Here is a 227,390-nt window from a genome sequence, read left to right on the forward strand (position 1 = left end):
TCTCTCCACACTCCCCTCCCCTACATGATGATGAATCAATGCCCCCTCCCCAGCATCCCTGCCAGTGACTGGGGACTAAGACGCCCATCCTTTCTGTTCCAAGAACCAACAGAAGGTTGAGCAGCCTGAATGAAGTTGGTAGACCAAAAAGGCAGCACCAAGGAGTGTCCCAGAGAGCTCTGATCAAGCCATGCCTAAGATTGGAGACAACGAGTCTTCTGGGAGTTAATAAACCCCTATCATAGGAAGGAAAAAAGGAAAGAAATAAAGAAGAAACAAAGGGAAAACAAAAGAAAGAGGAAGAGCCAATAGCAGCAGTGGTGGCCTCTCAGCCGAGCCGGGAGGACAAGGGTTGTGTGGCTGGACTCCCCGGGGCCACCTTGGTGCATCTGCTCTGACGGGGAGAGGTGGCAGCACCCCTAGGGGCCCCATGTTAATCAATGCCCAGGCTCCAACTCACCGCAGGCAGATGCCAGGCTCGATCAGAAAGCCTCTACTCTTGCTGGGGTTCCCTGAGCCCTGGTGCAGATGCCATGCACTGCATCTCACCCCTGACGCTGGCACTGACCCTAGAGGGATCTGCTTTGACCACCAGTGTGTCCTTCAATGTTGGTAGAAGGGCGGCCTCTGTGAGGCAGCTCTACCCAGGGATGGCGCTGGGAACAGGTGACGGCCGAGGGTGTGGGGTTGGCCTCAGTGGCACTCTTCAGCCTTGGAACCTGGTGTCCAGAGGCAGGGAGGCCAGCAGGTGAGAGGGCCCTGGGAATAAGGGGCCTGAGATGCCACCATGACCCAGACATGGTTCCTGCCCTCACTTGGCTGGAGGACAAGACAGATAAACAAATGGGTGGAGAGCACTCTGCACTGGTCCTGGCCACACGATGGTCCTTCTGGAAGTTCACCGCCAGCCACACATGTGAGTGCATTTGAAGCTCGCCTAAGAGACACCTTGAGGCAGTGAGGATCTGAGGACTGGGAGAGAACGAACAGCCCTGAGGCCAGGGCTGGGGAACCAGGGTCCAAAGTACAGAAGCTGGCCAGGCCCACAGGTATACTTGCCGATGGCCACCTCTCAGAGCACACTGCCCCCACTCCCACTGATAGACCTTGGGACCCTGAAGGGCAGTTCAGTTTCGAAAGCTGCCTGGCTGGCAGGGCCCCTGCACCACGTGCTTAGCCCTCCCTCCACCTGCCCCCACCCCCACCATGTGGCTTCAGGGGGCAAGGTGGTTGGGAGGGGATCCAGCCCCACTCCAGGTCTACTCCTGTGAAGCAGAGCCCCAGAGGTGCTTTAGGAAGAAGACAGAGGGACAATGAATATCTGTTCTCGTCTGCCTTCCCAGCACCTCCCTGGACCAGTCCCCTCGCCAGGGCTTGCAACCCCCAGGTAGCGCCTCCCCATCCACCCCAGCCGGGTCTTCTAGGCTGTCTTCACGGCAGTCACTGGTCAGGAAACCTGCCTGTTTATCCTCCAGCCAGTGGTGTTGCTCGGCCGTCCCTATGGCAACAGCCCCGGGAGTCCTGCCCCTCTCGGGAAACTGCCCAGAACCTGTCCCTGCCCTCTCCAAGCCCCTGCTGGATTCGGATGGCCGGATGGGGAAGGGGGGAGGCCGAGAACAGGGTGGGAGATGCGCAGCTAGTGGGCCTGAGGGTGCTGGGCTTCGCAGCAGGAACCGCCCTGTGCGCGTCATCCTGGGCCCTGCGGGTGGACTGGAGGCCGGCCCTGGACTGCAGCAGCCCCACCCTGGGCTGGGGGCCGCCTGGCTGAGGCTGCAGCTTGCTCCCAGGCCTGGCTCAGCCAAGTCTGCTGCCAGCTGGCCCTGCCCTCCTGCTGGGCCTCCCCGAGACCTCCCTCCAGAGCCAGAGGCTACCTGCCAACCCCATGGCTGCCCCACCCCAACTGTCCTCCAGGCCCGCGCCCCTGCCAAGCCCCACTGCCGCTCCAGCTGCCACCGCCAACTGTCGCCCCGTTCCATTCCAAGCACTCACCCCCAACCGTCCTTCCAAAACGCCACTGCCAAATGCCAGCCCCTTCCTTCCTGAGCCCCCACCCCCTCACCCCCAGGCCGGGCACCAGGGCCCTGCATTCCAGACCTTCCCTCCAGCCAGAAGCTGGGCCACACCTGCTATGTGCCCGGGAGGGGCTGGTGTCAGAGGGCAGGGGCAGAGAGCTGGGGTGGAGGTGGGGGCTAACAGGGCTGGAGTGAGAATGGGGCAGCACAGTTGGGAGGGAGGCAAGGGCAGAGCACTGTCCCAGTGTCAGCTGCACAGCCAGGCTGGCACAGGGTGGAAGGCAGCCAGGGCCACTCCTGTGCAAGCTGTGGGCTATGGATGAGCAGGGGTCTGTCCCTGTGGGTCTGACCATCGACCTTGGCCTCTCCTGGTTAGGAGGCCACTTCGCCTCCTGCCTCACCAGCCCTCCCCAGTCCCAGGTGGGCCCTGAGGCCAGCTTAAGTGTGGAGGGTGGCACTGGGCTCCCTCCTGTGTCACTTCCCCTGCTCCCTGGAACGGCCCCGATCCCTTTACAATCTGAGCCCATCGTCCTTCTCCTTGCTGCCCACCCCCACCCTGAGCCCCACTCTCCCCGTTCATCCTGTGGTCCCTGTGGTGGCATTGTTCCATGAGGGTGCTTCCGCGGCCCCACCCAACAGGGATCTCCACAGCCCCTGCTTCCTCTGGGCACACAGCAGGCACCCTACCCGACTGGGACCTCACTCGGCCTGTGGAGGGAGGAGAGGGGAAGACAGGGCCCTGGGAGCTGGGAGGCAGCGCTGCGCCGCAGGTGCAGACCTGGGGCTGTAATTCCATCTCAGGCGGGCTCGGGAAACTGGGAGGCCCGGGGGAGCAGCCAGTCAGCACTGGAGCAGGGCGAGGGGGCTGGGGGCCTCAGTCCCCGCTGGAGAAACGCAGCTGCTCCCTGGGGGCCACAGCCACTGAGGCTCGCGTTGCAAAAGTTGGTGATGGCTGCAGATAGCGACAGGGCGGGATGAGGGGGCAGAGGCTGAGATGGGGTGCTTTTTCTGAGCCAGGAGTCTCCCCACATAGGTCACCTGGCCCAGCTCCCGTGCTAGGGGCTGAGGGCGAGGAGGAAAAGGAGACGATGAGAGGCCCTGCCCCGACCTTCCCATCAGAGGAGGGGGTTCTGGGTCCCCTTGGTGGATTCAGAAATGCCCCAACCCTGTGCAGTGCCAGCCTCCTCCGTCCACTCATTCATAGCTTATTCAGCAGCATTCATGGAGTACATCGATCCTGCCGCGTGCCGGGGACATCCCAAGATTGGAGAGCAAGACAGGATGCCTTGTCTTCTGGGAAAGAGCCAGGCAAGCAGGTTAGCCAAGAGGCTGGCTACAGCAGACCTGTAAAGGGGGTTCCTTGGAGAAATGGCTGGTGCAAGGATGATGGGGGAAACACGGAAGCGTGTGGCAGTGCTGGCAGGACAGAAGGGCTCAGAAAGCAAAGGACAGGGGGACATGGAGCCGATGGGAAAGGTGGCCAGAGCCAGGGCCACCTGAGCATCAAATAACATCCTGCTGGATACAACACAAAGCATGACGTGAGCCGGCTGACAAGCGTGCAGTGGGAAGGGCCTGGCGCCCTCCCTGAGATGGGACTTAACTCCCACATACCTTGAGTGCAGTCGCCTTCTGAAGAAGAAGGTGCAAAAGGAAACGTGAGGGGCTTTACCGGGGAGACCCAGCAGGCAGCCCCCCAACCAGGTGATCAGGGACATCAAGGGACATCAGGCTTCTGACCTGAGGTGACAGGAAGGGTACCTCACCTCTGTTACCATCTCCCCCAGCTCATCAGCCTCTCTGGTACTCCTTCGTGTCCTACTCAATAACCTTGGTGTCTTCATGAGAAGACACATCAGATCAACCCTAACTGAGGGTTGTGCTACAAAACACTGGGTGGCCACCTCAGGATGGTGCTGGTCATCAAGGGCTACGGAGAAGTGGTCCCAGCCCAGAGGAGCCCAGGAGTCGTGTGGACCCTGCATGTGTGCCCTGGATGGGATCCTGGATCAGAAGAGGAGCGCGATGGAAAAACGTGTGGATGAAATCCAGGTAGGGTCTGAGCTGTGCTGAGAGAAGCAGCCTCAGTGATATTTGGTGGTAACTTTGTGGAAAGCTGAGTCAGGGGGGCGGTGTACACAGGAGCTCTGGGACTTCCAAATGCCCCTGCTCTTCCATAGACCTGAAATCGTTCCAAAATATCAAGACCTCACCAATCATCGGACAAAACTTCCTCCTTCGGGTCTGGGGCTCGTTTTCATTTTTGGATCTGAAAGCTCCACAGATTCCCAGCTTGGCCCACCTTCAGGGCACAGGGACCGAAGGGTTTAAACCCTGGATTCATGAAGGACTGGCCCTACCACCCCACTGAGAGCCTCAACCCACCTCATCCCAGCCTCTGCCTGCATCCCCCATGTCCCCAAAGGTGACCCCAACCCCTACACTGTCTTTGCTGAAAAAGTCCCAATGTAGGGAATTCCCTGGCTGTCCAGTGGTCAAGACACTGCTTCCACTGCAGGGGGCCCAGGTCTGATCCCTCATCATGGAATGAAGATGCCTGGATACAATGCAGTGTAACCCCCCCAGAAAATCCCAGTGCTGCCAAACCACTGAGCGTGCTATGTCCCAGCGAGTGTTTTGCTGTTCCACTCAGCCCTCTGTGACTTCCCTCCTTCCCCTGTTCTCCCAAGACCCAGCCTTCTGCATCTTGTTTCAGCTGGAGGGGAGCCCCGCCTCCGCAGTAATTACGTGAAATCCATCTCGCTGCCTTGAGGCCTGTCCAGTGCTGTTCTCTGGACAGCTGGCATGAGGCTTTGCCACATCTCTGTGCTTGCACACATCTGTGGGCTCTTCCGTGTGTGTGTTGGTGCACGAGTGTCCGTGTGTGTCTGGGTTGTGTGTTTGCTCATTCCCAGGTGGCTGCTCAGGCTTGTACAGGAGTGTCTGGGAGTGTGTGTCCTGGTTTGCTCTCTGCAGAGGGAACCAGGCCCAACTCTGGACACTGGGCAAGAGCTGATCCTGCCAAGTCTTGGAGACTTCCCTGGCAGTCCAGTGGTTGAGAGTCCACCTTCCAATGCAGGGGATGAGGGTTCAATCCCTGGTCGAGGAATTAAGATCCCGCATGCTGCAAGGCAGCTAAGCCCATGTGCCACAACTAAGACCTAACACAGCCAAACAAACAAATAAATACAGAAAAATGGAATAGAAACACACTCTGGGTGGGGAGGGTGGAAGAGGCAGCTGCAGAGACGGACAGAGTGCAGATTGAGTCAGGCAGGAGAAATCTTTGCTGGGCCGAGCCCAGGTGCTCCTTTGGGGAGATAACCTCCAAGGCCACCTGGGTCCACGTGGTGACCACCAGGTGAGGGCTTCTGGTGTTTTCCACGGGCTATCAGGTGCTGTCGCAGACTTTTGAAGAGGAGACAGGCTGAATCCAGAGAGGTTAGGATGAGAGCTGATGAGCCCTGGGTGGAACAGACATGGTAGATGGGCGGTGGGGTGGGGGTTGCTGCCTCTCCGACTGACAGCCGAGTGTCGGGTCCCTGTTTAGGACAGGAGGCTGAGAGCAGATGTGGACACGGCAGACGTGCGGGTTTGCGGAGCGAGGCCAGGGCTGCAGGTGCCCCATGGAGGCAGGGAGGCCTTGAAGGATAGAAGCTGGCTTGGGTGCCTGACACATCTGCACTGGCGTCAGGGGAGGCCGAGTGGCAGAAGGGTGACTGCAGGGCACTCCTCTTTCCTGCTCACTGGAGTTTCAGAGGTCACTTGGGCAGGGGCCTGGGCAGAGCCGCACCCTCAGGACACCTTGTGGTGGTGGGGTTCCCACAGCTGTGCCTGGAGAACCACCCTGGCTGGGACCCCCTTCTCCTACCAGCCTCAATCTCAGACTCTGAGAGCCCACCCAGGACTCTCTCCCCATCTCAGCTGAGGGATGGGACACCAGGGTCCATTCTCTGGTCTTGCCCAGCGCCAGCTGCACTCACCAGTACCCAGACATGACGGCTTTTCTCCCCCTGGCCATTGCACCTTTGCACCTGCTGTTCCATAAGCCTGGAATGCCCCTCCTGTTCCTACCCCCTGATGGCCCTCGGCTGTCCTGAGGACCCACTTCCAGCCCTGCCCCCCACTGCCCACTCTTGCTCAGGAAGAGGATCCGCATGACGGGGCCCCACTTTGACTCTAACACCTGCACTTTCTGAATGTCCTTCGCCCCCCTCCCCTGTGCTTGTTGAGGGTATGGCCATGTCTGATTCCCTTGTATGTCCTCGGTCCTAAGGGGCCAGCCTGGCCAGAATCTGTACCTGCAGAGTGATTTGGGGTAAATCTCTTAATTCTCTGAGCAACCAGTCCACACCTCAGGAACCCACCTGACATTGCCAAGTGGACTGAGCAAGATGGCGGGACACAGAGCCGCCCAGGTGGGGCCTCCCTTGTCGGCATTGTTATCACAGGAGTTTGACTGTCACCAGTGCCAGCTGGGCACTGAGAGTGGGCTCCTGGCTTTCTGTCGCGGTTTCCAGTCTTGAGTGTCTTGTGGGCATCTTCTTCCTGACAAGATTTGGGCTAACATCACCCGGGGATGCCGCTGGGACCCCAGGCAGAGCGGACAGGCCCCTGGAAGTGGCTGGGTTTGCCTGGGTTGGGATGTGAGAACTGCAGGGTGGTTTTCCTCCTCTGGGCCTTCAGCCCCACACCCAGGATGGGGGAAGGGTAGGGGAAAGCCCAGGGAGTGGCCTGGAGGGGGCCTGGGGCTTTGGAAAAAGGGGCTGCCCCTGCCTGGTTGGAGCTGCTGGAGGAAACGGGAGGAGCTTGCATCCCACCTAGTCTGACCACCCCGCCTCACAGCCCCCACACCCGGCTAGGACCCTCAGAGCCTGTCCCTGTGGCTGCGCAGGTATCTGTGTTTCAGGAGCTGTCTTGGAATGTGACAGCCCGGTTCCCCGGCCCCCAGCCATCGTGGGCTGCGTGGAGCTCTGCTCTCTCCTCCCCTGGGGGTCCTGGTGCCGGGGTGGTTTGAAAACCAGAGCCTGGAGGCCTTATCAGACCACAGGCTTTCCTGAGGAAGGAAGGGTGGGTGTGGGCCTCCGGGATGGGGCGCCTCCTCTGGGCGTGCCCGGCCAAGTGGAGGGTGCGCGGGCGCTGCCCTCCTGGGGGGAGGACAACTTCAGCCCAGGAGACCCCAGCCTAAGGTCCAGCCCAGTCAAGGACAAGAGACCCTAAGATGGAGAGGTCCTAAGCCAGGGCTCAAGTCTCAGGAGCCCTGGGGACACACCCCCTGAAATCAGGGGCAAATTCTAGCATTTCTGGGAGTGTCCACAGGGCTCCTGTCAGACCCTCAGACAGAACCACAGCCATCAAAACCACAACTCTAGTCCTGGGGGCCCAAGGAAATACGTGCTCAGGTTCACAAAAAAGATTTACCAGAGTGTTCAAAGCCGTCCTCTTTCACTAGCCCCAAACTGGACAACCCACTGCCCACCAGTGGCAGAGTATATAAGCGAAATGTAGGGTGTCACACAGGGGACACTGGCCGGCCGGCCACCTGTGACTCCCAGAGCCACTGTGGCCTCACTTCCAAAACAAGACACCTTCAGAAATGGGCAGAACAGGTGGAGCCAACAGTATTAAAGAGAGATGGTTTCTGCAAAGTGGGTCCAAGGGTACCTCCTGGGCTGGCCGAGTCCTGTTTTGCTCCAGGTGCTGGTGACAACATGCGTTAAATATTTACTCAAGGTATGTGCTCTTTTTGTTATGTATATGGTACATCAATAAAAAGTTATATGAAACCCCCCAAATCCTCACTGACCTCTCTCTGAGCGGAAGATGTTTCCCTGGGGCTGTTGGTCTTCATTCCTCCCTGCCCCGGCCTCCCACCTGGGCCTCCAAGGAGGTGGGGACCAGGAGAGGGTACGAGGGCAGAGAAAGCAGCCCTGGCAGGTGCTGGACAGGTCCCGGGGGCCCTTCCTGCTTGTGGGGACTGAGGCTGGCCAGGCTGACTGTCCCAGGCCTCCTCAGCCTTTCTCAAGGGCAGGGCCCGAGAAGCCCCAGGTTGGGGGTCGCGAAGCCTCGCAGGTGGGGAGGGCGGATGTGGGGCCCACCCTGCTGGAGTCAGGCTGGCTGGCCTTGGAGTGCTGGCAGGGGCCGGGGGTACCTCCCTCCCTGCACCCTCCCCTGCGGGTGCCTCTACCCCTTCCGCTTCCAGAGGCCCCAGGGCTATTTTTAACTCGCCTAAGCTGCTGAAGGTGGACAGAACCTGGGGGGTGGGAGAGAAGACCCAACAGCTACCTTCCTGCCCCCACCCTTTCTGGGATCCAGGCTTCCTGGGGGACCTGGTCATTCTTGACCTTAGAGGAGAAACAGCACTCTGCCCCAGAAATATAGACATACAGGAAGGCCACATGGCTATCCCAAAGTTCACACATATGCCTGGGATACAGTCAAACACACACGTACACGTGCAAGTGCAAACACATGCCACAGCCCAGGGACATCCTTAGAAACACACCAGATGCACAGAGACTCGAGGGACAAATAGACGGTCTCTCAGCCTCCCCAGACACCTGGAAACACACACAGATCGACACACACACAGGCAGACACACACATGTGTAGACACACAGGCAGATACATACAAGTGCAGAGACACAGGCAGACATACACACACACAGGCACACTTTACACACGGGCAGACACACACACAGGCAGACATAGACATGTGTAGACACACAGGCAGATACATACAAGTGCAGACACACAAGCAGACACACACACATGGGCGCACACACACATGGCACACAGGCAGACACACATGTACAGAAGCACATACGGGCACACACACACATGGGCACACACACACAGGCACACACACGGGCAGACACACACGTGCAGATATACACATAGGCAGACACACACATGGGCACACACAGGCAGGCACACACAGGCAGACACATACGTGCAGACACACATAAAAGAGACACGCGTGCAGATACACACCCAGGTAGACACACACAAGCAGACATACACACGGGCACACACACATGCAGATATACCCACGTGCAGATACACACACAGGCAGATACACACACACACATATGGGCACAACACGGGCAGACACAGAACAGATGCTGGGGTGCAGGAGGACCTGCAAGCCACATTCTAGACTGATGGGGGTGGGCCCTGCAGGAGGGGTGCTCAGCCCCCACGTACCAGCCACTTTCCCTGAAGCTGACTGGGCCTGAGCTCCAGGGGCCTCTTGGCACCTTCCCACCCAAGAGGCCCACTCCACCTCATCCTCCCCCAGGATGGGGAGCGGGCCTGTGACCGGAGCCATGAGCAGACTTGCACCCTCTTCCCCCACACTCTGGCCCTCGTGCTGCTCAGGACAGGAAACCCGAGAGCGGGAAGGGGGCGGCAGCCCACGGATCTGTGGTCTCAGAGCCTCCTCTTCCTAGCCCTGCTCCCCACTTCCCCTCTCCTCCCTGGGCCTTTGTTCCCTGGAGCAGCCATCCCCCCACCCCGCGGGGGGAACTGGGGTGTGTCCTGGAAAACCCCAGGTGCTGGACTGGGGGCCTCTGTCCCCTGCATCCGGGTCCAGGGGAGGAGGGAGCCAGGAGGACAGACGGGGCTCAGGACCCACCAGTGGGGGCGCAGCCGGCTGGCTTCCAAGTCCCCTCCACCCCCACACCCCCACTGCTGCCCCTGGAGGCCCCGGAGGGATGGAGGAGGGCGGAGAGCCGGCCTGGAGGACAGGACATCCTCTTGGCAGGACACAGGACGCCAGGCCGGAGGTTCCCAGCCCCAGTCAAGGCCACGGGGGGAAAAGGTCACTGGGGCCTGGGTCTCACCAGTTCCAAGATGGGCCAGCGCCCTGATGGCCAGTCCAAGTTGCTTCATAAGTGAAGACAGCAGACCCAGTAGCAATGAAACACCCTTGTCTCTGATCCCCCCGCCCAGGGCCCTCTGGGCCAGGCAGGATGTGGACCTGCCCCCACCCCCATCCCTGGTGGCTCCAGGCCCAGGGCCCCTTCTCAGGGAGCCCCACAGAGCACAGGAGAGAGGAGCAGGCCTGGGGGGCGCTGTTACTTGCACCGTGGGGAGCCCACCCCAAGGGAGGAACCGACTCCTCCAGATGAATCTGGGGCCCACTGCCCTGGAGGCCAGATTTCACACTGGCCCAGCCCTCCCATCCCAGGACAAGAAGCTCATAGACAGTTGAGCTGGGGTGAAGGCTGCAGAGACCCCTTGCTCCTGCACCCCTCCCCCTCCTACAGCAAAGCAGCAGAGCATGGCCCCCAAACTGGCACCATCGGCCTGTGGCTGGCAGTCCACTGGTCTGGGAGCTGAGGGTCCTAGGAAGTCACCACATCCAGGCTGGCTAGGGTGAGTCCAACATAAGTGCCGGCTGGCCATTCCCTGACACAGCTGCCAGCCGGTTCTGGTTCCTTGGGTGGGAAGCAGGTAAAACAGTCTATGAAAAGGAGTCTCCTCAACACACAGTTTGAGTTTGGACCTGCTTCTGCTTCACTGAATTAAAATCACCGATGGGACTTTGCTCAGGACCCAAGAGGAACGACCCCTCTGCCAAGGAGCCAAGGCCAAAAGCAGCTCTTACCTCTTACGCCAAGCTCAGTCCCCGCCCTTGGCGCCTTCCCTATCACCTGCCTTAGGTTCCCTTGATTCTGATTCAACTCACAGTCTTTACCTCTTCATAAAAAATTAGGCTTTATTGGAGTATAATTTACATACAGATATTCCCCCATATGAAATGTACAGTTTGATGAGTTTTGACAAACCTATCCTCATGCAACCACCTGCACCATTACGAGATAGAACATTCACATCACCCGCAACACCTCAGCCCCTTGGCGCTCACTCTGCCCCCGCCGGCTCTGCCCACCACTGATCTGCTGTCACTGTAGTTTTGTCTTTCCTGGGATTTCATATAAACAAAGCCACACGGGAAGGGGTCTTCCATACCCGGCTCCTTTCTCGTTCTGTGCATCAGCCATCCACTCCTCTTCTTTCCATCCACCAGCCGACAGACTTTTGGGGTTTTCCAGTGTGGGGCATGTGACTGATGCTGCTATGAATCTGAAGACAGCCCTAAGTGTGAGCACATTGCATTGCTTTGGGGTAAGTGCCCAGGAGTGGGATTGTGGGATCCTTCTGATGCTGGTTTTCTAAATCTTTGTATGTGTCTGTGTTAGCTCTACCCCACCAGGCTGTGAGCTCCCTAGGGGGAGAGATGTCACCTGCGTTGCTCACTGCCATGACCAGAGCCCAGTCCAACTCTGTGCCAAGACTGTATTCGCCACGGCTATTTGTCCACCATGTGAGTGAATGAAGCAGTAATGGTGGTGCCTGGGATGGTGGGTTTGGTGATGCTGATGGGAAGTGATGATGGCATTGAAGGTGGTGAAGGGGATGATGGGGATGGAGGTGACCAGTTGGGGAGAGTGACAGACTGCTGGTGCTGATGGAGGTGGTGTTTCTAATGGTGATGCTTAGAATAGCTTCCTTCACCCTCCTTGGAGATGCAGTGTCCCTCTTTGAATGTCTCCTCCTCCTCATCTCCAAGACCTCCAGTCCCCCATGCCAGAGTCACACCTTGGAGCAGGCTATCAGGCAAATGCACACCCATCCTGAAGCGACTCTTCCTACTGGCTCCCAATATGGCCACACCCACACTGCCCACAGCTGTGACATCTCACCAGGAGCAACCCTCCTTTCTCCCAAACACTCAGCACCCCCCTATGGCTTCCGTCTTATCCTATTTAGATTTCATATTTTCTCTCAAAAATACCACAACTGTTAGCATCCCCATCCTCTCCTGGCTTCTCTCTATCCCTGCTTTCACCTAAGCGGCTGCTCTCTACCAGAGAATCCACCAGCAGACCCTGGACACACCTGGTCCGCCTGCATTCCTCCCAGGCCACTGTGCCCTGCCTACTCCCCACCCTCCTTGTGGCCTCCCTGCCTTCTGGAACCTTCCTCCAGCTCGAGCCCCAAGCCTGCCTCCAGGCCTCCTCCACAAAACAGTGACCGCTCAGAAATGCAAACGTGAGTCTGGAACATTCCTGCTGAATCTCACTGGCTTCTGAGTAGTGGCTTCCTCTCAAACCCCTCTCCCCAGTCAACCACACCCTACATGATCTCCATGAGCTCCGCCCCCTCCTCTTTCCTGTCCTCATTTCTGCCCCTGCTCCTGGGTTCCAGCCACACTGGTCTCACTTTTATTCCTCCAAGATGCCAAGTTCCCTTCGGCCCTAAGCCTCTCCCAAGGCCAGGCCCCCACACCACAGTCTAACTCACAGTGAACTCACCACTTTCCTGGTCTCAGCGCCTGCCCACTCTCCTGCCCTTCCCACTCCAGGTGGGCGACCACTGGGTGTTCCCTGCTGAAAAGCCCTTCTTCACGCTAAGCCCTAACTTCTCCCCAGCCAGCACCCTGGGGGCAGAGGTAGACCGCCCTGTCCCCAGCCACTTCGCAGCAGACCCTTGGGGAATAGTCCCTGTTGAGAAAGTGAGGGGGGATTGGAGGCCAGTGATTCAGTTCATCACCAGGCGCACAGGAGGTGACTGAGGAGGAAGAACTAGCTTCCTCTGGGCCTCCTGGAATCCAAGGCAGGACACTAGGCCAGGCCCAGGCAGTGGTCATCACAGCCCAAGGGATTTGAGAGACTCCAGCTCAAACGGGTCCCAGGCACTGCCTCGGACTTTCCAGGGGGCTTTGCCATGGAGGGTGCCCGGGGCATTTCCTGCCCAGTCTCACTCCCTGAGGCCCCAGCCCTGTGGCCCTGCTCCTTCCTCCCCCGCCAGGGGGGTTTCCACCCAGTCTGAGCCCCGCTATTTTTAGCTCAGGGAGCAGGACCAATCCTGGCCCCATCACTTCCCCCAGGGAGCCTGGGCAAAATGGGGGCTGGGCACCAGAGGCTGGGGAGGTGGCAGCCTGGCAGCCCCTCCCTTCCTTGGCCCCCAACTCCCCAAGTCACCAGCGTACATCTTGGCAGCCCAGGTGGCTAGTGCATGGGCCCCATAGGCAGGGGCTCTAGTCCCCTCGGGTGGGGTGGGTCCAGGGCTTGGGTGGGCTACCGCCCACTTCCTGCAGCCTCGCCCCAGCACTTCAAAGGCCGCTGGCAGCCCTGTGGTCACTCCCGGCTCCCACGCAGCCCAGCCGGAGGGGCGGGCCGGGCACAGGAGCCCCGGCAGCCGAGTCCTTCTCGGGCAGCTTCAAAGCGCTGGGTGGGCAGCCCTGCGGTTATATCCCCAGGACAGGCGGTGTCGGGGGGGACAGGAAGGGGTAATAAGGGGCCCCTCTGCTTCTGTGTACTCCCCACTCCACTGCCTTCCTGGGTGGGCTCTGGGTAAAGGCCCAGACACTCTCCTGGCCCCGGATCCTGTCCTGGGGCCTGGATGCCTGGGGCGGAGATGCCCTGGTGGTGTATGTTGTGTGTGGGGCCCAAGTGGGCTCACCCTGGAGTGCAGCCCCCCTAGAGAAACCTCAGGAACCAAAGTGGGGGGCACCCCTCCTGGACTCCTCAGGGCCCTGGCTGAGCTAAGGGGATGCGGCGGACAGCCTTTCCTTTCTCCCCCGTCCCCCCTCCCTTCTCGCCCCACTTTCCTGCCTGAAGCGGGGGCAGCTGGGAGGGGAGGGGACAGAGGGAAGAAGGGCCTGCCTGTCTAGGCCCTGCAGCAGCCCTGCCCCCACCCACCACGGAGGTGGGCTGGCTGGGCTGCGGTGGGCTTGACCTCGAGCCAGCTCCCCAGGGACCCGAGAAGTGAGAAGGGTGGGGGAGCCAGAGCCGGGAGCAGCAGACTTTGAGAACAGAGAGTGCCTGTGCGCAAGTGGGGGAGGAAACTTCCAGGGTCCCCTGGGGTCAGCTCCAGGACAGTTGCCATTTTTAATCTACACAAGAGACTTAGAAGGAGCCGCGAGGGCTGTAACCTAGATCCGCTCCAGCCTCCAGCCGCTCCCAGCAGTGCAGCCCAAGAACAGCCCCCTCCCCCTGCCGTGTGCCCAGACAGGCTGAGCAGACCCTTGTGGAGACCCCATCCAGGGTCCTCGGGGGCCTTGCAGGGTCCTGCCTACTCTGGACTGGATTTGTGCCCCACCCCCAGTCTCCAGACTCTTCCCCTCCTCCTCCATCTGGGGTGTAGTGGAGGGCTCATGAAAGAGCTCCACTAGTGAGCCCCGAGCCCTGACACCTGGCCTAAGCAGAAGTCGGCTTCAGCCCACCCACTCAGGCAGGTGGGAGACCCACACCCCAGGAAGGATGGCCTAAGGCCACCCTTAGGCCTAAGGACGGCTACCCCTACCCTCTCCACGTCCAGGCTGCCTCCTGCTCTCCAGAGGAGAGCTGAGGGCTCAGCTCCTGAGACCCCACCCTCCTACCACCCTTCCAGCCTCTTTACTCTTGGGGTGACTGCCGAGACCCAGGATGCTGCTGGGGGTGGAATGGGGGCTTCCCGGTAACAGTTTCCAAAGAGGAACTGCCACACCCCTGGGGCAGCTGGAAGAGGTGACCAGTGCTGGGGTGGGGACTCCAGCTCCCTCCAGTTCTCAAGGACCTCTGCCTGGGCCACCCCTTTGGAGACACCGCCCCCATTCTGTCTCACCACCAGGAGAAAAATGTTGATAGTTCTGTGTGGAGGAACCAGGAAGCAGAGGCAACTTCCGTGCCCTCTGGGGACCTGGGCCCGCCCCGCCACAGAGTCTGAGTCCCCAGGAGAGACTCTATGCGTGGGGACCAGGGCTCCAGCTGGGGAGGCGGCTGGGGCAGGTGGATGAGGAGCCATCTCAGGCCCTCCACTCTGGTCCCCTTTCCCACCACCACCACTGGTTTTCAGGGGCCCATGCTGAAAACGTACCACCCCAATCGCCAAAACCTGCCTCCCAGGCCAAGCGTACCCCATCCTTTCCATCACCCCCAACCTGCATAATCTCCCCTTGCCAGAGCCACGGCTGGCTGAGATCCAGGCCATGGTTTCCATCTGGCCACCATGAGAGAGGCTGGCCAGTCTGGAGGTCCCACAGGTGAGGGGCCTCCCAGGGGCAGCAGGCAAAAAGCAGGGCTGGATTGCCTGACTAATGGAATGGCTCCTGGTGCCTGGTCAGCTGGTCAGTATCAGTCAACATTCATTAAGCTTATAGATACACAGACCGGCAAATACTGAACCACCACACTCCTGGCCATGCTGGGGAGCTCCCTACATGACTCAGGCCAGCACAAGCTTTTGGAAAAGCAATCTGGCAACCCCCCCACCCCCCGGCCCCGAGGCACACTCTTAGGACTCTGGTGTGGTGAAGAAGCCCTGAGAGGCAGGGTCCTTGGGCAAGGGTGCTGCTGGCAGCCACGGCTGAAGGGAAAGATCTGGAAACCTGGGTCCCTACCAGCAGAGGGGGCACTGGGGCATTAGTGTCTCACGGTGGGAGGAGTGGCGGCTGGCATCTGCAGGCGTGCAGTGACACTCATGAGAAAGGCCACTGCCCAGCAACGTGCACATGATAAAATACCCCACTAGCCGGGCCGGTGGGTGGGCATGTCTGTGGGCAAGAAGAGAAGGTTATGGTCTCTGGGTACCAGAGAGGAGACTGGTAAGGACTGTTTCCTTTCCTGTGCCCTGCATGACTCATGGCAGGGAGCCCATGTGACACTGTGAATAACATCATGTAGCTGACACCTTACATCAAAGCCTGTGCGGGGGCTGCAGCACTGGGGAGGATGAGCCCCCCTCCAGGGGCTCCCAGCCAGCAGTGACACTGTACCTGGAGTGTGAGGTGACGTTCCCACTTGTGCAGGGGACCCTGGGGACCTCTCGGGAGCCGGGCTATGTGTGGCCTGTGCACAATGCAGCCCCCAGGGGTGGCTTCTTTACCCTGACAGGGGGGCAGTGGGAGGGGAGGCTGAGACTGACCTGCAGGAAGGCAGGAGAGGGTGTGGGCGTGCATGGCTCCCCACAAACCCCGCCATCCGTGAGGGCGCCGGTAACTCTGTGACTCCAGATGTTCAGCAGCTGTCTTGGCCATTTCCGCCCTCCTCTGACCCCGCATCCGCCAGGAAGCGTCCCCTCCTGGCCTCAGGCTCCCAGCCACCCCCCACCTTCCCTGCACCCCATTTCCTGAGCAGAGGCGTTTGTGCAGACTCAGCTCCCCTCCCGCGGGGCAGCGGCAGCTTTCCCAAGGACAGTGCTGCCTCAGAGCCTGGACGCCCCTGTGAGGGTTCTGATTCCACCCCCGCCACTCCAGCTTCTGGGACTGGTTTTCTCTCTCTCCTTCCTTCCTTCCCTGAGGTTGGCAGCCTATATCAGGGCCTCTGGGGAAGCTGAGCAGAACTGGCCAGGAGGGAGCCCTGGCGGAGGCCAGAGGTCACAGAGCCCAGCCGTCCCAGGCTGAGGGGGTGGGGGAGAGTGCATGCTCAGATGTCGCCTGGTGGACACTGCTGGGTGGCCTCTGGGCCACTGCTGGGTGGACACTGCTAGGTTCACAACTCTACCTTCCCTGAGCAACCGGGACACAAGACGTCACTGTGGCTACAGCTGGTCCAGTCTAGTGGGGTCTCCTGGAGAGGAGACAGCTGGAGGAGGGCTTCTTTCTTGTCATGAGCCTTCCTGTCTCAACAAAGCTGGTGGTTCTGGGGCATTTGGGCTCCCGTGGGCTGGGGGCTGGGCTGGGGGTCAGGACTCAGGCCAGACACAGGTTAAGGGCCCTGGGGGCGGGGTCAGCAGCTCCAGCCTGCTGACCTCTGCCCCCTAGAATCTAGTCTCTGGCTGCTCCCTCTACTCTGAGCCTCCTGCTCCTCCGGGGGAGCCAAGGGCAGGCATGTGGGCCTGGCCAAAGGAAAGCCTCTATTTCCAACCAAGATGGGAGGCTGCCCCCAGAAGGATGCTGCTCCTCCGCACCCAACCTGTCTTTGCAGGACCATCCTGCAGTACACCCCACTGCATCCTCTGTGTCTCCCGGGACTCGGACTGAGGACGACACAGGGCCTCTGCTCTGCTGCTGGGGTTGCTCCTGAGGGCTCACAAGATGAATCTGGAGCCTCTGAGTCTGCACTTTCCCCCCACCCACCATGCTAGGATATGTGTTTATGAAAGAGGTTCCTAGGAGAGGAAATGCCACATCCTCCTCAAGGTCCCATCTCTACCTCTGACCTCAGGGCTGGGTGGACAGCTCAGGACGGCTAGGACCACCCATCCCCCAGACGTTCTGCCCATCACCTGACCCAGGTTCCCCCACTGCCCCTGCTGCCACCCAAGACACAGGAGAGAGGCGAGGTGGTTACAGGGCAGAAGGAATAGGAGCGGAGCCCTTGCCAAGGGGGACAGTGGACCCTGGGCCACCCTCTTGGGTCTCAGGACCTAACTGATGAGTGAAATAGCCCGGAGTGGGATAGGAGATGGATGATCAGGAAGATCTGGACCTCAGAGCCTGGGGGGAGGCGTCCTGGGGGTAGAGTTTCCAGATTTAGCAAAAAACCAGGATATCCAGTTAGAGTTGAACTTCAGATAAGCAATATTTTCATATGAGTATATTCCATGCAATGTTTGGGACATACTTATACTCAGAAAGCTTCAGTTGTTTGCTTGAAATTGAACTTTAACTGGGTTTTCTGTATTTTACCTGGCAATGGGGGTGGAGGATGGACATTCAACCCTCTCAGCTCACTCACTGCCCATCGACCCCTCCTGCCCACAAACCCCAAAGGACAGCAGTGATCCTCAGCTCTGCTTCCCAAGCCGGGTGGGGGCTGACTGGGCCAGCAATGCCTCCAACTCAGCTGCACAGAGCATTAAAACAGAGCGAACTTGGGCCTGGAGCCCTTCCCAGAGGGCTGGGCTCCGGGCCTCCTGGGTTCCAAGGAGTGGGCTGGGTTTTAGGTCCATGCAACTGTTGAAGGCGCCCCTGGAGCCTGGCTCTTCCCTGCCTCCCTGCCCACCAGGACTCTGTCTCACCCTCATCAGGTGGGCCAGCTCTCACTGGTGCAGGACAGAAAGGAGAACCCAATAAAGCCCTCCAGAAAAGAGGAAGGGACAGCTTGTGGGGTGGTTTCTGGGGGAGGAGGGCTCAACCGGGGGCTCAAAATGAGGAACACTGGCCAGGAAGGACCCACCTGGAGAAGGTCATTGCCTCTGCAGGCGCCAGTGGAAAGAGGATGCAGAACAGGCGGGGGTTTCCAGCCTGCACTCACCCCTTCCTGGGAAAGAAGGTGCGGAGGGCCGGGGTACAGGCAGTGAGCAAAGAGCCCCAGCAGCCATCCTCCACTGCTCCCCCAGGGACTTCATGAGCTTTGCCCCTGCCCCTGGAGTGCTGGCAGAGAACTGCTCCCCCAACCCACTCCCCTCTCCCTCACCCTGCTTGTGGGGGAGGCGGGGCCCATGCAGCCTTTTCAGACTCACAGCCTGATCCCCAGGGCTGCTTCCTCCGGCCTCTGGTCCCTCTCCCACCAGGGTGGGTACTTGGGGGAAGGAGGGCGGGTGGTTCCCACCGCAAGCTGGTTCAAGGGGGTGGGCGGCCCTGCATTTTTCTCAGTGAGACCCAGGAAGAGGTCAGCACTGTCGATTTCCGACCTGTGTGTCCACCTACAGTTCAGGGAGGAGGGTGCGGGGCGCTGCTCAGGCTTAGGTGGAGGTGGGCTTGCCCTTAGGTGAGAGGCTAATGAAATCTCGAGATTCGGGTCAGAGAAGGCCTGTTGAGGGTGTGGCTGCGCCGAGGTTCTGAGGCAGTGTCCCGGGGGGGGCGGGGCAGAACTGGGTCCACCACGCCTTCGAACCCTTTGTGTACAGGTCTCTTCCCAGGCAACGGTGACTCACAAAGCTGGTCCGAGCCAGGCAGAGGCCGACTTCCCTGGGCCCCAGCGGGCCCAGGTCACAAAAGCCACGGGGGCCAAGCCCCAAAGAGACGGCCTGAGGCGGCCTAGGGCGCGCCCACCCCTGCCGCCGCCCGCTGGGCCGGGTCTGGACCTCCCACCGCCACCCCAACACCAGGCCGGCGACTGGGTCTTAGGGCTCGGTCAGCACTCAAGGCCTCGTGTCCATGTGCGTGGTCTGCTTCGTGAAAGCGCTGGTGCACGTGTTCAAGATCTACCTGACAGCCAACTACACCTACAACTTCCGAGGCTGGCCGGTGGACTTCCGCTGGGATGACGTGCGCGCCGCCGCCGGGAGCGGCAGCAGTCACCGCGCGCTGACGTGCGCGGCGGCTGCTGCGGGAGTGTGGCTACTGCGGGGCGCAGCGCTGGGCGAGGACTCGCCGGTTCGGCTGCCGCGCGCGGCGCGCAGCCAGGCGCAGTGCCTCCTGCAGCAGATCCGCGAGCTGCCCAGCCAGCTCGCCAGCTACGCGCTGGCCCACTCGCTGGGCCGTTGGCTTGTGTACCCCGGCTCCATGTTCCTGATGACGCGTGCGCTGCTGCCGCTGCTGCAGCAAGGCCAGGAGCGCCTGGTGGAGCGCTACCGTGGCCGGCGCGCCAAGCTGGTGGCCTGTGACGGCAACGAGATCGACACCATGTTCATGGACCGCCGCCAGGACCCGGGAAGCCACGGCCGCGGCCTGCGCTTGGTCATCTGCTGCGAGGGCAACGCCGGCTTCTACGAGATGGGCTGCCTATCGGCGCCGCTGGAGGCCGGCTACTCGGTGCTGGGCTGGAACCACCCGGGCTTCGGGGGCAGCACGGGCGCGCCGTTCCCTCAGCATGATGCCAATGCCATGGACGTGGTGGTCAAGTACGCGCTGCACCGCCTGCACTTCCCGCCCGCACACGTGGTGGTCTATGGCTGGTCTATTGGTGGCTTCACGGCCACGTGGGCCACCATGACGTACCCGGAGCTGGGCGCGCTTGTGCTTGATGCCACCTTCGACGATCTCGTGCCGCTGGCATTGAAGGTCATGCCCCACAGCTGGAAAGGGCTGGTGGTGCGCACGGTGCGTGAGCACTTCAATCTCAACGTGGCTGAACAGCTGTGTCGCTACCCTGGGCCGGTGCTGCTGCTCCGGCGCACACAGGACGACGTGGTTAGCACCGCGGGCCACCTGCGCCCCCTGCCGTCGGGCGTCGTGGAGGGCAACCGCGGCAACGAGCTGCTCCTGCGCCTGCTGCAGCACCGCTACCCCGCTGTGATGGCGCGCGAGGGCCTGGCTATCGTTACCCGCTGGCTGCGCGCCGGCAGCCTGGCGCAAGAGGCCGCCTTCTATGCGCGCTACCGCGTGGACGACGAATGGTGCCTATCCCTGCTGCGCTCCTACCTCACGCACTGCGAGGACCAGCAGGAGGACGAGGAGACCTGGGGGTCGCATGGGCTAGCCTTCCCCTGGCTAGTGGGCCAGGGCCTGAGCCCGCGGCGGCGGCGGCAGCTCGCGCTATTCCTGGCGCGCAAGCACCTCAAAAACGTGGAGGCGACCCATTGCAGTCCGCTGGAACCCGAGGACTTTCAGTTGCCCTGGAGGCTGTAGACGGTGCTTCTGCAGGTCCCTTCCCAACCCCCACCCCAAACCAGTAAAGCTGGCCCTGCCCTGGATCCCGACCTGGTGTCTGGCGGAGGGTGGGGGAGTGCAGAGGGATCTTGCACTCTCTCGCTCACTGGGGTGTTCCCTCTCTCCTGTCTCTTTTTCTCTCCAACACTTGTGAACCCTTCCAATCTGCTCCCAGCTGGTAAAGGGAATGCAAAGATTAACCTGACCCAGTTTATGGCAACCCTGTGTGATGGATGCTTTGACACCTGGAGAGGATGGTGGGAACACAGGCTGTGGGATGCCAGGAGGCGTCCTTCACCTGGTCTGGGTTACAGGATGATTGGGAAAGATGCATGTTGAAGGGTCTGTGAAAGTCGCTCGTAACTATGAAAGGACATTGGCTTTGGAAGGCACTCCTCCTCAGGAGTGCAAGTGCAGTGCTGCTGCTTCATAGGGTTCCTCTACCCCACTCCTGGCTTCTACAGGATGGGGTTCACCTTGGAACCACTGATTCAGAGTAAGTGGCATGTCCTAGTGGGACTACAGACATACCTGACTGACCACTCATTGCTTTGTTCCTGGCTCAGGGATGCCATACAAAATGAAAGACAGGCCCTCTGCCCACCACCATCTGTAATACAGTTGTTTCCTTACCACCTCCCCTAAATTGCATGAAGCAGGGACTACCAGCTGTTCGCAACCACTGGGGATAGGAACTGGCCAGGGTGGGTTCAGCTGGAAACTGGAAAAACTGAAAGAAGGTAAGTGGGGCAGGCATATAATTGACAGCAGCAGAGCAGGACCTGGCCTGGATGCACCTGGGCCAGTGCAGGCAGAGGCAGGTAAGTAGGGTGACCTAAAGTACCAGGAAGACCTGTGGGGAGGTGAGCTTTGAACTGAGACAATCAGAGTTACCCAGGTAAAGGAAGGGGCTTCCTTCCTAGGGATCAGTACATGCAGAGTGACTTGGCTGTTAGGTGGAATGCTGTCCAGAAAGGTCAGATCCTTGAGGGTTTGAATACCACTAAATGGTTGCTTGCAGAGGCAACTAGGTAGCCAAAGAAGGGTAGTTGTGGGACTTGTTTTAGTGGGACCGGGTTGCCTAACGGCTATATACCTCTCCTTTGACAAATCTAGGCAACTTCTCCAGAGTCATCTGGAGGCAACTCAACTAGCTGAGTGATGACAAGTAACTCTGGCCTCAGTTTCCTCATCTGTAAGGGTGAGGGCCCCACCTGGCTCCAACCCGGAGAGGGAACAGGTGGTCATGCCTTTTTCCACGCAATCCCCATATGCTTAAAAATCTCTACAGAAAGTAAGGACTCGAAAAAGAATCCCAAAGTCAGGGGGTCAGGTCTCAGAGCGGCCTCAGTCTGACCCGCCAAAGTAAGTGAGCTGGCAGTGGCAAACAGGCTGGGGACCTCCAACATGCCCAGCTTCAGACTCTCATAGCCCGATGAAGCACGGTCCTCCCACTTCCCACCTTCCTCGAGCCCCTCAAGACCGTTCTACCTGTATGTCTCGCTGGTGGATCGACCTCTGTTTCCGACTTCATCCGCAGCCTCGGCCAATCAGGTTGAAGCGGGACGGGGCCAAAACACTCTCTCGTTGGACACTGCTCGTAGGGGGCGGGGCGAGGGCGGAGCGCACGTCAAAGCGGAAGTGGGTCGTCGCGCTGTTGATTTCGTAAGCCGCGGCTGCTGAGGAGGTTCCGCTGGCTGCTGTGTACGCGGCGAGTTACACCTGGTGCGGCCCGCTTGACTCCCACTGCGCCCGCAAACCGGGTCTCAACGCCAGCTGCGGCCGGGTAGCCATCTAAACATGGACTCCGCCGGCCAAGGTACGTGTGGGCCTCGCCTCGCCTGGTGGGCTCTGGGCCTCTCCGCCTGCGCCCTCCTACCCCGCTGTCCCTCTTCAGCTCCCAGGCGCCTGGCCTAGAAGTTGCTGCAAGCAGGCGTTCCGCCCCCGGCTGGGACTGCTCCGAGCACTGGTTACCCGGCGCCCTTGCGTCGCCCCTGAGTCTTGGGTTTCGTCACTACACCCCCGCCCAACGCTTGCCCGGCGGACCGCCCTCAGATCCTGCGCATGGCCCTTGGGGACACTCCATCCGGTCCTGGACGCTGGCCGAGGTGCCGAGCGGCGCCGGGGCGGGGGGAGGGGGAGGGGAGGCAACGCCGCCCTCGCGTTGGGCGCAGCGCCCCTTGGGTGGCAACACTGCTCGGAGCCCAGCCTACCTCGGAGTTGTCTCGAGGAGGACGGGTGCAGTGAGTCAGGGGCACACCCAGCATACCAGGCCTCTTTCCGGAACAGACATCCCAGACCAGTTTGAGGTGGCCGCGGCGGGTGTGGAGCGGGCCCAGAAGCTTGAGATTTTGAGGACGTGATACAAGTCTGTCTTCCATCCTGGAGCTCTAGAGGGTGTGGTGATTAAAACTACATTGATGTAACTTTACTGGATAATTTCAGGATGTTCTTCTACTGTTTGACCTGTATGGGCATACTAATTAAACGTTAGAATTCGTTACATGCACTGGGTTCTGGTCATAAGAACAACAGAAAACACTTACTGAACACTTGCTATGTGCCAGACATCATACCAAGTCTGTTTCTGAGATCTTTTTCCATTTCAGAATAACCTGTTTAGATTGGTCCTTGTATTACCCCCGTTTTGCAGATGATTATACAGGCTGAACTGCGACTCACCCAGGTGAGGGGCTAGCCCCCAGTGTTGCCTACTGCACCAGTCAGTGCTTGTTCTCTGTAGGTCCTTTGGTAAGACACTTTCCTGTCTTGGTCTTCTGTAAGTCAGGGGGTCTTCCCCAGTGACTGGGCAGTGCCCAGCATAATTGGTGAGTGTATAGTTTCATCTGGGGGTGATTTCCGTAGTATCCAGTTTTAGATTTATAGGTAGACACTACCTGTCTGTGAGCGTTGGTTTTTAAAAATAGAAAAGTTGTAAAGACTTTAAAGTATTTAATGAATTTAAGAGTTAAGTAGGTTCAACATAGCAGATACAAGTGATGTAAGTAAAACCACATTGGTTGATCTGAGTTAAAAATTTGGGTCAATTGATTTAAAAGAAAACAAAACACGCTTAATTTAGTGAGCATCTCTAGAGCACCATAGAAGTGCCTGACTCCAGCTGTGTGGACATGTGAAGGGAATGACACAGCCAGCTAAATAGAGCTTCTTTGCTTTTAAGTGCATTTTATTTTTAGCAGACTCTAGGATTTCTAAAGTAGATAGTCATATCTGCAATTTAAGACAATTTTATTTCTTTGCAACCTTTATGCCTTTTTATTTATATATTTACGTGGCCAAGCCAATTGACTTGTATCTTAGTTCACCAACCAGGGACTAAACCCAGGCCCTCTGCAGTGAAAGCGGAGTCCTAACCACTAGACCACCAGAGAATTCCCTTTAGTTTACTTTTAAGTGTGCCAAATACCATTCAGAGCTTGTTTGTTCACAGAACGTGCTGATCGAAAAGGAAGATGTTTTCAGTGTTGACTGTACGACATACTAAACGGTGGTCATGTGTTTGAATTGAGAAGAACTGATATAGACCTATTGTTCTTGTAAACCTCTGGTTCATACAGGAAAATGCATTTAATGTGAAAAAAACATTTGATACAGGGATTGAACCTGATCTGGATGTAGCAAGGTATGTGAGGTAGTGTTCCCCCTGTGCCTTGCTGCAGCCTCCGTGCTGCGGGATGCGGGTTGAGGATGAATTAAACTGGTTTTGTTTTGGTGACTCCCCACAGGGCCTGGATGACTGTGTTTCTGTGTGTCAGCCTGTGCCCTGGCAGAGCAGCTGATTAGAAAATGATGCTGACTGTATTTACAGCTGTATTAAGTTCCTTCTCCTTTAAAAAAAAAAAAAAAAAGGAAGATCTGTTGGCTCCAGCTGCTTTGTTTGTAGCAAAGATTTTCTGCCTGTGAAGAGAGTATTCTACAGGAGGAGCCAGATTTAGGGAATGGCTGCCTTGTGCCAGCATTTCTGGAACCTGAAGAAGCAACTTACATGGTCTGAGATGTGGCTGCTTTTTGTTTGGTGGCCACAACCATCATTGTAGAACCTTTCAGAGAAAAGGCATTTTCTCCAAATCCTGTCTTGTCCCCCTCCCCAGGGGGAGGCGGAATCTCTGCCCACTTTATTCGTCTATGACTTCTTACTTGATGCACTCTGACCACATTTTGTCTCTGGCAGATATCAACCTGAATTCTCCTAACAAAGGTCTGCTCTCCGACTCTATGACGGATGTCCCTGTGGACACAGCGGTGGCTGCCCAGGCTCCTGCTGTCGAGGGTCTGACGGAGACCGAGGCCGAGGAGCTCAGGGCGGAGCTTGCAAAGGTGCTGTGTCTTGGCTATATGCTCGGGGTTGCTGTGCGGTCCTCTCTGCCTAAAAATGAGCTGGAGTGCTGACTCTGCTCCAGGGGAATTGCCCTGGGAACCCCACAGAATCTGTCCTCTGCAGCCTTGGCTTGTGTGTGTCTGGCACTTTGCAGGCTCTCTGTGAGGGGAGTATCCACATGGGCGGCTGCTCTGAGCACTCCATCTGCTGTGGGTTTCCCTTTTGGAATAAACATGACATTTTCAAGATCCCACAGATGTATCTGCCCCTGGATCTTCATTTTCCTTCTTTTTTCATGTGATCTTTTCAAAGTGAGAGTTATTTAAGAAGAAATAGGAATTAAGAATAAAAGTCTCTGCATATAATTTTTATTCAAACCAACTGCCAAGAGTGTTTCTTTTTATGATGTGGTAACAGAGCCTGATAGTGATTCACTTGAGATTCCAGAGTCTGGGGAAGTGCACTTGTCAGCATCAGTCAGGCGGGGGCTGGAGCACACTTGTCGCAGTTCTCTGCTTCATCTTGGGAGACAAGCCAGTCCTGATAACATCCTGGGTCCAGGCTTGGGTCTGAGCAGAACTGGTCTTGTGAATGAACCTGGCCCCAGGACCAGATTTTAGAATGCAGAGGAAGCCACCCTTTCTGAATTGAGCAGAGGTTAAAGGAGAAACAGCAGGAAGTCCCAGGAAGCCTGTGTTTTGCCCTTTATTTCAGGACATACTGGTTTAGAGAATAAAACCACAATGTCTTTTTCAGAGGTGAATTGTAAAGTGGAGACGCTCTCATGTTAAAATGTCAGCCTGTGTGTCCACAGGCTGTTAAACCCATGTGCCCATGACACCATAAACGGAAAGTTAATGTCACCAAGTGTCACTGCTGGAGTGACTGGTAATAGTTTGGCCTTGGGTGATCCTTGACTTTGAATTGTTGCTTTCTTCAGTATTTTCTAAAGCAAAATCTAGTGATTAGCCAGATAGGGCTCTAAGCGGCTGTTAATGCCTTAATCCAAACAGTCACTTTTTAAAGAAAGGATGGTTTTTTAGAGTAGCTGTTCATGTAGAAGCTGAAACTATTGAGAATCTGAAGCAGAATGGCTCTAAAGCCTTCTTTTTGTCATCCACTCTTTAAGACATGAGAAAGTTCTTGTCTTTTTTGTCAAGATTTTTCCTGTTGTCCTCATACTGCACTCATACTCATACTACACTAAGCAAAAAAGAATTTTCTTTGGACTTGTGTAAGTGGCTTTTGCCAAGGCTTACAGCTGACCTTGGGAACACAGATGTCCTAAGGGTTGTTTCTTTGTCATGTGGGTCTCTGGCCATCCGTCTGTCAGCTCTGCTTCCTTCCCTCTGTGTATGGAATTCCCCCTGGGTGCAGATGCGGCTTGCCTGCCCACCTTTCCACCTTTTGTTACCTATGTCCAGACCTGGAGCCTAGACAGAAAGGGGCTGCTGTCTTTACACACCCAGTTCAGAACTCTGACAGACCTGGCTTGCCATCTGTGGGTAGACACTCAGCTGAGGGGGGCAGGACAGTTCTCCAGAGAAAGTTGAGGTGCTGGTACCAAATACAAACAGAAGCGATGGCCGCTGTAGACTATTCCTAAGTCAAGTTATGTTTCTGTAAATGGAGAATTCTCATGTGATTCTGAGAAACCCTCTTTGTAGTATGCATAAGGATGTCAGTCACTTCCTGCCCTAGTGGTGGTTGAAGCCTGGTAACTGCATGCTTTTGCAGGTGGAAGAGGAAATTGTCACTCTGCGCCAGGTGCTGGCAGCCAAGGAGAGGCACTGTGGTGAGCTGAAGAGGAAGCTGGGCCTTTCCACCTTGGAGGGCCTGAAGCAAAACCTGTCCAGGAGTTGGCATGACATGCAGGTCTCCAATGCGTGAGTGTCCGCCTGCTTGAGGGGGCCTTGAGTCCTGGGGATAAGGTGTGCCCCCTGGAAGCTGCCCTCTCAGGGCACTGAATCCTTGGCAGCAAACAAATCTGAATTTGGTTTACTCAAGAGTTTAGAGTCTGCACATATGGTTTTAAAAGGTGGTGAACATGCTAGTTGTCCCAGCAGAAATTGACAAGAGTATGTTGCAGGGTCTAAATTGGAGAGAATACCAATTAGGTGCTTAATGAGACTGGCTTTCCAGTGGTCCCCATAGGTCAGTGTCTGCTGAAGTGGGCATGAGTCCTTGTGAGTGTGACATGATCACGGCCCCAGAACCTCTGACCCAGCTCTGGATTTGGGGAGTGCAGACGTGTGGCTCCTCTGAAACATATTCTCCAAGGAGGTGGGGTGGGGTGGGTGGGAAATGTTTCACATTGTCTGAGAAGCTGTGTCCCACTGAAAGACCAAATCGAATTTCATAAATCTCACTTATGAAAAACCCAGTTCTCTGTCTTAGAAACTTGTAGGCTTTAAACCCAAAAGGTGGCTGTCAAGAGTTGTTTTTGGGGCCGTGGCAGTGCCCTTCATGCTCCTCACAGCTGTTTCCTGAGAGACAACTTCTGCTGAGTGGGCAGGCCTGCCTTCGGCCTCAGGAGGGCTAGCCAGGCCTGTCCATGCCTCCCTGGCCTCACCCAGCCTGCTGACCAGGTCCTGAGCAGAATCAGGCTGGAGAGCCAGTCTTCCTGCCCCCTGGTCCTTCTGTTTTCCTTGGAATTTCATATGCAGTTTGAAACCTGCATTGAAGTAGTTTTTCTAAATAATTTACCACAGACTTTCTGTTTTTAGCTACATGAAAACTTCTGAGAAACTCGGAGAGTGGAATGAGAAAGTGACCCAGTCAGACCTGTGAGTGCCTCCTCCCCTCCTGACACGGCTTTCAGGGATAGGAAGGCCGAGCACACTCAGTTCAGCTTACTAGCTGTGGTGTGTCTTGGCTGTTTTATTTTTCATATAATTTTATTCTTCTCAAACATAAAATATCCTTTTAAACTCTACTGGAGAAAAGTGCAGGTGCAGAAGCAAGTTCACTCAGCTCCCAGATGGCGCTGGGAACCCCCTCCTGACATGTGTCCCTTGGATAAGAGCCCAGAGCGGGGGTCAGTCTGGTGACAGATTGGTGGTGCTCCCCTCCTGCAGACCTGGCTCCAGCTGTGGTACTCTGGGGCTTCACCTGCACTGAGGGGTGGCTCTGGAGTCAGCACAGCATGGGCTGTGTGGGTCAGATCTTTAAGTAGGTCCTTTGGCCTGAGAGGCAAGCACAGAAACACAAAGAAGCAGGGCATGGAACCTTCATGGTGGCTCTGTCTGTCAGAGCTTAGGCTCAAAAGGACTCCTGGCATTTTACCTGAGATCCGTGAAATAGATAATGGCGCTTCATTTGTACTCTAGTCTGATTATATCCTTTGAACTGGGTGGTGCAGTGTTTTAAAATCGTTTTCTGGGATGTCTTGCTTAGAAGGAAGAACTGTGGTTGCCAGAAGGCATGGGCAGAAAGCCCTTCTGCATTGGGCTGAAAGGAAACAGTTGCAACCCAGCTTGTCTTGGAGGTGTCTAGAAGCCCAGGTTGGCCGGCTCCCCATGGAGCCTTTGCAGCCTAGGCTCGTGAGGGCAGCCGGGCACCAGGTGGGTCTGGCAGTTGGAGTTCCCATGCTGTGGCTTGGTAGGGTGGCCCCTGGCTAGAGGCAGGCTCATGGTGCTGACCGAGGCTGAGAATCGTTTTGGGAGGTCTTGGTGCTGTTCTGGAAAGCCAGCTGCTGGGGCACTGCTTCCTCAGATCACAGTTCTGACTCCTCTGAAGGAACTCCATGGCTCTGGGCCTGTAAGTGTGCCTGGCAAGATGGGCTCTTTTCACGTGCTTCGTCAGGCAGTGAGGTCTGAGCCCCAGATCTGTTGGGAGAGTTGTCAGGCCTGGAGAAGTCTCTGCAGTGACAGCACAGGAGGGGGACAGCACGAGACAGCTGTTCTGCAGTCTCGAGGTGCCTGGCTTGTGGCTGCAGGAGGCCATTACCAGGGTTCCTTGCCCACAGCCTCTGGAGGGGATGGTGTGGCTTGAGCCAGCACCCTGTCTTCCCTAATTCTTGTGGTTGTGGATCCCTTTTAGTGAATGGAGCGTGGCCAGGAAGGGAGGAAGTGAGGTGTCTGCAGCCTGAGTGCTTGGCTCTGGTATAGCGATGCGGTAGTGAGTAGGTTGATGCCACTTGGGGTTTCAACCCAGCTGTTGATTCAGCAGCCATGCTTTATTGGTCATGAAACCATCACCTCATGGGATCCTTTCTTAGGTAGATCAAATTAAAATCATGCTTAGAGTGAAAATCAATGAATTGCAGTCACTCATTGGCATATTAACCTATTTGGTTGCAGGTGACAGAAGGTACAGCTAAAGATAGTGTCAGCTTAGGAGGGGTAGGCCTCATCTGGTGAGAAACCACCACTCTAGGCTGCCCGCCTGGGGCTCTGACCAGCACTCCCAGCCTGTGTCACCCTTCTACCCTCCCCACAGCAAATTTGTTCTCAAGCAGCTCCTCTGTGGTCAAGGGGGCCTGGTGAGGCAGGACCGTATCTTCCCATCCTTGTAGCCCAACAACAAGGTGGCCCAGTATGGGAGTCATTGGGCTTTCACTGGGGTCAGGGAGCTCACCTCTGGCCAGTCTGGGATCATGTGCCCCCACTAGTGGGAGGTGGGGACAGACCCCCCCAAGGGAGGATCCCGGAGAAGGAGCATCCCGCTGGTACCTCCCTCTCACCGACAGTCAAGCAGCATGGCATAGCCTGGTGCTCTCAAGCACAGGTTGGGCTGAGTTATTGGACGCAGACACATCCTGGCCTCTGCACCACATCCGTCCCAGCGGGGTGCTGCCCCGCAGAGTAGCCCGGAGTGGCCCTTGTGCCTGAGCACCCTTGAGTCGCCCTCTGGACGCTCCACTTCTGTTGCCATATCTTGTGAGACGCCAAGACAGGCCATGGTTTAGGGGGCATCTCTGGGTGAAGGCACCATCGGGTTGGGGCACCGGAGGGAACTGCCGGACAGTCCATTTGGAAACCCTCTGAGAGGAGGGTGTGGACTGTGGGTTTTAGTGTGAATCAGCTGCAGCCTAGAACAGACCTGTTCCTCCGCTGAGGGGAGCTTGTCCAGGGCCCAGTTGTCCAGATCCTTGGGTCACTGGGCAGGTTGGTTGGATGTTGAGTTCCTGTTCATTTTAATTCTGAGATTGTGTCAGACTGTCACTGGGGGAGGAATTTTTGGGTGTCAGATTTTTTAAGGCCTAGAGTGAGAATTAGACATCTTATTATTATTGAATTTAAAAAACCCAGAAGCACAGTCTTTAGCAAGGATTTTGGAACTTGTTTTCTACCCCCTGTTAACAGTATGTTCAAGAATTACTGATCTTCCTGGAAATTAAGATAAACTCTACACCTTAGTGACTTCAAGGTATTTCCAGACTTGCTGGGAAGCAGCTCATGCTTTGAGGCCCAGGCCCCGCTGTGCTGTGAGGGGCCACTGCCCAGAGGAGGCCCTCCAGGGTGCTTGGACAAGGCCATCCCCACAGGATGAGGAGTGCAGGGGTTGAGGCACAAGGCCAGCCTGAGGGATGTGAGCAGCAGGTGCTCATACAGAGGCTCTTGCAGGCAACGGTTTGGGGTAGATGCGGAAGGGGGCCAAGAGCCCCCAGCCAGTGCCATCCAAGCCCACCCCTGTGACTCCAGGAGGGCTGGAGTTGGTGGGCACCTCTGCCATGTTGAGCTCTCTTTTCCTTGGGGTGCCAAGTTGGCTCGGCAGGAGCCTCTGGGTTTAGGCTGCTGTGTCTTCTGTTTGTGGTGGGGGCTGGCGGCTCAGAATTGGCCCAGGGGTGTCCATTTCGTCCCTGTGGCCCAGGTACCTCACTGGTGCCTGTCCCATTGCTATTGAGGTCACAAGCCATCTTGTGGGTGGGTGGGGCAGGAGATCTCCACGGGGTGCCAAGACCACCTCCTTGAGCCAGAACAGTGGCATGAGGTGGAGATAGGTCTCCCCGTTCTCAAAGGACATGGTAGACATAGAACAGGAGGGCTGGAGGGGCTGCTTGGGGTCTGAAGGCCGGCTGGGCACCGCCCGTTTGAGCTGCCAGGCTCAAACCCTGTGGGTGCAGTCGAGCTGTTATGTCCTCGGAGGACTGCCTTGGATAAGAAGAGAAAAGAGAAGCCATGTGAGGCCCCTAGGGGCTTGTGTGCCTGGGCTCTGTGGGCTTGTTTGCTATGGAAGTCGGGGAGGTGGGGAAATGAGTTTCCACAGGGGGAGGAGGAAAGCCTGCGTTATAGGAAGAACAGAAGACAGGGTTATTGCAGGGTGGGGGCAGTCATGACCTGGCAGTGCTGCTCTGTCTGTATGCAAGTCCCCTCCCTGGGGGCCCGGGTTACTGGCCCAACCGCCCCCTCTCTTCTCTGATCGCCTTGTCCCTGGCATATGGGCTGTGGCTGCACCTTCTGTGTGGTTCATTTAACCACTGTTTCTCCCTCCAGCTACAAGAAAACCCAGGAAACCCTGTCTCAGGCGGGACAGAAGACCTCGGCGGCCCTGTCCACCATGGGCTCTGCCATCAGCCGGAAGCTTGGGGACATGAGGTGAGACTCGCTGGTCCGACACCTCTGCCCTGAGACCTGGGCCGAGCAGGTGGGGTTTTAGGGTGTTTAGATCCATTGGAGGGTCTGGTCTGCAGGAAGCCTGCCAGAGTGGGCAGATGCACTTACCTCAGGTGCTTCTCAGCACCCACAGGTGTGGCCATACCAGCCCCAGACCGGTTGGTTCACAAACCTGCCTCTACTGGTTGCCTCTTTGTTATTCCTTTTCCTTGTGGTGAGGTGTGGGAGGTCCCTGTGCCCATGGGTGACTGTACTTGGGGTTGGTGAAGGCTGTGGTTCTTGTTGACGTTCCATGGAGGACAGATGATTCTGGCCTGGGGGCAGTGGCAGCCTGGACAAATCATGGACAAGCGTGGTGTGTTTGCCTGGCTTGCTCTTGAGAGCGTGTGGGTGCACACTAGGGCCCCCAACCAAGCAGTCTGCCTTGGAATTGGATAAGACCATGGGGGCTGCCTGAGTGCCTCTGAAGCAGGCCAGGGGAACTGGGGGCCAGCACGCAGCAGTGCCTGCCCCAGCCTGATGGCCATGACACTCCCACACCAGACTCCACCCTGAGTTTCCTGCTCTGGGCTCTGCTGCTGCCCCTCAGGCCTTCCTCTGGGTTGTTGGGGTGAATCAGTGAGAGCAGCGGGCATCATGGGTCAGCCCCCTCGCCAGAACCCTGGACTTGGCCCTGGGTTCTGCTGCCAGCCGTGCCCTGTCCCCTCATAGCTGATAATCCTATGGGGTTGCTGTGGGCCTGGCCTGCTGAACTTGGTGTTGAGGGTCCACCCAGTCCTGACCCTTCACTTCTCACCCTTCCTGCCTGCTTAGAGTAGGCATTTCCCCACCTCATGGCCTGAGGTTGCCTCCTGGGCCTCAAGGTGGGAGCCCTGCCCTGGCCACTGGGCCACAGGCACTCACCAGCCCGGGACCCACCCAGTTGTGCAGAGGACAGCTGGTACCCAGAGCCATGATTACCTTTTGTTCTTAATTGTTTGATATCATTATACCTTTTCACTCCCTCACCCCCAGCTTTTTATTTTGAAAAAATTTAAACCTTTGGAGAAGCTGAACAGTCAGTAGGCAGTCCATGCCTCAGGGGTGCTCCCCCTGCACTAGGGGTCCTTGCAGACTGCCCTCAGATGCAAGTTTGGCCCATGGTGACTGTGACTCGGACACAAGAGGGACCCCCAAGCGGGGCTCTGCACAGCGGCCAGGAGGGCCTGTGGCCATCACTCCCCTAGGCTTTGCACTGCTCAACATGTCCTCCTGGACGAGTCTCACTTGGTGGTGGGTGGGATGCCCGTTGTGGCCACCTGAGCTGGGCAGAGGAATGCCTGGCAGTGAGCTGGTCACATGCCCCTCGTGGCCTGGCCTCGTTCCCAGGGGGGCCAGGCTGATGATAGAGCACCTGAAGCAGGTGACAGGTCTGCTTCGTGCTCTTCTAGGAACGTTACTCTGACTTTCGGTGTCATGCCTTTGTGTTCAGTAGTCTCACTGTCGCATGTGTTCAGAGCATCCTAGGTGGAAGTCAGGCGAGAGGGTAGAACTGCTTGTGCAGGCGAGCCAGCTGGGCAGTTCTCACACACGTGGCTTCGTTCTGGGAGGACAGAGCTCAGTGTGCCCCATTCTGCTCAGAACCCAGGGTGGCCATGTTGTGGCTGGTGCTATGCCCACCGTATGTGAGCCCTGCTAGTGGAGGAACCAGCCCCTGGTCACGGTTCCTGTTGGCTGGCGTCTCATCCTGAGGCCCCATGTGCCTGCTGCTGCCTTTGCTCTTGAATCCCAGTGCTGATGCAAACTGAGTCTGAGGGGCCTATCCGTGTGTCCCTGTTGCCTTACCATGTGGTCTTGGGTGGCTTGAGGTCGAGGCCCATTAATCTCTGTAGTTTGGAGCTTGAAGCTGACAAAGTTCTCCACTTCTTGACACAGAGAACCAGGCCCAGGGGGTTTCCTTCGCAAGTTGAGGGTCAGGTGCTGCTCTGTCCTTCAGGACAGCAGTCCCCCGGGTGTCTAGAGGGGCCCGTCCAGGAGCAGCCCAGTCGAGGGGCTTGCTGCATCTCCAGGGGCAGGGAAATGGATTAGTGCCAGAGGCCCAGTTAAGAGTGAGGTCGGGCCTCCATCCGGCTGGGTGACCTTTGATAGGACACGCACCTCTTCTTACTATGAGGCTTGTTCTCCCGCCGAGCGGAGTAGGTCCTGCCGCCCAGCAGAGCACAACAGATGCCTCAGGCCATGTGACTGTCACTTCTGAAACGATCTTCATGTTGGGGTGGCCACCAAGGGGGAGGGGGGGAGCCGTGGCCCCTTCCTCCCCAACCCCAGCAGATGCCCTTGGATATGTTCTGGTTTTTGGTCATCTTCTGTTATCCGTGGTGATGGAGCCAAAGCGTGAAGTGCTTGGGGGTGTTGCAGGCCCTGTCGAGGTGCAGGGGGGCACACTGGCCCAGCTGGAGTGTAGGCTGATGGGGTCCTGGGTCCTGGGTCAGGTACGGACCCTGGGGGCAGAGAAGCGCCTCACGTCCTTGCTCTGCTTGTTTCTCAGGGTTCCTTCTCTCCGGCCTGTGGTAGAGTCAGTCTCAAAGGTCCCTCATGTAACTGTGTGAGGGAGAGTGGGGCAGAGGCCGGACAGGGACACATGTCCTCCCCCGGTGGGGTAGTCTCGAACACAGGGCCGGGGTGGGACCGGATGCCCCTCCTAATGCTGCCTCTCTTCTCTCTTCCTGCTGCTGCCCCTCAGGGCTCGGCCCTTCTCACACTCCTTTAGGTAAGACTGACACTGGATGCGCCGGGCCGGGCTATCTATGCTTCAGGTCTGGGAGGCTCTGGCCGGCCCTAGGGGGCTGTGTGGATGGTGGGGGCAGCACAGCAAGGCAGTCACCAGTGGCGAGACGGGTACAGGGCTCCTCCCCTGGTTATGTGGCTGTCTGGGCACTGTTGCTGCCCACTCTTAACTTGGCCTCACAGAGTAGCCATTGGCTCACCTTGACTCTTCCTGGGAGAGGCTGTGCTGGCCCTTGAGCCATTGTGTCCCCGTGTCCTCTTCCCCTAGGAGTGGTCCTGCCTTTGACAGGGAGCTGGTCTCCTTTCTGCGCTTGGGTGCCTGGGCCCCGGTCAGACAGCCTCCTGAGTGTCCTTTAGCTCATGTTGATCAAACTGCTCCTCCTGCTTGGAGGCCAAGAACTCCAGAACAGTCATGACTTTTGATATTCATACTTGTCCTGCTTGTTTTTCTGGGACTTGCTGTGAAATCAAATGGGATGCTTGGTGGCTCTTTGCACCAGAAACGTTTTTAATGCCTAGGCTGAGGGCATCTTAATAACCCTGTCCTGGTGCCTTCCCCCTACAGTGCCACACTTCTGGGGCCATGCAAGGGGCACCAGGGTCAGTTTTCCTGGTTGGAGGGGGGTGCTTGTGAGGCTTCTCTGTTCTTCCCTGGTACATGGGGTGGGGCTCAGCTTCCTGCATGGGGAGCTGGTCCTATCCTTGCCTTAACTCTTCCTTCTCTGCTCCTCCCATGCTTCCAAGCAGCAGCCACTCCATCCGCCACTCCATAAGTATGCCAGCCATGAGGTAATGTGCTCCTGTGCCCCATAGCTGCCTGAGCCTGCCGGGACCCCACTGGGAGGCCGGTGGGAGGGGGTGGCTCTGGCTGGTTCATTGCACATCCCCCACACCCCTGACCAGGAACCACCTTCCCCTATCAGTCTCTGGCTCAGATTTGGGAGACACCCCTTCTAGGCCGTAGAGCTGGTGGGGGTGAGGCCCAAACTGGGCTCTACCTAGGATTCTCCAGGGCTGCCCTCAGGTTGGGCTGGAAGGGGCAGGGAGGCTTGCACACACCAGCACCCAGGAGGCTGCCAGGGGTCTCCAAGCTTTTTACAGAGACTGTTTATCTTGAGAACAGCCAGAGCCATGGCCTGTTCCTCCTTGAAGCCCCCACCCATGCTCTCTCCTGCTCTGTAGTGCAGCCTGAGTCCCCACAGAGCTGTCGTCGTCCCAGAAGAATCTGCCCCAGCTGCTACCTCCCCTCCTTGAGCATGCCTGGGGGTCACTAACAGGCTGCCTCTGGTGGCCTGGGCACAGGGAAGGGGTAGGGCAGGGAACCTGGGCCTGGCCTGCTTTCTTCTCTGCCTCATCACTCTCTGCTCTTAGAATGAGCCTTAGTTTTCCTCTTGCTCAACTTCTGTGAGAGATCTGTGTGAAGAACACATGGAACTTTCAGTAACCCCAGGATGTGTGCATTTAGGGGGCAGTGGAATCACGTGCCCAGCATCCCCTTCTGTCCAGTCGAGGGTTCTGTGGTTCGCCCACGTGAAGTCTGGATCTCACCAGCTGCTGGCATGCAGATCCTCTGTCCTGCAGTTGGTGGGTGTGGCTGGTCTCAGTTCTGTCCTAGGGGAGCCCTAGTTCTGTCCTAGGGGAGCCTCTGGAACGTGTGTGCCCCCTCTCCTCCTTTTGGCTTGTCATGTTTTTACAGTGAGACCTGGGGATCTCTCTAGGGTCTTTCCAAAGGATGACCCAAACCCCAAGGCCCTTCACATTTAGGAGGGCACACAACCACATGTTCCTTACAGTACTGACATCTTTTTCTCTCTTTAAAGGAATTCTGCTACCTTCAAGTCGTTTGAGGACCGAGTTGGGACCATCAAGGTAACTGGCCTGGACCTGGGCTACCCAGTATGCTGGCTCACGGCCTGTCACTAGTCACGTGGGTTCACGTGCAGTCACAGGAACTGATACTGAGAGCCCTTGTACCCTGTGTGGTCTCCTGTGGTGACATCCAGCAGTGTCACAAACAGGAGAGAACGCTGTTGCAGTCATGACAGGGCACAGTTCATCCCCACGGAGACCACAGCCTGCCTTCCCCTGCCCTACTCTGGGCAACCCCTAATCTGCTCTCCATTTCTGTCGTCTTGAGAAAGTCATACAGTACGTGACTGCGTGCATCAGTGTGCAGACTTTGGGGCCTTGCTCTTTCTACTCTGATTCCTCATGTATCAGAGGAATCATATGCATGAATTACATACATTCCCATAGAGATTGACTCTTTGAACTCTTAGGAGGGACATAGGTAGGATCTGTCATGTATGTGCCCTGTCTCATGCTTTTCTCTCTTGGTCTTTCCCTATCTGTAGTCTAAAGTTGTCGGTGGCAGAGAGAATGGTGGTGACAACCTTCCCTCCCCAACAGGGAGTGGTGACAGACCGTTGCCCGATCACATACCTTTCTAAGACTGTAGCGACTTTGCCTGGCCACGGAATAAGCACACCCTCATCGCCACAACTGCAACTTCGAGTGGTGTGTGTGGAGGACAATTATGCCATCCCCGTGGAGACGTGGTCGCATGGGTCAGAGAACACGCCTTGTCCACAGATGCCTACCCCTGTGTCAGATCAGCAGATCATTTCGCCATCCTGCCTTAGGGCAGGGAGTGGGCAGGGTGGTGGATACCAGGGTGACTGAGCCAAAGCCAGGCTTCTGTTGGAAATCTCTTAGTTGGTCAGCATGTTTAAAGGGGGGGATGTGGTAAGTGTAAAATGCGCTGTTTTCCAAAGTCTTTCCGTAAGTCACAGAAGGACGAGTCATCCAGAAAGCCCTGCCTGATCTGCAGTTTAATTTCAAAATGCTAAACAGGAAAACTATCCATTTTCTGAGACCTAGAAAGAAGCTGATTATCAGCTGCTGCCTAATTGTTACACTAACAATCTAGCTTTAACAAAAGCAAATTCTTTATTTTCTATACATGCAGTGGGTTTTTCAAAAAGTAAAACTAAGCGAAGCAGCTTTAGCCTCATAGTTAGAAAGTATTTCTTTGGACTCAAGCTGAAATGCACGCCTTACATCGCCTTATGCTTTGTTTATAATGTTTTTATATACAAACGAGGATTCTTCAGTGGGTTTTGAGCATTATGTAAAACCCTGCATCCAGCCAAGGGGCAGCACGGCTGTGCCAGTGCTGTGTTTTATTTCGTGAGTGCACTCCATCCCTGTGTAGAAACTGGCTTCTCTCCTCTTGGTGACCACAGCAGCATCTGCTGGCCAGTGGGGATGGAGGCAGGAGAAAGACCAGCCCCTCCATGGAGGGCCGGCGTTGCCCTTGCTCAAACCAGCCTTGGCTGGCTCCTCCCCGGTCAGCGGCTGCAGCCTGTGGGTATACCACATGCTGGGGCCGGCAAGCAGCAGGCAGACCCTGCAGGTAGGTCAGGGCTGGGGCTTCGGGTCAGCTGGGACTCTGCTGTTGCCTTTTCTCAGGAGCTACAAAGATCTTTTTCTCCTCTGATGCTGCCACAGCCCAGCAGCCTCACCCCTGGCCCCATGTCTGGTGCATCTGGAGGGGCAGCTCTGTGCCTTACAGGCTCTTGGTGGGCAGAGACCTCGACTGCCTGTGTGTGCTTTTGAGGGGGAGGAGCCATCAGCTTAGTGTCCTCTCTGCTGGACTGTGATGTGCTGCCTGGTATCTGCATGTGCTGGTCACTTCAGACACTTGGGGGGTAGGGGAGCTGCAGTCCACGCTGTGCCTTGGGAGGAATGCTGCTCCATGCTCTTTCCCTGGTGGTGGAGTCTCAGATTGGGTGTGTTGGGAAGGCAGGATGCAGGGATAATGATTGCATCCTGGGTTTCTCTTTTCCATAAAGTAAATAATGGTGATTTGTCAATAAAGCATTTCTTTGGGGGAAAACGGACTTCAGCTCATGTGATGTTTCTTACTTGAAGGTGGCGAAAGAGTGGCCAGGTAACCGACCAGATCCCTGTTGTCAGGAGCCTGCACTTTGGGGAGAGGCAGGCAGGAGACAGAGGGTCTCAAATGCAAATTTCATATCTTCAGCGCCATGAGAGAGTGTGTTGACAAAGCTGGGGAGTCTCTGGGGAAGGGCTATGGAGGATGGGGAGGAGCCAGCCAAGCTACAGTGAGTCCATGCCAAGCTTCCAGAGTCATGCAGGTGGGCACTGCAGCAAGAGGGTGGCAGGCCAGCCAGCATTCACACACTGAAGGGCTTGGGCCTGAACTCCTGAGGTTGTCCACTTGCAGCTGTAACCGCCGTGGTGTTTCAGGAAGGGCACATGCATCCTCGACAGGTTGGATACCAGGCCGGCTCAAACCCGTTCCCTGCCCAGACCCCACCCATCTTCCAATAACTCTTCACCCTCCTAGTGCTTTTTTCATGCAGAAACAAGCACATGTGAATATGTATTCTCATTCTCTTGCCATTCTTAACACTTCCTGTGTTCTGCATTTCCTTCTTAATGCTGTGCCCTGGAGTGCTGGCTGCACCTCCCCAAAACTTCTGGGAGAGCCTCCATCTGCACTGCCTTAGTGCACCATGCAATGCCCCCCTTCTTGGATGTGCCCAGTGGGAAATCCTTTTACTGAGAGCACTGGACCTCCCTTGGGTCAGAGAGCATGACTTGCCCCAGATGCAAAGGCAGGGAAAGTGAATGACTTCAAATTGCATGTGAATTGTATGTGACAGACCAGCACTCCACACCATACAGCATGACGTGTGAGGTGTGAAGCTGCGCCAAGTGGAGAAAGCATCTTCCTCCATTGCCTGTGGTCAGCATTTACCCTCTCTGATGATGAAATGGGTTCCAAGTGGTCTTCATTTATTTAGTATTTAAATGTCTTGTGGGTAAGAGTTTGCTAAGCCTTGTGGGGGACAAGGACGACCCTGACATGGACCTAGCCCTCAGGTGGCTCCCCTAAGTAATTGACCCATGAGATGAGCTTTGAGAGCTTGAAGGGTTGTAGCAAGTGGTGGGGCTGGCGTTGGAGGGCAGCTGTGCAAGTTGCTTCCATGAAGTCCCAGTTTCCTCTCAAGGTGAGGATAAGGGTGCCCACCTGATCTCACTAAAGGGCCTGTGAAGGGCAGGACTGGACTGCAGCCACTGTCCACAGTTGACAGTATTCCTGTCTTATCTCCAAACAGGTTGACTTATTTTATAAACATTTAACATATGCATTTTGCTCATTTTACTTTCAGGAGCTCTTAAAAGGATTTTCAATGCTATTAAGTAACTTTGTATACATTTTATAATTATATTGTTTCATTTGAATGTCTTTTAGGTTTCCATTTTTACTATTACAAGAACAGCTTAGTGATATACTTTTTTCTGTATTTGGGAATATTTTCTTAGAATATACCTAAAGAGGAACTAGTAGGTCAAGGAAAGACTCACTAAGGCCTGCTTCATTCATTTGTGCGGTGCCCAACTCAGCTTCGATCTGAAATAGGTACCAGGTCTATTGCTTCATTCATTCTTTCAGTGCCCAAGAAACTTCACTCTGAAATTGGTACTGGGTCCATTTGATTCTCTCCTTTTACCTTTGATTGTGCTTGGAATCTTTCATCCTCTTGAATCAAAGGACATAGATATGAATCTGGCCCTTCTGCTTCTAGGTTTTCATAGGCCTCTTCTTTCTGCCTGTTTGATGTTGCACAATTTAACAACTGCCAGGCGACTTCCTGAGCTCTCTGCCACTTACAGGCACCAAACCTGGGACAGACTGGGCAGTTTAAAGCCGGCAAGATGGCGGAGATGTAAGAGGAAAGAGGTAGAGGAGGCTGGAGCTTGTTGGCTCTAAGTCTGATTTTACTCAATGTGTCATCAGAGGAGCCTGGTGGGCTACAGTTCATGGGGTCACGAGAGTCGAACACGACTGAGCAACTAACACACAATGTGTCACAGGGAGCCTTGGATATCAAAATTTCTGTGTTAAGAATATGACTCTGCTGAGTGGAAAATGGCCAATGGGCAAGTGTGGGAGTGAGGAGACAGAGGAGTACTGCCCAGAGAGGTCTGTTGGATGGCTTCTAGGATGGAAACTGGCACACATACCAGTGTACCACGTACAGAGCAGGCACTCAATAAATGGTAGAACTTTCTGACATAGGAGCGATAGGGAAGGGTAGAGAGCAGGTGTCCCGTCCCTCAAGGGGTCAGTGAGATGAGCAGGGGTCGAACCTTGGGTGGCAGGGGAGTGAGTGGAAGTTGGTTCAACTGCCCTTTTGAGTCATTGTTTGCCTGTGGTTCTGGGAGGGGCTGGATAATGGCGGTGGCACTTCGGTGATTGGGCAGGCAGGCAGGAAGTCGCATCTCTGCGCCGCAGGGATGAGCAAACGTCAGTCCCTAACAGTGGCTCAGCGGCCGTCGGCCTCCGGGTCATCTCCCACCAGCTCCCTCTCCAGTTCTTTGACGAGATCAATTACGATTTCTCAGTCTTACGTAAAGCACGGGGCAAACTCAACTGCGGGACAAGTCCCCCCACGTCCTGTTTTGGCGAATCTGGCCTCAGTACCTGCGGGCGCACGGGAGAACACCTGACGCTCTGGCAAGCAGGCCCCACCCCCGCCGCTCGGCCCCGCCCCTGCGGAGGGGTGGAAACTTCCGACTCGGCTAACGAGCTCCGCCTTTAGGTCCTGGGGCCCCGCCCATGGGCTGTCCGCTGTGCGCTCGGGAGCCTCGGTCCACTCCTGTCACTCGGGGCTCCGCCCCATGGGCGGAGCCTCCGTCCAGCGCTCTGGGCGCACGCGCTGCCTGCCCAGCCCGCGGCTCCGATCCGCCGGCGCCCACGTCCTCCCGGGAGCGCGCGCGCCGGTGCGGGTGCGTGCGTGAGCGTGCGCGCCCCCGCCGCTTCTGCCGGTGCTGCTCCCGCGCCCTCTGCCGCTATCCCCGCTGCCGTCGCCGCCGCCGCCGCCGCCGGGTCCCGAAGCGCAGCCCCGGCTGAAGAGCGCGTCGGCCGGCTGCCCAGGAGCGCCGCGCAGGGAAGAGCGGAGCCGCGGAGTCGGCGGGCGGGCGGGCGTGCGGACAGGTGAGCTCGCGGCGGGCCGGTGGCCTCGCGTCAGGCCGGGCAGCCGGGCAGCCGGGCAGGCGGGCGGGGGTCTGGGTGACGGGGACGGGATAGGCGAGCGGGGGCGGGGCGCGAGGTGAGGGTGACGCGGGGCCGGGTGAGGGGGTGCGGGGTGGCGCGGCGCAGGGCGTCGGGCCGCGCGGCCGCAGCCGGAAATGGCGGCGACCCCCTCTCCCCCTTCCTAGCCCTCGGGGCGGGCCGGGGTCGGCGGTACGGCCTCAGAAGCGGCGGGAAGGCCTAGGCCGTGCGCCGCGGTCGGGCCGCTGGGCCCTCACTGGGGGCGGCCAAAGACCTGACATGCGGCCGCCGGGCCCTCCCCCCGGGGCAGCTCGCGCTCCGGGACTGGGGTCTGTGCAGGGCGTCCCCGCCTCGGGGAGGGTCTTTCCTGTCCTGCGGGTGAGAAGGGGAGCGCCACCGGTTCTGGAGCCACGTAACCTATGTCTGGGTCATTATGTTTATAGCTCACGGAATTGAGCTTTATTCCTTGACGCTGTGTAAATTAATCTCGCGGGTGAAAATCATCCAGTTTGTAAGAAGAAAACGCTTTTTCTGCCTCGGCGGGACATCATTTGAAGCGGTGCCTGTGTTGCAGTCATACAAGAGAGGGTCAGGATCTCATCCTTGCGGGTTCGAACTTGTTTGCGTTGAGGGGCTGGATTAAGGACTCGCCTTTTCTTGTGCCTGAGAGATGAGTTCTCAATATTTGTTCGGTTGTGCTATGCAGGGAAAGGAAGCGAAAGTTTCCGGGTTTTTTTGGTTTCCAGGTTTAGGCTTAATGCGGGTCATAACTTGAGAGGTGGCTCTGCTGGATACCTTTGTCCTTACTAGTTGTCTGTTTAAAAACTATCTGCTAACCTAACAGTTATTCTGCCCCATCTGTAATCTGGTTGCCTCAAGGCGGAACTTCAGCCAAAGCTCTTGAGATTTTATGTTTATTGATTTGCTTCTGTCTTGTTAAACGTGGTGCTGAGTTTCAGGATCAAGGCACCTGTCAAACTTTGAGGGATGAAATTATGAGGCAGGACTCACAGGCTTTGAAAAACTTCCTGCCTGAGAGCTGCACATTTCTCCTTCCACCTGTGTCAAGGTTGCAGAACTTGGGTTGCCTCGGATGGGACTTCTGATGGCGTGTGGCCAAGCCAGGGGCTGGGTGGCTGTTACTTCCAGCAGCATGGGGCTGTGAGGGGCACACATGCTGCTGGAGCCCGTTGCCTGGACCTCTTAAATGTGGTGAAGGCAGAGCATCCAGGGGGTTATCTGATGAGCAGACACTTGGGAGGCGCATGGAGGAGACTCGGCTTTGCTGAGGGGGCCTCAGCTGTGGAACCACTGTGGCCTGGGATGGGGACTCTTGTGGGCAGAGATGCCTGTCAGTCCACTCCCAGCCTCTGTAACCAGTCTCCTCCCTCTGGCCCCTGTCTCATTCTGACTCCTGCCACAGTGGCTTCTCAGCCTGTTTCTTAACAGACTTCCTTGCTCCTTCCTGGCTCTACCTAGATCACTGGCATCGTTAGCCTCAGGGCAGGCAGCCCTTCCCCAACTGCCTGCCTGCTGTTTCAACTCAGTTCAGTTCAGTTGCTCAGTCATGTCCAACTCTTTGCATCCCCGTGAACTGCAGCACACCAGGCCTCCCTGTCCATCACCAACTCCCGGAGCTTGCTCAAACTCATGTCCATCAAGTCGGTGATGCCATCCAACCATCATTCTCTGTTGTCCCCTTCTCCTCCTGCCTTAGTCTTTCTCAGCATCAGGGTCTTTTCCACTGAGTCAGTTCTTTGCATCAGGTGGCCAAAGTATCAGAGCTTCAGCATTAGTCCTTCCAATGAATATTCAGGACTGATTTCCTATAGGATTGACTGGTTTGATCTCCTTGCAGTCCAAGGGACTCTCAAGAGTCTTCTCCAGCACCACAGTTCAAAAACAACTCACCACCTCCTGTTCCCTGTTTTCCTTCCTTGCTTAGTTTTCCCACTGCACTTCATTCTTCTAATGTCCTACTTAATATATTTATTATAACTTAATCTTTCACTATGAGGTAAAGTCCACAGGGAGCCTGTTTGTGCAGAGAACAGGGGCTGGCACGTGCTGCATGCCTGGGAAATACTGACAGAGAAAGTGGAGGTGACGAGCTTAGCAGCAGCCCGCGTCTCTAGGAAGTCACTGTGGTGAGTGTGGAGTCCTTGAGGTGCTGGCTGCTAAGGGAGGTCTGGCAAGTTACCTCCCCTTTGGGAAAGCATAACAAGTTAGCGGTGCGTCAGAAAGGTCTTTGGACCTCCTTGTAAACCTTTATGCAACTTTTAGTCTATAGTTAATCCAAAATAAAAAGGTTTTTGTCAGCTCTTGTCTTCAGTTAACTTCCCAAAAAGTAAATCCCACACATTGGCCTAAGATACTCAGTGACATTTGTTGATAAAATGAGTGAGGTGGAGTAACCCATTAAAACCACATGAAAATGAGCTGTCCCTCAGGCGTGCTCTGAATCCTCCTTTGTGACGGAAGGACTCAAGTCATTTCCAGAACCTTCACTCAGTGAGTTTATGTTCTTGGTTTTCATTCACTGTGTTATCGTGGTACTGGTAACACAGATACCACGGGTCTCTTGGCCCTTTGTGTTCTTGAGCCCCCTTGCTCTCAGAGGGTGGGTGCTCTGTGCTCCAGGCTGAGCTACCCTAAGGACTAGTGTTTTGTTCCGTCTCAGTCCTGGACTTGGAGTCAGGCCTCTGTGCTGGTTCCTGTGCTAACTTCCCTGCCACTGCCACCACTAGGCAGAATCCCTGGCAAGCTGCTGATGGCACATCTCAGAGCCTAGGCATGACGTGCTTGCCTTGGTCATGGGCTGTAGTTGATGCTCAGTGGGTGTCAAATGAATGACTAAAATGCTGTACAGCAGCTTTGCGGGGGTTAAGGGAACAAGGTGGAGTTTTATACAAGGTGAGAGTTTGCTTCTAAATTCAGGGACTAAAATGAGCATGATTTGTTCAAAAAATTTATTGGGGTGTAATTGATTTTACAAATGATTTTTTTTTTTTTTTTTTTTGGCCACACCACAGGGTACGTGGGATCTTAGTTACCCGAACAGGGACTGAACCCACATTCCCTACAGCAGAGTCGCAACCACTAGACCCCTAGGGAAGTCTGCAAATGATCATGATAGACACAGATATAATCACCCTTGAAAAAAATTCCCTAACTCCTTTTAAAAGTAGTTTGTACAAGGTTTAGAGTATAGAGTGCTGTAGGTGAACCATATCTCAGCCAATGAGGTCAACCAGTTTTCCAGGAAGGAGACAAATTCCTGTGTCTTCAGGGGACAGGTGTGGCACATGATGACCAGCTCTTGCACAGGCAGTGTGGAGGAGACTCTTAGCTCTTGATGGCGCCCTTGTGGGTCTCCCGGTGCTCCCCACACAGCAGTTAAGAATGCAGTGCTTCCCAATAGAGCTCCCTTTTATGTTCTTGTTGGCTGGGCAGAGCGGAGCATTATTGAACTGCAGACTGCCTCTTGATCCGTCACAGTCCTTCCCTATCTGTGTTGGCAGGGCCTGTGCTTGAATTTCCTTCCTGAAAGAGGACAAGACTCAGGCTCAAGTGCTTGACCACTGAGATGAGGGTCGTGGAACCTGCGCTTACTGCCTGTTGGGGAGTACAGGAGATATAAGTAGGAAGCTGTGTCCTCAACTGCTTCCTAAATACAAGTGACAAAGATGCTAAAAAATGAGAATATCCATATTTTACGAAGATGCTACTCCTTATTTAAGAGAGGGAATGAAGGAACTGTTGGGACCTCCTTGGCGGTCTGTGGTTAAGACTCCATGCTTCCAGTGCAGAGGGCATGGGTTCCATCCCTGGTCAGAGAACTAAGATCCTGTATGTCAAAAGGGGTGGCCAAAAAAGAAAAGAGGGAACTGCTAGGCCTACTGTCCTGATGGTAGGGCCACGCTTAGATAGTGACATTGCCTGAAGAGGATTAATAGCAGTCTGTTACTGGTCAGTCGAAATTCAACCCAGAAGATTTAAGGATTCGATTACCAGAACAGCCTTTAGTTTCAATTTTGTCTTTTGTCACCTTTGCATCAGTTTTGTTTGAGGATGTTATATTGGTGAAATGATAAGTTCTGCCTTAGTTCTTGGCACTGGCAGACGTTTAATAGATTTTGTCTTTATTAGGTAAGAATTGTTTGCAATTCCAAGAGCTTTGCAGACATATTGGTAATTCACATTGGTGAGACCATGCATTCAGTGGATGTCATGAAAATGCCCTCATGTTTCCTTTTCAGGGGTTGTCTATGTACTTCAGAGCTCCACTTTACTCACGAATCTTTCACCTTTGTAGGTGTGCCCCTGTGACTGGTTTTTAAAACTTGGTTCTGTGACAGAAACCATAGTCCTTTATTCATGACACATTAAACCCAGCTACCCAAGTAATATTTTTAAATTGTGTGATACTTTATGAGTGATCAGTGAATATTCCTTGACTGTATGAGTATAAATAAGCCTTATTCATTATGAGTTACTTACAATTTTATTGTCCTTTTAATTTTTCTAGACTGAACACAGAGCACTGGAAAACATGGTGGTTTACAAAGTGGAACGTACAGTCTCCGTTGCTGTGTTCTAAGGAATTCTATTGGAGAAGGAAATGGCAACCCACTCCAGTATTCTTGCCTGGAGAATCCCATGGAGGGAAGAGCCTGGTAGGCTACAGTCTATCAGGTCTCAAAGAGTCCCATAGGACTGAGCTATGCCAATTGGTTACAAAGTTGCAGTCCTGAGAGTCAGAGGATTGGAATGCTGACTTGCTACCCCTATGGGCTGTGCCCCGCCCTGGCTATCTCTGGGATGACCAGCTTTTTTCTTAGAGAGCTCTCCCTAGGGCCCTGTGCCTCCGTTCTCTGGGCGGGTGGAGTGGAAATGTGCTAGACTGAACTCACCTGTCCTGGCCTGGCCTGTGGTGCCTCAGAGGTAATGAATTAAGGGCTGGGGACCAAGATCTTGGGCCCCTGACACAGCCTCAACTCAGCCAGACTGGGCTCTGCACAGGGAGCGAGTGCCACCTGCCTGGCTTTTAGTTTCCCTTCTATTATTGGAAGGGATTAGCAGCATAGCAAATGTTTGATTTTTAGCTAGGCGGTCCCATTGAATTTTTCTTTATTAAGTAATGTCTTTCATCATGAGAGGGTATCTCTAAGATAAATGGAAAATTCTGGGTCAGAGAATACAAACTTTATTGTTTTTGCCACATATTACCAGATTTGTATACCCTCTGGCAGGTACAAAGGATTTTAACACTTTTAATATTTTACATTTTGCTGCTCACTTAGGTACTGCTCTAGGGTTTGATAGTAAAATGCGAGGATCTTTTTGACCAGTTGTAATAAATTTTGCTGTGTCCTTTAAATTAAGATTTTTAAATAGAAAAGAGTGATAGGTTTTGTGATAGACTTTTTCTGATGCATGAAACCAGGACACATCTGTTTTCTTGTTTTGTTTTTAACTGAAAAAAGAAATTGTATTCCAGATAACAATGTTTACTGGGCTGTTTTGTTCAAATTATTTATTTATTTATTTTGGGCTCTGCTGGATCTTTGTTGCTGCACAGGCTTTTCTCTAGTTGTGGTGAGCGGGAGACACTCTCTAGTTGCAGTGCACGGGCTTCTCATTGCAGTGGCTTCTCTTGTTGCAGAGCATGGGCTCTAGGAGCACAGGATTTGGTAGCTATGGCACACGGGCTTAGTTGCTCCAAGTCTTGTGGGATGTTCCTGGACCAGGGATTGAACCCGTGTCTCCTACATTGGCAGGCAGAGTCTTTACCACCAACCCACCAGGGAAGCCATTTACTGGACTGTATTTACTTTTGAATCACGAGGCTCATCACATGTAAAGTTAAAATTTTTAGTGCAGTTTAATGACTCAGTTTCATTTTAAGATGAAACTAGAATGTCTGTACTTTAAAGATTATCTTTGAAGTGTTTTTTAACTGTCTAGTTGTAGTTGTCTTCAGTGTGAAGCGGTTTGTTCTCCTCTACAGTTCATGTGGAGGAGGCTCTCCCCCCCCCACCCCACCCCAGCTGCAAGCCCTCTGAAGCGATCCGCTTGAGAGGCAGCCAGGCTCCTTACTGTGCATCCGCCTTAATCCCTGGGACAGCTTGCATGGGTAGCTGTTATCCAGTTGCATAGATAAGAAGGCACAGTGACGTGCTTGGTATTGGGGGTTAAGCACAATCAGTGTTGTCACCCACCTTGCCATGACAGCACGGGATTTCCTTCTTAAAATGCCGTTTCTGTTCGTGCCATTTTCTCTTGCATCATTCTACCTGGTTGGGTGATTCTAGCTGACTGTTACCAGCAGCATCCTACTCCCTGGTGTGTGTACCAGTGTGACGCCCACACTTGTTTCATCTGTCCCTGCCCTTTCTTTTATTAAAAATTGATCCATGACTGAGGATAACTGAGGGGGCTGTCCTGGCGGCCGAGTAGGCCAGCTGTCCAGCCATCTCATCCTCACTCAGGCTGGCTGATCGCAGTGCACATAGGTGTTAGGGGCACTCTTGGACCTACTGGCCTCTGGGGGTGCTATGCAAACCTTCATAAGCATCTGTGGTCTACCTTTTTCCTTTTTTTTTTTCAAGGCTGGACTGTGCAGCCTGTGGGATCTTAGTTCCCTGACCAGGGGTCTAACCCTGCCCCCTGCATTGGGAGCACAGAGTCTTAACCACTTGACTACCAGTGAAGTTCTTATGATCTGCCTTTTACTTGTAGCATTCCTTAAACTGCTCACAGTATTGCACTGTCATGAGGTAAACCTGTCATTTCATCAGACCCCTGTGCTGCTCTCTGGAGTGGGCGGTGGTCTTTGTCCTGTCCCCACCCTAGAATGACCATCCAGCTGATGAACAGCATGCCTCTTTGTGGTGATCACGGGCAGAGTGTGTCTCAGTGAGCAGCAGCTCGATACAGCCTTACCTGGTCACATGCTAGCCCCCTAAAGCCTTGAAGGCAGGTGTTTTCTTATATTTTTAAAAGGCAGATGACAAGAAGGCAAATTAGTGAACTTTGGATTTTATATCAAAAATATATGTAGCAACAACAAAAAAATGGATGCAACAGTAATGTTCAAGCTGAGAGTTTGAATATAACCTTCCTAACTTTAATTCACCATTATGAACTTTGTCTGTCTGTGTAGTCTTCTCATCTGTAAATTGGAGGCCAAAGTAGTAATTGCTCATGTTTATCATGTACCCAGTACTGTTTTCCTCAATTTGCAGGAGCCTGCTCACAGACACTCCATGCCAGGCCAGCTCCAGCCCTACTGGATGAAAAGGAGGTGGAGGTGTTGAGTAACTGCTCGGGTCCCTGAGCCCATAAGTGGCAGAACCGGGCTTCAGCCTAGGCAAGTGACCTGAGAGCTGCCCTCCCACCCCTACTGGACTAGGTACCTGCCCCACAGACCTCTTGGTCTAGAGCATGTGTGCCCCAAATGCCTGTACATGGTGAGCACGCCTAGACTGTAACTGCCGTGTTGGTGAAATTTCTATGATAATCACGAGGCCTGTCACCAGTAAAACTGCAACAGCACGTGTGTGTCTTGATGCTCACCTCTGACATCAGACATCTCTTTACAGATGGCTTGTCACCGGGTGGTTGGTGCAGCTCATACTTGGTTTCGTGCTGGATTTGACAGAACGGTTGGTTTTGGTTCTGGCTTCAGGGAGCTGGCCCACTGCTTCTCAGAGACAGTCAGCCCACAGTGGGAACCCTGGGCTGGCCAGCCCCAGGGGGCGGCCCTGGCTGGTGAGACACAGAAGGCATCATGGCTGCATCTGCCACATTTTATGGACTTTCACCCACTGTGTGTGTCTTAAGCTTCCATTCATTCTGGAGTTGGAGAGTCCAGTCCACTCGCTAGGGGTGGTGCTGCCCCCAGGGTGATGGGTCATTGGGTTGTCAGTGTCATATCCTGCACTGCTCAGCCCCCGGGCTCTCTTGAAGCCATAAGTAGGTCTCTTAGCCTGCGCACTTCTGAGTGACTGATTTCGGTCACAAGCATTTTCATGTGATGTTCATAGTTGAGGATTTGAATGTTGTGAGGATCCTTCCTGGTGGTCATTCACAAGAGTGGCCTTGTCCCTGAGCCTGTCTGCCTTTTCTGTCATAGAACACGTCCCTCCTATTCTCCAGTCTGCCTGCTGACGCACAGCCTGTCCACTGAAAGCCAGGGGCAGCAGATGGCTCCCTGGGTGGAAGGGGTCTGTGACTTCAGCCCTCTGAGATTGTCGGCGTTCTGAGTGTAGAACACCAGCACCCAGAAAGCTCTGCTGCCCATTGCTTTTATAAGAAACACTTTTGCCTTCCACTGTCTAGTTTCACATTCAGCTTTGGGAATACATTAAGGTTTTCTGGAAATGTTTGGTCATAGCATGGTCCGCCCAGAATCTCTTGCTGCAGCCTTGTGCATAGGTGGCACATGTTAGCTCCAGTGCTGAGATGGCGGGTATGTCTCTGTGACTGTCGGTCATGCTCTGGGTGTGAGGGTTCTAGCTCGCTTTAGGCCCCTTTACACTGAGGCAGTGTTGCCCTGCTGTTTGCGCCTCAGGGACGCTGACCAGGAGGGCCAAGGTGGAAGTGAGGCATTGCCATCCACACTGGGCCGTCGGCAGCCTCCTCTTGGAGTCATAGGCTTTTGAGAATGTTCGACTTTCCTTGTATTCAAACGTGTAAGTTACTTTGATCAACTTCTGACTTTTTCCTTTTGACTGAAAGCATTAGGTTATGAAAGAAAATCATTTGGTTTCTGGACATAAGTCACAACCGATAAAATTAATTCCACAAACACACTGACCGCTCTGCCAGGACTGAGGCAGCACTCGGTTTATTCCTCAGAAAGGCTTCGAATGTGACCCTGCTGGGGCCTTTCCATTTCCCCCAGGGGTGTTGCTGAGCCCATGCTGGTCAGCCTGTACAGGAGCACACGCACTCAGTGAGCAAGCGTGGCTTAGCTGCTGCTCTCTCATGGGTTGGTCCTCCCTTGGACACTTGATGATGGCATTGAGTCCTTCTTAAAGAGGAACCTGTTTTACTCACTTAATTGTCTCTCTCTGTTCTAAGCTTGCATCACTGTCACTTTTTATTATTCTTAGAATTAAGGAAGAAAGGTGTCATCTTTAGAAGTTGCTCTGTTTTCCTAGCCAATGTAGAAATTCTGTACATTTGACATTCATTTTAAGTTAGGAACAAAGGTAGCAGATGACCATGATACTCGGCAGCATCTCTTCCACATCTCCCATGTTGGCTGATTCTGCTTATAATCAGGTGCATTTCTTCAGATGCACCTGTGGTCATCGGTGGCCATTTCTCCTGCTCTGCAGTGTACTAACATTTTCCTGCTGGAATAGATGATGAGCTCAGGGTTACACGTGCAGACCATGGGTGTTCCTGTGTATCTGTCCCTGCTCTGGGGAAAGCTGGCCCTCCCCTGCCTGAGGAGGTGCCCCAGGTCCTTTTTTCCAGGTTCATCATGGATTGTAAAGGAAGATCCCTTCAGAGAAGAGGGGTCAGCTGTCTTTGGGACACCAGTTGTGTCTCATCTTTAGTATTTTTGTTTTCAGTGAAGTTTTTTTTCTGAGGGTCGGGCCCTGGGTGGGGGGAGGTGCGCACCAAAGCAGCTGTCCCTGAAGTGCTGGCTGGTGGTCCCTGTCGTCACCTGACAGACCCTTGCTCCTGCTGTCCTGACTGAAGCTGCAGCGTCCTTGTCGTCCTGCCCAGTGTAGTGTCCTGTCCCCGTGTGACAGACTTTGACCTGCACTGTCATCTTACAACCTGAAGGGCATTGGCCTCTATTCCCTCCTCCTCCCTCTGACTTTTCTTTGTCCTTTTACCTTTATGCTGTCAAGGCATATGTTTCCGTTGGTCTGTAAGTTTACTGTTGAAAATCCATAAGTTATTCCCACTTGTGGAAACATTGTTTAAACAGAGCCTGGTCCCTGCCCTGATGAGGTTTCCTCCCAGAGTAGTGCCTCTCTCTCCCCAGATTCCTAACAGCCATTCTTACACTATTAGCCTGTTTCTTAGCTCCGTTGTGTTCAGACTGCCCATGATATGATGTGTTATTTTTGTGGCCTGGAACTTGTCTCTGGGCACTCCGTCCTTCTGCCCCTGGCAACACAGCGGCTTTCCAGGCTGCCTGTCCAGCCACACTTCTGGGATGACCAGAGGTGGGAAGGCTGCAGTGCCCGCGGCAGCCCTAGAAACTGCATCTCAGGGGAGCAGAGACAGTGAGTGGCCCGCTATGGCCTTGCCCCACTGCCTGCCCCTGGAGGATCACAGAGCACGCCTGTCTGCACACTGGGAGGTGTTACTCTGGGGATTACCTGCTCAGGGCTTTTTTTTTTTTTTTTTTAAATTTTTGGCTGTGCTGGGTCTTTGTTGCTGTGCAGGCTTTTCGCTGGTTATAGCCAGTGAAGGCCACTCTCATGCATGGCCTTCTTGCTGTAGTGGCTTTTCTTGTTGTGGAGCACAGGCTCTAGGGCTTCAGTAGTTGTGGTGCATGGGCTTAGTTGCTCCGAAGTATGTGGGCTTTTCCCAGATCAGGAATCCAACCTGTGTCTCCTGCATTGATAGTGGATTCTTTACCACTGAGCTACCAGGGAAGCCTGGCCCTGCTCTTTTTTAAAGACAGTTTTTTTAGAGCCACCAGGAAAGATATTATCAAGGCTTTTAAATCTACCTTGTTTTCATAGTAGGTGCTTGTGTTAAAACATGATTGTTTTAATTATTATGTAATGGTATGTGTAGAAGTAACAAAGAATTTGTAGCTCTTGTAGGAATTTTTGAGACTACCTCAGGTAATTTTGAAGGTTTTTGAATACAGTATCCTTGGAATGAAACCTAATAGAGAGCCTCCCCACTCCTCCTCCCAAGACCTCTCAGAGAGAAATGCTAGTGCACCTGCTGGGCCCAGGGAGAGACGGGCCGCTCTTCAGGGCTTCTGGGACTGGCTGGCATCACTTGGATGAGTGGAGCTGGTCTGTCTCTCACGCTCGCTCAGGTTAACTCCAGGTGGAGAGGTTACCTGTGGGCAAGGCAACAGAGCTTTAGAGTGCAGTGTAGGAGAAGTCACTGTGGATTAGGGGATAGAGAAGGATTTATTGAACAAAAATGGGGGAAAATAGATTGATACATTTACAAAGATTTGATATATTCAGTTACATAAAGATTAAGAGGGCATTTCCTGGTGGTCCTCTGGTTAGGGCTCCACACCTTCCCTGCCGGGGGTGAGGTTTCGGTCCTTGGTCGGGGAGCCACGTTCCTGCATGCCTCGGCCGAAAAATAAAGAGTGAGAGATGTGTTACAAGGTAATGGGCAAATAGATAACATTACTGAGTGGTTTGTGTAGGAATGGGTAAGGTGGTCAGTCTTACAGCTTTTACCACAATTGATAAATGTGTGAACTTGAATTCATGATAAATAAAAAGAGAGGGGTGGGAATTGGGAGCCCTGGGGTGCCCACCTTTGCGGGGTGTGGTCGGCCCTTCTCTCAGACCCTAAAGTCCCACTTGTAGGTACACATCCTGCAATAGTTCTTCCTTACCTGTTTTTGGTGAAGGACCAGATTATATTTTTTGTAATTTCCAGTGTGTTTACAGGCTGATACTTTTGTGAACTACAACAAAAATGATCAGCTAGAGGAATAAGTTGCAAACCAAACAAGAAACACAAGTCCAGATTTTTTTTTGAAATTTTTAAAAATAAACACACAGTAAAATGGACCTTTTCTTGATGTAAGGTTGTCTTGAGTTTTATTTTATTTTTGATAGTTTATTTATTTTTGGTTGTGCGGGGTCTTTTTGTTGCACAGGCTTTCTCTAGTTGTGGTGATCAAGGGCTGTTCTGTAGCTGCAGTGTGCAGGCTTCTAATTGCGGTGGCTTCTCTAGTTATGGTGCACAGACCCAGTTGCTCCATGCCATGTGGGATCTTCCCAGATCAGGGATCAAACCCGTGTCTCCTGCAGTGGCAGGTGGACTCTTAATCACTGAGCCACGAGGGAGTTTTGATCCATAGAAATTTTTGTGACCATCACTCTACTCAGGGTGTGGACCACACTCATCTGTAGCCTCCCCGGCGTCCATTGTTCTCTCTGTAGACGTAGCCTTGTCTTTTCGAGACCATCATGTTGGTGGCATCGCAGAGAGTACAGTGTCACCGAGAACGCTCCTCGTTGTATGGCAGGTGCTGCATTCCTTTCCAGGGATGTCTGTGGTGTTCATCTTCCAGTTTGTTACCCTTTCACAGGGATGTATGTGTTGTTCCTGGGTTTAGTTACTATAAATATTCATGTACACATTTTCTGTGTGAACATCAGTTCCTGTTTCTCTTAAATAAATGCTTAGGAGTGGGATTGCTGGGTCATGTGAAAGCCTATTTTTACCTTTATAGGAAACTTGCAAACTCTCTTCCAGAGTGGCTGCCCCATTTCCTGTGCTGCCAGCAGTGTTCGAGTCTAGCCTCTGTCACCCTCACCAGCACTTGGTATTGCTGGGTTATTTTTAATCTCTCTTGATAAATGTGTGTGTAAGTGTGTGTGTGTGAAGTGACTAAGTCACTTCAGTTGTGTCTGACTCTTTGCAACCCTGTGGACTGTAGCCTTCCAGATTCCTCTGTTGGGATTCTCCAGGCAAGATTATTGGAGTGGGTTGCCGTGCCCTCCTTCAGGGGATCTTCCTGACCCAGGGATCCAGCCCGCGTCTCTTATGTCTCCTGCATTGACAGGTGGATATTTTACCACTAACACCACCTAGGAAGCCCTGATAGGTGTGTGATGGTACCTTATTGTAGTTTTAAGTTGCATTTCCCGAATGGATAGAGAGGGTGTCTCCTCCTGTAGATACCTGGTGCCGTTCTGACAGTTGGGGAGTCTTGCTGTCGTGACCTGAGCCAGCAGGGCATCACCCTGTGCCTGGTGCTGCCCTAGGGAGACCTGCCAGCAGGAATTGTTCAGCAGGTTGAGGACCCAGTAGTAGCAAGACCTGGGAATGGCCAGGCATCCTCCAGTAGAGGAATGGATTGATAAGTTATGATTTGCCCCCAAATGGGATTTGTTCAGTACTAGGAATGCATGAATTCCTGGAATACATCTAACGAGGAATACATTTAACATACAACTAACATACATCTAACATACAACTAGGAATACATCTAACAAAAACAAATCACAGAAGGCTGCATATACTGTATCGACCATTTTTTAAAGCTCAAAGAATTAAAACTAAATAGTTTTTAGGGAGAAATTATATGAGGTAAGTTTCTTTAAGCAAGAGATTGTAATGACACTGCTTCAGGTATATGGGGAGAATGCAGGACGTTTCACAGTTACTGGTAATTTTCTAGGTTTTAAATTGAAGGGTGGGATGGTGGTTTTTGTTTTTTTTTTCTCACAATGCATCATGACTTCCATGTGGCATATCTTCCTTTCTGTGTATCATAAAACATCTAAAAGAGAAGATGTTTTCACATCCGTTCTTTCGAAGTATTGCTTTTTCCTCCAGTAGTAGGTTGAATTCAATAACGACACCTCATGAACAGTCAGCACTTGCTGAGATCACACGTGGGGATCAGGAGTGCACGCCCCTCTCCCTTGAAGATGTTTATGTCTTCCCTGAGCTTGGTTGTGGCTGTGAGGATGGGGCTTTTTGTCTGTTCATTTGTTCACTGCTACCTCCCCAGGTTTGAGAACAGGTGCTTCATAAACATTTGTTGAACAAACGAACAACACAAACATTTGCTCAAGACCCAAGACAGCTCCAGAGGACTCAGTGGGCTCCGCTGCACATCGTGCGGGTGCCAGGACAGGCTTCCGGGACCTGGGTGTCACTGCAGGGTTGGGAATCTAAGGAGAGGCTCCACATAGGAGGGGGCAGGGCATTAGAGGACTCCGGGTGCTCAGGGTTAGCAGAGCGTGTTGTCAGGCCATGAGGCCCAGTGGGTGCAGTGGCAGGAAGAGGCTGGTGTCAGGCTGGGCCTGTGTCCAGAAGGGCCTTGTGGGACAGGCCGGGGCCTGGGCTCTGACACTGCAGCCACTGAGCTGGTGGGGAGGACCTGAGTGGGATGTAACAGGAGCAGAGCCATGCTTCACACACCATCCTGGTGACAGCCTGGGAGGACTGGCTGTATCCTCCAGAATCCTTACCAGACCCTGGCACTTGGAGTTGACGAGATTGGACTAACTAGAAGGCTAACTTTTGAAACGTGTGTGAAAATGGTGAGAAATTTACATTTAATAGTTTTTATGCTTGGACAGCATTTATTCCATTAAAACATCTGTTTAAATCATGTTCATAGCAGCTGTTTTTTTCTTAAAGGGCCAGACAGTATTTTTAGCTTTCTGGTGACAGTCTCTGCTGAGAGTAGCCACAGAATGGAATGACAGGCACATGGATGTTTTTCTGTGTTTCCATGAAAGTTGTGAAAACAAGCACCTGCTCTGGCAGATTGGAGACTTTGATGTTTCATTTGGTTTTATGCTGCTGTCTAATTTATGTTGAGTCACCTTACTTACAGCAGGTGCTAGATTGTTTTTCCTGTTCTTAATTTTTGTATAAATGAAGTCGTTTTGTATTTAGCTTGTTTGTGTAACACATTGTGTTTGAGATTTTATTGCTTGTGTCAGTATGTCCTCCTTTTTTATTGATGAGTAGTGTTCTGTATAGATTAGACCAGAAATGATCAGTTGCCCTGTTGATGAGCATGTGTATGGTTTACTTTTCTTAGAGCTGATGTTGTCCACTTCACACAAGACATCTGCTCTACCCCACCCCACTGCTCCTCTGTGCAAAGGGCCACATAAACCCCACAAGCCAAGACTGAGAATTCTGCTCCCAAAAATCCTGTGGTGGTGTTTTTTTTTTTTAACAAAAAGGAAAAAAATCATCTATTACCTACATGCTTCCCATAATGGGAAGCCTGTGGCCTTTGTTCCTTCTAAAGATACTGGTTTCTCTCTGGTGTTGTTTGCCCTCCATCCAGGTAGCTCTTGCTGGTGTCTTGTATTTTAGGTTTTGTTATGGGTTTTGTCATGGGTTCTCTTAGTCTCTGCTGGAAACTGTTTTCACTTCAGCCTTTGTTTCTGAGTGATGTTTTTGCTGGAAACAGAACTCTGGCCTGACAGGTGTTTTAGCTCTGCACCTTCACTTTGGGTGCCACCGCTTTCTGGTTCCTGTGACCTCGGTGTTGTAACACGTCCGTTTGCTCTTGAACTCTGGTTTTCAGCAGTGTGGCTGGTGGGTCTTGGCTTGTTTTCTCCATATTCGTCTGTGCTCTGCAGGTAGGGGATCTTACAGTGGGCTTGTGTTGCCTGTTCCCCTCACAGTGCTCCCAGGCATCTGAGCTCATCTGCCTCAGCCACCGCTCCCTGGCCTTGGGGTGGAGTCTCCTGCCCAGCCCCCAGTGTGCATGTGAATACTTTTGAACCCTGTGATCCTGAAGAAGGGTAAATACCCTTTGCCCTTTGAGACAGATGTGTGTCCTGTGAGCAGAGTCCCCGTCATTGGCACCCAAGCAGAGCGCGTTGGAATTGGTCTTTGTTGATCGGGCATAGGGCTGCACTGTTGCTGTGCCAGAGTCCATACCCACCAAGGTGATGGGAGGGACTTCTTCCTCGGGGCCAGTTTGTACTTCATCTCAGGGCAGAAGCTTGCAAAGGAGGGGTCTCACTTCCCTGTCCTTTGATACACGCTGCAGCTGGTGATTGGGGGCAGGTGTGTGGTGCTGAACTGTGGCTGGTTGTTTTGACATGCTCGTCCTCTGCCCGTCCAAATGCCTGGTGCCCTGAGCATGCTGAGCAAGTGGCGTCTGGAGCTTGGGAGTCCCAGCTGGGGTGCTGTGCCCCATGGGAGTCCTGGGACTGCACGGTGACAGTGGCATTGGATTTGTCTTGTTGGTTTGAATTTTCCCGCTTGCCGGCTGGCAGCTTTCCAGGCAAGTTGCCAGAGCTGACAGTGCGTAAACCATGATTGGAAGTAAGCAGACAGGATGACAGTGAGCACTCTGGATGGTTTCTGTAAAAAATGCCGTCACCTAGTCCACAGCTTTTCCAGCAATTTTTTTGTGGGAGTAGGGGTGGGGATGCAATGCTCTTGCTGCTGTCTGGCCTAATTGCTTCGTGTTGTGAAAAATTTGAGTTTTACCGTCTCGATTGGAAATGCATATTCATAATGTTTCTTGCCCACGTCTTCGTTTTACATTTATGCCAAGTTAACTTTGAGGACTAAAAAAGAGTCACAGTGACTACACCTACACTTGCTCACAGCACACACATGTAAGCCCATTCACAAAACCCAGCTTCCCTAAAATGAGTCACAAGAGAGCCATGATTTGACCCCTGGGGCAAGGGGTATGCCGGTTGCTGTCCTTAGATCTGGTATCTGGGTGCACACTTGTACCCATTCTCTTAGACACAGTGTGTTTTCATGCCTCAGAGGCAGAAACTTGCAACGTGGTGGTGGAGACTGTAGATTTCAGGCCCATAAGACAAGTATTTATTGTCTTGTCCTTTACAAAAAAGCTCGCATGCCAACTCTAGAGTGATGATAATCCTTTGACAAATAGCACTGAGCAAGCCTTGACGTACAAGTCTGTTCTGCCTTTTACTGTACCCAGCTTGCTGAGACAATTAAATTAGGCTTGAGCTGTCCAGACTGATTGCTGTGCTGTCAGTGATTTTATTCAAATACAAGGTTGTTTAGTCCCTTACTCTTAGTGTTTGTGATGCCAACTCTAATGATACAAAACTGGGTTGGAGGGAGTCCATGCAAGGATGTTCTTGGGTTCTTAGGAGGATTTGCAGTTGACTGGACCCTGGTTGTCAGGATCCTTCATTTACGGCCCTTTGATTGGCTCACAGCCAAAAACACATCCCCAAATGGACAGCTTGCTCTTGGGCGCTAATGAGAAAGGGCACTGTAGGGACTGCTGGAGCCTTGCTTATTGTTAGCACATGGAGACAGGTCCACACCCGTAGGGCGGCCTGAGGACCAAGAAGGCTGAGTGCTCAGTGAAAGCAACAGCCCGGCATGCAGAAGTTGTGTGTCCTGGACGTGAGTCATGACAGGTGCCTCAAGTTCATGCAGTGCAGAAAAGCCTACAGAAGACCATGATTTAAAAAAACAATAGTATGGGAATAGTGGTAGACAATGAAGTCTTTTATTTTTTTAATTATTTATTTACTTTTTATTTTTGGCTATGCTGGGTCTTCATGGCTGTGTATGGGCTTTCTCTAGTTGTGGTGCGCAAGGACTATTCTTATCAGAGCACAGGCTCTAGACACACGGGCTTCAGTAGTTGTGGCTCTTGGTCTCTAGGGCGAGGGCTCAGTAGTTGCGGCTCACCAGTTTAGTTGCTCCACAATATGTGGAATCTTCCTGGAATCAGGGTTTGAACCTGTGTCCCCTGCATTGGCAGGTGGATTCCCATACACTATATGCCCCGGGAAAGTCCAAGAAGAAATTTTTTTTTTTTTTTTTTAAGAAGAAATATTTTAACCTCTACTCCCTGGTGCTTCTCAGAAACAACCAGATCACCAGACACATTCTGAAGATATTCACATCGTCTTTTAAGTAAAAGTGTTTGTTCCAGTTTTCCTTGAATTTGGCAAACGAGATGGAGGTGATACCAATGAAATTGCTGCCCCCTCACCTTTACCCAGGGGCACCCATGGGGCTGCCCCACTGTATCGTCACCCCCACCATGCGGTCCAGGAGGTTCACAGTCGGCCTGTTGCTGCTCCTTAGGTGGGTTCTTGCATTTCTGTGCATTTGTCACTTGCCTGCAGACCTGTCACCCTGGCTTCCCGTCTTAACTGGCTGGATTTTATCACCACCTCGTTTTTTTGGAAGCTCTTGGTTCCCAACAGTCTTGATCTGTGTGAGCATGAGCCTGCTCTTCTGTGGGGAGAACCTGCCTGGTGGTGCCAGTGTCTACTCCGAAGGTCCTGTCCTGCCCCACCACACTCTGGTGCCCAGCGCCATAGGGGCTCCAGCTCCCGGTTGGGGAGGGGAAGCTGTGGGTACCAGGGACTCAGAACGTGGAACCTGGTTTTTAATCCCTGGGTTTGAAGAGATGTGTTTATTTTTTTATAATATTTTTATTTACTTATTTATTTGGCTGGGTTTCAAGAGGTGTATGACAACCCATTCCAGTACTCTTGCCTGGAAAATCTCATGGACGGAGGAGCCCAGTAGGCTGCCGTCCATGGGGTCGCTGAGGGTCGGACACGACTGAGCGACTTCACTTTCACTGTTCACTTTCATGCATTGGAGAAGGAAATGGCAACCCACTCCAGTGTTCCTACCTGGAGAATCCCAGGGACGGCGGAGCCTGGTGGGCTGCCGTCTATGGGGTCGCACAGAGTCGGACACGACTGAAGTGACTTAGCAGTAGCAGCAGCAAGAGGTATATTTATTATTAAACAAATATTGGCCTTAAAATTTGGATATAGGTGCTGGCAGTTCACTGAAGTTAAGAAATCTAACTTTAAGGTTTTACTAGTCAGTGGTCTGTCTGTGCGTGAAGAGGCAGGTGTGAACCACAGAGACTGGCTCACCCTGACTCATCCACGTGTGTGTTGTGTTTCCTCGGGGTGGTTTTGTCGTAGACCAGGAAATTCTGCCACTTGGTGCAGGAGCATGGAAGTCTCAGGCATAAGTGGTGCTGGGGAGTCTTGACTTAGATGCTAAAGTTTCACAGGGCCTTCTCGTCAGTCACATTAAGTAGCTGGCACCTCTTAAAACTCAACACTCAAAAAACTATCATGGCATCCGGTCCCATCACTTCATGGCAAATAAATGGGCAAAAAATGAAAACAGTGACAGACTTTATTTTCTTGGGCTCCCAAATCACCGTGAATGGTGACTGCAACCATGAAATTAAAAGATGCTTGCTTGGAAGAAAAGCCGTGACAAACCTAGATGGCATATTCAAAAGCAAAGACATCACTTTGCCAACAAAAGTCTGTCTAGTCAAAGCTATGGTTTTTCTAGTAGTCATGTATGGATATGAGAATTGGACCATAAAGAAGGCTGAGCACTGAAGAATTGACGCTTTCCAATTTCGGTGCTGAAGAGGACTTTTGAGAGTCCCCTGGACAGCAGGGAGATCAAACCAGTCAATCCTAAAGAAAATCAACCCTGAATATTCATTGGGAAGACTGATGCTGAAACTGAAGCTTCAATACTTTGGCCACCTGATGTGAACAGCCAACTCATTGGAAATGACCCTGATGCTGGGAAAGATCAAGGGCAGGAGAAGAACGGGGTGACTGAAGATGAGATGGTCGGGTGGCATCACCAATACAATGAACGTGAGTTTTAGCAAACCCCGGGAGATGGTGAAGGACAGGGAAGCCTGGTGTGCTGCAGTCCATGAGGTCAGAGTTGGACATGATTTAATGACTGAACAACAACACAGTTGATGATGTAGTTAACTTCTGTGGAGCAGATACGAAAGTATTAGTTGTTGGTATTTTTCTGTGGGTGGGCTGTAAAAGGGTTATTCAGTAGGAACTGAGTAGCTGAGAATAAAAAGTAATTTGTCAAAGTTGTATTTTCTAGAACAGTTCTCAGGACCAAAAAAATTACTTAGCAAGTGATAATAAACTTGACATAGTCAAGTTACTTCTGCTGTAGAGTAAATTCTTAGTAATGGAGACTTGACGAGAATATGCTGTCATTAACATCATTGAGGGTTCTGAGCTCCCTGCAGGCCCTGCCCTGGTAGTGAGGACGTGTGTCCTTGTTTCTAATCCAGATGAGGTAAACGCCAAGTGCTGCAGTGACCTGGCCATGCCGACAGCTGGAAGCTATTAGAACTGGGCTTACCCTGGTTCCAGAGCCCATCGGCTCTGGATGGCAGTGAGGCTTGACGGTGACACACCAACGTCACAACGTTCTTTGTGCCCTTTGGTTTGGCTTGGGTCCTGACTGCACCTCTCTGTGCTTCTGTTTGTGCCTGTGACAGTTGTCGTTGTGCCTGGGGGAGCCTGGTCCCTGAGGAACCCAGTCTGGAGGGAGTTCATGTGCTTGTGTCCTGGTTGTGATCAGAAGTGACCCTCCTCTGAAGCAGTTGCCGCCACTCTTCTTACCACATGTTCTCCTTTTCCTGTTTCTTGATTTCCTTCCTCATTTTGCTGAAGTGCTGTCCAGATCGTTGGTTCGTTCAGGATATGCAAGCTGTGCTTTTCCCAAACTCCTGCATTGATGGACTCTTAGGACGAAACTCCTTTCTCCTTAGAGCTGGAAGCATGTTTTGTTTGGGGAAGTTCTCAGCGCCCAGGACATGGACGTTTGACCTTGCTGCTCTGCTCTGCGGGACTGCAGTTTGCACACTTGTGTTTTCTGTCAGCACTAATTTTGTTTTTGGTTGACTATTTCTTTCTCAGTTGGCTGTATTCTCTGCCTTTCAAATTCCCACTAGATGGAGCTTCTCGTTTTCTACTTTGCATATGCTGGTTCCCTTCCGATGTTCCTTGAATCATGCCTCCTCTGTTCTCTGGCCTCTAGCTGTTACAGGCAGTTATGCCCTCTGCTTTGTTGACAGCTTCCCTGCTCAGATGGTGATTTCCGGAGCCTGCATTCTCTTTCTGTGCTCCTTGTGGTCATAGATTGCTGTAATTTCAGTCTCTGAGGATAGTAGAACTGTTTGGGGCAGTTTTAGGTTTACACAAAAATTGAGTACACTGTTCAGAGAGTTGCCTTGTACTTCCTGCCTCTGCCCCCAGTCCCAGTTTTTTGGCATTGAGTGGTACATTGTTTAGAGTGATGGTCTAACATTGATACAGATTAACTCAAGTCCACAGTTTACATCAGGGCTCACTCTTGGTGTTGCACATTCTTCTGATTCTGACAAATGTAATGATGATGTGTATGTAGCATTGTGGTATCAGAATAGTTTCACTGCAGTAAAAACCCTCTGTGCTCTGCCTGTTCATCCTCCCTGCCCCCAGCCCCTGGCAAACACCGGTCTTTCTACTGTCTTCATAGGTTTGTCTTCTCCAGAGTGTTAGACTGGTAGAGTCCTGCAGTGTGTGTGTAGCTCTTTCTGATCAGCTTCCTTCACTGAGTTAAATGCATTTAGGCTGCTCTGTGTCTTTTCATGGTTTGGTAGCTCATTTCAGTCAGTGCTAAGTAACACTCCACTGTCTGGATGTACCACAGTTTTTTATCCATCACCTGCTGAAGGACATCCTGCTTGCTTCTGAGTTTTGGCAACTATGATATATATATATATACACCAACTTATTTTTAAGTAGTAGCTTATAATCACACACAGATTGTTACATTAGTAATGAATTTAGAAATGATGTCTGTCTTCTTTTCTTTGAACTGCATGCTGTTTCAAAGTGTATTGTTTTCATAGTAAACACTGAGGTTTTCCTAGATACTTTCCTTTTGGGTCTCTAATCTGTTCCTGTTGGGGACATACTGTATACGAGTTCAGTCCATTTAATTTTTTTTTTAATTTCGGCTGTGTGGGTCTTCGTTGCTGCACACAGGCAGCTCTAGTTGTGGTACACAGGCTTATTGCAGTGGCTTCTCTCGTAGCAGAGCACAAGCTCTAAGCTGCAGCTCAGCCGTTGTGGTGCACGGTCTTCATTGCTCCACAGCATGTGAAATCCTCCCGGACCAGGGATTGAGCCGTGTCCCCTACATGAGCAGGCAGATTCTTTACTGCTGAGCTACCAGGGAAGCCCTCTGTCCATTTAGATTTTTGGAAGCTTGTTTTAAGGCCCATCATGTAAAAGTGTAAGTTCTGTGGATGTGGGTGTCACACAAGTAATTGGGTAATGTTGGTTGATAGTGTTCTTCAGATTGTTGGCATTTTCCCTAACTTTGTGTGTGTTTCTGTTCTGTCAGTTTCTGAGAGAGGGGTGTTAAGATTTTTGTGACTGTGAAATTGTCTGCTTCTCCCCTTATTTGTCAAAACTTTTTTATGTATTTTGAGACCCTGTTTTTAAAGTGTGTCTCTTGCATTTTTATCCATTTGACAGTGTCTTCGTTTCACTGGAGCTTTTCATCTGTAGAGTTTCCTTCTCATTTTTCTTTCAGCTTTCTAGCTAGGCCCCCTTATGTTTTTACTTAGAGGTTGCTCAAGGGATTGTGGTAAACATACTTAAATTTTTATAGCCTACTTAGGGTGACAGTCGGAGAAGGCAATGGCACCCCACTCCAGTACTCTTGCCTGGAAAATCCCATGGATGGAGGAGCCTGGAAGGCTGCAGTCCATGGGGTTGCTGAGGGTCGGACACGACTGAGCGCCTTCACTTTCACTTTTCATTTTCATGCATTGGAGAAGGAAATGGCAACCCACTCCAGTGTTCTTGCCTGGAGAATCCCAGGGACGGGGGAGCCTGGTGGGCTGCCGTCTATGGGGTCGCACAGAGTCGGACACGACTGAAGTGACTTAGCAGTAGCAGTAGGGTGACAATATTGTAGCAGTCAGAAACTGCCCGTTATCTTAACGTGGGACCACTCCTCACTCCTTTCTGCTGTAGATGAATGTGTTGTATTTGTGTGTATTGTGACCCCCACAGAGTGCTGTAATTTTTTGCCTCAAATAGAATCAAGTCTGTCTGCTCTGTGCTGGGAGTTTTAATCTGTATTTTCTGATATTTTCTCTGTGTTCTCCTTGTAGACTAGCGTGCCATGGCAGACCAGAGACAGCGCTCACTCTCTACCTCTGGGGAGTCCCTGTACCATGTACTGGGGCTGGATAAGAACGCAACCTCGGATGACATTAAGAAGTCCTACCGGTAAGAAGCCTCCACCCCCAGCAGCTCCTGCATGGCTGTCTTATATCTCCCTGTTTCCCTGGCCTACTTGCAGGGTCACAGTAGCAGTTCTATTGTATCTCATGATTGTTACCTTAATGTTTTCTGGGCAACAGAAAACAGTCCCTTGTATAAATAAATTAAAAAAAAAAAAAACACAGCCCCTTACATAAATAAATTTTAAAAACTAAACTAAACAGCTCCTTGTGGGTCATTTGAACTCCCTGCCCTGGAGTAGAGGCCTGGGGGGCAGGTCTGAGTGTGCTGAGCTGTGACTGTGGGTTAGTCTCCACACCCTGGGGCGGCCTTCCCTCTGAGCTTGCCCCACCCCCACCCCATGCAGTGTCTCTAAGACACTGTCATTGATGCAACCACCTGACACAGTCCTTTATGGTCTCCCTTATCTCCTTATCAGACACATTTAAAAAGCCTTTGCTGCCCAGTCCCTGCCCTTGCCTCCATTTGACAAATGTTCAATGAGCGTCCGGGACACTAGAGGGCAGCAGTAGGGCTGGCAGCTCCTGGGGGGATTGGAGCAGGCTGCTTGCAGGTAAGCTCTCACAGGGCACCTGCTCCTCTGTGGATGGCTCTGGACGATTGCAGAAATTTCTGTTGACCCTGGCGTTCTTGAGTTCTGTGGAAAGTTAGCAGGGGAGCTGGTGACGGGTAAATGTGTCTCTGCTAGCCCTCCATCCAGTGGGTGAATACAAAATGCACAACCAGCAGATGGTTTTGGTTTGCAGGAAGCTGGCCTTGAAATACCACCCTGACAAGAACCCTGATAACCCGGAGGCTGCAGACAAGTTTAAGGAGATCAACAACGCCCACGCCATCTTGACGGACGCCACGAAAAGAAACATCTACGACAAGTACGGCTCACTGGGGCTCTACGTGGCCGAGCAGTTCGGGGAGGAGAACGTGAACACCTACTTTGTGCTCTCCAGCTGGTGGGCCAAGGTGAGGCTGCGACTCCCACACTCGCATCCTGGCGGGTGGGTCTGGGCATGTGGCAGGCTCCTCATCCCTGTGGATACAGCAAAGGTCCAGTCCCAGCAGCTTTTGCTGGCCTGGTGGCCTGCCTGCAGCTGACCTGGATGCACAGAGTGGGGCCTGTGCTGAAGGGTGGCATCCACAGCATTTTCTTTTATGCGTCACTGTGATAGAAACAGGAAACACACTTTTGTCATCACAGTGTGGAGAGATTTGTTTTTGTAATTGAGAAGATGTGTTTGAAATGTCTACCTTGAGAAACTTGAAAAGATAGTATTGTTTTATATGGTAACATTACTTGATTTCCTGATTTTATTCAAAGCATATGCCATGTAAGGCCCGAGAGTGTGGCTCACTGCCGGGCACTGTGCTGTTGGAAGCCAGTCCGGCGGCTGCCAGTCCCCCTTCCCCCCCGCCCCCCTTCAAAATTTACTCTTCTTATGCAGCTGGTCTTTCTTTCTGCCTTTCCTGTCTTCCTGTCTTAATGTTCTTTATTCTTCTTGATCTGGGAAAGAATCCACTGTTGGTTGAGGACCCCTCTGTAACTGGGGTCGGCGGGGGTGAGGGCCAGGCCCCGGCTTCCTCACACAGCCCTGTCCCCCTCCCCCCAGGCCCTGTTCATCTTCTGTGGGCTCCTCACCTGCTGCTACTGTTGCTGCTGCCTCTGCTGCTGCTTCAACTGCTGCTGTGGCAAGTGCAAGCCCAAGGCGCCTGAGGGGGAGGAGACGGAGTTCTATGTGTCCCCCGAGGACCTGGAGGCGCAGCTGCAGTCCGATGAGAGGGGTGAGTGCGCCCACCGCCCGGGTGGTGCGCGAGGGGCGGGCCTGGAGCGGGCCCTGAACGTGTCGCCCTGTCTCATCAAACAGGAGGGCACTGACACTGTGCGGGAGTGTTTGTGGTGGCAGCGGGACGGTTGAGGTGTGAACGTGGACGCTGGAGGTAAAGCAGGCTCGGAGGGCTGTCCCCGCCACGGACTGTGGCAGCCGAGTAGGCGGGGAGGGCCGAGGGCCGAGGCCGCTGAGGAAGGCCGTGTGGGGCAGAGGTCCAGGCAGCGTCACCCTTTCGAGTGCTTGTCCTACGACCTCTGACCCCAGTCGAGCCACCAGGCGGCTGAGTGTGTCACACAGTGTCGGGGCCATGAAGCTCACTGGCCTGACCTCACTCCATGCGTGTCACTTGCTTGCAGAGGCCGCAGACACGCCGATCGTCATCCAGCCGGCGTCTGCCACGGAGACCACCCAGCTCACGGCTGACTCCCACCCCAGCTACCACACCGATGGGTTCAACTAAATCCAGGATCAGTCAGCACCCGGCCACTCAACCTTAGAATCATGAACTGTAGTCACAGAGATGGCGTGGGAGCCGCCCTGGCCCCAGGAGGGCCGCGCCGACCCGCCTCTGTGCCCGCCCATCCACCCCCGACACATGAAGTGCGTAGCATGCAGTATTTAAAGCAGTTTAGCTACGGTCTTCTTCATCTTCTGTTGTTTCCTTTTTTAATAGCATGTATGGGTTATGTCCATGTCTGTCTGTGTTGTGGGTGTGTTGCAGCCAGACTGCATTCACCGGACGTGGGGCTGCCTCAGGACTCTCAGGCAGGTTGGCGTGGCGGGTGGATGGCCCTTGTGGTCCCTCACCGCCAGGTGGGCTCAGGCGGGATGGGCACTCTGTTTCCTGTTTTCATGGGGGCCTGAGGCAGGTGCTGCCTGATGGAAGCTGTGGGGTCTGCTCCCTGCCCTGTCTGCCTACCTTGCAGCCACAGACAGGGCCTCTGGACTCACTTGACAGGAAGGAGCTGGGCCTGGCTCCCAGTCCCGGGGTGTTGCCCTGTGGTACTCACGCTCACCTCATCTGCTTCACCTCATGGCAGGTATTCCCGTATTTGACCTGAGGCCCCTGTGCTTCGAGTGTGCTCCCTCCCCTGCTGGGACGTCCCTGCAGCCTCCATGCTCCCCTTCCCTGCACTGCCCTCCACATTCCTTCAGGCCCACCTGGCCTCTTTGTAATCCTTTCTTGGACCTCCAAGAACCACAGATGGTATCAGCGGCCCAATTAGTGGTGGTCAGAGGGGCTGAATCCAGGCTGCCGGTGGTGAGTGGGCTGCATAGCCCTCTTGCTTCCCACCCCCAACCCACCTCCAATCCACTTTCCTCCACCTGCTCCCTTTGGCCATTGTGGATGGTTTGGGCAGTTAGAGATGTAGAGCTCATGGAGGAAGGACCAGCTGGACCAAAGGCACACTCTGGGGAGAGGGTCAGTCCCCAGGAGGCCTCGGTCCCCTTGGCTCATTCACCTGCAGCCAGACCACAGAAGCTTTCTCACCTGTCTCAGCACCACCACCTGTGGACTGTCGGAAGCCAGTCTGTCTTGTCTGCGTCTAGCCCTGGGGTAGTCCACCACTGTGAGGACTTGGAGACGTGCTTGTGCTGGGCCTGTGCCACACCTGCACCTCGAGACCTGTGTGGCCCAAGCAGGCCTGCCTGGTTTCTGCAGAATGAACCTAGTGACCACTGGACTCCTCCTCAGTGTCCAGTGGGGGAGGTTGTGGGCAGGGGCTGCACGTGAGGAGGTCAGACGCACCAGGACACCCTCCCAGAGCCACTGTCCCCCACACCACCTGCCCACCCACGGCCCCAGCTTACTCGCTGTGCTGTGCTCTGCAATCACCAGGTCCAGAGGCACTTAATGGTATTGTTTTATTTGGGGTTTTTGCCTGTGAAAATGATCATGAAGACATTCAGTGAGAGGTGAGATAAATGCACTGGTATTAAATTAGAAATAACATGCTAAAATCAGACTTCTTAAAAGAACAAGGAATCAGTTATTTGACCTGTCCAGGACCAGGGAGGAGGCTGGTCTTTGGTGCCAGCCTCAGGCAGACATCAAGAATTCAGCCTGAGAGCAGGCCCTAGTCAGCCATCCTGTTTCTGGAAATAGCTTAGGAAACGAGTTGTTTTTCCCCAGAATGGCCAAAAAACAAGTTCAAAGCTTGGACTCTAGCAAGGCAGGCAGCCGCCCCTTCTGCAGTGGGTGGGTGTGTTGCTTTGCGGGTGGAAGACTCCAAGACCCACCCCCCCACAAGTCAGGGTTAGTCCCTTGCCAGGTGTGTCTCAGTTCCGGAATCTTACTGCTCATCTGCTAGAATCGTGACGATCCCCTGGAGACCAGGGTGCCATGGAAAAGGGGCAGGTCTGCAGGTTTGTTGAACCCAGTCTCCCACAGAATTGCAAAAATCTAGTAAATCATGATGACAATGACAACAATTCTCCTGGTGATGGTAACGACTGCATGAGGCCCAGGTCCCCAAGGAGCCAGCACCTGCTAGGTCTAGACCATGCCCCTTCACCTGACCCTGACTCAGACCCTGTGTGTCCTGCGTGTCCAGTTTGTTGATCTGGAAGCAGAAAAAGTCTGGGAACCTTCAGGCACTCACCCTGACTGGAGACCTAGGCCCCTGGCTGTGTTTCCCTGGTGAGCAGCGTATTGTGTCTGGAGCATCCCCTGTTCGTGTGTTCAGAGGAGACGACCCTCTCCCTGCTGTGGCGGGAAAGGAGAAGTGCTGTGGCTAGTGCTGGGGTGCCCTGTGGTGCTGCAGGAGCATGGGAGTGGCTGAGGGGCGGTCAGAGGCTGGTGGCCTGTAGATTTCTGTTTCTGCTTGGTGACGTGGTCTCTTGTCTTCCTTGGGCGTTATTCTGTTTTCAAACTGCTTCAGACGTTACCGCTCGTGTGTGAGCCTTCCTGCTTCTCTGATCAGTTGAGCAGCCAGCACCACGAGGAACCCATTAGGGAACATGGACATGGCGCTTCTGCTCTGGGTGGGGCGGAGGACCTGTTCCAGGGCAGATGGGCAGCCTCCCTGGCACCTGGTGTGAGACCTCCAGTGAGTGGGTGGGTGCCCAGAGCCTGGGGGCCCTGTCCGCCCTTCCCTGGCTCTCAGCAAGCCCCACCAGGGACACAGCTTGCTTGTGGGGTGTGGTGAGAGGGTGTGAAAAGTGACTGATCTCATTCCTTTCCCAGTATTCTGAGCTGTGAACCCATGTGACACAGGATTCCTGTTATGCTTTTTTGGTTGTGACTCCTTCTCCTGTGGAATTGGCAAAAGCTACATTTTTACTGTCCTTTCAAGCACGGTTGGCGTCGTCTCTGCTGTAGGTGTGGGCAGTGTGTGTACATATGTGTATATGTATATATCACCCAGCAGCGTGACTGCTGCCGTCCAGGGCAAAGCGACAGTACAATAAATGTTGGCTCCAAAACTGCCTCTGGTTTCTTGATCAGTGGGCAGGAGCAGGGGTCTGGGCAAGCTGGCCTGCTGCGCACAGAAGGAAACCCCGACCCTGTTGTGTCCTGGGATAGGTGTGGGTGGCAGGCCAGGTGTCAGCCTCTGGGGGTGGGGGGCAGGGCTGCCTCCCTGTCCCTGGGGACTCACCTGACCCCTGAGGTGAGTGTCTCAACCCCTCCCTCCTTTGAAACATTAAAACCCATTTTCTAGGCATCAGATACAACCAGTGACAAAGCCGCATTCCAAGGGGTCTCTCTCCTGACCCCAGACCCACCCAGAGGGTCCCTGTGAGGTAGGAGATGGGCTCCAGCTTGGACATTATTCTCCTACCTCACCTCAGGGAAGAGGCTGGGCGTGGGTCCTGTGCTCAGCAACTTCTGGTCGGTTTTATCTCCTTGGAAATGGGATGGTGTTTCGGGTGGGCAGGGGAAGCAGTTTACACTGAAACCTGTATACGTTGTGGTTAGAAGCTAAATGCGGGTTCATGGACCATGGTCGTCCATGTGCTGGTTTGTCCTGCTGCTGGGGTCCGACCTCTGTCCTGAGCCCGTGCACACACCTGGGGCTAGGCTGAGGGGTCACGGAAGTTTCCCATGGTGATGGTCTCTATGTCTGAATGTTGACCTATAATAAAGATTACTTGTAAAAAATAAATGTTTTCACTGCAGACCAGGTGTATGTCTTATTTAATGATCCCTGCATAATCCTATTTTGGGGGGAGTCTTACACTCTGGGGGCAGCTAACCTCCTTGGCCCTCCTGAGGTTGATGGTAGGGAGAGAGGGGCAGGTGACATCCTGTGCCCCATCGGGCACCCCTGGACACAGTACAGGCAGCTGCCTTTGTACCTGTCTCCTCACCCCCAAGACAAGCATCCAGTCTTGGGCTCTTGCAGGAGGCTCCATCTCTGCCCCGTGGTGTCCGTGTCTGGGTGTTCATGTCCACCATGTGTGCCTTCTCACATCAGGATGGCTCAGACCCTGGGGACCCTGGCATTAGGTGGCAGAGGCCACCCTAAGCCACATGGCCCCTGGGTCTGACTCCCTGGCTCCACAAGACGGTAGGGAGCAGCTGCCTCCAGAAACACCAGTCTTTGGCTGCAGGTGTCACCTTCCACGTCGCAGCGGGTATTGGCCCCTCTTGGCTGTGCTCCTCAGGTGGGGGTGCTGATCTTTCTTCTGTGTCTTTGGTCTTAGTGAAGAGCAAGGCAGAAATGATTTGAAAAAAAAATTAAAGCATAAAAATAATATAACAAACACCTGGAAGCACTATTTGGACATAACAAACATGAAGTAATTTAATTTAGATTTTCCACAAAAAGATAGGGACTTCCCTGGTGGGCCAGTGGATTTTTTTTTTTTTTTTTCCCAAAAAGAGGATTTCCTTGGTGGCACAGTGGATAAGAATCCACCTGCCAATGTAGAGGACATGGGTTCAATCCCTGGCCCAGGGAGATTTCACATGCCATGGTGCTACTAAGCCTGTGTGCCACAACTCCTGAAGCCTGCACACCCTGGAGCCTGCACACCAAAACTACTGAGCCTGAGTGCTGCAAGTACTGAAACCTGTGTGCCTAGAGCCTGTGCTCCACACTAGAAGCCACTGCAATCAGAAGCCCGTGTACCTCAATAAAGAGCAGCCCCCACCCACCACAACTAGAGAGAGCCTGTGCAAAGCAAGGGAGATCCAGAACAGCCAAGAATTAAAGGGAAAACATAATAAAGACCCCTTTGTACCTCTCTCCCGGGGATCCAGACGTGGCCACTAGGCACTTCAGCCCACTTCTGTTTATGGTTTTAAACCCTGCCTACCAGTGTCAGGGTAGCTGACGTTCCAACACTTTGGCCACCTGATATAAAGAGCTGACTCTGGAAAAGACCCTGATGCTGGGGAAAACTGAGGGCAAGAGGAGAAGGGAGTGACAGAGGATGAGATGGTTGGATGGCATCACTGACTCAATAGACATGAGTTTGAGCAAACTCAGGGAGACAGTGATGGACAGAGAAGTGATGTTACAGTTCATGTGGTTGCAGAGTCAGACACGACTTAGCTACTTACTGAACAACAACCAGTGTCAGCATCTGGAATGTACCACTGATTTCTAAGATTTACATAAACTGTACAGCACTAAATCACTGTGAGTGTTCATTCAATGTAGGTTTTTTTTTTTAATCCATGTGGCTACATCTGGTTATTTTAATTTCTGTACAGCATATATCATATGAATCAACCACAAGTGGTTGGTGGTCTTGTCACTTGAGGACACACAGGTGGTTTTATTTCCTGGCTGATGAAGCAGAGCTGCGCTACCCTGGCCAGGGACTACCACTGGGCAGGCTCTGGAAACCTCCCCGTGATAGGTGGCCCCAAATGCCCTGCACATTCAGAGAGGAAGGCCCCTTCCTACTTCCCTGCCAGCCTGAGCATCCTCAGACGTTTTTCCTCATTTTCAGTATTTTCTACCTGAGATACTGACAGAAATAGGACGTGACAACACGAAACCAATGTTTAATGATGGGGATGCAGAGTGGTGGGCAACGGGACCTCCGCCCCTCCTGGCCTTTGTTTAGGAGGACTGAGGGCCCCGGGCATGGACGAAGTCCCCCCAGTGCCCTTTGCTCTTCTGTGCCCAGTCTTAGGACCCTGGGCTCTTAGCAGAAGTCGTGGTCGCAGCGTGTGGGTACGGTCTTAGGGACACCTCCCGCTTCCCTTCCCTGTCCTACCTCCCACACCCCCGGGAAGTACCGAGAGGCAGCCCCACCCAGCACGTGTTCGGCGTGTGGGGCCTGGCCACGAGGAGGGGCGGGTCTGCCATGGGGATGTGGGCGGTGGCGGCGGCTCACGTCTCCCCACTCGCTCCCGGCAGACCTGGCGCAGGTAATCTGCGTCCAAGTAGGTTGAGCGCGGGGCCGTATCGCGTGGGCTCCCCTACGCTGGCTTCGAGGCAGCCCGCCCCCTCCCCCGCCTACGTTGCCTTCGACGTCACCGCGTGATGAGCTTTATTCCAGGAACCCAAGCGGCAGCTGCAGACTAAGGCCCCGCGACGGGCCAGCGGTCCCGGGAGTTCTCCTGGTTCAAGGAAACCCGGCAACAACTTGGCAAGACGCGGCCCGGAGGGGAGCGCGGGCCACGTGGGCGCGGGGGGCCGGACGCGCCCGCAGTCACGTGCCCTCTTGGAGTAGCGTCTCCGGTGTCGGTCGGGCTCGGGGCCCCGAGGACCCCGCTCGGCCCGTCCCGGCGGGAAGATCCCATCGCTATGCGGTAACCCCTGTCCCTGGCGCGACCGGTCACCCATCCTCTCCAAGTCCTGAGAACTGGGCTTCCTCGGTCTCAGGGAGGCCCCCTTCTCAGGCTCCCCAGAACTTCGGGGGGCCCCGAGGCAGCACCCGCGGCGCCCTGGACCGCGGCTCCTTCCAGTCCTGTCCATTCTCTTTCCGTCCCGGAGCGCGGCCCCCAGCAGGCCCGGGCCGGGATACTCTGCTCGCGCTGGGATACTCGGCTCGCGCTGGGACTAGGGGGCGTGGTGGCTGTTGGGGAGGGTCCAAGCCAGCGCCAGTCCCACCCCCAGACACGTGACGCCGGGGCGGTTCTCCGCCCCCAGTTGGAAGCCAGCCGGTGAGCTCCCGCGCCCAGGGCCTCGCCAGGGAACTAGGCCCACCCACCTGTCCGCCGCCCCAGCGGATGTATCCTCGCTCTGCTCTCCAGGGCTCCCAACCAGGGCCCTCCTCGGGGTCACACACCTGGGTCCCCGCGAACCCCGTTGCTAGTTGCCCTTTTCTCACCCTTCTAAGCACAGCTAAAACCCACCTGCTGCCCCCTGCCCTGTTCCTTCAAAAGTGAATCCACGGCCCCCTCCCTTCCTGCCCCCGCCCCAGCTCTCAGCTTGACCTTGGAGGGTCTGGAAGTGTCCCAGCACCATGCAGCCTGTCGTGCAGCGTCTCTGGCTGCCTCGTACAGGGGCTCAGCGCTGAAACATGTACAAACGACTCTAACTGGGACTCACCCTGGAGCACTTCAGGCTGTATCAAGCCAAACCCAGGACACTGGCATCTGGCGGTTTCTTCTTGACTCCTGGTGTCCCAGCGGAGAACTGAGACACTCTGATGGGTGGAATCCTTACCCAGACAGTACACACCCTTCTGCTGGAGTCCATGTGCCCCTTGCTGCTGCTGGGGAGGGGACGGCACCTTGCGGGCTGACAAACCTGAGATTGTCCCTGGATGCTCACCATTCTCAGGTTGGACAGTCCTGAAGGCACCGCCCAGGCGGCTGACGGGGCTTTCGAAGGCTCATTATTCTTTGGGGTTCCTCACCTCGTGTCCCAGGAGCCTCTGGACAAGTGAGGGAGGGGCTCGGGGTCTGTCCTGGCCCAGGCTCTGAGGGTCTCTCCAGGCTGCAGGCCCACCCTCAGCTACTCCTCAGGTTCGTCCCCCACCCCCTGGCCTCTCCTGGGGCCACAGCAGCCCAGGTGCCCAGAGAGCAACACAAGGGGCCACTCATCAGTCCCAGCTGGCACGCAGCCTGAGCGGTTTGCCTGGGGATGGGCTTCTCTGGCCCCACCAGCACCACCCAGCTTCTCCTCATGCTGGAAGTCCCCAGTGGCTCCAGTCCTGGACCTTGAACCCTGGTGCTGTTTCTGCGACTGGGAGGCTCCCTGAGGCTGGAGGAATTGCCCCTTTCTCCAGTGGCACCCCAAAGACCCATTCATCAGGTCTGTTTGGAAGGTGACCACTTCTGCCACCCCTCAGGGGGTCCTGGCAGGATGTGGCCCAAGAACCCCCCTAAGCTGTGACCTTGTCTCCGGGAGATGTCTCTGGTGAGGGACCCTCAGCTTGAGGGGGTAGGGCTTGGTCCTAGGCCACCACTGACTCTGGGGAAGTGGGAGGAAGCTGTCCCACCCACAGGCTGGTGGCTGAGTAGGGTGAGAGCCCTGAGCTGCATCACACATGTGTGTGTCTGGGGCCATGTGCTTTTTGCACACGCATGAGCAGGTGTGGCTTTGATATCTTCTCTGGGAGCTAGTTAGCCTCTAGATGGACTCGGGGGCCCCTCCTGGGATGACCTAGTTCCTGCCCAGCTCAACTGTCTGCCTCATTTCTCATCTGGGAAGAGCTGGCCAGACAGAAGGGCATCTCTGCCTCCTTGCCTGTCAGCACTTGAGCAGGGCCAGGCCTGCTGCAGGCTCCAGGCACTAGAGCACAGGATGAATGAATGAATAAATTTGGCCCTGGAGACGGGGCTGGAGCGGGGAGCTGTCCACTTACCAGGTTGTGGGGGAGAGGTCCCTTCTGCCGACCTTAGGGCTGTGTCGCTCCTCTGGCCCTGCGCCTGACCACCTCTGGACCAAGCTCCCGCCTTTATCTGCTGCCCTTCGCCTGGCCCCCACCCAGAGACTTCCTGTCCCCGCCCCACAACTAGCTTTTCCATGACATGGCCTTTGTGAGGGGGGCGGGGAACCAAGAGAGACCAGGAGGGCAGAAAAGAGTGAGACCAGGCCATGAGGTGGAGGGGACATCTGTGTGGGGGCTTCTGACAGCCCACCTACTGCAGCTGGGAACCTGCCTCAGGTTTGTGAGCCAGGCAGGTCTGCACCCTAGCGGGTACCCTTGCCCAAAAACTGTGAAGGCAGGGCCGGACGTGGTTTCTGGCCCTGACAATGTGGCCGGCTCGCTGAGGCACCGGCGTCTCCCCTGCAAGTGGGGCCCCTGTGGCCAGCACGAACTCCTCACTGCTTCCTTCAGCCACCCGCACACCAGTCTCCTCCCCCCACCCGCGCCCCCTGCCGTGGGACAAACACGCGGGGTGTGGGGGTGGCGGGGGTAGTGGTTGTAGAGGCTGCTGACACCTTGTAAGACCCAGAGCCCTAGGTCCAGGCCAGGTGGCCACCAAGGGCCTGTCTAGCAGGTCCAGGAGTTGCAGGTCGAGCTCTGCCCTCTCCTAAATGTGGCCAAGCCTGGACACGAGGAAAGTTAGGTACAAGACCAGGACCCCTTGTCCTGCAGGGGCTGGGGGCGGGAGGAGGCAGGGCCCTGGCCAGAACCCAGTGGAGGGCAGGCTCCCTCAGTCCTCCAGTTCCATGGGGGCCTCAGAACTTGAGGACTGGGGCAGCCCTGGGGCCTGCTCCCCAAGCCAGGTCCAGGTGGGACAACAGTCCTGGACCCCGCTCACCGGCTGCGGCTTCCTTTCCCTAAAGCTTTATTTTATAAAATGTTTAGACAAGTTACATGGGTAACACGTTTTTTAATTAAAATAAATTAACATCTCTACTCCGAGCTTCAAGGGAGACAGGGAGGCGTGGGGAGTTGGGGCAGGTGGGTGGCTACCCAGTGGAGCCGCCTTCTTCGTCGTCGCTCCCGTCAGGGACGGCGTCAGTCCCAAAGTAGCGGTCACCGAAGTTCCCTGGGGGAAAAAGCAGGTCCTTGTGGTGGGGTCTCAGGCAGGCCCATCTGCCCACCCCCTCGCACCCCACCCCACCCCTGAGCGCCACTGAGGAGGCCAGGCAGCCTCACCGATGCCAGGGATGATGCGGAAGAGGTCATTGACGCGTTTGTCTACTGCTGTGGTGATGATTCTAACGCGGGGGAAGGCATAGGCCACCGAGTGGACGCCCATCTCCGCCATGAGCAGTGACAAAAGGAAGATCTTGTCCTCCGGCACGTCGTGGTCCTGTGGGGTGAGGGGCTGAGCTGCGGCCCTGGACCCGCCCCGGCCCCACCACACACCCACTCCTCGTCTCCCCCTCACTCACCAGCAGCACCCGCACAGCCATCATGGCTGCCGCGCCCGTGGACACTGTACAGTCCATCAGGATCACGTGGTCGTCACTGATGTCCTTGGGGAGCCGCAAGTAGTGGAGCTGCAGGAGGCCCCAGGGTCAGGAGGTCCCAGAAGGCCCACCAGGGCTCTCGGGGACTCCACCGCCACCCCCTCCTCTGGCTCCACCCGTACCCCGCCCTCCCCGAGGTTCCACTCCCTCACTCCCAGGGGCCCCTCACCTCGGGCTCTCCAGTTTGTTGGTTGGTCTGGATGAGGATGGTGCCAATGCGCACGTCCTTGCATACGGCCCGCAGTGCAGGCTCCATGGTCTCGCCGGCCCGCAGGATGGACACGCCGGTGATCTGGGGGATGAGGTTGAGCTGGGGATGAGGTTGAGCCTCCCCAGTTTCCACCTATCTCCCACTGCAGGCCAGGCCCCTGGTACCTGCTTCCCCGCATAGCACTTGCCGGCGTAGTCCTGACCCTGTGGAGTCTGCACCACACAGTCCTGTGCAGGGCAGGATGGGGGCATGAGGGTGAGGAGCCTCTTCTCCTCCTCCCTGCTACCCAGCCTCCCCCAGCCCCGTCCTCAGACCTGGAAAGGCAGGAAGGAGAGTGCGTGCTCGATAAGCAGCCGCATCAGCCTCTTAGAGTAGAAGATGAACTCGTCGCGGCTGGTTTCCCGGTCTCTGTGGGTGGCGGTCATTCGCCAGGTTAGGGAAGGGCAACTCGCCCGCCCGCAGTGCCCTGAGGGGAGGGGGGGGCTCACCTGATGATGGTGTGCATGCCCCGCACCTGCGGCGTGCTCTTGAGGACACTAAGCGTCCTGGGCAGGGGGTGGCACTGGTGCGCCGAGGCCAGAGCAGCTCTGAGGACACAAACCGATTGGGAACTCAAGGAGGGCATTTCCCCCAGAGCCCTACCCTCCCGCTGCAGGCTGGGGGTCGGGGGGCAGTAGTGGTGCGCACCGCAGTGTGCCGGGTGGGGGCTATCCTCCCAGTAGTTGATCTGGAGGAAGGCCCCTATTCCCGGATGCCCTCCCCCATAACAGCCAGGCAAGGGTTAAAGGGCACGGTGGAAGGCAGAGCAGCTGACCGTTAGGCTGGAAGCAGGGGTTTCGGGCGAGCCTCCCTCCCCGCTCCAGGTGCCCTCCCGGTCCGGGTCCTGGCAGACGAATCTCTGCCCCCAAGCTGGGCACCTGGTCCCCAACCTCAGGACCCCTCTTCCAGGGGAAACAGCCGAGCTTTGAGGCCAAGCCCCGCCTAAGTTTCCCCAAGGTGATGCGCAGCCCCCTCGGGAGAGGGGCAGAGCTGGCTTCACAGCCCCTGCTGCCCCGGCCTGGAGCGGAGAGGGGCGGGGCCAGCGGGGGGGGCGGGGCCTGCGGGCGCCGGCACACAGCTCGCGGGCAGCACCACGGCCAGAGCACTCTGTCCTCACAGATCCCAGCGCAGCTTCCTCTGCCCGCCAGGTGAAGAGGCGAAGAGTAGGTCAGGGAGGGAACAAGGCAGGAAACCCCAGGGTTTACAAAGAGGAAAAGAAGAGAGAGAGAAGACCACTTAGCGGCAGCACCGTGGTCCCCGCAGCCACCAGCTGGACTGGGGAAGAGCAGGAGGCTGGGGGAGGAGGGAGGCGGGGCGGTGGCAGGAAGACCCTGCAGCTCGCACCCCTGGGCCTGCGAGCACCCGCCAAGTCCACAGCAGGCGGCCCTGCAGGTCCTTTCCACCCAAGGCAGCCACGCTTCCTGGAAACTTTTATGTCTCTGAACCAAGGCTTCCGCTGGAGCCCTGGGCTGGGTGAGAGGCAAGCGGAGACTGATGCGTGGGCAGGAAGCTGGAGGCCGGCGACCGGCCTGGAGGCATTTCCAACGCAGCTGGAGCTCGGGGCTCGGTCTGGTGCTTCCGGGCTCCGAGACTGCTGCATAGGGATGGGGCACTATCTTCGGCCTTGTGGGCGGAAAGGGCACTCAGCCCAGAACTCCTGAGGGCTCCACCTGGCTCTCTGCGCCTTGCCTCCAGCCCCAGGGTGGGCCAGCATCCCACGGGGCAGGGTGGGGGTGGGGGTGGGGGCGCGGAACGAGAAGGGGGGAGGTGCCTCACCACCGCTTAGGGGAGGAGACTGGCTTCTTGGCTCAAGCAGAGAAGGGGCAGGCCCAGGCCCTCAGCTGCAGGACGGGCTGGTGGCACTGCCCTGGGGCCCAGGAGTGCTGGCTCAGGATAGCTGTGCCCTGGAGTCGGACCATATACAACCAGCCCCAAGTCAGATAAAAGCCTCCAGAGAGGTCAGGGTACTATGTGATGTTGGGCAGGTCCTTTGACCTCTCTGGGCCTGAATTACCTGGCAAGGGCAGGTAGAAGCAGTGTGGGAGCCACCACACCACCCCTTCTGTGCCTGGGGCAGGGCCACCACAGAGGGTGGGCATGGTGGGAGGGGACAGCCCAGACTCCGAGCTCCCTGTGGATGTTGGAAATGCCTCCATCTGTGCAGACAGGTGTGGGAACTCTTACCTGACACTGAGCTCACGCTGCGGCAGCGACAAGGAGACACAAGGGAATGGGGTGGGTGTCAGAGACGGCAGCACCGCTCACCTCAAAGTCATGGGACGGCATGGCCTGTCGCCACCGTGTGCCTCAGCCAGCCGGGCCACCCCCACCCAAGAGCAGACACACCATAGCCCCGGAGGGGAGGGTCCTAGGGGCTGCCTGCCATGGGAGAGGGTCAGCTTCCTGTGGTCTGACACGGTTACCTCTGGGCGGGATGTCAGAGCCAGGACCCCTGGAGCTCTGTTCGCAGGCCTCAAGCACCCCACTGTGAAGCCAACCCCAGGGATAGGTGGCCCCCATGGCCAGCCTGTGGTGTGTGACCTTCTAGGATTTTGGGGACAAGGGACCCGGTGCCAAAACCCCAGTCACCCAGAAGGGCTGAAAGGGATAGGCTGTACCCGTCCCTGCAAGGCCCACACTCCCTCAGGGAGCCCAGCTGCCCCTGGCCAGTAAATATGGGGCTGCTTGGACAGGTAGCCCTGGGCAGTGGCAGTGGGGGCTGGCTGGTAGGGCTGTGGGGTGTGGGAGTGGGGCCAGCTGTGGCTCACCTCCTCCAGCTGGCTGTGCACGTGCTGCACTATCAGGTCGATGGCCACTGTGTTCCCGCTCCCTAGGGGTGAAGGAGGAGGGTGAGGTCCGGTCCCTACTCTTCAGGGGAACAGGAGGGAGGATAATGTCTGGCTGTGCCCCCCATCCCTGCCTCCCTGCCAGATGGCCCTGCAGGCTGACCCCGGGGCACCACGATGTCTGCCACACGCATGGTGGGCTGGATATACTGGTCGAAGGCGGGCTTCACAAACTTATTGTACTGCTTGATGACGCCCTCGATGTCCCGGCCCCGCTCGCTGATGTCACGGCGCAGTCGCCGCACGAGGCGTATGTCAGAGTCCGTGTCCACAAAGATCTTCATGTCCAGGAGCTATGGAGGGTAGGTGCAGTGAGCAGCTGAGGGCCAACACTGGCAGGGCAGCACAGGCCACAGGGGATGGCCTCTGGCAGAGACCCTGGCTTGGGTGTGGGCCCAGGAGCGGACAAGGCCCTCAGGGCTCCTCTGGGGTGGGGAGGGTGTGGTGTGGCTGAATGTGTGTCTGGTGTGCATCATGTGTGGAGTGTGTGTGTATGCACAGCAGGCAGTGGGGTTCCCAGGGCCTGAGCAAACTCACACTCGGGACCAGCACAAGCAGCAAGGCCTAGGGCAGAGCCAAACAGGCAAAGACCTCGCTCAGAGCAGGGAAGGAGCCATCCGCAGCCTGGCTGGAGGGTCTCACCTGCGGGGCAGCTGCCAAGAGGACAGGATGCCTTTGCGGACAGCGCCCACATGAGAGGCTAGTTCCCTCCCAGGTAAGAACACACATGTGCGCACACACACGTGAACCTACCCCACACAAATGTGGCTCTGACCTTGGCAGCCACGTGACGCAAAGGGGCTGTGTGAGATTCAGGAGACAAGGCAGCTCACCCAACCCTGGGCCTCAGCACAGGACGGGAACTGGGATGGAAGCGTGCTTAAGGCCAGTCCTGCAGGAGGACCCGGGTCGTCCACCTGGAGCCTGTTCTCACCTCCAGCAGCGTCTTGTCAGCAAAGGCCATGATTCCCTCGAAGATGATGACATTTGCACCGTACAGAGTTTTCTGCAAAGGAACCGTGTGTGTCAAAGCAAATCGGCCTGGGGCCCCTGCGCCAGCCCAGTGCAGCCGAGCCCACGGCCTACCCAGTCCTTCTTCCGGCTGTGGGTGGTGAAGTCATAGATGGGCACCTTGACGCTCTTGCCCTGCTTGAGCTTCTTGAGCGTGGAGATGATGAGGTCGAAGTCAAAGGCATCTGGGTGGTCAAAGTTGAAGTTGTTGTGGGCAGCCTGCTCCTGCTGCTGCCTGGTGAGCACCTGCGGTGGAGGGGAGGGGAGGAGCTGGGGGCAGCTGCAGGCTCAGGCCCCAGGCCAGGGCGGGGGCCACGAGCCTCCGAGAGGCAGCCTGCACCACAGGGCACCCGCACCTTATAGAAGGAGTCCATGGACAGCAAGACCACCCAGGGCACATCCAGGGCCTCAATGATCATTCTGGCCACGGTGGTCTTCCCAGAGGCACTGCCACCTCCCAGACCTGTGGGTGGGGTGGAGACCTTGAGCACAGTGGCCCAGCCCAGCTCACAGATGAGTCCCAGTGGTGCCCGCCACTCCCACACAGCCTCTTCTGACCTGGACCAAGGGGCCCAAGCAGTGCTAGTCACAAGACACCAGCACAGGAGTTGGACATTGAGGTGGGTCCCACCCCTCTACTCGGGGGTCCCACCAGATGGTAGCTTTGGCCCACCCTTCCTGCCACAGCCATGCTCACCAATGGCAAAGGCCTCCTTGGACTGGGTACCATGCTCATTGTACCATGGTGGCCGCCCTGCTGTGTAGATGGTGCGCTTGCTCGTGCGCAGGAGGGGCGGCTCAGACTTGCACTGGCTGGTGGTACGCTTCCTCGGTGAGCGCCCCGCGCCCACAGGTGGAAGCAGCCTGTCCAGGGACTCCGCGTTGCTGCTGTAGGGAAGGGGGACACGGTCGTCTTGGCCCAGGGCCATCAGCCCCCAGCCACCCCACATCAGGACTAGTGTGACTAGTCCATGTGGTGCCCCTATGCACGCACGTAGGCATGGTGAAAATGAGCAGACTTGTGTAGGGGCACAGCACACCCGGCTGCAGCCCATCCATCCAGGGGACAGCGGGGGACACCAGGGGAGCACTGTCCTGGCCCAGCTCTTCCTCCCACGTGGACTGGGCATCAGGGAGATGGGAGGTGGTCACGCCAAGGACAGTCAAGACCCATCAAGGACTGTGTTCCTTCCCCTGACACACTCGGGGCAGCCCTCTCCTTTTGTGAGACCCAGTCCCTGCCATCCTTCTGGGCACAGAGGGAAGGGCTCCAGAGAGAGAGGATGGAGCAGGAGGGAGACCCAGGGCACCGTGCCAAGTACAGGGAAGAGGGTGGAAAGGCTGCATTTGAGGTGGGGTGGAAACCTGACCTGGGGGAGGGAGGCAGACCCCACTGGGGCCTTTTCCAGTGAGCAGAGCTGTGCTGACTTCTTGGCAGATTTATACCCCAAAGGGGCATGGACATGATGGTTGGCTCGAGGCCCCAAGGCCTGAGGGGACAACAGGGGAGGCTCAGGTTGTCAGCCTGGCCGAGCGATCAGACGGGAGACAGACTTGGACACAGAGGCCCGTGTGAAGGTGGCCCTAGGCACAGGACCAGCTTAGGGAGAAGGCGCTTCAAGTCACTGCCTGAGAGAGCAAGTGGACTGCTCACAGCGTCAGCTTGCAGACCTGCCCCAGAGACGCCGAAAACAGGCTGACAATCCAGGCAAGGAACCAGGGCACTCTGGACAACCCGGGTAGGACATGTCCACCTGCAGCCAGAGCCCAGTGATGGATGTTGCTCAGATACGGGTCAAAGCCTGAGAAGGAGCCACACACTGAAGACGTCCTCGATGTGCCATCAGGTGAGAAGGCAGAGTGCCATGAGCCGTAAAGGCCAGCACACGCCTGTCAGGTGGAAGCACAGACAGCAAGCTCCGGCCTCAGACACCAAGGTCAGGGGCAAGGACTTCAGGTGTGTGTGTTTTATGAGCACATGCTCCTTCATGATCAAAAACCAAACCAACCCTTGGTCTGTCCCTGAAGCTCGCCGTCACTGCTATAGCCTACCATCGTGGCCAGGATGTGGCCAGGTACAGGGCGCTGTGAAACTGGCCTTGGGGAGATGTCCCCAGGAGTGCAGGGCCGTCTGGCTCACTTCAGGATAACCTAGCATTCCCCTGGCATTCCCAGCTGTGTGGCTCCCAGTGCACCCAGTGTTGCCAAGAGGCAGGAGGACAACGTCTGTGCCCACGTGTATATGGAGGGGGAGGCGGGGAGAGGAATTAGCTCAGGGCTAACACGTGATGAGTCACACCAGCGGCTTCCACGGCACAGAGGCCCTGTCAGCACAACTGAAGCAGCTGAGAACCGTCAGCTGGATGTGACAGGAGGTGCAGCGTTGTCCCAGGGGACACAGAGCGCCGGGCTGCCTTGGTGCTCTGTCATCTGGATGGTGTGGGTGGGGAGCAAGCCCGGGTTCCCTGGCCTCTGCCCCCAGTGTCGCCTCTGCGGCTCTGAGGAAGCAATTACGACGCGTCTGTGGAGCTGAGCACAGAGCATACAGCAGGACACCCAGGTGACGGGGCAGGGCTGGCATGCCCGGTGTCACACTCCTCCAAGCTGGATGTCTCCAGACCCTGGTCAGAGGGCACCGCTGGCCATTCTGCTAGCTGCGCTTGGCCCCCAGCAGTGAGCACAGGGCCTTAGGGCTCAAATATAGCTGCCCCCAACCTGCGAGCAACCCCCAGGCCCTGGAGGTGACCTATGGCCCGTAGCTGGGGAGAGGAGCTCCACATGCCCCCAGAGGAAAAAAAGTCCAGTCTGTGCCTTCTACTTGAAAAGGAAATGCCAACACAGAAACCTGGGTTTGCAGAGGGGCAGAGAGGCTCTGCCAACAGACCAGACATCATGCCGAGCAGGCTCTGGGACAGACAGGCCGCCTTGCGGGACCGGCGTGGGACAGGAGGCCTGGGCGAGTGCTACTACCGTCCCCCCACTTTTCCCTCCAAGCTGGGGCCCCAGCAGGAGCATCACCTCTCTCGGTGACTGACCCTCATCCCACTGAGGTGACGATGACCACCACCACCACTGCTCCCGAGGCCTGCGGTACTGACAGCCTGGGAGGGATGCCTTCTCAGGGAAGAGCTGAAGGTAAGCAGGGGTGACCTTGCCAGAAAGCCGCCCACCGAGGGCTGGCAATGGGTCTGAATAGCATCCAGCCGGCAGCCAAGTCAGGCCCCACCACCTCCCCAAGTGCCAGGCTCTCCGTTCACTGCACCCTCCAGAGCAGGCCTCTCCCCACTTTGGCAAGAAAACAACCTTTGATTTGGAAAGTCATGCAAGGCCTCACCTGCCTGCTCTCAGATGTCAGGGTGCTGCCATCCGCAAGGACTAAAGGCAATGTCAACCCAAGGGATTACAAACCATAATGGACAAAGGTCAGCCGATAACTGAGAGCCCCAAGCAAAGCTGACATTTGCAGGTGGCAGGCCTGCCTAGCTGCCTGGCCTGTCTGCCCTGGTGTCCACCAGACAGTGCACGGGGCTGGGGGCAGCCGAGACACAGTGAAAAAAGGAATCCTCACCGGAAGACGGCAGGCCTACCACTCACCTGCCTTCTGCTCCGAGGGTCCAGCACCCTGACACCCGGATGCCAGGGTAAGCTGCGGGGCTGCTCATGGCCAGGACACGAGGGAGACCGGGATGGCAGGATGACCCCAGGTGTGTGCAGGGGTGTCCCTGCACTGCCTCTTAGGCTCCCAGCAGTCCCTCAGGACAGCTCAGGAGCCCCCTGAGCTGCCCCTCCATGGGTGGGCAACACAACCAGTGCGGAGCTGCAGTGAGGTCCGAGCCCTGATGGGAGAGGCTGCCCACTGGGAGTCGGGGGGCCAACGGGTGAGAGGCCCCAAGAGAAGCAACAACACTCACCACCAGCCTCAGGGGCCGAGGCCACAGGCATAAGAGGATCACCAGCTTGGGGCTGTGCACTGGCCTGATATTAATAGCACTGACCCTGCCGAGGAGAACAGCCAGGCAGACTCAGGCCAGCATCAGGGTGAGCTGCCCCTCCTGCGCTCAGGCTGGCATGCTGCCCGGCCAGGGCTGGCTAAGGAACCCCATCCGGAACACCCTGGAGAAAGTCCCAGACCCCACCTCCCAGGGGCCGCAGGGCGCAGGGCCCCCAGCCCCAAGACAGGGAAAGCAAAGGTGTCTTTAGGCTGAGCTATCAGCACAAAGCCGAGCTAAGCGCCCCACCCCTGCCCCAGGTGCCTCCTGAAAGCATAAACAACCTGAAACTCTACCCCCCTGAGGCCTCCTCCAAGAATAACTGCCCCCTCCCCCAGGAAGGCTCCAGCACATCCCTCAAGGCCACCATCAGTGCTCAGTGCTTAACTAGGGTCACAGCCACGCCCCAGGCCAGCAGTAGGAGGAAAAGCAGGCCCTCTGGTGTGTGGCCGCAGTATTCACTCACATCCCAGGTCCCCAGCCTCCTCCCTGTGATTTAATGCAGTCCATACACCAGCTTTTCTACTCTGCTTCAGGGCTCAGAGGAAGCCCCTTCTGGGCACCACCTTGGGGTAACAGGTCTGCCCCCACCCACCAGGAGCTGCTCCCTCCCACCCCCACCCTACCTGCCCTGCTCAGTTTCAGGGCTGCAGAGGGGGCCCTGAGCCCCATCCTGCTTTAGGAGAATTTCCTGGGCGAGTGAGTAAAAGAAGTCAGAGGAGAGAGCAGCTGGCCCACTGGGGCCTGGTCTGGGGGTAGGTGGCCCAGACAAGCTCAGGAACAGAAATCTGGGCAGACAGAACTGGGGCCGGGGGGCTGCAGTCCTGAAGGGGTACAGTAGGCTCCAGGGACTTGCAGTCACCACTCCTCCCACTGGGAATCCCCCTACAGGACCCTCTCCTTCCCGCTGCTTTGAGCAAGTAGGCCAGCTTCCTTCCACTAGCCCAGTGGCAGCTCCCAGACCTGTGTCCACCTGGACCCCACCAGAGACAGCCCAAAGGGTGCTCACTAGTCCACCAGCACCTCCAGTGCAAAGGGAAAGTCGGTCCCTTCCGGAAGGCCAGGCGCACAAGAAGCCTTCATGCAGACCACAGAAGGCAAAGTGGAGCCGAGGTCAGGCGAGAGCCTCAGTGCGGAGGCACCTGCACAGACACCCAGACAAGGAAGGGAGGCAGCTCTGGTACCTTCACCATGGGGTTGGGGGGCAGGGGGGTGTGCAGGGACTGCGTCAGGGTGGAGAGGTGTGTAGGGCTGTGCAGGAACTGCGGGGGGAGGGGGGCACGTGCTTGAGGAATATCCCAGAGAAGAGAAGGCAGGGTGTAATGAGAAATTCCCCGAGATGTCCAGAAGCTTCAGGGCCACTCCATGAGGCTCTGTGGGAGAATGTGCTAGTCTGTGCTTACTGCCCACAGGCCCTGGCTCCCCTCCTGTCGCCTGGGGACCACGCTTTTAGGAGGAAGACCACTGTCACCCTGGCCCTGCCAGGGGCACCTAGGTCCACTACTCCATCTGTGCACCAGGCAGGGCCGCCAGCCGCTGCCAACTGATGTCTGCAGAGGGCGCTCTTTTCAAGAGTTTATCTGGTCTCCGACACATCAGATTCTCTGGAACTAACAAGTGTCACAGATTCAGGTCCCTCCTCTCCCACCCTGTCATCCGAGCCAGGATCTCAGTCACTGCTGACCAGGAGGCTGTGAGCCTGGAGGGACACCAGAGGCTCCTTCAGGCGCAGGGGGCCTGAGACCCTCTCCCTGCTTGCCCAGCAGCTCTGCTGGCAGCTCCAAGTCCTGAGCAGTCCAAGCCATGGCACTTTGGCACTTTCCAGATACACCGCCAGGCTGAAAAGTTTTTCTTTGGACCCAGCCTGTGGCCAGCGCTGGGTCAGGCGGGGAGAGGGGGGTGGGGCGGTGTTCAGACCCGGAAGTGAAGAGCCAGCCCTCCCCTGAGCGCTGCTCTGCCTCCTGGGTCCGGGCCCCAGAGGCTGTGAGCGGGAGTTGCCTCCCCAGCCAGGGGACAGAACTCCGCCTCTCCGCCACAATGTCCCCTCCTGCAAAGTCCCCAGAGCCGCGACTGTCCGGGTGCCTAGGCGGGAACTGGAAGACACCGTGCCCCGCACCACCCAGCATCACGACCTCTGGCCTCAGCTGGGAGGCCGAGTCTGTATGGGTCCCGGAACGAACTGACCACCTGGAAGCATCCGGCAGGCTAACAGTCCAGCCCAGCGCTCGTAGGCCCGGCGCCGCGTCGGCTCGGGACAGAACGAGCCCCCATACGGGCCCTGCCCGCGGCAGTCCATGAGGGCCCTCCCCCGCCAGGCCACGGGGACCGGCCACGGGGAACGCTGGCTGGTCCAGGCCCGGATCCCTGGGCCGGTCCTCCCACGGAACACGAGGGGCGCGCCGCGCCTACCGGTCCTCGCACGTGGTCTCGGTCTTCCCCTCCGGCCGGTCTGGCCCATCTCCAGCCGCGAGGGGCGGCGGCGCCGGTCTGGGGGCGTCGGCCGAGGCCGGGGGCGCAGCCATGAGCTCGGGGGCCTCTCCGCGGGAGGGGTGGGGCGGGGCTTGGGGGACGGCCGCTCAGGCTGTCGGGAGCTATGGTTCAGGGCCTGGCGCCGCGCGCCCTCCAGCGCGCTCCGCGGACTACAAGTCCCACCAGGCCGCGCGCGCCCCGCAAACTACAAGCCTCACGAGGCCTTGCGGCGGGTGTGCAGGTAAGGACCCCAGCCCACGCTTTACCACAAACTCGGCTACACAAAACCGCTGAAAAAAAATCAATAAACATTTATTTGATACAGTTATTTTTAATACATACAGTTGATGGCCCGCCCCGAGCCACTCCCGGGACCGGGGCGGGGGCGGGGACGAGGACCAGGGACAGATGGTCACAAGGCGGGCAGGGCCCGAGCTCACCGTCAAAAACATCTTGCGAATAAACACTTTGTAGATAGAATATATATGTATATATATGGTTACAAGTGATAGCTGGAACCTCTCTTTCAAAATGCACTTAATACGGAGAACTGGCATTAAAAAAACCCAAACCAAGAAACCCAAAGTACAGGCAGGAGGTGCTGGCTCCCCCAGAACCCCAGGCCTTCAGGACAGCTGCCTGGAGCCCACGGAGGACAACACACAGGGACTCTGTGGGTCAGGGTGCACCCATTCTTTCCCTTCCAAACCAGAGGGACAGGAGGGGGCTATGGCGGGAGGGCCATCAGTCACACCAGGGGACACTCATCTGCCCTTGCATGAGCAAAAAAAAGTGCATCCTATTTTGTGTGAAGTTTCGGTCCCTTGAGTCAACCCTTTCCTGTTCTCAGGGCAAGGGGGGTGGGCTGGGCCAGAGGTAGATCTTTAGAAAGGGACCTGGCATTGTGCCCTGGGCCTGGGGTCTCAGGCAGGGTCCATGCCCACCACACGGAGGGGGTTGTCTGCCACTGGGTCCCTCTCACTGAAGGTGTCAATCAAGGCTAGGTGACTACCTGGCTGCACTCCCATCAGAATGGGATGTAGACAGATTCCACCAAGCCACCAAGGGCTCCACTGCCGTGGGAGGAGGGCTCATCAGACCAGCTTGTCACTGCCACCCACCAGCCAGAGCATGGACCAGCAGGGAGGGAAAGAGGAGAAAGGGGCCCCCACCCAGCAGTCCCCACACCTTAAAGACAAAGAAGGGGGTTAAAGTGCTAAACATCAAGTTACCCAGGACCCCACTTCTTCCCACACGTCCGGTGAGGTTCCCACATCAGAGATCGCACGTGGATGGCAGGGGTGACAGTGAAAGTAATCCCCCAACCAAAACCAGCCCCAACTCCCCAAGGGCCAAGTACCTGAGAGGCCGGCCAGGCGGCCATCCCCTGCCGAGGTGCTGAGGTCCAACCTCTTCCCACCATCGATGACAAGGACAAAGTGCAGGTGGGGCCCCACCAGCGCCTATTCCCTGGCACCCTCCCACAGCTGCCCCTCTGGTGGCTGCCCACCCACCTCTACCTCCACCAGCCATACACCAGCGACACCCAGGAATACAGGAAGGAAAGCCCTCCTGCCTGAAGCTGTACTGCCTGCCTCAATATTTGATGCTGGATTTCCTGCCCCTGCCCAGGCCTCTACCTGCCGATCAGATCAGGTGTGTGTGAGTTGGGGGAGTCCACATTTCCACATCCCCTTCCTAGCACACAAGCCAGGACTGCCCAGGGTCAGAGCACTCCGGTCAAGCGAAGAAGCTAGAAACAGGCAGTACAGCGCCTCAGCCCCCAAGCCTCCTGGCAGCCGTCTCCCTGGTGCAGGGTGAGGAGAACTGAGCCCACACTGGACCCTCCTCTCCAGGGGTGGGATGGGGACAGGAGCCCAGGGGCAGGCATGCCCAGTTAGCACTGCCTCCCTGAGCAGGGGAGGGACCCCAGCCCAGCCCCTAGATCCACCGTCGGCACCAGGAAACCCTTAGCACCAAAATGTTAGATTGTGGTGTTTTTGTATAAAAAACAGAATTAAAAAAAAGGTTTGTTACTTGTCACAGCAACGAGACTGGCATCCACTACACCCAGGAGACACACGCACACAAGCAAATATCAAAATTCACATCATCCAGGATCGGCAAGGCCAAGCCCTCAGCCCACCCCCACCCCCCAGTAGAAAACAGCCTCCGTCAAAACCTACAGCTCTGAAACCCTCCCTGCCCCAGCAATGCCACGGCGGGAAGATGTGGCTGCATCCTCAGTGCCCTGGACTCCACTTGACCCAACCTACAGACCTCACTCCTCAGGGCACCAAAGGGAGCCAAGACAGAGCCCTGGTGCTGCCAACTTATGTGACCTCGGCCAAGTTCCCACCCTGGCCTTCGGCTCTCACATCAAAAGGCCACACGACCAGAAATGAAAGAGCAGGTAAAAAAGGAGGAAGGAGGCTTCCACGGGAGCTTGGCCATGGGTCAACCCAGGCCAGCAGACTGAGGCTGCTTCCCACAGTGGTCACTACTTAAGCCAGGCCCCAGGTCCCCACTCCACAGGCCTATGGGCCCCAGGTGACCCTGGAACCCAGACTGGCCCTCCCTAAACCCATTGGGCTATGTGATCTAGGCCAGTGGCATTAGCAAAGCTGGAGGCTGAGGCCAGAGCTCGCTTCACACAGTCCCTCAGCCCTGCTCAGCAGTTCTGTGATGGCAGAAGAGCCTCTGCTGGCCTCAAGCAGAGAGCACTACTGGAGACTGTGGAGCAAGACAGCTTCCCCCATCACGATGGACACAGGCCAGTGGGGCAGGGGCCTGAGCACAGCAGGGGTTGCACAGCAAGGGAGGGTGGGCCTAGAGAGGTAGAGAGCAGAAGTGCAGGAACCAGAAGGCAGCGGGGCACGGGTGGGGTGGGCCATCAGGTCAGCACGGTAGTTGTCAGACTTGGGGTCTGTCCTGGGAGGTAGCTGGGGGTGCTGGGGTTCCAGTGTTGGGTCAAGAGGCGAGGCCGCTCACGTATCCTCATCAGCCCAGAACAACGGGCTACCCAGGGACCCCCTGAGCCTTGGACTCAAAGCAGATGGGGCATAGAGCTCATGTGCCAAGGGCCAGAAGGCCATATGCCTGCTCTGCAGTACCCACATCTGAAGCCCAGGCTGTAGCCCTTCCCCCACCGCCCGTGATGGTCCCTCCAGACTATTGCACTCCCAGCTGCCCGGCCCTCCTGGGAGCCCCAGCCCAGGGCATCCTGCGGCAGCCTGCATGGGAAGGGGCTACCTTCAGGGAGGAGAGGACTGCCCACCGTTGCTGAACAGACAAACAGGTGGGGTAGGGGTGGAGACCTGGAGGGCAGGAGGCTCTGGTGCCCCACCCCAGACACAGGGGCCGGGCCAGTGTGGGGGCCGGGCCCCACCCACCTGCCAGGCTCCAAGCTCACTTCTCAGGTGCCTTGCCGGCTCCCACCTTCCGGCCAGTGGAGCCCCGGGCCCCCTTGTCTCTGCCTGCTGGGGGCCAGTCGTCTTGGTGGGGAGGCGTCCCGGGGGCCGGCTCCTCGGAGGGCCGCTCTTTGGGCTTGCGGCCCCGCTTCTTCCCGCTGGCTGGACTCTTCTCTTTCCTGGGCACAGGGGAGTCCACGCCCTTGTGTCTGGGAGGCGGGTCTGCCGAAGTGCGGAACCAGTTCTGAGGAAAGAAGCAGCAGTGGAGACCCTGGGGTCTGGGACACTGCAAGGCAGAACAGAGGGGCCCTAGGGTCTTGGGCACCCAAGATTCCAGGGAAGCCACTCTGAAGAGAAACCAGAAGCTTCCTCAACAGTGGCAACTTGCTCAAGCAAAGGCAACAAGAGCTGTCATCCCGACCCCCTCCTCTGCCCCTCCACGGGGCCAGTCCATCCAGCCGCACCTCCGCATGGGTCTTGAGGATGTGGTACTTGACGCCGCTCTCGGAGCTGAATTCCTTGGGACACAGCAGACAGCAGTACTTCCCCACCAGGTGGTCCCCCTGTAAGGCACATGGCAGTCCAACCCCCAGAGGTTGGCCCCCACCCTGGCCCTTGGAGGACCAGAAGTTCCCAGATGCAGCCGGGGCCCCCACACTTGTGAGGTTTGTCTGGATGGGTGCCCACTGGGCAGGCTTCACAGACCTACGAGGCTGCTGTGACAGGACCACCAAGGTGCCCTAGCTGCAGGAGAGAGCACAGCGAGGGTGGCAGGAGGCAGGTGCTCTGGGGAAGGGTCACACCCCACTGCCGAGGGTGTCAGCCCCAACCCTGGGTTGACCACCCACCTGTATCAGCACAGATGAAGAGCCCATAAACAGGACTAACCACGACTGACTGACTTTACGGCTGGGCTGAGGCTGGGGGGAGAGTGTCCTGGGCTGCGCTGGCCCTGGACCCCAAAGGGTCAGGGGGACACACAGGATGTATGGGACCCTGGGGAGCAGCTAGGAGCACCGAGCACACGGATGAGGGGAGGGCCTGGGCACTGACCTTGCTGCAGCTGGCCAGGTGGGCCTTGAGGCCGGACACGCTGGAGTAGATGGCTTCACAGCACTGGGGGTGGGAGGTGACTGTGGGGGCGGGCTCTCCAGCCTGAGCCCACTGACCACTGTGCACCCCTTGCTCAGCCCAGGGGACCTGGGGCCCATCTGAGGCAGGTGGGTGGGTGTGATCCCAGAAGTCAGAGGGTGTGGCAGGCTGAGCTGCTAGGGCTGAGGTCAAGGCCTCTGCCTAGGAAACTCGGGCCACACGGAAGTCTCCCCCAAGGCCAGCCCTGGGCCCTCTGTCCTGAGTCCCAGAGCTCCCACGCCTGCCCAGCCTGCCCAGCTCACATCGTTGGGGCAGTTGACGTGGCCTTTCTCCTTGACCTCATTCTTCCATGCCTCCAGCAGCTCAGGGTTCAGCACGGGAAGGCCTGGCCGTGTGTAGTTGAGCTACAGACACAGCAGTTGACAGGGTGAGCTGGAGGTGACCCAGACATTCCCCTCCATGGATGGGAGGTCTGCACCCAGGAGGCGGGTGGACTGCCCAGGTTCCTCCCGGGGGCCTTACGCTCAGAGACAGGGAGGAGGGCTCACCCGTGCAGTCTCAGGCACCAGGTCATCCTTCATCCGCCGCTTGGTCCAGTCTCGGGCCAGCTCGTCCTCTGCGATCTCCTGCAGGTGGAACACAGCGACCTGGGCCGATGTGCGGCGGATACGGCCGCTGGGAGTCCGCTCCACACCCAGTGGGTCCTCAGCCTCAGAAGCCTTGTCGGAGGGCTCCTCAGGGGGCTGTGGAGGGGGAGGCTGGGTGAGCTGGTGAGTCACATGGCATGTGCCACACAGAGAACACAGGAGAAAGCAGGCTGGGGACACAGACGCCCATCACAGGTTCATTCCCCCGACACACCAGTCCCCCAGAAGGGAAGAGGGAGCCCACAGGGCAGGTGCCTGAGGAACGAGCGCCCAGGCTGTGGCCACTCACCGGGGCTGTGTGCTCTGAGCGCACGTGGTAGTCATGACCTGCTTTGGAGCGGTAGGGCTTGCCACAGTGGGTGCAGGGGAAGGACGGGGTCTCCACTTCGCAGGGCGGCTTTCCACAGCGTCGCTGATGGTACTGGTAGCCCATGAGACTAGAGAAGGCAGCCCCGCAGCCCTGGAGGTCCGAGGGGCAGGTGAGTGTAGCGAGCAGCTGGGCCACATCCACCTGGCGTCCACACCTGCAGGCCCACTCACCTCTTGGGGGCAGCGCAATCGGCCCATCTGCTTCAGCACCTTTCGCAGCCGCTCCCGCTCCTCCTGCTCGCTCCCCTCCGAGGCCTCGGCATCAGAGGGCTGAGGGGCAGGCCAGCCTCAGTGCCCCTGCCACCACGGGGCCCGCCCCTGCCCGGGGCCACAGATGTCCCTAGTCAGGCACGGGAGCCACTAAGCTGTGCCAGTGAGGCCAGTGGTCAGAGCCAGGCAGGTGGGGGGAAGGAGACCCGCAGCCAGTGCGCAGCATGGACGGCAGCTGGGCCCGGGGGAATACCTTGGTGCTATGCTCAGCCATGGTGTGGTAGTTGAGGCCGGCCTTGGACTTGAACTGCTTCCGGCAGTGCTGACACTTCAGTGCATCCTGCAGCTGCAGATGGGCATGTTGGTGAGAGGTCGGTTCTGGGGTGCCTCCCCTCCCGAGCCAGGGGGCAGCCCTACCTTCTGACACACTTCCATGTGCTTCTTAAGCCCCACGAGGGTCTTGCGGGTGACCACATTGCAGGTGGGGCAGACAGCCTCCCCCCGTTCGTGGATGGCCCGTTGCCACTGCTCCTCGGGGCCACCTGCAGGGCAAGGCCAGGGCCTCAGGTGAGGGGCAGGAGCTCCCAGATGACCTTAACACCAAGCACAGAACCCAAAGCCCACACTCTGTCCCCGTCCCCATGGTTCAGGACTGCCCCCATTGTCAAGACTTGGCCTGTGCCTCGCCACTCAGCAGCCCCTACCTGGGGCTGGGTGGGTCATAGGAGCTGGCACCTCCTTGCTGACAGCGCTGGTGGGGGCTGGCCCCTTTTTCCGCGTGTCTTCAGGGCCTGGGCCCTCCTGCTTCTTGGCCCGATGGATGCGGGCTTTGTCTTCTGCCTTGGCCAGTCCTGTGCGCACAGGCAGGGAAGGTAGGTGTCACCTGAGGGTGTGGCCACAGCATGTGTCCGGCCCCGAGGGTGCCTGGCTAGTCTAGGCCTCACCTTTGAGTCCAAAAGTCCCTGAGATGGACGGCTGCTCACCCGTAAACTTCTTGGGTGTTTTCTGTTTCCTTCCTGACTCAGGAGAGAGAAAACAGAAGCCAAGGCTCTGGTTAAATAACCATTGGTAAGGTTAGGCCGGCTCACTACTGGCCTCACCCTGGCCGCTGCCTCCCAATCCCATCTTACTGTGCTTTACGCGCTCTGCACCCTCCTCAGGCGGGGACCCGGGGCCTGGAGCCCTCGGCACCTCCTTGCCCCCTGAGGGCCTGCTGCCCAGAGAAAGGGGGCTGCTGCTGGGGTCTGTGCTCAGCTGGAAGGCCGAGCTCTGCTCTGGGGTGGCCGGGCCGTACTCTCCGTTCTCTGGCCTCGCATGCTTGGGTGGGATGGGGCAGGTGTCCAGGCCATCCGCAGTCCTGCAGGGAGCAGGGAGTAAAGACAGGAGGGCCCGCTCTGGGCCCTGTTACCCCTGGACTGCCCTGGGGACACCCAGTCCCAACCTGGCAGGAGCCCCCATACCTTTTCTTACCGCTGCTCCTCCCTGCAGCCCGAGGAGCTTTGTTCTCAGATTTGGTCAGCAGCACCACCTTGCAAGGTGGTGTGTGTCTGCTGATGGCAATGGGCCTGCTGACCGTCACTGGCTTACTGACCACGATGGGCCTGCTGACCGTCACTGGCTTCGCAACTGGCACGGGTTTTGTAACTGTTACAAGCTTTGTCATCGGCACCGACTTGTTGATAGTCACTGGTTTGGTGACTGGCACCGGTTTGTTGACTGTCACTGGCTTGGCAATTGGTACAGATTTGGTGACTGGTATAGGCTTGTTGACTTGTACGGGCCTAGTGACCGGGACAGCTTTAGTGACTGGCACGGGCCTGCTGATCGTCACTGGTTTGGTGACTGGCACGGGTCGGCTGACCGTCACTGGTTTGGAGACTGGCACTGGCCGGCTGACTGTCACTGGCTTGCTGATGCCAATGGGCTTGCTGATAGTGACCGGTTTGCTTACTCCAATGGGCTTGCTAACCCCAACCGGCCGACTGACAGTGACTGGCCGGCTGACTGGCCCAGGCTTGGGGGCAGGCAGGGGTCGGTCCATGTGGTTCCAAATCCGGTGCTTCTCCAGCTGGGTCTTGGAGGTGAATGCAGCCTCACAGAAGGGGCAGGGAAAGGTCAGCCTTTCTGAGATGGCACCCTGGTGGAGAGGGCAGACATGCACACTCCCAAGCCAACAGCCAGGGCAGGGTGGGCCCCAGGCTTCCCCTTCCCCAGGCTGCAGTCCCTTACCCCTTGGCACCGCTGGTAGTGGTACTTGAGCCCGTAGATGCTAGGGAATTCCAGCCAGCACCCGGCATTTGGACACTTTACCCTTGAGTGCGCCTTGAACTCGTCTTTCCATTGGTTCATCAGGGAGAGCTAGGTGTGGGAAAGGCCAGGCTGCTGACCCTGCAGCCACCCAGGCCTCTACCAGCCAGCCCCAGACTCATTACTGTCCCTAGGCCTGCAGGACTCCCACATGTGGTCCACTGGGCCCCATCTCGAAGCCCTCGCGCACAGAGCAGCAGGCAGATGTGGGCAGATGGCTCAGCGCTAGACCCACAGCAGGCAAGCCCGGCAAGGCAGTAGGCTTCCAGGCACACCTTGCAAGAGCCCACCCAGCCCTCGGGGAGCTCACAGGAATGTCTCGGAGTGCCTGATTCTCAGCTTTTGGACGCCCCTTTTTCTTCCCTTCCGTCCTGTCGCCAGCTGGACTTTCCAGGTCAAAGCAGAGTGCGGCCTGGCTGGGCACCGTCTGCCCAGCCCGGACCACTGGCAGTCCTGCAGCACACGACACATCAAGCCTCAGAGAATGCATTCCCCACAGCCTCATCTGCCAGCCGGGGGGGCTGGTACTGCCTGGAATGAGCCTCATGTCCCCTGCACTCATGGAGACAGGGAGGCAGGAGGCTGTGGTCCGCTTTGGTCAAGAACCCTGGGCCCCGGCTGCTCCCTCCCCAGGAAGCCTCTCAGGAGGCCAGGCTGGGCACCCAGGAGCCTGACATCCGGGGAGGCCTACACCCAGCACTGGCCACCCAGGACCACTGGCCGCCTCCTCTTACCCAGCTTTGGGGGCTCATGGAGCACAGGAAGTCGGACCTCGTTCCGGCTGCCATCCTTCCCAGGCCCACTCCTGCTGGATCCTGGGACCCGGCGGCCTCCTCCAACACAAAAGGGATCAGTCATCTCTGCAGAGCAAGTGGACAGACCCGCCGGCCCCACTCAGGACCTGAAAATGGGCTTCCCTTGATCCCACCCCCGGAAAGGCCCACACTCTGGCCTGAGGAGGGGGAGCCTGCTGGCCTGTGCTTTTAGTCACAAGGGAAAGGTTGGGGGTGGGGGGGGGATTAGTTCTCTTTTAAGGGAGGGGCTGCCCAGCCAAAGTCTCCCTGGATGGCCAGGAGACATCATCAGCTTGGAACAATCTAGCCGTGTCCTGAGACCCTCACCTGCTCCAGAGGGCTCCCTGTCTCCAGACACATCACCCCAGAGAGCCCCAGGGAAGGGAGGTCAAGGACACCCCTCGGGGGCCAGTTATGACACCAGTGTGGCTGCAGGTCACAGCTGTGCTGGCCTGGCACCTAGGAACACCTTCCCCCACAGCCCCGCCCAGACCCAAGGCCATGCTTGGGACCTGAGCCGACACCCTTGCATTCTTCTCCCCAGGACAAACAGCCAAGGTGGGAGCTAAGGGCCCCCACCCTCCCTAGCTGCACACATACCTTCTCCAGTCCCTGTGCCAGCAGAACTGCCCTCCCGGAGCCTCTGCTCCACCTTGTTTCCAGCCACAGCCCCTCCAACCAGATGGACGCCTCATGCTGGACCCCTCCATCACTCCTCACCTGACTGGCCTCCTCGCCTCCACCCTCAAGAAATGCTGTCTCCAACCTACAGGCCCACCAGCCCCACTCCAGAGACCACAGACTCTGAAAGCTGGAGCGACTCTGAGTCCAGCCCTGTGGGTCCTCCCACAGGGACTCTCAAGGCCACAGAAGGTGGTAGGGGTGTGTGGGCAAGTGATCCTTCCCCTGATGATTTCTAACTTCTTTTTGTTTTTTTCAGGTCACACCTCATGGCACCTGAGATCTTAGTTCCCCGACCAAGGATGGACCCTGAGCCCCCAGAGTTGGAAGCGTGAAGTCTTAACCACTGGACCACCAGGGAAGTCCCCTCACTAACTTCTATCAGAGGAAAACGGGAGGATCTGCTGTGCCTAGGAGGTTCAGAGGCCCTCTGGGCAGGATGAGGTCAGAGATCAGGGCAGTCACTGCCCATGGCCACAGGGTGGCCTGTATCCAGAGCCTGAAGGAGGCGGGTAAGGGTCCAGAGAGCTCTAAACAAACTTCTCTAGAAGTGCTCACACTGATGTTTCCAAGAAGACAACCCAACAGCAGTCACCCCAACCCCACGATGACCCCAGTGGCCAGCGGTGTGGGTACCTGCTGAGCCCGGCCTTTCCAGTCCTCCTCCAGCCTGGGTGGAGAATTCAGAGTTGGGTGGTCGGGGGCCAGAGCTGGCCTAAGAGGCAGAGACCCTCCTTCCATCCAAGGCCTGTGACTCGCGCTCAAGGAGAACGGGCTTCTACCCTCCCTGAGGAGCCAGCAGGGTCGCGGAGGTGGGACCCTCACTGGGATGGAAAGGAGTGCCACGCGCTGACCGCAGGCGACGCTGGAGGCGGGACTGCGGTCCAGGCCGCTCACCCCGGGACCCCGGCCTAGGCCCGGGCGCGCGGATGAGGCCGGCCAGGGGACGCACACCTGGAGGCTTGCCTCGCCACCCACCTGTCACCTGCGGGGGGTGCGGGCCCGTCCTGGCCCCGGAAGGGCCGATCCCGCGAGCCTGGGGGGGGGGGCCCAAAGGCAGTGAACCAAAATGGCGACTTTTTCTGGAGAAGGAGGAGGCAGGGACGCGGCGCCGACGCGGGGCGCAGGGCGAGGCGCGGGGGTCCGGGCGCGGCGGGGGCGGCGGGCGGGGGCTCGGGGCCCGGCCCCCCCGATTTGCACGCGGGGTCAGGGTCGGGGGCGCGGCCGGCGCGGGGGCCGCCCGGGGGCGCGGCCGAGGGTGCGGCGGGGCGCTTACCTGCGGCGCCCAGCAGGCCGGGGCCGGGGGCAGGCCGGGGCCGGGCCGGGCCGGGGCGCGGGGCGAGGGGCGCAGGGTCCGGGCGGCGCAGGCTGCGCGCCGCGCTGCGCACATGCGCGCTCCCGCCCCTCCCACCTTTGACAGTTTTACTGTTGGGGGGAGGGGGCGAACTCTCGCGGTATTCCTGCTGCTGCTCGGCGACGGGAGAGACGGGTCGGGGGAGGGGGCCTGTTCGGCCATTCCCTAGCCCCGCTGCCTGTCCGTCCCCTGCGTGGGCTGGGCCGTCAGAGCAAAGTGGCCAGTGACGCCTCCGTCGGCGGTTTTCAGGCACTGGGGTAAACTGAGGCATGGTGGGGCGCTGGGTGCAGTCCCAAACCCAGCACGCACGGATGGAAGCGATTAGGCATCTCTACCACCTGGCCCGGGGAAGGTGTGGCCATAAAGGCCGCGCTCTTCTGGGACCTTGAACTCCTGGCCCCGGGGGGCCATGAGCCTGCCAAGCAGGATCCAGCCTCTTTTCCAATCAGCCCTGTAACCACGTCTGCCTGTGGCCACCCTGGGGAAATGGCCTGGCTCCTGGCAGTGCCGGAGCAGTTTGAGGCCTGTGGGCTTTCCTGGGGTTGCTGATCATCCTCTTGCTAATCTGGGGGGTGGTCCTAGACCAGCCACCAGTGCCTTGCTCCTCTGTGCCCCAGAACTGGGCCCTCCCCGGGGCTGCTGGTATCAGGTCTGGATGTGACAGCGCACCCACCTCACTATGACTTGTAATGAATGAAGTAGAGTAGGGGAGTAGTTTGGAACCGGAGGCACAAGGAGCTCCCCTTTCCCCGAGGCCCTTTCCGCCTCCTCTGCTTGTCCACACTGGAGCAGGTGTGGCTGCACTTGTGGGCAGGGCGCAAAGCTCTTGGGCAGATGTGCATCCTGTTCTCCCAGGGACCCTTTGGAGCTGCTTCTCTCAAGACATGTCCACTCTGGGGCAGAGGCAGGGCGGAGCCCTCTGTGGGGGGTCAGTCAGTCCTTCGCCTGGAAATCAGAGCCAGAGAAGCCTGGGTGATCCCTCCTTAGTTCACTGTGCCCACCCTGGGGTCATGACCTGCAGGATTTTGCGAGGTAGTCACTGTGTCTGCTCTGATGCATCCAAGGCTATAGCTTTCCCTGTATAAGTCTGCATGTGTGGCATGTCAACCTCTCTGTGTAGGTGTGTCTACGTGACCACGTGTGTCAAGACACCAGGGTGTCAGGGTGTGTCTGTGTCCTATGCTAGGTGGGAAAGATGCCTGTTGTATGTTAGTACCCAAATGGTTGTCCAGGTCTTAGTGAATGTGTGTCCAGGCCACAGGGCAACATGTGATGTTGTGTGTATTGTGTGTGGGGGGTGCACTGTGCCTGGTGTTTTCTGTGTGCTAGGAGGTCACAGGATGTTGGGACCCTGTGTGTCACTGTGTTGTACATCTGGACACAGGTGTCTATATGTCCGTGTTTGTGCCTATGTGTCCAGCTGCAGGGGCCTGTTAGTATTTGTGTGTGCCTGGTTGCTGTGTGGGTACGTATGGGGGCATGTACTGTGACCCGTGTGTTTCTTATGTCAGGGCATTACCTTCTGTGAGGGGCTAAATGGGGGACCCCCCCAAAAGACAGCCATTTCAGGTCGCTGGAACCAATGAGTGGGACCTTATCTGGAATGAGGATTTTGCAGACGTGATTAAATTAAGGATCTTGAGATGACAAGATCACCCTGGTTTATCCAGGTGGGCCCTACCTCTCAAGACAAGTGTCCCTGTAGGAGAGAGATTTGACAGGGAGGTGATGGGACCCCAGAATTCAGGATGTAATGGTGTGTCCATGAGCCCAGGGATCCCATGGGGCAGCCCCTAGAAGCTGAGAGAGACAAGGAGGTGTTCTTTTGTGAGTCCTGGAAGGAGTGCTGCCCAAGGATTTCAGACTTGTGGCCTGTAGTACAATGAGAAAGTTCGTTTCTGTTAAGCCTCCTCGTTGTGTCATTTGTTAAGGCAGCCCTAGGAACCTAACACACCTGTGTCTGTGTCTGGGTGCAGCCCACCTGGCAGCCAAGGCAGGCAGGGTCTCGGTTGGGGTGGGACACCACTGCCCCCTAGTGGCCCCAGCTGGAGGCAGGTGCTCAGGGCACCCACTCCTCCCAGGCCCAGGCTTGTGCCCCCTACCAAGGCTCTGAGCAGCACCCCACATGCCTGGATGGTCTCAGTCAGACACCACACTCCGGGCACTTGAGAACCAAGTTTATTTCTGATTCTTTTGTCAGAATATAAAAACGCAAAACAAGGAAGACAAGACAGGAGCACAGTGAGGTTGAGGGGGCAAGACAAGGAGGCACTAGGGGAGAGAGGAAGGATCCCTAGAAAGGGTCATGTCATGATGGCATGAGGTGGCTAGGGATATTCAGGGCAGCCTGGAAGGAGGAGGGGCTTCCTATGGTGGGTGCACAGGGTGGGAGGCACCAGGCCAGTTGTCCAAACTTCATGTGAGACCCCCAACAACCAACCTCCCATCCTGAGGCCGGCTCAGGGCACAGCTTAGGGGCTCATGGCTCAGCACCAGCTGACCCGAGGTTTTCAGAGTCCCCTTGGGGAGTGAGTGGGCAGAGGAACAAGAGGTGGGGGCTGTCGGGACCACCCTAGCTCTCCCTCTGCTTGGCTGCACCAGTCCCAAATCTGGGGCCCTCTGACCCACTGAATGGTTGCATGGGTCTCCATTCATGGTTGCAGGCTGGCTGGGTCTCCCCTGGGTGGGCAAGGGGCGCTACTGTCAAGAGAGCTCTTGTGTGGATCCAGGTTTCCTGGAATGCCCACCCATGATTAAGCCTGGAAGGCAGTCTCCATGACCCTGGGAGGACAGAGCCATCCTGCAACCTAAGGCCAGGACATAGCTGAGCCTGGTATTGGTGCTGGGTGTGGTTCTCCTTGTGTCTGTCAGGTCTTGGGTGTGAGTCCCAGTCCCCATGAGTAGATGGAATAAGGGTTTCAGAAATGAGTGAGAGCACTTGACATGGTGCCTGGCTGGACCTGTGCTGATGACCACTCTCTGGGTGGGAACAGGGGAGGGGCACACACCAAAGGGAGCCTTGGCAGTTCATTCCACCTGTGCGGACAGTCCTCTCAGGGCTGGGGAAGGGTGTGACTGGGGCAAAGGGCAGACCTCTGGCCCTGGGAGAGGGCAGGGTGCCTAGAAGACACATGACTCAGCAGGCAGTGGAGGGCGGACATCAACGCAGGTGAAGGGAATATAAATAAACAGGCTCCCTGGGAGTCTAGGGGGATGTCGAGATCTGCTCTGGCTCCAGGTGGCTGCCCTGCATGCCGCCAGCAGCACCAGGGGGTGGGCCTGGGCTCAGGTCCTGGTAGGAAGGACCCCACCCGGTAGGGGGCCCCTGCCTACCCGCTCACCCCACTCTCAGGCAAGCCCGGAGTGCACAACCAGAGATGGTTGGTGGAGGCGACGCTGGTCCCACCTGTCCACTGGGCTAGGTTTGGCCACGCAGGGTCTGAGGGGCTGCAAGGCCAGCTCTGCTTCTTCCTCACTGGGGCTCTGGTCACAGTGCTGGGGTCCGGATTTCAAGCCTAGGCAGCAGCTAGGACATGTTTCCGAAGGAAGCTAAGAGGTGGATGGGGGTAAGGAGAGTCGGGGGCCTCTGGCATTTTCCCCTCTGCCTGGGTGCAGGATGGCCCTTACTGAGGTCCCGGGCCACCCTCCTGAGGTCAGTGTGCCCACCCTGCACTCCAGGGCTCCTCCAGGCCCAGTCCCCCACCCCCAGGCCTGTCTGAGCAGGTTGGCTCTCTTGGCTCCTCCCACTGACCTTGGCTGAGCAGCTGCAGGCTCCGCCCCTCCTCGCGCACCTGCAGGTGCAGCAGCTGCTGCAGTACCTCCTGCCGCTGCGCCTCCTGTGCCAGCCCCATCCGCTGCAGCTTCTCTGCGTTCAGCCGCAGCAGCGCCCGGCCTGGGAGGGAGGGGAGAGGAGAGGGGTGGAGCCCAGGTCACCATCTGGGGCTTCAAGAGCAAAGGTGGAGACAAAGGAAAACATAGGTGGTGTGGGCAGAGACAGAGACTCAGAGAGAGACTCAAAGAGACAAGGCAAGAGAGGGAGAGAGGTGAAGGGAGGGTAAGGATGAATGGAGACTGAGCAGAGCAAAGCCAGGTAACAGCAGAAACAGAGAGACTGGGAGAGATGACAACCCAGAAGAAACCGAGAAAGAGAGGATGGGGGAGGAGCCCCACGCCCCTGCCACACCCCAGTCCCCACCCCCCAGGCACCAGTGATGGCGTGCTGAGAGAAGGCCTCCACATAGACGAGGTAGTTGTGGGGACAGTGCTTCTTGAGCCACTTGCAGACGTCCTGCTGACTCCACAGGACCACGGGCCTCGTCAGGCCACCCAGGGACGGACTCGTGTGGTATAGGCCATAGTGGTCAGAGTACAGCCGGCCCTGTGGGGAGAGGGGTGGCTGGTGGAGAGAGGTGGTGAGCAGGGCAGGTACTGAGGTGGGTATAGTGGGTGGGTGGATACCTGGGGGGCCTCGGTGCCAGGCTGCTGCAGGAGCTTGACTGGCCGGCCGCCAGCTGCTCTCTGGCTTCGGGAGTCATGCCACGTGAGGCTGGTACCTGGTGTCCGAGGCAGGGGGCAGGGGATGTTCTCGGCCGACACCGTGTGATCCAGGAGGCTCCGGCAGAAGTTGAAGTGGGCAGTGGCTGTAGAGTAGGGGTACCTGGTCACAGCGGTCAGGGACAGGGGCTCATCTCCCTGTAAGCTGGCTTCCCACTGCTCAGCCCATCTTCCCTCCACTGAAGGGGAGAAGCACTTTCCCAGCTATGGGTTCACCAGCCCCCTAAACAGAAGTAAGTGTGCAAGAGCTGTCTTCAGGACACCACCTTTGGGAAGCACAGTCTGTGCTCTGGTGAGCTGGATGGATTTTTTTTTTTTTTTTTTTAATTTGGCTATGCTGGGACTTAGTTGCAGCATGTGGGATCTAATTCCCCGACCAGGGATTGAAACTGGGCCCCCTGAATTGGGAGCATGAAGTCCCTTGTTGGATTCTATTTAATTAGAGTGAGACATGCTTGCCAGGGAGCTTCACACTCAGAGCCAGGTGAGGCACTAGCCTGGGTCAGCCCTGACCCCTCCTTGGACTGGCATAGCCACATCCGACCAGGATGCGCACACAGGACTTGCCTGTGAAGAAACGCTGGCCCGAGCATCCTGGAAGCCCCTGTGTGGTGGTGAGACCTCTATGGCTGGGCTGCCTGCCCACATCGTCAAAGGCACCCAGTCCCTGCAGCCCTCCCTGGCATTCCTTCCAGGCTCGGCCTCTTCCTGCTGTGCTCACTGGCTGTGACTCATGAACAAGAAGCTCAACTCAGGGCAAGCCTACAAGGTTCCTGTTCCCCCCCAATCCCCTGCAGGCCCCCAGCCCAGGGCAGCTCCTGGCACTCCTGCACTGGTCAGCACAGACATGCAGGCTGCAGCCATGTGCTCAGGGACCTTAGCTGACACCTTCTGCTTTCTCTTCCCACACCAACTTCATTACACTCATCACATTTTAGTTTTACGGTCATTTCTGTGCTGGTTGCTGACACAAGTCAGGGGAGGGCAGAGCCCCTCCCAAAGCCTTGCACAGGTCTTTGGACACAGGAAGTGCCCAGAAACATTGTGAATGACTGAATGGATGGATGTATGGTATCCACAAGTCAACAGTACCCTGGGGACAGACAGAAAGCAGGGCTCAGCCTGCCCCATTTTCTAGCATCCAGGCCTTGACTCAGGGGGCAGGATGGGGATCCCAGGCCGGGATTCTCCACCCACCCTGTCAGCAGGACGAGGTGAGAAACCCTCGTTATGACAGACACAGCTCCTCACCCCACTTATGGTTGGCTTCGGTGATGTGCCCAGAAGGTTTCAATACTGAGGGAAACCCACATCCTTCTTCCACTCTTTCCTTCCCATTCCTGCAACTTTCTGGAACTGGATGGCCACCAGTAGCTCTAAATTTGAGGTCTAGGGTCAGACAGCTGAGAAGGCAATGGCACCCCACTCCAGTACTCTTGCCTGGAAAATCCCATGGATGGAGAAGTCTGGTGGGCTGCAGTCCATGGGATTGCTAAGAGTCGGACGCGACTGAGCGACTTCCCTTTCACTTTTCATTTTCATGCATTGGAGAAGGAAATGGCAATCACAGAGTCGGACACGACTGAAGCGACTTAGCAGCAGCAGCAGCAGGGTCAGACAGAGGGTGTGGCCAGTGTGGCCGCTGCCTAGCCTAGGTGGGTTCTAGTAGGGAGGAAGGAGATTCATTCTAAGCCAGCATCCTGAGGGAATGGGCGCTCGGGTCGCAGGGCTTCGCCTGGTGTGGCCTCTGGGCGGGATAACCAGTTGGAAGTAAGTCTCTGCCCGCGCTGCACCTGTCTTGGGCCAGCCAGGCCCCGCCCATTTCCTCCCCACGCCAGGGGAGGGCTCTCCATCCGTCCGTCGGTCCGTCCCTCCCTTCCAGCCCCAATGTCAGAATTCCAGGAGGAAATGGGGCGGGGGCTCCCAAGCCTTCCGTGGCCTTGGCCCCCTCTGGGCCCCACTGCAGGGGCCGAGGGAGATTTACTCCGCGCGAAGGAAAAGGTGACCGCAGGGCGGTGCTAGCCTGGGGATAGGAGCCCCGGCGGGTCACCTCCCCCAAGCCAGGGCGCGCCGACCCTCAAGCCCTGACCACCGCCCCCGCAACCCCCGCCCTGGACTCAGCGCGGGACAAAGACATTGGGGACCCGGTTCGGCCGGGACGCGCCCCCTGTTCCGACCGCGGGGGCCGTTCAGAGTACGCCAGGACCCGCCCCTGTCCCTCCGGTCCTCAGAGCCCGCAGACAGCGATAGCCCCGCGCCCCGATCCAGCCCCGCTCACCATCCACATCCCGACGCTCCCCGAAGCCGGAGCGCACAGCCCCGGCACGGCCTCGCGGGGGGCTCGGCTTGGTTCTCAGCTCCGTGAACATGGGGCCCGCGAGTGCCCCGCCGGTGCACACGCCCCTCGCCGGGCGCAGGGCGGCCCTTGTGGCCGGCGGGGAACGCGCGCCGCCGCCCCGCCCCAGCCGGCCCCGCGCCTGAGCCGGTCCCCGCGCCCGGCGAGTCTGCGCGGCGAGGCACCTGCCGCTGAGCCCTGAGAGCCGGGCGCGCTCCGGGAGCTCCGAGGGGTGTCGGCGGCGCGCGGATCTGGGAGCGCGGAGGGCGGCTGCCAGGGCAAGGGGAGGCCGTGCGCACCTGGGCATGAATCCAAGAACGAGTGACTCTGTGCAGCTGCACGGCGTCCAGGCGTCCGCAGGAGCACCTGAGGCAGGGACCGAAAGGGGAAAGGGTCCTACTTTCTCCTGGGACCTTCTGCCCTCTGGGGCTTAGGTCAATGGCCAGACCCACCCCTCCCCTCCATTCTCCTATATCAGTTTACTTACCCATTCCTTTATTTATGCATTCTGCAGACCTCTACGGAGGTCTGCCTTGGAATGGGCACTTGTTTCCCCAGAGAAGCCAGTTTGACCGTCTCAGCCCGAACCACACTGTGAACTTCAGGAGGACATCAGGGTCTCTTCCCTGCCTTCTGTAGCTCTGGAATCTGACTCAGTGCCCAGAACGTGGTGTCAAAAAGGGGTTGGCTGGGGACAGACAGGAGAGAGAAACTCCGAGGAGGCTGCAGCAGGCAGACGCACTGTGCTTGCTTCGGAACTCTAGTGAGAAGTGTTAGGTTGGGCTAGCGGCTGCCTCCTCCAGTAGAAGGCTAGACTCGTGACCAGCTTTTTGCCTGCTCTGCCAACAACCTGATGGCTCTCCCCAGATATATGTGGGGGCCAGAGAATGTCCCACAGCCATCTCAGCAAAAGTGCACATGGACACTCAGACATGCATGCAGGACAGTCCTGCATGTGCACTTCAAGTAAGTACGGATGGTAGGACTTGCATCTGTGCCTACCAACACACAAGGAATTCACCCACATGTGACCACCCATGCCCACATACTGGCTTGTTCTGCTGCATTTATTTTCATCAATTAACTCTTTAGGGTCTGGGTTCTGACCCTCTCTGGAGTCACGGGGATGTTCAGGGTATAGTGGGGGTGTGGGAAGGGCCCGAATTGGGCCCAGGAATCTGAGTGTTGAGAGCCAGGGCAGTAGACTGCACACGGGGGCACAGCGATCACGACACATACAACCCACCAAGCTCTACACAACGGCCTAGGTATGCAGCCCGTTCAGGTGTGTTAGGCCTTGACCCAGGGCCAAGACGAATCTGAAGGGTAAAGTGTGTGGCTCAGGGAAGAAGAGGACCCATGGGTCCTGCTAGTACAGGAAGGTCTCAGAAATGCATCGAGAACAGGCTGTAAGCAGGGCCGCCCCTGCTCAGTTCGGAAGTCTCACAGGACTAGCCCAGCAAGACACCGTTCGCCCGCGGGGCTCGACGCTCCTGCGCACGCGCTCAGCGTCTCCGCCCCTTAGCCGCGGCCTGGAGCCGCAGGAAGCTGCCGGAAGTCTTGTTTCGTGAACTTCCGCCCGGGGAATCCACGGTGGGCGGGGCTGCGTCTTTACGGGGCGCGCTGCTTCCGGGGCACGGGTGACGCAGGCGGCAATTGCTTCCTGCGGCGGAACTTAAAGAGTTTTGTACTGTTTCGCTTCTGGTTGCGGCCAGGGTCTTTTACATTCTTGGCCTTTGGTGTCACCGGCGCCATGAACAAGAAGAAGAAGCCGTTCTTGGGCATGCCCGCCCCTCTCGGCTACGTGCCGGGGCTGGGCCGAGGGTGAGGCCTGGAGCGGGCCGCGCGCTGAGGGAAGGGGCCTGGGTCGGGGCGCTCGCCGACGGCGACGGAGGACGAGAGCAGGGATAGTTTGGGGTCAGTCCGATCCTTGTGGGAAGAACAGCGCGTTGGATTAGGGCGGACCCGAGGGAGGTTGTCTGCCCCGAGGTGGCGGGACAGTTGGAGTTGGTGCGCCGGCTCTGAGCCTGGTTTCAGTCCCCAGGGTGGATAGTAGCACTGTCTTGCTAGCTGCAGTGGCGAGGTCGCGAGTCCCCGTCTTGTAGTCGGAGCACCATGGCTACTTTAACTCCTAGGCCATTCAGACCTCCCAGCCCTGTCTTGAGCGTGACAGATTTTCTCCCCACGAGTCGGGCTGAAGTCCTCTGTGTGGCCGCTCCCCGTGGTACCTCATTCACCTCTGAGGTGCTGCTGGTCGTATTACTGCTTCTTCAGACTCTACTCCCCCAGGGTAGGTAGGGGTGGCATTGGTGAGCCTTGGGACTGCGTCCCCCAAGTCAGGTGCCTACCGTATATTGTTGAATAAATGAGCAATCATCATCCTATTTGTTTGTTACTCATTTGGTCAAGAAGACTATTGGGTTTCTCTTGTTGCGACTGTTACGTCCAGCGTTATGCACGTTAGAATCCGGGGCACACATAAGTCTAAGATAATTGACAGCGTTTTCAGTGGACTTGCAGTTTAACAGGAGAGATGAGGTATTTGTGTAAATAAGTACATAAAGAGAAAGAGATTTACAACTCTGGGATTCCGGCCACCAACATCCGAACCAAGTTTAGAAGTAGGATGTAAGGGTGTACAGTTGTGGCAGGGTCAAACAAGAAACTGACCCATTGTGTGTTGGGCAGTTGAGAAAGAAGATGAAGTGTGGAGGAAGAAGAGGAAATTGCGAGGAATCTGTGTGGGTGGAACTGCAGGAGCAGAGGGACTAGAGCCCCTGTAGGCATTAGTGAGGCAGATGCCTCAGTATACTGTGCTCAGAGCTGCTTTGAAGCAGAAGGAGAGTTACATGTGGAGGTAGCCAGAATGGGAGGAGGGATTTTGGCGGTAGAGCCTGTAGAATTTGGAGACAGATGGGAGGGTTGTTGTTCAGTTGCTCAGTCGTGTCTAACTCTGCCACTCCGTGGACTGCAGCACGCCAGGCTTTCCTGTCCTTCACCATCTCCCGGAGCTTGCTCAAACTCATGTCCATTGAGTCAGAGATGCCATCCAACCTCAGGATGCCATCTCATCCTCTTATCGTCCCCTTCTCCTCCTGCCTTCAATCTTTCCCAGCATCAGGGTATTTTCTAATGAGATGGGAGGGAGAAGGAAGCAAAGTTGATGCTGTGGTGCCTCGGGGAGCACTGTCACCATTGACTGAAACAGCCCTGAGCAGCTGTAGGGTGGGCACAGAGGAGGAACTCCGACTGGGCCACATTGGATCGAGGACCTGGTGGATTGGGAGAGAGGGCTGATTGGCAGGCTGTTGGAAATGGGAGGCTGGGACCTAGAAGCAGGGAGGTCTGGTGCCCAGGCGAATCTCGGAACTTCCTTAGGTTTCTCTCCTGAAGAGGGCAGACAGGCGGTGTGTGAGAGCAAAGCTGTATGGAGTTCACTGTCTCCGGGCTCCTTGAAGATTTCCCAGAGGAGTTAGGTGTCATTAGGTGACAGCTGTGAAGCGTCTTGGCACAGGATAAATGGGCCCCTTGGGGTTTCCTGCAGCGCCACTGGTTTTACCACTCGCTCAGACATCGGACCTGCTCGGGATGCCAACGATCCTGTGGATGACCGCCATGCGCCCCCAGGCAAGAGGACTGTCGGGGACCAGATGAAGAAGAGCCAGGCTGCCGATGACGATGATGAGGATCTTAATGACACCAATTATGATGAGGTGACTTATGTGGGACACTGTGCTGTGGGCATTTGATGAGGGGCTTGGAGTAACAGGTATATTGACTGTTTCAGCTACTCAAGGTTAGGGGACAGCATGTACAGAGTGTGAGGGGGAGCAGGACAAATACAACGAAATGTGCTCTTTTGTGGTTGCTTCAGAAGAGATGCACTTGCTAATATTAGAACTGTCACATTGACGTATCTCGGCTGGTCTTTAAAGATGAAAATTTTTTTTTCTTAAACTAATTTTTCTTACTCTTTTTTGTGGGGCTGTACTGGGTCTTCATTGCTGCACGAACTTTCTTTAGTTGTGGCAAGCAGGGGCTACTCTCCAGTTGCAGTGGGAGGGCTTCTCATTGTGGTGGCTTCAGCTGTTGCGGTTCCTGGGCTGTCCAGCACAGGCTTAAGAGTTATGCATGGGCTGCTTGTTCTGAGACATGTGGGATCTTCTGGATCAGGGATTAAACCCATGTCACCTGCATTGGCATGTGGATTCTTCACCACTGAACCACCAGGAAAGCCCTGATGAGGGGAATTATAAGTGGAATTGGTGGTAATGTTTGTCTTCCTTTGCATTAGTTCTCATCTTCTTAGTTAATTCTTATTTGGTCTAGGAGGTTTTCTATAGATATATTACAATAGATGTTATTTTTCCTCAGAGGAAAAGGTTTTTAAAATTTTAATTTTGAATTAAAAAAATAAAAATTTAATTTTGAAATAATTTAAAGTTATAGAGATGTTTCAAAAATAGTATGGAGACTTCCTGCATACCCTTCACAAGTTTCTCCTCATCTTACATATCCCTAGTACTATTACTGTGTTTTTAAAAAATTTACTTATTTATTCTTGGTTGTGCAGCATGGTGTGTGTGATCTTAGTTCCCCAACCAGGGACTGAACCAGCACCCCCTGCTTGGGGGTGCATTGGAAACCACTGGACCACCAGGGAAAGCCCTATTTTTATTTTTTTAAGTTCTTATTTATTTGTTTTTATTTTCATTTTTATTTTAAGGTATAGCTGATTTACAATACTGTATTTCTTCTGTACAGCAAAGTGATTCAGTTATACACTTATATACATTCTTTTTTATATTCTTTTCCATTATGGTTTATCCCAGGATATTGAATTTAGTTTTCTATGCATCCTAGAACTATTATTGAAACCAGGAAATTAACATTGGCACAGCACTATTAACCTATAAATCTTACTTCAGTTCCCCTGGTTTTTCCACCTGTGTCCTACTCCTGCCTAGGATCCGATCCAGGATCCCACTCTGCATCTTGTGTCTCTTAGTCTCCTTTGATTCGTGTAGATACACTCTCTTGCATGCCCTTGACAATTTTGAAGAGTACTCATCAGCTATTTTGTTATCCTTCAATTTGGGTTTAACTGCTTGAAAAAAACTTGTTGAGCTTGCATTTTGCAGCTAGATGTGTTCTGTTGCTGCCAGTAGGGGTTGTATTGGAGGAAAAGCCGCTCCTCTAAGAATGTTGTTTGGTTCTCAGTTTAACGGCTATGCTGGAAGTCTCTTCTCAAGTGGGCCCTATGAAAAAGACGATGAGGAAGCAGATGCTATCTATGCAGCCCTGGATAAAAGGATGGATGAAAGAAGGAAGGAGAGAAGGTAAGACAGATTATTAGTCTTCACTCTGTTTATCTAACTTGAGGGGGGAAATGTGTTTGTTTTTAGGCGCACTGTGTAGCATGTGGGATCTTCGTTCCCCAACAGGATTGAACCTGTGACCCCTGCAGTGGAAGTGTGGAGCCCTAACCACTGGACTGCTGCGGAAGTCTGAAAAAAGCTTTGATTTATTTCAGACTTGGAGAAAAGTTGCAAGAATAGGACATCTGTCTGCTCAGCTTTGAGGTTGCCTGGGGCTCGGTCTGTGACTGTTTCCCAGTAGCCTCAGGGCCTAGGGACTAGAGTGGAGAGCTTAGGAACTCCTTGTTTGACTTTCTGGAAATCCACAGAACTGGGGGGATTATTCTGACTGTGCATTGGGTTTACCATCTTTGAAATGGGTGTAGTGATATTGATGAATATATATTAAGTAATTTGGAGATTCACCGAAGATAGCAAATGACCATCGAAATCCTTGTGGGCAGGCAGCTGTGTCTGGAGAGTCTTGTTGCTCATCTTGTTGTTGGACTGGGCTGGTAGGGACAGACTGCAGTGAGCTGGAGGGCAAGAGGCTCAGGCAGGCTTAGGTAAGACCCACCCTCTCCCTGCCCCACCACAGGGCCCTCCTGTTTTCCCTCTGGTAGCTCAGGTGGGTGTTTAACACTGATCTTGGGCTGGCATGTCTGTCCTTGATGTTACCTCAGTGGCAGCTTTCTGGTTCCTTGTCGTTTACTGGGGAAATTTATGCAAAGTAAACACAGGACTATAATAAGTTTTATTGCTTATTAAAATAAGTTTTATTGCTTTATAAATTTTTTTTATTTTTTACTACATAAAGAATGCATTCTCACTGTGGAATATTAGGACAGAGGGTTTAAGTTTAGGTAAAAGGGTAATGTTTATTCATAAGCCTGGAAGGTGACAGGTAACATTTTGTTTACTTTTTTATTTCTACTGCTCATTAAACATAGAGTTCTCTTACTTCTCATATGTAGAATTTTTAATTTTTTGGAGATCTTATTAGAGGCGTGAACTTCTGTTTTTCAGAGAAGTTTTTTTAATCAAGAATATCATTATTTTTTTAATTTATATTTTAATTGGAGGAAAATTGGTTTACAGTGTTGTGTTGGTTTCTGCCATACGACAATACAAAAATATGGAACACTTCGCGAATTTGTGTGTCATGATAGCACACGCATGAATGCATACGTGTGTGCTCAGTCGTGTCTGACTCTTTGCGATCCCATGGGCAGTAGCTCGCCATGCTTCTCTGTCCAGGAATTTTCCAGGCAAGAATACTAGAGTGAGTTGCCAATTTCTCTTCCAGGGGATCTTCTCAACCCCAGGATGAAACTCGTGTCTCTCGTGTCTCCTGCGTTGGCAGGCAGATTCTTGACTACTGCGCCCCCTGGGAAGCCCCATCCTTATGCAGGGGCCATGCTAGTCTTCTCTGTATTGTTCCAATTTTAGTGTATGTGCTGCTGAAGTGAGCACCAAGGGAGTTTTTTTAAAAGCACATTCTTTAATGTGCCTGAGTTTATATGTATTGTAAATAAGTGGTTTTTATCTTCTGGAATTCGTTCATTTAAGAAAACTTGAGTGACATGTATATATTCAGAAAGTTGTATTAAGTAACTTTAGGCCACATAGCCTGCACTGTTCAGTTTGTGCACTTGCTTGGCCTGCTTCTGCAGGTGGGCTTTGCTGGGTCCTTTCAGGTCAGTTTGTCCTGGCACTGAGTGGTCCATCTTTGTTAACCTGATAGCTGGTTATCATCATACTGCCTTTCCCAATCAGGATAGTCAGAACCGCTTCTTGGGCACGTCCCCTAGGCACACACACCCCACCCCACCCCTTTACTGAATGACTGCCCAGTTCCTTAGGGTGCCTTTTGTTGCCCTGTCAGTGCTTCTGGTGGATTAGAAGTTGGAGCCCCAGGTTTGGTTCAAATCACATGGAATGTTGATGGCCAGAAAACCACGAGCTGTGATGATGGACTGTCTCTGGTCCACAAAGAGGTTTTTGTCTTTCCAAGCACGTCATTCGTCAGTGTACATTCAGATTCCTATCTAACCTTATGGAGGAAAGTGTGAATCTCAGTGTTGTGAAGTCGTTACCACTGGACTGGCGTCCCTCTGGTTTAGCCCACTTGATTGACTCTTTGTTGTCGTTGCCCACTGCTCTCTGGGTTCACATCAGCCTGGCCTGAGTCACCAGGAACCCATTAGGATGGGCAGCTAGGACTGTGGTTCATCTTTCCTCCTGAGATAAGTATCATAAGATGGCCCTACCTTTGAGACTTTATAGAATTTTAAAGCAGTAAATATACTTGTGTCACGAAGGAGGGCATGGCAACCCACTCCAGTATTCTTGCTTGAAGAATCCCCACGAACAAAGGAGGCTGGTGGGCTGCAGCCCATGGGGTCACAAAGAGTCGGACATGACTGAGCAACTAAGCACAGCACAGCACATACTTGTGTCAGATGCAGGTGTTCATTGTAATAAGACAAGTCTTTAGTTTTTATCAGGTAGCAAATTGAGTTATTGTGCATGTGTCCATTGTTGCCTTAAAACAGATTTGATTTAGCTGCTTAGTGTGTGAAATTACTCTTGTTGGTGATTTAATTAGGAAGGATAATAAAGTGATTTGTTTCAGAATAGACATCCCGGATTTCTAATGTGTACACACATTTTATTTCTAGGGAGCAAAGGGAGAAAGAAGAAATTGAGAAATATCGTATGGAGCGTCCCAAAATTCAGCAACAGTTCTCAGATCTCAAAGTGAGCAGACGGGTGACCTGCTGTTCCCCACGCCCTTCCCAGCAGAGAACAGAGCCTGTGGGGCTCAGTGATGAAGCTCTGCTCTGTGTTTTGTTCAGAGGGTGGGAGAAGGGCCCTGCTTGCAGAAAGCTCCTCACCAGAGCAGCTGGGACAGAGGGGCTGATTTTCTTGTAACTTTGTAGCGGTGTCATTTAGATGTCAGGTTTTCTGAGCCTGTCCTCTGGGCTTTGACAGAACAACTTACATCTGAGTGAAGCAGAGCAGATCCAACAGATTGATTTTTCTAAGTGAAGTAGAGAAATATGTCTGCATCAGAGCCCTTCCTTCAGGCACCGTGTTTGGGTGATAGGGGTCAGAAGAAAGTAGTTTTTCTGGTGCCTGTGAAATTAATGTTTTGGGGGGCCTGGTGTTTCCAGAGGAAACTGGCAGAAGTCACAGAAGAAGAGTGGCTAAGCATCCCTGAGGTTGGCGACGCCAGAAACAAACGCCAGCGGAATCCCCGCTATGAGAAGCTGACCCCAGTTCCCGACAGTTTCTTCGCCAAACATTTACAGACTGGAGAGAACCACACTTCGGTGGATCCCCGGCAAACTGTGAGCCTCCACAGAGACAGTGGACAGGGCTCCTTCCGTGTGGTCACACACACCAGTGGTGGGAGCAGTGGGTGGGAGTGGGAGGGGCAGGGGCTTGAGTGCGTCTGACAGTTCAGATGTTTGGCTCCAGTGGAAAGACTTTGGAGAGATGAGAATGAAATGCATGAAAATGCAGGCCAGCCTTTTGTCCTTTCTCCCCCAGCAATTTGGAGGCCTGAACACACCCTATCCAGGCGGACTGAACACCCCATACCCGGGTGGGATGACACCTGGGTTGATGACACCTGGCACAGGTGAGCTGGACATGAGGAAGATTGGCCAAGCCAGGAACACTTTGATGGACATGCGGCTGAGCCAGGTGAGAGCTTGTGTCGTGCATTATTTTCCTATAGATTATATTAAATAATTTTGGTTTTGCTTATTAAATTTATATACATTTGTGAAAAGTTCACCTTTTGAAGTGCTTTGTCATGTGTTAAACAGACCTGTGATGTGTCCAGTTACACAGAGTGGTAGGATTCTGCCCCAGGCTGGTCCTCTGGGGTGGGTCCAGGTGTGTTGCACTCGGCGCCAGCAGCAGAGGGCTGCCTGGTGTGCTTCTCCTGCTCCCTCGGGGCCTGGGGTCTGTGGCAGGTAACGGGGCTGCCTGAGGAGCAGCCCAGACATGCACTCACGATAAGCCACGTGCTCAGTGTTGATGTCACTTAATGCCCTTCCCTCTTTACGTGAAAATTGAACGTGGGTGTCCCTCCCACACCTGAGTGAGTGGTTGTGTCCTTATGGGGTGTGTGCTTGGCTCCTGGCTCCAGAAAACCTTGGCTGGATAAAGACCCTTTCACCTTACGACATTCTTGTCAGAAACAGTGAAGGACAGTGCTTTCACATTTAACTATGTACAGATTAAAAACTTTTGCATGACAGAAAGCACCATAAAGTCAAAACAATCTGCAAATGAGGAAGGAGTTGTCATGCTCATGAAAACCAGACCCAGAGTAGTGTGTGTGTTGAAGAGAGTGAACCCACACAGATGGATCTGCACACCCACACCACTGGGAACACTTTGTGTTTAACATTTTTACAGAAAAGACTCACACATACTGAGAAACATAAAAACAGCAGAGTGAACTCCTCAGCCATTCCTGTTGATGCAGTGTGAAATTTTTAAATTTAAATTGAGCTTTTGCTATACTTGAGTTTTTATAGTGAGCAAATATTCTATAGGAGAAAAACAGCTTACTGATCAAAAAAATTGCACATTTTTGTATTGCTAAATACGTGTTTATAGACTGGAAAGTAGTTCACTATGAGTATCATGGTTTAGTCTTTGACTGATAGATCCTTTGGGTGGTTTCTACATTTTTGTGATCACAGACTATGTTTTGATGAGCTCCTCGTGCTTCTGTCTTTGCAGATTTAGGTGAACATTTTTTAAACGTTTTAAAAATAGTATTTTTAAAGTGGCATTGTTAGATTGGCATATTTCCACTTAGGTGCCAAAGTGTGTCTCAGAGTCAGGATATCTTGCATTCAGCAACATGGAGGAGCTGACCTCTGTCTTTGCCTGTCTGAGGGGCAAAGCCTGTCCCTTCAAGAGCCTCCACTTACTCTGCATACTTGTTCGTGGTGAAACTGAGTGTCATTTATGTTCCATGGATTTAGTTTGTTGTTTATTGTTGTGTGTAAAATATGGGATTTTTTTTTTAAAGAAGCTTTATTGTAATTTTTTGTGCTAAAATATTTTTTTAAGATAAAAATTTATAGTTGCAATTGTTAAAAATTTTTTTGGTTGTGTTGGGTCTTAGTTGCTGTGCGTGGGCTTTCTCTAGTTGCAGCAAGTGGGGACTACTCTTCATTGCGGGGCTCAGGCGTCATTGCAGTGGCTTCTCTTGTTACAAAGCACAGGTTTGGGTGCACAGGCGTAGTTACTCCACGGCATGTGGAATCTTCCTGAACCAGGGGTCAAACCCATCTCCTCTGCATTGGCAGGCAGATTCTTATCCACTGTACTACCAGGGAAGTTCCAGTTTTAACCAATTTTAAATGCCCTCAGGGGCATTGAGTACATCCATATTGTGCCCCATCACCGCCATCATCTCAGAACTTTCTCTTCTTCCCAAACTGAGCCTCTCACTCCCCATCCCCTGGCCCACATCCTATGTTCTATCTGAAGTGATTACTCTGAAACCTGGTGAATAGGTTCATATAGTGACTGACTTTTAGTGATTGGTTTATTTCACTTAGCTTCATTTGTGTCCTCAAGGCTCATTCATGTTGTAGCAGGTGTCAGGATTTTCTTGCTTTTTAAAGCTGAGTGAGGGACTGCCTTGGTGGTTCAGTGGCTAAGACTCTGAGCTGGGGGCCCAGGTTCCATCCGTAGTCAGGCAACTAGATCCTACATGCCGCAGTTAAAGGTCCTGCCTGCCATAATGAAGATTGAGGATCCCGGGTGCCACAACTAAGACCTGGTGCAGCCAAGTAAATAAATAAAAAATAAATATTAAAAAAAAAAAAGCTGAATGGTACTCCATTGTATGTATGTATAAACCACATTTTGTTTACTCTTCATCTGTCATGACACTTCTGCCTTTTGGCAATTGTGACAATTGCTGCTATGAGCCTTGGTGTACCTGTTCAGGTCCCTGTTTTTACTTTCTTTTAGTATAAACTCAGAAGTGGGATTTCTGGATCGTGTGTTAATTCTCGGTTTACTTTTTTGAAGAACCTCCATACCGTTTTCCAGCAGGCCACCACTGTGCAAGGGCTCCAGTTTGTCTGCATCCTCGACAACACTAGTTATTTTCTGACATTTTCCTAGTAGCTGTCCTCATGGGTGTGAGGTGGTAGCTTATTGTGGTTTTCACTGGCATTTCCCTGATTCATGATGTTGAACATCTTTTCGTGTGCTTGTTGGTCATTTGTATCTCCTTTTTGGAGAGATGTCTGTTCAAGTCATTGGCCCATTTTTTTCAAGAACTTGTTTTTTTGGCTGTGCTGTGTGGCTTACGTGGAGAGGAGGTAAGAGATCCAGAGCAGCCAATGCAACATCAAAGCAGAAGAACAAACCTGGAGAATACAACCCAACTTAGAGACTTCTTATAAAGATACAGTAATGACGACAGTGTGGAAATGGGGAAAAAAAGACAAATTGGTCAACAGAACAGAGAAGCCAGAAATAGTTCCACAATTGTTTCCCCCTCCAAGGATTGAACCTGGGCCTTTGACAGTGAAAGCACTAAGACCTGACCACTGGACTGCCAGGAAGTTCCCTGGGTGGTTTGTTCTGTTGAGTTTTAAGAGTTTTCTTTATATTTTAGATAACAATTCTTTATCCGATATGTCCCCTCTAAATGTTTTCTCCTGGCTGTGGCCTGTCTTCATTCTCTTTAAAGTGTCTTTCACAGACAGAAATTTTTAATTCTGATGAAGTCCAGCTTATCAGTTCTTCCTGTCATGAATTGTGCCTTTTATGTGGTATCTAAAAAGGTCATTGCTAAATCTCAGGTCATGTCCGTTTTCTCCTATGTTATTGTCTACGAGTTTTATAGTTTTGCATCTTATTTAAAAGTCTGTAATTCCCCCTTCTTTTTTAAAAACTTAAACTGCATATAGCATACTAATTTCTAATTTACTTCTTAATTAAATTAAAAAAATTTTTTTAGCTGCCTCATGTGGCATATCAGGTCTTAGTCCCCTGACCAGGGATCAAACCTATGTCCCCTACATTGGAAGTGCAGAGTCTTAACCTCTTAACCAGAGTCAGGACCACCAGGGAAATTCTGTGGTTCCTTTTGAGTTAACTTTTGTAAAGAGTGTAAAAATCTGTCTCAGTTTATGTTTTGTTTTTTAATTAATTAATTTTTGGCTATGCTCTGTCTTCGTTGCTGCTCAGGCTTTTCTCTAGTTGTGGTGTACAGGCTTCTCATTGCAGTGGCTTCTATTGTCAAGCACAAGCTTTAGGATGCTCAGGCTTCAGCAGTTGTGACACATTGGCTCAGTAGCTGCAGCTCCTGGGCTCTAGAGCACAGGCTCAGTAGTTGTGGTGCGCAGGCTTAGTGGAAGCATGTGGAATCTTCCCGGATCAGGGATCAAACCCGGGTCTTCTGCATTGGGGCTGATTGTTTACCACTGAGCCACAAGGGAAGCCCTTCAGTTCATGTTTGCATGTGGGTGTCCACTTGTTTCGTACCATTTGTCAACAAAGATTCTTTCTACATTGTGTTGCCTTTGCTCCTTTGTTGGACGTTGTTGGCTGAACTTGTGTGGAACTATTTCTGGCTTCTCTGTTCTGTTGACCAATTTGTCTTTTTTTCCCCATTTCCACACTGTCGTCATTACTGTATCTTTATAAGAAGTCTCTAAGTTGGGTTGTATTCTCCAGGTTTGTTCTTCTGCTTTGATGTTGCATTGGCTGCTCTGGATCTCTTACCTCCTCTCCATGTAAACTTTAGAATCAGCTTGTCGGTATCGCAGGTAACTTGCGGGGATTTCGACTGGGGACACGTTGAATCTCCAAATCAAGGTGGGAAGAACTGACATCGCGTGACAGCACTAAGCTTTCTGACGTGAGCACGAAGACTCTCTCCATTGATTTAGTGTTTGATTCCATTCATTAAGATTTTGTAGTTTTCTTCTTATAGGTCTTGTACGTATTTGTTAGATTAATTGTCTAGGTACTATTAACCCTGAACTTTGTGGGGTTTAGGGGCATTGGCCTGTGTGCACTCAAGGACTGTCCATATGGGTGGTCCCGCGGCAGTGGGTTCAGCTGGCTGCAAACTGCATAGCACTCTGGTACGTGCTGAGGGGGAGAATCCAAGTGTAAGTGGACCCATGTAGTTCAAACCTGTGGTAAGGGTGCACTGGGTTTCACAGTTTTGGGTGCTCCTCTAAGTATTGTTGTTTTTACTTTTAGATTCCGAGTTTTCCCTGCTGGTGTGTGGGATAGCGATAGGTATTAGATAATCCATTACCTACAAATGAAGGGAGTTTGATTTTTTCCTTCTCATTGCATAAGTTACCTGCAAACAAAGGGAGTTTTATTTTTTCTTTCGTATCACTTTTCCTTTCATTCTTTTCCTGTCTTGCTGCAATTTTGGTAATTTTTTACCCAGGCTTGTGTGTGTGTGTGTGTGTGTGTGTGTGTGTGTGTGTGTGTGTATGGTTGTCATGGCAACTTTAAGACTCACAGCTTTTAAAAACAATTAATTAATTTTTTGGCTGTGCCAGGTCTTAGTTGCAGCCTGTGGGATCTAGTTGTCTGACCAGGGATTGAACCCCGGCCCCTGCATTGGCAGTGTGGAGCCTTAGCCACTGGACCACCAGGAAAGTCCCTTGTGACTCACAACTTGAGAGAATACTACAGTGAATTGCTGTGTGAAAATGTAAAGAACTCTTGACTCCTGGGTTTCACTTATTCTTGGATGGCCTCATGTTCAGTTGGGTTTTCCCCCTGGGACTTTATGGTTTCCTTTTTTTAATGTAAGTTTTTGTTCTGTGTAGGTGAAATTTGCTCATTATTATTACAAACTATTGTTTGAGTAAGTTGTTTTCTTTCTTTAAAAGTTTCTGTGTCCACTGATAGTTGGGATTATGGGAAGGGGTTTAGGGACCCTCCAAGGACTTCGTTCTAGGCATTCCTGGCTCTGTCCAACCAACTGGGCTTGGCCTGTCTTGTAGGTGTCTGACTCAGTGAGTGGGCAGACTGTGGTCGACCCCAAAGGCTATCTGACGGATTTGAATTCCATGATTCCGACCCACGGAGGGGACATCAAGTGAGTACCCCGGAGGGCTGATGGCTGGGTAGGCTCAGGTTCCTGGGAACGTATTGGATTTTATTTGAAAAATATGCAGCCAAAATGTGGCTATTCTAAGAAAGAGTGGGATTGATTGATTTTCCATTCAAAGTATGTGGATGTTAAATTTGTAACAGGTAACATTCAAAACCTATGTGTATGCCAAACAAGGGAGCAGTTTGCTAATTGTCTCCCATGCTTCTGACCTAGTCCTGGTGCTCGGTGCCTGTGTGCATGGAGGTGCAGTAGGCTTGGGAGGGTGCCGACCAAGTTCTCACTTGGTTTTGTCACCAAGGACATCTGATATGACAGTTGGATGTTGTGTCCATGGGGGTGCCTCCTCTGGCCAGGCCCATACACAACACGTGGCAGTCTGACCCTGTGCTTTCTTGCCTGCACAGTGACATCAAGAAGGCAAGATTGCTCCTCAAGTCTGTTCGGGAGACAAACCCTCACCACCCGCCAGCCTGGATTGCATCAGCCCGCCTGGAAGAAGTCACTGGCAAGCTGCAAGTGGCTCGGAACCTCATCATGAAGGGGACGGAGATGTGCCCCAAGGTAGGGACCCTCCCTGAGGTTGCACCACACCCTTGAGGGGCCTTGGCATCTAGGCTGCGCCAGACGCTGTGGAAGTGAGCTGGACTTAGAGGGGATTCTTTGCCCCCTTTTGGTGTTGAAGCTCCAGGCAGTGGGACGGGGAGGGGGGAGGAGGGGGAAAAAGCAGGAAAGGGCTTTTCTTGGTAATTTTCACTTGGAGTGAAAACTTGACTGCCACTTGTTCAACAGATGACCTTAATGATAGATAGCAAGACTGGTCAGCCCTTCCCCCTTCCTGATGTCAGAACCTGGAGGTGGGCCTCACAGGGGCCGTGATGATGTGGGCCTCACAGGGGCCATGATGATCAGCTCTAGAAAATCCTGAGACCCTCAGGACTACAGGCTGACTGTGAAGGCTGGGGCACCCTGACAGTGAGAGGCATCTTGTGAATTCTTCCCCCAGACATGAGCATTGATCCGAAACTCCCCAGCAGATACATGACCGCCTGCCTGTGTGTCCCCACCTTGTCCATGGGGTGACTTCTTACCCAGAGGGCTGGCTGTCCTCACCTCACAGTGTGGTGATGTGTCTTTCCCATGCACAGGTGTGCTGTAGTCACATTCCCACGTGTAGGGGTTTCAGGGGGTCTCTGGGGCAGGCGTGCCTATGGGTCTGATGAACGCAGCCCCTCCTGTTTCTGAGACTTGTGTGTGTCCTTCAGGGGTGCCTACCACCTGGCCAGCCTGACATACCTCACCAACCTGCTCTTCTGTCCCACAGAGTGAGGATGTATGGCTGGAGGCAGCCAGGCTGCAGCCTGGGGACACAGCCAAGGCCGTGGTGGCCCAAGCTGTCCGTCACCTCCCACAGTCCGTTAGGATTTACATCAGAGCAGCAGAGCTGGAAACAGACATCCGTGCCAAAAAGCGGGTTCTTCGTAAAGGTGAGCTTCCCTTAGGGGCCTGGCAGGAGTGGTGCTGCCGAGCTGCATCCCCGAAGGTGAAGGGGTGCTGCCTCCCTGCCCCGGTGCTGGCCAAGGGAGCTGCCTCGCCACTGCTCTGCTCAGGCTCTGCTGGAAGGGTTCGAGAGTGGTGGATGTTTTTCAGGCTTTATTTCAGGCTATGTTGGTCCCGCCCTTGGACAGTCTTCAGGGAAACTTCTGGTTGCGGTGCTTGGGCTGGGACCTCACACCTGCCACTTCCTGCTACATGACCTTGCGTGGGGGCAGTTGCTCTGTGTCCCCGGTGGGCCACACTGTGGGCCCGCTGTGCCAAGTGAGGGAGCTGCTTGAAGCAGCTTCATAGGTGCTGGCTGTACTGTCCCTTGCCCCTGGCAGGGAGGAGGTGCCACTTGGTTCTGAGTCTTTACTGCCTGGGTGCTCACACTACAGAAGCACGTTAATTAGCTCCTTCCTGTCTTGTGACGCTCCTGCAGGGCAGCATGTTGGTTTATGTGCCATTGGCTCATGTCACTGAACGGTTTGCGCATCAGGGAAACTGAGTCCACCCGGGAATCACTGCCAAGACGGAGCTTCTGTGGGTAGTTTGTCTTTCATTATTGCAGAAGTGAGCAAAGAACAGTGTTGCTCCTTGACTGGAGCTGAGGGGAGGTGCTGCTGGTGACACTCATTCCAGATTCAGCACCTGCTAGTCAGAGCCCTGACCTGGAGTAAGCCTGTGCTGATGGCTGGCTCCCCCTGAATTGTAACATGGGTAAAATAGGTGTGTTTTATGGAGTTGAGGGTGGCTTGTAGTGGGTGGTCTGAGGTGTGTGTTGGCATGAGCCCTCGGAGGCACTGGGGTTGTGGACTGCAGCTTCTGACGCTTTACTCTGTGTTTGATGGGGCCAGGTGGTGGCCACCTTGTGTGTGACCCTGAATGTGCTTGAGTATGTGTACACTCCAGTGTGTTGTCCTCTCTTGGGTCTGGTTTCTTGATTGCAGCCCTGTTGCACTTAAAATGAGGCTGGGGTGGAAAGTTAGCACCTGTCTTGGTTTGTAAAAATCAGCTCATCCCTTTTCAGCCAGGAAAATAGTTCTCTAATGACAAACACAGTAAACTCTGGGTAATTAGCACTATTTGTTCAGGAATGCTCTCCTGAATTTCCCCTGCCACAGCATGATGGATGGTCAGGATGGCTTTGTGGCCACTCCCTGTTCACCCCCAGATTACCTGGGTTCACTTCCAGTTGGCTTCAGATTTGGAGAGGGAACTAGGCCTGGAAGGGGGCCGCCAGGGGGTGTCGAGTGATTGGTTTCCAGGCTGTCTGGGGTCTCGAGGGCAGTGGGCCCCCCTGCTCTCCTTTCCCTCAGGCTTCCCCAAAGTGGGGAGAGCATAGAACCCTCAGCTGGCCTCTGCCCTGCTCTGCAGGCATGGTCCTGACTTGACCCGTCATCAGAGTGTTTCCACAAACAGTGCTCTTTCTCCAGGTGCCGGGGGCACAGCTGGAGATGCCTGCTTTAGCTCCAGGGAACCCTGACGCTGCTGTGGGAAGGATCTGATGTGTGGAGACTGAGGACAGTTCCTTCCATCAGTGACTGGGGTGGACTGTGTGCTGGCCCTCAGTGTCTGTGTGAGCTCTGGGTTTCAGCTAGTGCAGCCGGCGTCCTGGTCCTGTGTTAGGAGAATTTGAGCTTCATGTGCTGCTCTGAGGCCTGAGACCTTAGGTGACTGAGTGGCATGGGGCGGGTGCTTGACCTCAAACTGTGTGTTGTCATACGTGAGGACACACGTGGGCCCAGCTGCAGCTACTTCCCATGGGCTGCACTCACGATGAAGGTATCAGCTCCGTGTTTCTATGCTGGTTATGCAGGCCTGGAGTGTGAAGTGGTTTTGTCCCGAGACAGTGCACTCTTAGCTTGCAAGTAAGCACAGGGGCGGCAGCACATTTCCCTTGCTGGGCCTGCAGGCTCTCTTAATTCAGACTGCTCCACTCCTGCCCGGGCCGGCCCTTCCTGTCTGGCAGGCCACAGCTTCTGGTGATGACCTTGACCCAGCATGGTGGCTAGTCTCTGGGCAGTACCCGGGTGAGAGCTGGACTGCTCAGTGGTAGTCTGCTTTAGCTCCAGTCCTGTGGGCTATTGATAAAATGCCAGTGGAGGAGTTCCCAGTCTTTCCTGAGAAGTGGGGACAGCCCTGGGTGTTATGCCCATCACTGGGTAAAATTAATGACCCCCGGTCCACTGGAATGCAGTGTGACCTTGCAAAAGGGGCAGGCGAGGTAGGAGGTCTTCTCCTCTGACATCACTGCTGAGGGGCTGTCCCCTTGGTAGTCTTGCTTTCTTGGGCTGCTTCCTGGTGACTGTCACTCCGGGAAGTGGGACGGCACTGCCAGGCCTCAGGATGCCCGGGGCTGTGGTTTCAGTCTCCCCTCCCTACATGGTGGTAGCTTGGTCTCACCATAGGGGTCAGGGCTCATGTTGCCAGCTAGGCTGGTCCAGCAATACCTGGAGGCCTGAGAGCTGGGTCAGCCTCAGCCTCCGTTGTATGAGAACTGTGGCCACAAATCTTGGTGGAGACATTGTCCCTTGGGACAAGACCTCTGGATGGTCGAGTTCCAATGCGTGGGGAGAGGGACCAGGTTCCCCCAGGCACAGTGACATGTAGCCCGGGGCTGCTTGCCTGTCAGAAGCCCTCCTGGCCCCTGGATCCTGGCAGAGTGAGAAGCACCTCTGTCACCACATGTGGCCTCCTGAGAGGGTCCCTCATCTGGCACCAGCCAGTGCTGGACTGAGTGACGGGTGTGGTCAGGCCTTCGAAGCCCAGGGACTGAGCCCTTGGCCGCACCTCTTTTGCAGGCTGTGGTGGCGCTGTGATCCTTGCAGAGGCCTGGGCCCCAGCCTGGGGTGTTGTCTTCCATGGCAGGTGGTTCTGGAGTGGCAGCTTGCTTTTTGTCATAGTGGGGAGGTGCCTATCAGCCCTGGACCTTGGGAACCTTTGAAACTGACTTGGGGTAGGCCCTGGGGGTCCTGGGGTGTCTCCCCTCCTCCAGCCCAGTTGTCTAGAGCGTCTGAACATGTACTGCTTCCTGCTCAGGAGCCAGGGGGCTGTGTGGCTACCTGGAGCCACTGCAGTCTGGTTTAGCTGTGGGAAAGAAGGGGCACCCGTTTGCAGGGCCTGCAGCGGGGAAAAGAAGGGGTGCCCCGTTTATAGGCCTGTAAGGGAGGGGAGCTGCTTCCACTGGAGGAGGAACATGAGAGACTGTAGGTCCACTGATGCTACATCATGGAATCTAGTGTCTTGTTTCCCACGAGCTTGGCCCATGTGTTTTCTAGAAAGAAGAGTTCCTTTGGGTGCTGTTCTGGCTTCTTGCCTTCATCGGCTCTTAGTCACCGTCACTCCTGCCAGGAGCTGCCAGAGGCCTTGCCTCATCCTCCCCAGTGCCTTGCTGTGGGGCTTTGTGTTCAGCTGTCTAGTGTTTTGGCCTTTTTGGTAAATTGCATCTGAAGGAAGGGCTGTGCTTGTTAAACAGAGATTTGAAAGTTTCTGGACTCCAGGATGTCTTGGCCTCTCCTGCTCGCTGCCCTTTCCCCACCGCACCCTGGGGTGCAGCACGTGGTTCTTTGCTCTCGCGTCCCCTGGGGTGCAGGGAGGACCCTTACTCTGCCTACCTGGGCAGGCGTGGACCCCAGAGTTGTTGGCATGTTTTTTCCCCATGGCTCACCAGTGGCCTGCAAGGCTGGCCCTTCCTGGGTGGCAGGTGCCTCGTCTTCTGATGCTGATCTTCAAGTGTGAACAGGAGTGAGATGATGCACAGCCCTCTCTGCCACCTTGCTTGCTGATTCAGGGCGTCTGTACTGGTCTCTCTGGTGTCTGTCTAGACCCAAGGGACTCATGTGAAGTCCAGGCCTGTCCCCCGGGCAGAGACCATCTGGCCGTGCTGGGAGCCGCATCCTCTGTGACACAGTGTCCTGCTTTCACGTCCCTTTTTCTGTGACCTGGTTTCTTGTTCGACCTTTCCCAGCCCTTGAGCATGTTCCAAACTCAGTTCGCTTGTGGAAGGCGGCTGTGGAGCTGGAAGAGCCAGAAGATGCTAGAATCATGCTTAGCCGAGCTGTGGAGTGCTGCCCCACCAGCGTGGAGGTGAGTCTCCCACCCCGAGGGGGCCTGAGCCTTGAGCTCACCAGGGCGAGCTCTGTGCTGAGCACTCTCCTGCAGGGAGCAGTCCTTCTGGTTCAGCTCCAGGTTCGTCAGTGGGACCTGAGGGTGAAGTGGTGGAGAGGGGGGTGCTTGTTTTCCCAGCTGGGGGTGGCTCTGCCTCAGAGCCACTTGGATTTCTTGAGTTTTAAATTTCTGGTTCATAGCATTCTCTGAAGTGACTTTTGGTCGTGGGTCTATGATGTCCAGCCTGTCTTTAATTATCTTATGTGTGTTGTGAAATTCTCCAAACAAAATTAATCTTAATTTATTTACATAAAAATAAATAGAGCTCATACACATTTTTGGTGATGAAATGTTGAGAATCAAAAGCTGGGGTGTGAGAACTCCAGGCAGCTGAACACCCGAGCCCTTTCAGTTTGTGAGGTGACAGTCCTGTCCTGTTCACCTTCTGTCCTAATACTGTGTACCTTTAACCAGTGATTGGAATGTGGGACTGAGGGCCTGTCACCTAGCCACTAGACTAGGTCAGTCAAAAGTGTAACCAAACAGCTTTCGGATGCGCGGGAAGTGCTGCCGCACATGATCCTGGGCCCTGTTTACATGGTCCTTGAGAGCTCGTGCTGCATCCCGTGGAGGGTGCCTCTGACTTGACGGGTCTCTCTGTGCAGCTCTGGCTCGCCCTGGCAAGGCTGGAGACCTACGAGAATGCCCGCAAGGTCTTAAACAAGGCCCGGGAAAACATCCCTACAGACCGCCACATCTGGATCACGGCCGCCAAACTGGAGGAGGCCAACGGGAACACGCAGATGGTGGAGAAGATCATTGACCGCGCCATCACCTCCCTGCGCGCCAATGGCGTGGAGATTAACCGTGAGCAGTGGATCCAGGTGAGGTCAGCAGGTGCTGTGGTGTCCGCTTTAAGCACGGATGCCCTCCTGCTCGTTGGAGTCCCTTGGTGGGCCAGGACTTTGGGGTGGCACCTGAAAGATGCGTCCTCACACTGGCAGGCAAAGCAGGCATGGGGTGGCCTCTCTTGTCATCGCCTTGTGGCTTCTGTGGTGTGAAAGCCTGAGCAGCTCAGGGGAGACTTTAGCATTTTGACAGTGCGCTTAGCCCCACTTTTCCAGAAGAGAATATGGTTTAAGAGAGAATGAGCTTTAGTGCATCTGTCACTCTTCTCAACTATGGCCAGCCAGGTCTCTGAAGGTGTTCTAACCCAGCCACCAGGCCAGGTGCACTCTCCTGCCTCCTCCTCCCGCTGCATGAGCCATTGCACGGGCAGCCAGGAACAGTGCCTCTTTACCTGCATCCACCTCGCTCCGTTAGCAGGAGCCCTACAGCCAGCCCCTGTGCTTCACCATTGCCTCTCAGCTTCGGAAGAGGGCCCAGACCCTGCCCCTCCCTCTCGTGCCCCTGCTGCCACTGTTCTACTTACCCTTCTCCCAGTGGCTCCTCTGCTGCTCCGGGTGTCATGGCTGAGGGCACCTCCCTCCCCCCAAGGAGAGGGTGTCGGGATGCTATGTCCTGCTCCTGGGCCCCTGCCTGAGGGCACCTGCCTCCCCCAAGGAGAGGGTGTCGGGATGCTGCATCCTGCTCCTGGGCCCCTGCAGCAGTACTGTTTTCTGTCCTTCCTGTGGTGGGCATATTTTAAAATTTTGGGTGCAAGGCCTCATATATACCCCTGAAGTCTCATCGTCTGGATTCAGCCCCTTTATTAATATTTATATTTGTTCAATGCCATCTAACCATATCATTCCCATTTTGACATTCTCATACCTTTGTGTGGATCCAGTTTCCAGCTGGTGTCTTCTTTCTTCTGTCTGACGGACTTTGTGACCATTTTTTACAAGCAGGCCTGCTGGTGTTCAGTTCTTCCAGCCTTTAAATGTCTGTAAAGAGTCTTTACTTCATCTTTGTTTACTTCATCTGATGAAGGAAACGTCATCACGTTTCCCCTCTGTGTGGAGCTCTAGGTTGGCAGTCTTTCCTCTCAATGTTTTTTAAAGACACTGTTCTTGCTGGCCTTGTTTCCAGTGAGACACCTGCTGTCATCTTTGCTCTTCTGTACATACGTCTCTTTTTAAAAATTTTTAATTAAATTGAAAAAAATGTTTCTAACTTAAAAGATTTAGAAATGCTTTTAAGAATTTTTTTATATCATTGGTCTTGAGCAGTTTGTAATTTGCTTTGTGGTTTTCTTCATGTTTCTTGTGTTTGGAGTTCAGTGTCTTAAATCTGTGGATTTCCAAATTGTATCAAATTTGGAAAATTTGTGTCCCCTGTTTCTTCTGTTCAACCTCTTTCAGGTATAATTACCTGCACATTAGGCTACTTGAGCTGTCTTGGAGCTCATGAAGAGCTATTCATTTTTAAAATCATTTTTGTTTTATTTTTAACAGTTTATTAAGCTATAGTTAACATTCTGTAAAATTTCCCCATTGAAAAGTGTACAATTCAGTGAGTTTTAGTATTGTATATTGGGTTATCTTTTAATTGTTTATTATCTGTTACTGAGTTGCAAGAAGTTTTTACATACTAGGTACAAGTATATAGTCTGTTATCAGATTGCATGATATACAAATATTTGCAACCATCTGTGGGTTGTCTTTTCACTTTGGATGTGTTGCTTGTAGCACAAGTGTTTTTTAATCTTAATACAGTCCGATTCATTATTTTGTTTTGTTACTTGTGCTTTTAGGTGTCATATCAAACTTTCTGTAACGTGAGGTTATGAGGGTTTGCTCCTCTGTTTTCTAAGATTTTTATTTTTTTGGTGTTTACATTTAGGTCTGTGATCCATTTGCATTAAAAGTTGAGCTTCATGCTTTTATAAGTGCAGGCCCATCATCTGGCTCTGCTGGGTCTCCCTGCGCTGAGTCTCCCCCCACAGTCCAGCGCTGTAGAGAACTATGGTCCTGTGTGTGCGAGTTCACTTCCAAGTCTCTGTCCTCACTGGGCTGTGCGTCCGTGTTGTGCCAGCACCACTGTGTTCTGCATACTGTGGCTTTGTAGGAAGCTTTCAAATCAGGAAGTGAGTCCTCCTGCTTTGTTCTTTATAGATTGTTTTGGCTGTGCTTGGTTCTTGTGTTTTCAAATGAACTTTAGGATCAACTTGTCAGATCCTGCAAAATAGCCAGAGGGGATGTTGACAGACACTGCATAGAATCTGTAGATCAGTTTGGGGACTATTGCCTGCCTAATAGTAGTAACTCTTCCAGTCCGTGGGATGTCTTTCCATTCACTTAGTTCTTTTAAAACTTTTTCTGAAAAAAAAAAACATGTATTTCTTTAGTTTGGGGAGCTCTGCTGGGTCTTTGCTGCTGCACGTGGGCTTTCTCTAGTTGTGGTGAGCGGGGGCTCTTCTTTGTGGTGTGCGGGCTTCTCACTGCGGTGGCTTCTCTTACTGCACAGCATGGGCTGCAGGGCTCAGGGCTTCAGTAGTTGCAACTCGGGTTCTTGAGCACAGGCTCAGCAGTGGTGCACGGGCTTAGTTGCTCTGTGGCATGTGGGATCCTCCTGAACCAGGGGTCGAACTTGTGTACCCTGCATTGCAAGGTGGAGTCTTAACCACTGGACCACAAGGGAAGCCCCTAAAATTTTTTTCGATAGTGTTTTAACATACTACTATTGCACTTACTTTATGTATTCTAAAGTGTTCTACTATTTTTCATGCTGTCATAAATGGATTTTTTTTCTTAATTTCATCTTCAGGTTGTTCGTTGTTAGTATATAGGAGTACAGTTGATTTTTAAATATTGATCTTATGTCCTGCAAAATCATTTGTTGTAATACTTTCAGTGATTCTTTAGGATTTTCTGTATATTGAATCATGTTGTGTGCAGATACAGGTTTACTACCTTTCCAATCTGGATGCGTTTTAAAATATACATGTATATATGTGTATATATATATATATTTTTTGGGCTATGTTGGGCCTTAGTTGCAGCACACAGGATCTTCCATTGCAGTGCATGGGGCTCCTCTCTAATTGTGGTGCGTGGGCTCAGTAGTTGCCACATGGCATGTGGGATCTTAGTTCCTCCACCAGGGATTAAACCTGTGTCCCCTGTATTGGAAAGCAGATTCTTAACCACTGGACCACCAAAGAAGTCCCTGGATGCCTTTATTCCTGTTTGATTGCCCTGGTTAGGGCCTCAGGACATGCTGAAGAGCAATGGTGAGAGCCCGCTCTGGTTCTGGGAGACATCTGGTCTTTCCTGTCGGTGTGATGTGAGCTCATCCGCTCACTGATGCTCTGATTCATCTTATATGACTTCTGTTGCTTTGTCCTCACGTTTCACTAATCTTTTCTTCTGTAATGTCTCGTCTGCTGTGATTGAGGACATTTTTCATCTCAGATCTTGCCTTTTTCACCGACAGGAATTTTGGCTGTTTTAAAACCCTTCTTTGACCTGTTTCATGTTGCCACACAGCAATTTGCCACCTGTGGATCATGGTTATAATAGTTGTTCTAGTGTCCTTGTCTGGGCCTATCGGAGTTGATTTTGGTAGATGTTCTCCCCTCATTATGGATTGTCTTTCCCTGATAACCTTTCATTTGTCGCATTTTCCCTTGTTGGGTGCCGGGTGCTTTTGTGCCTCTGTGAACGTTCTGGGCTCTGGTGTTGGAGCTTGGTTCTGTTACTGAAGGTGTTCTGACCCTGTGGGTCTTGCCTCACACTTGCTGGGTGGGACCAACCGCAGTCAGTGGGGTAGGTTGGAACTCAGCCCTCTGTAGAGGCGGCCTCTCCAGGTTTCTGCTCAGGGTCCTGTGTCTCCTGGGGGTCTCCACTTTGGCTGGTGGGAACAGGTGCTGTCCTGGACACACCTGTGTTCTGAGGAATGCTCCTGCTCATCCTTTTGGACAGTTCTTTCCCTCCCTCCTATGCTGGTTTATGCTCAGTGGAGACTGGGGGATGCTGTGCAGACTGGCTGCCCGGGCCGTCTCCCTGGGCGGCTCTCCTCCCTTGTGCCAGGTGCTCTGTGCTCTGCCCCCAGTGGAGGGCTGGCCTGGGCCACCTCCTGAGCCTTTGGCCTTGGCTCTGCTCTGCCTGGGATGCTTTTCCCTTCACAGCCAGGAAAAGGGAAGCCTGACTCAGCCTGTCCCGCCAGCCTAGGGTCTCTCGGTGATGGCAGTAGCAGGGTGCTTCTTACTCGGTTAGCCATTGCAAATGGTGTCCTGGCGCACCCATCATTTGGCATGAATGGGAATATATTCCTTAAAACACTTTGCTGGGTGAGCCTCTGTGAGTTTTGTTTTGATAGAGAACTTGAAGTTGCCCTCGATAGAGATTGTCCCTGCATCCATCCCATCTCGGCCTGTGTCTCCATGTTGTGGTCTGATGTTTGTGAGCGAGCCCTGCTCTTTGCCTTGCTGGCCCTGCCTGCCCGCTATGCAGGAGGCTCAGGACACTTGGTGTCTCATCTCTGAACCATGGCTGTTCTCTGCTCATTCCGAGGATTGTTCTTCTGAAGTCTAGTGCTTTTCTGCTGAACACCCTGCCCCCTGCCTGCTGGAGCGCCTCAGTGGCTGATCTCTCCCCAGGCTGTCTCGCTTTCCTTGTGCTGGGCTCCATACCCCCAGCAGGTCTGTCTCTTGGGTTAGAGTGGCTCTTCCTTTTGCCCATTTTGAATCTGAAGCCAGGCTGACAGTACGAACATGTGTGACAGTATGAGATGTTAGTCCCACTGCTTTGGAACTTTCCTGTGGCCACCAGGTTGCCTACTCTAGCACTTGGTACACATTAGGTGCTTCTGTGATATTTGTTAAATGGATAGGTTGGGGGTATGGAGCACTTACCTGCTGTGAGGCAGGAAATGATGTTTCACAGTGAGTGGCAGCGTCGGGGACCCTGAGGGTTCCAGCACCCTCAAGGCCCGTTCCTGCAGCCCTCTCCCTCGGGCCTAGCGTCTGTCTGCCAGGCCTCTGCAGCTCTGGGCAGTGAGTTCAGTTCTGTGCCCTCTTTCAGGATGCTGAGGAGTGTGACAAGGCCGGGAGTGTGGCCACCTGCCAGGCAGTTATGCGTGCTGTTATCGGGATTGGCATTGAGGAGGAAGACCGGAAGCACACGTGGATGGAAGATGCCGACAGCGTGAGTGTGGCTAGTGGGAGTGTGCGTTGTGGGGAACGGGGTGTGGTTTGGAAATCTTTCTGATCTGCTGATTTTTAAATACAGTCACAACTGTAAGGTGCATAGTTCTCTATTAACTGGGGTCTGCTGCAGAGGTGGGGTGTGAGCACTCACAGCCCTGACCTGGCCCAGTTCCTATGCTTTCCCAGCTCTTCACCCCTGACCTCTGGATGTCCCCTACCCCCATCTCTGCTATAACCTGCATTTCAGAAAATAACTGCATGTGAAGCATGCACTTTGAGGAGACGCCCTTGAGTGGTGGTCCAGAGACGAGATTATGGGCTCAAGATCGATAAACATATTTAAAGCTTTTAATACCTTAAATGTGGTCCTCTCTTTTTAATAGCCTTTTATTTTAAAATAATTTTAGACTTACAGAAAAGTTGCAAAACTGTGTGGAGAATTCTTTTATGCCCTTCACCTAGATGCCCCCACATTTACCGATTTCACTACATGCCTTTTTCTTCTCCACATGTGCACATGCTTGCTCACACGTGGCCTTTATTTTCCCCAAAGTGTTTGAGACCACATCACACATGTGGTGAGCCTTTTCCACTAAATACTTCAGTGTGTGTTTCTTTAAAAGGAACCTTCTCTTGTGCAACCACAGCACAGCTATCAGACTCAGGAGATCAGCGTTGATTAGGACCAGGATGTAATCTGGGGCCTTATTCAGATCTCACCGAGGGGCTCACTGAATGCCTTTTGGGTTTTGGTGGAGAAACTGCCCAGGGTCACATGTGCAGGGTCCGTGGCCCTGAGTCTGGGTGGGGGAGGGACCTTTGATCCGTCATCATTGTTCATGATTCTGGCTTTCTTGAGGGCACAGACCCCTTGGTTTGGTCTCCACACTGTGTCCTCACAGCAAGTTCTCCTCTTTGCGGGACTCTGTCCCGCTGGTGGGTGGGGGCACACTCAGCTCTGAGTAGCTCAGGGGTGTCTGCCAGCTTCCTCCACAGGAGGCTGCTGCGGACCTTTGTAACTCATGTTCTGTGGGGAGACCCTGAGACTGCATAAACGTGCCATTTCTCAGCAAACTCGGCCCTCTTGTTTGCACGTTGGTTAGTGCTCCTTTTGGCCTGAGTCAGTTACTACTGCAGGATGTGTCAGGTGCTGGTTTCTAAATATCATGGCACCTGCGTTTGATGAGAGATGCTTAGTTGGACTCCTGCCGGCAGAGCTTTCCTTTCTCCCTTGTCCACTCGGGTGCTCACCTCGTCCTCTGGTCCCTGGACACAGGCTGTGGCTGCTGTCTGTCTGCAGCTCACGTGGCATCTCATTTGTAAGCTGGGTGCCTTGTGAGCACTAACGATGCTCTAATGTCAACTGTCGTGGTTTAAAAGCTTTTTGTTATGTGACATTAAGACAGAAGATTGTGAAGGATGACCTAACAGTCTCCTGCAATCTCTACCCTCGGAGTAGATCGCCAAACGGGCAGCAGAACCCAGCTCCTTCTGGTCGTTGAGCCCTTTTAATTCTGAGTGTGGGCTTGAACTCCATGCCCCTCTTTACTTACCTCATCTCTCTTGACAACATGGGGACCTCAGTGGGTGTCACCCTGCAGATGTCAGACTGGGGAGCAGAACCCTCAAGCCCTCTCAGACTTTCTCCTGTTTCTCTGTTGTGTCTTTGGGTTGGAGCAGGCCTGTCCTCAGCGCTGTGTGGCCTGCAGAAGGAGCAGAAGCCCTTGGTGCTCAGTATTACCCCAGGGGCAGGCCGGCCCACCAACCCCCTGGAGTCCTACCTACTGTACCACGGAAGCCACAGGGTCTTTGTAACGGGCTTCCAGGGCCTGGGTCAGGAGTCGTGGGGCGGGTACCCCTCCTGGGTTGGTGGCACCCAGCCCCCTCACTCCTGTCCCCAGCCCCCTCACTCCTCTCCCCTCTCTCTCCATCTAGTGTGTGGCCCACAATGCCCTGGAGTGTGCCCGAGCTATCTACGCCTACGCCCTGCAGGTCTTCCCTAGCAAGAAGAGCGTGTGGCTGCGGGCTGCATACTTCGAGAAGAACCACGGCACCAGGTATGTGGCAGTCCTGCCACCCTGCTCTGAGCTGAGGCCTCTTATCCCCGTGGGTGGGTGAGAGCCTCGTTGGAGGTCAGGCCTCTGCAACGAGGATGGACTCTCCTGTGGCAGTTGGGCCGTTCAGCCAAGCTCTTTCTGGCACCTTCTGCGATAGCATTCCTGCTGCTGTACAGTTGAGGAGCCAAGGCACTGAAGGGCCCGTCTGCCTGCAGTGAGCTGGGACCATTGGGGTCCTAGGGCTTCCTGGGCCAGGGCTGGGGCCCGGAGGCCCCCCAGTCTGTGGGGCTCTGGCTTCAGCAGCGTGGGCGGTGCGGCATCTGGGCCTAGGCAGGCCTGTTTTTCATTTCAGCTGTGCTGGATTTGGGCTTGGGCTGGTTTTTGTGCTCTGAGGAGGTCCGTGACAATTTTATTTAATTGTTCTCTTTAATTGAAAAAACCTTTTGTGTCTGCTTTATTGGCTATAAGTGCTGATTGAATTAGATGTTGCAATTCAGTCAGCAGTTAGGTGGGCAGCCTCTGCCTGGAGCCTCTGCTGCACCCTCTGTGTTTGGGCCTTGCTGGTCCCACCTGGGCTGCAGCTGGGAGCATGAGGCCTCTGTTGCTTTGCTATTGTCTCACTCAGTCTCAGGCTTCTCAGGAGTCTTGCCTCCTGATGTTCCTGTCCCCCCGCCCCCACCCACACACCACCCCCAGTAGTTGCTCTGTATCTTGCAGTTAACTCCTTTGGGCACATTTTGAAATGACTGTGCAAGTTCCCCCAACTGTCCTGTCCAGAGCAGGGCCTTGCCCGCATGTCTTTGTCCCTGGGTTCAGGGGCAGTTCCCATCCCCCAGGTCTGGCGCCTATGGTGGGCCTAGGAAGCCGAGCCTTCTTGTGCTGGTGTCAGGCTTCTTACCACACAGAGAAACTCCGTGTGCTCACTCAATCTTGCAGAGACTTGAGGAGAACATCTGTGCCGGGGGTGTGCCAGGGTGGTGGGCCACACAGGGTTGGGGCTTCATACCTGAAACCCGGGCTTCTTGCTTGATAGTGACCTAAAATAACTTCCTTCCAGAAATAAGACAGTTTCTCTGGATGCCAAAGAGTACGTACAGGTTGTAATCTTTATTGGCGGATCTGTGGTTAGAGATGAAAAGGCCCCCGGCTCCCAGACTGCGAAGTTATCGCGCCTCTGGGACACCCGGCTATAAAAGGCTCCCTTGAGAAGCTCCATCAGACTCCGCTGTTTGAACAATGCGTGGCTTTGTAGCACCCTCCTCAGTAGTTGATTTTAGAGCCTTTATGGAGAGAAAAGATTTCCCCACACTCTCCCCATTGTAAAAGTCTGGTAAATCATTCACAGCATCGAACTTTGAAGCAGTAACTGTCTTTTCAGCGCTCGTGGCCTGGCTGCGAGTGGCCCGTGTGCTTGTGGTGACCGTCCCCCTGTCTTGCAGGGAGTCACTGGAGGCCTTGCTGCAGCGGGCCGTGGCCCACTGCCCCAAAGCAGAGGTGCTATGGCTCATGGGTGCCAAGTCCAAGTGGCTGGCCGGGGACGTGCCTGCGGCGAGGAGTATCCTGGCTCTGGCCTTCCAGGTGGGTGAGGGGTGCGCTGTGGCCCGAGAGCTCCAGGGTCCTGTGCCTGCCTCCCCCAAGCCCTTGCTGCATTATTGACAGGAGCTGACCTGAGAGGCTGATTATGGTCCGACCCAGGGAGTTTGGGTGCTCTGGGGGCAGCTGAGGCCCTGAGGGGGTCCGAGAGCAGGAAAAACGGCCCGGGTAATGGATACCTACCTCTCGTTTGCTGTCATTCAGTGTGACCCTGGGCTCAGTGTTCCACAACATAGACTCAGGGAGACAGGAAGGATGGGACAGCCAGTGAAGAGCCGTGTCCCCACACGTGTCCCCTCCTATGTGAGTGTGAGGATGTCTGGTGCTGCGGGAGGAAGTCCTGCCCTTGTATTTGAGCACAGGCATCTGCACTGGGTCCCACGTGGGCTGCCCGTTGCCGCCCAGGCTGTCAGTGGGTGGAGCTGTGTTTGTGGAGGGTGGCATCGTGGTTGGTGCCGGGAGCTCTGCGTTTTTCTCTGATTTTTATTGTCACATGGAACATCCTAATAGTTTTTGACAGCAAGGTTCAGTCAGTGGTTTCCAGCATGCTTTTCTGTTAACTGGAAAGACGATGTCACTCTGTGGTTTTCATCTAGGCTGGCATAGTGATGCCTGTCCCTGCCTGAGTGAATATGTGGAGGGGGCTGGCCTGGGTTTCCCTCTGCTCTCGTGTCTGTTTGGGGGCCCTGGGTGGAGGATGCCGCTGCTCTCCGAGTGGTTCTGGCCCTTCCCACCACCACCTGGCAGTGCTGCCTGTGTCCTGCCCTCTCCTCTCCTTACCTGTCTCTGTGGGGCTGCTTCTCAGGTTGGGGACATGGTCAGGCTGAGTGTGGCCAGCAGGTGACTGTGCTTTCAGGAGACTGGAGGGCACTGCCCACATGTCTGCTGGACTCTGGGTTGTACATGGCCTAGTCCCGACCCTGGGAACCCTCCACATATAGTCTGCGATAACCCGGGCATCCTTCTGTCCTTCCCACACTGACACACTGGGCGGCCAGCTCCTCATCCCCAGGTTTGGGAGCCAGCAGGATTGGTTGGGTGGATCCATGTAGATGGGACATGATTGAACTTTTGCAGTAGGCAGAGGGTGGTGACTGGCAGCACGGCCTGAGCGCTGCAGCTGCCACACATCTGTGCCAGTGAGGCAGGCCGGCTTGTTCGTGAGGAAGTCCACGTCCTGAGGCTCTGTTGCCTATTAGTCCAGGACATGCCTGCATCAGACTGTCCTGCTGCAGAGCACGGCACGGCACGGCCCAGTGCCTGGACTAGTTGCTTCCAACCAGGGGAGCCCTTGCCCCACTCATGGCTGATGCTGCTGTTCCTCTGCAGGCCAACCCCAACAGTGAGGAGATCTGGCTGGCGGCCGTGAAGCTGGAGTCTGAGAACAACGAGTACGAGCGGGCACGCCGGCTGCTGGCCAAGGCGCGGAGCAGCGCGCCCACTGCCCGGGTAAGCAGAACCCCCTACCCACTGTTAGCATCCCCCAAGGTCATGTGCTCAGAGCTCATTTGTTCACTCTTGGCTTTAAAATGCACCAATGTATGTAGCCGCAGTTTGTCCCAAAGACACGGGGCAGCGCTTGTGCTGAGCTCTCAGTGAGGCAAATGCCAGAGCCAGCCTGAGGCTGTTTGCTCCCCAGGTCTTCATGAAGTCCGTGAAGCTGGAGTGGGTGCTGGGGAACCTTGTGGCCGCCCAGGAGCTGTGCGAGGAGGCCCTGAAGCACTATGAGGACTTCCCCAAGCTCTGGATGATGAAGGGGCAGATTGAGGAGCAGGAGGAGCTCGTGGAGAAAGCCCGGGAAGCCTACAACCAAGGGGTGAGCCTCCACCCCACACGGGGCACCTCACCCCAGATAGGAGTTGTTGCAACCTGCTTGGGCCCAGGCTCAGGGGACCTGTGCTGGGCTCGAGGCCGGTCTTCCCTCACCCAGCCTTCTGCCCCTGCCAGGCTGTAACTGCTATACTCAGCAGAGTACGGACTACGGCCCATGTAAGGCATAGGCTCCTGAGTGCACACCCCTGTGCATATGCGTATGGCACAGCCTGCTCACAAAAATGCCCCATACACGTGTGTACGTTACAACCGTGTGCATAGTGACAGACCTGGGTGTGAAGTGGCTGGGTCTCTGAGGGCACACGTAGCCCTGACTCAGCTTGAGGTGCCGACACAGCGTCACAGACGCCCGCTGAGTCTTGTCTCTTGTGTCTATGGCTGCAGTTGAAGAAATGTCCCCACTCCACCCCCCTGTGGCTTTTGCTTTCCCGGCTGGAGGAGAAGGTTGGGCAGCTGACCCGAGCTCGGGCCATTCTGGAGAAGTCTCGCCTGAAGAACCCAAAGAACCCCGGCCTGTGGTGAGTTCCCGTGCCCCCAGGAGCTGACTTCGCTCACACCAAGTCCACGGTGCAGCACTTTCAGCTCAGGCTCCGTGGGAAGGTGCAGTCTGTGAGGAGTCCTGTTCCATCTGTGAGAGTGTTCACACGAGCCTGAAGATGGTTGGACGCAGTGTGGCTTGTGGTGGGATTGAGGGTGCCCGGGAACCAAGAGCTAACGAGGGGGCCTTGGGGTGGATGGTGCCAAGATAGCGGACTCTACGGAAGAGGTAATATCTGGGAGGGACCTTGAGGGATGAATAGGAGTTTGCCAGATAAACATGGCATTCTGTCCATAGGAGGCTGTGCACACAGACTCCAAGTGTGGGGCTTCAGGGTGTCAGTGCCGTGAGGTGCCCCAGCAGGCCTGTCTTTATCCTGCCCATCTTCACTCACACCTGAATGACCTCAGAGTCCAGGTTTATGGCCACCCATAGGCTTGAGGGTGGAGATCACCCACGTCTCCCTTCTCTGGTGGACGAGCTGCTGGGCAGCACAGACAACTCCAGCTACTTAGGCTCCTCAGGACCTTCTGCTTCATCAGGCTGCCAGTGGACAGTGCTCTACCCTGCCCGGGTTTCTCTCCGCAGGCTGGAGTCTGTGCGGCTGGAGTACCGTGCGGGGCTGAAGAACATCGCCAGCACGCTCATGGCCAAGGCCCTGCAGGAGTGCCCCAACTCTGGTGAGCACCCACCTCAGGCTGCGGACAGCAGGTGTCAGATTCAGCCACAAAAATTCCTCCGTTGTGCTTGGTCATTTAGATGATTGAACTCAAGTTTCAGTGTGGGCAGTTGGACTGCATGTTCTGAGATGTTACCATTTCTTTTTCTTTTAGGAGTTAATTTTTTACTATTTTACCCCAAGTCTGTAAATTAGTGCCTGTGCAGTATAAATAAATTTGGAGTAAAAAAAGAGAAGATGAAAATTGCTGTGAGTCCAGTACTTGGAAATCACTGATTTTAGCTTTTTTGTATTGTTATAATTTGTATTATTGCACAAAATCAAGTCATACTGTGTATTGTTTTGTCCCTTTTTTTTACAGTTGAAAATCCTGTGAGGATTTTTCATTATCACTGAATCCTTAACGATGAACAGTTTTTAGTGGCATCGTAGAATTTTCTGGGTTTATGTCAGATATATGGCCTCAGGCCGATCTCTAGGCTGGTATCAATCCCAGGTTTTCTTTCTGCATAAATCCTTGGTAGCACTTTTTGTTACTTTGTTACAGTGAATTCTCAGCTGTGAAGTTAGTCAGTGAGTGTGAAACCTTGGAGGCTGTTGGGACTTCCAGCCTCCTCGCCCCCCGGATGATGTCATGGCCTTGCCAGTGGGGCCCTGTGGCTCTGGGCAGGCCGCAGGGTGGGGGTTGGAGGGTATGGAGTATGGGGCGGCATAGGCGGCCCGGCCATGCGGGAGGCACAGATGAGGATATCCTGAGTCTTCAAAGGCCTCCCTGTGTGTGATGGCTGAGATGGGCATCTGCATGTCTGGATTTCAGGGGTCCTGTGGTCTGAAGCCATCTTCCTGGAGGCGAGGCCCCAGCGGAAGACCAAGAGTGTGGACGCCCTGAAGAAGTGTGAGCATGACCCCCACGTGCTCCTGGCTGTGGCCAAGTGAGTAGGGGTCCTGGTGGCAGTGCCAGTCCTCTTGCTGGGGTCTCCAGGTCCCCAGAACAAGGCAGTTTTCCCTGGTCATGACCCCTGGGAGGGTGGTCTCTTCTGGGCCCCTGACCCTCCTTCCCTTGTCCTGGTTCTTTCTCAGGTTTCTGCGCTCTCTGTCTCTCACACTTTTCAGTTTATTCCAACATGGGTCTTGGGTTGCAGGACAGACACAGGCCTGCTGACACTGGTACACGGAATTTAGGTTACAGCTGTGAGCAAGACCGTTGTTTCCATCGTGTTAGTGCCAAAAGCCAGACTGTTTGACCTGTGTAACCCTGGGAATAATCTAGGGCCCATTGGTCAGGCTCTTGGTGTGCCTGGGGATGTGGAGGCCACCTGTCCTTCAGGGTGCTGGCCTCAAGGACAAGAGGAGGTGAGCAGGCGACCCCCCACGGTCAGCTTGTGCAGGGTACTGGGCCCGTGGCTCCCTGGGGAGGTGTGGAGGGCCTTCAGAACCTCCTGAACCTTCTCTGTTCCCTTCTCAAAGGAGGACAGTGGCCTGAGAGGAGCGGAACCTGGTTGTGGTTGGGTGTGGTCAGGCTGGGAAGTGACTGGGCTTGGGGTGGAGGGCTTGTCAGGGCTCTGCCTAGGGCAGGGGGTGTGTGGGGCCAGAGGCTCCTGTGTGCTCTTGCTGGCCCAGCTGCTTCCTCAGTGCCCACCAGCACCTCCTCCCTGGCTGCTGTGGGGCTGAGGGTGCTGCGTGTGGGGCTTCCCACGAACTTCTGAGGCCCCACCTGGGTCCCCAGGGCTCCTTCCCTCTCGCCTATGCTTCCACCTCCTGCTCTACTCTGATAGAGCTGCCATAAAACCTTGTAAAAGGCTTTGTAAAGTAAACAGGTCCCTCCTTGCTGTTCCCAGGCTGGTGCTCTGTGTGCTGCTATCTGGGTTTGTGCTCTTTAAATCACAGTTTATCTGACACTGAGCAATTAAGAATACCACAAGGCTTAAAAAACAATCAAGCTATCAGGCATGAAATTACTCCCTTTTGTAGCTGAGACCAGCCAAGGCAGCTGCCTGGAGGTGCCTAGTGCACAGCTGCTCTGGAACTTGACTGCGGAGCTGGTGGAGCTGGCTGTCAGAGTGCCCGTCATGCCCTCTCCGGCACGTGGGGAAAGCTCCCAGGACCCTGACTCGGTTTCTGATGCTGTGGATCTTCTCCTGGGCCTAGTTTCAGGGGTCTGTGTCTGCTTTTAGACCAGGTTTTCAGTGTGGGCTTCAGCTCCTTCTGGAGATGCCTGGTAAGACAGAATGTTCCAGAAGGTGAAAAGGAGGAGCAGGCAGAAACTTCTCTTTCCCTAATCACAGCCTTGATTGAATTTTTTGTCCGATTGGTTACTTTCATCTCCCTATGTTTTACTCAGAGAAAGATAATAATTTCTTGCTCTGTGGGTGGTTTTCTGAGAAATGCCTTGGGTGGACATTTGAAGGAAGGAGGGTTTCAGATAGTGACCTGGAGGGGTTTCTGGGTGGCTAGGCCTCATCCCTTGGCACCCCAATGGAGCCTGAGCTCTCCAGGGAGAGGTCAAGACCAGCAGTCCCTGTGCCTGACTCTCTGCCACTGCAGCGGGTCACAAGGCTCGAGATCTAGCCCACCATGGAGCGGGCCAGGGTTGCCCCCAGCGTGGCTCCCGCGGCCCCAGAGCACCACCAGCACTGATCTGTGGCCACGTGGTCCCCCACTGCTGCTTCTCAATAGGCTATTCTGGAGCGAGCGGAAGATCACCAAGGCCCGGGAGTGGTTCCACCGCACTGTGAAGATTGATTCAGATCTGGGGGATGCCTGGGCCTTCTTTTACAAGTTTGAGCTGCAGCACGGCACAGAGGTGAGGCGCCTGCTGCCCATGACCCCCACCCACCAGTCCCGAATGAAGTGCTGGCGGCTGACACAGCTTCCATGGCTGCTTTCTGGCTGTAGCCTTGGAGTCTCAGCCTGAAATTTAGATGCTCGGGGGCATCTTTTAACAAGTTGGTTGTGATGGGGACTCCGGGCTGTGGCAGAAACAGGGCTGGAGCTGGAGGCCTGAGGGTTGTCTTTGTGTCACAGCCGTCCTGTCCTGCTGGACAGAGACTTTCCAGAGCCCAGCGCCCTCAGGGTCTACCCTGCCCCGCCTGATGTGGAAGGTGGGTCCTCTTTGGGGGGCGGGTGCAGGCACTGGTGTGAGGCCTGGTAGAGCACAGTGGGAATGGGTTGGTTCAAGCATCTGCGGTCCCCACCCAGGAGCAGCGGGAGGAGGTGAGGAGGCGCTGCGAGAACGCCGAGCCCCGGCACGGGGAGCTGTGGTGCGCCACGTCCAAGGACATCGCCAACTGGCAACGGAAGATCGGGGAGATACTGGTGCTGGTGGCGGCGCGCATCAAGAACACCTTCTGAGTGTCCTGCGCAGGGGTGGGGTTAGGGCGGGGGTGGTGGCCGTCCTGCTTGTTGATTAAAGGTTTTCTAGTAGTCGTGGGGTTCGTGGCAGCGGGTTTTCTCCAAATCCTACCCTCATGTGCTTTGACCATCCCAGTCTGGTCCCCACACTGGATAGGGCTAGCTCTCCAGGCCTCGTAAGAGCCTATGCCCCGCAGAGGAAGTGCCAGCAGAGCTGGGCAACTCTGTAAGGCTTTTTGGAGATGGAAGCAGGAGCTTGTGTTCTGGGTAAAAGCTGTGTGTGGAAACAGTAAGGGCCCAGCTGGCCAGGTGACCCCAGTGCCCCTGCATGTGTGGGTCTTCTCCCGCCCCAGGGGGTCTGTGCCTCCTGTCCACCAGCAGCAGGCTGTGTGCACCCCAGGAGGGTGAATTTCCTGAGTGCTCTTGGGCCTGGCCCCTGAGGTTCTACCACAGGATGGCGAAAAGGCCCTCGGCATGTGAGAGGGTCACTCCCATTGGCGGGGGAGTTAATTTTTGCTAATTTGTAGTTAGTGATTTTTACCCTAAAGCTCTTGGACCCATTCTTTCTCTGGATGGAAAATGCACTGGTTACCTGGAGACTTGAATATGCTTCCACCATGTGAGGACAGGAGGTTTCCTTGGGCTCTGGATCCCTGGGTTTGTGTCCAGTTGGAAACTAGCCAGCTCTCTGGGAAGCGGGTGTGTTGGCTGTGGGTGGAGGCATCTAGCTGGAGGTCAAGGGTGGTCCAGAGGCAGTGGGTGGATTGTCACTTGTGGTGACAAGAAGGGCGGTTGGCCGTTGTTCCCACACATTCTTGTAAGAAGTAATCCCAGAGGGGCTTCTCTGCCTCGTGTTGGAGTTAGTCACTGACCTGTGGCTGCCGAGGGTGGGGGGCACGCCCTCCCTGTGAACACCTAGGGCGCGGGCGTCTGCCTGTAGAGGACAGACCTTGCTGGGTCCAGCCCGGGGCAGGATCAGACTGTCCCTTCGTGGGCTCAGGAAGTGCTGGTGCCTCAGGGTGGTCTGAGACTGGAAATCCTTCCTGTCCTCTGTGAGGCCAGTCTGGACAGCCGTGGGGAGGTTCCTGCGTGTCTTCACTGAGCCTCTGGAGTTTCCTTCCGTCATTTTTGGAGGAAGTGGGAAGGGTCCTGCCTGTTGCCCTTCTAAGAGCTTGAAACCCAGCCTGTCCCTCCACAGATGTGGAAACTGAGGCCCAGGCTGCGGCCACAGGCAGCTGGAGCTCTCAGTTGGGTGTGGCTTCTCCTGGACACTTCCTTTGACTTCAGGTCAGGTGAGACCTCCTGCTGGGCCGGAGAGTTCCAGAGCTTCTGATAGCACGTGCAAATGTCTTTCTTATTTGCCTGGGGGTCATTTTCTCAACGCCTTGGGGTGGTGGTGAAACTGCTTTTCTCCTTGGGGAAAACATATCTTAGCTTTTCTTCCACTGACATGTTTCAGTTCCAGCTCAAGGCTGAGTTCCTCAGCTCCCCTTGTTCTGAAGCACTGCTGGGGGTAGGGCAGGATGGTGTCCACAGGCTGCCCGGCAGGGTGCTGTGGTCCAGCTCCCTGCAAGGTGGTTTGGGCGAGTGGCCATGAGCTTCCCCAGGGAAAGACCCCTTTGACCCAGGAGGGATGAGCAGCAGGAGGCATCTCAGCTGAGCGCTGGGCCAGCGAGGTGCTGGGAAGTCCCCTTCCTGGGACCTGCTGGGGCAGGACCCCCGGACGTCAGGGTGGAGGAGCTGGGGGCTGGGTGGGTGAAGTTCTGCTCACCTGGTCCTGCTGGTGTTCAGGTTCCTGGAAGAGACAGTACCTGCTGACCACCAAGGAAGGTCCTCTTCCCTGCCAGCTGGGCCCCACCCTGCTCCGTGCCCACCTAGCACCCTGCCCCTGCCTTGGCGGAGGAGATCTCCCCGGTAGATGGCTTAATCCAAGATCCACTGGATGGGAAGACAGCCCTCTAGGGCTGGGCTTCAGGGTCAGGTTAATTGAAGAAGTGATTGGATAGGGGGTGGGGAGAGGGAGGGGGAAGGCTGGGATCCTGGGCCTCCCTCCTGCTCCCTCCCTCCTCTGCTTGGAGGAGCCAACTTCAAAAGCCTTGTCCGCCTGCCTCCGCCTGCGTCCAGGGGAGCTCTGTTGGCCGGGCTCGGAACTGGACCTGAAGTGGCAGCCGCACTCCCTACCTGAGGACCCCAGGATCATGTCCGAGGTCCCCTGGCGGGAGTGAGGGAGAGCCTGATCCTGAGAGGCCCATGGTGAGCAGCTGTGGGCCGCCGGGGTGGGAGCTGTCTTGGGCTGCTGTCCCTCAGTGCCCCCACTGGGAAATCCCCCTTGGTTCCCGTCACCGCCGCCCGGCCTGGGTGCTCCTGCCTGTCCTTCCTGGCAGCTACAGAGGGAGGGGGAGTTGCCCTCCTGTGCAGGGGCCACCCTGTCCTCGGGGGCTGAACGGCCTCAGCCTTGGGCCCTGCTCAAGGGCCAACAGACTTTCCCAAGACCCCCTGGGCAACCAACCTACCCTACTTGGACATCCCTCCAGCACCAGTGGCTCCTGTTCTCACTATGATCTCTGACCCTCAACAGGCAGAGGGGCGACTCTGAGTTGGCCATTATGTGAAGCTTGTCTGGGGAGGGGATAGTTTTGGAGAAGGGGCCACAGCTAATAATTGCATGTGCTCCCCCAGCCAGCGCTGCCTGGTGCCTCAGGCAGAGCTCCCGTGGACTCCTGCTCCAGCCCTGTGTGGTCAGGTTCTCCTACTGGGCTGGGAAGCAGAGTCAAGTTCTGTGTCTGAGTCCCAAGTCTCACAGTCAAGTTCTGTCTGAGTCCCAAGTCTCGCTGGGTTCGCATGATTAATTTCCAGCCGCTGTGTGACTCCAGCCTGGGGGCTGGGAGCCTTTCAACAAGCAGCTTTCTCTCTGATGTTTGGGCTTCTGGCCGTGGGGGGTGGTGGTGGTGGCTTCTTATCCAGGTGAGCCAGTTCCTTATTCTAGGGGAGGGGAGGCCTGGTGGGGTGGAACATGGTCCCCTTCCTCCCTTCACCTCTGGCTTTCCGCAAGCCTTCCCCTTCTGAAGGGGTGTGGCCTTGAACTCTGAGCCCTCACCCCTGTCCTGGTTGGGCTGGGGGTGCAGAGGGACCCATGGTTCTCAGAGCTGGTAGCAAGCCATTGATTGGGGGGAGCTGCCCAGCGATAGAGGGGGGCAGATTCTGCCCTCTCCTGTGGGGCATCTGGAGGTGAGCAGAGTGCCAGGGGTTGGGTGCCCAGCAGAGGAGAGCCCAGCTCTGATGGGCATGGGTCAGGGTATGGCCAGGAGCAAGGCTATATGGCGGGTACTTGTTGCTGTACCCAGACCTAGCTCAGCCCTGCCCTCCAGTCTTGGTACTTGGGCATGCAGAGCAGGGCTGCGGGTACTGATGCTTATCTTTCCCCAGACCTGCCACAGCAGTGGTGCCTAGAGCATTTGTTGAGGGGCATGGCAATATCTCTGTTTTAGGCAATATCTCTGTTTTATACCAGCTCAGCGAGTCCCCTGTGTGTGGGGGGCGGCTGGGGGAAGCACATTACCCAAAGCGCTGTCGGAGGGTCAGCCCCTCCCTAGAGCCGGTATCCCTTCCAGGGGCCTCCCAAGCCCGCGCTCTGGGCGCTCCTGCTGGCGCTGTTGGGGGCCGCTCCGGGCTGGGCCGGGATCGGCGCCTGCAGCGTCCCCGACGTGCTTCACCACTACCGCGCGGTTATCTTCGAGGACCTGCAGGCCGCGGTGAGGTGGACCAGACCAAGGGTCGAAGGGGCTGGACCAGGCTTCAGACACCATTTCATTCAGAAAAACCTGACTGGAGACGCGGTCTCCCGACGGCGGGGCCGGGTGGGAGTCTCATGTGGTGCCCAGAAGGTATGGAGACACTCCCACCCAAGCCTTCCAGCCCTCTCCCCACCGGGCTCCTCCCCCAGTGCCTCGTCTCCTCCTTCCCCAGGAGCACAGTATCCTACTGTCCATCGTGGCCCTGGGTCGGACCCTACGTGGGGCGGTGGCCCGGGGCCGCCGTGGGGCTCTGGAGAAGGCGGCGTGGACTGTGGCGGTGCGCACTGAGGCGGTGATGCGACGCCACTGCCGGAAGCTGCGCCAGGTGCGCGTCCCCGCCCGCTCCCACGGCCGCGGCCTCCCTTCCCAGGGACCCGACAAGAGCTAGCGGGGAGGGGAGGGTGGGGACCGTGCCCACGCCCTGACCGACGCGTCCCCGACAGCGGAGCTGGCGGCCGGAGACGCGCCCTTCCCGGCGTCCGGGCGGCCGGAGGCGGCTCCTGCTGCGCGCCCTGGACGCCGTCGCCACCTGCTGGGAGAAGCTGTTCGCGCTGCGCGCCGCGGCCACCGATGGCTCCTGGGGCTCCTAGCACCCCGAGCCCGCGGGGCTGAGAAAGAGCCCCTCCCTCGCCGCGGCCCGCACTCTTCCCAGGGCCTGGGATTGGAGGCCGTGCCCGCCTGGCGAGCTGGTCCCGGAAGGGGCCCGCCCTCTGCTCCGAGCAAGGCCCCAATAAACTGAGCTGGTGCTGCGGCCCGGTTCCACCTCTCTTCGCCTGCCAACTGTGGGGCCCGGCCGCTCCCGTCCGCACCTCGTCCGCACCTCGGTGGGGAGGGGACGCTGAGGCCGCCGACACTCGCGGAGCAAGGCAGAGCCGTGGGGTGGTGTTCCCAGGCTCGACCAGCAGGGGGCGCCATGGGATGGGACTCCCCCTCGGCGCTGCTCGCGGAGGGGGCGGGAGTGTGGAGGGGAGATGGGGGTGGGAGACTCCTGCTGGCCCTAAAATGTAGCAGCGTATCCGTCCTGCTTCCCTCTGGGATGGGGGAAGGGTGGAAATGGAGGGGAGGGGAAGGCTGAGCTTTGTGAATTCGGAGCAAAACAACCGGATAAAGGAAACGGGCCTGAAGGGAAGCAAGCTGTGGCCCTGGCTGCAAGCTGGACCAGGCCATTTCCTGTGGCCTGGGAAGTGTGGCAGCAGCCCCTCTGTGGGACTGGACAGACCAGCCAGGGACCCACCGTCTTGCGCTCTGGGACCCTATGCTTGCCTGGACGGGTGGGGGTCCGATCTCTCGGACTGGAGGCCTGTGGCCCCTCCCAGATCACAGCCTGTGGAGAAGGGGGGGACAGGGCAGGCAGAGCACCTGGCCAAGGCGGATGCTTGGCAGGCACACCTGTCATCAGGTGGACAGGCCCAGTAGGTACTGAAGCACCCTTGTCCGGGGGCACCCTGACAGGACAGAGGCAAGCAGGAGAGATACAGACAGGTCTTGGTGCCATCAGTAGGGCACAGCTGCCCCTGATCGCCCCCAGTGTGTGGGTGTAAACGCTCAGTCTGAACAGAGCAGCAACAACTACTGTCCACGGTTCATAACTAGGAAACTGAAGCAATAGGTTTCAGGACTTGCCCCAAATCTCAGCCAGGAAGTGTGAGAGCTGGGATGAGAGCCAGGTCCCAAACAGAGGGACACCCATGTGTGGGGACTTCGGGGTGCATTCATTCACCTAATGGCTACCAGGCCATGAGAGCACGCTCTGGGTGTGAGGGGAGCCTGTGCAGTTAAGGTAAGGCTGAAGGAGAGACTTGGATGTGAATGGGGTGAGGTCCAGGCAACCCCAGAGTGCTGACCTGAGTCCCTGGGTGAGTCCTCATCTTGAAGTTGGGGAATGCTGATGGAGCAGCAGCTGAGGGGAGCAGTCACATGGCTGGCTCCTGCTATGTAAGCCTGGGGCTGTGGCCAGGTATCCAGGTAGGAGGGGAAAGGCCCACTTTGGTTGGAGCACAATGCTTGGGGGAGTCAGGCCTGGAGAAGGTCAGTAAGAGAGTCCGAGGGTCTGGGTGCAGGGACAGGAAGGGGACAGGCTCTCCACAGAAGCTCCCCTTTCCCCTGTGCCCCCTGCTTCCTCAAGGGCACCTGGCTCTCTGCCCAAGCCCCAGGGCCTGTGGGGAGAGCGCTCCTCCTAACACCTCTTTAGTGTGGCCTCCTGGGCAGTCGTGGCTGCTGCCATGGTGGGTGGGCAATGGCAGCCCTTCCATCCACCCATGCCTGAGGCAGGTTCCAGCAAACCCATTTCAGGGGAGCTGGGAGGAGGGGTAGAGGCCTCAGTTACAGGGCCACAATCTCCATCTGGGTCCTGGGCTGCAACCACAGGGGCAGACAGGGTTCCTGTAGCCAGGACCTGCAGTTTCTCCCTGGGGGCTCCTATCAGAGTTGCCCCGGTAGTGAGGGACCAGCAGAGAGACAGGAGACTCAATGGTGAGGTCAGGGCCATGGGTCATGAGGCCACCAAAGGCAGAGTATAGGTGGTTTGTGCAGTGGATGGGCCCCACCTTTCGTGGATGCAAGGCATCTGCCAGGTCCCAGTGCCTGCCATCCCTGCCAAGGCCCCAGGCATGTGGCCTGAGCCTGGTTCTTGGACTTTTCTGGAGCACACACCTGGTGGGGTTGGGGCCTGCACCCTGTGGCGCCTTGCCCTACATGCGTGCCTTCTCAGCAGCTTGCACCCGGGGTGGAGGCTGGGGCCCAGAGGGAGGGGCTGTGCAGGGTGGCAGATGGGGCTGCAGGGCACTGGCCAGGGAGCTAGACCCCCCATGCACAGTGCTGCAAGGAGGGCCCAGACAGGCTTTGAAGGGTAGTCCGAGTCCCACAGCCTCCCCAGACTGGTAGCCTTTGAAAGAACATCTGGAACACGGACGACAGGCAAACTAGTCTCTGGATTCAGAAAACCAAGAAGTTAATCCCAACTGTGCCACTTGTGTGTTCCCCTGCCCCGCCCATGGGCCCCACTCTCTCTCTACCTCCCAACTCTGCCCCTTCCCAGGCTGCCAGCAGACCATAGGACTGGGGTCAGTGCCAACCCAAAGCACTGGCTCTTCTGAGAACCGCAGAGTGCTTTACCCTGCCTGAGGCCCACTCACAGGCCCCAACAGCACCTCCCCCATGTCCCCTCCCCAACTGGCTACCACCCCAGCCCAGCTGAGCACCAGGAGGTGGTGGGAGAGAGAAGTGCCTGCCATGCCAGACTCTGAACAGAGGCACCTCCCACGTTCATGGAGCCAGGACTCAGGCAGGACGTGAGTCGGTCAGACCCTGCATCTGGCACTGGGGGCTACCAAAGCCAGGGAGGAAACACCTGCACCAGACCTGAGGGCCCTTGGCCCTTGCCTATGAGCCTGAGTGTGGGGTCCTCGCCTGCAGGTGTGCACGGAGGGCTGTGGCAGCCATGGTGATGCGGAAACACAGGAGGCCCCCACTCCAGGAAGCAAAGCACATACTCATGGGGGAGGAGTGCCAGGTGTTGGCGCCCATTGTCCCTGCCAGTGGCCCGCGGGACCCTGGTGGGGGGGCGCCCCGGGACAGTCCCTATCCTGCCCCCTCACCAGGAAAAGACCTAGCTTTGTAAACAGAAACAAACAACCATCCCCCCATCCCCAAGTTAAAGCCCGGAAGAACCAACAGAGAGCTCGCACCTGCTGGGCAAAACGAGTCCTTGTTTGGGGGGAAATGGGGAGGTCAGGGCCTAGGCGTGGAGGGTACTGTGCGCTGTGGGGGAGGTGGGGCACCCTGGGGTTGGATGCTGGCCCCTGGGTCACCCACCAGGCTGGAGAGGCACAGCCTGGTTCAGTGAAGTCCTGTCGCATCTCTCCATGGCCCGGTTGTGCCAATTGTGGCTGGGAGGTGAGGCAGCCAGGGCCCCCACCAGGTGAGCAGGCCTCTCCTCCGGCTGCCCCCGCGCCCCCTGCCCAGCCTGCGCGGGGCGTGAGGCCAGGGGTCCGGCTGCGGCCCGAGATAAGCGCCGCACCCGTCGCCGCTTCCTGCGCTTCCTCCCAGCGCCGCCGCCGCGGGCCCCTTCCTGTTTTCTCGCGCGGGCGGGCAGGGGCGTGGGAGACGGGGCGGGGTCGTGGGGATGGGCGGGGTTGTGGGGCTAGGGGAGTTGTGTGGGGGAGGGGCGGGTTTGTGAGGCAAGGGGTGGAGTCATGGGGGGACAGGGCGGGGTCGTGGGGGAGGGGACAAGGGAAGGGAGGGGTCTTAGGGGGTGAGGCAGGGTTGTGCTGGTTGTGCTGGTTGGACTGGATGTGGCGGGGTGGGTGGCGGCGATGGGGTCTTGGGAGATAAGGCAGAGGGTGGGGAGCCTTGCTGGACTTCCCTGGGAGGCTGGGTGCTTGTGCAGAGGTAGAGGGGGTGGGAGGAAGCAGAGTGGGCTGTGCTCTGAAACACAAAAGAGGAGGAACATCGGTGTTCCCATCCCTCCCTCTCCCCAGTCCTGGATCAGGAACCCCCACATACTTGGCCCAAACCCTCTGTGGACTGGACTGGAGCCTGCTCCTTAGGGCCTATCCCCAACCTGGGGCAGCAGTGGCAGTGGGCGGGTGGGTAGAGGACCAAGTCTTGGTTTTGAGGACCTGTTGGGATGGGAGGTCAGCTGCTCTGGATCCCCTCCTTTGGGGATAGCTGCTCCAGCGTATTGGGCTTCCCTGGTGGCTCAGACGGTAAACAATCTACCTGCTGTGCAGATTAAGATACTTAATCTGCTTGTTCAGACTTGGTCATTAGAGATACGTTTATGTTACTTTACTGAAAACACCTCGTGGTAAAGAATCGGCCTGCCAATGCAGGCCACCAAGGTTCCATCTCTGGGTCGGTAAGATCCCCTGGAGGAGGACATGGCAACCCACTCCAGTATTCTTGCCTGGGAAATCCCATGGACAGAGAAACCTGGAAGGCTACAGCCCATGAAGTCACAAAAGAGTCGAACAGGACTTAGCAACTAAACAACAATAACATAGATGTTGTAGGCTGTCAACTGAGTGACTGGGCTGTCTAGGGTGTTTGTCCATCAAGTAAAGAGTTAAGTCCCTCTTCACCTGCCCAGCCTAGCCTTGTTGGGAGCAGCCCTAATGCTGGCATGGTGTGTGTCTGGTTGTGTCGGGGATGTTACTGAGGTTGTGGAGGTAGTGATGACCATGTCTACTGGGGAGAAGGAGTGCACTGTACCTGCTCTCAGGCATAATCCCTCCTCCTCTGGGCAGCTTGGGGGCAGGGTTCCACACCTCGGCTTAGGTCACCCCAGTGCTAGGCTGGGTCCTGGGCGTGAGAGCTGTGACTTAGCCAGGCCAGGCTGCTAGAACTTCCCGCCAGGAGCTAGGTCGCCTGGGTCTGTTCCTGGCGAGCCTGACTCAGCGGGAGCTGGGGGTGGGGACTTCCCTTCTCCTGACCCTAGGGGAAGCAGGTGGGTGGGGCCAAGAGGGGGAGGGGTGGGAAGCCTGATCCAAGGCTGGAACCACCCAGGCCCTGAGGCTGTGGTCCTGCCTAGGAGGACTGGGTCTCTAGGCCCTAGGAGGCCAGTCTGCCCTGGGTCTTGTGTGGTGCTCACTTGACTGCTCTCTGAAAACAGCTGCCATCTGTGTGTGTGTGTGCGTGTGTTCGAAGTCCTGATTCTGCTCCTGAATTCCCCCAGCCCCTGACTCCAAGGACTTGGCCCAAATTGAGACCCCGCTCCTCCTACCCTGGCAGTGAGAGAGGGGCTTCTAGGGGGCAAGTTGCTTGGCCGCTCCCACTTGGGCACCCTGGGGCCCCCATCCCCACCCCCACCCCAAGGGTGAGGTGAGGAGAATGCTAGAAAACTGCTCCCTGTACAGGAGAGACAGTCAGCCTCTCTGTGTGTCCATGGGTGTCTCTGGGATGGGGACACAGGTGAGGTGATGCCTGTGCCCAGGCAGGGGTCTCTCAGTGATAGGAGAAGCTGGGCTGGCACTCCCTTCGCCATGTCCTGGCCAGGGAGTGGGGTGAAGATGTGGGAGGGTCTGCCCTGGGGGTGGGGAAGGGGGCAGAAGCTACTAGACTCTGGCTACTATAGGTGTGCCTCCTACAGAGACTACCCCCATGGCAGGGGGCACACCTTGGCCCAGCTGACCCGGGGCTCCAGTGGATGGGTCATCTGTCCCCCAGGCCCACCCCAAGTGGGAGTTGGAGGCCATGGGAGCTGAGTGTGCACACTAATGGGTGACATGGCCTTTGTGCCTGAGCCCGGGACTTGGCATTGGTGTCTCAGAGCTCCCCCCATCCCCTGGACTGGACCACCGTGTCCCTTTGGGCCTCATTCCCTGTTTCTTCCTGTGTACCAGCACTGTCCTTGGTGTCCTGGAGGCCATTTCTGTCTGCCTTAACCTGCCCAGGGCTCCTCTCTACGTCCACATCCATCTCCTCAGTTTGTGTTTCTCTGTCCCTTTGTTTTGGAGGTCTCTGGGCCCTGCTCACAATGCGGTGGGGATGGGGGTGAAGGGGGCCCAGGTGCCGCTCCCCCATTCCACCCGCTGAGGTGTGAGGCTCATGCCAGTTTAGAGAGGTGATTCCTTGGAGGCAGGACACCAATAAGAACAGCCCATCGCCTGTTCACCCCTTCAGACACACTCAGGCAGTGGGCCCCTGTGCACCGACACCCAAGCTGACAGGGAGACACACGTGCACACAGTCTCAGACACACTGGGTGTCACACACAGTCATCGTGGAAGGTCACGTTGAATCACATGGTCACACCGTCACAGCATCATTGCCATGCTCAGAGCATGTGCAAACTTGCTCACATGTAATCAGGTTCAGGCTCACGGCAGCCACGGAGCAGCCCACATCATCACCAGATGCCCGTGTCCCAGGGTGCATGTGCCATGTCAGGCAGGGTTGCCAGAGATCAGCCCCATATGCTACTGGGGGAGGACAGGCCAGGGGGACACATGACCCCTCCTCTTGGAAGACCTCTTGGAAGACCTGTGTGGCCCGAGAAGAGTGTGGGTGTGTGGAGGACCAGTGTTGGGACCCTGTTCCAGGAAAGAATCTCCCAAGATGATTGTTGCAAACTTTCCCTGAACTCATGGGCTCCCCAGCGCTGGGGGAACCAAGGAGGCTGTACGGAAAGGGCATCCGGTCCTTCAGGGACGGGGCACAGGGCTAGAGTGATGGATTCCAATGTGGGAAGCTTGAAATGGGAAGCCTGAGCCCCCTGCTCTGGTCATTGGCCCTGTGTCACTGGAGAGCCTGCACAGGTCACCCTGGGGGGCCGCAGGGATTGGTCATGGTGCTACCGCCTCTTGGGACACCAGGTTGAGTGAGAATGATGGACTGGGGTCCCAGGATGTCAGGTCTGCAGACAGGCGTCAACCCCACCAGCCTCCTTGAGAAAGAGGTGCTGTCTTGGGCAGTCACTGGGCTTAAAGAAAGTTTTAAAGATGAGATGAGGATGGTTAAATCCTCATCTGGGTGAGAGTGTGGGGGGATTTCTGGGTGTAGTCTGACCCTTATTAGGCTTGAGTTAAAATAGAGAGTGGCAGGGAACTGGGGATGGGAGGGTGAGGAGTGCCCACACCTCTTGCCTCCCACCAGCTGCCTGGGGTAGTGTCCTGGAAGGATGGACCCCCCCAACAGCTCCCTCCATCCCCACTGCAACAACCACAGACACTAGAGTTTGGAGGAAAGGTGAGGTGCTTTATTGTGGCCTCGCCTGGTCCAGGGGGACCCAGCTCCTGGCTCCTCCTTTACAGCAAACAAATGTTATTTTAAAAGCCCTTGCTACATTGGTGCTTTGCATCACTGAAACCCCTTGGGAGAAAAAGTTTAATTAAAACTTAAATATATTGTTTTATGAATATAAAAAAGGCAAAGTAAAAAATACAGCCTAGTTCTAGAAAATACACTGCAAGAAAAGGATTAAGCTTAGCCCCGGCAGGGTCAGCCCACACGTCCTAGGCCTGGGCTTCCCGGCCAAGCCCCAGTACGTGGGGACCCTCCCGTCGCGGTGCCCTCGACCCGGCCAAGGCCCAGCGTCGCGGGTTCCTGCGGGGCTGTGACAAATAGTGGCAACTCTGCCTGCGAGAGACAGAGCCATCGCACAGTGCCCCGGACGACCTATCCCGAGATGCAGGCGCTGTAGTAGACAGCAGAGCTGGCATCGGACAGCGCGGCGATCAAGCTGCTCTCCTCGGGGCAGGACATGGTGCGTGGGGCCAGCTTGGCCAGCGCCACGTGGTATGGGAGCCCGGCGGCGTCGGGGCGAGTCCGGCTGCAGTTGAGGTACTGGTCGAACTCGGTCAGGTCCACGTCGGCCCACAGGTCGGCGGCAGGTCCCAGCGGCTCGGCGCTCTCCAGGGGAGGGGCTTCGGGTGGCGGCGACAGAGGGCCGGGGTAGGGGCCCGGGCCCGGCGCGCCCGGGGCGCTGTAGTAGAGGCCGCAAAGCGGTGCGGCGGGGCCGGGCGCTGTCCTAAGCGCCTCGGCTGGCGGCGCCCCGAAACAGCCACCTGGGTTCCTGGGCAGCTCGGCTGGGCCGTAGGGCGCACGGAAGGCCCGCAGAGAGCAGTCCTCGGGCGCCGCGGGCGGAGGGAAGAAGGCGGCCTCGCCGGGTTCCAGGCCGTCCAGCGGCGAGCGCTCCGGTGTGGGCAGCCCCAGACCGTCGAACTCGGCGCCCAACGGTGGCAGCTCGCGGAAGACTCGGGCCGGGCCCGTAGCCGCGGGAAAGGGCTCGGGAGGCGGCGGCGGCGGCGGTGGCGCCAAGCCTGGGAGGAGGAGGCCGGGCTCCAGCCGCCGGGCCTTGCGCGCCTGCTTTTTGCGGCGCGGCCGGTACTTGTAGTTGGGGTGGTCGCGCAGGTGCTGCACGCGCAGCCGCTCCGCCTCCTCCACGAAGGGCCGCTTCTCCGCCGGGCTCAGCTCCTTCCACGCCTTGCCTGCGGGCCGCGGGCGCGGGTCAGATGGGTGCCGTCGGGAGAGCTGGCAGGCTGACAGCCGAGCCCAGCGCGCGCCCCGGCGTGAGGTCCCCCGGGACCCCCCCCGCCCCCATCCCCAGCTCCCGCCCCTGCCTCGCGGCCACTCACCCAGCATCTTGCTTAGCACCGCGTTGTGCAGGTCTGGGTTCTGCTGCGCCAGCCGCTTGCGCTCGTCCTTCGCCCACACCATGAAGGCATTCATGGGCCGCCGGATGCGCGACTCGTCGGTCCCCTGGCGCTCCCCACGGCCGGCCGGGCTAAGACCATAGCGCCCCGGCTCGGGGCTGCGAGGCGGGCTGCGCGGCGGACTAGGCGGCGAGGCAGGCGCGGCGGGCGCGGTGGGGACGACGGGGACGGCGGGGAGGCCGCGCGGCTCAGCGGCGGCCCCGGGGCCCGGGGCCCATGCACAGTCGCGGCGGGCGGGCGGATCGTCCTGTGCGCCGTAGCCGAGCGGCGATCTCTGCATTCCAGCTGGGCGCGGCCTGGGCGGAACGGAGCGCGGGAGCGCGGAGGGTGGGCGGCGGGCACGTCGGGGTCGGACGCGCTGGGCTGGCGGGCGGCGGTGGGGACGGCAGTGGCCTCTCGCCGGGTGGGCGCCCAGATATAGCAGCGCGGGGGCCAATGGGCGGCGTGGCGGACAGGGCGGGCCGGGGCGGGCCGGGGCCGCCCCCCTCCTCCCGGGGGCTCCCTTTCTTCTCCGCGGGGCGAGATTCCGCTGCGGCCTCCTCGAAGCGGCGCCCCCCTCACCCGCTCCGAAGGAGAGACCCCCCTGAGTGGGAGAGGGCGGCTGATGTGGCCCGAAGCTTGGCAGGGGGCAGCCTTGTGGGGGCTGTCAGACTTTCAGAATCAGACCCCCGGGCAGGAACTGGGGGCGGGGGCGGCTGTCTTCCCAGCAGATTCTGACTCCAAGGGAAGTTCACCTTGGGAAAAGTGCTTTGTGTCTTGAGGGAGCTGCTTTGAGTTACCCCGGGCGTCCCTGCTCACTCGTCCTTCACCTACATGTGGAACTTGCAGCTCTGGGAACTTTGAGCCTCCCCCAACCCCCACCGCTCCCCAGGTCTATTCATGGGGTTAAGGGAGATGTTCACCGTGTTCCCCACCGCACTCGCAAGCGCTGGAAAATCGGCAAACCGCAGCAGCTGAGTACCTGGAGGAGAAGGTGGATGGCAGGCACCTATAGCAGAGCAAGGGAAGGGGTCCAGTGGGTGGAGCCCAGCGCCTCATCCCCCTCCCCAGAGCCTGATTGACCAGTTGTAGTACTGGTTACCCAGTCCAGTGGGCCAGGCCAGCGCTGCTGCAGAAGTGAGGCTGGGTCAGGTGGCAGGAAGAGGGGCCTTCCCCTGGGCCCTCAGACCCCTGAGGATGTCCAGAGGAGCTGCCAGCCTCCTTGAAGTCCCTTCCCACCCCTTCCAGAGGGTGTCTGGGTTCCCAGACCCTGACGGGTGTTCCCCAGGCAGGCTGCTCCCCTGCCCCCATGCTGAGGGTGGTTCTAAGGGGGCTGTGAGTGTGTGTGTGTGTTGGGGGTGTAGGATAAGTTTCCCTCCTGCACATCCACTGGCAGTCTGTGAGCTCTGTAGCTCCACTACCTCGTCAGGAGCCCCATCGCATGTGTTGAGAGCTTCATAGTGAGTGACCTCAGGTGATGGTGATCCTAGGTGTGGGTGGCCAGAACTCCTGGATCCTCTGTCCCTGGTAGTCCCTCTAGGCCACAGTCAGGGCTTATGAGGGGGCAGGTCCCCTGTGGGTCTGACAGCTCCCACAAGCTGCTGCTCCTGAGCTGTCCTGGAGAGAGGCCAGCACCCCCACAGGGGTCCTCCGCCATGAGGTCAGTTGTGTGTGCATTCCATCCGCAGCGCAGGCTCTGTCATGTAGGGTTGGGTGGCTGCTATCAGGTTTCTACATCTCCCAGGCTCTGGCGCCTAATTCATGGACACTGAGCCCATGCTGATGGACTGGGGACAGTTGAGGGGGTCCCATTGAGTCTGGGGGGAAGATTGGCTTTTCCTGGCGGGTAGACAAGAATGGGGGGCCTGAGGGTGGACGAGTGTACAGCCTCTCCCAGATGTGACTGTTTCCCTTTGACCAATGTGGGTGGACTGGGGCTGGGAGAAGAGACATGTGAGAAAGACTTGGGCTGAAGGATGGGTCCATGGGACCAGCATCTGGCAGAGGTGACATCGCCCTGCAGCCTTCTGGGTGTGGTCTGGGGTCAAAGGCCTGGCTCAGCCTGAGCAGCAGGAGCCTGAGCTGATCACCACTGGGCTTGGGAAGGTGGCTTCTGGTTCCTCCACTCCAGCCCCTGACCCTGTGGTGGATTTTTGGCTCCCTCAGGGCCCTGCCTGGCCCCCTGCAGTCCCTGAGAGCCTAGCAACTCAAGCTGCTGGTAGCTCCGTGGCCAGAATTACCTCACCACCAGGGCCCCACCCCCCAGGAGGGCTGCTTCGCCTGGCGCCAGCCACTGACCCTCCCTCTTGGCTGAGCTCCAGCACTCAGGTGTCCGGCTGTCACGTCCTATGAACTGGGGTTCAGCAAGGCAGGGGAGAGCCTCCTGAGGTGACCCCCACCTCCTCGGGGTCAGGCTCCCTCCTCTGTGTGCTGCCTGGCAAGGCTGACATTAGCTCTGGCCCACCATCCAGATGGGAAAACAGTGGGGTGGGAGCTGCAGTCAGGGTGGCCCTGACCTTGGAGCCTCAGGGCTGGGGATACACCCCGGGCTGTGGAAGGGCTGTCGTGGGTGTGACCAGTTGGGCATCAGAGGTATGTGTCGGTATGTGGTCTGTGTGTCCGTGTCTGTCTGCCTAGGTGTGAGGATGAGGCTGGACTTTGCCATAGGAGATGAGGTCCTGTGGGGAGTGGAGGCCTGGCCCTGGACATCCACCAGGGGAGGAGTTCCCAAAGACTTCTCTGGCCACCAAGCTATGGCCCCCAGTCCATCCACAGTCTGAGGACGTTACTATGTCTCCAGGACCCACCTGGTCCAAGTCTGCTGCTGCCCACTTTGGGAGGTCCTGTCTGCAGCCCCCCGTCTCCCCAGACAGGATGTGGGCTGGTGAGCAAGCTTATTCTGTGAGCGGGGGCTGGCCTGGGCGTCCAGTGGCCACTGCCTTCCTGGCCCTCCACCCACTCCCTCTCTCAGCCTGGACTGGACCCCTAGGCTCTGGGCAAAGCCTGCAAGGGATTCTGGGTAATCCCCTCAGTGCCTCTGAGTGGGAGATTTGCTGGGCTCTGGGGGTGGCAGACCTCCCAGGCACTGCCCGGGGCATAGACCTCATAGGCTCCTAGCCACCCAGGCCTGGCTTGCTGCAGGAGCAGTAGCGGGGCTGGGACCAATTACTGAGTCCCTAGAGGCAGAACTACCCTTCTCCTAGAGGGCGGGAGCAGGGTCGCCATCAGTTACGGGTCCAGGTGGAAAGGTCTCTGGTCTCCTGACTCCTGGGCTTTGGAGCCAGGCCACCCAGTTCAGGCCCTGCCTTGTGGTCCTGGAGACTGGGGCTCAGGCCTGGCCCAGATCCTCCTGTTTGTCCTTGAAGCTGCCCCAAAGGCTGGATGGGGGTGGGGAAGCCACCCGATGGCCTAGAATCAAGTGGGCACACTCCCCATGTGCATGCATGACTCGCCTAGCAGCAGGCCTAATCCTGGGGGACGCTGGAGCTCAGGCTTGAGGTGGCTGGCTTGTCCAGCCCATACCTTCCTGCTCTCAGTCCTGGTGTGCAGAGGGCCATGGGGTGCAAGGGACCTGGCGCGGTGCTCACACTCACAGGGCAGTGTCTCAGAAGTGCAGGGGTCAGGGCACAATTTGCCACTGTCACTGTCGTGGGGACCTGGAAGTCCTGGTTAGAGCTGGGTGGTTTAGGAACTTAGGTGTCAGTGTGCTCGTGGGGGTGCTTGTGGGGCATGTGGGAGAATGGCACCCCTGCAGGTCCCAGGGCTGTGGTGCAGGGTTTGGGTCTGCCCCTGAGTGCTTCAGACTAGCAGGACCAGGTGGGTGGGGGGGCTTCTCTGGGTTGAAGGGGACTTGTGAGTTGGGGGTGGGGGCACCGAATGTAGCCTGTGTGAGGAGCCCTCTGGGATGGTGGCTTCACCGGGGCAAATGGGCTGTGGCCGGTCATGTTAGATCACTTTTGTGGATGTCCCAGGTGTCAGGGTCCGGCAGGGGCGTTGTGTTGGATCGGAGCTGGGGTCCCAAGCAGGGCGAGCCCTGGGGCATTGTGGCCATGGTTGTCCTCCAGTGTCCTGCATTCTGTGTGGGCCTCTCTTGGTGCTCAGCGGGGGCTCCGTGGGAACCAGGCGGGGGGGTCAGGGGGAGCCCCCAGGCTGCTCTCAGTTTCCATGGCAACAGTAGGGAGGAGCCAGGAAACACCAGCTCAGGAAGGAAGGCCACAGCTGCGAGGAGAGAGTGGAGGGCCAGCCTGGCTGAGCAGGCGCCAGACACTCTGTCTGTCCAGTTGTCCGGCACAGCTAGCCTGCCAGGCCTATTGCTCTGCCCTTGGCTCCACCCCCATGCCAGTCAATCCGGGCTCAGGCAGCTGCTGGAAAGGCGTCTTTGCTCAGACCTTGGCGCCCCAGGCCTGGGTGATACAGGAGTGGTGCCCTGGTTCCCTGGAGACTCTTGGTGGGACAGAGATGGGCTCTCTGTGTGCCCTGGCTGGGGGGTTGTATATTGATGCACTTGGGTATCCTGAGCCCCCACCCTATGACTACCCTGCTCTGGGCTGGCCCAGCCCCTCTTCTCTCCTGCCAGGCTCTGCTGACAGTCCTCATTTGCCCTGGGAAGCATGGAAGGAAAGCCAAGCCCTCCAGGTGGTCACTGGCCCACGGGGCCTGGTGGGCACTGCCACTGTGTGCTTCTTTTCTACTGAAGCCCTGGCTTTGGTAACAAGTGGCTCTGATGGTCCAACCGATTGTGACTGCTAGCTGGGCTGGAAGGCAGGCCTGTGTCTTGGGGACCAGCCGCCCCTTCTCTCTCAGGCTCAGGAGTTACCCATCCATCCACCCATTGGCTACTGACCCACCTGAATAGGTCAGGCCCTGTTTTAGGAGATAGAGGTGTAGCCGCGAACAAAACAGACCCAAGTGCTGCTTGTGGGGAGCTTCTGTTCTGTAGGAGTGACAGACAAATCAACAAATCCACAAAAAGTCAGAATCCAGGGTGCTAGGCTGTGAAGGAGAGAGAGGGGCTGTGTCAGGGTGCTCACTGCCTATCCGTTCAGGAGGGGACCGTGGAGCCAACCCTGAAGAGTACGTGAAAGCAAGGAAGGGACACGGGGAAGAGTGTTCTGTGAAGAGAAAATAGTATGTGCAAAGGCCCTGGGGCAGGCTTGTGCTGGAGAGGGGACCAGGGCTGTGGGAGGTCTGGAGGGTCTTGCTTTCTTCTCTGAAGAAGACATGGGGGCTTGGGAGAGTTTTGAGCAGAGGAGCAGCGTGACTGGATTTAGCTCTTCACTCCACGCTGCTGTGTGGAGGGAGGTGGCCCAGTGCAGGCAGAAGGAAGTACTCACCACCTCTCCACCCGCAGAGAAGGCAGGGGTCGCTCTGAGAATGGGGCCTGGCTCCTGGGCCCCCTGGTCTGCTGCCCCTAAAGGAGTTTCCTTTGTTTCTCTCCACCAGGGAAGGGCTGTGTGCCTGGACCCCTGGGAGGCACTGCCTTGGGGACCCCTGTGAGTTAGACCTCCTGCTTTCATCAGGGCCCCTGACCCTGCTTCTGCTGGAGCCCCTGGGGAGGGGGAGGGTGGAGTGGCCGCCAGCCTGGCGGGCTGGCAGGGCAGGGAGGGCGGTGTTTCTGGGAATTGTGTGGGGGAAGCGCATTGTTAGAGCGAGCCTGGAGCAGGCCGCCAGGGCCTCTGCTGCTGGCCTCTGGGGGGTGCCTCCTGCCTCCCCAAAGTGCTGCTTCTGGGGGAGGGAGCTGGGCCTGGGCCAATCCCTGGGCGGGGCTGGGACTTTCCAGGAGAGGCTGCTGGGGGCGGTACTTCTTCCCATTCTGCAGACCAGGAGACTGAGGCCCAGAGAGAGCACTGGCCAGATGAGATGTGCACTGGCATGCAGGATGGAGGACTTGGGCTGGACCTGGTCCCTGGTCACCACCCTGCCTGAGCTCAGAGGCCAGGACCTGAGGGAGGCCTGAATGGGACTGGCTGGGGTCAGAGCCCTGTGGCCCACGGCTGGGCTAGAGGGCCTGATGGAATAAGGCGCGGAAACAGCTGGGCACCAGGGTCAGGGAAGCATTGCCCACAGCACAGCAGAGGGAATGGGGGTTTCTGGGACTTCGACATCTCCCTGCCCAACCCCTGTGGCCATGGGAAGGGGGAGGGGGCTCCATGTGAGTTTGGCAGCACTGGGCTTCCCACCGAGGCCCCTGCCCCAGCCAGAAGGGAAGCAGGATTCGACCTGCGGGGGTCATGGCCAGCTCTGGGCAGGCAAGCATGCGGACACAAATAGAAAAATAAATGGCCTGAGCTTCCGATGTTTCCGTGGTCTGAGGATGGGGGAGGGACAGGCCTCTGGGCCAATAGTGCAGCCTGTCTGTGTGGGATGGACCTTGAAGTGTTGTTGGGGTGTCTCCAGGCCACTGTCAGGGCTGCATCTGCCCACAGAGCCCCCGGGACAGGCCAGGCTCCCCACGGAGTAGGGCCCTTGTGGGCAGACCCATGAATCTCTCACCATAAAGGGGTCAAGTGTGGAAGACCCCTGCAAGGTGGGACACAACCCTTGTGTGACTTGGGTTGTGTGCCAGTACCCCAGATACAGCAAAAAGGATGTGGGGTCTGGAGCCCCAGTGAGCACCCTGCTGTGGGTACAGCCAGGTTCACTTCACAGTCCTGAGGTCACCCTGCAGGCACAGCTTTCTGGCGGGGGGTGGGTGGGGAGGATCTGGGGGCCCAGGCAGCTTGCTGGGGGAAATGCCTTGGAGGAGGAAGTTCCCAAGATTCAGTAGGGTCCAAGGGGTCTTGGGTGGATGGTGACTGTCCTGAGAAAGGTTCTGGGGGTCATGAACTCATGACAGGACCAGGGACTTCTAGGATGGAGAGTCAGGGGTTTGGGGGTTATTCAGTCACTACTACTCCAGCTTGAGCCCTGGCCAGAGTGGGACTCACCCCCAGAATCCACACATGAGGGTCTCTCTCCAGGACTAACCACAATCTCACCTGGGCTGCTTCATGGCTGTGGCCAGAACCAATTGGACCTCCTGGCCTGGCAGGGGTGGGGGTGGAGGGCCCTGGCCCACAGGCCATCTGTGGCTCACTCCCGCCACCCAGAGGCCTCTGCTTGGGGCCTGCAGGCCACAAGACAGGTCACCGGGCCTGGACCCTGCATGGCGTCACACTCCTCCCCCTGTGGTGGTGGCTTCCATATGGGACTGCACCTTGTCAGTGTTCAGGGCTCCCGTCATGGGGCAAAGGGCTATAGTCCCCAGGTCCAGCCGGGAAGCCTCCACCTCCCCTGTCACCCACCCCCACTTGCCTGTCCACTCTTCCCAATCACCCTCCCTCCTCCCACACCTCCTGATCACTGGTGTCTTGGTCTCTGTTCATCCGCAGCCTTGGTGGCCTCAGTCAAGAGCCTCTGAGCCATGCCTGGCTCCTCATGAGCTGTCTCTGTGGTCCTTGTCGGAGGGAGGAGTAGGAGGGCCCGAGGTGGGTTTTCCTCCGGACTAGGGCAGGGCCCTTGTGCTCAGCTGACAGCCCCCTCTTGCCTCCCTGTCCCAAAGTAAGAGCCCAGGTTGACATGGAAACAATTACACTAAAAGAAAATTATTTTCTAAACTGTGGGATATAGAACCCAAGCGCTTCTTTATTGGTGCAGCTCAGGGCAGCAGTGATTGTGTCAGGATGCTGGGGGCATCAGCACAATGGCTGAGACATGAAGGGGCTCTAGTCTGTGCTGTGGTCAGTCCTGGCCCTGCTGTGATATGTTCACGGCTTCACTCATAACTGAAGGGACAGTATGCATCCCTTGAAGAGCAATGCAGAGGCGACTGGGAGGCTTTCCTATGGAGTTTCTTTCCTGCCAGGGGATGGTCTCTGACTCCCAGGTTGATACCCTGTCCTATTCCCTCCCACCTGGCCCAGTCTCCCTCCTCAGCTCACAGACCTGCCCTGTTTCCATCTCCCCCATCCCCCTAGTTGGCCCCTGACTTGTGGTCACCCCTGCCCCTTTTAGCAGCTTGTATATGGTCACTGGCTGGGGGACAAACTCCAAACCCCTGTAATACAGCCCCCAATCCCTCAAATCCCTGCCCTCCTTGGGGTGCCCAATGTTCAGTGTCCACTGGGCTGGCTGGGAGGCCTGTGCCTCTGCCATTTGAGGACAGAGGACAAAACCTCCAGGCCCCATCCACCCTGGGGGATAAGGGGCAAGGCTTTTCCTTCTTAACCAGCTCAGAGGTCACGCTTGAGTCTTTGTGGCTTAAAACGTCCAACCCAGCCACACATTGGAAGCCTCCCTCACTCAAACCCCGGCACTGGATGGGGTTAGGAAAGTGCCAGGGACCTTGAAGATGTGGGTAGGGCCCTGCCTCTGGAGATGCTGAGCTCAGCCATGGCTTCTGACAAGCCTGGAGCACAGGGGGGAGAGTGTCAACCCATATGGTCAGCATACAGCAAAGCACTGCAGATGTATGTCCAACAAACCGCTTCTGGTCCCTAACACTAGAGTCAGAAGGAGAGGATCAAGAAAGGCCTCTCAGAAGCATCACCTGTGCTGTCAAGAAGGGTCCATGCCAGACAGCGACTCAACCTTAGTGGAGGCGCCAGTTGGGGCAGGGTCTGGGCCATCACTGTTAGGGAGCCAGCCTCGAGGCTAGACCCCATCTGATTTCTCCCCAGAACAAACCAGGATAAAGTGCTGGGGATTAAGCAAAATGGCTGTCTGAGGAGGCCTTACAAATAGCTGTGAAAGGAAGAGAAGCGAAAAGCAAAGGAGAAAAGAAAAGTTATACTCATTTGAATGCAGAGTTCCAAAGAATAGCAAGGAGAAATAAGAAAGCCTTCCTCAGTGATCAGTGCAAAGAAATACAGGAAAACAATAGAATGGGAAAGAATAGAGATCTCTTCAAGAAAATTAGAAATACCAAGGGAACGTTTCATGCAAATTTGGGCTCAATAAAGGATAGAAATGGTATGGACCTAACAGAAGCAGCAGATATTAAGAAGAGGTGGCAAGAATACACAGAAGAACTATGCAAAAAAGATCTTCATAACCCAGATAATCACAATGGTATGATCACTCACCTAACCCAGACATCCTGGAATGTGAAGTCAAGTGGGCCTTAGGAAGCATCACTATGAACAAAGCTAGTGGAGGTGATGGAATTCCAGTCGAGCTATTTCAAATCCTAAAAGATGATGCTGTGAAAGTGCTGCATTCAATATGCCAGCAAATTTGGAAAACTCAGCAGTGGCCACAGGACTGGAAAAGGTGTTTTCATTCCAATCCCAAAGAAAGGCAATGCCAAAGAATGCTCAAGTTTAGTTCAGTTGAGTTCAGTCGCTCAGTCGTGTCTGACTCTATGATCCCATGAACTGCAGCATGCCAGGCCTCCCTGTCCACATTCTAGAGTTTACTCAAACTCATGTCCATTGAGTCGCTGATGCCATCCAACCATCTCATCCTCTGTCGTCCCCTTCTCCTCCCGCCCTCAATCTTTCCCAGCACCAGGGTCTTTTCAAATGAGTCAGTTCTTCACATCAGGTGGCCAAAGTATTGGAGTTTCAGCTTCAACATCAAGAATGCTCAAACTACTGCACAACTGCACTCATCTCACACTCTAGTAAAGTAATGCTCAAAATTCTCCAAGCCAGGCTTCACCAGTTCGTGAACCGTGAACTTCCAGATGTTCAAGCTGGATTTAGAAAAGGTAGAGGAACCAGAGATCAAATTGCCAACATCCTCTGGATCATCAAAAAAGCAAGAGAGTTCCATAAAACATCTATTTCTGCTTCATTGATTATGCCAAACCCTTTGACTGTGTGGATCACAACAAACTGTGGAAAATTCTGAAAGAGATGGGAACACCAGACCACCTGACCTGCCTCTTGAGAAATCTGTATGCAGGTCAGGAAGCAACAGTTAGAACTGGACATGGAACAACAGACTGGTTCCAAATAGGGAAAGGAGTACGTCAAGGCTGTATATTGTCACCCTGCTTATTTAACTTATATGCAAAGTGCATCATGAGAAATGCTGGGCTGGATGAAGCACAAGCTGGAATGTAGATTGCTGGGAGAAATGTCAATAACCTCAGATATGCAGATGACACCACCCTTATGGCAGAAAGTGAAGAACTAAAGAGCCTCTTGATGAAAGTGAAAAAAGAGTGTGAAAAAGTTGGCTTAAAACTCAACATTCAGAAAACTTAAGATCATGGCATCTGGTTCTATCACTTCATGGCAAATAGATGGGGAAAGAGTGGAAACAGTGATAGACTTTAGTTTTTTGGGCTCCAAAATCATTGCAGATGATGACTATAGCCATGAAATTAAAAGACGCTTGCTCCTTGAAAGAAGTTAGGACCAACCTAGACAGCATATTAAAAAGCAGAGACATTACTTTGCCAACAAAGGTCCGTCTAGTCAAAGCTATGGTTTTTCCAGTAGTGATGTATGGATGTGAGAGTCGGACTTTAAAGAAAGCTGAGCACTGAAGAATTGATGTTTTTGAACTGTGATGTTGGAAAAGACTCTTGGAAGTCCTTTGACTGCAAGGAGATCAAACTAGTCAATCCTAAAGGAAATCAGTCCTGAATATTCATTGGAAGGACTGATGCTGAAACTGAAATTCCAATACTTTGGCCACCTGATGCAAAGAACTGACTGATTTGAAAAGACACTGATGCTGGGAAAGATTGAAGGCGGGGGAAGGAGACGACAGAGGATGAGATGGTTGGATGGCATCAGCGACTCAATGGACATGAGTTTGACTAAACTTCCGGAGTTGGTGATGGACAGGGAGGCCTGCCGTGCTGCAGTCCATGGGGTCGCAAAGAGTCGGACAGGACTGAGCGACTGAAGTGACTGAGTGACTGAGGCCTCCAGGGTCCCCGAGACCACAATTCCGGCCAGAGCGCTCAGGGGTTCCGCGCAGGACTGGGGTCGGGCAGCGGCCCCCTGGACTGAAGAAGGTGGCGAAGGAGGGCTCAAGGGGTGGGGAGAGGGGACCGACCCCAGCGTGCCTTAGCGGCCTCTTGCAGTCGGACTCGGGTCGCCCCCGCGCGGTGTCCGGAGGAAAGTGCAGCGTTCGGCGCTGCGGCCCCTATTCACGGCCGGGTCCCGCGCTGCCGCAGCGCCCTCCTCCGACTAACCGGCCCGCGCGTGTTCAGGCCTTGGGCGGCGGCCCGCATCAGAACTACACTTCCCAGGATGCCTTGCGCACCTACCTGGCTCCTGGGAGTTGTGGTCGGGAGCGGGGCCGGCTCCTGCAGGGTGGGCGGGAGCGGGAACTACATGTCCCAAGATGCAGCGCGGCGTCGCGGGGGCCGGGGGTTTGAACGGAGGGTCTCCCGCCCGTGGCGGGGCTGCGTCTACTGCGGAGGGTGCGGGAGGCTGCGGCTGCCGGGGCCGGGGTCCGGGCCGGGAGGCTGAGGCTGGCACGGCGGGCACTGGGGGCCCTGCCCCCAAGGCGATGATGGGCAAGGAGGAGGAGATAGCGCGGATCGCCCGGAGGCTGGACAAGATGGTGACCAAGAAGAGCGCGGTGAGGGGCGCGGGCCGTCAGGACCCCGGGACCCCCGCCCCGCCGAGCCCCCGCCGAGCCTGCCGAGCCCCCGTCAGGGTCGCGGTGACCATTCGAAGGGCAGGACGAGGCTCCGCCCTGGCAGAGACTCTCAGGACGCGGGGAGACCCCCGCCAGAGGCCGAGACCCCCATCCTGGGCCAGCCCTACCCTTCACCTCGCACCCACGGCAGAGGCCGCGATCCGACCTGGACCTTGTCCCGGGAACCACCCGGTTTGGACTCAGACCCCAACTGTCAGGCTGAGACCCCGCAGGCCTGGGATTCGCCCGCTTCCACCCCTCACTCCAGACCCCCTTGGGAGGCCGGGCTGGCGGAGACCCTCCTCGGCCCCGCCCCTCCAGGCCTCGCTGAAGTCCGGGCCTGTACAGCCCTGACTGGCCGCCCGCCGCCTTGGCCTTCCTCCTGCCCATCCTAGGCATCCTCGGAGTCCCCCAGAACTCCCTGCCAAGGCCCACCCCGACTCAGAGCCCTCTGTCCCACCTTAGGTCTCCCACATCCTTTCTCCGCCTTCAAGAGTTTGGAGTGTGAGATTGGACCCCTTGTTCCCTGGAGCTGTGGCGCCTCCCCTACCTCTGCCTGGTCTGGGGCTGCGGCGGCCCCGACGTCTCATTTCTCCAGCCAGCCGGCCAGAGGGCTTTCTTGGGTGGGAAGGCCTTTTTTTTCCTTGTCTGTTCAGTCACCCAAGAACCAGGTTGCCCTAATAAATTCTTTCCCTTCCATAGCCATGGCTCAGCCAGCAGCTCCTGGGGAGTGGGTAAATGCGTAGGCACCTCGGGAAAGAGCCCTTGGAGGCCCTGAGCCTGCCCTGGGAATCCCGGGGCTGCGGACTCCAGCCAGCCATGCTCGCTGTGGGGCTGGTCCTCCGTTGTCCCTAGGACAGTGAATCTTTGGGAAAAACTTAGCTGGGGCTCAGAGGGCCTAGAATTGGGCCTCCAGTTCCAGGCCTCTCTCAGTTTTGGGCCTAGGTGACCTGCGTACCCTCACAGGAAGCATCTTTACTCAGTGGTACCTGCCTCGAGGGGTGGAGGGGGTCCTGCTGCTCCTAGAGAGGCTCAATAAACAAAACGTGCTCTCTCCCCAGACTCAGCTCCTGGGGTGGGCGAGTGGTGGTGGGAGTTGTGGGGGAGGTTCAGCTTGGAGCTTAAGATGCCTGCCCAACCACCCCAGGGCTGTGTGCCTTCACTGGTGGTTTGGGGCTGGCTTTTGGGCTGAGCATGGTTGAGTTGGTCTTTGGACAGGGTTCTCCACACAGGCGGTGGAGGGGGCTGGTCCCCGTGCTGTCATTCATCCATCAAGCAACAGCACTGCCTCATCCCCAAACCCTGCACCATGTTCACACCCCTGGGAGGCAGTGGGCAGCCCAGAGCAGGGGTGTGGGAACGTCTATGGCTGTTTCCAGAGATGCCAAGAGAAAAAAGTTGCTTTCCCCAGAGGAGACAAAACAAATGCCCCCCAGGTCGGGGCAGAGATGGGTCAGGGGACCCACGGAGGACTGAGTGGGGCCAGGCAGGGCTAGGGGAGGGGATACCTAGGTGGAACACCGCGTGGATGGAAGCCCAGGGGAAAATGAGGAGGGGGGACAGGTATAGACTGGGAAGGGCGTGAGGAGGTTTGAGGCACCATGGACCGGTGAGTGAGAGCCGGCAGAGACTTCTGGTGGGTCCCAGTGCCTTCAAGGCCCCTTGGGGAGTAGGGGGCCATGACTGGGAATCCTGTTTTATGCCTCCCTGTTCCGGAGGCATCAGAAAGCTGGTATCCTGCAGCCTGGGGCTCCATTTTGGGGAAGATGATTGCTAAGTTGCGCTGTGCCCTTGTCTCTGGTGACCGTTTGTCCCGTGAGGAGCTTACCATAGGGCTGGACTCTGCAGCCCGAGGGGCAGGACTTGCCAAGGGTGATGAGGGGGAGGCTGCAGCCTGAGCAGAGATGCCATCCAGTTTGGGGAGGGGCAGGTTGTGCCTCTCCCACAGCTAGGCTGCCTTGGGTGGCTGCCTCCCCCTTGTCCTCAGACACACACACGTGAAACCTCACTGGTGGGTTCCCTGAGGCTTCTGTGGAGGAAGGCAAAGCCCAGAGCGGTGGGGTGGTGCAAGGCCTCCCCCTCACTACAGACCTGTGGTTTCAGCAGAGCTCTACGAGGAGATGGGGGCAGGTGTGTTGCTGGTGGTGGGAGGAGCAGGGCCAGAGGTCCTGAAGGGCCCCAGGGAGCTGTCTGTGTGGCGTCCTGTGGCTCGTGTGTGTGTGTGTGTGTGTGTGTGTGTGTGTGTGTGTGCGCGCGCCCTGGAGGAAGCAGACGTGGGCGAGAGTGCTGGTCAGAGAAGGGAGACAGGGCTCTGTTGGGCCAGGCGAGGTGACACAGCTGGAGGGAGTGAGTAGGGTGTGGGGGTTGATGTGAGGAGAGGAGAGGCCCCTGAGGTCTTGGCCTCAGCAAGGGGCGCTGAGGAGAGGCTGCCAGTTACGTGGGTGGAGGACATGGGACCAGGCAGGAGTGGGCACTTCTCAGGGCTGTGTTTCTTCCTGGTATGGCACCCCTGCCAGGGAGAGCTGTGGCCCTTTCCCCTGTTGGCCCTGCGGTGGTGGGTTGGGATTAAGTGCAAAGCCGCTTCCTATATCATGCCTGCGTTCCCGGGGCATCTGACCCAGGTGGGTCTCCAAATTGTCACTGCCTGTGTTTGTTCCCCCAACCCTCATGTGTAGGATGAGGTGGGCTCGCCCACCGAGAGTTGAGAGTCATTTACGTGGGTCCTCCCTTCTTCCAGGAGGGAGCCATGGACCTGCTGCGGGAGCTGAAGGCCATGCCTGTCACACTGCATCTGCTGCAGGTAGGGCCCCACGAGCCCCCCAGCTCCCAGCACCTGGCGGGGCTTCCTGCCCCCGCCCTGCTTTCGGTTGGCATGAATCCCTGCCCCTGAGGAAACGGTCCCTGCCTTTCTCTGTTGCCCCATGAGATAGGAATGGGCATTCATGAGAAACCGACGGTGTTTCTCACTGAGACTCATGCAAATGGAACGGTCACCCTCAGGAACGGTGCCCCCTCCCCTCACTGGTCCCCAGCCTTGCCCTGTGGGAGTCACCATGGGTCTGTGGGGAGGGTTTGCCCGCTGCCCCCAGCCTGGCCACTTGCCTTGCAGTCCACCCGTGTTGGCATGTCCGTCAATGCCCTGCGGAAGCAGAGCTCGGACGAGGAGGTCGTCACACTAGCCAAGTCCCTCATCAAGTCCTGGAAGAAGCTCCTGGGTATGGGTCAAGCAGCCTGGGCTGAGTTCGGGGGCAAGGGGCACCCAAGACTCTGGCCCTTCGCTGGGCAGCATTGGGTAGGGTGCTAGCTGTGCTGTCCTGGAGCAGGGAGTGACCAGTCTAGGAAGCACCAGGAGGAGAGGGGCCCCATGAGGAGGGAGGGGAGAGGTGGAGGGGGACTGCTCTGAGCCCTGGAGGGGGAACCTGAGGGGGAGCTGGGGGAGGTCACGTGGGGAAAAGTGTCAGGGCAGCCAGGGGGCAGCCCCGGACCTGAGGCAGGAGAGCTTGGAGGGGAGATGGAGGAGGAACAGGTAGGAAGGACATGGGGTTAAGAGGAGGATGGGGGGTGGTCTGCAGCCATTCAGAGGAAGTGGGGCTGTGGGGCGACTGGGATGCCACCACCAGACCCCGAGGTGCCCCTACCTTCCCAGCTCCTCCTGGGCTCTGTCCAAACCCTCAGGAAAGAGAGCTGCATGTCCTGGGCTCCATCTCTGGGGACTGTCACTCTATGGAGAGTTTCTGTACTCAGGAGGCCTTTCCAGGACCTTCATTGGCCGGGGAGAGAGGACCCTGGTCTTCAGCAGGAAGCTGGGGTTGGAGGCAGGGTCCGAGGGCTGGGGCGGTGCCTTGGTGGTGGTCTGCCCGCCTCGCTGGCCCTGCGCTGCCCTCCTGGTCTGCCTTCTCCCGGCCAGCCCTTCCTTCTTTCCTGGCACCTGTAGATGCTTCAGACGCCAAAGCCAGGGAGCGGAGGAGGGGCGGGTCTCTGCCCACGTCGTCCTCCAAGGAGGCCTCCGAGGCCCAGGACCCCAGGTAGCGCGTCCAGAAGGCACATGCCTCCCCTCCATGGCCCCGCTTTCTCGGCAGACCAAGGTGCTGAGTTCTGGGAGCCCTGGGGTGGGGGAGCTGAGGTCCCTAAAACACATTGGTTCTTCCCACTCCTTGGAAGGGACTCTCCCTGGGGTTAGCCTCTTGCTGCACACTGACCCCCTAGAGATTCCTCTGGGTCTTTTCATCCCCGAGCATCTGAGGGGAGGCTGAGTCTGCCTGGGTGCACACAGCTGACACACACCCTGAGCAGGCCTGGGGGAGGCTGCTGCTCTCATCCCCAGCTCCAGGCCAAGTCCAGGGGTGGTTCTCACTGGCCAGCTCTGGATATCCCCCTTGGCCTGGTGTCTGTTGATGCTGGTCCCTCCTTCCCTGGGGATGCCCCAGCCTGTGGCGTGATGCAGGTTCTGGAGCCGTGAGGCCTCTCTGCCGCCCTGGTGATGGCTGTGGCTGAGAGGCAGCTGTGCTCTTGACTTCACTGGGCAGCAGTGGCCAAGGGCCAGGAAAAGCTGACCCTGAATCCATGGCATGGCCTTGTAGAGATGTGGGCTCATCCGCCCACCTGCACATGTTGTTTTTCCTCCAGGAAGCTGCCTGCTTCCACTGACTTCCATGGAGATCATGGGGTCACGAGATCCAGGAGTGTGAGAGGAGGGCTGGCTGGATACAGGGGGTGCCCAGACCTGCAAGGGGTGGGGCTACCTGTGTAGTGGTACCAGGTTTTGGATGACCCCTAGCCCCGACCTGGCAGTCTGCTTCAGGCACTGTGGCCCCATGTTCCAGGCCTCCCTGAGGCAGAGACCCTGTCTGGGATTGTGCCCCACTCAGTGAGCCTCACTGCCTCTGGCTGGACTGCATGGACACACTGGAGCTGACTGCAGATGGGCAGGGTTGTGGGCTGCTGTCAGAGTGGAGCAGACGAGGTCTGGGGGCATCGTGGCTGTGACGTTGGCTTTTCTGGGGACTGCATCTCATGGGGGTGCATGTGGCCCGAGTGGGCCTCTCTCCAGCCGCAAGAGGCCAGAGCTGCCTAGGATGCCCTCGACACCAAGGATCACCACATTTCCCCCGGTGCCAGTCACCTGTGACGCTGTGCGAACCAAGTGTCGTGAGATGCTGACCGCTGCTCTGCAGACAGACCGTGAGTGCTTGGGTTGGGGCCACCCAGCACACCTCAGGGTCCTGGCTCCTGACACACACTCCATTCCCAGGCCTGGGCCCTGCCTGCCTGCAGAGGCCTGAATCCAGCTGGTGGCTGCTGCCCTTGGGGGTGGGGATCCCACACAGGTTGAGGTGTGGGGGTTAGAGCTGGCAGGGCTCTTTCTTAGAGCTTATCAGGGCTCTTTCTTACAGATGACCACGTGGCCATTGGTGCAGACTGCGAGTGCCTGGCGGGCCAGATCGAAGAATATATCCTTTGTATGGGGGCTGGGCGCTGGGTGGGCTGCAGTTTCTGGGGGTTGCAGGGTTAACCAGGCCCAGTTCCCTTGGCAGCCACTGCTTGGTCCCCTTAACAGGGAGTTGGGCAGTCGGGGGCCCTCCTAGACCCTATGGAGTCTGACCACGCCTGCAGTGGACTTGGGTCCCAGACCCTGCGCCTGCAGTTGGGCCTCAGCCAGGAATGTGTCAGTGTCAGGACCCTGTGTTGCTGGCTTTTCTGACACGGTCCCCAATAGCCCAGGGACGGGTTGGAGGGCAGGGCGTTGGCTTTGGGACAGGTCCTTAAACACCCGTACGTATCTTCCGGGATGTGGGAAACACAGACATGAAGTACAAGAACCGTGTGCGGAGCCGCCTCTCCAACCTGAAGGATGCCAAGAACCCCGGCCTGCGGCGCAAGGTGCTGTGTGGCGCCATCACACCCCAGCAGATTGCTGTCATGACCTCAGAGGTGAGCCTACCAGGGGCACAGGGGGCTGCCCTGGGGGCTGCGGGCTAAGCATGTGCCCCTCGCCCTAGGAGATGGCTAGCGATGAGCTGAAGGAGATCCGCAAGGCCATGACCAAGGAGGCCATCCGTGAGCACCAGATGGCGCGCACAGGTGGCACACAGACGGACCTGTTTACCTGTGGCAAGTGCAGAAAGAAGAACTGCACCTACACGCAGGTAAGCGCTGGTTGCCTCTGGGGCCCTGCCCTGCCCTTGCTGACAGCTGGGTCCCACTTGCATGGACGCATATGGGGTACGCTGTGTGAGAGATGCTGAGGTTCGGGTCTGACTTTAGCCTCTGACGGGGCTGGAAGCTGCCTTCACCCTTAAGGCCTCCTCCTTGCCAAGGTCCCCAGTAAGCAGCCTTCAGTGGTGGGTATAGTGTGCTCTGAGTCACTAAAGTTGGCGGGGCCTGGCCCAACTGTGTTGCTGCTGGCAGGGGGATGGGTGCCCGGTAGTGGCAGTGGGAATACACTGAGTCATGGAGGTAGACACTGATGGGGCCCCAAGAGATGTCAGGGGGCCCTGTAAGCAGAAAGCAGTTGGGGTGGCTCCAAGGTTGGGGTCGCTGGGTAGGCTCAGCCCAGGTCATCCAAGAGGGCCAAGGTGTCATGAGGCCAGTGCTGCCTGAAGATGTAGGGGGTGCTCCCCAGGTTGTGACTCCAGGGAAGTCCTGCTCCCAGGGCCCTCCAGCTGCCAGTAACTGAGGTCCTGGGGCTGGGTACCCCGCCATCACGACCCTCCCCACAGGTGCAGACCCGCAGCTCTGATGAGCCCATGACCACCTTCGTTGTCTGCAATGAGTGTGGGAACCGCTGGAAGGTAGGGGTGAGCCCAGGCCGTCCTGTTCTTTGGAGGTGGTTGTCTGAAGTGTGAATTCGGGGATGGCCATGCCGACCAGTCTCTTGGGAGCTGTGAAGGTGGTGGATAGCCCTGCCTCCTGCCCTCTGGGGTCCTGCAGGCCACATGGATGCTGCCTCTTGTCTGTTTCTTGCAGTTCTGCTGAGCCCTTGTGCACGTGTGCCTGCAGCCTTGGGCCATGGCCAGTGCTGGCCAGTGCCCTTTCCCCATCCTCTGCTGACAGATACAGACACAGCTTCTTGGAAACCTGCCCTCAGAAGGCAGCACACCCTGCCCTCTGTCCTACCTGCAGTGCACCTTTCCCCTCAAATCATTAAATGTTTCTTTTTGCCACCGTTTTGTCCCTAGCCATTGGTCCTGGTGGGCCACGCACAAACTTGGGCTTCAAGCTGGGTCCCCATCCCCTCACTTCTGGTCTGTCACCCCCACCACCCGCTGCTGTAGGAACAGTCCACCTGGGGCCATGTGACACAGGCTTGGCCTGGTGGGACAGCCCTGGAGGGAAGAGCCAGTGTGTGCCCATGGCCGGGCAGGGCTGGGCATGCATAGCATGAATGGGGGGAGGGGTCTTGGGTGCACAGAGGACCAGGGTCTCAGGATCTCTCCAGGTACTGCAGCTTAGGGTCAAGGGATCATGCAGGGAGGTGAAATCTGGGCCCACAGCTGTGCCTGCCTGCAACCCTTCAGGATGCCCCTGCCCCACTGCTTGTGGAGGCAGTGTGGATGGGGGTGGACCCCTGATGAGGGTCCTGGGCCCTGGTGCAGTTCTGAATTGCTTACCAACTGGAAATTCAGGGATCAGAGGGGCAAGCCTGTGCCTTGTGGGGCCTCTGACACAGTATAGGTGCCACTGCCTGGCACCCAGGTTCTCAGAGACGTCACCTCGTCAGTGTCCTGCCCCGGCCTCTGGAGACAATCTTTGATACCTGCCAGGGACCTTGCCTGCTGAGGACCTGGCCAGTACCTCTTGTGTTGCCAGCTTTGATGGCAAGGTGCCTTGGGGGCTGCACTTGCCTGATCACAGGCCCTCAAATGGGGAGGGCTGAGCACCTGGTCCCTGCACTGGGCAGGGCTGCTCCCCTGCTGGGGGTCCCAGACAACTCATCCTCTCAGAGAGGAAAGACTTTTGCTTTAAAAATATCTTCAATAATATTCTATTTTGGGAGTAAGAGGAGCGGAGTTAAATATGAAAACATTTTCTTTTTTTGATAAGACACACAGTGCCATATTTCCTGGTTTAAACTCAATGACCATATAAAAGAGAAATCCGGTCCTGCTGCCTTGAGCCTAGTTCTGAGGTCCTCAGTCTAATCCCGGGGTGCATACGGCACCAGGCAGAGGTCTCCTTGTATCACAGAACTAAACAGAAGGCCTGCTGTCCACGAAAGGGTTTCCCAGGGACCCTGTGAGGTTTGTGGCTCCAGGATGCTTCCAGGGAGGGTACCTCCTTTCCCCACGTGCGAACCCCAGCAGGAGGACTCCGTGGCCAGAGGCAGGGGGTGGTTGATTCAAGAAAGGTCGCCTGGGTCCAGAGGCACTCACGCCTGCCTCTCAGCAGGACCCTGGTACACTGCGTCCCCCAGGTGGGCAAGGGGCCTCTGGCGCTGCACCTGCCACTCTTGCCTGGGACCACCCCGGGGTGCTGGGCCCGGTGGGTGTTCCTGACACCTGCTGAAGCGCTCCCGTGAAAGGAGTCTCTGCCGCGGGAGGCGTCCCACATCTGGGCGGCCACGTGGGCAGCCTAGGCCTCGCTGGAGGACTGGGAGGCCCCCTGGAGCAGCAGGGCGCGGTAGGCGGGGGAGCTGAGGAAGCGGGGGTAGGAGTCTCGGTGCATCAGCGTGTAAATCTGCAGCTGTGCGTCATCGAACGTGTGCGCCGACGGCTCCTGCATCTTCTTGTTGATGCCCTCCCGCACCCGGGAGTCCAGGCTCACCTGCGGGACGGGGCCACGGTCAGGGGCGCGGAGACGCCCCTACCCTCCCACCCTGGGCCCGACGCAGCGCACCTCCTTGGGGGACAGGATAGACACGTAGTCCTCGTAGATGAGCCGGGCCTTCTCATCTACCACATGCTGGTTGGCTTCGGCCTTGAGCTCCTCGCAGGCTAGCCAGAAGAGCATGTTCTCCTCGCTGTACTCCGTGCGCAGGAACTCCCGGAATACACTGCGACCCGCGGGGCTGTGCATCAGCTTGTCAAAGGACTGGGCCCAGCTCCGCACCTCTTCCGGGGTCGGGGTCGGCGTCGGCGTCGGCGTGGCGCTGCGGAGGGCATCCGGGCATCAGCCGGCTTCGTCAGGCTCCACCCCCTCCCGCGCAGAGCCCCAGGGGCAGACTCACCAGACTTCACAACTGGGGAGGGGCTGCAGCCTGCTCTCCCGGGAGGCTCGCCAGGCCCGCCTCCGTTCTTCGTTCCTATGGGCAGAGGGGAAGGTGGCACTGCCCTCCAGGCACACATATGCGTGCAGGACACTCCACACACAGGTGTTAGAACGGGCAGGAGGCCTCGGGGTTCTCAACACACGGGTGAACCCGTCGCAGGTGGGTCTGCTTCTTTCCCAGCCTTTGGTCCCGCCCTGGGACGTCTTCTTGCCTTCGGGGCTTCACAGGCCCCAGGTGTCTGCCTCCCTCCCTCCCTGGCCTGACCTAGACCCTCGCTGCTTTTTCCTACAGACCCCACTGATGTGGTGAAGGCCCAGCCCGTGTGTCTGACCCCTGACTCTCCCCAGGCGATCTGCTTCCCTCCTTAGCTCCGGGCGCAGCATCGGTGATGGCTTCCAAGTCCACACCTCCAGCCAGACCTCTCACCAGGGTCAGTGATACGGCTAAGGACATCTCAGACTCAGGGTTTGGACAGAACTCAGTTCCCTCCTTACCCCACCTTTCAGATGCCATGCCAAACTCCTCTCCTGGTCCCTACAGGCAAAGGTTAAGTGGGTCCTAACAGTTCATGGCCTCCCATCCCTAACCCCAGGCAGTTTCTCTGTTTCAGGCATGGGCTCAGGTCTCAGTTGTTCACTGGTTGGCTGATCCCCACTTGGGTCCCCTCAGCACTGTCTACTCAACAGCCAAGGACTGAAAACCTGTAAAGAGCCATATGCCTCTGAGCCACAAAACCCCCAACAGGTTCCCTATGTGCTCAGAAACTAGTTCACCCCTGGAGGCCCAGTGCCTGCCCCCACCCACCGACTGTCCCGGGGCCAGGTTTCCACTCAAAGCCCCTCCACCTGATGCTGTCTGTAGGACCTGCTTTGTCTTGTTGTTTTAGTCCCCAGGGCCAGTCTGGATGAGCTTACAGAGACAGACAGAGACAAGACAGACACACATACCGCCCTAACTTACAGCAGAGACACACACGCACATGCACGCCAGGTGCCTGCATGTGGATACCACCTGCACTGACCACTAGTCACCAAGCCCCTGGATAAGTGCTGTGGGTGGCAGGGGTACCCTACTTGGAGGTGATGCCTCAAAAGCCTCCTAAGGACTAAGGAGCAGGGTCCTGGATCCTAGGTCTGCTCAGCGCCCCCTCCCCACCAGGCCTATCAAGCATCCCCAGGCCCACGTACCAAGAGCAGCTGCAACAGCAGCACCAGCACAAGCAGCAGGGGTTTCGCCTGGGGGGAGCCGGGGGAGCCGCATCATGACTGGACATCGAGGGGGGCTGGTCCGCCTCCTCTGGCCCTGTTTGCTGGGGGAAGACAGGGCTGCCTCAGCCTCCAGGCAGAGCCCATGGTTACCACCCGCTTTCCAGCCCCAACTGCCCACTGGACGCCACGCTCCCTCCCAGGACTATGACCCTTGTGACCTCCCAGATGTCCATGGGTCTCTGAACTCCTAGTCATGCCCTTAGCCCCCCCACCCCCCAAGGGGCGGAGGCCAGGGTGGAGGCAGCCCACCTGCTTCTCGGCCTCAGGTGGGGTGGGCATGGATGGGTGGAGGAGGTTGCCAGGGCTCCGTGGTGCCTGTTCCAGGACACCTGTTTCTGTCACCACAGCCTGGGGGTCTGAGAAGAGAGGCCGGGGTTCTCACTGAGAACCTTACACCCGCCCTGGCTGGCACCCTGCCAGGCATTCTGAGTCTCTCCCTACCTGCCTCCCCGGCCTCCCACCTCAGACTACTCTGCCCAGGCCCAACCCCCACTCTAGTCTACACCGCAGTTGTGAGGGGATGGGGATCAGGAAGGAGGAGACCCCAGACAAGATCTCCACAGGAGGTTCTGGGACACCCCCATCTGCTCACTCCCTGAAAGCCGGAAGCAGGGGTTCCTCTTTCTTGGTTTCCGGCTCCTGGCCCCTCCCAGGGGGCTGCAGGCCCCCAGAGACTGAGGCTCTCAGGGGTGGTGGTAGACATTTGGAACCTCCATCCCAGCTCCCTCCATCCCAGGTTTTCCAGGGGATGAGTGGTGAGAGGTGGGGAGGCTGCTTCCCACCAGGAGTTGGGAAGGGTTGCGGGGCCTTGGAGGACTCCCACCTGCTCCCAGGGACTCCGCAGAGGGAGCAGACCAGGCCTGTGGCACGGAGCACGGGAGTAGGACTTGGGGCTGAGGCAGGACGTCCTGAAGGTGCGGGCAGTGCAGCAGGCACGGCTGAAGAGGGCTGAGAGCCGCCAGGCACCACCGCCTTTTCAGCCCGGACGCTGGCTCCGCACCCAACCTTCGCTCCGCACCCAGCCTTCGACTGGCACCTCCGGGTCTCCCAGCCTCCCTTCCCCTCCCCACCCCCAGGCTGCGGAAACCGCTGCGGCCCCAGGCCTTGCCGCAGGCGGGTGGTGGCGCGTCTTGCTCCCGGGCGGGTAGGAGCCGCGGGGTCCCTTCCGCTCGGAGCGGCATCGGGGCGAACCTTCCCCTTCCGCAGTGCGGGCGTGCCGGGGGTGCCCAGTCCCACCCGGATGAGCGGCCCCTGTTGGGAACGCGGGGACCGAGGGCGGCCAATCAGGCTCCAGGAGGCAGTTTTGAACGCCTTCCCACCTGCCCTCACCCCACCCCCACCTCGGCCCAGGTGAGGCATCCGCCCCCTTCCCCGGCCCAGGGGCGGCCCCTGGCGTGTCTGGGGCGCGGACCTTCTGAAACCCCGCCGCGAGAGGCTCACGACTTGGTTTCACTTTATTTTCTCATTAAATGAACATTCTCTCTGCTGCACCCCGCCCCCCCCCCCCCCACCCCGCTTCCATTCCTCAGCTTTGGCCTTTCAGTGCCTGTTTGGTTCAGTTGGCCTCTTGGGGTCTGCGATGGCAGGAGAGGAAAACGATGTTGCAGGATGGGCCCCAGGGCGGTCACTGGCTGGGCAACCCCAGCGTCCCGTCTCCTGGCCAGGTGCTGGTGCTCAGAGGTGACAGCCCGAGATATGCACGCTGAGGGCACCCCTGTCTTCAGTCTAAGCATGCAGAGGCCCCTGCCCTGACCCAGATCTGGGGGCCAGGTGTAGGGGCCCATGGGGTCTTGGCCTGGTTTCCCCTGGATCATGGGAAGGTGGACCCTCAAGCTTCCAGCAAACAGACAAGATGGGGAAACAGCAGCCCCACAGCTTGCCTTCCCGCAGGGGTCAAGTTTCTAGGGAAAGGAAGGGGTGTGGCAACCTCTGAGGTCTGGTAGCTGTACCCCAGTCGGGCTGTGACTTCCCCAGGCAGAGCGGCTCTTCCTCCTCTGCATCTCCACCCACTGTGAGTGGGGGCAGGGCCCCAATTCCCCCCCACCGCCCCCTAGCTCCCTGAAGATTAAACTCCCTAGGCTGCCTTCTCCCAATCAGCTCTGAACTGGAGGAGGGGACCTGCCTGAGAGTGCAGCGCCCAGGTGCTGGGGGCTGAGTTTGTGGCAGAGAGAGGGAGAGGCCGCCCCTCTGCCCTGGTTGTAGGCCCTGGACGTTGTCGCCCACCCCTGGACCTGGCTCCCTGCACCATCCCCAGGCCGGCTGGGACCACTTATGCCTCTGGGGCACCTGCTCTCTCTCCTGGTGGGGTTACAGGATCAGTATCAGTGCTCCTGCCCCTCATCCGGGCATGTGGAAGGGGGCTCCTTCTCCTTCCCCAGCCCCATCCAGGCTTTGGCCCCTAAGTCTAGGATGGGAGAAGCTGGACGGGCAGTAAGTCTGGCCTCTGGGGACAGAGGTTCCCTCGGGAGCAACTGCTGCTCTGCTCCACAGAAGGAAAAAGAACGTCCCCGAGCCCGCCCAGTCCAAAAAAAGAATAAGAAAATGTGACAATCCCAGGAAAAAATGCCATAACCTTTGTGAGGGGGGTTGCCAGAGGGGCTCCATTCTCTTCTCATCCTCCTCAGCACCTTTCCTGTCTGCTTCGCCCCCGCCCCTCCACCACTGGGCTGGTAGGGAAGTCCCAGCCTAGCGGCTCCAAGGCAGACCAGTTTTCCTAGCCCTGGTGACCCTCGCCCCAGCCCACCTCTGCGATGGCAGGGGCAACCCACTTCTCTCTCTCCCTCTCTCGGCTAATAGGGTCTGGCCTGGAGAAGTCTGCCCCTTTCTCCGGCCTCTGACGCCCCCACCCTACCCTCAAGGAACTCGCCACGCGCCCCACTCACCAGCGACCCAAAGGCGAGGTGGGGGCGGGAGGGGCCAGGTCGCTCTGGGCCCCACCCTGGCTGCCGAAGGGGCGTGCACTGCAGCAGCAGGACTCAAGTCAGACGGCAGGAGGTCCTCCTGCGCGTTCTGGAGCGAGGCTGGCGCCAGGAGCCCCCGATCAGCTCGGGCCGGGGGCGCAGCGCCTCCCCTCCGACTGGCGGGGATGACTGGCTGCCAGATCCAGCGGGGTGGGGGCGGGGGCAGTACGGGTGTCCCGCCTCGGCCCCTCCCCACCAGGCTGAAGGGGGGACGGGAGACGCGGAAACCTGGGTTCTTCCGGCCCCCCCCCCACTTTGAGCAATCACTTCCCCAGGCTTTGAGCTGCAGAAAAAGGGGAACCCGCTTGCAACGCCCCCTCCCCCACGCGCGGGGACTGCATCCAGTCCCGCCGCGGCCCAGGGTCCACGTGGACCCCGCGGCGGGAGTCCTTGGGGCGCGGATCTGGGCGCTGGTTTCCGAAGCTCCCGCCCCGCACAGCCCACGGGCCCCGGGCCGGAGGGGCAGGGCCGCCGTCCTGGGCGCCGCGCGCGCGCACTCACCGGCCGCGCTCCCGAGCCGCTCGCGCCTCAGCCGCCGGCCCGCGCGTTCCGAGGTCCGGCCGGATCGTCGGGGAGAGGGCGCAGGCTTCAGTGCGCAGGCGCCTCGGCCGCACTTCCCCAAAGCGCGGGGCCGGGACTTCCTCGCGCGGGGAGGTGCCCGGCCCGGCCCGCCCCGCCCCGAGCTCTGCCGGCTCCGCGCCCCACCCGCCCCCTCCCCACCGCTCCGCGCGCTTCTGCGCGGCGCCTGGGTCCCCATTGTCGCTGAGTGGCCCGCGGAGATGAGGTGCTGATGCTGGGGCCTCTGGCTCCCGGAGCGGCTGAAGTGGTACTGCGGCAGCTGGGGGTGTGGCCGTGCCTCCAGCTCTTCTCGGCGGGGCCAGTCCAGCGTTGCAGTTACTGGGGGGGTGGGGGAGGGGGTGGGGGAGGGGGTGGGGGGGTGGAAGGGGGCGACTGCATAGGCTGCTTGCCCCTCTTAAGGAAGGGAGAGGCGGCTCGAAAGGACTGGACCCCGTGGTCACTCCTGGGCCGTCCCTAGGCTCTCTGACACTGAGTATCCTTAGCTGTGAAACGCGGTTAAGGGCGTGCTGTCAGTCACCGTGCTGTAGGGCCTTCCCAAGGAAGGCGGTTCCTGGGCTGCAGCGCCACTGGGGGTGGGGTGGGGGGCAATGGTTCTTATATCCGGGCTGTCCTTATATCCAAAGTCCCTGTCCATGTGGCCAGCTGAGTCCCTTTCAACCCCTCCAGTTGCCCCAAGATGTTCTAAAGTTTAAAGCCACACCCTCCCCTTTGCCAGGAATGCCTGTCTCTTCTCTTTGGCCAAATCTCGTATTTTATGACTCGATGAGTTAAATACCTTATCCCAGCATGCTTTGGGCCCGTGTTTGGACGGCCCTGACCCTGCTCTGGAAGTGGTCTGCAGAGTGTCTGAGTCCCCTAGCCTCAGAGCGTGTACAGCTCCTGTCCCTTGGTCCCCGGGCCTGCTCACAAAATGCCTTCCAGTTGCACAAAGTTGTACATGCTCACGTTTTTCAGCGCTCTTGGGGATATAAAGGGAAGGGGGGAGTTTACAACTGTCTTCATCCTGCGAATGTCTGGGTGTTCTCTACGTGTCAGCCTTGGGACCTGGCAGTGGGCAGGACAGACCAGCCGCGGAGCAGACAAGAAATAGACTCGCAGACTGGGTGAGAGGTGAGGAGGGCTAAGGAGAACCACAGAGCAGAGAGCGGGTGTTTCAGACCTGCATCTTGCTTGGCAAAGGATAGAACTGGAGCCAGTAGGGCAGCTAGGCAGAGCTGAGCTGGAGAGTGCAGGCCAAGGCCAGGGAGGAGGGAGAGGCCCCGCAGGCTGGGGGCCCTCTTATGCTGTGTCCTCAGAGGGTTTGGCTGTCATGTTGACAGGCTGGCTGGGCCAGAGCAGAGGCCAGAAGCCTACCCAGGTGGGAGGTGGCTGCTGCTTATATAACCTAGATAACAGTCCCAGGAGGTAAGGCCTTCAAAGATGGGCCAACACTTAGTCCAGGCCACACAGCCATGCTCATGCTGTGATGCTTGACATGGCATCTCCACCTGCATCCTGAGACGTGTAGGGCAGCTGGATGTGGTGGGGGTTGGTGTACCTCTCTCCTGGGGTAACACTGGGGGTGCGATTTGAACCCAGGACCCTCTGTCTAGAGCATGAGCTCCCAGCCCTGGGGACCCCCCCCCAACCCAAATCCCTTATAGCCTCCAGTCATTGGGTTGTGGCTTGCAGTCTTTGCTTTCTCATAGCAGAAGCCTCCTCCAGGCCCTGCAGCAATGTCCTCGGCCACTTTCCCAGGTATTCTCTTCAGACCAAGGCCGCCTTCCTGGTGGGGTGATCAAAGTTACCCCCTGTCCCAGCCCCCACCTGGTGCAGAGCTCCAGGTGAAGGGTGGAGCCTTCATCTGGATGGCTCCTCAGGGCTGTGTGCACCTCTCTCGTCCTCTGCCCTTCAGTGCCTGCCTGTTTAGAGTGACCCTTCTCTTATGGAGCACTTACCTGGGGCCATAATGCCATGTGAGGTCATTAAGGCTTCCTTTTTAAAGATAAAGAAATGGAGGCTCAGAGGAGTGATGAAGTAAAATGTGCTTTTACTAAACAGATGAAATCATTCCAGTGCTTGGCACTTCCCCAGAGATGGAATGCTGGGGTTCAGACGCAGGGAGCTTAACCAGGGGAGCCAGGGCTAGTTGGCATCTTGCATGTGTCAGCAGGTAAGTGGTTGTTGCTCTGTCCCATGCCCAAGTCACCCTCTCTCCCTTGTTCCTTATTCTCTCTGCCTACCCTCCTGTAGAGAGCTCCCTCCTCTCTCCTGGAGCTTCCAGACTTCAGTTCCACACAGTTCTGGCTTGGATCAAGGCTAAGGGTGCAACAGCTCAGAACTGGCCAAGTGTCCTGGTTGGGGTTAGGGCTTGCTGGGGACACAGAGGGTTCTGGTCCCCATCCTGAGTCCGGTCAGGGGCTTCCATCAAACAGGACTCCTTGCTGACCCCAGCTCTGGCCTCTGTTAGTAGAGGACACACCCCTCTAGGACCAGTTCTCTGCTGCAGGTTGGTGACTCTGCTGGAGTCTCCTGGCAGGGGATGGCCTTGTGTGAGGCCCCCACCTCTGTGATAACCCATTGGACTGCTGAGAGGGAGGAAAAAGGACAGCCGGCTAAGAGAAATCCCAGGCTCTGCAAAGAGTCTGTGTTGGGGAGAAAAGTAAATTCTTGAAGGGGAAATCTGTCCAGAAACTTTGTCCAGATGTTCTTTGGAATCCAGAGGTTTTGCAGGATGTGGGTTTGTCAGAGTGGGACAGGGGTGGTGTCCTTCCTGTCCTCTGTGTGTGTGTTCCAGTAAGGGGGAATCAAAGGGGCAGAGAGGGACTATCAGGATGGAAAGGAAAACCAAGAGTGACTTTCTATCTGGGTGACTCAATGGACATGAATTTGAGCAAACTCATGGAGATGGTGGAGGACAGAGGAGCCTGGCGTGCGGCAGTCCACAGGGTTGCAGAGTCTGACATGACTGACTGACTCAACAACAAGAACCAGAGGTCTGCCTTAGGAGATCTCCCCTTCCCCAGTCTCCCTGTCTTCTGAAGACCCTCCTAGACAGAGCTGACTGTCCGAAGGCCAGCGTTGGCTCTTGTCTGAAGGTCAGCGTTGGCTCTTGCAGTCACTCTCCTGCCCAGAACGTCAGCTTCCTCTCTGACCCTCTGAGGGAATGGCCTGTGGTCTAGGGGTCCTGCTTTCTCCCTGAGGTTGCCCTCACTTCTGGGGTTGCAACTCTTGCCCAGCCAGGCTCTTCTTCCTGGCACAGCCAGACTGGAGACCCCCACGAATTCACAGGGCACCAGGTTGCCTGCTGGGGGCAGCATGGGATTTGGGGGGTTAGGAATGTCCCTGCCCGCTGTTCATCTGATGTCCGCCAATTTGCATCTTTCCACTTTGTTGAAGGAGCCGCACCCTGTGTACCCTGATGTCCCGTGTGGGAGATCCAGCATCCATCCTAACCCCTTCCCTCCGCCGCCGGGGGACTTAGAGAGGGGAAGCGTAGAGACCAGGGGGTGGTTGGGAAATGAGACTTTATGTAGGAGGGTGGGGCGCGGTTTCGCGCTGTGGGGTCGCTGTCAACGTGGGAAGATGCTGCCGTGGACTTTCTCCTCCAGGATGGTCTCCACGCGCCTCCTCTGCGGGGGAAGAGGGGCTTGGGACCGGTGTGTAGGGAGGCGGGCGGGCGGGCCTTCCCTCCCGCCCTTTCCCGGGCTCTCGGGCACCTCTTGCCGGTCCAGGGGGTCTGGGATCCTCGTGGGCTTCAGCTGCGGCGGCAGGAACAGCTCCAGCCGGATGGCGGCGCGCGCGGACCTCTGGCACTGAATGAGGAGCGAGATCTCCTCCGCCTGCGGGATCGGGGTCGGGGCCGGGCTGTTGCGGAGCCTTAGCGACGACGGGTGCCCCCCCTGGCCTGTAGCACTCCCGTCCTGGCAGTTCCCCCCGCCCAGGCCCCGTCCCTGCCTCACCCGCATGCGGGCGTAGCGCAGCCGGAGCGCGCGGACTCGGCCGCGGGCCTCGGCGGCCTTAAGGACGCCGAGGAGCCGGTCCTGGCGCTGCGCGGGTGGCTCAAGCGGCAGCGTCCACGCACGCGAGTCCGGCATGCGGTACCCCACCTCCGCTGACTCGCACGGGAAGAGGCAAGTGGCCGCGCCCACGTCCTCCAGCAGGTCGCCGAAGAGCAGGTGGCTGTGGCGCTGCGCGGGCCGCATGGCCGCCAGCCCCTCCAGCGTGAGGGCCCAGCCCGGCTTGGGGGGCTCCGCCTGGGCGCGCCCCACGCGGGCCCCTGCTCCCTGCGCGCCCTTGTTCGCTCGCTCCCGCGGGCCCCTCCTCCTGGTCTCCTTCGCTGGCTCCGGCTGCATCCTCGAGCCTTGTGGAGGGAAGACAACATCCAGCCCTTGCCCCCCGCCTCTTTGGCCTGACCTGGACCCACCTTGGGCGCCCAGCTCCGGCCCCTCTGGACCCTGCGGAACCCACTTTAGGGCCTGGACCTCTGATCTCTGCACCTTTACCCCAACCTCGCACACGTCCCAGTCAGCTCAGCCTTCCTACTCACTCAGGCAGTCCGCTAGAACTTTCTCATCCACTCCCTTCGGGCTGTCTCTCTGTCTAGTGAGAAAAAGCTGAGACCCCTGAGTTGACCTCAAGCACTGACCAGGGGTGGAGACGGCTTGAGACTGCTCTGGATGAGGCTTGGTGGACACTCCCCATGCTGGGACCCTCTTTGTGTTTAGTCCCACCACCTGCGTTGGCCTTAGGCCCATCTGTTTTAGTGTTAGGGACTGGAGATACAGGTTGTGGGTCTTCCTTGTATCTGAACAGGCGACTCATGCTTTTCTGGGAGAGAGGTGTGTGTGTGTGTGTGTGTGTGTGTGTGTGTGTGTTTGATTTTCTTATGTGGGTCAGTTTGTCTGTAAGAGGTCTCACTTGTGTGCGGTGGAGGCTCAGAGTCCAGTGGACAGCTGGCTTGCTGTGGGGGAGATGCCATCCTCCCAGTCTGTCCCCTCTGGGTGTAGATGGGGTAAAGGAGATAGGGAGGTGGGGAGGGAGGGCCCACGAGGTGGGAAAGGGAAATACCCAGAAAGTCCCTTCAGGGCTCCTTTCCTCACCCAGCCCATCCCACAGACCCCAGGCCAGCTCCCGGCCCACACTGGGACAGAGGCTGACGGCCGCTCCTTCTCTCACCCCATCCTTAGCAGCGGGCAGTGGAGTGCCCCTAGCCCTTGCATCCCGTTCCCACACCCCATACTTTCCACCTTCTCGGATCTGAACCTCCAACTCAGCCCGGACTCTCAGGGACTTGTTGACGCGGTTGCTGGGTAACCAGGAGACCCGCCCCTCCCCCATGCCAGCGGGGGCGGGGCGACCCCTCGGAAGGTGCGCAGTTACAGCCTTGGTCCAAGAGCGAAGATGCCCTGGACACCTGCGCCGAGGGACTTCCCAGGTGTAAGGACCCTGGGGGAGATGACCACAGCTTTTCCAGACAGAGTGCGGGCTCTTTGTTTTCCGAGTAGCCCCAGAGCGCCCCAGGGCTGTGGGCTCAGCTTCCTGGCTGGAGAGCTGTCTGCTGGCCAGTTTTGGGGTTAAGGGGCGCAGCTCTGAGGAGACCTTCCAAGTTGAGCCCCTTTCCCCTCTACGTGGCCCTAGAGGCCTCCCACAGCAGAACACGGGGTTCTCCCCTCTCCCTGGGCAAGTTTGGGGTCTAGGGGTCTAAGACTAAGACTCAGGCTTTGATGAACCCTGAATCTCTGGGTCCTGGCTCCTAGATTCCTGTTATCTATGTATTTATGAGTTTTGTAACATTTTATAACTGATTCACTTAATTTGATTCTTTAATTTGTTCATGTACTCATCAATTTATTCCAGATTCATTAATCCATGGACTCATTCCAGTTTACCTTAGGCCAGAATTAGTGCATTAGGTCCATAATTTGTTCATGTATAGGTGGTTCCCACAGTGCTGACATGCCTCTCCCTTTTATTCTTGGTTGTCTACTTGGGCCCGTGGATGGTGCCCTTTGGGAGCTCATGACCTGAGCCCCTGAGGGGAGGGACTGTCTTGGCTTTGGAGGGGGGGTGGGTCTCAGCTGGGGTTCTGGCCTTTTGGAAGGAGGCTGTTGACCATTCCCATTGTTTTTTGAAAGTTTGCTCTGGCTTCCGGTGAGAGGGTAAACTCTGATTCGGTAGCCCCGTATCTCCAGAGCTGGCATGCCATCCACCCCCTTCCTGAAGCTGCATGGAACAGTCCATCCTTCCCACCCCCAAGTTATAAGAAGCTGTCCCTGGGACTTTCCCCTTCCTGCTGCTGGGCTGGTTCCTTTAGGATAGGGCTTCCCTGGTGGCTCAGATGGTAAAGAATCCGCTTGCAATGCAGGAAACCTGGGTTTGATTCCTGGGTTGGGAAGATCCCCTGAAGAAGAAAATGGCAACCCACTCCAATATTCTTGCCTGGAGAATTCCATTGGCAGAGGAGCCTGGTGGGCTACAGTCCGTGGGGTCACAGAGTCAGACAGGACTAAGCGACTAACAAACACACTAGGCCTTGGGATTCAGCTTCACCTGGGGGCTGCTGCTGCTGCTTTTTAAAAAAAGAATTTTGTTAGGGTGTACTTGATTTAGTGTTGTGTTAGTCTCAGGTGTACAGCAAAGCCATCAGTTATACGTATACATATATCCACTTTTTTTTTCTAAAGTGGTGTGTACGTGTCAGTCCCAATCTCCCAATTTATCCCCTCTTCCCCCCTTATTCCCTGGTAACCACAAGTTTGTTTTCTACATCCGTGACTCTACACCTGCTGGATTTTGAAGACAAACGTCTCTGGGCTCCAGAAGAAGCAGTGAGGGCTTAGGCAGGCTGACCTAGCAGGCTGCCTCCTTCAAGCAGTCCTCCTGGACATATGAAACCCAGGCTGGGACCACCTCTAGCCCTTACTTGGTGCTCCCCCGGGAGGGAGTTCTCTGAGCCAGAAGTCTGGGCCCTCTTCTCAGCTTCCCTGGGTCCAGGCCAGGGAGTTATGGTGTGGATGTGGGGTGTGGAGAATGGGCACAATCTCCTGCAAGAAGGGATTCCCTCTGTTTTTGTAGGACTGAGAACCTTGGACACTCTCTCCTGATTCCCGAGGGGGCCCGATGCTGGCAGAGCTCACATTCCTGAGTGGAGCTTCTTCCTGCTTCTCCACCATCTTCCCTACTCTCCTGGGATGGGAGGTGCTCTCGCTGTCTGGGCCAGCCACTGTGAGATACCCTGCCACATCTCCTGCTTGTTTCTGTGTCTAGGTCTTGTGTTTGTCAAGGGCAGATGGAACTGCTGAGGTCTAAGGCCTGAAAATAAAACTTGGAAATAATATTAATAAGTATTATTAAATGGCTGCAAAATTTAACATGATATTGCAAACCTACAATTCTCTGTCACTGTATGTAAATATTAAGAAGTTAAGATCACAAGGGAAAAGTAATATTTTATGAAGAAGCCCAGAATTATGAAAATCCTTTTACCTTTTAACAGCACAATTAGTCTGGTGACTGAATTCCCTGGGGATGGCTGAATTCCCTGGAGGCTACCAGCAACTGTGCTTTGATTCCTGTGCCCTGCTCAGGGGTGGTGAGACATGTGGGGACCAAGGGGCAGCAGCCAGTGTGCCATCTGGTGTTGATGGGCCTGGGGCCCTGGCGCAAGAGTGAGGTGTTTGTGGGTATCAGTGGCACTTTGGGACCTGTGTCCTGCCCCAAATGCCTGTGACCTCCACGTGCATCCCTGGTCAGGCTGTCACTTGTGGACGTCGGTGCTGTCATTTGTGGAAGTTGTGTGTCTTGGGCTATCCCTGGTGCCCCTGTGTGTTCTGTTTTGCCTGTGTGTGGTGTGTGTGTTTGGGGTTGTCTTGCTTTGAGGCAAATGCTCACGTGTTCCCTGCTGCCCCACCTATGACACATACATTTTGTGTCTCATCCTGGCTATGCAGGGGTCCAGGAAGACAAGGCCATTTCCTGGGCCAGCCCCCTTTGTGAGAACACTCCAGAGTCCAGCGCTGGGGGGCTGCCATCTCCAGGGGATGTCATCAGCACCCCAGCCTGGCCACCCGCCACCCTGTCCTTGGACTGAGACTGCCCTGTGAGGGGCCGGATGTCAGCCTGCAACCACCCTCTGTGCTTTCTCCATCTGATTCGCCTTCCTGGGAGGTCTGTCCAGACCGGAACTCACATTCAGCCTCACAGCAGCCTTCTACTCAACCCCTACCTCACGCTGAAGGCCATTAGGAAATGCATCTCCAGAAGCTGGCGGCCAGGTGGGCCCAGACAGTGGGGGGTGGAAGGGGATTGGCTACTCAGACCTTGGGGAGTCCAGTTCAGTTGGGGAGGCTGCAGGAGGCTGAGCCCCCCTGGCTTCCTGCCCTGCCGGGCTCCCACGGGCTTCAAGCTTCGCCTGGAGAATGTGATGCATGTACGTGTCCCGGGGGTGTCTGAGGCCTTGATCTGTTTCTTCTCCCGTGTCTACCATGTGCTTCACATGCACCCTGGTATGGGTTTGCGTGGCTGTGGCCCATGTGTTTGTGGGTCAAAGATGTCTGTGCATCTCTGAGCACGTAGCTGTGTCTGTGCATTTCCCCGGGTGCCTGTATGGGCATCTTTGTGTGTGTTTGTGAGTCTTTGTGTCCTGATTGCCTTTGTGGTTGTGCCCTGTGTCTCCACATGTGTCCCTGAGTTGACTGCAGTGAAGATCTAGAGAGAAATCCTGGGACAGCTTGGGATGCTGAGTCCTAGGGTATCTGCTCTGTCCTCTCCTGATTCGCCAGGTATCCTAGCAACGTTGCTGCCAGTTGCCTAGCAACCAGGTCCCCATCCTTGGAGACACATGCTCCAAGCAGGGTCCAGGCTGTGTGGGCAGAACCTGGGTAGGAAGAACGACCCCATGATTGGGTAGAGCTGGCAGTTCTGCTCAGGGGTCACCCGTATGACATGTGACCCCAGTGCTGGGAAGGAGGCATGTTCAGTGGTGGTGCTGGGGGCCAGGCTGTGAGGGAATGACGCCCAAATGTTTCTCTGGGACTCAGCTGTGGCAGAGTTGCCCTTGGTGGGCCTCTAAGTGGCAGACAGACCTGGGTTTGAACCCTGTCTCTGCCATTTCGACAGGTGGCTTCATACTGCTGAGAAGCTGAGGCTTACTTCTCTTGTGGGCACACAGGGATGCTGAGAGCAATGGTCAGGGGTAGTGGGGATGGACGAGCTTGTGCTCATGATGGGCTTGGCACACAGGAGGCCCAGGGGCACACTGGACAGTCAGACATCCTGCTTGTTTATGAGGTTCTGATCTGCTAGGGGCTGGCTGGGCAGGGGCCCTGCCATGTATTCACCCACATGCCAGCCCACTCTGGCTCACCAGCCCTGGGAGCCTAGCTGAGGGGCAGTGTTCTGGGCACTGAACTCCAGCCAGGGCAGGTCCAAGTCCATGCAAGTCCCTGTCTCTGTGTGAGACAAGACTCCATGTCTGTCTGTCTGTGTCCGTCCCCCTGAGTCTCTGTTCCGTGTTTTTGTATGTTTCTGTGTGTCCTTGTGTGTCTGTCCCCAAGTCCCTGTGTGTCTTTGTGTGTGTATGTGTGTGTGTGTGTGCACGTGGCCATGTGTCTGTGTTCTGTGTGCAGCTGTATTCTTGTGTCCGTGTGTCCAAGCCTGGCTCTGTTCATCTCTGAGGGTGTACCCTGGTCCTCGCATCTGTCCTCCGCCAGCCTGGGGCCCCCTCCTCCAGCCTGCACGGCCCCTCCCGCTGTGGAGCTGCAGCCTCCTCCCCTCCCCCAGCTCCGCACCAGGCTGCTGCGTCTGGTCTGGCGTCTGAGAAGGAGCAGGAGCAGCTGCCACTGTGCGGCAGCCACAGCCCCATCCGGACCCAGGGCTGAGTCAGGCAGGCGCTCCGAGCCCTGCTCTGCTGTTGGCCAAGGGAGTCAGGGTCTCTGGGGTCCCAGCTTCCACGGAGGTTACCGAGGTAAGACTGAGCCGCTGAGGGCTGGTGTGGAGGGGACCCAAGGTGGCTGCGGCTCTCAGGCAGGGCTGGGGAGGGGCGGGTGGAGGCCCTGCGCTAGTTGCCCTGTGTCCTGTGTTCCAGGTGTTTCTGGGTGTGTCTTCGTTGCTTTTGTGCCTGCATGTGCACGAGGGTGGGTTTGTGTGTGTGTGCGCACTATGTGTCCGTGAGCCCCTGTGGCTGGACATTTGTCCCTGGTGTAACCACCTCCACGCACACCGTGAGAGAACCGCAGGCCAGCTGAGACTGTGTCCCTGAGTGTGCACATGTCGCCTGTGTTTGCGTGTCCCTGTCTGGGCATACACGTTTGCATGTCTCCAGCTGCTACTGTGTGTGTGTGTGTGTGTGTGTGTGCGCGCACATACGTGTATCTCCACGTCTGTGGCCTGGGGCTGGGTAGGTGTGGGGTGCTGTGCTCACGTGTCCCTGTGCTTTCCCAGGGCTTTTTGTGCGGGGTGTTGGCATGGAGTCCCTCTTCCCTGCCCCGTTCTGGGAGGTCCTCTACCAAGAGCACCTGCAGGGCAACCTGTCCCTCCTGAGCGCCAACCACAGTCTGCTGCCCCCTCACCTGCTGCTAAACGCCAGCCATGGTGCCTTCTTGCCCCTTGGGCTCAAGGTCACCATTTTGGGGCTCTACCTGGCCGTGTGCATCGGGGGGCTGTTGGGAAACTGTCTCGTCATGTACGTCATCCTCAGGTAAGCTGGGTGTCCCCCCCTCCCCCAAGTTAACTGCAGGTGAGTCCTGGGCAGCTCCAAGGGGCATAAAAAGGGCCTGCTCTGGGTGGGTCTGGCAGGGGGGCTCTGCCCCTCCCCCTTCAGTTCCTGGTCACCCTGTCACTGGGCAGGGTCAGTCCTTAGGCCCTGGGTGCTCAGTTCCTCGGGGTGGAGGCGCCTGACTCGGGGAGGGGGTAGTCTGGGTGAGGGAGGAGGTGCCACTCTGCCCCAGATGGTGTGTCACCCTGACTTCTGAGAGATGACTTCCAGGTCTCAGCCATGGGCCAGGCTCCTGGCCAAGCTGCTGAGCGAGTATCTCATGGGCCCCCCAGTGATCCCAGGAGGCACCTCTTGTCAGGGTGATCCAGGGCCCATGCCAGGGAGGTGCACGAAGACCCTTCCTCCAGCTCCAGGGCTGAGTTTACTGCTGGTGTCTGGGCTGGTTCCAGCATTTGCTGGTGCTCAGAGTGGGAATACTCATGGGGTCAAGAGTGACAGCCAAGCTGCTAGAGGACATCATAGGTGGCAGTGTGGGGGCAGCGTGGAAGGATGGCTGAGACAGCGTGAGAGCACAGCATGGGGAACCGGAGTGGTAAGGGCATGGGGAAAGAGTGTGGGGACAGGGTGGGAACAATGTGTGGGGATGGCATTGGGACTGCATGGAGTCACACATGTGTGTGTATGTGCATATATGTACATGCACATGTGAGCATGTGACTGACTGTTCACGAGTACATGCATGAGAGTGTGTGCACATCTGGGTGTGTGCATACTCAGTGTGTACTGCACCTTGTACATGCATCTGTGTGCATGGCTACAATACATGTGAGCACACACGTTTGTATGTGTGAGCATGGACACGAATGAGCTTGAACACATGCATGTGTGCACAGGTGAGTGTGCCGCACAGTGCAAGTACACATGACCTTGTGTCTGTATCTGTGTCCATATGTGTGCATGTGTTTGAGCATGCCCTTGTACGTTTGTATGTGCTGGTGTGTCTCACTTGTGCACTCAGACACAGACCTGCGAGGAGCAGCCGCCCCTCCCTCATTGCTGAGACCATGGTACCAGACTCACATGCCTCTTGTGGCTGGAGGGTTTGCTGTGGGTGAATGTGGCACCTGGGGGTGGGTTTGTCCCTTCTTTTTTTAATTGTATTTATTTAGCTGTACTGGGTTTTCGTTGCTGCACGCACTTTTTCCTCTAGTTGCAGCAAGTGGGGGCTACTCTCTAGTTGCGGAGCATGAGCTTCCCATTGCAGAGGCTTCTCTTGTTGAGGAGTATGAGCTCCAGGGCGCGCGGGCTTCAGCAGTTGCAGTGCACAGCTCAGTAGCTGCAACTCCTGAGCTCTAGAGCACAGGCTCAGTAGTTGTGGTGCAAGGGTTAGTTGCTCTGTGGCATGTGGAATCTTCCCTGATCAGAGATTGAACCCTTGTCTCCTGTATTGGCAGGTGGATTCTTTACCACTGAGCCACCAGGGAAGCCTGGCCCTGCTCTTTTTAAAGGCAATTTTTTAGAATAGTTTAGGTTCACAGCAAAATTGAGCAGAAAGTACAGAGGTTTCCCATATAGTCCCTGCCCTCTGGTCCCCAGGCCTAATCTCCCCCATTATCAACATCCCTCCCAGAACAGGACGTTTTCACGACTGATGAACCTACATCAACACATCATAATCCCCCCAAATTCATAGTTTGCGTTAGGTTTCCCTCTTGGTGTTATACTTTCTGTGGCTTTGGACAAATACATAATGATATGTATCTACAATTATGGGGCTTCTCAGGTGACTTAGTGGTAAAAGAACCTGCCTGCCAATGTAGGCGACGTAGGAGGTGTGGGTTTGATCCCTGGGCTGGGAAGATCCCCTGGAGAAGGAAATGGCAACCCACTCCAGTATTCTTGCCTGGAAAACCCTACAAACAGAGGAGCTTGGTGGGCTACAGTCCACAGGGTCACAAAGAGTTGGACACGACTGAGCTTGCACACTCATCTACAGTTATAGTATCATGCCAAATAGTTTCATTGCCCTAAAAATCCTCCTCAGCCTTGCTACCTCCCAACCCCTGGCAAACACTGATCTTTTTACTCTCTCCGTAGTTTTGCCTTTTCCAGAATGCTGGCATCATGCAGTCTGTAGCCTCTTAAGATTGGCTTTTTTTTCATTTAGCAATATGCATGTAAGTTTCTTCCATGTCTTTTCATGGCTTGATAGCTCATTTCATTTTATTGCTGAATAATATTCCATTTTCTGGATAAGCCACAGTTTATTTATCCATCCACCTACTGGAGGACATCTTGGTTGCTTCCAAGTTTTGGCAACTAGGAATCATGCTGCTGTGAACATCCATATGTAGGTTTTTATTTGGGTGTGTTTTCAACTCATTTGTGGAAATATCAAAGGGTAGGTGATGCTGCATCTTATGGAAAGAGTCTGCTTTGTAAGAAACTATCAATTGTCTTTCAAAGTGGCTGTACTGTTTCATGTCCTCACCAGCATTTAGTGGGTCAGAGCTCCAAATGCTGGTCATTCTAATAGGTATGTGGTGGTATCTCGTTGTTGTTTTAATTCCTATTTCTCTGATGACATATGAGGTGGAGCATTTTTTCATGTGCTTATTTGCTGTCTGTATATATTCTTTGGTGAGGTTCTGTTAAGGTCTTTGGCCCATTTTTTAACCAGGTTGCCTCTTATTGTTGAGTATTAGCAGTCCTGTATCAGATGTGTTTTTTGGCAAATCTTTTCTCCTGTCTGTGGCTTCTCTCCTAATTCTTCTGACTCACTTTTCCCTTTATCAGCTCTATGGCATTGAGAAGGCCATTTAGATCCTCTGAGCCTGAATATCCTCATGTACAGAGTGGGCATCAAACTAGCAGTTTTGAAATCTTAAATGAGATAAAACTCAAATGAAGAACTTGGCACAGGCATGTGCCATCATCATTATCATTGTTATTCTGTCATAATTAAGGCCTCTTTGGGATTATTCTTAATCCCTCTCTAAGATGCAGAACTAAACCCCAGATTCCTTCATGGTAGCCTAATAGACATGGAACCTTGTTGCCTCTGCTACCACCATCACCACCATCACCACCATCACCCCATCATCACTGCCACCAGTAAGAGTAGCAGCAGCAGCACCACTGCCATCACTACCACTACCACCACCATCACCACCACCACCATCACCATCATCACCACTATCACTGCCACCTCAGTTACCACCACCGTCATCACCACCACCACCACCATCACTATCATCACCACCATCACTGCCACCATCACCACTACAACCACCATCACCACCACCACCACCATCACTACCACCACCACCATCACCATCATCACCACCATCACTGCTACCACCACCACCACTACAACCACCATCATCACCACCACCGCCATCACTACCATCATTGCCACCACCACCATCACCATCATCACCACTATCACTGCCACCTCAGTTACCACCACCGTCATCACCACCACCACCACCATCACTATCATCACCACCATCACTGCCACCATCACCACTACAACCACCATCACCACCACCACCGCCATCACTACCACCACCACCATCACCATCATCACCACCATCACTGCTACCACCACCACCACTACAACCACCATCATCACCACCACCACTACCATCACCACCATCATTGCCACCACCACCATCACTGCCACCTCAGTTACCACCACCACCATTGCCCCACCATCACTGCCACCAGTAAGAGCAGCAGCAGCACCACTGCCATCACTACCACCACCATCACCACTACAACCACCACCACCGCCATCACCACCACTACTGCCATCACCACCACCATCACTGCCACCATCACCATCACTGCCACCATCACCATCACTGCCACCACCACCATCACTGCCACCTCAGTTACCACCACCACCATCACCACCATCACCCTCACCATCACTGCCACCGGTAAGAGTAGCAGTAGCAGCACCACTGCCATCACCACCACCACCACCGCCATCACCACCACAACCGCCATCACCATTACAACCACCATCACCACCACCACCGCCATCACCACCGCCACACCACCACCACCGCCATCACCATTACAACCACCATCACCACCACCGCCGCCATCACCACCACCATCACCATTACAACCACCATCACCACCACCACCTCCATCACCATTATCACCACCATCACTGCCACCAGTAAGAGTAACAGCAACAGCAGCACTATCACCACCACTGCCACCACCACCACCACCATCAGCATCATCACCATCATCACCACCATCTCCACCATCGCCCTACCATCACTGCCACCAGTAAGAGTAGCAGCAGCAGCACCACTGCCATCACTACCACTACCACCACCATCATCACTACAACCACCATCACCTACCATCACCACCACCACCACCATCACTGCTACCACCATCATCACCACTACAACCACCATCATCACCACCACCGCCATCACCACCACCATCACCACTATCACTGCCACCACCACCATCACTGCCACCTCAGTTACCACCACCGCCATCACCACCATTGCCCCCACCATCACTGCCACCAGTAAGAGTAGCAGCAGCACCACTGCCATCACTACCACTACCACCACCATCACCACTACAACCACCATCACCACCACAACCACCATCACCACCACCACGATCACCATCATCACCACCATTACTGCCACCAGTAAGAGTAGCAGCAACAGCAGCACTATCACCACCACTGCCACCATCACCACCACCACCATCAGCATCATCACCATCATCACTACCATCTCTACCACCATAATTACCACCATCATCAACACTACTACCATCACTACTCTCAGAACTGTTAATTCATTCAGCAGATATTAAGCACCCACAATTTCCCCAGCCCTGTGCCAAGTTCTTGGATACAATCAGACCCCATTAGCATCCATCCCCTTCCTGTCACCATTTTCTGTCTCAGTTGCTAAGCAACAGTGAGGCCTGGTTTAGTGTGCTCTTACAGATTCTGGAGTCCCTGGAAACCTTTGATGGTGGAAGGCCAGCATTTTGGTCCAAGAAGGGTCTTAGGGTAGCCTTAAAAGGGAGGAGGACAGGTTCTTTGTTTTATGAGTTCTTCCTCTGCTCTCATGCAGGGTCAGGCTTATACTGGTCTGCCCACACACTCATCTTTTCCAAAGCAGACCAGTCTTTAGTTTATGAACTGTTTTGTATACTGTAAGTACTTGAAAAATTTGTTAAAATATTTGCCTCCAGGCTCCATATCACTGGGCTGGGCCCAGGAGCCTACATTTTGACAGGGGTCAGAGTGGTTGCCCCCTGTGATGGCCAAGAAGAAGGGCCCCTTGCCCTTTGCTGCCAGGTCTCACAGGCCAAGTGAAGCCTTCTTTCCTCTCTGCAGACACACCAAGATGAAGACTGCTACCAACATTTACATCTTTAATCTGGCCCTGGCAGACACTTTGGTGCTGCTGACACTGCCCTTCCAGGGCACAGATGTCCTCCTGGGCTTCTGGCCGTTTGGGAATGCCTTGTGCAAGACAGTCATTGCCATTGACTATTACAACATGTTCACCAGCACCTTCACGCTGACTGCCATGAGTGTGGACCGCTATGTGGCCATCTGCCACCCCATCCGCGCCCTCGACGTCCGGACATCCAGCAAGGCCCAGGCCGTCAACGTGGCCATCTGGGCCCTGGCCTCCGTTGTCGGTGTTCCTGTTGCCATCATGGGCTCGGCACAGGTTGAGGATGAAGGTCAGTGCAGTGGCCTTTCCTCTCCAGCTCCCTGCTGCCCTGGCTCTGGGTGGCTCCCTCCCTGCCCACCTGCCCTGACTCCGCTCTTCTTCTTGCAGAGATCGAGTGTCTGGTGGAGATCCCCACCCCACAGGATTACTGGGGCCCTGTGTTTGCCGTCTGCATCTTCCTCTTCTCCTTCATCATCCCCGTGCTCATCATCTCCATCTGCTACAGCCTGATGATCCGGCGGCTGCGTGGCGTCCGCCTGCTCTCAGGCTCCCGGGAGAAGGACCGGAACCTGCGGCGCATCACACGACTGGTGCTGGTGGTGGTGGCAGTGTTCGTGGGCTGCTGGACGCCTGTCCAGGTCTTTGTGCTGGTCCAAGGGCTGGGTGTCCAGCCGGGCAGTGAGACCGCAGTGGCCATCCTGCGTTTCTGCACAGCTCTTGGCTATGTCAACAGTGGCCTCAACCCCATCCTTTATGCCTTCCTGGATGAGAACTTCAAAGCCTGCTTCCGGAAGTTCTGCTGTGCATCAACCCTGCGACGGGAGATGCAGGTGTCCGACCGCGTGCGCAGCATTGCCAAGGACGTGGCTCTCGCCCACAAGACCGCCGAGACAGTGCCGCGGCCAGCATGACTAGGCGTGGACCTGCCCATGGTGCCTGTCAGCCCGCAGAGCCCATCCACACCCAACACAGAGCTCACACAGGTCACCGCTCTCTAGGCTGACGCACTGTCACTGTGCACTACCAGACTCCATGGCTTGCCCTGTGGCCTCGGAGGGTCTGCTGCCATCATGGGACAGGTCAGAGCAGGACGGCCGCCCTCAAGGCCCTGGTCCTACTAGTGCAGGGCAGGGGGCAGATGCGTGGACTCAGCTGCCTGCCAGAGGTGCGCTGGCATTGTCAAGCCTCATGGACCCTTCTGGTCTCTCCCTCAACATCTTGCTGTGGATGGACACACACCTGGAGGTGTAACTGCAGCTGTACAGACCCATGCGTCCTCACGCTGTGTGCTGTCTGCTGGGAGCCTTGCAGTGTCTCCTCTGGGCAGCTGGACAGGCACGGGGCTGCCTGGAGAGTCCAGCGGGCATCCCCGGGCAGTGGGACTTGTTCTGAGAGTGGAACTTCCTTTGGAGGTTTCTTGGCAAGCCTGTTTCCTCCAGAACACATGAACCATTGCACCGCAGACATGGCTGTTCAGGTGTGCGAGGTGCCCAGGAGGACCACTGCAGGCCTTTGTCATTTGTGGAGCAGCCCTTGTGCCTGGTCTCAGCTGCAGGGAGTGGGGAAGGCTTGGTGGTGATCTTTCTGGTGTGCCCGGGCCTCCCTCAGCCCCCCTCAGCCTCCCCCTCAGATCCCTCGTTTCAGACTCCATCCGAGGTCAGCGGCTGTGCAGCCAGCAGAAACCTCTGCCCTGTCTGTTCTGGTGGCCTTGGAAGGATGGTAGTGGGCCAGGTTCTGCTCTGCATCCCCAGTGACTGATCACTACTTCATTTTCAGGCCTCCATGTGTCTGTGGGGGACCTTCCTACTGTTACAACTTGTCTTAAGCAGTGCCAGTTAGAGGACAGCTTCGTATGCAGAGCTGGTAGGAGAGCTGGGGCAAGGCTGCAAGGACTCTCTGGGCCGTGGGGACCCTGCCCACCATGGCCACCTAGAGAAGCACCCTCCAGGTCTGTAGATGAAGCCTGTAGGTCAGTGACTCGGCAAAGGCTCTCCATGCAGACTGGCTGCTGAAACAGCTGCCAGGTGAGCTGCAGACCTGGCCAGGTGACCTGAGGCAGAGAGGGGGCGATGCTGACTCTGGACTGGCCTCTCGTGCTTTGGGGTTCTGGGCCCTGTGGGGTTGTTCCTGGGGAGGGTGGGGCTCTCTGTGCCGCCAGCAGCGAGAGGCTGGGAGGACCAGAGCCACTACAACTGTGGCGTTTTCTCACCAATGCTGAAAGATGTGTCAGCCTGTTCCTGTGTAACATGTCTCTGTGTATCTGTGCATGCCGAGAGTGTGATTTCCCCTGCATGTAAACTGCCCTGAACTGTCTCCAGGGTCATGACAGAGGGTCAGAATAAACCCCTGCATGCTGGTCAGAGCGCTCTGCCCACAAGGTGTTTCTGACCCTGCGGGGGGGTTTGGGAGTAGCTTTTCTGGGGTTGGGGCATGGGATGCCAACCTGCTCCTCACCTGCCCAGGCTCTGTGTGTGACGACGGTCTTCCTGGGAGGCCTCCACTCTGGGAAGGGGTCGAATAGTGCATGATGTGCTGGGACCTGTCTCCTTTGCTTCAGCACAGAGTTGCTCCCCAAACAAGTACTGACTCTGTGCCGCTGCAGCCAGTGGTTCCTGTGGATCAAGTTGGTGGGCAGTTCCCCACAGGGGGCCGGGTTCTCTTCACCTGCATTTAGTCTTAGCAGACCCCCACCTCACTCTCGAAGGTGGCTCCAAGGTAGTTTGATGACAGACAGACAGCACTGCTCCTTTGGTGGCCCTGAGATTCAAAGATCCTCCTGGTCCTTGCAATGGCCCAGTACCACGCAGGCTGAACCTCGGGCAGAGAGCCCTGTCAGAGACAGGGCTGGATGGCAGTGCTTGGGCACAGGCAGAGGGGCCAATGTCTGGTTTTGCATATGTTTTAATGTCAAGCAAATAGCAGTTAACACAAAATTTTAGCAACAGAGTAAAGTTTAGGAGGGAGGAGCCACTCATTGGGTGTTAGCGAGGGGGCACTTAGGTCCCCGCGGAGGTGGCGGCTCCGGGTAGGCCCCTGGAAGCTGCGCTGATCCTGCCTACTAGGCCCACGCCACAGCGATCGGATCGTCTGCGCTCGTCCCAGTCCTGGGGGCGCTGAGGGGTCGGCCAGGAGCCCGAGGGGCCTCGGAAGGGGAGGGGGAGCCCTGGCTCGCTCGCTCTCCCCACCTGCACCCCGACCTCACCTCGGTTCCCCCACCTTCCTCCAGCCCCACCCGCCCTCCCAACCTCCCCCCAGCCTGCATCCGCACCTCCGCCCGGTCCCTGCCTCGCCCCCACCAGCTGGGTAGGGTCAGTCCCCCAGCCTCTGCGAGCCTTGGTTTCCTTGCTTGCGCAGAAGGCACCGCAATCCTCCTCACGGGATTGTCGGGGAAGGCGGGACTGGGGAAGGGTCAGCTGATGGGCTGGACCGGGGAAGCTGCGGGCTCACCTGGCGCTCCGGACTTTGACCACCAGGGGCGCTGTGGCCCGCGGAGACTCTACCCACTAGCCCTGCCGGGCGGTGCTGGGCCGGGGTCCCGGCAATGGGGCCGGGTGGCGGGGACGGTTGTCTGGGGACTGGAGGAGAGGACCAGTTCTCTATGGGACCAGGAGCCCAGAGCGTGGGGACACCCCCTCCCCGCTCCCCAGCCCGTCTCTGGCGTCACGGTGGAGCGGGGGGGGGGCGGCATTTTCCTCGGGGGTCCGTAACTCACTCTCCCCTCCCTCTATCTTGGTTGGCTCCCCCACCCTTGGTGTCTGGCGTGAAGACCCTCCCTCCTATCGGCTGGGCGGTTCCTGTGGGCCGCCTGGCCGGCCCGATCCGCCTCGGCTGTGGGAGTCGAGGGGCCACCTCGGGGAACAAAGAGTGTGGGGTCCGCTGAGGAGGCTTGGTTGGCCCCTCCAGTGCTGAGGAGATGTTCTGCTGTGGACGGGGAGGGAGACCCTCCGCGGCGCCCCTCCCCCGTGCTCCCGCCGGCTTCCCGCTGACACAGCCCGGCCCACGCCCTCCGTGTTCCCGCTGAGCGCATTTACACCTTGGGGCGCCGCTGGGGTCTCAGCTGGGGTGTGGGAGTCTCAGTTCTCCTCTCAAGGAGCTCACAGGGCGCAGGATGAGCGCAGACGAGGTAATTACGGCTGCTGCTTGGAGAGGTGTGACTGCGAGGCTGTGAGGAAGCCGATCTTCCTGGAGAACAGCTGGTTCTTCCTGGAGAGGCTGGGAGCTGGTGGAGGCTGGAGAAGGTCACAGCCCCTGAGTGTGTGTCGGGGGGGACTTGCGGACTCGCTTCTAAGGAGCAGAAAGTAGCGGAGTGGCTTCCCAGATAGGCCTTGATGGTGTGGAGGTTCCCCCCTGGCTGTCTCTCCGATGCTGCCCTGGAGACCCACCTGGTGCCATGTGTGGGAGATGCCCGAGCTGCCTGTGGACAGTCCACCTGGCCAGGAAGTGAGGCCTCTTGCCAGTGGCCTGTGAGGAAGCCGCTTCTCCAGCCGCAGTTCAGCCTTCTGGTGCCTGGGTCCTCAGCTGAAGTCCTGCCTGAAATCTCAGGAGAGACCTTGAACTGGAACCAGCTGAGAGCTGCCCTGGGGTTCCTGACCCACATTCTTTGTGAGCGAATAGAGTTGCTCTGAGCTGCTAATTTTGGGGGAAATTTTGTCATCAAGCAGTAGCTTCTAATACGGTGTGGTCGGGAAAATGAGAGGATGGAGGTAACCGCTGACCTGTTTCAGGCTGGAGGGCGGTGGTGTGCCTGAACTGTTTCACATGCCTGGGTTGGGGGAAGTGGGTACGCACCCTGGTAGCCACCTCATGGGGTGTCGAAAGGTGGGGCCTGCTTGCCAGCTGGACAGACCTGCCAGAGCCATATCACAAGGACCAAAGACAACCTGAGGCCCCACAAGGGCCCAGGTTACTGGGTTCCAGGCAGGCAACTCACAGAATGGTAAAGCTGGAGCCCCAGGCATGGGAGCACCTGGGGGCTTTGGGGCTGAGAGTAGGGGGTCTGGCCAAGGCCCACCAAGGCTGTCTTCAGAGACCTGCCGTGTCCCCCTCCCCAGTGGCAGAAATGGTCTCTGAGTGGCCAGTCCATGAGTGTTCCACTCCATCCCCAGACTCAGCACAAGTCTGCCCCTCAGGCCACACGTCAGGGAGGAAAGGGTCCAGGTGCCAGCCCTTCTAGGTTACAGATGCCCCCTGTTATTGGTGGGGTCCAGAAGTCCTGGCAAAAGAGCCTTGGGTCCCATAGCAGGACAGTAGGGGGTCACAGTCAATGGTGCAGAAAGCACAAGGGGCATGGGGTGCTTGGGGGCCCCTGAACCCTCATCTGGGAGCCAGAAAGGGATGCAGCACAGGCCTCATGGTGGAATGTCACCTGGGTTTCAGGCTGTGAGAGCTTCGTGGCCTCCTTCGATGTGTGTCTTTGGCTTCTGCAGCAACCCCTGACTTTAGAAAAGACCCTGATGCTGGGAAGGATTGAAGGCAGGAGGAGAAGGGGATGACAGAGGATGAGCTGGTTGGATGGCATCACCGACTCAATGGACATGAGTTTGAGCAAGTTCCGGGAGATGGTGAAGACAGGGAAGCCTGGCATGCTGCAGTCCATGGGGTCTCAAAGAGTTGGACACAACTGAGCGATTGAACAACAACCTGGCTTTGTTGCCTGAGGTGTCCCCCAGGATATCTGTTGTGCCAGGATCATCTCCTGGGGTAGGCAGGGTAGGGGGAGGGTTTGGTAAGACCCGAATCCCCACACCTGACTGCCCAGGGGCTGTCCAGGGGGCAGAGTCACAGGACTAGAAGGTCCATGGCCCTCTCTGCAGGCTCAGTGGCCAGGCTTCATGGGTGTTTCTTTGTCTGGAGGAAATAATGATAGAGGGTGAACAGTGGGATGGTCCTTGAAAGGCACAGAACCTTTCTACTGTCTGCAGGCCATGAGGGGGGCGCTTATGCCCCCTGGCACCGACATGCGGTGCGGAGGCTCTTCCGGAAGCTGTGATCCAGGAAGGCATAGAGGAAGGGGTTGAGGCAGGAGCTGGTGTAGCTGAGGCTGGTGACCACATAGGAGACGATGATGACCAGCGGTGTCTGGGGCAGGTCTGTGGTCAGGGCCACAATTGAGGCCAGGTGGAAGGGCGTCCAGCAGAGCAGGCCCACAGCCAGCACGGCCAGGACCAGGAGGCTAACCTTCCGCTTGGCCTTGCCCAGAGCCTTGGCTCCGGAGTGGAGCCGCAGGGCCCTTAGCCTCCGCAGCAGGTCTGCGTAGAGCACGCAGAGGGTGCACATGGGCACCACGAAGCCCAGCACCAGCGTGTAGATGCGGCTTGCCTGGAACCAGGCCCTCTCGGGCCGCGGGAAACTCAGCCCACAACTTGTGACCTGCAGCTCATTGTTGTACACGCCTGCGAAGGTAAGGAAGGGCAGCACTGCGACTGTGACACCCAGCCAGACGCACAGGCTGGCGACCTTCGCCCTGCGGACGGTGCGCCGGGGCATGCGGCGGGAGCGTGCCGTGGCCAGAACCACCAGGTAGCGGTCTATACTCATGGCGGCCAGGAAGTAGACACTGGAGAAGATGTTGCAGTGGTCAATGGCCAGCACCAGCTTGCAGAGCACCTCCCCAAAGGGCCAGCGCTGCAGCAGGTGCTCAGCAATATTGGTGGGCAGCACCAGCGTGAAGAGCCCGTCGGCGATGGCCAGGTTCAGGATGAACACGTGGGTCACTGTCTTCATCTTGGGAGCCCTCAGGATCACACAGATGACGGCTGCGTTGCCCACCAGCCCCACGGCACAGATGACAGAGTATACCACCGGCAGCAGCACGTAGAGGGCAGGCAGCGGCTCGGGGAAGGTGGCATTGTGTCTGGTGCCATTGTCCCATGAGAGGCCGGTGCCTGTGCTACCTGGGCAGGGGGAGCTTGTGCTTTCCAGGCCTTCCAGCCCAGTGGCCTCCATCATGGGGCGAGGCCGTAACGGTTTGTGACCTGGAAGGTGGGAGGTGCTTCCAAGCTGGGGTTCTGGGCAGGGGCCTCCTTGGGCTGGATCTTGAGAAAGAAAGAACCAGAATCTCTGGGACCTGACTGTCAGCTTGGAACAACAGGTGCCTCAAGTTTTCTGGCTGAGGCTGTGGCCCCTTTGCCAGGGTCATGGGCACATGGGATCTCTCTCCACCCTGTCCAGTGGCCTCAGAGAGCTTGGGCGGGTGCTGGGGATACCTTCTCCTGGGCAGCGCTTCTAGCTGATCAAGCTCCCTCCCCAAGCCCCTTCCCTGTTGCAGAGGCTGCCAATAACCCTTCTGGGAAGGGCGGTCTCTGATCTGCCTCCACCCCAGCCCCTGCTGACCACATCTCTCAGAAGGGGAGGGCTTGGGTTTGCCCCCAACCCCAGCCCCTGTCCCAGCCACACCCAGAAGCACAAGCTACTCAAGGCAGGCCTTTGGAAAATGCACCTCCCAGTATACCCCTGGCCCCCTTGGATGGGGAGTCCTGGAGCGGTACCCTCCCAGTCACACTGTAGACCCTCCATGTGTGGCCATCTGCACTTTTACTCACTGACCTGTTCGGAGACACGTGGCTGGAAGTTGGTGTCCTTGGTGGGCACTGGTGGTGGCCAGTTCAGGCAGCATCAAGGGTGGACGGGGGAGGTGTGGCTTCCACTGATGGACCCCAGTCAGGGTCCCAGACCGTCCTTAATCACCTGGGGAGTTTTCAGGACCTGCTCACTGGCAGCCTCAGCAGTAACTGGCTTCCCGCAAGGTTTCTAGCCCGATGGCAGCGCAGCGCTGCTGCATCAGTGAGGGAGAGAGGGAGGGAGGGAGGGAGGGAGGGAGGGAGGGAGGAGGGGAGGGGGGAAGGAGTGGGGAGGAAGGCGGTTCGGCTGGCTGTTGTGGAGCCCTGGGTGGGGGAGCCGAGGCAGCGCTCTCATTCCCAGGATCACTGTGGGGCTCACTTGTCTGATTGGACTCTCCAGTGGGCGGCCCTGGGGTGTGTGTGTGCACGAGTGTGCACGTGTGTCGGGAGGTGTGCGTTGCAGGGGCCTCCTGGCATGGGTGGGTCCGCGGGCTCCTGTGAGCTCATCTGTGTCTCTGTCTGTGGGTCCCTGTGGGCCTTGGCACCCTTTCCTGTATGTGTGTGTATCTCGGTGGGTCTCGTGTCTGACCTCGTGAGTGTGCATGTCTGTGTGCGTGGGCTTTCTGCGCTGATCTCTGTACCTGTGTTTGAGAGAGTCTGTTTAGGTCCCTGGCTGGGTGTGGGGGTCGGGGGTTCTGTGGGCCTTCACATGGGTATAGAATCTGTGGCCCACACACAACCCAGCCTCTTTTCTGTTGTTCAAAGAGGAACGTGTGCATGTGAACAACCTCGCAGGTGGAGGCACCGTCTCACCTGGTGCTGGTCCCTCCCGGAGAGGCGCGCTGTCACCAGCAGGGCTCCCAGGACCCCGCACAGGTGGTGAGACCTGCGTGCTGCTCCGCTTCACGTCTGTTGCCCGGCGACTCTGCTGGACGCTCCTGACACTGGCGTGTGGACGGCTGCGCAGTCTCTGGTTGTGCTTTTGCCGTGACGTTGCCCTCGTGACAGTGTCTAGTGCCTTCCCAGGCAGTTCCTCAGGTAGACGTCTGGGTCGAAGGGTCTGTGAGCTGCCAGCTCAGGGGGGCCTGGTGGCCTGTTGCTGGCAGGGTTTTGAGGCCATCACGCCACCCTGGCAGGCCTGCTTCCTTTTCTGGACTGTGGTCCCTCTGGGCCCGTGACCTGGGCCTGTGGTGGGCGTTCTCACCCTCAGGCCCCTCCTTCTCTTTGCCCCAGTTCTGTGAGTCACTGCGTGGCACCCCAAACTTGCTCCAGACTTGAGGTTTCTAAGCAGGTCTCCCCTCAAGCTGCTGGAGGCACAGTGGTGTCAGAACCAGGGGTACCTCCCTGGTGGTTTCCCACCCTGACCCTGGCCTCTTTGAGGCCAACCATGATTCTGGGGTCCCTGCTCACCCCACCAGTGAATGGCTGGTCTGGGGCTCTGAGCCCTTCTCAGTCTGACCTCTGCTCTCCTGAATCTGTGCTGGGGGCCTCTGGCTCCCCACCTAGCCTGTCACATCTGAGGCGGGCTAAGAGTGGAAGCTGAGAGGATGGGGGGCCCTGGGGCAGTAGGGGTTGGGGGGTTGAGGAGGAGGTACTAGGCCTGCAGGTATGGGGACCCCCAGTTGTCCATCACTCAGAAGTCCCTCATCCCCTGGTGCAGCAGTGGGGAGGGGGAGGGGTGCCCCAGCCTCTGCTTCTGGGTCTTTGGAGCAGCAGGGGGCTTTTTCTGCACGTGGGCCAGGCATTGTGTACGTGTCTCTATGGGGAGAGGAGCTCCATTTTCCGAAAGGAGTCGGCTGTTTCACTTAGCCTATGAGGGCTTTCAGGCTGTAGAGGGAGAGGTGGGGAGGTGGCCGCCTTGTTGCCGGGGGCTGGGGGCCTGGCCAGGTGGTGGGAATCCTTGGGAGTCTGTGCTGGCTTTGTTTGTGTTCTGTACAGCAGCTCACTGTGGGTGGGGAGAAGCAGGTCCTTGCGAACCCTACCACCACCTCACCAACCCCCAGGGAAGGGAGGAGGAGTAAGGGAGGAGGGAGAGGGTGCGGCCGCCCCGGCCCCTGCCCAGTGTGGCCAGAGAGCAGGAAGACCAGACAGTGTGAGTCACAAGCAAGCTCAGTCCAGCGGCTTTCTCAGTTGTGTGTCACTTGTCTGGTGTGGCCGCCCCCTTCCACCTGACCCTGATGGTTCATCTCACGTACCTGCACACACAGACACACGCAGACACACACACACAAACCGTGCACACACACAGACGTGCACACGCACACACACGCATGCATGCACTTAACACACACTCACAGCTATGTCCTCAGGCAGAGGCGAGTATGTGCTCCCCTGTGTGCCTCTGTGTGTGCTTTGGCTACCTGGGCTCGGCTCTGTCCAGGCAGGCAGGGGCAGATGCCCTGCGCCGGAGTCCGGGCCCGTCCCTTCTCCTGATGTCAGGTTCAGGGCTCAGAGAGGGCCTTGCAGGCAGTGCTGCCTCTAAGGAGAGAGCCGGGAGGCTTGGCTCAGTGAGAAGAGACAGGTGATTGGGGCCCATTTCCAGGGAAGCAGAAAGAGAACTCGCTGCCTCTCCCTCTTCAGCACTTCAGCACCAGTGGGCACCAAGCCGCCCCAGGGGCAGGGCACGCTCGGTGGTTGGGTCAGGCTGGGAGGGAGGTCCTGGGCTCAGGGCTGGCGGGACAGGCCAGGGGCAGCCAGGCTAGGGTCCTATGGGGGCTCTGCTCAGGCAGTTCGCAGATATCCCAGTCCTCGGCCCAGAGTCATTCATCTGCCCTTCAAGTGTTTGTCCAGGAGAAGAGCAGTGAACAGGAGGAGAACACCCCTGTCCTCCCAGGGCTGACCCTTTAGCGGGAGAGGCAGTAAACGACAGTGTGAAGTGCCGAGTGCAGCGCAGGTGTAATCAGAGGTAAGGAGTTAGTGGAGGAAGAAAGCAGAGATGCCGTCCATACACAGGGTGGTCTTGCTGAGAAGGCGATACCTGTGCTGAGATCGAGGAGGTAGGAGAGGCCTGGCAGGTCAATGCTGGGAGGCACAGGATATGGGGGGTCTGCTGGGAGGCACAGGATATGGGGGGTCTGCTTGCGGCTCCGGCTTGGGCCTGAAGAGAGGCTGCTGGTGGGGAGGGGCTTAGTTCTCCCTTGGGGCACTGGCTCTGGCCTTCCTGACAGTTTTGAAGAGGGGAGGATGGGCGGGTCAGGTCCTCAGGCTGAGAAGGTCTGTCGGGTGAGGGGTTAGGGGAGCAAGGGGCCTGGTCAGGAGCCCTGGCCTGGGAGTCAGGTGGGGCGGGAAGGTTGGTCAGGATGGGTCCAGAGTCCAGCTGGCTGTGGGCGCCCACCCCATCCGAGACCTTCAAAATGCGGGGATTTGAAGGACAGCCTGGGCTGGGGTGTGCTCAGAGGCCCCCCAGCCTGCCCTGCCCACCCACCCCACCCCCATGCTGAGAAGCAGGATACAGAAAGGAGGCCCAAGGCTCCCTGGGCACCAGCCCTCTCAGCCTGAGGGGATTGTTAGGTGTGTTCGCAGGGGACTCCCACTTCCTTCCCCAGGGGTGGGGGTAAGGCCCTGTCCCCTCCCTCCTGCCCAGACTCCAGCAACCAGAGACAGGCCTTCTGGGCCGACCAGAAGGTGCTCCCCGTGATGTGAGTGCAGGGCCATCTCCTGGGAAGTCTTCGTGCGCATGGAGTGTTTGTGGACCAGTTCCCTGGTCACTCAGTGCATAGGCAGGACTGGGAGGGAGGGAGCAGGTGCCTCTGGTTCTCAGGCTGGAAGGGTCACAGGCATGGCTGGGCCTGTGGACGTGCATGTGGGTGGTGGGAGTGTGTGTAGGGGGCGGCAGAGCGCTCTGGGCCAGAGCCAGACCCAGGAAGGACGCGTCCATGAACCTGGCCTCCGGGTTCACCTGTGGTTCTTACTGCAGGTTGGTGGGCAGGTGAGTCAACAGGAGGCCAGGCATCTTGATGACGCTGGAGGGGGCAGTGCTTGTCCTCTCACAGAGGCCACACAGCTCAGCTACTCTCTGGGCCCAGAGGGTCTGGGATGCTCTGGAAGCTAGACTTTCTGGCCTCAGACGGTGCCCTCTGTCTGTGGGACGGGGAGGATGGATGAAGCTGGTGGGGCCAGGGCACTGGGTCCTGCAGGGCCGGGCCTCTGGCTTTGCTTATTCCCTCCTCCTTCACACTTGCCTGGTACCATCCCCAAGCTCGGACACACAGACACAGATAGACACACGTGCCCTCCCAGCACACAGACCCTAGCGCCCAGCCCTCCGTCCCCAGCGGCTGCGTGAACCACCCATTCATTCCAGATTGCATGCGGTTGTGTCCTGCCTGTGCCTTTAGATCCATCTGGGCTGTCCAGGCCACTCACTGAGAGACTGGGCCTCCTCAGGGGGGCTGGGCGCGGGCAGGGGGGCATCTCTGGCAGGGGGATCCGTGATGGGGAGGTAGCAAGGGCAGGCCGGAAGCCCCACAGTCGTGTACCTGTCGCACGGGTGTGATGAACACGTGTGTGTTCCATGCCCCACGTTTGCAGCGTGCTGCCGGCACATGCTGTGTTTGCATTCTCCCCTCAGGCTGACACACACACGCACGTGGCTCGTTAATGCACCTCTGGGCCCCCTTAGGTCTGCACGTGGCAGCAGCCCTCCGCCCTGCTGTGTCTCGTTGGCGTGTTCAAGGCTCTCCCACAAGGTTCAGAACCTGGGGAAGGACCCTTGCCAGGGCACTGCCCACTGCCAGGCCCTCTCTGTGGCCTCTGGGGTCCTGCTGTGAGGGACCCTGGAGAAGCCTGGTGTCTGCAGGGCTCTGAGGACCTGCCAGACCCACAGCTGGAAGAGGTTCTGGGTGTCCTGTGGGAGGATCTCAGAGCAGCATGTGGGAGTCTTGGAGGGCCCACGCCTAGGGTTGGGGGGGGTGCCGTGCAGTACAGAGGGGGAAGTGCTGGTGCGCTGGGAAGGAGGAGGGCTTGGCTGAGGGTGCCCAGGGAGGGGCATCCAGGACTCTAAGCAGGGCTGGGCCAGTACCTGAGCGAGGGGTGGGGGTGGGGGTTACATCCAGGATGGGAGGGAGACAGCCTCAGCTGTGGGTTGCGGGCCTCCTAGGGGTGGGGTTGCCCTGGACCCCTGCTTAGCCCTGCTAGTCCACGAAGCAGTGATGCCCTTCTGTGGGCCTGGCCTGGGGGCAGAGCCTTTGTCTAGGGCTCTTGGCGGGGCCCTTTTGTTATCACCCTGGCAGTGGTGTCAGGAGGGGCTGCTGTGACCCACTGGCCCTGATAGGGCCGTGACTCTGCCCAGCCGGGAACCTTTGGCTTGGGGCGGCGTGGGGCTTCTGTCCAGGGACTGAGCTGGTTGGAGCTGTGAGTGATGACTTGGGTCTGGAAGTCCTTTGTCTGGGCCCTTTTGGCCGTGTGTCCTGTGGGACGCACATCTCTCCTCCCTGTCCGCCCTCCAGAAAGCGCTGGGCTGGGGTCTGGGGCCATCCCGTCAGTACCACAGTGCACTCAGCTTCATGCGTCCTTAGGGATGGCGGTGAGAGGAGCTTCTAGCAGGAGATGAAGACCCAGAACAGGTTTGCAGCATCTGGAGGTCGCTAGAGCACAGGCCTCCGCAGCTGTGGGCATGGAGGCCATGAGGGTGACTCTGGGCTAGTGCAGGGCACGGGTGAGGCCTGGGGCCTGGACACAGCTCAGCTTCCCTTGCCTGGGACCTCAGCCCCCGTCCACCTCTAAACGTGGGTCGCGGTAGGGAGGTAGGGATAGCCTGCTGACCTGGTTGGCCTGGCCTGCGGGGTCCTACAGCTCTGTGGGGACAGTCCAGTTTCAGGGCCCTAGGCACTGTCTTGTTGGTGTCGGGAGAGGACAGAGGTTTGAATCCAGACAGGTAGCTCCCCTTACCTCGCCCACCACAATTTTAGCTTCAGCTGGCATCAGTGGGGAACACAGGGGTGGGTGGGGCTTCACCTGTGCAGACTGCTCCCTTGCGTCGCAGGTGGTGGACTTGGCAACGGGAAAGAGGAGGTCAAAGGCCAGGCTGGGTGAGGGTGTCTTGGGAAAGCCAAGGCTGTCTGGGAGGGCCCCTGAGGGGAGATCAGGGTCAGCAGGGGCTGTGGGCACGGCGTTCATGGCTCCTACCTTGGAACAGAGCAGAGCCCAGGCCAGCCTGGGGATGGAGGAAGCAGTGGACGTGTGGGGGTCAGCCGGGACCCGACTTCATGGTGGCCTCTCGACCTGATCAGGGCCACCTTCCTGTGCCCGGGGGCCCTGTGGGTGCTCCATGGACTTTTCTCTTCTCGCTGGACTGAGGCCCACAGAGCGAGCAATGTCCTCGGAGCTGCAGGTGAAGCCCAGGCCCTGGGTGTCCATCCTTCCCAGACCTATTCTTAATGCTCCAGGAGCAGCCGGGTCTGGAGGAGGCGCGGGCCCCATGCCCAGCCCTGGTGAGTCAGCGTCAGTGCCAGCTCCCACCTGCCCCTGCCCACGTGTGGGTGCTTCTGTCACCATGGCGACCCTGTCCCAGCAGTTCTCACTCAGGCATATTGCCTGGTGTCCACTTTATGTCCTCTCGAGAGCCTCTCTGCCTGTGACTCTGTGACCTCCAGTGTCCCCTTTATGGAGGGCGGCCCTCCCAGATTACCTGTGACTGTCCACGTTTCAGCCCTGAACATCCGCATTCCAGGAAACCCCTTGGTCCTGGACGAACCACTTATCGGGGGTGGGGTGGCTTGCCCGGGTGGACGTGAGAGGACACTTTCCCTGGAGGGAGGGCTGCATGGTGTGGCCAGAAGACAATCCTGTCCCCCACCTCCACCTAGCCTGCCCCTGTCACCATGGCGACCCTGTCCTAGTAGAGGCCCCTCTGCTGATACCCTTGGTCTGTCTCCTCTGGTTTCAATGCCGGCTGTTGCCAGGCGCTGGTGGAGCCCCGCGAGTATGCGCTTCTCCACTGCAACACCCCCCACCGCCCACCCCCCCACCCCTACCACCTCGCTGACTACTTCCCAGGTGAGGGCAGGGACTCTGGCGGACATTCCCCTGGCGAGTGCTCACTGTCTTAGCACAACAGGCAGGTTAGCTGCTAGTGGAGCTGCCGCCATCAGTAGTGTCCATGGGAGGACATCCAGGGGGCTGGCCCCAGTGCCCATCCCCACCGGTGCTCCCAGGAGCCTGGCAGATCCTGGAGCAGCTGAAAACTCACAGCCCAGCTTTGTTCCCAGCATGGAGGAGCATGGACTTGAGCGGAGCTGGTGCTTGTGCTGTGGACACAGGTCTCTCCTGATGTCTGTCTACACCTCCAGGTGGCAGTTGGGAGTGTGGGTGGGAATTAGAGTATCCGAGCCTCAGTGTGGAGAGGTTAGCTGAGATGATGGGGTGAGGGCTCTGTGATGTTGGAAGGAACCCCATCCAGTTCCCCCTGTCCCTGTTGCCCTGGGCCTGGTCCGGGGTTCCAGCCTTGGGCTCGGATGGCCAGGTGGGTGCTCGGAGTAAACGCTGGCTTTGCGTCAGCTGTGAGGGAGCAGAGGCTACTGACAGGTCAGGAGCTGCAGGGGAGAGAACTCCCCAGTGGTCTCGGGGTGCGGGGAAATCACTGCCTATACAGGGAACTGGGAGACCAGAAGGCCAGCCACTGGCCCGAGCTGTGGAGCTCTGTTGTAAGGGAAGCCACTCGAAGCCCCCTTCTTCCAAGAGGCCCTCTTGGATCAGCTTTGCCTGGTGGCCACTGGAGCAGTAACCATTTCCCCAGGGCTGGGTGGGTGGGTGGGTGGGAAGGGTCTTTCTGTTCCCCGCAGCGCTGGGTTCTCTTCATGCAGCTCAACCCTGACCCCCAGTGGCCAATTCTGAGCACTGCTGCAGAGGACTTGGGACCGATGGCTTGGGGGCGACCCAGGGGGAAGGTCCTGTGGCCCTAGCCCAGGAGCCCAAAGTCTACCCTGGACATACCCAGCCAAGGCCCTGTGGTGGAACCCCAGGCTTGGCGGCAGGGCTTCATTCAACACAGGTGTGAGCTCCCGTTGAGGGACATGACCCTGGGGGTTCCAGGGCATGTGGACCCACCCCCAGGAATTCCCATCCAGAGTTGATCTTCCTTGCTCTAGAGGCTTGTCTGGATGGGCCAGCCCTGAGAGGTGGCCTTTGAGCTGTGGTCCTAGGATTGGGGAGGAGTGGAGGAATGTGATGGGGAGCAGGTGCGGCTGGGGGTGGGGGAGGGGTGAGACAGCTGAAAGTAGAGACTGCACTGGAAGGAGACTGGCCCGGTGGGCCCTTTCTCATCCTGTGGGGACCCTCTCTTTGCCCACCCTCATAATCCCCCCGCCTGAGCTCTGTCTGTGCCAGTGGAGCCCCAGGGACTTGGCCACATTTCTTCCCTGGGGTCCACGGTCATTCCAGAAAGGGCTGTCAGCCCGACCACACAGAACCAGGCCCAGGTGGCCCTGACCTGCCCCACAGGTCCTGGGGACCCCCTCCCTGTATCCCCAGACCTCGGCTGCCCACTCAGCCTTCAGAGGGATTCAGTGTCTCCCCGAGTTTGCCCTTATGATGGCTGCCACGGTTCTTGTTGGAGTGAGTGGAAGACACCCCCAACATTCTCAGAAGGGCTGTCCCCAGCCCTGGTCCCCCAGCGTTTCAGAATTACTTGGGTGTTCCCACCTGCAGGCTCCAGGGTCAGAACCTCTTGTCCTGAGTGGATACATTGCAGGATTGGGGATTAAACAATTAAATACTTTAATTTATTTTATTATTACTTTTTTGGGAGGGAAACTAGGCCATTAGCGCAGATGATTCAGGAAGAAAAGGGTACAACAAGGAGGGTTATGGTTGAAACAGACCTCCCTCCCCTCCTTCTCCACTGCCCCTGCCACCCCGCTTCGCTCTCCCCTACTTCCCCCACCCCGCACTTCTCCCACCCCCCACACCTGCCTCCCCTCCCCTGCTTCTCAGCCCAGGGAACTGTGGTCCCTCCATCAACGGCCTGTGGACCCCTAGGCTGTTCTGAGCATCACAAACAATAAGGCTGTCCCATCCACAGTGCTGGTTAGTCCTCGTTGACGGACATTTCACTGATCTTTTTTTCGTGGACAGTGATGTCTCTGAACCTGCGCCTTTTCAAGTGGCAGGTGGGCTTCCGGACAGACCCACGTGCGAGTGGGCTTTACTTTGAGGTCTGCCTCTGCCGCCCTTCACAGAGTTCGCCTGATACCTGCCCATGTCATTGGGTCAACTGTTTGTCCCCCACACCCTCCCAACATAACCATGTTAGGAAAGCTTTGCATCTTTGCCAATCTAAGAGCAACCCTGCCCTTCAGAATTCCATTTCTCCTACCATGAGTCAAGTTGAACAGTTTTCATGTATTTTAAAGTTGTGTTTTCCCTTGTTCTGTAACAGCTTTGACTCATTTTTTTTTACTGGGTGGTTGGATCTTGTCTTAATGATTGGAGAGGCTCTTTACATAGTAAGGCTTTATCCCTAAATACCTACAAACACTTTTCCTCACTTGTTATTTGACTTTTGCTTTATTTATCTGAGTTTTGCCATGTAGGAAATTTTAAATCAAGTGAGGTAAGCAGTCTTTCACGATTTGGGCTTTGTGAACTCGTGGTATGCTCTCCATGCTCCATTCTAGTACTTTTATGGTTATTTTTAAACATTTACATCTTTGACCCATTTAGAATTTATTTTGGTCCAAGTTAGGGATCTGTGTCAGGGTCCAGTTAGAGACACGTCATCCTGAAATTGGGAAATTTGAGGAGAGCTGAATAAATAGATTAAGATGTGGTCAGGGTATAGAGCAACTACTCAGGAGAAGTGGGGTCCACCCTAGACCTGAGGGGACCTGAGAAGCCTGCCCAACAGAAGCTGAGACCTGGGAGCAAGGCCTGTGCAGGGAGGGCTGTGGGGCTCCCGGGGGCTCCCTGTTAGCCAGTCCCCACCAACAGCCCACTGGCCCACCTGCAAGTCACCCCGGCCTGGGCAGGTGGGACTGGCTGGACACTGGACAGAGCACAGGACGGTGCACCAATTATTGTGCCAACACACTAACTTGGGAATGCGTGGTTTGAAGAGCTCCTCGGGGGCCTTGAACAGAGCACCCTAGGGTGCAGGATGGGGTCAGGGGCTAGAGGGCTCAGAGACCAAGGGAAGGGTCCGTGTGGAATGAGCTGACCACGAGCTGTACCCACCTGTGATGGCCTTTCCTGCTCGGGGCTCCTGGGTGAACCAGTCTTTGGAGCAGTGGGGGCCTGAGGCTGGTGTGTGAAACTGAACAGAGTAGGGTCTCTTGGGGTGGGGAGGGGTCCCTGTTCCTCCCAGGGGGGCAGTGCCCTGTGCTGCCCCTTGAGTCATACTCTCCTTTATTCATTTGCTCATTTAGCACACTTGTGTCGAGCCCTTGCCAAAAAGTTTTGCTGCTCCTTGACACAAAATTCAACCGGAAAACAACGTGAAGCTACAGTCTGTGTAACAGAGCCCTGAGCACTGATAGTTTTCCCCAGGGTGACTGTTTGCCTCTTTCTGGGGGAAAAAAAAGCCAAATTCTTAAAGCAATTGTTTTGGCTCTCTGCTTTGATGATTCCCTAACACTGGCCCTGACTGTTAGAAACTCAGTGTCTAGGCGGGGACCTCATGGGAGGGGCCGTGAGGTGCAGAAGCTGGGGTGGGAGGAGGAGCCTGGGTCCAGTGATGATGACTGATCACTGGCTGATGACTGCACCCTGGTGTCCTGGGGAGGGGGACCCCAGGGCCATTGGAGGTGGCAACGAGCAGAGTGGGGACAACGTGGGATGTGGTGCGCAAAGGAGTGCCCCCCACAGTTCCCGGCCAGGTCAAAGGAGAAGATTCCCTGGGACGCCCGTGGGAAGGGTCCAGGATCCACAGGAGGCCACCAGTGCCCTGGCTGGGGAGGGGACCTGGGGACAGTGTCTGGTCCTGCAGGTGACAGCTGCACTCGGGGAACCAGAAGGCGGCTGAGGGGCTGACCCTGTTTTGCTGGGGCTGTCCCGGACACCAGAACACCAGGACTGTGAGGCTCCTTGGGGACAAACCTGTACGAGCTGACCACACACTTCGTGTGTCTGTTCTGATGAGGCTGAGCTGGGTGGTAGCTGCCTACCTGCCCCCACCCTGTGTGTGAGGGCCTGGGTCCCCTGCCCCAGACCAAGGGAGTCATAGACACAGAGGGCTGCCTGCTCCCAGGCAAAGTGTCTGCCTCCGTCCTGTGGGCCTACTGCCACTGGGAACCCCCTGGGCCTTAGCTGTCCTCTGATTTCTATGGTGGCCATGGCCCGGTGTTTGGGGCAGGAAGGGTGGGTCACCCATGCATCGTTTACCTAGAGTGAGGCTCCTAACTCCTTGCTCTGCGTTTTCATGGTGAATTTGTTTTCTGAGTTACTGTTGAAATTCTGGAAGCAGAGAAAATGCATTTGCTCCATCACTTTCTGGATGTGACAAGTCCTATAAAATCTATTAAAGCCTTTAATGAAATCCCTGCTCAGAGCTGCTCTGTGAATGAATGTGGAATCAGAATTTAAATTAAAATGCTGTTTTTGTAGTCTGGAGGCTTTGCCTGGGAAGAAATTAAAGGGACAGCTCACCTTTCTGCCATCGTTCAGGCTTGATGGGTGCTGTGTTTGGTGGCCCTCTGACTGGATGTTGGGGGCCTTCCTCCCACTCTTCCCACAGAGGGGAAGGTGGGTGCACCTGTCGGCCGGTAGCCACGTGGGGCTGGAGATAACACCTCTACTTCTCAGCCCTGCACTGACAGAATCCAGCATAGGTGTCAATTCCCAGAAAGCAGAGCGGGAGCATTGCCAGGCTGCGGGGTGGGGGTTGGGGGAAGCTAGGAGGGTCAGTCTGGGGTGGGGAGGACAGGGGCAGGGGTAGGATTGGGAGTGGCTGGACTGTGAGCAGCAGGCACATTCCTTCTCTCCCTGTCAGCTGAGTCCTGCTACCCTGGGGACTCCTAATAGGATCAGCTCCCAGGTCTCTCTCAATCCCCTCCCCACACTCCACCCACCTCCGTGTGCCCCTGCCTGGGGGGAGAGACACAAACTTGCACAGCCCGCCTCAGGACACCAAAAGGTACTTGTTTTCCTGTTTTCTGTGTGGTAACATTGCCTGTTTCCTTCTATGATGAAAAATTCTAAAAAACACCCAGAACACATGCAGCAGCAGAACCAAAGGGCAATTCTTCCAAGAGGAGGCCCAGGGAGCCTGCTGTGCAGGCAGGGGGCCTGCATGGGGATGAAGTTCAGGGATTAGGGTGGAAAGTTTCATGACTGAAGGAAGGAGGGGAGCCCCATCTGAATGTGGGTACACCAACACGAGTGAGTGGGTGCTGCCGTGAGAGTCTGAATGTGGATGCGCCAACACGAGTGAGTGGGTGCTGCCGTGAGACCTTGACCATGTACCTGGGCCACTGGAGGTCCCCAGGGTCATCGGCTGCACCCAGCAGCAGGGAGACAGGGCCACTAAAAATGGATTCATTGTGACAAAAAGTGGACCTGAGCAAGAAAACACAGGTGTGGGTTAATGTGTGGGTTAAAACCAGCCAGGTCAGCCCTGATACACCTCAAAAATAATACTGAGCAGTAAAAGCAAGTTGCAAAGGATTTCGTTCAGCATGATCATATAAATGTAATCTGCAGGGAATGTTATGCGTTGTTCTTGGTTATGTATGTAGGTGGTAAAACAATGAAAACATGCAGAGAGATGATACAAACCAATTTCAGATACGCTCCCTACGCGGAGGATGGCAGAGGCCTGAGTGTTTATCATCATCTCTGTTTGAATATTTTCATGCTCAGAGTATGGGGGATGGGACAAGGAAGCAGCATGCTGAAGGAAGTTGACCCCCAGATGGTGGAGGGAGTGAGCAGTCAGTGGGGGCTGGGCAGAGGGAGGACTTTGGGGGTTCCAAGCAGAGTTAGGAAGAAAGAAAGCTGAGTCCAGGGCAAAGGCATCTGGAGGAAGTGGAGAGGGCCAGGTGGGTTGTGCTGAGTGGATCACATCCAGGCGGAAAGGGCACTTGGGAACCTGGAGCCCAGGCGGGATGTCACGTGCCCAGCACTGGGAGCAGAGGCCACAGGGGCCCTGGGAGGGATCAGTGGCTCTTGTCCAGGCTTTGGAGGTCTGGTACTGCTCAGAACAGGACTGGGCACAGAGAGATGGGTTTGAGAGGGCTGGAGAGCTGAAGAACGATTGCGTTCCGAGGCTGAGAGGGCCCTTAATTATGCATTGTACACAAGACGTTTCACCAAGTAAACAGAGTTTTAAAGGCTGGCTCAGTCATGGAGAGCTGTTTCCTGTGGCTCAACAAGTTTATAATAAACACAGTTAAACTTTTATTTATGGCACAGCTGCTAATTGCACCATAAACATTTTTTCATCAAGCAATTGCTGTTTACTCACTTGCCAATCAGCTCCCTCTCCAGCTCCCTCTCTCCGTGTTCCCAATATCCCTACTTTCCGAATCTGCTGTTTGAAATGTCTGTCTCCAGGCCCACCGGCCCCTGGACCATGCCTCCCCTGCCCCCCAACCCCCGCCATCCTGGTGGGCAGCCTTGCCCCTGCCCCAGCCCACTCTGTCCTGCCATCCCTGCTCTGAGAGTTTCTCATATCCGTCGGGACCAGGCCCAGTGCAGGAGGCCTATAGAACGGCCATGCTGACCTGTTCTGACATTTCCCCTCTCCTGGTTCCCTAACCTCAGAGCCCCAGGCAGACCTCACCTCTTCTCTGTCCCCGCCCTTATCACAGTCCCCCAGCGTGTCGGGGGTCTCCCCATCCACCTCTCTACAAGACCGGGAATGACATAGCTGACACCTGGGTCCCCAGGGCTTGCCATTTCCTTAAGCAGTGACCCTAGTGCTCGGCTCCTGCCTCCATCCCCCCTCCATCCCCCCGGTAGACCTGCTCACACCTCTGTCCCACCCTGACCACCTCCTGTATCCTGAGCAAGCTGAGGACCCTTCTCTAGGCTGGACTCTCAGGGGCTCAGGTCCCCCCTTCCTGTGGCCCCTCCATAGGCTGGCCCCAGGGTGAGCCTGTGTGGTGCTGAAGCAGAGTGGAACTGAGCTGTAGACGCTCTGGGTGGCCCAGGCCTCCCCGGCAACATGCAGACATGCTGACCCCTGCCCCCACCAGATAGACCCAGGCCTCAGTGTCTGAACGCTCTGAGTGACCTTCTGGGTGGGGTTTCTAGAGTCCTCTCCAGGCACCTCAGGACAGACACTGGCTGGGTACATCCTGTGTGCAGATCCCCTAGGGCCCCCTCTCCATGCTGGGGGCCCAGCAGTGTTGCCAGGCCAAGTTGGGGAGATAGATTTGCATTATTGGAGTCTCTCAGGAGGAAAGGAGTGAACCATTCCCACCCCACCGGCCCCTTCATTTCTTAGGTTCCACATGATTGGAGCACCTGGATGGCTGGGGGGTTGTCCACACTGCAGCTGGCTGGTGGGAGAGGACTCCAGGTCCACTGCCCCCCGCAAGAGGCTCACTCCATTAAAAGGGAAAGAGACAGGGCCTCGAGACCAGTGGGTATATGTGGTGGAGTCATGTGGGGAGCCCCCAGGCTTTGGCTCCATGCTATGCTTAAGCTGATCATAGTCATGACTCCTGGCTCCCCCAGTGGCTGGGGCCGGGTCACAGGGCTGTGCAGGTCCCTAGTTCGACAGCGATGCCTGGTGGCTGTGACTGGGGCAACACCATCTGGGCTGGGGCAGGACTGGCCCTCCCTGGACTGGGCAAGCCCACTTCAGTTTTGGGCAGCTGAGTTCACGTGTCAGAGGAGAGGCTTAGGAAGGAAATCATAGACTGTGTGCTGACAGAGTGTGTGGAGGCTTGCACACTAACTGGGGAAACAAAACCCCACGCCTGTCTTTGTGCTTTGAGCTGGTGCGGGGTCATTTCCTACCCGTTCCCTTTCCCACTTCTGTCCCCATCCCTTCTTTTGGGCTCCAGGGGACGGTCTGGGGCAAGCTGCTTTTCTTTCGTATTTTAATTTTGGCTGTGCTGGGTCTTCATTGCTGTGTGCAGGCTTTCTCTAGTTGTGCCAAGTTGGGTGGGGTTATCACTGCAGTGGCTCCTCTTGTCGCGGAGCGCAGGCTCTAGGGCATGTGGGCTTCAGTTGTTGCTGAGCGTGTGTGCATGGGCTTAACTGCCCCGTGGTATGTGGAATCTTCCCAGACCAGGGATCAAACCGGTGTGCCCTGCACTGGCAGGTGCACTCTTAGCCACTGGACCACCAGGGAAGTCCCAAGCTTCTTTTGGCTCTCCTGGTTGGGTGGGGGAGCCCAACTGTCACACAACGCCAAAGTGCCCTGGTGAACAGAGGGCTGAGGGGTCTGAGGGTCCAGAAGCCCTGGTGCTCACCCCTGGGCCTGCGGCTCATGGGTCAGAACTGATGCTTGTCAAGGGAGTTGGTGGATGGGGGTTGGGCTGCATGCGACCCCCAGGGCCTGATGTTTCACCTCAAACCTCCTCGTGGATTCTGTACGTGTAAGGACACTGCGTCCTGTCCTGTCCAGTCAGCCTGTCCAGTCCAGGTTTGAGTCTGACCCCTTCCAATCTGGCAGGGGCTAGGGCTGGGCAGGGGGTCAGGAAACAAAGAGCTGCTCTGGCTGAGGCCCTGGGCAGCTGAGGGGTTTCAGCTTGGCCTGGGGGATGGGCACTGAATTCTCCAGCCCATCCTTCCTTTCCTTCACCCCCCAGGCTCTGTTTTCAATCAGTTCAATTAGTACAACTTTAAAGCAATTAGGGGGAATCAGCTGAATGAGTCCTGCTCGTCCCCCAGCCTGGCAGCTGCTGCGCCAGCCTGGCCGGTCGTCTTCCTCGGAGACTCAGCTCCGGCCTCACATTCTCTGGAAGGTCTGCGGTGGGGTGGGGGTGGGGGCAGACCCTGAGACATGGCCGAGAGTGGGAGTGGGTGGGGGAAAGGAGTAGAAAGGGTCCGCCTTCCCTGGGACCCGGGCCCTGGGCTTGCTAACAGAGGGGCCAGAGTAAGCGTGCTGGTTAGAAGCTCAGCACTTGAGCCAGGATGCTGGGTGCAAACTCAGGGTCCCCTCCTCTTGCCTCTCCCACCTCTTCCTCCCTCCCTTCCTCTCCCTCTTCTCTCTGGCAGTGGGGGGTGGGCACAAGGGGGAGGAGAAGGGGGATTAAACCTCTGCTGAGGGTACTGAGTATGTGACATTCGTGGTCGTCACAGCTGCTCTCACTTCTGTCTCTGGCTGAGAGAAGAGCCTGCAGCAGTTTTCTGAGGAGAGGGGATGTACCAGCCTCTGCTCCGACCCCATGGCCTCCAGGGGTTGCAGCTCAGCACCCCTTGGTGGGGCAGCCTCTGTTCAGGGCCCTGCCCTCTGCCTACAGGGCACTTTCGCCCCTGCATGTGGCAGAGGCCTTCTGGGCTCCAGGGGGGCTGCCTGGAGGAGGTGACCCCTCCCTGCTAGGGACACCCTTCGAAGGAGGCCTGTGCCTCCCCTCCAGGGTGTGGGTGGGGGCAGGCCAGGTGCAGGGATTTGACTTCACAGACAGAGCCCTTTGTGTTGATGCCCACCCAACCCTCCCCCCATCTCCTGACCCCACCCCACCCCCAGCCTCTCAGTAAAGGCCTATCTGGGAGGCCTCTGCTGGGAGACCCCCCACCAGCGCAGCCTCCCTCAGCAGTCTACCTTCTGTCTACAGTGTCCTGTCTTCCTTCACCTGTCCACCTGGCCCAAGACTGGGGCAGGCCCGCAGCTGGGCATTGGGGGAAACAGGCCCCTGTTGCCCCCTCTTCCCCCCGGGAGCTGGATTCTGGACGAATGACGACACAATACTCGGTCATCAGTGATAAAGGCCCCCAGGAGGAGGGGCCGGGCCCAGGAGAACACTGAAGGTGCTGACCTAGTCTGGAAGCGCCTAGGAAAGGAGCTGCGTGGGGAAAAGCCTGGCAGGGGAGAGGGAGCTACCTCCTGTATGTGGCCCCACTCCAGGGAGGGTGGGTGGAGGCCTGTGCTTTACCCTGAAGCCCAGGGGCCTGGCGGGTGGTAGATGCTGTTGGCAGGGTGCAGGGAGGTGCTGGGGGTGGGCCAGGAGAGGGGTAACCCTCCACCCTGTTCTCCAGCTAAGGAAGGGCTGATAGGGTTCCCTGTGGACACAGGGATGGTTTGGAGATGAAGGCAAGTGGCCCACCCCCAGCTGCTAACCTGACATCTATGTCCAGCCACCCCGTCCTGCTCTGACTGTCTGCACCCCCGCTGCCAGCAGCCTTCTCTGGGCCCCATCAAGCAGGGCTGGAACATGTCCTGTGCCCCACAGCTGCCGCTTGAAGAAGGACGTGGCAGCCCAATCCAGCGTTCTTGCCTGAAGAATCCCATGGACAGAGGAGCCTGGAGACTATGATCCATGGGATGGCAAAGAGTCAGACGCGACTGAAGTGACATAGCACACACTGGGGGGGCTCCCCAAAGCAGGGACGCTGAGAGGTGCAGGGGAGCAGAGCTCACAACCCAGCAAAATTCTAGGGAAAAGCTTCGACCACCCGTGGAGCTCCTTTCTGACCTGCTGTGTCTGTTCCAGGGTTTAGGGCTTCCTGGTGGTGAAGGGCTGCTTCCTGTTTCCCTCTCCACTCCTCCAAGCCTCCTGCACACACACAGGAAGGCTGAGGGGTCTCCGGAGATGCCTAATGGCCAGGACATTCTCTCCCAGTGCTGGCTGTCCCCATTACAAGGTTTTCACTTCCTGATGAAGCCGTTTCCAACATACTGGCCCCATGTCTCTGGGTGAATGTGAGGAACCATAAGGAGAGGCAAGGAAATGAGACACTGGGGATATTGTCTCTGCGGCCTTGCATAGCCTCTGCTCAGGTTTGGGGGAGACCCCTCAAGCACAGACAGGCACCCAGCCTGAGCAGAGCAGACCAGATGCCCACCTCGCGTGGCTCCTCACCCAATGGGCAGTAGAGGCAGTGCAGGGGCCACCCCCCAGGGCAGGTGTGGGGCGGGGGCTCTGACTGGTGGCCTCAGGTTTGCGGCCTGTTCCTTGGTGTGGACAACTGTACCTGTCAGGAGGCACAAGGGCTGCTGGGAGCTGAGACCCAGGACACCTTGCTCTGGGGGGAGCTCATGGCCTGTGTGGAGCAAGGCCTCACAGTCTAAGGGGGGTATGTAGGCAACACGATGGGCCCTAGGTTGCAGGCAGTGGGCATCCATGGACCTTGGCTTGAATCTGGGCGCACACCAGTAGATGGCAGCTGATGGGGGCGGGCCCACACGGGGCCCTCCCATGGTGACGGGCTAGACCTGTAGCTTTTGTGCTTGTTTCCAGCCACTCCCCTGCGCAGGGGCAGGAATTGTGTGTGCATGCAGGTGTGCATGCACACGCACATGCACAGATATGCAAACACAGGTGGGCGCACACACATGCACAGATGCTCACACAGTGACTACCCAACAGGAGGCACACACGTAAGTGCACACACACTCATAAATGTGGACTCACCCTTGTGCAAGGTGTGTACACTGTCGCATGCCCACCGACATGCCCAGGCAGAGGTGCGCACAGGTGGATACGCACAACTTGTACTCGAATGTCCCTCAGGAAACACACAGGCTCCCAGTGTGGAGAACGCGTGAGCACCCTTCTAGGCATGAGGTACATCAGAGGTTGGGCAGGCCCTTTCCAAGGAGGTGCTGGAGGACAGCGGGCCCTGCCTTGTGGAGGGAGGGACATCCCGTGGGACGTGGTCAGGCCGACACACACAGCTGAGGTCACGGGTTGGGGTGACTGGACAAGTGACAGGGCTCTGTGTGGTCTTAGGACTCTGTGTCTGTCTGGCCCCCACCTCCCAAACCCCAGGTGTGCACATGAGCATCTGTCTTGCACTCCTGTGCCCCGCCGGAGATACCGGGGGATATTGGCATGTTTTTGACTTTCCAAGGAGCCCACCTCGGCTGAAGCAGGATGGTGCACTGGGCTGTGGCTCCCCCGTCGCTTGATTCCATGACCCTCAGAGAAGCCCTCTGACCTCTATGAGCCTATAAAGCAGGTCAGATCATTCTTACCTGAAGTACAGTGACATTGCACTGAGTAACTGTGTGGGCATCCGCTGGGGGTGCTTACTGTCGCTGCTCTTCCTCCTGCCACTGCTGGTCACAAACTAGAATGGGCCCATCGTGGTGTTTTCGTGCAGCCATAGCTTCAAGCTCAGCAGGGATTGCTGTGCCAAGTCACAGCAAGCCCACAGTCCGAGTATCCTGTCCCTCAGCTACGGGGTCTCCAGGCCCAGGGCGGGGACCACAGCCCCTGCTCCTGGGATCCTACTCATCCCTTTTGGGGTGGGGCCTTTGGCCACTCCAAGCATATGGATGTCACCTCAAGGTCTCCAGGGTCTTCCCTGAGGCTGTCCTCCTCCCTGGCCCTCCTCGCCCTGTGCTCTGCGGGATTTGCATACAGGTGCCCCAGCTTGGTGCAGCTGAGGGGTTGGGGGTGGAGCCAGCGGCCATGCTGGGAGGCCAGCAGCACGGGAGCACAGGTGGTGGGACAATGGCCCCTCAGAAAGTGGGTTTTATTCCCTCGCTGCCAGCTCGAGCTGCAGCCGGGCCCCGTGCTGTGGGGGGGAGGTGGGCTCTGGTGTTGGTGGGCTCTGAGAGCCTTTCCACATCAGCCACTGTCCGAGCCTCAGCACCTGGTCAAAAATGGGGCAGGGGGATGGGGTACAGCCCGCCTGGGCTTGTGTGAACTGTCGGCCTGTGTCTGCTTGCAGACGGGCGGGTGTGTGTGGGGGTTCCCTACAGTTGCCGGAGGACCCTTAGCCCAGTCTGCACTTTCACAAAACCTTCCCGTGAAGACTTCTGGGGCTCCCCCAGGTAGGGTGGTGCTCAGCCAGGCTGGTGAGCTGGGCAGGTCTGTGGGCGACAGCATCATCTCGTCTGAAACGTGTGTTAACCCAGCACTTCTCTCATGAGAAAGCTGACTGTGAACTGGGTGAAATGTGAAGGCAGGTGTCGGCGCACACCTTGAGTTTTGTCACACGGCTTTGGCATTCTCTGTCTTCCTACAGCCTGGAGGCCTCCTGGTTACCACCCAGGGGAAGGATCCAGGTGGCTCTGGGCTCATGGCGCCCCCTCCCAGCAGCCTCTTCTCTATCTCCTACCCCAGCTGTGCTCCTGGGGCTGGGGGTGGCCATGTTTGCCAGCCTGTTCCTCTTGTCTTGCAGACTCAGGGATGCCTGATGTGTGGGGTTCAGGTTGATGTTGTCACATGTGCTGCTGGCACTGGGTGGCCTTGCTTGGATGTGTCTCGGGCTCTGGAGGTGTGTGTAGTGCAGTCAGGGTCAGGGAGATAGGGGCACCCCGGGCTCTAGGGCCCAGTAGATTGTCACACTGTGGTCCCCAGTGAGATACGTCCCCGTGCCTGAGCTTGCACGTAGCCCTTCCCATTTGTACTGATCTGCACCAGCAAACCTTGTGCTCATCCATCCATCCATTCATACATTTGCTGTCCCCCATCTGTCCATCCATGCATTCACCCACCTACCCACCCATACTTCCATCCATCCACCCACCCACCAACCCATCCACCTACCCATCCATCTATCCGCATACTCACCCACTCATCCATCCATCCACTCACCTCTCCATCCACCCACCCACTCATCTATGCATTCATTCATGCCTTCATGGCAGAAAGGTCAGGGCTATTGATGGACAAATTGAAGCCTCATCCAGTAGATTCTGGGCTCTGCCCTTGTGTGCAGGGGGGCAGGGAGGACAGTACAGGGTTTGGAAGGTTCCCAATTGCTCTAACCAGTGACAGTCTCTAACCAGATGGAATGTCTAGAGCATGAATTTGGTTGGGGCCCAGGGGATGCTGTGGCCCTGGGACCCTGGGCATAGTTGCTAGGCCTGGCTTAGTCTAGACCACCTGGTAAGTTGGGCAGTCCTGGTTCTTGGAGGCCCTGCAGTCCATGCTCCTTGGGGCTGCCCTTGTGGATTTCCTGCTGGTGCCTGCCCAGCCCCCCTTGGCCATCTCCACTGCCTCCCACCTCTGGCTCTTCTCATGCTCCATCAGATACCTTCTTCTTGCTCCAGGCAGGGACCAGGGTGAGACCTCAACACCACCCACTTTGTCACCCTCTCCTTGCCCCATTCTCCCTTGGGAGACTAAGGTAGGACCTTCCTCACCCTGAAATTTTCCTCAGCTTGGGGAAGGGGCCCCCGAGGCCCCTCCTTGTGGGGCCGGAAGCCCAGATCCAGGATTTGGCTCCAGACACTCCTGGGCTCCAGTCTTGGCTCTGCCCTGGGAACAACCAGGTCTGCAAGGGCCCCCAAACTGTTGGTCCTGCACAGGGCGGGGCTGCATGGCTCCCCCTCCTCATGGGTGTCCTACCTGGCTCCTCAGATGGGATTCCTGTGCCTCTTGGGGTGATGAGGGTGGAGGGAGCTTCCACCAAGATCTGTCCCCTGATAGCAGTCCAGGTGCCCCTTCTCTTTCTGGGCTCCAGGACCCTGGCCCTCACGCCAGGGCACTGTGTGTAGGGTGGGGCTTTACTTCTCAACTCACCAGGGAAGCCATCCGGTTATACCAGAGTGTGGCACTGACACCAGCTTGGATTTGGTTTCCAATTCGGGGTGCAGCTGGAACCACCTGGCATCAGTGTGTCTGGGTCCAGCCCAGGCATCTCAGGGCTGAATCTTGGGGTGGGGGTCCTCGAGCCTCCCAGCCTGTGCCCAACCAGTGCCCACTGGTTCCTGCAAGCTCCATTCCATTCTTGCTGCTGTGGGGGCTGGATGTCCAAGTGAGGGTGTCTCCCCACGGGGGCTCTCTGGGGACTCCCCTCCCCAGAGCCCGTGTTGACATTTGTGGGCCGTGCTCTCCTGGCCGCTAATAAGCAGAGGCCACCGGCTCGGCCTACCATGGCAACCGCCAGGGCCTCGCTCTCGCCCAGGCTCTCTGGCGGCTTTATCTCTGAGGCCATCTGTTCCGAGAGCAGAATTCCAAAGCCATTTAAACAGAGCCTGCAGCTCTCTGTCCCCCTGCTCGTGTGCACACACATGCATACGCACATCAGATGAGACACGACCCCTGCAGGGTGCAAGCCCTCGAGAAGGACAGGATCAGGGGAGGCGCCTAGCCCACCCTCACTTTTTCCTGGGGCAGCTGCTGGCCCCAGGCCCTGGGGCCTGTCTCCCACCTACCCCTTCGCAGGCACTGGCCTTCTTGCTTCCCTCATCTCTGTCCATCTGTCTGAGCCCATCTGATTTCTGCCTCCTCTCTCTGCTGCTTCTCCCTTGTGTCCCTGCGTGTCCACCACGGTGCTCATCCCTAACCCTGGACTCCACCCCACACTGCCTCGCACTCCTGTTCCCGCATTGTAGCTGTACGTCCTCCTCTTGCCCCTTGGTCCTGGCAGCGCTGAGCCCTCAGGAGGCTGTGGTCCCTGAGCAGCTGGACGTCCTGCAGAGTCCATGGGCCAGTTGCTTGCTCCTTCCCTGGTCTGGGTCCCTCTGTCTCCTCTCTTCTTTCCTCCCTTCCTTCCAGATGGCCTGAGTTGGCGGGGGGGCAGGCAGCTACCAGACTCTGCTGTCAGCTTCCTAGGGCTACACACCTGGGGGTGGGCTTTGAGCTGTAACTTCACCCCCTTGCTGTCTGAGCCCCTTGCTCTCTGATGCCCTTACTCTGATCCCCTCACTCTCTGAGGCCCTCACTGTGAGCTGGCAGCCCTCTGATACCAGACTGCAGAGAGGGGACATGAGGCCTCTCTGGGTCCATCTGGACCCGGATGATAGGTTGGGCTGTGTCCCCCACCTCAGTTACCACCCTGGCCTGAGCTGAGTCTACTGAGAGCCCCACAGACCCCAAGACCACTGGGCTCCAGCCTCAATCTAGAGGCCTAAGGGTCCTGCAACCTGCAATCTGGGAATAGCTGCTGTCCTTGGGTCAATACACACAGAATCCAGCCACTTCAGGGCCTGTGTCCCCAGGAGACAGCTCTTGCTAGAGTGCTGCCTCTTCTGCCTCTGAGCAGCAGGCAGGAATGGTCATGGCTCCTCACCATGAACACCTGATGAACCAGTGTGATGAACCAGTCATCACCTCTGAGCCCCCTCCAGCCTGTGGAAGCAGGGCGGTGCCTGGGCCCCTGCGGGTGCTAGCTCTTAGCAGAGCCAGTAGGGGAACCACAGGGCACACCACAGGGGACATCTGGGCACACACATGAGGGTCTCCTAAAGCATGACCAGAAACGGTGCTGCTGGCCACAGTGCCCACTGCCCTGCCAGCCCACTCACCTTGTGGCCCCAGGAGCCCACACCTGACCCTTGGAGCAGGTCCCTCTCCTGTGTCACTTTGGTCCTGCAGGGCTGTGGCCTGTGTCAGTATCACTGGGAACATGGCCAAGGAGCCCGAGGGCTTGCCTGGGGTGGAGTGGCTGTGCTCAGCAAGTGACCTGGCTTCTGGTCAAGGGAAGGGAGGAGCTATAAGTGCCTCCGCCCAAGAGAGGCTGGGGTGACTGCCATGCTTGACAGCCCTATGGGCAGGGAGCCCTCCCAGGGGCCATTGCTTCTCAAATGCTAAGGGATCCGCAGGTCCCCTGGGGTCTTGTTGGAATGTGAATTCTGACTCAGTCCTCAGAGTTCACATCTCATTTTGGGACTCCTGTGCTGCTTCCGCTATTCCTGAGCACAGTGAGTTGGGGGAGGCAGAATTAAGGAGTCCGAGGACTTCCTGCAGCCCCCAAGCCTTCAGAGAAGACACTGACTTTGTCTTAGCTGACTCTGCACTTGTCCAAGGGCTTTTGTCATGTGCTGGCTTACAAGGTCATTAGGTTTTATTAAGGGAAACATCACAAGTGTTCCCAGGCTGCTCCCGGTATTACTCTGTCATCAGCCTTAGTTAACTCCATTCAAGGATGCATTTCCCGCAAGCTTTGGGAGCCTAGTGGACTCAGAATCGCTCACCGCAGGGACCTGGTCTCTGTGGTGCCAGGAGGGAGCCTTTTGGTCTTCCTGGTGGTCTCCCAGGTTGGCAGGCCGGGGATTGGAGGTGATAAGAAATAGTCAGCAACGACTCAGCACCAGCCAACAGGTGTGGCCCCATCTGGGGACCTGCAGGGCAGTAGGCAGTGTCCCTGATGCCCTTGCTTTACAGGGGAGTCACAGGAGGGTTGGATAACTCGAAGGAGGTAACTTCTCTGTAAGCATATCTCTCACTGCAGACGAGGGACCGTGACAGACATGGAGGGGACCTCCCAGCCAGCCCCAGCCTCTCTTCCCTGTTTACCCCTGTTCCCCATGAGCCCCTGATCCCCCATCTGCCCCTGCCCTTCCCCCTCCTCCCCCTCACTAGGCTCTAAGCGCATTTGTCCCTCCCCTTGCTGCCCTCTAACCAGGTGACTCACCTTTATTTCTAGTCTTATTTGGCCCTGAGCCTCCGACTGAACCCATGACCTGGGGATAGTAGGGCTTTCGG

General features: G+C 56.7%; 14 protein-coding genes and 1 non-coding gene across 59 annotated transcripts; 7 read left to right on the plus strand and 8 right to left on the minus strand.

The window, feature by feature from the left end:
- Window positions 1–18,784: 18,784 nt before the first annotated feature.
- Window positions 18,785–20,522, plus strand: ABHD16B (abhydrolase domain containing 16B). The gene has a single exon (XM_027559186.1). It carries the CDS (start codon window positions 19,045–19,047, stop codon window positions 20,455–20,457), a length of 1,413 nt encoding a protein of 470 aa, XP_027414987.1. The 5' UTR covers window positions 18,785–19,044; the 3' UTR covers window positions 20,458–20,522.
- A 1,611-nt stretch (window positions 20,523–22,133) lies between these two features.
- On the plus strand, window positions 22,134–38,042 carry TPD52L2 (TPD52 like 2). Of its 11 annotated transcripts, XM_027559192.1 has the most exons (11): window positions 22,134–22,297; window positions 22,376–22,586; window positions 22,768–22,875; window positions 24,671–24,816; window positions 26,555–26,703; window positions 27,544–27,603; window positions 31,255–31,356; window positions 34,097–34,123; window positions 34,888–34,929; window positions 35,961–36,009; window positions 36,495–37,075. In XM_027559192.1, exons 4-11 carry the CDS (start codon window positions 24,715–24,717, stop codon window positions 36,588–36,590), a joined length of 627 nt encoding a protein of 208 aa, XP_027414993.1. In that variant the 5' UTR covers window positions 22,134–22,297; window positions 22,376–22,586; window positions 22,768–22,875; window positions 24,671–24,714; the 3' UTR covers window positions 36,591–37,075. The 11 variants fall into 11 exon arrangements, with proteins under 11 accessions (XP_027414993.1, XP_027414992.1, XP_027414988.1 ...); XM_027559191.1 differs by lacking the exon at window positions 22,768–22,875; XM_027559187.1 differs by lacking the exons at window positions 22,376–22,586; window positions 22,768–22,875 and having other exon boundaries at window positions 36,495–38,042.
- Window positions 38,043–40,932: 2,890 nt separating this feature from the next.
- Window positions 40,933–69,962, plus strand: DNAJC5 (DnaJ heat shock protein family (Hsp40) member C5). Of its 4 annotated transcripts, XR_003514068.1 has the most exons (6): window positions 40,989–41,170; window positions 63,888–64,005; window positions 64,767–64,980; window positions 65,625–65,796; window positions 65,880–65,952; window positions 66,200–69,962. XR_003514068.1 is itself a non-coding variant. In XM_027559225.1 (5 exons), exons 2-5 carry the CDS (start codon window positions 63,899–63,901, stop codon window positions 66,301–66,303), a joined length of 597 nt encoding a protein of 198 aa, XP_027415026.1. In that variant the 5' UTR covers window positions 40,933–41,170; window positions 63,888–63,898; the 3' UTR covers window positions 66,304–69,962. The 4 variants fall into 4 exon arrangements, 3 of the variants coding, with proteins under 3 accessions (XP_027415026.1, XP_027415024.1, XP_027415025.1); XM_027559225.1 differs by lacking the exon at window positions 65,880–65,952 and having other exon boundaries at window positions 40,933–41,170; XM_027559223.1 differs by having other exon boundaries at window positions 65,625–65,952; window positions 66,200–66,289.
- A 5,552-nt stretch (window positions 69,963–75,514) lies between these two features.
- On the minus strand, window positions 75,515–86,779 carry UCKL1 (uridine-cytidine kinase 1 like 1). Of its 13 annotated transcripts, none has more exons than XM_027559210.1 (15): window positions 86,626–86,779; window positions 80,925–81,115; window positions 80,584–80,690; window positions 80,303–80,473; window positions 80,151–80,222; window positions 79,320–79,509; window positions 79,139–79,200; window positions 78,555–78,571; window positions 76,820–76,918; window positions 76,646–76,739; window positions 76,496–76,558; window positions 76,290–76,412; window positions 76,043–76,150; window positions 75,804–75,960; window positions 75,515–75,693 (listed from the first exon to the last, which is right to left on the minus strand). In XM_027559210.1, the coding sequence occupies exons 1-15, from the start codon at window positions 86,736–86,738 to the stop codon at window positions 75,614–75,616; spliced, it is 1,647 nt and encodes a 548-aa protein (XP_027415011.1). In that variant the 5' UTR covers window positions 86,739–86,779; the 3' UTR covers window positions 75,515–75,613. The 13 variants fall into 13 exon arrangements, with proteins under 13 accessions (XP_027415011.1, XP_027415006.1, XP_027415005.1 ...); XM_027559205.1 differs by lacking the exon at window positions 78,555–78,571 and adding an exon at window positions 77,715–77,839 and having other exon boundaries at window positions 80,925–81,112; window positions 86,626–86,778; XM_027559204.1 differs by lacking the exon at window positions 78,555–78,571 and adding an exon at window positions 77,715–77,839 and having other exon boundaries at window positions 86,626–86,778.
- Window positions 86,780–86,976: 197 nt separating this feature from the next.
- Window positions 86,977–97,515, minus strand: ZNF512B (zinc finger protein 512B). Of its 3 annotated transcripts, none has more exons than XM_027559201.1 (18): window positions 97,472–97,515; window positions 96,832–96,865; window positions 95,455–95,580; window positions 95,031–95,173; window positions 94,643–94,771; window positions 93,874–94,550; window positions 93,544–93,770; window positions 93,358–93,429; window positions 93,118–93,264; window positions 92,831–92,955; window positions 92,667–92,759; window positions 92,375–92,473; window positions 92,124–92,294; window positions 91,736–91,930; window positions 91,490–91,591; window positions 91,149–91,211; window positions 90,560–90,658; window positions 86,977–90,339 (listed from the first exon to the last, which is right to left on the minus strand). In XM_027559201.1, the coding sequence occupies exons 3-18, from the start codon at window positions 95,576–95,578 to the stop codon at window positions 90,094–90,096; spliced, it is 2,712 nt and encodes a 903-aa protein (XP_027415002.1). In that variant the 5' UTR covers window positions 95,579–95,580; window positions 96,832–96,865; window positions 97,472–97,515; the 3' UTR covers window positions 86,977–90,093. The 3 variants fall into 3 exon arrangements, with proteins under 3 accessions (XP_027415002.1, XP_027415001.1, XP_027415000.1); XM_027559200.1 differs by having other exon boundaries at window positions 96,832–96,910; window positions 97,472–97,490; XM_027559199.1 differs by lacking the exon at window positions 96,832–96,865 and having other exon boundaries at window positions 97,472–97,500.
- Window positions 97,516–99,709: 2,194 nt separating this feature from the next.
- SAMD10 (sterile alpha motif domain containing 10) lies at window positions 99,710–104,590 on the minus strand. 2 transcript variants are annotated; one of them, XM_027559219.1, is made up of 5 exons: window positions 104,382–104,590; window positions 102,008–102,189; window positions 101,756–101,927; window positions 101,301–101,441; window positions 99,710–101,075 (listed from the first exon to the last, which is right to left on the minus strand). In XM_027559219.1, the coding sequence occupies exons 1-5, from the start codon at window positions 104,470–104,472 to the stop codon at window positions 101,065–101,067; spliced, it is 597 nt and encodes a 198-aa protein (XP_027415020.1). In that variant the 5' UTR covers window positions 104,473–104,590; the 3' UTR covers window positions 99,710–101,064. The 2 variants fall into 2 exon arrangements, with proteins under 2 accessions (XP_027415020.1, XP_027415019.1); XM_027559218.1 differs by having other exon boundaries at window positions 99,710–101,098; window positions 104,382–104,589.
- A 1,476-nt stretch (window positions 104,591–106,066) lies between these two features.
- PRPF6 (pre-mRNA processing factor 6) lies at window positions 106,067–140,799 on the plus strand. Of its 2 annotated transcripts, XM_027559202.1 has the most exons (22): window positions 106,084–106,262; window positions 107,983–108,151; window positions 109,659–109,777; window positions 112,477–112,555; window positions 112,972–113,148; window positions 113,351–113,506; window positions 118,825–118,919; window positions 119,342–119,498; window positions 120,259–120,421; window positions 124,441–124,559; window positions 125,246–125,464; window positions 130,547–130,669; window positions 132,607–132,728; window positions 134,168–134,306; window positions 135,651–135,770; window positions 135,961–136,137; window positions 136,539–136,672; window positions 137,281–137,372; window positions 138,189–138,303; window positions 140,048–140,174; window positions 140,396–140,472; window positions 140,570–140,797. In XM_027559202.1, exons 1-21 carry the CDS (start codon window positions 106,192–106,194, stop codon window positions 140,462–140,464), a joined length of 2,742 nt encoding a protein of 913 aa, XP_027415003.1. In that variant the 5' UTR covers window positions 106,084–106,191; the 3' UTR covers window positions 140,465–140,472; window positions 140,570–140,797. The 2 variants fall into 2 exon arrangements, with proteins under 2 accessions (XP_027415004.1, XP_027415003.1); XM_027559203.1 differs by lacking the exon at window positions 140,396–140,472 and having other exon boundaries at window positions 106,067–106,262; window positions 140,570–140,799.
- Window positions 111,162–111,268, minus strand: LOC113903778. Its single transcript, XR_003514315.1, has one exon. It is a non-coding gene; the product is annotated as a U6 spliceosomal RNA (small nuclear RNA).
- A 1,897-nt stretch (window positions 140,800–142,696) lies between the features above and the next one.
- Window positions 142,697–145,267, plus strand: C13H20orf204 (chromosome 13 C20orf204 homolog). 2 transcript variants are annotated; one of them, XM_027559221.1, is made up of 4 exons: window positions 142,697–142,975; window positions 144,334–144,606; window positions 144,689–144,841; window positions 144,960–145,267. In XM_027559221.1, exons 1-4 carry the CDS (start codon window positions 142,973–142,975, stop codon window positions 145,104–145,106), a joined length of 576 nt encoding a protein of 191 aa, XP_027415022.1. In that variant the 5' UTR covers window positions 142,697–142,972; the 3' UTR covers window positions 145,107–145,267. The 2 variants fall into 2 exon arrangements, with proteins under 2 accessions (XP_027415022.1, XP_027415021.1); XM_027559220.1 differs by lacking the exon at window positions 142,697–142,975 and adding an exon at window positions 143,547–143,686.
- A 6,923-nt stretch (window positions 145,268–152,190) lies between these two features.
- On the minus strand, window positions 152,191–154,063 carry SOX18 (SRY-box 18). Its single transcript, XM_027559226.1, has 2 exons — window positions 153,591–154,063; window positions 152,191–153,443 (listed from the first exon to the last, which is right to left on the minus strand). Exons 1-2 carry the CDS (start codon window positions 153,946–153,948, stop codon window positions 152,632–152,634), a joined length of 1,170 nt encoding a protein of 389 aa, XP_027415027.1. The 5' UTR covers window positions 153,949–154,063; the 3' UTR covers window positions 152,191–152,631.
- A 10,898-nt stretch (window positions 154,064–164,961) lies between these two features.
- TCEA2 (transcription elongation factor A2) lies at window positions 164,962–172,394 on the plus strand. 7 transcript variants are annotated; one of them, XM_027559241.1, is made up of 10 exons: window positions 164,962–165,170; window positions 167,968–168,030; window positions 168,340–168,445; window positions 169,165–169,255; window positions 170,266–170,411; window positions 170,624–170,680; window positions 171,007–171,161; window positions 171,233–171,376; window positions 171,950–172,021; window positions 172,197–172,394. In XM_027559241.1, the coding sequence occupies exons 1-10, from the start codon at window positions 165,099–165,101 to the stop codon at window positions 172,203–172,205; spliced, it is 915 nt and encodes a 304-aa protein (XP_027415042.1). In that variant the 5' UTR covers window positions 164,962–165,098; the 3' UTR covers window positions 172,206–172,394. The 7 variants fall into 7 exon arrangements, with proteins under 7 accessions (XP_027415042.1, XP_027415039.1, XP_027415041.1 ...); XM_027559240.1 differs by having other exon boundaries at window positions 164,964–165,170; window positions 171,230–171,376; XM_027559243.1 differs by having other exon boundaries at window positions 164,964–165,170; window positions 170,281–170,411.
- An 804-nt stretch (window positions 172,395–173,198) lies between these two features.
- On the minus strand, window positions 173,199–179,271 carry RGS19 (regulator of G protein signaling 19). 5 transcript variants are annotated; one of them, XM_027559232.1, is made up of 7 exons: window positions 179,168–179,260; window positions 178,589–178,726; window positions 175,956–176,062; window positions 175,626–175,747; window positions 174,397–174,471; window positions 174,066–174,318; window positions 173,199–173,993 (listed from the first exon to the last, which is right to left on the minus strand). In XM_027559232.1, exons 3-7 carry the CDS (start codon window positions 175,983–175,985, stop codon window positions 173,802–173,804), a joined length of 672 nt encoding a protein of 223 aa, XP_027415033.1. In that variant the 5' UTR covers window positions 175,986–176,062; window positions 178,589–178,726; window positions 179,168–179,260; the 3' UTR covers window positions 173,199–173,801. The 5 variants fall into 5 exon arrangements, with proteins under 5 accessions (XP_027415033.1, XP_027415036.1, XP_027415034.1 ...); XM_027559235.1 differs by lacking the exon at window positions 178,589–178,726 and having other exon boundaries at window positions 179,168–179,271; XM_027559233.1 differs by lacking the exons at window positions 178,589–178,726; window positions 179,168–179,260 and adding an exon at window positions 176,530–176,957.
- Window positions 179,272–180,940: 1,669 nt separating this feature from the next.
- On the plus strand, window positions 180,941–197,762 carry OPRL1 (opioid related nociceptin receptor 1). 5 transcript variants are annotated; one of them, XM_027559229.1, is made up of 6 exons: window positions 180,941–181,397; window positions 186,302–186,451; window positions 187,177–187,500; window positions 189,668–189,923; window positions 195,334–195,689; window positions 195,788–197,762. In XM_027559229.1, the coding sequence occupies exons 3-6, from the start codon at window positions 187,338–187,340 to the stop codon at window positions 196,309–196,311; spliced, it is 1,299 nt and encodes a 432-aa protein (XP_027415030.1). In that variant the 5' UTR covers window positions 180,941–181,397; window positions 186,302–186,451; window positions 187,177–187,337; the 3' UTR covers window positions 196,312–197,762. The 5 variants fall into 5 exon arrangements, with proteins under 5 accessions (XP_027415030.1, XP_027415029.1, XP_027415028.1 ...); XM_027559228.1 differs by lacking the exon at window positions 180,941–181,397 and having other exon boundaries at window positions 185,950–187,500; XM_027559227.1 differs by lacking the exons at window positions 180,941–181,397; window positions 186,302–186,451; window positions 187,177–187,500 and adding an exon at window positions 188,807–189,191.
- On the minus strand, window positions 181,371–185,585 carry LKAAEAR1 (LKAAEAR motif containing 1). Its single transcript, XM_027559245.1, has 2 exons — window positions 182,944–185,585; window positions 181,371–182,856 (listed from the first exon to the last, which is right to left on the minus strand). The coding sequence occupies exons 1-2, from the start codon at window positions 183,577–183,579 to the stop codon at window positions 182,797–182,799; spliced, it is 696 nt and encodes a 231-aa protein (XP_027415046.1). The 5' UTR covers window positions 183,580–185,585; the 3' UTR covers window positions 181,371–182,796.
- Window positions 197,763–200,972: 3,210 nt separating the features above from the next.
- Window positions 200,973–202,430, minus strand: NPBWR2 (neuropeptides B and W receptor 2). Its single transcript, XM_027558179.1, has one exon. It carries the CDS (start codon window positions 202,346–202,348, stop codon window positions 201,338–201,340), a length of 1,011 nt encoding a protein of 336 aa, XP_027413980.1. The 5' UTR covers window positions 202,349–202,430; the 3' UTR covers window positions 200,973–201,337.
- Window positions 202,431–227,390: the final 24,960 nt, after the last annotated feature.

Source organism: Bos indicus x Bos taurus, chromosome 13 (genome assembly GCF_003369695.1).
Source record: "Bos indicus x Bos taurus breed Angus x Brahman F1 hybrid chromosome 13, Bos_hybrid_MaternalHap_v2.0, whole genome shotgun sequence".
In the NCBI taxonomy this organism is placed as follows: Eukaryota; Metazoa; Chordata; class Mammalia; order Artiodactyla; family Bovidae; genus Bos; species Bos indicus x Bos taurus.

Bases quoted from the DNA above. Each gene is read 5' to 3' on its own strand.
- ABHD16B (XM_027559186.1), top strand. From the start codon at position 19,045: ATGTGCGTGGTCTGCTTCGTGAAAGCGCTGGTGCACGTGTTCAAGATC.
- TPD52L2 (XM_027559187.1), top strand. The intron at 31,357-34,096 runs GTGAGACTCGCT...GCTGCCCCTCAG, and splicing joins CGGAAGCTTGGGGACATGAG to GGCTCGGCCCTTCTCACACT. The intron at 36,010-36,494 runs GTAACTGGCCTG...CCCTATCTGTAG, and splicing joins ACCGAGTTGGGACCATCAAG to TCTAAAGTTGTCGGTGGCAG.
- DNAJC5 (XM_027559223.1), top strand. From the start codon at position 63,899: ATGGCAGACCAGAGACAGCGCTCACTCTCTACCTCTGGGGAGTCCCTG. The intron at 64,006-64,766 runs GTAAGAAGCCTC...TTTGGTTTGCAG, and splicing joins GACATTAAGAAGTCCTACCG to GAAGCTGGCCTTGAAATACC. The intron at 64,981-65,624 runs GTGAGGCTGCGA...CCCTCCCCCCAG, and splicing joins TCTCCAGCTGGTGGGCCAAG to GCCCTGTTCATCTTCTGTGG.
- UCKL1 (XM_027559204.1), bottom strand. From the start codon at position 86,738: ATGGCTGCGCCCCCGGCCTCGGCCGACGCCCCCAGACCGGCGCCGCCG. The intron at 76,740-76,819 runs GTGAGCCCCCCC...CGCCACCCACAG, and splicing joins GGCATGCACACCATCATCAG to AGACCGGGAAACCAGCCGCG. The intron at 75,694-75,803 runs GTGAGGCTGCCT...TTTTTCCCCCAG, and splicing joins CCGCATCATCCCTGGCATCG to GGAACTTCGGTGACCGCTAC.
- ZNF512B (XM_027559201.1), bottom strand. From the start codon at position 95,578: ATGACTGATCCCTTTTGTGTTGGAGGAGGCCGCCGGGTCCCAGGATCC. The intron at 92,956-93,117 runs GTAGGGGCTGCT...CTTGCCCTGCAG, and splicing joins TATGACCCACCCAGCCCCAG to GTGGCCCCGAGGAGCAGTGG. The intron at 90,340-90,559 runs GTGCGGCTGGAT...TTCTTTCCTCAG, and splicing joins TCCTCAAGACCCATGCGGAG to AACTGGTTCCGCACTTCGGC.
- SAMD10 (XM_027559218.1), bottom strand. From the start codon at position 104,472: ATGTTCACGGAGCTGAGAACCAAGCCGAGCCCCCCGCGAGGCCGTGCC. The intron at 101,928-102,007 runs GTATCCACCCAC...CTCTCCCCACAG, and splicing joins CTGGCACCGAGGCCCCCCAG to GGCCGGCTGTACTCTGACCA. The intron at 101,442-101,755 runs GTGCCTGGGGGG...CCTCCCTCCCAG, and splicing joins CTCTCAGCACGCCATCACTG to GCCGGGCGCTGCTGCGGCTG.
- PRPF6 (XM_027559203.1), top strand. From the start codon at position 106,192: ATGAACAAGAAGAAGAAGCCGTTCTTGGGCATGCCCGCCCCTCTCGGC. The intron at 108,152-109,658 runs GTGACTTATGTG...TTTGGTTCTCAG, and splicing joins ATGACACCAATTATGATGAG to TTTAACGGCTATGCTGGAAG. The intron at 109,778-112,476 runs GTAAGACAGATT...TTTTATTTCTAG, and splicing joins GAAAGAAGGAAGGAGAGAAG to GGAGCAAAGGGAGAAAGAAG.
- C13H20orf204 (XM_027559220.1), top strand. From the start codon at position 143,564: ATGATTAATTTCCAGCCGCTGTGTGACTCCAGCCTGGGGGCTGGGAGC. The intron at 143,687-144,333 runs GTGAGCCAGTTC...TATCCCTTCCAG, and splicing joins GGTGGTGGCTTCTTATCCAG to GGGCCTCCCAAGCCCGCGCT. The intron at 144,607-144,688 runs GTATGGAGACAC...CTCCTTCCCCAG, and splicing joins TCTCATGTGGTGCCCAGAAG to GAGCACAGTATCCTACTGTC.
- SOX18 (XM_027559226.1), bottom strand. From the start codon at position 153,948: ATGCAGAGATCGCCGCTCGGCTACGGCGCACAGGACGATCCGCCCGCC. The intron at 153,444-153,590 runs GTGAGTGGCCGC...CGCGGCCCGCAG, and splicing joins GGTGCTAAGCAAGATGCTGG to GCAAGGCGTGGAAGGAGCTG.
- TCEA2 (XM_027559238.1), top strand. From the start codon at position 165,099: ATGATGGGCAAGGAGGAGGAGATAGCGCGGATCGCCCGGAGGCTGGAC. The intron at 165,171-167,967 runs GTGAGGGGCGCG...CCCTTCTTCCAG, and splicing joins TGGTGACCAAGAAGAGCGCG to GAGGGAGCCATGGACCTGCT. The intron at 168,031-168,339 runs GTAGGGCCCCAC...CTTGCCTTGCAG, and splicing joins TCACACTGCATCTGCTGCAG to TCCACCCGTGTTGGCATGTC.
- RGS19 (XM_027559233.1), bottom strand. From the start codon at position 176,887: ATGCCGCTCCGAGCGGAAGGGACCCCGCGGCTCCTACCCGCCCGGGAG. The intron at 176,063-176,529 runs GTGGGAGTCCTC...CTCTCTTCTCAG, and splicing joins TGCGGAGTCCCTGGGAGCAG to ACCCCCAGGCTGTGGTGACA. The intron at 173,994-174,065 runs GTGCGCTGCGTC...CCCGTCCCGCAG, and splicing joins CTATCCTGTCCCCCAAGGAG to GTGAGCCTGGACTCCCGGGT.
- LKAAEAR1 (XM_027559245.1), bottom strand. From the start codon at position 183,579: ATGCAGCCGGAGCCAGCGAAGGAGACCAGGAGGAGGGGCCCGCGGGAG. The intron at 182,857-182,943 runs GTGCCCGAGAGC...CTTCCCCCGCAG, and splicing joins ACCCCCTGGACCGGCAAGAG to AGGAGGCGCGTGGAGACCAT.
- OPRL1 (XM_027559227.1), top strand. From the start codon at position 188,831: ATGTGTCTGTGTTCTGTGTGCAGCTGTATTCTTGTGTCCGTGTGTCCA. The intron at 189,192-189,667 runs GTAAGACTGAGC...GTGCTTTCCCAG, and splicing joins CTTCCACGGAGGTTACCGAG to GGCTTTTTGTGCGGGGTGTT. The intron at 189,924-195,333 runs GTAAGCTGGGTG...TCCTCTCTGCAG, and splicing joins GTCATGTACGTCATCCTCAG to ACACACCAAGATGAAGACTG.
- NPBWR2 (XM_027558179.1), bottom strand. From the start codon at position 202,348: ATGATGGAGGCCACTGGGCTGGAAGGCCTGGAAAGCACAAGCTCCCCC.